General features: G+C 40.5%; 1 protein-coding gene across 6 annotated transcripts; it reads left to right on the top strand.

Annotated features, from left to right (window-relative positions):
* Positions 1-48229: 48229 nt before the first annotated feature.
* KLF12 (KLF transcription factor 12) lies at positions 48230-284259 on the top strand. Of its 6 annotated transcripts, none has more exons than XM_066176284.1 (10): positions 48250-48312; positions 73475-73578; positions 73822-73978; positions 111598-111661; positions 136754-136843; positions 193062-193608; positions 208498-208633; positions 221054-221113; positions 259533-259690; positions 275116-284259. In XM_066176284.1, exons 4-10 carry the CDS (start codon positions 111641-111643, stop codon positions 275295-275297), a joined length of 1194 nt encoding a protein of 397 aa, XP_066032381.1. In that variant the 5' UTR covers positions 48250-48312; positions 73475-73578; positions 73822-73978; positions 111598-111640; the 3' UTR covers positions 275298-284259. The 6 variants fall into 6 exon arrangements, with proteins under 6 accessions (XP_066032383.1, XP_066032381.1, XP_066032386.1 ...); XM_066176289.1 differs by lacking the exon at positions 275116-284259 and adding an exon at positions 268036-268597; XM_066176285.1 differs by lacking the exon at positions 48250-48312 and adding an exon at positions 48351-48521.
* Positions 284260-288358: the final 4099 nt, after the last annotated feature.

The following is a 288358-nucleotide window of genomic DNA, read 5'->3' as shown; positions in this document are numbered from 1 at the left end:
CGTCTCCATCGCTTTAACCTAGCAGGGGCACAGAAACAGGACTGCCATCTGGGGGCATCCCGCTGCCTCGGGGCGCCGGAGCCTCCGCGACTGCGAGCGCTCAGCGCAGCGATGCGGGGCTGCCGGTGCCGGAAGCGGCCCGGGCGGCCGGAGCTGAGCGCACGCAAACCCGGCGGGCAGGGCAGGGCCGGGCCGGGCCGGGCAGGGCAGGGCCTTCGCGGCCCGCAGCCCGCGCCGTTGCCGCGGCAACCCGGGGGCGGGGCGGTGCCGCGGCCGGCGGGCCCCGGGCGGGCCGGGGTCGTTGTTACGCGCGGCGGGTGCGGGGCGGACAAAGGCGGCTCCGTCCGGCCCCGCACGCAACTCGCGCTTGTGCCGGGAGGGGCGAGGCGAGGGTCGCGCCACCGGCCCGGAGGGAAGGGCGGGGAAGTAGCAGCCGGAGGAGGAGGGAGCCGCGGCGCCGCGTCCCGTGGAAAGCTGAAGCTTCCCGAGCCTCGCTCCGCCGAGCCCCGGGCGGCTCTGCCGCACCGCGTCCCTCTCCCGCAGGGCAAAAGGGCCGTCTCGGGGTGGCAGGACAATTTTTTAAAAAATATATCTAAAAGTATTAGCTTTACTTTATGCAGAAGCCATGTGAGGTGGTGTGGTGATTTTTTTTTTTTTTTCTTTTTCTCCTGCTGGAGTGGCTAGAAGCCAAAGCTCTCCTATTGAATGCTTCTCGCTGAATCGGAAAAATCTGCCTTGTTTAAATTAATTAATGTCAGTCCTTTTCCCCAAAAAGAAGACGAGAAATTTTACTATTATATTAGGTCTGGAGAAGCTTTAAGAGGGTCGTGGGAGACGTACTGAGCCCAACTCTCTTCCTCCCCTCCTCCCTTCATTAGCACCGCACCTAGAGGCATACGTACAGAAGGGAAAGGGAGAGTCGAAAAAACTGAGCAGCTACCTGAGAAACCAGATAGGGTGCTGGAGGGCACCATGGGTACACCTGTACCTGAGGAATTCAAATGGGAGCAGTAACCTCTGCCATGACCACCCTCTGAACCAGGCCTCTTTCAGTACACTAATCCACCCTATGCTGAAATACATGTGGCGGGGCATGCACGGAACAGTTTTGTAGCATCTGTAACATGGTGGAATCCCGCATTAAACGTTAAAACCTCACTGTAATGTGGATTATATATAATTCTCTCCAAAAGCATAAAAATAGTGATAGCTATAAACCAGATAGTAGATCAACCATTCTTTGTGATGTCTGCTTTCCTGTTCTTACACTTTGAAAAATAATAGTGTGCTTCATGGAAAATAGTCAAATCTCTGTTAAACAGATATAAATATATCAACATTCCCACCAATGTTTGGAAGCATCACAAATGTGTTTGTTTTAATTGTAATCATGAAAGCATTTTGATGTATAATATGTTCTCATTTAGATGTTTTGAGGCATTACTTTATAGTTCACTACTATGGAATGATTCTGCTTTTCCTTTAAAAATACTCAAATACTATTTTTGCTGGTAGCCTTGCTTTGTTGCAGATTTGTTGGGAGACTGAAAGCCTGTTTTTAAAAGGATTATATTTAATGTTTGGGGAAAACTCTGCTGTGAGTTTGAAAAATAAGTTACACTTCTTTTTTGACCTTCGTTCCACTTACAGCGTTCTTTGCACACAACCTGTGGTTGTAATCTATTACTCTGATCAAGTTTGTCTTTCCAAGATGAAGCTAGACATTTAGAAAATATCCTAGTAATGTATTAACATGAAAATGTGGTTCCAAGTAATAGGTACATGGTGAACACAAGCCATACTTGGTGAAGGAAATCACTATGTTTAACGGTGTGGAGATCCAGACTATGTCTTAATTTTACAGTCCCTGCTTAAGTCCTAGGAATTTTCAGACTGGATTATTTAATAGACTACCGGGTCTGAAGATGAAGTCAGATTTTGTAAGGGAGGATGCAATGTTTACAGCGCAGCACTTTTATTTAACACTTAATTATGAAGCTGTGCACAGAGAAGCTTTTGAGATTGTTGCCATTAGAAACTGAGCCCTTGTGGCTAGAGTTATGGTCAGGCTGCCGACTCCACCCCCACCCTCCTTCCCTGCCCTCCTCCTGCTCCGCTGACTGACCTTGCCACGCTTGGCTGAGCTGAACCTTGAGGTGCTGCAGTGTTTTACATCGCTGGGCTGTAAGGTTTGAGGTGCGAGCATGCAAGGGGTGGTGCCATCTGCGGGGACAAGAGTCTTTTCTTTTGCTGAAAACCTGCCAGCCGTTATTCAATATCACTGAGTATCATGTAACAAAAATAAAAGCTACATGTCAGGGAGAATGTCTCTTTCCCTACTGATCTAGGCTGGAACACAGCAAAGTTTCCATTTACTTCTAGCTATTGTGTAAAGAAAGCTCCATTGACCTATTTTGACACTCAGCCAGGGAGGTGACTCCATCAGTCAGAAGCTGACCATTTTTGTTTCCTAACGCACCCACCAGAATTTTAATACTGTGCTTTGTTTGAACTGAAAGGCTGTCATTTCAGTGCTTTTTGTCACCATTGATCTCAGACTTATGTATTTTACATGGTATTTTGAAGATACACTATTAGCTGTCATTATAGTATTCTCTGTGTAAAATTATTTTGTTTGTAAGCCTGAAGAAAATTTCTGGTGAGCTTTCACATTACACAGTGGCACTGAGTGATCTTTTGTGCAAAGATAACACAGATTTGCTCTTTTGTAACCTCTTCTTCCCAGGGAGACTCTGATCCTTCACTGGCACAAGACATTTGAAGTTCTGCAGCTGATTTTTGCAAGACCAGGAGCAGGCCTTGAGGTCTTCTAATTCTACCTGTCACTGAGCATCTCCCCAGTTGGGAGCCAAGGGCTTGCAGGACGTGGTGGGATCAAATCCTGAATTAATTCTCTTGGGAGTAATTGATCCTCAGAATGATTTCTACAGGCACAGCTTCCAAAGGTACCCAGTGCTGATACAGAGCAGCACAGTGTAGTTTTTGCAGATCAGCAAAGAAGCGGTCACTTTAAGCAACAAGGCATAGGAAAATGTTCTGTAGAGAACAATTCATTAGCAGGACATTATAGCCTTTAGTCTGGATTTTCGATGGGTCGAACTGGATCATTGCGGGCACACTGAGGGAATGAGGTGCCTATGCATCATTCCTGCCAGACAGGATTCCTTCAGGTGCACCTAGCAGCACTTTTGCTATTGTGAGAAGAGAAAATTGAGCCCAGTTGTCAAAGATACTGAAAGCTGGGGACTTTTTCCCCAAAGTTATAAGCATCAATTAGGCACTGAAGCTGCACTTGCTAACAATCATTTGAAAATCTTCCTCTGCATGATGCTGCCTGACCTCAGAGCTGGAGCAACAGCTGGGCACTGCCTTGTGCTTTGGTGGAACTGTGGTCCCTTAGCTCAGAAAACTCTGCTGAGATCTTCTTGTCAGGGAAGGAGTTCTTTAAGCTCTTCATTCATTACCCTTTTTGAGAACCATACCACATTTCGTTTGAATATGTAACCAAGTCTTGGATTAGGGTATGGGCATAAGCTTTGTGCATGGAATCACTTGAGTATAAGTGAATGTCTCAGCCTGAATGGGCAGCAGAACCTCTGGTCTCTACTTTCAATACCTAGGAAAACACTGTTTGTGGCTGATGCAAATGTATGTTAAGCAAAGTAAAAAATAGAATTTATTTTTATACAGTTACTGAGCTGTGTGAGATGACAGTAATTATTTTTACCATTGCTTAAAAGCCTGCATTTCAAAGAAAATGCAGGACTTCAAATGTGTTTGGCATTTGAGAAAGTCAGAAGAAATATTATGGATTGATTGACAAAACCAGCAGTTTTTCAAAATAATCTTCAAGCACAGTATCTAAAAAATGCTGTGATTCTCTGAAATAAATCTAAGCAGAGAGATGTAAAGTTAAAGTCTGACAGGAATTTTCATGGAGATGTGGTGAACACATCCACTGATATAATTTCTGGTGAAATAAAAGAAGCTAAAAGAAGAGAAATTCCTTACAGTTTCAGATATCCCCTTTACCGTAGCAAACTCACAAACTTTTGCCTTTTGCTTTCATAATCAGAACTGGTATTTTTTGAAAAGGACATCTTTCCACAGCAGACACTATATTTACAATAGATATCTTACACACATTAACTGTAGCTGCTTTCAGTGTGATTTTAAACAAGCCAAAGTTTTCCAGTGTTTTAATGTTTCATCAGACTGTGCAGACCCACAGTTATACCCCTCCCTTTATCTGAAGAAAGAGGTACCAGAGAAGCTAAAATGCAAGCAAAGCTAACTAAAATATACCTTTCTTCTTGACAAACATTGTCCTTGGAAATTTTACATAGAGAAACCTGTATGTTGGAGATATCTCAGATATGTTATGGCAATCAACAGTATTATCAGAGTTGTGTTTCACACCTCTAGAAATGCTTGGAACCCAGTCTGGTTGGTTTTTTTTTTTGGTTTGTCGTTTTTTGTTTTTTGGGTTTTTTTTTTTTTAATAAGATGTCAAGCACATTCTTATCACTTCAGATTACATGGCAGCTCTCTTAAGTGTAACCCAATAACATGACCAACACTTACACTTTCCAAGCTCCTAGGATACCATTGCTTGTTTAATTCATACAATAATCATTAATATACCATATTTCAAGAGCAAAAACTTTACTGGTGGGCAGAAATCCAAATATGTGTTTTCCTGTAAGTCAAACTTTTGGATTGATGGCAGTTGGACCCTTCCCTTCATCATGAAACCAGGCCTTCTCAAAATCCAACTCCCAGTTCTTCTTAACAGCTTTCCCTGGCTTTTCAGAGGCAACTGACTATTTCCCTGTCCTCAGGCTCATATTTAATCCTCATTTGAAGAACTTGAAAGGAAAAAAAAATTACCTCCTCTTTCCAAAAGAAGATACAAAATTACTTGTTCAGTGCTAGCTTGTTGAGGTACCTATTTAGATGTTCAATGCAGAATTTCTCTTCCTTAGCTTACATATTCCATAAACAAGATTTCTTGCTTAAAACCCTATTAGAAGTCTTTCTAGAGCAGTTTGCCTTCGTACAAGCGAATATGAGGAGAGATAGTGACCATACTTCTTTCTCCTTATGAGTCAACAAGCCTGGACAGCTATAGAAAGAGACCTCTGTCATTACCATTATGTAGCATATACCAGCATGTGCCCACTCAATATTCATGACAGCATTCTTTAATCACTCTGACTGGAGTGATTAAATGCCCATTGCAGTTTTGTGTCTTTCAAATATAACTAAACCTTCAGAAATCTGATTATGACACTAACCAGAAAGTTGACAAGAAAGTAATGGATCTTGCAAAGGTTAATTTGGATGAAAAAAACTTGTCATGAATCCAGGCTACAAAGCAATATTTTCTAATCTGTGAGACTTGCATATAGTGGGCATGTAGTGGGAGGAAGGAAACTAAAAAAAGGGTGTCTTTCAAGCTGACAGATCTGATCATGAGAAATCTTCAGTTCCAAGTTTGGGTTTTGTTTAAAGTAAATATCTTCCTCCTGGCAATGCAGGCTTAACAACTGAGGAAGTAATTTTCAGGCACTACACTAAAGTAATTTTCTGACACTAATGAATCTGCATTGCTAATGCATACACACTGCTCAAATTCTCCTCTACAATATTCAAGACTAAAGGAAGTCTTCTGAAATGAGTGAAATTATTAGGATTTCACTGGAATATATGCAAACATAATTTAGTCAGCTTAATCACCTGTCCCTGTATTAGCTGGGGTGTGCACTATGTATTTTCTGTCTTTGGAGTAAAGAACTACTTTAAAAGATTCATACCTTTTGTTACAGAAGTTCTGAAAGTGCTTGTGATACATGGTGAAAATTTCTCCATACATTCCTAAGTCCTAAGCTGACATTATATAAGATTGTTTCTATGAGAAGAATGTGCTGAAAAGCCTGCAATAAATTATTAACCATGTTAGTGACCCAGGTTTTGGATAGCTTAATTTATATTGAGTACATTTCTATCCAGAAGTGACATCATTGAAATAAATGGGGCTTTCTCATCTGTAAGAAGGCACAGAACTCTGAGTAAAACTATCAGAAGCGGTTTCAAGCTGTGTGATTTTTTGAAGAGAGATACTATGGAAAGTATGTGGTATATTCATAGTGGAAGATAAACCAAGCTGGGTATTTTGTTGTGTTGTGGTTTTTTCAGTATGAAGCAATATTGAATAATAGCTTACACTTTTACATAAACAGCTCCATGAGTAAAACAAACCAACACAAAACATTAAAAAAATCACAAAACTGGAATTTAGCTGAAGTGAAAGCTGAAGCTGTAGTGAAAGCTGAAGCTTCTGTAAACTATGGCAAAATATCACTTGGGGCTCTTACCTACAGCTGTGCACGTTAGCCAGGCTCTTCCTAGGTATCAGTCATATCCTCCAGACAGGAATGCAAAGCTAATATTGCTCGTCTTTGCAGCAGTCAAGATCTCAGGATGGTCTTTTCCAAGACCCTTTATTTTTGGGAGGGAGGAGGAACATTTGCCTGAATTTACATGGGCATGCCCGTCAGACACCCTTCTTGTAAAGACCATTTCTGAAACGCTAGGATGAGAAATTAAACTGGGGTTCAGCAGATTAAAGAACATAATATGATATAAATACTCATAAAACAGGCAAGGAAAAATGTGATTCAATTGATTTTGTGATTTAAGTTAGCTGGCAGATTGTACTTGAAAATCTGCATTCATTCCTAATGTCAGCCTGATCTTAATGTTGTATTTTTATTGTGAGTTCTTGTCGACAGCATAAGCCACCTGCACATTATTCACCAAAAGCCCTGCTATTATCCACCATCACAAAGGGTGATTTTACAGTACATACAGTAGACTGAGTGTCATTTGGTATTCGTATGGGCTTTTGTGAAAGAGCTTAATATTTTACAGTTGCTTGTAGTAACTGTCATTTGCTGGATCATGGCATTTTGCAAAAGTGTATTTTAGAAATAATATTAATTAACATTAATAATATTACGATGGATTCCAGTGGAAAAGGCCCCAGCTAGCTTTTGTGATAATCAAGCAGGAGAACCATTTCTGTTATTATAACAGGTATAGCAATGTACTTAAAAATGTACTTCCTTTTACATGCAAACATTTCTTTTTTTTAAAGAGCTAAATTCTGTGCACATGTATATATGACCCGAGTTTGCTGGAGAAATTATGAACTGTCAGGATCAGTATCCTGACTTCCAAAATATCTGAACAATTAGAACCTTAAACTGAAATCGTGAGCACATGTGAACAGCCAGCCAAGTCCTGGATAATGAAGGAAAAGGATGGGAAAAAGCCTGAATTCAGCCATGCTGACAGAAGGTGAGAATAAGACCAGCAGGTTTATAGCAATGTCCAGGAATAGTTGTTCTAGATGGCAATGTAGAGGCAAAGTGAGAAGCATTTATCACCTTTGATAAGATGAGTGTAGATTTCCTGGGGTTAGGAAATAATCTCAGGAGAAAGCAGCTGGCTTTCTAGTTGAAGCAAACAGCAAGCAAGAGTAAAGTTCAAGGAGCTGGGCAGGTAATTGGAGTTTGACCAGGGGCTGTAAGAGTTAAAGAGAGCCCCCATAAGCAACTACAAACAAAGAAGAAAGAGAGACTAAAACAGACGGAAAGATAACAAGAAACACCAGCTTGCCAAGTTTTTCCTGACTTGTGTAACAAGGAGGTGTCTGAAGAAAAAACAAATACACATACACATTTGGAGCAGAAAGGAAAAAAAAACCCAATATCAAGAAATTTATATCTGACCCATAAAACCTTGACAGACCTCCAAGAGACAAAACAAGTGTTGTTTTTAGGCCTATGGCACTTACCTGAAAGAAAAATATTATCTGAAATGTAATAATATTGTTTAACATTCTGGGGAATGTAAATAATTTTAAAAAGAATTTTAAAACATCGGAATTAGTTTCCTGAAATAAAAGATACTGCAACATAGCAATACATGTATTGTCTTATAATACTTGTAGGTTTAAATGCCACCAAGCTTCAGAAAAGAAACTTAGATCCATATTCATGATTGCTAGTAAAAGGTTGGGGTTTTTTTCATTAGATTTTAAGTCCCTCTGCAATGGTCTATGTATAGACTTAAATTCCTGAATCATCTTGAATGGCTCCAGTTATGTTGCTATAGCAGTGTGTGTTATACCAAACCAGCTCATCCTTGGAGGCCTTGGTTCGCCCCCAGCTCAGCACAAACTCTATGCTTTGTAGAGATACTCACCTCTCACGGGACTTCTTCCAGCAAGCCTCTCTGTAGCTGGTTCTTAGAGGTTCTCAAATGCTTACAGCTCTACAGTGAGCATTTTATTAGTTATCATCTTCCAGCTGCAGGGATCTTTCCCTTTTCTCACTGATGAAATATGGCCCATTTCTGCAGCTCTGATTTCAGCTGTCTTACCTAGAAATGAGATGCATCACATTGCAGATAAAACCAGTGCCGATACCTTGAGATCAGACCTCCTTGTAAAACCACCACTTAAATTTGGGTGTTGCAATGTGGAACTGAGTTCTGCCAGTGCTTATTTCACTTTACTCTGTAGCCTCTGCTCCCCATCTTAGCTGGTGCCTGCCAGCACCAGTCGCTGGTGAAGTGCTGATAATGCTGACAGCTTCTCAATGAAGTGCTCTGGCACATGATGCCATGCTATCGGCCTGCTATTTACCACCCAGTGCCACAAAAGCTCTGATATCTGCTCCCAGACCGGCTGAACTTTATGTCTCCACAGCAGTAAGGATCAGGGGATGGACCTGCACAGGCAGTGTTGTAAAAGATATCCCTACAGATAACTTGGTCAGGAAGAGAAGGTAGATCAATCCTTCTTTGGGCTGCTGAAGAAAGCCTCAGAATTAGAGGCACGGGTGATTACGGATGACTCTGACCACCACGGTATCTACTGGAAGGATAATATGGCACGAACAGTCCACTGGATTTGTGGACTATATTGAAAACTTTTTCTTGATATAGGTGATCAGTGAACCAATGAGGGGTTGTTGAATCTAAAGGTCAAGGGCAGTGTTGACTGCAGCAACTGTGAGACTGTGGAGTTTAGGATCCCAAGAGAAGTGATCAAAATAAATAGCTGAATTACATCTCTGGACTTCAGAAGAGCAGATTTAGGTCTGTTCAGGGAGTCTGTTCATGGAAAACTGTGCTGCAGGGCAAAAGGCCCCAGGAGAGCTGGCTGATCTTCAAAGACAGCCTCCTCAGAACACAAGAACAGCTCACAATGTTCAGAAAGTTGAGCAAGTATGGCACAAGGCCAGTGTGGATGAACATGGAGCTCCTGCCTGAGCTCAAACACAAGAAGTACACAGCAGGTGGAAGCAGGGACAGACTGCTTGGGAGGAATGAATGGACACTGTTCAAGTGTGTAGGAATACAGTCAGGAAAGCCAATGTGCAAGTCCAGTTTAAAGTAGCAAGGGAGGAAAAGGGCAATAAGGAAAGTTTCTTTAAGTGCACCAGTAGCAGAAAGACTAATGAGAATGTAGAACAATGAGAATGGGCATTGCTCAGTGGGGCAGGGAATTCCATGACAAGGGATATGGAAAAGACTCAGGTACTTTATGTGTTTTTTCCTCAATTTTCCTTGGCAAGTCTGCCCCCTGGCAGTTCCCCAAGCCTTCTAGCAATTTGCAGACATGAAGGAGAAGCAGGAGAAGATGGAATGAGAGAGTAATTAACCCACTTAGACATTCACATGGGATGCATGCAAGGGTGCTGGAGGAACTGGGTAATGTGATGCTGGTAACATTTTTGAAAGGTCATGACAGTTTCAAAGGGGGGAGATCCTCAAAAATTACAAAAAGGCTAATGTTGCACTCGTACTCAGGAAGAACATCTGTGTAACTCCAGGCTAGTTATCCTCACCTCAGTTCCTAAGACAGTTATGGAGCCAATCCTCCTGCAAGCTATGGCTAAACATTTGAAGGACAAGAAGGTGACTGTAAGCAGTCAGCATAGAATTATCAAGGGCAAACCATGCCTGACCAATCTAATTTCTTTCCTACGATAATGTTGTGCACAAGAGGAAGGCAATGTGTGTGTTGTATACTTGGACTTTAGCAAGTTTTGCCACAATCTCCTGCAGTTTTCTTATCACCAAACTGGTGAGATATGGGCTAGAAAAATGGATGATAAGGTGAGTGGAAAATTGGCTGTAATATTTGGCCCAGCAGGTTGTGATCAGTGACACAAAGTCAATTGTATGATGGCCATTAGCTACTGGTGTCCCTCAGGAAGCCCTTCTGGGATCATCAGTGTTTAATCACGTCATTGATGACCTGGCTGATGGGGCAGACTGCATTCTCCACAAGTGTGCAGATGACACCTAACTGGGGGGAGCAGCTATTCAGAGGGACTTTGACAGCCTGGAGAAATGGGCTGACAGGAATTTCACCATGTTCAGCAAAAGCAAATACAAAGCCTTGCACCTGGGATGGAATAAACTAATTGAACAATACAGACTGAGGCTGACTGGGAAGCAGCTTTTCTGAAATGGACGTGGCAATCTTGGCAGAGAAGATGTTGAGCCAGCAATGTGACATTGTGACTGGGAAAACCAACAGCATCCTGGGTATTGTATTAGCAAGATCTGCAGGCAGCAGATCCAGAGAGTTGACCTCTTCTTCTGTATTTGTCACTTGTGAGACTGCACCTGAAATAGCATGCCCAGTTTGGGGGTCTCCAATAAATAAGAAACTTGGACATACTGGATTGAGTCCTGAGGAGGCCAGCAGACTGCTCAGGAGCTGAGGCACATGACCTAGGAGGAAAGGCACTGGGTGATGGACCTGTTAAGCCTTGCAAACAGAGATCTGGGGGGAAGTCTGAAACTAAATGTTGTGTCTGCAACTACCTGACCAGAAGACATAAAGGAGACAGAGCCAGACTATTCCTGAAGATGCACAGCATCTGGATGAGAGGCAGTGGCTACTGGGGGGAACATTTGGATACAATTTGAGTTTTTTTTACTATGAGGTTGTTTCAGTACTGGAAGAGAGCCGGAGACGCTATGGGAAAAACACTCCATCCTTGGACAGGTTCAAGACTCAACTGGACACAAATCTGAGGAACCTGATCTGATTAGTCCTGCCTTGAGCAGGGTGGATGAGTGGCATGTCACCCAGATCTGGTCTACCTGACTCTGCAAATACATGATTCTGCGGCACCTGGTCTAAGACTCCTACTATAAATTCCACAGTGGGACGAAGGAGTAAGTATTGCTTGTAACTTGATTTCAAAATTCTCAAGTGGAGATGAAGATATATTTACAACAGCAAAGCCTAGAAATTAGCACAGAAGGTTGCACAGGGTCACAAACTGTAGCACTCTAGAAACAGATCCCAGATAGTGATCGAGGAAGTTCCCACCATGTCATATAAATCTAATGCTATTCTGCAATTTTTAGCCTTGTGTCCATTGCTGGAATTGCTCCAGCAAACACCTGTGACAAATTACAGTTCCTATTTTTATCTGGGTAGCTGGAGGCTCAGAATCCAGTTTCAGGCTCTGGAAATGATTGATACTCAGCCAAAGAACACAGATAGCCAACCTGTATATGGCAAATAGACGTAGTAATAATGGAACATGAAACTGAACTAAAATAATAACCATAACGATACGTCTCGTCAGTCAACAAATGCAGATTTTTTTGCACCATCAGCAATATTTAAGCCAAAGTATATAAGAGCAAAACAAAAAATAGAGGCATGTCACAGAACTGGGTCACAGAACTCTGCACATGGGTATAACCCATCTGAAAGGAAATATCAACAACAAAATTCTGGGAAAGGCACAAAACTCATAGCTGTCCACAGTGTAGATGATGCGTGCTAATTCAATCCTCTGTGAACGGGCATTTCTAGCAAGGCTGTTCCAAAATGTTACTAAGGGCACTGCAGCATATTGCAGAGCATGTTGGCAGTGCCAAAAACAGAGGGAAATCAGGAACACAGCAAAAACATAAGATAGCTGCCAAATAGTGATTTTCTTTAAAGGTGGGAAGCAAAGATACTGGGGTTTTTGAGAGTGAGGAAAAAATGTTGGCATGTTTTTTGCAGGTCTGTTTGTAAGAGCTGAGGAGGCAAAATGTAGTATTGAAATGGGTTTAACGTATTCATGCTCTGTGCATAATTACACTGGGGGGAACACATTTGACAAGAAGCCAATAGTAATATATCAGTGCCTGTCTGGGAGCATCTCAGTTGTTACCATGCAGCAATTCATGAGCCCTTGGATTTCCACAATTTCTGTTGACAGAACTTATACTTCCATCCCCCAAACCTCAAGTCCATGCCACCTGAAATTTAAAAAAGTCCCGTGTACTGCAGTATGTCAAAGGTAATTCAGAAGAGTGGTGAGGGAAATCCTAGTTTGACTTTTATTTCTGTTTCTATTTTATTTTATTTCATGATGGTTTTCAGAAGGTTTGTCAATGAATGCAAACAGTATGAAGTGAAAAATGTGGAAACTATATTTTGTAAGGTTCTTATTGAATTGGGTCACTGATTACAGAAGATCATGGCAAATGTTGAAGAGTTATATTCCAATGCTGAATGATTCAAAACTCTGTCAGAGTATCAGGTGCTGAGTAACCACTGAATCACACACAGGATCAACAATAAAATGCACTAAAAAATTCCCATAGAGGGAAATTAACCGGAGAGCAAAAACTCACATTGTAGTTAAAGCTCTGTGAATTTGTAAGATAACTTGGAAAATGTAAATTAGTGTTCTCAATTGATAAGTAGTGTCTGGAAGAAAGAGTCAAAAATTAACTTTATTTCTGAAAAGAGCTGGTTTAGAATCATTTAATGTTTTTAATTATTTTCAATTAACATCAGTAGAAGAGCCTAATGATGAGAGTACTGTAGAAATCTGATGAAAATATTACTTCATATAAAAACAAATACAATTTTTTTTTTAAACTGACAAAATCGAAAAATGAAACTATGAGCAGTTGTGACTGATTTAAGGGCTTTCATCCAGCTTTGTTTAGTGAACAGCTTAGATGCTATGTTACTTCTTCCCAGCTGTTTGCTATGGTCTTTTTGTAACAGGTCATTACCCTTCAGCAGAACTGACAAAAGGAAATGTATGCCCATGCAATATCTCCTTCAGTACAGGAGCTGTACTTTGTTCAAGCCCACCTTCACTGGTGATCTCAGACTGGCTGTCAGCCTCTATGATAGCATGGCAGAGGCACAAGCTCAAGTTTCCTCATGCCAGTCCCACACTAGTGACAGTAATGGAGGCACCAGGAGACTTTTCAACCTTGCAATCACATTTGCTCAAGTAGAACTATCAATGTCTTGAGCTCACCAAGACAGTCTTGTGCTTTTAGAGGTTTTTTTTCCTTCTTTTGCATGGGAAGAAAAGTTGAAGGCTGAGAGGTGAAGTGATAACTGTTAAATGAGCAACACAAAACTAAGATCTAGGACTTAATATTTGTGCAGAGACTACATTGGAAAGAAAGGGACAAATGCTTTGGAGCTGGTCTTCCAAGGACTCAGTGAGTTTCAGAACACAGATGAGAAAATAATAGTTTCTTCCTTTTGCCACTCTCCAATGCCCCCGTGTTCACATTTCTAGGAGGACACCCTTCATCCCAAAATAGAAACTGCTTTGGAACAGGACAGAGTTACTACTTTACAGGAGGAGAGCAAGTGAAACAGCAGGTAGCATGGGTGCAACTTCCTGGCCAGAACATGAAGCACAGTGGAAAAAAGGGTGGAACCTTTAACTTCTGTATATGTCCAAAACCTTTAAAGTGAGAATGTTTTCCATCACATTTCTGTACAGAAAAGTTGGAAACATTTTTCCGCACTTGATGGAAAAGGAAAATAAAGTAGCTTTTTGACCATTTCCCTCCCTGTTGGGAAATATTGTTTTTGAACATCACCATCTGAGTTGTTTTTAATAGCTATTTAATCTGCAAATACAACTTTCTGATAGTCTAGAGGTTGTTAAGTTACACATAGATGAAGCTTTGATGTGAGGAAAACAGTCAGTTAACAAAAGACTCCTGGCAGCTTTGAAAAGTGTTCAAGCTTCTGGAATAAAGCAAAGAGAAGCAAAAATGTAAATCTCATACATAAATTTCAGTGGAAATGGCAAATCTCATTCAGAAACTAACCCAACAATACTCACAGGGAAATGAAAGTAGAGCTGAGGCCAACACCTTCCTGCCTTTACAAGCCAGAAGGTAGTTTCTTTTTTATTTTCATGTTTCTCATAACCGTGTTGTCGAAACTAGAGGTCACTACCTCAGAGAGACTGAAAAATGCAGAATGGTGGTGAGAGCAAATGGAGAGGGACTCTTTGGAATTAGTGGTTAGGTAATTCAAGTTTTTGTCTTTACTAGTGAGAATGTAATTTATGAGGCATTAGTGGTTAGATATATTAAGTTTTTATCTTTACTAGTGAGAATGTTATTTATGAGGTATGGATGGAAGGTAATCATAAACCACTTTTGCCATTGTCAAAAGCACTTCACAAACAACCTTTCTACACTTAGGAGAACGCTTGCTTCCTTTTTTCAGATTGAATTCACATCTGTGGAAAATGCATTGGTTGTCATGTTCACAACAGCAGGGCTCTACAAATGACAACTTATTCTGCCCCCCAAAATAATTTTTTGGATTTCTAAAATGCATTTATGCATTACAAGATATACTGCTGTGAGCTGTTGCTGCATCCATAAGACACAGGAGAGTAGTGTGAGAGCACAAATTTCAGAGGTTTCCAGAACAGGTATTCAGCCCTGATTCAAAAGGTCAGACATCCCTGACATGAAGGTTTAGCAGAAGTGCAACAAATCGAAGTCCTAAGGCAGACTGTGCATCTGTAGATCTGATAAAGAAAAAATACAAAACTATCTGATCTTAGATGCAATTCAGATTACTGGTGGAGGTGAGATACTAAGGAAAGTATTACTTACACTGTTGTATTACAATATCTAAACAAAAGTATAAGATATTAAATACATCTTAATAGTGTATGGCCAGCTGTTGCTATTGATTTATGGGTGATCCTCACAATAGTAGCTGAGATTTTGTCTAAATACACCAAGATAATGTTTCCAAGATGTTGCACAAAAACTATTTCAAAAGCCACAAAAAGGGAACTTAGGTATTGGAAATATATGAGATGAAAAGAAAGTATTTCTAAGTTTGTCACATATGCCAGGAATACAAGCCAAGTCAGATGAAAGAGCTCTTATTGGCATCACAGAAATGTTTGGACCCCTGGAGCAATATAGGCATAGCTTTGTTTATGCTGGCTGAAAAAACTAATAGTTGTCTTAACTTGCTATTTTCACTTTCTTCTGATATATTTACTAGAAAGTATTGCAACTAAATAGGCAATTATTCATAACAAATTATCTTCCAGTGTAGAAAGAACCAAACACAAGCCACAAAAATTAATTAAAGAATAAAGATAACTTCAAGAATTTTGTGGGGAAAGGAGTCATGTAACTGCCAATGCTTGTTATCTCAAATCTAAACTGTTTTTAGAAAACAGTATCAAAATAATAAAGCACTGTAAAATATCTGGCAGAACCAGAGTGATCTGTATTTAGATTAAATTACAGAAGGACCATGATTAAATTTAGGTTGTCATCCACTGATATTTTACTTGACAGGATGCTGAAAACTACTAAAACCCACTGTCTGCTGTAAAAAGAAAGGAGAATGGCAGGATAAAAAGACTAATGTGATCCAAGAGCTGCCATCACTTCATAAATTGATTCTATGCATCAGGGAATCATGGTCTCAGAAGACAATGTCATGCTTGTGTGAGAACATCACTTTTCAAATGTGCTGTGAAAGGATGGGTGACCCCTTCTTGGAAATGGTAGTAAGAGATACAGATCAGCAATCCACAGAAAATGCCATCATGCTGATGACATCTCTCCTAAGAAAGTCTCTGGCATAAACCTAAACAAATGCTAATTTCTGAGCCTTATGAGGCCATCATCCATGCCCCAAAGGACCTTACTGGCCTTGGCCACCCTCGCATGGGGCCTCCCCCCACACCCTGCCCACAGCCCAGAGGCCATTTCAGCCTAGCCTCAGGCACCCAGCCCTGCCTTGAGAAATGCTGGAGGTGTCCCTCTGCCCAAATTGTTTTTTGAACTATCATTCTAGATTGACCTTGCATCTGGCTGGTGGCCATGCATGTGCCTGATGGTCACTGGACTGTCATCTCAACCCAACACTGCTGAATAACACTGAGAGACCCTTCACATGTCAGGCTTGTTTCTCCACTGGTGTACATGACAAATGTATTTGAGCATTTTCTGTTTCAAGGCCTTACTCTCTTTTTTTTTTTTTTTTTTTTTTTTGAACTGTCTGACTTCAGAAATTCCTATGAATTAACCTATTTCAGCACTCAGCTGAGATGCTCTAACTGCTTCTCTAAGAAATGTCTGGGTTCCAGTACAAAAACCTGCTGATAAGGCTTTTCCCTTTTTCAGCTGGAATAACTGTGTCCTTCTCACAGTTACCTCATGCATGAAAATCATCAGTCATAAGGGAAGATTGAAGACCCCTGAACTGATGAACTTTCAATCCTGTCACTTTTAATACTGACCACGTCTCTGTCACTTCAGTGAACAAGGAAGCCTTTCCCTTTTGAAATCACTGAAAACTGCCTTTTGAGCCTTCACAATGCCACACCTTTATTTGTGAGATCAAAGAGCCAGGTATTACTGAATTTCTGTTCTCCAGGTAGGTACTTAAGTAATTTTTCTCCTGTTTCAATGTCTTAAGTAGTTCATTCCATGAGTTCCATGAGGAAGAATTTCCATTTTTATCATTCTTGAGGACCTTGTTTGAAATTTCTTTGAATTTTCAGAATCCTTTTCAAATTGTAGACACCAGAGCTGGGCTGATTGTTCCAGCAAGATGACACACAGCACTGTGCAACTTTCCTGCACTTTTTGAGTACAAATTCCTGGATTATGTGTAAGAATTGCATTGCCATAGGAGAGTCTGTTCAACTGATTTTTTTCTCTCAGGCTTCCTCAGATTTATCTCTTCCTCCATTATTTGTTGATGAATGGGTTTTCCTGTCACCATGCCGAAAAACATGTAGCCTTATTAAACTATTTACCAAACTCTGTGATATTGTCTGGTCACTCCCCTAATATTTTAGACTTCCGCAAACTTTACAAGGGATATTTTTACCTTTTCTTTATCTGTGACAACAATTTCAACAGCACAGAGGCCAAAATCATCTAGGAATATGACTATCCAATGAAGAATTCTCTCTTACATTTGCTGTTTTGATCCCATGAAGGAGCCATGTTTCATATTGACTTTGAATTGATTTAGTTCTCAGTCTTCCAGTTAATTATGATCTTGAAATGTCTTCAACTGTATAATTATACAAATATTGTATAATTATAAAAAAATTTATGCCTCAAAATGCAATAATTAAGCCTTCAGTCAGAAAAGGTGAGTTTAAATGACTGCAGATTATACCAACTTTTCCAGGGACAAATAAGTTTAATGTCAATGTTTTGCAGAGTCATGCAAGACTCCTGGGGCTGATTTTCAGTTCTTGTCTCTTGCTCATTCAGGCAGAATAAAAAAGAAGAAAAAACGTATCATCATTTTCTCCCAAGGTAGAAATATTTCACATCATTCAAGGTATGTTTATTACAAACAGCTAAATGTAGCACTGCTGGTCATCTGCCACTGCACTGATGCAATGCAGTTCATCTCACATGGTGGGAGAAGAGGAGGGAAGGAAAGGGAAGAACTGTAAAGCACAGAAGACTGTAAAACAGTTACCAGGCCCTATCTCACTTCAGCTCCTTAAAACTTTTCCAATAAAATGCATTGTGCAGCATCAGGAAAACAAACTCAAGTTTTGGTGAAAGAAAATGAGATGGTTTTGTGCCTGTTCAGAATGGCCATGAACACTGGCTATTCCAGAAGAGCCACTGATCCAGAAGAAAGATATTTAAATAAGAGGATGGTTAATCTCACTGTGAGGCATTCCACATTGATAGTGTTTTGATTTGAGACCCTATATTGTAGGCACATCTGGTAAATATTGAGTGGCTTAACTGACCCTGAGGAAGCTGAGAAATGAGTCACTGAAGCCAGAACACCTGTTATTTATGCACTCAGTTCATAGCCCAGCTGCAGGTAGGATAAACGGGCTCAATTCCAGTTGCAAATGCAAAGTATTTAAACATATACTTACATATGCATTAAATAGATCATAAGCAGTAATCAAATCTATTTATTTCTTTTTCAAAATATTTGGATGCATTTAAAATCATAATTAATTATGCTCCTGCAGTACTGTCATAGTTTACTTACAAACAAGCCTGAACCAAAAAGTGTTGACACTATAATGCTAATATTCATAAGCAGATCCCTGGGAAAAGGCTGATGGAAAATTTAAAAGTAATTACAGTGAGACAATATATGGATTCCATTTTAAAAGCCTATAGAATCTATTTTAAACCACATGTCCACTGAGTTTGAAACAAGTTTGTGGAATATAACAGAAAATTTTCTCTTTGTCAATGCTTGCTGTTTGTAGAGACCATATACCTTTCTTTGTGTTGGCATTGCATCTATCATGATGTGGAATGTTAGAAGAAAGTAAAAAAGGTGCAATTGCAATCTAAAGCAGTCAGTGGGGCTGTTTTCACTGATTTTGAAAGGGTAAAGTTTTCTAGTCTGTTTTTTCAGAAGGCTGATTTTAATATCATAAAAGCATATCCAAAAATATACTGGCATATTTATTACAGAAATAAGTCTGAATAGGAAGCAGTTGAAAAAAAACACATGAGCCAGCTCAGAAGAGCTGAAGTCATTAAGTTCCTTTTATGGATAATCTAAGTTTCAGGTACCTTTTATTTATATACCTCTTTTTCTTTAACAAAAATTATAGATTTAAAATACAGAGCTGAGGTGTATACCTCTTTTTCTTTAACAAAAATTATAGATTTAAAATACAGAGCTGAGGTGTATTCCGTTTCCCCTCTACTGTTTTAAATAAGATATCCCCATTCTTTCCATTTGTCATGGTGCATTAAGGGCATATTTTCATCATGGATTATATAGTATCAATTGGTAATGTGCCATGTTGTGATGGACCACAAAACGTCATATAACCTGGAGCATATTTAAGATGCATGGAAGAAATTGTAGTTGAATGACAAACCATGAAAATCTAGGGGAAGCTAGGCCTCTTTGGCTACAATTAAAGCATGCAGTAAATTTGTTCCACCAACAGGTTTTCCTGTGTTCACTGATTGACAAGGCTTGTTCAACTTCTACGCCACTGCGTGTCCTAAAGTTTGTGCATGAAATTATTGCCACATATGGATTATACAGATGCTCTGCGAACAGAGGATAAAAAAGTGATCACACGAGGGAGGAAAATCCAAGGACATAGTTTACAGCCCTTTATATTTATAGTTATATTCCTCTCCTCAGCAGGAGACAGTGCTTTTTTCAACTCCCAAGTCAGTATGTGACTGAATGAGTTTAGTATTAATAGCTTTGGTAAGTCTCAGAGAGAAGCCTTCTCACACTGCCCTGCCACTAGCAGCAACATGGTGTCCCAGGCTTTTACCCAGCTTGATGCCAGTTTCTTCTGAGTATTCAGCTCCTTCACCTTTTCTGAGGATTCAGAGGAATCTTAGGGATGGCCATGGTTTTGTTAAGAAGACTTTCATCCTTATGGTTTTCATTAAAACTACTGACTTCTTTCAAATCAGCAATTAAGCGATTACATTAGAATAATTTCCTTGACTCGGGCCAGACTTTGAATCTGTAGTCTTAGCAGAAAAAGTGAAATGTTATTACCAGCTCTTTGGTAGCAAGTTTTCAAAGCACCCTACAAGTAAGTCACACACTCATGGATCTATAATGATGCAGGGGATGTGAAAAGACACCCTCTAAGTGGTTGGTTTCTGAGTTTTCTATAGCAACCATCAGTTTCTCTCTAAAGCAAGCTTTATGTTCATCTAATACCCTTACAAAGTCATGTTTGATGGCTTCTATACATCAGTGTTGTAGTAGTAAGGGGGGAAAAATAACTATAGGCCAGTTTCATGGCCAGATTAATTTTTATTGCAGCCTTGAATTTTTGCTGCACTGTTATGGAGGACCATAATAATCTGTCACAAGTATCATCAGACGTCACTGTCACTGTATGTAGAGTGCTGGATTGAATTTGGTGCAGTGGCTGTTATTTTTGCCAGGTAACATGTCAACTGCTTTGTTATTAAGACATAAGTAAAGACCAGCATGTGCCTGACCTTTGAATAGTATAGGTGCCTTCAAAATCACATGAATTTTCTTTAAACTACTCCCTTCATTCAGAGTTCCTATCGCTAGTAATGTCTTTTTTTATACACTTTTTTCCCCCAAAAAGACAAATACTGCATAGGGTACATGTGTAAATAGAAGTAAAAGAATCACTTCCATGTTTCACACTTACTATACCTTCACTGAATTTGGGCACAGAGGTGAGTGTCTACAAATACAACGATTTGAGGGCAGTCTAAGAAAAGCAAATTATAATGATAGTGCATTAAAAACAACAGGCCTCGTAGGTGTTTCTTGGCCAGAAAGACTACCATGCTAGGTGTGACTGAGCAATGAATAACAAAATTTGTGGAATAAATATTGCAAAAGAAGTGTTGTTTATGATAGGAAATGCCCTGACTTCTATTTTTGAGTCTATAAAAAATAGTCTTTTTAAATACAGTCAGAAAGTGTTATGAGCATTAGTGGAACACTAAGGTTATATCACTAATGTGAACACTGCACAGGGTAAGTAAATAAAGCCCGTATTTTTAGAGAGACGGGACTTAAAAAAAAAATAAGTTTGGGGTTGTTTTTTTTATTGTTGTTCGGTTGGGGATTTTTTGGCAGATTAACACAGTTATTCCTAAGGCATAGGACTACAGCCTCATAGGTCCCTATTACATGTACCAGGACCACTGCTAGGAAAGATTTGGTTGCTATATAAGCAAGTACAGGGTGCTTTCCTCGTGATAAAAGACAAGAAGAGCGATGGGGTGCATCACGACAAAGTTGGTTGTCTCTTAAGAAACTAATGCCTTTTTTTCCTTTTGTGTGCCAAATACAGCATAATATATGTGTGAAGCAAAGAGGGAAACCTGATTATCAAGGTAAAGAGTGAAGTTAAACACTGGATTTTGAACAACCTGTCAAGATGCTATATAGCTGAAAGCTTCTTTATGGTTTGTCACAATATAGCAGTATATTTTGTACATACTTTTCCCTCTGCTTGACTGGCATAGGGATTTAAAATCACTTCTCAAATGTATGTTCTGAATTTCGTAGGAGTTTGCTGGCTTGCTATCTGATATTTCTGATTTTTGAATATAGACACAAAAATCATTACCCTTTAAAGCTTCTTTTAAAATTTATTGGATTATAATTAACAAGGATCAATTTAATAAAATCAGTAACACTTTAAAAAAACCATTAAATCTGACCAAAGTTATTGCGACATTTAAGAGCAAAGTGCAAGGTGCTTACTGTTCCAACATTAATCATGTGACAAGACAGATGGGATTCATTTCATCTCACTATAGCTATCTAAAAATTAGTCATCACATCTCATCTACTCACCTAAATTCCATTAAATCAATGGACACAGACAGGAATCCCCAGGGGCGCACCAGCCCATTCTCAGATAGGTGAGAGAAATACATGCTTCTTACCAATAGGTACAGACAGAACTAGTTGATATGAGGCAGATGCTTCACTTATTTGTCACAGGTAGGGATCTCACACTGTTAGAGATTGCTTAAGATACTCAAAATATCCATGTGGATGTGGCAGATGTAACCCAGCGCTGACCCACAGAAGACTCTTCCACAGTGACAGCTAGGCACAGTAGACAGATAGAGAGAACAGTAGATATTTTGGGGTTCCTATAAATACACTGAATATATGACTGTTGCCTCTAAATCATGTCCAATGACTGTAAAGGGAGCTCTGGGACATACAGGTCCCAGCACAGTGAAAGCACCACTGCCACACTACCTAAATTTGGTAGGTTTACAGAAGGAGGAAAAACTCGAAACTGACTGAAACTGACTGAAATCTGAAAGTTTTGCTGTACAGATACTCAGAAAAATAAGCAGGCCTGCATCAAGAGAGGATAGTGCAGGATCTCTCTCCATCTCTCTTGCCTGTTCTGGGAGACATAAGATTGAGCTGAAAATCTTTAGTCACCAGATTAAATTACCCCTAGGAAAAACTGAAAAAATCATACTAACACTGATTATCACTCTTAGTGTAGGCTGACGAAAGCAGATTAGCAAAATTGCTTGAATGGTGGCTTGCACGATGCCAGCAATGGCATCAGAAAAGAGTACCATAAAGCAGGTTTGGAAGAACAGCATACTGGTCTTTCAGATGACTTTCATTACTAGTCCAGGAAAGGGTCAAAGGCTATCTCCTTAAAAACAGAAATGGGATTGTTAGAGGACAAAAGAACATTCATGCTTAAAGCAACAGAAAGCTTACAAGCAAAGAACTGTTGTGGCTTCCTAGCTTCCCATGCCAAAGCAAAGTGAACACTATGAACCACCCATACTGCCTTTACCATGTCCCTCTGCCTCTGTCCAAGTACCACACGAGAGGAAATTGTTCTTGACTTGAGTAATGTGGCTCAAACCCCAAACCTCTGCTTTCTACAATCTTTAATCTACATGCTTTTCTTACCAGTTTACCCTTTATGTAGGCTGACTTGGCACTGGATTGTTTGAAAAGGCAACTTTAAAAATTTTTATGTTCTTTTATATTTACTCTCATGTATTAGTTACATCAAAGGTTCTCTTTACACTTATGCCCCTTGCTGGCCCCCGTCCTCCTCCCAACGTTTTCTGTCACTGAAGAGGCATTTCAGGCAACAGATGGAAAGCAACATTTAACAAAGGGTTGACCACGTCTAAATATTGACCCATCCTGCAAGTGGACTTCCTTGTCTCTTTGAGACCCCAAAGATAACACCTCTAGCCCACCTACATGAGCAGGAAGAACAGGAAGTTCCCACAACCTCTGGATTTCTTGCCACACATCCGGAAGATTTCTTTTGAACAATTAAATTTTTTCACTGGGCATTTTGCAGAACTTCCCTGATGATTTTGCAGCCTTCCCTTTGAAGTATCCCCAAATGTTGTGTCCCAGTGCAGTGCCCACCCCAATGGGCACTGAGGGTTCTGGTTTTCACATAAGTCATGCTTCTTAATAACCAAAATATAACCTTAAAGGAATTTTTTTTCTTAAGGAAAAAATAATATTCACTTAGTTGTCCCCTCATCTTATAGCTCAAATTTCATTTTTATCCTTACTTAATATATTCTTCATATTTAAGTTCTCCACATCTGTCTTTCCTTTAGTTTCAGTATCTTGTTAGGGCTACATGCATTAAACATGCCTTTATTTTTTGCTTTATCCTGACCAAAGCTGTAGATTGGAAAAATTGCTGCTGTCCATGTTTAAGCCTCAAATACTGTTTGTTAAACACATGCTGTGTCCCAATCTGCAGACAGCTTTACTCTTCTGAGACCTCAAGTATTTTAAGTGTTCTTGGGATGAGAAGTGCTATATATATGTTCTAGTGTTATAAAAGGTTAGTTTATACTTGGCCCCCCCCTTTTTTTTATTGTAGACTCATATGTCATGACTAGAAGTTATAAAACAGTTCAGCATACAGAAGAAGAGCAATATGTTGTCAGTATTACCTCTCTCTCTGGTATTTGATTGTTGAAACAAAGAGGTCTAGTGGAATGTTTGGCTCTTAAAATTATGCAGCTATGTCCCACAGAAGCTTAGCAGTTCTGGCAGGGCAGTAATTGTATTTTTCCTGAGAGTTTTTTAAATTATCTGAGCACCAACAAAAATAATGACATTTTTAAAGTGGTGGGTTCAGTTGTGGCTACGCAGATATCAGCAGTCTGTCTTTGTTGATGTTATATTGTGGCATTGCTGAGGGACACCAGTGACAGGCAGGGACTGATTGTGCTTGGCACTGAACAAACAAGGTAGAGTTTGCCTCAAAGAGGATATAACATAAATACACAAGTTCTGGGAGCTGGGGAGAGCGATGTCACATCACTCAGGAGACTGGGAGTTGAGGCTGAAGCACCCCCTTCTCCCACAAAGCTGAACACCTCCAAAACAGATTGCTTATCTACTGGAGCTCTGGTCTTCATGGCACAGGTGCCCTTCTAGCCAGCTAGGGTGTTTTCTGCTGTGAAACCTGTGCTGTTCTGCCTGTGAAGCAGACAATATTGATTTAAAAAACAAAACCAGGAAAAAAAGAGCCAGAAGGGTTTGCTTAGAGATGACAAGGTTAAACTTTGAAATGATTAGTCACTTTCCATTGCAGTCAGTGCAAACTAGCAACATTTCTTAAACATTTCTTTTAGCAGCCACTTACATGAATAATTAACTCCCCTGACCCTGCCTTGTCACTTACTGGTTAACATGGTCAAATGCTATCATTAACTTTCAGCATTAGATGTGCTCTCTCATACTTTCCACCTGCTGATGCAAATGCTCGGGCTCGAAGCTCACATTTCTAAATGTAGAAGCACAAGCCTGTGTGGACTCTTCAGAGGCTTCCTCCCATGCAGACAACAAGCTGGTGCCACAGGATCCATGCTTTCCTTGTCTTCTCGGGTGCCTTGTTTCTGGGCAGCCGCTGGGAAAATGTGTCAGGGACAGAGCAGAGGTTTACCTCACAGTGGCCTTTCTTTATCAGCAAAGCCAGGAAGCTGCACAAATCCCTGGCACTCATCCACCTTCGGCTTTCTGAGAAGCAGATAGCGTGTCCCAGCCTGTGCTTTATTTAAAGAGGCAGACCATTTGGGGTGAATAGCTAAGCTATGGAGCACTGGGGTATCATACTTGCCCAGGTTTTTTTCTCCCATCCAGAGAAAAATGCAACCTAAGTGGTGATGGGGAATTAGCAGCTGATTGTGGCTAACAAAGTGGTAAGGCCTCCTTGGGATGTTATTGAGAATTTCTGAGTTCTTCCCTACGGGACCACATTTTGTAGGCCTTAATCTCATGGGAAATTTTGTCTTGGAGACAAACACAGGATTTGATCTGAATGTAAAGCTTTCATTTTGCACTCCTGACTAGGACGGGAAATTGCAACACAGCAAGCTCCCTCAGTCCTCTTGACACACAGGCAATGGCAAAATGCCATCAATCTCAAAGATTTATGTTCTTGTCCTTTTAAATCCCTACCTTGCATTACACCATTATCACAATACATAAGGTAATGGCAGGAGTTGAATGAGTCATGGGAGACTTTCACTAAGATTTAATCCAAAATTTAAAAGCTGCCTACTCTGCATTGCCAGGGCATGGCATGTTTTTAAGCTGCAAGAAATAGGCTGTATTCAGCAACATCACATAATGTTAATTGCTGAATAATCTACCCCGTGGTCCTTAGTATCAGTGCTGTAGGTGACAGGGTTAAAAACAAAACTCTGATTATTAATTTAGTCTGTCACTAGCAAAGATAATACTTTGGTGATAGAGGAGCCTGATTCGGGGACAAAAAAAAGCCCGGATTAAAATGCATCATAGTAGAAAATCTTTAAACTGCCCTTTGGTACATTTAAAAATTCTTCTTGTCCCTCTGGAAACAAAATCTAAACCAAAATCTAACATGAAGGAAACAGATTTGCTGTGATGCCAGAAGTGCTCTAATTAATGTATCTGTTTTTTATGGTGATAAATGGGGTCTGTCAGAGGGTAATAATTAATTCTTAATAATGTGAGCTTCTCAAGGTTATCTTACCCTCAGATTTTTGAAGACCTGTCCATAACCAAAACTGATACTGTAAATAAACAAATCTTGATTTGCTAGACACATGGTACAGGTGTGTGTGTGTGTTAGTGTGCTCGGCTTCCCTCTGAAGCAGACATTTCACTTTTGATGCTCTGATTTTGTTTGCATTCGCTTATCTGTCCACAAAGGGCCATGTTGACTCACACTGCCACTGCAAAGCTGCCCAGCCTCTTCATCACCAGGACTGACCCGTGGTCTGGGTTTGCTACTGGCAGCCACACTGTGTGCCCATTCCTCTGCTTTAATATTCTCATTTCTAAAATTATGGTCTACTTTGTTGCTGGAAGTGCCTACAAAAAGGACATGAAATGTTAGAAGGAGAGAGTGTGTGTTTTAAAAGCAATTGTAACATCAGGGAGGGGGAATTTTTTTTTTCTTTCCTAAAATACTAATCTCTATTCTGCATCTGTCTACTTATTTACCCTCTGGTAACACTGTTGGCTCCCCCTTTCCCAATAGTTCTCTCTCTCTCTCTCTCATGGAAAAACTGGGCAGGAAGAGGTCATTGAAAACATTCTTGGGGATTGAGGCTACCAGGGCTTGTTGCTGCACAATTATGCAAGCAGATCCTTTTGAAAACAACTTTTAAGAAGGAAATAGGGAGCTTATAGTGAACAAGTGAGAACAGTACTTAGTGTAATTGTGTGCCTAGAACTACTAACTTTCTAGCCTTAGAATGTAAATTGGGCTCTGCTACAGTATAGTTGAAGAACATAAAATTGAAAGGATAAAAATAATATCAGATAGCTATATTTATGTTCATAATTTTAAGCTTTATTCTGTAATTTAATTTTTAGTAGAAACAGCTTGAAATTACATAAAGTATACATTTAATAGTAAACAGTTGTGTAAGCATAGGTGGCAAACCCCAAACTTCCACTTGTCGTCACACAAGTAATTTTCAGTGAACACTGGCTTTTTTTAGCTTAGTTTTTGTTTTTAAGATGAGATTCTTTAGAAGAGTTTAGAATGGTGAACTTTAAGCTGAGCTAGGTAAACACAGTTATGGATCCTGAGTAATCCTTCATTGCCAATCAAAGTAATGACTTTCTTTTGCTTGCCATTTTTCTTTCTCTCTCTCACTTTGATTTATACCCTGGAGTTTTGCTCAGTGATTTTTCAGAATCTGCAGAGAAGTTAAAATAAACATGTTTAGTGCTGAACAGATTCATCTTCTTTTCATATTTTCCCTCCAGTTCTTTGCTACGTTCACAGAGCTGCCATGCACAATCTCTGCCTCTGGATGACAGCCCCTGCCATGGTCTGAAACCACAGCTCTCCCACACAGAGATGTCCTTTTGGGGCATGTTTCTCCTGTGGAGGGGACGCAGTAATGTGGCCTTAAAACTGTCTGCCCACTGGGTTAGGAAATGTGCCTTATGTAGGTCACTGGTCAAGTTATCGAATATGTATGCGCAACCATCCTGGCTTGGCTGCAAGTCTGCTGCGCACACTGGGAGGCTGTGCAGGGGCAGGGTCCAGCTGCAAGGCCAGGAGCTTGAATTTGGGAAATACCTCTGCTATTGACTCTGCACATCACAGATTCACTTCAGGGAAAAAGACATAAAACTGATAGCTCCTGGCTCTAGCAGTATTTGGTAAGATCTCCTCTTCTTATTTGACCGCTACTTTCTTGGTTTCACATTTTACCTGTTCGACACAGGTTCACCAAGTGGACTGAAAAAAATATTATGTGTGCTGGACCTTTCACACTGCTCAAATTTATTGTTCAGGAACACTGAATTTTTTGTTTAGACATGAACTATCTCATGTTTGCCACTGATGGCTACAATTACAGCCCACCTTACAGCAATAAACAAGTTTGAGTCAGAGGGGTTACTTAGCACAAATGAGGGCAGAACTTTGAGATAAAAGCATAGAATGATCTCATTTCATTTTAAATGCTGTAATCTTTGTTAGGTTGTATTACAAAAATTCAAGGCTAACATTTAATAGACAGAGGGTGCAAGCAGCATGAGTGGTCATTATTACACCATGCTTATTAAGCTCTCTGTAAACCAATTTTAGTTTAAGTTTCTTTTTATACCACTGCCATTATGGAAAGCGAGACTTGGTACAAAAAACCCAACCAAAACAAGCAAATACTGAAGCAAAAGCCCTTAGCTACTCACAGCTATGCAGATAATGCTGCTTTTACGCCACTGATTTTAGACATTAGTACTAGGGAAATCTCCAGTCCTTGGGTAACTGCCACACACCCACTTCTGTGGATGCCTGTCTCCTCCCTTGCTTTGTCTGGTTTATGGCTCCTTTGCAATTTTGCTCTTTATCATTAACAGACAAGTGGCATATTGCACTCCCACCTGGTACTGTGCTTTTCTGTCTATATGCCTTCAAGTAAAAAACCCACTGAATCGATGCCTTGCCAACGTGTCTAAAGGCTGAAAAAATAACTTTAAAAATGCTGACATGTATTTGTTTTCTCAAAACAAACCTTGTGCCTGTAATGTTAGAAGCTCTAATTGCCTAGGGAATTTCATCCTCTGACTGTGTTAAGGTTGGCAATAAAAAGGCATCTTCTTACAGGGAAGTCTTTTATTTTTTCACTTCACCAAAGAGTTTCACTATGAGCCAAGGTTGCAGCTAGGATTACAAAGCAGCAAAAGGAGACGGGGCTTTAATTCGGGCCTGTTTTAACCTTAGTCCTGGCTTACCACCCTGTGTCCTGGGACACTCCTGCTGCTGCAGAGGTGGTGACAGCACCTGGGAGGAATCCCCTGGGCCCAGGCACGACAAGGGGAGGGCCCTGGGACAAAAGAATAGGACCAGAGAAGCTGCTGCTTTAGGATAAGACTGCTGGGGCTAGAGATGCCCAGAAGCCTTTGGAGAACATGCCTCCTTCCTTTTCCATGGGTCCAAAATAGACCCTTGCACTTGGTAACTTGCAGATATCACTGCAAGAGAAGAGACCGGAAGAAAGGCAGTATCTGTCTAAAAAAGCCTTTACTAATCCTCCTTTATCATCTACTTCTGCACTGGACTCAAAGATTTTCAAAGAATCATTGGATCGCTTCAGTTGGAAGATACCATAAGATCACTGAATCCAACCACTGCCAAGTCCACCATGTCCAGTCCACCATGTCCCTAAGCACCGCACCTATTAATATCTTAAATGGTGCCAGGGATGGAGGTTGTCACTGCCCTGGGCAGCCTTTTGGTGAAGAAATTTTCCAGAATATCCAATCAAAACCTCTCCTTGGGCAATTGGAGGCCATTTCCTCTTGTCCCATTGCTTGCTACGTGGGAGGAGAGGCTGACCCCTTCCTGGCTACAACCTCCTTTCAGGTAGTTGTGACTGTGCAGAGGGGGCTGTGCTGCAGTTCTGGAGGCTGCTGGGAGCCAACAGGCTTGGCAGCAGTGACACTGGCAGTGTTACCGCCCCAGGATTACCTCAGCTCCTGAACCAAAGCCAGAATGGAAAATGTCCTCCACAGGCTTTGGGGAGCAGCTCCTCTGGCATGTGTGCAGCATCTCTCCCTTCCTCAGGCCACTGTGTCTGCACCAGCAGCAGCTCAGGGTGAGAGCATCTGGGTAGGACAGGGACTCAGTCTCAGCTGCTGGATGGTCACGTCTCAGGGGAAAAAGTTACTGATATTTCATGTAAAGCACTTCTTGTGAAAATATGACTTTTTGTGATTTCACCCTTGCCGTGCAGGGTTTGAGGTGGAAGATTCTCTTGTTGCTGGTCCTTTTTTAATAGGGTCTGACATAGAAAGAATTGAAAATGAGATAGGTTTCTAGCTTTTTTTGGAAAAACAGGGTGTAATGTGCTGAAGAGGGAGTGTCAGTCTTTGGTTTTCTTAAATTTCCTGGCTATTGTTGATTTATATCAGATCCTTAAAGCTATTTAAAACAGTTCTTGTTGGTATTTCCTTAGTAGAATGAGTGAAAGGGATGACATATTTCATGGAAGCTGATGTATGTATTCTTCTCAGAAAGACCCAAAGGGTTCTTTTGGCATCAGCACGTCCATTAGGCAATTGTTTTTGAGATGCATAATATGTACCAGGTAGACTTTGTGGCTCCTAGGTGTTTCTCATGCTGTCTTCCTTTAAGCAGATATCTATAGTATTTTGTGTATGGTCTATATGCAAAGTTCAGTTTACTTGTGCTATATACCAAACCACGCTCCATAAAACTCTCAGGTCCCTCTTATAAAACACTTGTCTAGGATATGTGCCATGCATGGAAAAAATTCTGCACCAAATTACATTCTACAAGTTTTCATGCATGCTCATTTAGATGATTTATCACCCTCACAAGGCAAGATCTTTCAAAGCTCCAAAAGGAAGCATATACCACATGATTACTGCCAGTGCTTAGTTCTAATTAAACCTGTCCTGAAATAAAACAACAACAAACAGTATATGAAAACAACTACCTTCAGAGTAATTGTGCTAATTCTTGTATTTCTTTGCTCTTACTAGAAACCAGTGACAATTCTAAGAGCAATTCACAAGGACATTCATTTTCAGTTCACTCTTAGTCTAAACTAATGCTTCTTCCACTTTTTTTTCAAAGTGGTGATAAAAGCACCGAGATCTGCTGGTGAGAGCTGAATTCAAAGCTCGCCTTGCTGACTGGAGACAGCGGAATCCAGTAAGCAGCCTGGGACCACGTGGAGTTTCCTTGTCATTACCAGTGACAGTGACACTTTTCATGCCACACTGATCTGGCCAGGAGTCAGTCAGGAGCTCAGTCCAGCTGCAGGGTCTTGAAAGCAGGGAGGGCAAACCAGAGCAAGGTTGGATGGACAGAAAGTAGAACACATTGAGGTTTCTTTTGACCACTGTGTTGCTCACCTGCAAAATAATCTTTTCCAGAAAAGCAGATTCTCCCTAAGAAGAGCACCAATCCTCAGCTCCTTGCACGTGTACCTTAAAAATGTCCCCTTTAAACTCCAAGTGGCATTTACAAGCATGGCAATGGTTTGATGCTGTACAGTGTCCTCCCAGGCTACCTGCATGGTTTGCAATGATTAATATCAATTATGGCAGTATTTCTGATTTGAACAGCACAGCAACCAGATTCCTAAATCCAGATTGTTCCTTTATCACTCACTGGTACCACGACTAAATCACTGAACCTGCATTGTTCTGTGTTATTTGAGTCCAAGCCATTTGCAATGGCAAGCCAAAAAAAAGTCCAAAAATATAAGACACCGAAAATGTGGGAAAAGTCTCTATATTTCAGATATCTTTTTTCATAAGCTATTTTAGATTTTCTTCTTCATAACACTAGAACTGAGATTTTTTTTTTTTTCCTCACCAATTAATTCTGTTTTGGTTCAGAATGTGCAACAAAATTACTGGAAATATTATAACAACAACTTCCCAGAGTCTAAACAAAGTAAAACCCAAGATATTACAGAATATATTCAGCAGCTTCAAAGAAGATGCTGCTTTGATTTGAAAGTCCAACAAAAATACGTTTTTCTCCCTAAAAGATAATAGCATAAGATAGTTAACATGAACTGAGAAAAAAAATCACTAGAATGACAGAGAAATACTGATCTCTTATTCTAAAACTCATGCACATACACACATACACACAGAGGAGTGGGGAGGTGGGATATACCATTTTTGTAAATGAAGAAGATCTGTCTTTTTCTAAATTGAACAGTATGAATCCCCAACCATATGTCATAGCCTAAATCTCAAATAAAAGTTGCATGGGTTAAATTGATACAGTATTACAAGTTAAATAACCAGAGGGGAGTATTAGTCAAAAGCTTGCTCCCACCAAAGATTTGATATATAGATTCTAAAAAAAAAAAAAAGAGACTGCTGGATTCTAAAACAGGCCCTGGAGACATTTGGATATTATCTAATAGGAAGAGGGTTTATCCTGGAACAGACCTCAGTGCATGAGAGTGACTGAGCAGGATGAAAAAGACTCCAAGAACAGAAGCACAAGGTAGTATCTATCATTCCACTCTTTTCATTTCCCAGCCAGACATATGGCTGAATCTTGTAATTTAAATGCAGATTATCTATCCCAGCAGGAGTGCCTGAACATCCTGGAACCAGTGTCATGTTTCAGTAGGAGTGTCAGTGACTGTTTCATGTTGCATAATTTCAAAATATTTTGTTCTCTGCCAAATTTAAGTATTTTTTATGCTTTTAAAGGATAGGTCTTCCTTCTACAGATGCTTTTTACTCTTTTAAGCTGTAAAGCATTCACTGCTGTTTTTCTGTGCTACCTGAAAGCTAGTTTGTCTCCTATTTACACAGGAGGAATGAATCTCTCCATTTACACTACCAGATGCCTGAACGTCAGATAGTTTTGCCCTTGGCCTGGGACAGAGCTGTAGTGTACAATGCACAGTGGTGAGCTGGATGCCAAGGGCCTTTTGACACATCATTTAGGTGTGTAAACATGCGCTTCATTGAAAACCAAAGTCAGCAGATATATGGCTTTAGGTATATACATGTTAGCACATGCAAATTTTTGCCAGATTTTTTTTGAGGAGCAGGCATCAACAGCAACACATACACCTTTCAAATCTATACTGGGACTTGGACAAAATCCACATGCCTAAATCCCAGGGATCCAGCCTGCCGACTCTTTAGCACTGTCTAACTTACACAATGTTCACTCTCCAGAAACATCCTGTCTGCTATCAAATCCTTCAAAGAAAAGTTTTGAACTGGCTCAGTTGCAGCCAAGTGTTAGGAAATGCCCCATGTTTTTCACCCAAGATCTATCATCCTCCAGACCGACCAGACAAGATGCCCAACCTGTTCTGAAATTCCCGGAAGGGCCTTAACCTACTGGGCTCTGAGTTCAGCTTTCAGGGTTTTCAAAGTTTGCCACCTCACCTTGGAAACGGGAAGGTTTTTGAACTATCAGGTTTTTAGGCTGCAGCTCTTAAAAATCTCAAGAATGCTTAAACCACAATGTTGAAAAAAAAATTGTAGAGGGAGTAAACTCTGCTGCTCAAGGTAAGTGGTGGTGCAGGAAAGGATGCATGGGCAAAAGGAGAACAGGGAAGAGAAAGCCTGTCTGCTTCAGCAGCTGTACACCTTAGGGGAGGTATAGATGCTGCAGGTGCTACTGAATGCTGAGAAGCTCATATACAAAGACAGGGGCATCCCCAAAGTCATGGTGATGGTACCAACAGGTAGTTTTTCTCAAGTCACATCTGTGTGGGCAACTGGGGCAGAGGTCCAAACATTAGCAGGCAATTAGGCACACAGCTAAATCATTTGTGGGATCTGGTGCTATTTTGGCACTCGTCACCAGGGGTAAGACCACATCAAGTAAGTCTAGGACTGATGAGAAGAAATCGGTTGCAGTCATGGCAAGGCCTAGGAAATCTCAACTGCTAAGATTCATCTAAAGGAGAAATGCCTTTTAAAGGCTAGTTTTAATACTGGAAGTACGTAGCAGATTACAATGTGGGACACAGGAGAATTGACTGCATAATGTAGTGGATAGGTAGAGCAGGATTCATCCTGATCACTGTAGAGGAAGCCACACTACACAGTTGAACCTAACAATCTCTGTGGCCAGAGGAGATAGATAGAAATACACTCTGAACACATCTTGATGGAATACCACTACATTGTATGTCCAAGCAATGCAACTTTAACTTAGGTGAAATGAAAAAATTGATTTTAATAGAACTGAATCAAATGGGACATATCCCAGCACAAGAAACATTTAAACTACAGTAAATTTATGTGCAGGGTGAAAGATACATCCCTCAGGTAGCAGTTCCTACATTTATTGTCTATACTAGTATGTCTGGTGCTGTGGAGAACAATGGCATATATAAAAAATTTACATCCCTAGGAACGTACAAAAGAAATGGCAAACTGAGAAGCTCATCAAAACTTATTTCAGAAAGACATTGCAGTGTCTTTGTAAAGGTTCTTTGATTCTTCTTCAATTGCATGCTAGAAGAACAAAATCCTTCCTAAAAGCTTGCACATAGGGTGATTAGTGAGCAAAACTGGAGACAAAAAAAGGACAAGGTAAGCAATTTTTTTGGCATTACTGTTCTTCCCAAAATTACTGAATTTTCAAATGCCTCTTTAGTGAAATGTGTTTGATAGATTAGGAATGAAGGATTGTTTCCACATTTTTGATGCTCATTAGGAATTGGTAGAAGACAGCAGATCAGCATTTGACAGCCTTCTTTTAAAAGCATGTTCTTAAAATATCCATGTTTTACTGAGAGATTTTGATGTCCCTCAGTCTAGAGACATCAGACTTTTAGGTTTGTCTTTGCCTGTTTCAGTTTAAATTTCCAACCAAGAAAACCATCATTTTCCATGCCTTGTAGGCTTTGATCCTTTGAAAATCTGACTTAACAAATTTTGCCTTTTGCTTCTCACCTAGACAAACAGTCTTTAAAAAAAACCAAAAAAACAACAAAACCCCAAAAACAAAACCCCCAAACAAATTAATGGCATCAACAACAGTAACAAATGTCTTGCCTGTGAGCACAATTAGTAAGAAAACAGCCTTTGTGGTGTTTAGCCTGCGGACACCAGTGGAGCTCCACAACCATAGATTCTAATTAAGGGATTGACTTTTCAAGAAAGATTAAAATAATGAAATGCATTTAGCTTTGCTAAATGATGACAGGGACGCAATAGGACTACCCTCAGCAACAATAAGGAGATTGTAAACAGCAACATTGGACAAGAGTTGTTTAAAGGAGGAGAAAGAACATTTTCCTAGGCACCAAGAATAAGGAATAATGGATGCATAGATAGAATAAATAAATTCAATGTTGATTTTTGGTATTCTTATTATATTTCATCTTTTGAATGAACACAGAGATATTTCTTGTCAAGGATGGATTTATTCATGACCAAGGAAAATGGAAGGGTGCTGACTACCCTGTTACCACTGCCAAATGTAGCATCCAGTTTTGCGTGACTTAGGAGAGGCTATACCACTATATATCCACTCATCGTGGAAAGGCTTGCATCAGGTCTGGTTTCTATGGAGCCTCTGTACAAATGTTCACCAGAAATAACATTTAAGAATTGCAAACACAGTTCATCCTTCAAAGGAGTAGTGGGGAAGCCACCACCTTGCTGCTGCAGCAAGAGGGGAGGAGTGGTCAGGAAAGGCAGTGCAGTGTGCCCATGGTTTTGGCAGTTTCTCCAGGGGCAGGAAGTGCTCTGTTTCTACCAGGAGCTTGAGTAGATCCTTGGCTCCACCACTGGAATTGTTTTGTTAGGTGTCTAACCAGCTTGGTGGGAAGACAGAAATAACACTGAAGTCTTCATAGTCTGCTGTTGCTGTTCAACCCTGCTGCAGGGATTTCTCCTACTTACTTCTGAAAAAGAAACATTTTGGGATTAGAATAGCTCCGAAGCCTCTGTGAACACAAGGATTCTAACACATACTTCAAAAGCCAAACTCAACACTGTTAACTAGTTCTAGGTTACCAAGATCCAAGCTCAAGTAGACATCTAGTTGTGATAAATGATAATGCTAATGACTCATTAAAACACTGCAGTATAACCCATTATGGTTTTGGGGTCTTGACAGTAGAAATGTATGTTATTATTCCTAAGAGTAGCTGTGTCTTCAACTTAAACTGTACTATGTCCATCAAAGCTCTTATTGAAAAACATAGCTACTTCCACTGAAGTCACAGCATCTAGGGATGGATACAGAGCAAATACACAGATCTGAGTGTTGAAATTTAGAGATGAATCCAGCAAGGCTCAGAGATTGCCTTCTTCCTTTGTTACCTGGGAGCAGTTTCTGATAGCCCCCAGAATGTTTCTTCTCAAACAGAAAAAAATCACCTTTGCCCCTCCCTACCAACATTAAATGCCCTGCTTTTCCTCCAGCATATGGGCTCACCAAGTTGACACTTTCCCTCCATTCCTTGTGGACAGAAGCGGAACATATTATTTCTAATGTGAAGTTTGTATCAAATTATGCAAGGAGAAAGACAAGAGGGAATTATTTTTGTTCCACTGCAGAGGATGCATGCAAGCATAGCATTACAGGGCTCACCATGTAATTGTGATAGCATGTGATGGCAGTATTTCCAAATAGTATATCCCACAAAAGAAGGTCAGCAAGGAACCACTCAGACAGACAGTGGCAGAGTTCCTGTCTACCTGACATGCAATCTTCCCAGAAAATGAAGACAGAAAATCCTGAGTACATTTGTAAAACATACAATGAGGTGTGAGTACAAAACCAATTAAGGAAAGAATTGCTTTTTGCTGCTTTTTTCCTACTGCATTCTTTTTGAAATTAACATTCATATACTAATTAACCTCTGTGTGACTTTATGTAAATTAGATGGCATTCTTTGCTGTATTGCTATGGTAGTGTAAGTGATATAAAAAAAATATGAAGTACTTTAAAGGTAGCCAACAAAGTTTCTTTTTAATGTATTACACTGTAAAGATGCTGGAATGATCAGGCTCTCTTGGAATGAGAAATAGGCAAGAAGGAAAGATAGATGAGGAAGAGAAAAGGTGGAAAAAAAAGTGAAAGATCCTGGGAAGTTCACACATTCATGGGCCACATCAACAGCTTGATAGACATGCTGAGGACCGCTAGCTCAACATAGATGTTCAAATTAATATAATCTCAGGACCTAGGGTTATACACTAGAAATTGATATTAAGAGTGTTAACTGGAGTTCTAGAATCTGTGGTGATTTTGGAAAAGTAATTTCAGTAGATGAGAAATACCACTTAGGAAGCCAGGTGAGTGGTTTCCTTATCATGCGCAATTAGTTTTTTTGTGTGTCTGAGGCATCAGGGAACAAAGAGTCTTGCGAAGAAATTTAACAAAGGAAACAGTGCCCAAATTTATTAAGATCTGTTGTTGTACCCGAAAGATTTCACACCAGACTTAGCCTAGGTGACTTGGTGTTATACATAACTATCCAAAGCACTTGGGATAGCAAAGACATGAGGAGCAACCAAATCAGTGTCAGAAGTGCTAGAGTCCATGTGGAAGCCAAGTGTGACTGTTGATGTCCACTGAAGTGTTTGATATGACAAAGATGTCTGCCAAACCTGTTTTTTAAAAATTGATATTATTATTATTATTATTATTATTATTATTATTATTATTATTAACACCACTATCACCACCACCACCACATGTATTAAAGCATTTGACACTAAAATGCACTTGTTACATGTTGTATTACATGTCACATATAGTCAGGGTACTGAAGTATCATTTAAATTTAAAAGAGAGCTAATTCAGCACCTTGGAAAGATGGCTGAGGTGCTCAGCTCGAAATAGAACCACACTGTGCCTCCCGACTCTCCTAAAACCTACTGCCTTGCAGCCCATCCTTACATGCTGAGATGGGAAATTTTACTATACAACTGCTTTCAGTCATTCTTCTTGATTAATTTAAGACACTCCCTGCTCAGTACTCTGGCTGTGGTGAATCCCAGGCACCTGATTCTCCCCATGACACATCCAGAATAGGTATTTCCCACTGCACAGTATGAATTCAGAGCTGGGAGCCTACAAGTGATGTGCAATGAAGCTCAGTATTGTCATGTTGTCTGTGGATGTGAAGTCAGGTGTCTGAAAGTCTAGCACAGTAGCAGCTACCCTGTAGGTGCACAAATTTTACTGGATTTACACTGTTGTCTGTGAAATGCTCAAAGACTTGGAACAATACCAAACAGTTACCTGTTTCACTGTCTATCCACTGTCTATCCAGTCTATCGCTATCCACATCAAACAGTGGATAGTCAGACGGAGAGATTTACTTCAGAGTAGTCTAGGGTATAGAAAAGAAAATTTCAGAGAAATATTAAGGGGAAATGATATAATGAATTACATTATAATGGCATCAGACCATTTTTCATGCTGCTATTACTGAGGGAGCTAGTTTTCAGTATGATGGAGAGGAAGGTGTGGTGATAGCCCTGATGATGAGGTATTTTGTCCTTGAGGCATCCTAATCATCAAAGTCTCCCCAGTATTCTACTGGGAGAATAACCTGCTTAACACCTTCCCTCCACCCACCCTTTTCCCAATACACTTGTTCCTGGGTGAGACGGGGGTATGTCAAATTCTGAGACATCGAGGAAATTTCTGAGATGCTGTTTCCCTTTGCTCTCTCCATCTTGCCAAAAAGAGGCATTCAGTGAGCAGGACTTTTGGCACAGCAGCACCAGGGCTGCCAGCAGGGCACTCTCCACAAGAACGAGTTACTCCATCGCACACATTCAAACCTCCACCCACAACAGCTAGCATATACTTGTGTCTCGGTTGAAAAGCCAGGTTTCCTTCTGGCTCCAGCATGTAAAAGAGGAGTGGAGGTTTCTGAGGCTGAGGAATGGTGATGCCTTGCAATCAGCCCCAGGTTTTCCAGATTTGGCGTAACTCTGCACTGCTACAGGAGACATAGCAAAGACATGATGGCATAGGAGAGACATTCATAATAATGCTTTAGAAATGAAAAGAAACTTGTTCAGAGCAAAAACACACAGACTAAGGAAAAGGAGAGAGATGCCTTTTCTGTCTACCCCACGGCTGGCCTCATGCTCTCGTGTATTTCCATGGAGGCTGTTGCTGTCACTACACTGCTCACGCTGGAGTGTCACATTGGATGGGGGCCAGCTCAACAAGAAAAATAAAGTGAGTTTTGAAGAGGTAGTGTGGTAAACGTTCTTCTCAGTCTGGCTACCAATATGTGCTGTCTAGCCTGAGGCATGCAGCACATATGGGTAAAGCTACTGAAGTTTGGTACTTTTAACTTCTCGTGTCGCTTTTCACAAAACCAAAGGAGATGCATTAGACTAATTGTGGAGAAAAAAAAAAAGAAAAAAAAAGGTAAGGAAAGGCAAAGCCGAGCGATCTGATCCCAATAGTCTTCCACTGCCCATTTCTCAATTCTTCTTCTGGGGTTTACAGGCTTTTCTGCATACTGGGTGATTTTCCCTGCTGCTTAGGCACCAGCAGAGCAAGCAGATGTTCACAGCAGCAGACGGCTGGGAGAGCAAAGCACCCTGGCCATGCCGATAGGGCCCAGGCAGGTGACAGTGTCCAGGGCAGCAGCAGATGCTGGCATTTGGACCACCTGCCTGGGGCGGCTGTAAGGATAGTCCTGCCCTCTCGCTATTCCAGCAGCTGCTGGAGGAGGTAGCCTGGCTCCAGCTCCTCCTTCTGTCAGACAAATTCAATTTTACCTCCACTGCTGAGGTTCAAATGAGTTCTGGTGCTAAGTGCTCTGCAGAGAATTTGGCCAGCCCATCTGGGGAGGCTGTAGACAGGGTAACTTTTGTAGCAAAGCAAAATGTAGGTGATGTCTGCCCTTCAGAAATCCGCTTCTCTCTCACTTACGGTCTGTCAAGGCACTTCAGCAGTCATTTTACAGTGCACCCCTGGGCTTCTGGGAGAGCATCACAACCTCCTCCTCTTTTTCCCATCTGTCAGCTCAGTAGTGACAATAGGGCAGACTGGAGTTTCTTTCAGCTCATTCGATTTCTAGGGTTAGCATTTGCCAAATGCTCAACCATTTGTAAAAATCATGTCACCAGTTGTCATTAGAAAGAGAATTGATAACTCGGACGTTCTGAGCTTTGCAGTCACTCAAAAAAATTCATCCTCTTTGTTGAAAAAAGAAAAATCACACAAGCCCAGACATTAAGTAAGTGATTGCTACAATATAATGCTTAGATTTTTTCAACTGTTATATTGATACCCAGTGGTACAACTATAGTTAATAATCTGTAAAATTCAGCATTTAGAAAACCCCTATAACTCATTAAAAGAATAATTTGCTCAATTTACTCATCTGTAATGTGATATGTACAACTAAGTCCAGATAAAGCCTGTTAATGCTTGTGAGTCATCAACTTTCTATATCAAGAAGGCATAGTATCCAGAAATCACCATGATCATGGATATGTCTGACGCCCAGGTGCAAACCCAGGCATTTCAAGCCAACATAATTACATAACAGAAGAGTTGAAAAGAACCATATTTAATTTTCAGTCACAGAAACATAGAATATGCTGAGTTGAAAGAGACCCATCAGAATCATCAAGTCCAACTCCTGGCCCTGCACAGGAAACCCCAAGAGTCACACCATGTGCCTGAGAGTGTTGTCCAAACACTTCTTGAACTCAGGCTTGGTGCTGTGACCACTTCCCTGAGGAGCCTGTTCCAGTGCTCAACTGCCCTCTGAGAGACAAACCTTTTTTCTGATACTCAACCTAAACCTCCCTTGACTCAGCTGATGTTATTTCCTTGAGCCCTGTAACCGGTCACAAGAGTGGTACCTGTCCCTCTGCTTCTCCTCAGGAGGAAGTTGTAGCTGCAATGAGGTCTCCCCCAGTCTCCTCTTCTCCACGCTGAACAGACCAAGTGGTCTCAGCAACTCTTCATACAGCTCTCCTGCCAGACCTATTCTTGTTTCTCCCTTTGAATGATCTCTCACAGCTTTATGTCTTACATTGTGGTGCCTGAAACTGCCCCTACTACTCAAGGTGAGGCCACCCCAGTGCAGACCAGAGAGTGACAATCCCCTCCGTTGCCCAGCTGGTGATGGTGCCTTGAGAAGGCTGACCTGGAACAGTGACTGGAAAGAGCTAAGAGAAGAAAGTAGGTGTTTATTAAAAGGCCTTAAAGGATACACCTCAGCAGTACAAGAGCCTGCCCAGGGCTACACCCAAGGGGACCCAAAATGGTCGAAAAATGGATGACTGGTCATGAGGGCTCACACTTCTATAAGTTTTGGGCCTTTTGCATATTGAGTTTAATTGTCCAATTACAGCTTCAGATTATGAAGTCCCATCCTTCTTGTTTTCTCTCTTCAGTCCACCCATGCTTTTGGGCCTGAAAACTTGTAACAGTTGTCCTTGGTCTCCATCTGGAAAAGGATTTGTTTTGTCTACCTACTCTGTGAAGAGAGCTTACTAGCACTTAAAATGAGGCTCAGAACTACACTCCTAGGCAGGTAAGAATCTGAAAAACATGAAAGCTAAAATTTAAGGCATCATCAATGCTGTACCTGAGGCCCCCCCAGACAGGGTTGACCCTCATGACTGCTAGGGCACTGCTGACTCACATTCAGCTTGCCATTGACCGGGACCTGCAGGTCCCTTTCCCCAGAGCTCTGTCCCATTTCTAATCTGATTCTTAATCTCTTCTATTCTTGATGCTGGGTAAATGCTTCCTGAATCCAAGAGTTTCTGGTACTGGAAAAGCAAAGTTGCATGGCCTCGAAATCAAAAGTTATCAACATGAATGCTTTAATAACACCGGGAAGCATCTGTAAGATGGGGAGGAGGAATGCTGCATGAGTAGAGAAAAACCATCTAAGTGTTTATGTATTGGGAGATTTATTCTGTTGCAATTTATTTAATACCTCCATGGAGAACAAAGAACTTCACTAAATTAAAAACAACTGGGAAAAACCCCATAAGTTCTTGAAAATATTTGCTATACCTAAAATTTGTCAGGAAAAGCCTGAAGAATTGTTAGGATAATACCTGCAAAGAAGATATCCCAGATGTTTTTGGCTTCCTACTAGATGCAAAGTCCATGCTCAGATGAACATGTTCCTTTGATAACTTGACTGCAGAACGCTCTTTATTCCTGTGCACTACCCCCAGCTATTTCTGAATCATTTCTTCTGGCTTTGAATCTTCTCCTCCAGGGCTTCAACATGCAGAACTTATTTTGGAGTCTATGGAACTCATGCACAGGGAACAAATTACACATCATCAGTTTTACAAAGACAAATGCAAAATTACCAGGAGCCACAGAGAACACAAAACAGTGGGAGTTACAGGGAAAATTGGGACAGATTGTCCTAAACTATGATTCTATCTTACCATAAGAAATATAGTAGCTCTAATGTTCATGTGAGACTACTGTGTGCCTCCTTTTATAAAGCAGTTTAAGGGATTACCCCCATTTTTTGTGTGTCTCCAAAACAACCAAACAACACAGTGTTTAATGCAAGGAGCTGAGATCATGGAATTGAACACAGACCTTAAAATTACATAAGAAATTTTATTAGGGTGATATTTAGGTTCATAAAATCAGCTAAAAACTACAGAGTTTTGAAGCAAAAATCCAGAGCAATCCATTCCATTCATGGGCATTGCATTGACATGGTGTTCAGAGTCAGGAAGTGCTCATCTCCATGTTTTTTGTTTGTTTGGGTTTTTTTTGTTTTGTTGGGGTTTTTTTGTTGTTGTTTTTTTGTTTTGCAAAAATGTTAACAAAACATTTGTTGGGGGTTAGGTTTGTTCCTTCTTTTCTCTAAAGAATTTTTTCCCCACAAGTTACCAAGGAGACCAAGTGTTGGATACTTGAGAGTACTTAACCAAAACAAAGAGGTGGACAAAGGTGGAAGGGGGAGATAACACAGGTAAAAGACAAAGCTTGAGGCAGCTGCGGGCTTTTCTTTTTCCGGCGTTCGGGGAGAAAGAGAACGGCTGTTGCTGGCTGGAGGAGTTTCACTGTGGCCAAAGGGATCCAGTCCTGGGAAATCTACTATCACCGGTTCGGCCTGAATCCGGAGTTTTCCCTGCCACCTGCGGGAGCTGGTCCAGGCCCTGCCTCTCTTTCGGCTTCTTTGGCGCCACTCCTCTTGCTACAGCGTGACCCTGCACCCCCTGCGCTGCCGGGACATCCTGCCCCTGCCTGCCGGGACACCCTGCCATCCCAGCTACCAGCCCGGGACTTTTCCACTGTTTCAGCTTGGTGCTCTGAGGATCCTGCAGGGACACCAAAACCAAACTGCCCTGGATTTTGTGAAACAAAGCCCTCAAGGTTCTTGGTACTGTTGTCGTTTGTCATTAATGCTGTAGTTGTTGTTGGGGGGGGGGGGGGAGTTTTTTGTGTTTGTTTGCTTTGTATTACATACTAGTAAAGAACTGCTATTCCTATTTCCCAAATCTTTGCCAAAGAGCCTCTGATTGTAATTTTACCTGGCAGATACCTGTCTTCCCAAACCAAGACACATTAAAGACATGCACATATCAAACCTTCCCCAGAACACATCCTTCGATGATTTCCTACTCCCTATTAATTTTTGCCATTCTCAGATTATACTAAATAAAGAACTCTTTCTCCTGTTTTACTGGATCTTGAATAAGATTACAAGCCTTTAAGGGCTCTTTCTAAAAGAAGGCAAGTTTAAAATTTTTAAAAAAAGTGCATGATCTCAGTCTAAGGTTATAAAAAGGGCACAGAGCTTTTGGATCAAGGGGGTGAAGCATTACTACTTTGTGGCCCCACTTTCCTAGAATATGAGTCTTGGCAACATTGCTAGTCTAAATCTTGCAAAATGAATATTTTGATCTCTGTCCCTGGATAAAACCGCACACCTATTAATTATATCAGATTATAATTTTCCTCTCTTGTGTAGTGTAACTAAACTACTCTCCGTTACATAATTTATTGTATCATAGAGGCTGCATTGTGTACACTAACACTGCCATTTATGCAATGAGCTAGGTTGTGTATTTTTAGGGGAGGTTTAATGACAGTGGGCTGTAGGAAAGATTTCCTGATAGCCTGTTTAAGAACAAACAATTCGTTTACAGGAAATACAGAAAAAAAATACAGATACAGTCTCCAAAAGCTCCAATGTTCATACCCAAGGAATAGTATTACTGATGTTTGAGTGAGGCCCATAAAATACAACCCTGATACTTGATAGCTGTACTTCCACATTTTAGACTGACTCTTTTGGTTAATGGCCACCTAGAAGTTGACTACAAAGCTTAGCATTTGATGGCAAAATGCCATGCGTGTTGAAACATTTTGTAAATAGTTTCAAAGAAACAGAAGTTGATGTCCTGGCCCAAAAGAGTCTGTACTCTCATGCTTGATGGCAGCTGTCAGATAAAAGGGCAAGGTACACAGATTCATGTTGAGCTTAACACCAGTTTGAATGGAGAAAGACTGAAGGAAGCACTTGGCAGATGTTCACAGGCTGGATTGCAAGAGAGCAACCATACCTGTATCTGCTGGTGTGGTCAATTCCTTGGCAATGAAAACACGTTTATTTGCCTGTATCCAAAAGGGAAAGCTTGTGAAAGGAATTAGTAATACAATCCCTCAACTGTAGGTATTTGAATTGATTATCTGTCAACCCAAAGGTTTCTCTAAGTTCAGCAAATGAACACAATCTGTCTTCTAAAATGTATCATGTAATTTGTTAAAGCTTTTGTCTAACCATGCATCCCAAATAAAAATGCATTTAGGTTTTGGTTTGAGTAGTAAGGTTGATTTTTTTTTTTGTGCTGTTTATTTGAATTAGAAAATTGAATACAATCTGAAATGGAATGAACAATAGGCAACTTAAGTGATTTTTTAATAACTGGTGTTAAATTACAAAATCTCTCAATATTCAGCACATTACTGATATATTTCAGAAGTATTTCTATGTGTTTCAGGCAGACATTGTAAAAATATGTTATTGATTTTCTGTTTTCTTTTATTCTGAGGTTCCAGTGTGCTCTCTGCTGGTGGTGCCGTTCTCCATTTTGAAAAATGATTGGTTATTAATCAAAACATTACCTTAATACATGCCTAAAGGTAGAAGTTGCTAAATTGCATTGAAGAGTATTATTTATTTGCACATGGATTAGGATCTAAGACAAAATTATAAAACGAAGAAGGCAACAAAGAAAATTTTGTATCAGTGGAGGACAAAAACAGGAGGGATGAGAGGCTGAGGAACATTAAGGGGAGATTTTGAAGTACCTTGGTTTTGGAAACTCCATTAGAGGAAGAAGAGCTACAGGAAGACTGGAAAGAGCCATCTGATTTTGTAAGCCGTGGGACTCAATAAAAGTGATTCAGTAGTACTGCTCTGTAGGTAATAGGGCAGAACTGGAGAAGAACTACAGAAAAGGTCTAAACACACAAAAACACACTTGTCGAGCTTTAGAAAAAACAAGCAACTAAAAAGGGTCAGTGAGCTGATTTGTTCTCCTGGCTTCAAAAGTACAATTTTCTAATTTTAGAATAATATATGGCAGTACACTGTTAAGGTTCCTGTTTCAAAATTTAGGACTGTGTTTCTGAAAAAATGCTGAAAAGTCCTGTTGATTCAGAGGAAATATAATTAAAGTTTCTTCTTTCAAGGGAAAAAAAAAGAAGAAAAAAGAACTTTCTACATCTTGAGAAACACTAAATGTTTTCAAAGTATTTCTGTGTTAAAATGTAAGCCAGAACATTTTCAAACAGACAATGTATGCTCAGCTTTGTTCAGCTGGATGAGACTGGAAACAGAGGGGTCAGGTATATGGAGTGAGCCATGATGGTGATTTAGTAGGACAGGTTTTCCAAAAAGGCATGTGATTGAGAACTACATTTCTCTATAAATCTGTGTTATATATCAAATACTAATGTGTAATATCCCTACTTCTGTATCAATCTATTGATATATAATCATGTAATACATTCCTCTTGCAAATGTAGCCACATATTTTTTTGCTATAGATACTGCCCTGAAAATTCATGTATATGGGTAATAGTTTTATGTAGCAGGCAATAGACCATGTAAACAGCCAACATAGCACATAATGAAACTCAAGAACAAATTTTATCACCCAATGTCACTCAGCCAACACCTCTTCTAGATGATTTCTTTAGACATTTTAAATAAGTGAGTAAAATATTTCTAAGTATGCAAAAAATAAATATCGATGTTTTAAAATATTTTATTTGAGATTCAATGGAAATGAGCTTTTTCTCTGGGCACAGCAATGTGTGTAATGTGCTGCTTCTCTGTTACACACCTTATCACACTGTCTACATGCAATCTTCTTCTGGCTATCACTATTCATTTTTCATGTGCCAAGTATTCATTAATCCTTTAACCTCAGTAGGTAGAAACCAGGTTTTTTTCTGCAGAACACTCAGCGCTCCCTGTTCCAAGTGGTTAAGAAGGATGAATGTTGTTAATACACACTTTTTTTATTGATAAATCTGAATATAAGCTATGCATCTGTCCAAGGAATGTTTCCAGCTGTCTTCTGTAGTAGCCTGCTTCCTATGGGATTGCATATTTTATCTTTTAAAACAAGTGTTACAACGTTAACTTTTGACTTGGGTGAAATCTAATGAATCACATATGTAACTTATAGGGAGTAGCTGGAGCTGATTCTGATCTAAACTACTAGCATAAGGAAATATGTTGCTTGGGTCATTAGATTGCCTTTTAACTCTATGCTCACTTTTCTCCAAAGGAAATGATTAGACCAGAGGCAACATTACAATAGCAAATCATGCCTAATCCCCTTTATGGCTTGTGGAGACAGATATTTCTGTTTATAGCCATTTAAACATTTCTTTTTTATTATTCTGCCTTTTTTTTTTCTCCTTGTGGAAACAGAGGTAAGATGCAGAGGCAAATAGGAAAGACACAATGTGAAGGGTTTTATTATCCAAACCATTTATGCCAAGAGAAGGCAGAGGACCATTACAAGGAAAGAGATGAGTAGATGTATTTCTGACAGCTGGCATGAAATCCTCTCCGGGAACAAACATTGGTTCTGGTTCTTCTGGCTTCCTCAGTAAATACTGTGATGAGCAGCAAATATTAGTTTGTATTTACTGAAAGTAATAGCATTTTAGCAGTAATTATTTACCTGCGCTCCGCCTGGCTTTCTGTGTAAATACACAAGCTGTATGGGCATTTACAAACACTCTCACGTGACAGGTCAGCCTCCTAGACACGGGATTCATCCCTCTTTTCACTTTTTATTTACCCAGTAATTGTTATGACTGGGACTTTCAGGAACTGCTGAGCTGATTGTGAATTTGAGAGAATAAGGGGTGGGACTCATAGAGAACTTGCCTTTTTCTAACTGCTCTGACCATTGCTTCTGCCAGAAGCCAGCACAGCACCCTGATTATTCAAAAGGCTATTAAGCTTCCTTAAATTGAATGGCCCGAGACCATTGTCCAGAAACCATCTGAGCAGGCAGCACTGGTCAAAGCTCACCTGCGCTCTGGCCACACCGTGTTTACTTCATGCAGCACGAACCACAGGGGAGGAGGCAGAAAACATCCACATCAGCCTTACATTAACAAAAGGCTCTCCAAGGCAAGAGAATCCCTAGGTAACCTGTCGGGCCAGCTTAATAGCTTCAATACTGCCCAGGCATGGACCAGGAACTTTCCATCAAAATATTTCACTGTGTAAACACGTGTAAGAATGCTTTTGAAAAGAAATAGAGATTTGCTTCTTAAGGTTTAACTGATTCTTAGGGTTTATATTTTTGTTTCCTAAGGTTCTGAAAGTTTTTCTTCTAAAACACTAATGTAACAAAGACTTTATGTTTTAAACAAACTTTAAGATTATGGAATCTGTTCCTCTGTGTGCTGTTATTAAAACCTTTACAAACCAGGATCTGCTGCCTTTACGTGAGAAAAATCTTCCCCATAAAGGAAGTTCTCAGTTTGCAGGGGCGCGACTCGGGCTTGCAAGCGCTGACCAAACAAAAAAAAACCCACAACCCCACGCCTCGCATACTTCTCACGAGCTGCAGTCTGGCTGTGCAAAGAAAACAAAATAAAAGAGAAGGGAAAGGCTCGTAGTGCTCAGCTTCAGGTAACAGCGGGGGCCGGGCCCGGCCAGACCCTCCGGCGGCGCGGCCCTGGGGCGGACACATCGCCCAGTGTGTCCTTCTCTCTCCGGACGCCCCTCAGTGTCGCGAATGCCTGTCCCCCCGGGGCCCCTTCAGCGCTGCTACGGCCCCGTGCCGACCCCTCGGGACACCCCTCCGTCCCCCACCGCCCCGTACCCTCGGGGATCCTCCAGTCGTCCCCAACGCCTCGCCCCCATCAGTATCCCCTCGGCGCCCCCATAGCCGCACGCTTCCCCATGGCCCCGCACCCCGCTGAGCCTCGCCCGGCCCCTCCTTACCCCGGCCCGCCCTCAGCACCCCCCGCCCCGGGCCTCCCCTCGGCGCCCCCGCTGCCGGCCCCGCCCGGCCCCTCCCCGCGGCGCCCCGCTGCCCTGCCCCTCCCCGCGGCCGGGCCGGGGCCGGGGCCGGGGCCGGGGCCGGGAGGCGCGACCGGGCGTTCCCGTCCCCACCCCCCGGGGCGGGGCGGGCGGCGCACCGGGGCGGCCGCGGGGCGGGGGCGCGGCCCCTCCCTCCCTCCCCTCCCTCCGCCCGGCTGCCGGTGGGGGCGGGGACGCGCCGCATGCCAGCGACGCCACCGGCGCCCGCCGTGGCCGGAGCAGGGGCCGGGAGCTGGGGAGGGGGACACCGGCCCGGACCCTTTGTCTGAGCGGCCGGCGGGGTGTCGCGGCGGCCCCACGCGAGGCGCGGCCAGGCGGTGCCGGGAGCCTCCACCCCCGGCCCACCCTGCCTGGGCTCATCATGTGACGCGGGTAAGTCGGCGGCGAGCGAGCGCCGCGGTTCCCCGGGCTGCCCCCATTCATTTCCCGGGGATAGCCGCCGGCTGCTCCGCCGGTGCGGGGTGCGAGTGCGCGGGGTACTGCCCGGGGAGCGCGGGGCGGGTGGACAGACAGACACAGAGCGGGGACCCTGTGTCAGGGAAGGAAACAGTTTCTTCTCCTGCTCTGCCGCTTCTGCTCAGGTCTGTGCCGATTCCCTTTCTTACCAAGATAAACGGCTAACGTGTGTGGGTTTTGCTGCTGCTGTCCCAGTCAGCCCTCTCTTTAAAAAAACAAACAAACAAAAAATCGCTCCTATACTGAAGTTAAATAATTTTAAAGAACAGGAGGGGGGGGCAGGGCGCCCCCGCCGCTTCCCCCGGCGCCGCCGGGGCGAGCCGGGGGTTAACGGCGGTGCCCTCCCTCCCCCGCTCCCTCCCCCGCTCCATCCATCCCCTCCTCCCTCCTGCCTCCATCCCTGCCGGTGCCCCGGCGGCAGCGATACCGGGGTAGGGTGCTAGGGGCCGGCCCGAACTTTTCCCTCAACTTTCCCGCTGAGGCTTTAAGAGGGGGAAAAAAAGGGGTGGGGGTGGCGGTGAAAAAAGCGGGGGAAGAATAAAAAAGCGATAAAAAGCGATGAGCAGCGAGCTGGGAGCGCCCAGCCCTTTGTGCTGCCGTCCCCGGGGGGGGGGGGCGGGGGGGTGTGTGGGTGGGGGCGGGCGGGCGGCCCCCGTGCGCATTCGGGGCTGGGCAATTAATATATAAAAACAAATATCGAAAAAGTATAGAGTGTAGCGCTCTGTGGAGGGGAAAATCGGAGTGTAACGCTGTATGGGAGGAAAAATCGGACTATAACACCCTATGGGGGGAAAAAATAAAAATGCAGGAGTGTCGTGCCGTATTACCTTCTACAGAAATAATTACCTTCTGTGGAAGAAATGCTCGCTGTTGCAGAAGTCGGGAGCTTGGGGAGCAAACCGCTGGTATTTACATTTAACGCGTGAGCCCAGAGCCGCTGCGGGAGATGGGTTACCCCATGGCATCAGCGTCACCCTGTGAAGCTCTCCGAAAGCTTTCCGCTGCTGGGATGAAATTTCCTCTGGGATGAGATGTGGGCTCCTCTCCGCCTCCCCCAAAATCCTGCACCACCGCTGGTGCTTGGATGTTGGGGGTGGCGGATAGGAGCTACCAGACGGGTTATTTTATATTCCCCTCCCCGTGGTTTGCAGGGATGCGATGCTCCGGTCCAGACAGCGGTTTTTTGGGCTTTTTTTTTTTTTTCGGATCTTGGCGTGGCATTCAGTCCTGCAAACGGGCTTGCGTAGGAAATAAGATATTTTATGCGCTTAGGGAGGAGGTACGAGCCCTTTCGGTAGGAAACACTGAAGAGAAGTTCACTTGATCGGGGTCTGTATAGAGCTTGTAAAATCCTGCTAGCTCTTGGCAGCCCCCCTTCCTCTGAGTAAGACAGTAAACTAGTTTATTTTTTAAATTATCCATCGTGAAGTAAATGGTCCTCTTCTCCCTCCCTCCACCACCCCTTTTTTGGTTTTTTTTTTTTTTTGCTTTTCACTTTCCGTCTCGCCGCGGCAGGTAGATTATGCGCGGCAACTTTGCGAGGCTGCTTTATATAGCGCTGGCATATGGGCTCCATTTTCTGCTCTCTGGTTGGTCTACAACTCTGAAATGCACAGGAACAGCAAAGTGGTCGCAGCGTGGGATTAGTAACTGTGCTGAATAGGTCACAGATGGGGCGATAGGAGCATTTTATTAGTGACGTAAGGCTGCCTAAACCGAGTCTGCTCTCTCTTTCTTTTTTTTTTTTTAAATATTATTCGTGCTGGGAGAGAGGGAGTGTCTTGAATATCTTTCTAATGGGACGTAATCAAGTTGAAACCGCTCTCTGCAAGCTGGCATGTCACCTGTCGTCACAAACCAACCGCGCATAGCGAAGGGAAACATTGCGGATTTTTTTTTTCCTAATGTCTTATTATTTTTTTCCCCTCCCCGTGCTGCCGGAGGCTTTGGCAGCCGCTCTACGCTGCTGCTGGCAGGTGCCCGGGCTGGAGGCTGGTGGATGACATCACCCCCTCGGTGACACCCATACGCGCCCCTCCCCGGGCCGGCACCCCCGCCCGCTCCCCCCCAGTGCCTCCAGAGCAACAGTGGTGGCATTTTCCTCTTCGTATTTCTTTTTCTTTCCCCTTTTTAGTATTTTTTCCACTGGCTTTTTTTTCTTTTTTCATTTTTTTTTTTTTAACGCTGTGCATTGTACCTGGAACTGGGAGGAGGGGAACAGTCTGAGGAGCACCTTTTTCTGAGGGAAAAAAGCTTTTTGACAAAGACGTATTCATAGGCCATTTGATGAGTGAGTGCACCTATGCTGGATGGCTGGGAAGGAGTTTAGGATATGGGAGATACTGTTTGTTTTCTGCTTCTGATAGTGAGGCAATGTTGGACGTGTAAATAGGGGGGATGGGAAATGATGTATTTTAAATTCTGTCTTTTCCCCCTGGCAATAGTTCATGATATTTCCAGGCCTTTCTTTGCTTTCTTGTAGAAAAACCTTTTCTGGAAAGGCCCTTTACAGCCCAAGAAGACTCTGTAGAACAACTTTTAAAAATAAACTTTAAGATTCCAGGACAGGCTAATCATGGAGTCCTCTGCCAGTTGTTTCTGTCAGGATCAGCCAGACCTGGACATGCACGAGCAGAGTTTCACTCCAGATGTGAGGGGGAAAAAAATGTGGGGCTGAAAGAGCTCTTCCCCTGGAAGGTGTTAGAATGGGGTCAGCGGAGGGCTTGGGCTACAGAACCCTGTGGTAGTGACTGTTTTCCTCTTTGCCTAGACCAAGGTCGTGTGTGATGGTAACTACCACATTTAAATAGAAATACAGATCATGGTATTTGAGGAAAGAGGGCAATGCCTTTCCTGGGTGCTTGGGGAGCTTCTCTGCTGCACAGGGGAGTTGCAGAACGTCTGTGTAATTTGCTGGAGTTTTCAGGGCTGCTAGAGTATCCCATTGTTCAGATTTTGGATGCTCTGTAAAATAATGGGAAGTTGTGTGCCTTTTCTCATGGCTGGATGCATGATGTCCACTTATGCAAGCATTCCCAGAGAGAGTGCTGTAGCCTCCTTGCTTCAGGCTGCTGGATGACGTATGTGAGCCTTGCAGAGCTGCTGGCACCACTTCTCTGTGTGGCCAGCCTCCTTGCTCTTTCCTTCAGTAAGTCTTACTTGCTTTGTGGAACAGGTCTCATCAGTACAAAGTTGGTTTTGACCAAGTCTTAGTTTGAACGTAGGAGAGTGTGAATTATGTGTTTGTTCATTTATAAAGATGGAGATATGAAAACACTTATTTTTACTGGAGTATCTTGCTTGTGGCTTTTGAAATACTGTGTCTTGATTTCTTTTGTTGGAGAATGATTGTGGTTTGCCATTCCTTGACATAGCTACAAAATGAGTCAAAAATTAATTTCCTGAAATAATTTTTTTTTTTTTTTAGAAAAGCTGAAATGGATGCAGCACCCAGACTTTGACCTTCTCAGTTCCTGACTAGTGGTTGTTTACTACAGCTGCAGCTGTGCATTTTGAAAGAGGAGGAGCTGCAAACACAAGCATGCTCACTTTTCCTGCTAAGAGGAAAACATGTAATAAACATGCTGTTTGAAAGTGAGATATTAAGTAAAGTGTTGAGCAGCCAGGTTGGGGCTTTTCCTTTCCTTTGTGCAAATTACGCTGCACTGTATCTGTAAGACAAGTTTTGAGTCTTTCAAGTGCAAAATGCAAAAGCATGAAATGACTATGTTTCCTACGCAGTAAAAAATAATTTAGGGTTTTTTTTTAAATTAAATTCATGCTTACACTAGAAAGGAGAAATGCTTTTGCACTGTAGTACTGAGAACACTGTCAACATTGTTTGTCATTGGAAAAAATTCTGTGTAACCTTACCCCGCGTTCAACAACTGAACTTTAGACAGTCCTCTTGCTTCAACTGAATGGTTTTTTTTGAAGTTGTTATTAAATGCAAACCCCCCCAAAACAACTGCAAAAATTTTATTTGATGATTCAGTGTCAAAATTATTTCTTTAGTTTATAGCTAGACAGGTGTATATTGTCAAACTTGATTGAAGTGTTGCTCAGACCTTGTGGCACAGTTGCAAAAGTGGGTAAAATTGGACCAATCTAAGGAAAGTTGTGGAGTCAGTTTTGGTTTTTATATATATGTGTGTGTATGTGCGTGTATATATATATATATATATATACCCCAGCCTTAATCATGCTCTGTTTACATTTTGAATCTCTTGTCTGTGCAGAAATTTGCCTACATTTTGTGCCCTGAAATATTTGAACTTTTTTGTACTTCTACAGAGTTTGGTGTGACTGATAGGTTTGAAGTTTACATGAAGTCTGTGCTTGTTTGCTCCCAAGTGATGACTATAAGAGATTAGCTTAGTTGGTCAGAGCGTGGTACTAATAATGCCAAAGTTATGGGTTCTGTCCCTGTATGGGTCATTCATTTAGGAGGTGGACTTAATGATCTTGCAGATCCCTTCCAAGTTAGAATATTCTGTAATTCTACAATATGAAAAACATAGACTGTTCTTTAATTACTTCTGTTTACCTTTTGACTGCAGAGAACTCTAAAAATAATACTGAGAGATAGAAAGAAGAAGGTAAATGAATGTGGCTTTTCCAGAAAGTGTATCGATACTGTATGTAACACTGAGCTTGTGTGGACTTTCTTGAGTTGTGTAGTGGCGCTTCATATTAATTAGAAAGCCTTGTCTAAACTTGGGACTGAACCAAAATTGAATTATTATATACAGGGGTTTTTTTTTGCATCTATGTCTGCTGCAGAATGATTTGTTTTGATCTGGAGAAGACAAATCTAAATTATGGGGTGCCTCGGTTCTGTAGCTATTTCTGTAATTTCCTGGATTTTTGGATGGCATGGTGGCATCAACCACCATCAATGTTTCTCAAATACATGGCAAAACTTGGGAGTGAGTATGTAAAGTCATGTGATACATATTCAGGGATTGTATGCTTTATACTGTCTGTTTCTTCATGCACTCAGCATCTGTTCACATCAACTTCTGTGCTAGAAGAGTCCCTTCAGTCACAGCTACAAGGGTAGGACTTACTTTGGTGTTGGCTTGCTGATTTTTTTTTCTTTTCTTTTCTTTTTTTTTTTAGCTCAGTAAAATCACAAGCTAGGGTTTGTTGGAACTAAAAGACTGTGTATCAGGATCAAGGATGATGCTGTGATTAAAAACTATTAAAAGTATATATTCAGTGATACTAAATAAAGTTGGCCGTGACTGTCACACACTGACATTTCTGACCCTCTGAATGCGATCCTGGTAATGTCTGTGGGTTTTTTTAAAATCTGGTTTATTTATTTGTACATAGATTTGTTTTAAAAATTTTTTGTTTGTTTCTTGTAACAAACGCCCTCATGTGCAGTGGTGTTTATGCTTTTGTGGGTGGCTGGCAGCGCTGGCATTGACAGCCTTTGGAATTGCAGTGCAGACCAGCACCACTTGAGTTAAGGAATGTCTGGTTAGCAGTAGCAAGCTTTTGTCCTCTCTGTGAACCAGCCTTCAGGACGGGAATGAGGCGTGCTCTTTGCTAATGGCTGGCACAGTATTTGCTACATAGCAGAGTAATGATGGGACTCAAAATCCCGAGCTTTGTTCCTGGCCTGGCTGTGGGGCGAGTGTGTTCTCGTTGTTTAAACATAGAACAATCAAATGCATGACCTTGGCCATCAGCGCTGCTAAGGGGATAATTAATCAGATGATGTATCATGTCAGGAGACCCGAGTTCTAGTCTCGTTTTTGTCATGTGTCACCTGGGACAGGCACTTTGTTACCCTCTCTGTAAGGTGGTAAGCAGTGACCCTAATTCCCTATTAATGCGGAGTGTTGTCCAGTGGTCAGAGCAGCAAAGAGCACAAGGTTTTGCGTGCTAATGCTGATCCTCCTGATGACTGTCGAAATAGTTTCTTTTTCTTTGCCTTGTCCAAGAAGAGCTTTTCTAGTGGTGGTGTTGCATCTCTGCTCTGGAGCCTTACAGGTCCCTGACAGCAGCATGGGCAGCACAGTGATGCTGGCAGGCTGCGTGGGTGCAGAGGGTGTGTGCACAGAGCTCAGGCCAGCTGGAAATAAGGTCACGTCCATTCCCAGAGTTGGAGATGCTATCAGTGAGCTCTGGAAGCCTTCCTGAGCATGAGTGAGCTGTAATTCTCATATACTTTGTTCAGGTCTTGACAGGCTGCCATTGATGGGGTAAAGGCAACTATCTGTCACCCAGCACTTTCTCTGTGTGGATACCTGAGGGGAAATCATTCAAAAAAAGTACTCTTTATGGAAAAAGTACTATTTTTTTTTTCATTACCAAAATTGTCAGAAGTGGGTGGTGTGTTCTCAGATACTTTCAAATCAGACTTTGAAGAACCAGCCACTGAGCATTTCTGTTGAAACGATTCAAGTTTGTTAACTGGAATATGCAGTATTAGAAATTTGTTACATCAGTTTCAAAGAATACCTGTGGCTTGTTATTTACCATGGATATTATTCCTTTGTTTTTTCCCCCCATAGTACCAGCATTTTCAGATGGTCTGCAAAAATTGAGGGGACCTTTTATAGCAGACATAATAATATGTTGTCATCTGAGGTAGCCACTGAGCTATTTAGGATTAATGATATCAATTGCCAATTCCTCCTTGAAAAGAAAGGAAGATAATGACTGATTATTATGTAGTAACATTTGACAGGAATCTGAACAGGACTTAACTTAAAATCAGAATAATATAGAATTTTTTTTTAATCTGTCTTTATTTCATATGTTTAATGCTGGCATGAAACAGTTTTGAGTTAGACTTCAAGTATCGGTTGGCAGTGCTCTAGAAGAGCATGTAAAGAGCTGTGATTGATGACACTTTAAAATCTTTTAAAGTGTTGGACAGTAGTTGGAGCTCTTCCAGTTCCTTTTTCAGAGAATCTTTCAGTTGCAAGAAAATTGCAAGCGGGAAATGAAAAGATTGTTCTTAAGAAAAAAAAAGTAGAGAAAAACATTCCTTTCCACTTTCTATAAATTGGTAACAGTTACACGGCAACTTAATTTTACTTGTTCCATCTAGCCAAAGAAATCTTTTCTGTAGACAGTGCCCTACACAGTTTTGAAAGGAAAAAATGAGCTTTTGAAAGTGAGAGCATGCAGAGTTGGTCTAGTTAGGAGGCAGATTTGGAGGCTGCTATTTCTGATAGCATTGCCATTTTCACTTTTTCTTTTGAGATCCATATTCAGCTAAATCAAAATTTAGTTAAAATGTCTTTGTTGAAAGAGTCTTATATCTTAATACTTGGAGACTTCCTATTTTGAGAAGGTGGTAGATTTGTAATTTTTGATTGTGACTTTAGTGGGATAAAGCTTACAATAGTCACATCAAACAATTAAGCAGAGTAAACTGAAAAAAATAATGGGATTTAGTCCACTTTCTCTGCTTTGCATCCCAGCCAGTATCTGAGATAGGTTTATTTTGTGCTTGCTGGAGATGTGCTGTCCTTTGGGTTTCATGTGTTGCTGGATTTAGGATCACAGCATTTCCTTTGCATTGCGATGCTCAAGGAGTATGTGGGATAGGCTGGGATGGAAGGCTGAACTCTGCCACCTTAGACACCTGCCTAAGTCACTTCTGGGGGACAGTTTGAATAAAATACTTTCCTTTTCCAAAAAAGAGGCGCTAAGTTCATCCTCACTTCAGAAGTGTGTACTAAAATCACTACACCAGAATAATTCTTACAGTCAAAAGACCTTCAGAAAGCTTCTTTCTGTTGGCTGACAGTACCGGAAGTCTCAGATGTTTAATTCATACATAAATGGGTACATTGTGCTTGTTAAAAAATAAGTGAGGGCACTTGCATTGCTCAAATCCTGGGAGAAATGCTGGAGGCCCTGAAGGGTTTGGTGGTGGTGAGTAAGGAATATCAGTTTCTGTGGGCTCTTCTTGTGGCTTTAGTTATTTGGTGTTTAACTTAATCCATAGTGTGAGCAGGTAGACCCAGCCAGGCTGCGATTTTCTATAGTAGGGACAGCATCAGGAGCTTGGTGGTTTGGTACCCAAGTCTTCTTGAGGGCACAGCCTGAAGTCCATCCACAGAAATGAGAGATATTTTTACCTTCAGATCCCATTCCCACCCCCTGCCCCTCAAATGTTACTGAAGTTCCACTTGTGTGGCTTTCGTGGGCGCATCTTTTTTTTTTGTGCTGTAAACAAAAAGGAAATAAAAAAGAGGAATTAAAGTAAAAGAGGGAAGTTTCTTCTTGTGATGGATGCTGAGTGGAGTTGATGCTGCATGTTCCCATCCATCAGTTCTCATCCCTGTGTGTTTAGTTATTGCGCTGCTTTTTGCCTGTTGCCAGCAGTGCTGCATGGCCTCTCTTTGGGAAAAGAATGCTGCACTCTTCCTCTTGCTGTAACCCTTTGTTGATAACTTTGTCATTAAAAAGCTTCTGAATTCTTACAAGCAGCCACATTTTCTGGATCCTGGATTATTTGAAAGTTTTCTTTTGACAAAAACTGTAGCCACTGTAACTATTCCCCACCCCTGTTTTTGCTTAACATTTCTACTTGTGCAGTTGTATTTTCGAGACATCTGACCAAAGAAGCCTTTATAGAAGGCTTTTATATATAAAGAAGCATTTCTGTATATATGTGTGTGCGTGTGTATTTGTTAAAATTGCTACTTGCTTTGCATAAGGGTTGTTTTCTCAGTAGTTCAGTGCCTAACTGGCAAATCCTTGGAGCAGGCCTGCCCTCCCAAAAGCACAGCTTTCTGTGGCAGAGAGAGGGAAAGGTGGGGTGAGGGTGTTCCCCGACATTTGGTTGTGGGTTCCATAGTATCTTTCAGACCAGAGCAGGCCAGGGCTACTCCCATACCCTAGGTGACTCCTTGCATATTACTGTGATATCAAAAATAGAAACATGGGGTTAGTGTGAAAAGCCTTTTCATATTGCTAATGTATTAGAAATACAAAAATAATCAGTGGAAATATTCTCCTTGTGTTAGATGATGTTAGAACTAGTTTAGAAAACCCAAAAATTCTAATCTCTCAAAGAATCTATAACAGTAATTTTTAAAGGAGAGAACAGCAATGAGACACATGCTGTGGCAGTCATTTGGTATGATCTAAAACAGTAATTCCAGTCAGCATTTGACAGACATTATAGAGTTTTCAGTTTAAAAGCTGAATGACTAGACTGCAGCTCATTTGAACTTGAGGTTTGGCAGCTTTGTCAAGTACAGAAATTGTGTCCTAAAAGCATCTTGACAGTGCTGAAATGCCGTAGAAGCAAAGCCACATTTAACCAGCATATAAGTTGCTAAGACTTTTAAGGATTTCTGCCTGGATGAAGAAGTTTGAATTAAGCCACAGATTGTCAGAGTCTTAGCTGGTGGTGGACAGTTTGGCATTTAAGCAAATAGCGCAGGAAGTGTACAAGTTGAATACGGTATACTCACTGGAGGCAGGACTTAGTGAAGTGAGAAGAAATATATATTACAGTGTGGGATCAAATTGTAGTTTCACTGATTTCTATATCAGAGGAGACCATTGTGATCATCTAATTCAATTTAAGTAATGCCATCAGTAGAGTATCACCTTGTCTTGCACAAACCGTGCATAGTGTCTTGGAGCTGGAACATTCTCTGAGTAGATGTTTGTAATGTAAAAAATTTTATGCAGTGGGCAATCAACTGTCGTCCTTGGTGAGCTGTTCCAGTGGTTATAATTACTCTAATCTCTATGCATTATTTCTTCCCTGAGTTTATCCATTTATTTGGCTTCCAGCCACTTAACCTTGTTATACTTCTGTCTCTTAAATGAGTGGTCAACCAGTCTCCTGTCAATTCCTTCTCTGTGTTCATTTTCAGAATATGCATAATTGAACAGTGTTTTACTTTGTGGCTGTTAAAGACGGTGAATTGATTTAAATCATTTTGACTTCAAAGTAGTGGGCAGGAAAACTCGATTTAAACAATCAGTTTGTCTTGTTTGGTTTCTGTAGTTCTTACTCATTTTCCATTCCCAGTGCTGTCTTTTGGGTAAAGGATGCTTAGTGTGGTGATATACAGCAGACAAAATAGTCTTTATGCAGAGTACACTCAAATTTTTATTTGAGAGAACGCATTGTATAGATACCTGTGTATTTTAAAAGTTTGTGGAGTTAATGTTCATTTGCTGTGTTTGTATTTTCAGATGTTTAATATTACAGTGTGGCTGATGTGTTTCTGATTTACTGGGTAGTTCAGTTTTACAACTGACTTTGTCTACTATACTTAGAAATTGGAGTTTGTACACCATGCAAAACATCATTAAAATATTTTTTTTAAATTATATCTTGGTTTCTTCTTGATATGTCAGGTTACTTTAAGTATCTTAATAAATTGTATTAGTGTTGCAATTAAGTTTTATAATGCATAAAGGAAAAATAGTACTTAGTTATTAAGAGAAACTCTCTATCTCTGTTAAAAATACCCTGGGGAATTTTAGAACTAGTAACTATCACCCATCAGCATATTGTTTATATTAAAATACTGTAAGAGAAACATATTTACCTAGTTTATTTTGCTCATTAGGTTAAACTCAGTAGGTTTTTCAACTTCTGAATAATCTTTGTGGTGGTTGAATTAGCTGTGAGAAATAAGATATTCTTTCTGCACCTGCTTATTGATTAGTTTGTGTTTCAGTTTTGTTTAGTCTGTGTTTTTTATAGGGTAAGTAGTTTCTTTGAAACATGAACGGCAAATGGGTACGGCTTGGGCATTGATGAAAGAAGGAATGTAAACTGGTTTCATAAATTCACATGTAATTTTTTGTGAAAAATTTAAATAAGAGTCAGAATTTTTCAATGGAACATATATTAATGTTTCAGGAAAAAAGCCATTTCTTTACCTGACAGGTTTTGGAGCAGCCTTTTCTAGCCTGCTCCTTCTAAACATTTTCAAAATGTAGGATCAGCCTGCCACTCTTTATTTTGTGAAGCTGCATATGGAAATAATTTTTTCAAATACTTATTTTTTTCTCAGCTGATGACACTGACACCCCAGTTCTCAGATGTCTTTTTGGGTATGTCTATTCCGTGTATTATCTAAAGTATGAGATAGGATGCTCATTACCAAAGATACCAGCTGAGCAGGAGCACCCAGGCTCCAGTGTTTGATACATTCACTGTGTGCTGCACTTCTCAGATCATCAAGTCTCTTACTCTGTTTTTGTTTTGTTTTGTTTTGTTTTTCTTCCTATGCTTTTTCAAGATCATTTCAAATTTAATAGTACTGTTATTGGGATAGTCCACTCCCTCTCCCCTGCAACTGCTTTTCATTAATCATCCCGGTTTTAAAAGAGTTACCTGTAGGAATACCTGGTGATTTTGCTGAGCTCTGCTCAACCTGGGGAAGTTTTGCTCTTTAACAGTAGTCTTATCTTAGAAGTCCTGCTGGTACTCAAACAAACTGGACCTTTTCATTTTAATTACTTCATTTTTTTGGAGACATTTTTCAGTGTTTAGATATACACTGCTCAATTTCCTCAGTCTTTTCCAAGAGATTACCTAATGAAACTCAATTTTTGCATATTCTGACTTTAAAACTGTGATTATGAGTAACCTTATTGTACAGGGAAACTAAAGATGGGACTTGATTTTTTTTTTCTGCCTTCTCCCTAACTTCTTGAAGACCAAAGCAAGATTTTTTTGCTTGCCAGTTTTGTCCTTTTGTAGTTTCATTCAGTATGTTAACTTCCTTTCTACTTGTATTTGTCATGGAGCCAGCCAAAATGATGTAGGACACAGAGCTATCAAAAAATAGTATAGTTGGAAAGGTAATTTCTCCCTCAACGAGGGAGAAGGAAGCTTGTTGGCTGTTTTGCTTTTTTTTTTTTGCAAATTGACGTAACTAGTTCAGATCCTGTGAGACGGATCAGGGCTGGAAACAAGGACCATTGTGCAGTCTAGCCTTGTGCAGCAAGTTAGAAAACTGGAAACTGGTGGACCAAAGAAGGGTTTTATTAATGCTTCAAGATGTGTGAGAGCAAAAAACCAGGTAAAGAGCACTAGAAATACATCTCAGCACGATGGAGACTCTCTGATGAAAGAATCTTTATGCTCTTGAGAGAAGTTCAAATGGGTGTTTACTTACCTGTGTTTTAAAAAAGGAAAACTAAATACGTTACAAAGCTAATTTTAGAATCACCTCATGCACTGGTACTGCAAAACACATTGGCCTGTGAGGAAAGATACCACTTTCATAAGATCCAGATTAAGATCAGATTGAGTTTTGGTGGTTTGTTAGTCCCAGCATTTGCTCCAGTCCCTCCCCCTTGACAGACTGTTCTTCAGTGCAGTGTCTGTTGAGGCTTCCAGTCAGATTCTTTCACTTTCCTCTGTTGAGCTTGCTGCTGTTTATGATCTTCATGTTCTTTAGGAACCACCAGTTTATTAAAAAGTAGCCCTGTACTATCTGGCAGTGATGTGCAAGGCTCCTGAATAAAGCTCATGAATGTCTTGACACAGAACTTTTGAACTTCGTCATCTGAGTACAGTGCTTTGCATGGCAGAGAAAAAACGTGAGCCTAAAGCATTTGTGGTCATTAGCTTAAAATCTTTTCCCTCCAAAGACTAATACGGATCTCATTTTTTAATTCAAGTGGAATGTTTAGGTTTTGTTTCTTGTTCTTCACCAATAATGTTGCTCTTGCTTTCTCCATGTGATGACTGTTAGCCCTTTTATTTGTTTTTACCTTTGAGTTTTTAGGATTTTTTAAATGCAAAATTAGTTTCTATTGCACAGTTCTAAATGTAAAAACCAATCGTGCCTTAATTTACATTTTCATGTTATAGATGACATGGCATGTTATAGGTCGCTGAAGCCCTGAATTTCTGCTGAGGGTTTATTGCAGCAGTTCCTGAAAACAGTGTGGTGAAGTAGTAACCCCTTGGTTTCTGGGTCGGTGCCATAGGCAACTGGAGCTGCATGTGGTGGCTCAGTGCTGGTGTCTTGTATTACCTTTGGAAAAGCTTGTAGTACCTCACAAGTTGCTACATGGAAAGCTACTCCATTTCTTTCATTTAGATCAGAGTGTCAGATGCTTTTTGTGTCCTGCTCTTCTGTAAGTGGGACAGCTGCGGTTTGAGGTGACCGTGACTTCACTTGCAGTCTAGCAGGAGGGTCCCAGGGGTCCTTTCTTCTCCTTGCAGTCTGGATGTGGTCTGCCTTTTCCATGTGTCCTCACGTTTGTTCTGCTTCCCGAATCTTGAGAAAGTATTTCTTTTTTTTTTTTTTTTTTTCCCATCTGTTTCCCAGTTGTGCTCTTGGATTCTGTGTATATTGCCCTTCTCTGGGATAAAGGTAGGATGCAGGGGAAAGATGCTACTAAATTAAGGGGTATGGGATTAAATGGTCCAAGAAATGTGAAGGTGTGTGTTTCATGAGTAAATGGTGGCAAAAGAAAGCCCTTTGTTGCTCAGTGTTGACTGAGCAAAAAAAAAGTTTGAAAACTACTTGCTGCTGAATATCTATACCATGCAACATGGATTTCTCTTATTGCAGCACTGGTTATTATCCCCTGAACATCTTGTCCATTACTATCATCTCAGTCATGAGCTGTGAAATGACATTTTGTATTCTGCCGACAACTTTGAGACTTGCTGCAAGACAGAAAGTGGTTTTCACTTCTTGCCGAAGAAGTTTGTGTACCTAGCGTGATGCTTGGTATATTGCGTTGATTCTATTGCAATGGGTTCATTTTTGTTGTTAGAACAATCCTGTGTTGCAATGTCAGAAGTCTTCTGGCTGCTCCTTTGAGGTTTTGGGTTTTATTTTGTGTGCTGTTCTTGAATACGTGTCTTTGTAAGTTGCAGATTCGTGCTGGATGCAGTGAATTGCTACAGCCCAATTCCATGAGTTTGTCTCTATGTGTGTTACATCCGGAGGAGGTTCTCAAAGGGCTCGTGTTTCTTTGGTTACCCTGAGCCACCAAAAAGCATCCATGTCTTAGCCAGTGCTGAGTTTCTCTGAGTAAGCAAAATGCAGCATCTTGAGCTCTGGGGATGTTTTGTGCATTAAAACAGTCACTGAAGGTGTCTCGTAGGTAGATGTGAGCAGTTGAGAGAGTGTGATACGTATTTTTCCAGTCTGTATTCTTTTGGTGAGGCTTCAAAATCTCTGTTTTTCAGCAAGAATGTTTGGACACAAAATGCTTTCTAAATATATAATTTAAAAACGCATTACCAGGCTATTTGGAAACAGAAGTCTTACAGAACTTCTAACAGACAGGAAAATGGATTTCTGTGTTGCTTTGATCTGCCTTCAGTGTGCAAGAGCACAAAAATACTGTTGTAGGTATCTTGTTTTAAAGTTTGAAGTCTTCACATTTATCAAAGTGGAATTCATAAATTTGGGTTTTTTTTGTTTAAGACCTTACTTTTTCCTTACTTTCTTCTTCAGATAGAGATATTACGGTATTGCTACTTAGCTTATAATCTTGCTTCTTCCAAAAATCCCATCAACAAAATTACTTTGAGTATATTTTGTGCACCTCACCATTTGTTTTATATCTGCAGGATGCAGTGAGCAGTCATGCCTTAAATTGTTGTAAATATCTGTCAAATAAGAAAAATAGTAGAAAAAAAGATAAGTAAAGCAGCATTATGTTACAACATGCTACTCTGTTCCTCAATTTTATTTCTATCTTCATTAACTTTTGAACTTTACTATGAGATGCATAGTAATGTTTTTAGAGAGGATGGTGAGATACACACTGTAAGTGATGTACTGACTGATAATTTGGAAGTCATTTAATAAGTGCCTCATTTTTTACACATGCAAAAGAAATGTGTTGCTATTTACTCAGGACTACTATTTTAGGTCTACCATTGGGAAAAATACATGCAAAAGCTGAGTAATACAATGGTTATAAGATGTGTGCTTCAGATGGCAGGCTCCACAGAGATTTCTGTAGATGCTTGCTGTGTACATTACTTCAGCTGCCTCTGCATGCTGATATTTTTTTGGAAGATGTAAGGAAAAGCGTAACTTCTTTGTCAGACTGAGAATAACTTCTGTGAGCCTTGTAGCCATGAAAAATATATTGAAGGAGGCTGTTTGCAAGAGGTATTACCCACTTGGTTTCCTTGGAAACATGAAACATGATTTACAAATATTGACTTCAGAAAGCTGCAGCTTAGAGGTAATCCTAAACTGTTGGTTCAGGCTTTAAAATTAATATCTCTAAAGAGTTCTGGCCGTGTTGAAAGTCACTACATGTCCACAAAATGACATTTATAATAATTCTGTGTTTCTTGGTGTAATAGCCAATTCTGAATGCTGGAGGACTGGAAAGAATCTGAGTTTTACTGGAAAAGGGAAACTGAACTGGGAGCCCTGGCTCCAGTTTCACCAATGTTAAACAGTCAACTTGAAGGTCAAATAGTTAGTGTCTTGCCACTGATGGAGTGCAACCTGGAATACTTCTTTCATGGTGAAGTTTAGACACTGTAAATTATCATTCATGTCTTGTAAAACTCAGTGGAGGCTAGTTTGAGTGCTTCTTTTTATGTTCATGGAAGAGATCGTGTTATAAACTTAAGTAAATTCCATTTACTGGATAAGTTAGTTTTATTGTATAGGAATTTTCATATACACTTACTTTTAAAGACTGCTGGTCGTAATTTGGCCTCATTAAATTTTTTGAAATGAAAGCTGCTTTATCCCTGGAGCACAGTGTTAGGTTATCTTGAAATTGGTGTTTGATTCGTGCTGGGGGGTGGATAGGGGCACCAGTATGAGAGAAGAAGCGTATAGCAGAGTATTGCGTACATGTTGTGAGTGCTGACTGCTAGGTAAAGACTGCATCTGTGCACTCGTTAGCGAGGAGCAGGTCTTGGTTCAGTCAATCTAACTGAGGTGGTGCTGGCTGTGGTTTAATTTGTGCTTCTGTCGTCAGTAGTGGCTTATGTGGTTACGGTTACCACCATGATGCATGTTCCTCTGTCACTCAGCTTCTGCTGTCAGCAAACTGGATTGAATCAAGAAATTGCCCAAACTTCTTCAGTTTCACTCAGTTTCACGGAGTTATTCTTAACTTGCGTTACTTTCTCAGTTCATTTCCCAAAACAGCTAAGGTGTACAGGAGCAACCAGGTGGTTGGAGGCATGAAAGCACCACTATAGCCATTCTCAAAGTTAAGAGTGGAAAAGCCGTGTATTCCCTGTGTTCTTAATCTAGAGGAGAACACCTCCAGAGCAGAGATGAGGTGAGATCTTGGATTTTCCTGGAGAAAAGCCATGTGTTTGTCTGCTGGTTGTAGTGCTAGTAGTTTCATGGCCATGAGGAGGTGGCAAGGCACAGTTTTTAAGAAGGTATGAAGTATTAGGATGAAAAGGTAATGTACTTTGAAAGAATATGTACATGCAAGTCTGTGCTTCTGTTTTAGACCAGGGTAAGACTTTGTGTCTCAAGCCCTTGGATTCTTTTACCTCAAGATGTCTTTCACATTTTATACAAAATGTCATTACTCCTTATGAACTGTGCTTTGCTTGGAGATTATAAAGGTGTTTATGGTGGGTGGCCTTATGTAGCTATGTTAATTAAGGCAGGATGACCCTAGATCTACCTTCATCTGGGGTTGTAGGAGGATTTTACTGTAGAAGTAGGAGGTGGGATGCAGGTAGGTGGCTGCACAGGTGCTTGTAAGGATCAGGTCCTTAGTATGAAGAGGTATTGGTGGTGTAGGCAAGCAAGGATTGCTGAAACCTGTAGGTCAATGTGTCAGATAAGATGACTGTGTCTGTGAGCTGTGTATCTTGTGAGACAAAGGACTGAGAGCAAATAGAACGCTGCAGAAACCTTCCTGCAAAGGCCAAACGGTGCTACTTTTCTCACCAAGCCAGTTGAACTAAGCATAAATGCTTTGCCCAATGGTTCTGTAAATATTGTCTAACATCCTGAAGGCTACAAAGCTGTCTCCCTGGATGCTAAGGAAGGATTCATCTGTATTGTTTTTCCGTTCTAGCTGGTGATGGCAGCTTGCTCTTGACTTATCCCATGCAATGGCTATGGATTACGGAGGAAGAGGCTGTGAGGAGGCAGGAAGATTAATGACCAGGACAAGGGAATTAGGGACCTGTGAAAAGAAAGTTCATATGCAGAAAAGTGGAAAATGGCAATGTTGCAAAATCCCAGAAAACAATGGAGATTCTTGTTGTTGATAACTTGTATGGTGAAGCTTTAAGCTGAAGGGGAGGTCAGTAAACTGCAAAAAAGTCTACTTCTTGTTTGCAGAAGGAAGACTGAGAAAGGGCAGCACTTGAGTCTCAAGGTGGGGTGGTTTTTTGCTTGGTTATTTTTGAAGTCCACAGATAATCAAAGCAGAAGGTAGGGTTGTGTAAGCCTGAAGTCAGAACAGGTATACAGAATTTTTCACTGAGGATTGTAACCACACCTCAGAAATTGAGTATGAAGGCAAACATGGGAAGATAATGATGTCAAATTAACTCTAGTTCTTTGTGTAACCAGATAAACTACATGGGTTACTGCAAAGTTAGTCAAGATGGGAACAAGGGTTTGCAGCATAAGAGTTCTGCTAAAATTAGGATTGTTTTCATGTGAAACCATTGTGCCAATACAAACTGAATTTCATATTGCAGGATTGATTGTAAGATAAATGCCTCCAGAGGAATCTGTAGAGAAGACACAGAAGGACGAAGGAGTAACTGCAGTGAAGATATACAAAGAATTCTTAGAATACAAAAGTAGAAGATAAAAATGTATGAGATGGCAGTGTGATTTTTTTTATTATTATTGTTTTTTTCATTTCATAATATGATGAGTGTCTTCTGAGTATCACTCACTTTAAGTGATTAGAATAGTAACCATGTAAGGTATGTAGCTTCTAAGGGAGGAGCTGGGGGAAAACACCCTTAGACCTATTGCTTTTTACTGATTTTCTAGGACATAACCACTGAATTGGTAGTTGCAAAAACTCACTCCTGTAGAGACATCAAGAGAGCTTCATATATTTACTGTTTTTCTGGCAGAATATTGATGCTATTTTTAGTTTTAGAATCCTTGCTGGTTTTAGCTTGTATAGGTAGATTTAGAAACAGTTATGTGATATTTATTTAGCTGCTGCTGGTATGATACTGGGGGCTCAGAGCACCTCTCATCTTTGTGGTGGCTCTAAAACAGCTCCAACCCAGCATCAGTGTCAGTCCTCAGATACATCGGGTCTTACTCTAGGTTGTACTGACTTGTGTGAATAAAGCGATGAAAGAAGTGAGAGGTGACATAAAGCACAGATAAAGAGAAAATTCAAGTAGAAAGTAAGTGTCTCTTTCTTGTTTACCTTCAGCCTGTAATGTGTGTGAATCTCTGACTATCAGCCAGTTGTCTTACCAGGCATGAGAGCTACAAGATGTTAGAGCTTTCTGGACAGAGCACTTGTGTTATCTGTAACCTGATTATGAAAGAAAGAAAGAGAGCTGTTTCTGCTAGAGGAAGATGGAGACTTCTGTCTTCAACTCCATGATATTTCTAATGTTTAAGCTGAAATTGCCATTTGAAGTGTTCAGGACTGGGTTGGATGGGGCTTTGAGCAACCTGGTTTAGTGAAAAGTGTCTCTGCCCATGGCAGGGAGGTTTGGAATTAGCTGATCTTCAAAGACCCTTCCAATCCGAGCCATTCTGTGATTCTACATGAGAGGAGCTAGTGTGGAGGTATGTTGGTGATGCTAAGTCCTTCGAATCAGAAAGGGCTGTTTCATGTCTTCAGTTCTGTGTCTGTCACTAAGCTGTCACTGCTGCATGTGAGGTTTGAGCCAGATGGCTCCCTCTGAGAAGAGGAAAGGACAAGGAAGAGAAGTTATGGTAGAATTGGCAAAGCCCAGGGAGTCATTCTCACTGACTGGAAGGAACTAATTATTCTGGACTTGTGTTTCAGATTTACTTGATCTGGGTTCAGATCTGTATGACTTGAAAATACATTCCCCAAACAGCAATATACTGGACTGGGCATAGGTAAATTGTAAAGTTACTGAGAGAATAAGAATTTGTAGGTTTAAGAGAGAATGATTCAATTGTCAAATGGCAAGGTGAAGCAGCCCAGTTTTAATGTGCTCTTAAAAAAAACCGTCATCATATCTGAGATACTGCCAGACACCCTCTTTAGTTAGCAAATTGCAGAAGCATGTCTCTGCAAAATGGGAAATGTGTTTACTTGGCTAGGTTTTTTGAATTGAAACATTACAGGTGTTGTGAAATACTGTAGAATGTACAAATGAGCATGTTGTCCAGAAAATAACATTGCAAGACATGGGGCAGTTCATATACTGTGGTGTACCTCAGTCATGGTGGTGGTCCCACACTAATGAGTGTTGAGATTTTGTGGACAGGACTTAAAAACCTACTCTTAATTGGACCATTATGAATATTTTTCTCATAATGTGGTGGGGTGAGATAGAGGTGGGAGTGGAGAGGAGGGAGCGGCAGCATCTGCTTCTTACTGAGTTTTGTAAACTAAACAAAAGATATTTTGTTTTTCTGAAATTAATCAGTAACTGAATTAAAGCAGGGCAGAGTTGGGGATCAAGGTGAGCAATTGAGAGGGGAGCTGCTGGAGGACCAAGGTGGCTTTTGGTAAGGTGGCAGTGGGAAGTAGAGTGGACCATGACATCTCATATCTTCGTAGTCAGGCTGAGGACTGGTTGGGTTGCCACTTGACGATAGGCTGTTTGGGAGAAAATCAGTTGATAACAGAGCGAGGGCAGCAACACCCAGATTCACTCACCAAATAGCACAGAATGAGGGAGTAAGGTTGGTCTGCTCAGAAGTGTTAAACTGCTGGAAGTGCTGTGCTGAAAGTGCTAGGTGCCACCTGCATTGGTGAACAGGGAATATTGAAAATATGCATTGGTAGGCTTTGTAATTCCCGGCTGAAGAGCCTGTGCCTCTGCAGGGGTACATCCAGGTTGTAAGAGCAGCTCTTTGCCCAGAGTTGTGCACACTTGCACAGCATCTGGCTCTTTTCTGACTCTATCTTACTTTCCCCTCATTAGCAGAAGCTTCATCCTTGCAGGGGGCTGGAGAGCACACCTCTCTGAACCAGAGGTTCATCTCAGCTGGAGCTGAGACACTCTACAAATATACAAAGACTGTGGCATAGGGGAAAAAAAAGTGTGTTAACTTTGGATTTACTGAAAGTTTAAAGAGTGAAGTTTTCACTGTTTGCACAGTAGATAGAAGAGTATCTATTAAGGGAAATAAACCACTTCATGTCAAAATCTAAAATGGCCACTGAGGGATTTATTTTGAAACAACTGTGCTTTTGAAAAGTCAAGGTTTTTTAGTTTGCAAGCAGCAGGCACATTGCACAGTGGAGTTTCACATTCAGTTCTGTCACTAGTGCCTTTTTACTTGGGGTGTTACTTTGGTGTGTCCTGATTGTCACTATGGCTAAACTGAAGTATTCCTTCATAGTTTCGTTATATTTAGCGTTTGGATTTCCAGTAGTGAAAAATCCTGTAGTTTGTAGATACTCTGGTGCTTTCTTTGCTAACTTTTCAACTTTCCTTCTTGCAGATTTTGTTTTGTTTTGTTTTGTTGGGACTTCAAGTTAAAAAAAAACTTACCTTTTTTTCTTTTTAATACTTGACGATTTGAGTTGCTGTTTGCTTCTTTTTCGTAATAAAAGCCCAGCAGATAAATAGAGGCCTCCGTTCACATGCAGGTGATACCAAAAGAATTAAATACATACTGCTGCTGCATTGTCTACTTTCATTTCCCTGTCTAAGAAAATAGCTAACTTCATTGTGAAAATACAGGAACTCAGCATTGTTCGTCTTGTCCAAGCATAATACATAGAAGAAACTATTAACTCAAGCTTGCACATACATTCTTCATAGCACTTAAAAGTTCCTCCAGTCTTGTTGCCAGCTGTTCGCTCTTAATTAATCTCTGTGTGTATAATTTCCCCCTTTATGTGGCGTTGTTACCCTGTCCTTTGTTGTTTGGGCTTTGAAATCTAGCCAGGTAATCGGGCAACAGCCTTCTCTTCCCAGTGCCTAACTTCTCTAGCTGATACAGTAGTGTGCAGAGGAAGATAAAGACTGGGGAACGTGGGAGTGTAGGCAAGGGCTTTCCCTTTCAATCCCTGGTATAGGTTGTTTGTGTGAAATGTTGTCAGTGCTCAGTTTTCTCTTATTTAAGTACTGATGCTACGTGAGGGGGGTGAGTGTTGTTGTAAAGCTACTAAAACTGAGGATTGTGTTAGACTGGATTGAGACAGTCTGGATGTGAACTAGAGATGCAGTTTCAGTGCATTTACTGAAGCAGTAAAATTAGCCTGAAAATTTACCCATAGGGTGTCTGTAGTTGGGTACTGCAAAAGTGCATCTGCTTTTGAAACAGAACAGATTCTGGTCTTCATATTGAGACTTTGAAAAATGGGGGCTTTGTATTTATTTATAAATAAGCATAGGATGTTAATGACAAGCATTCTTTAAAGATGGCTCTCCTTTAAAGTTCTTGTATGAGTAAGTAACTGGAGACAGTTATTACCCTTCCACATTTGGGAGGTACTGAGGGGCAGCTATAGCAATTATTACCTTTGCATCATTTGCCTTTGTGTTCACAGGCATAAAACCATTAAACTTGGTTTAATATCAACACAAAGAAGATAGTAACTCCTCTTTTCTCAAGAAGTGTTGTCATTTTCATCAGTACAGATTGTGAATGGTGTGAGTTGTTCTTCACATTGTGTCACTTTAAAGGTTTACAAATTTTACCAGGATAATGGTTTCAGACAGATGAAAATACAATTCAGGTTTTAGCACTTGAGAATTGTAGCGTAACAGTGAAAAGGAGCTGAAATCTTGGAGAGGCTGGCTTTGGATAGTATGGGATTTCTGTCAGTGTTTCTACTAGAATGAAGGGCAGAAGAACAATTTTGATCTTTCTCTTCAAATACCAACTATAGGAACACATAACGCTATTTGTGTTTAGTGCATCAGAACTCTGTTAAACTGAAATTAGAAAAGTAGTTTTGAAACTATTTTTTCTGTCTTCATATGAATTATATCAGAATTAAAGTGCTTCCAAATGGATTATTCCTCTTCAGTAAGTCTTTCAGAAAGTGTATGAATACTGTAATCAACCTATTTGCCAAGATCTCTTATATGGGATTTTTTGTATTTAGACCAGTACTCAAAGCACACTTCAGTTTTGTTAACAGTAGTGCCTGATCAGAAGGCCATGAAGAATAACAGAGTACATGGGGGGGTCCCTTCAAAGAGAAGCTGATCTCCTCATTTGGGTCCATCCAAAGACTCAGTGACTGTAAATTGTGTGATTTGCTTTGAGAGCAGAAAAGCTAGTCAGTTATATTAATCAGCTGTTCTGCATTATCACAGAGTTGAGCTGTGCTTTTCTTGTTCTGTCAGAGAATTTTATCTGTAAATGTGTTGTAAATGTTCCATTTTCAAATAATTTATTTGTTTTATTTATACAGGACAGGTCATAGATCAGGATCCTCTTATGATAAGCATTCCACAAAGGAATTTTTAAGAGTCTTTAGAGTAAGACACCAGGGAACAGATGGACACAAACAGACACACAGGAGAGCAGTGAGGTGATACTTACCACAAAAAAAAAAGCCACAAACAAGTCAAAACAAGTGGAAAAACAACTCAGGTCTTAGCACATCAGCATCACGCTGAAAGTTTGAATGTGGACAAGTCCTTCTTGTGACTGCAAAATGCGCTACATAGTGTTTGTATATATATTAAAATGTGTTCTATAGATATTGCACTTATATGTGTAGATAAAGATGGTCATTTTTGTGTGTTTCAACCATTCATCATTTGATTGTTGCTGTGTTGTACATGAACTGTCTTATTCTTTTCTGAGCATTTGTCATTTCAGTACAACTGGTGCTTGTGCAGCAAGGGAGCTCACTTGTAGCAGTGATGGTTCACTGCTCTCACTGGCTCTTTGCTCTTCTTGACCTCCTCTTGTTTTTCCTCTCTACTTAGAAAGCAGCTTCTTGCATCAAATCTACCCAAGATGCATCAATATTACTTTTCCCTTAGCTTTTAAAACCATTTGCAACTCTTTATGGTTGGGCTTGGTTGGTTGGTTTGGTTACCCCCTCCCCCACGCCCCCACCCCCCAGTCCCACCATGTCTTGTCCTTGTTGTTGCCATTCATTTTCCTCTTATTTTTTATTGACATTCAGGCCAATTCTGACCAAAGGATACGTGCATTCTCATCTAGTGTATTTGCTCAAAATTTTTATTTGTCAAGGAGACAACTTTGTTCCTTACTGTGTGTTGAATGTCTTCTGGTCTATGTCTTTACTTTGCCTTCTTTTGGAGACTTCTGAGTCCGGCATACAGACTTCATCTGAAGTGCGGGTTTATGATGGGTGCTCAAAGCCACTCCCCCACTCCAGCAACCTGTTAGTCCCCACCCATCAGTCAAAGTTGAAAGAAAAACTTAAGACTACCAGAGTCTGTTGAGGGGAGACAGGAGGCACAGAGTTAAGGGCTTTGCTGCCGCTGAAAGTGGAGTGCATCTCTGCCTGTGGCAGCTGCTATGCTCTTGGCACGCGTTTCATTTTGGTACTCAGGCCTGCTCTGTGCATGGGGAGGGTGCTTGCAGGCAGGAGTGGTCCTGCTGGGTTTGCAACCCAGTGCAAAGGGAAGGGGTTTTGGGTGGAAAAGAGGGTTGTTTACCAGCGCAGCACTGCTGTGTGAGCTGTGAGAATAAGGTGAAATTTGCTGCTGTGAGGTCAGCAACTTCCAGGAAAAAAAGAAGGGGGGGGGGGTGCAAAAGACAGTGCTAACAGTTTAATGGCAGCTGGGAGGTTTTTGCTGAAGTCTGGGAAGTTTATGACAGTTGTTGATAATAGCATGCAAATCCTTATGTTTAACAAAGCTTTAGTAAGCTATCAAGTGACACTAGCTACTGACATGGTGCTTAATTCTTATGCCATAACATGTATAGCTGAACAAGAAATGCAAAAACGAGGTTACTTCATGTCATTTCTGGCTGAAAATGCCGTAAGAGGTTGAGTGCTTGTCTTTTTTTTTTTTTTTTTTTTGTGCATTACTGCATGTATAGAGAGATCTTCAGGCAAGACTGGCTTGCCCAGGACTGGTTCCTCAGCTGAGGCATTTTCTGTGATGTGCTGTAATGGTTTGGTCCCTGTGGTTCTGTGGTGTCAGTGCTTTGTGTGCTGGAGCTTCCGGCATCCGTGGGACGGCCTCTGCATGGCCAGGCTTCAAAGCTCACTCCTTCACCTCTGATTCATGCAGCCGCTGGGGCACTGACATTGAATCCTGCTATGTTGGAAGTGAAAAAGTCGGTTGTGGACTGTTCTTAGAGAAAACTTTCAGACAAAGAATTTCCTCAAGGAGTCCGGAACAGGATTTGATACTTTGATGCATCTTTGTGGGAGGGAGTGGTCAGAGAGAGGAGGAAGCATTGGACATACTGGGGCCAGCTTGTATTTCAGGAATCACTTAACATTTTTATTGATGGTAACTTTGTTTTTCAAATACATGACATAAAAATAAGGCAAATAAATTCCTAATATTTCTTGTATAGTTTCAGAAGTAAAAAAGATTCTGGAGTAGGTGGGGCTCTGCTGCATCAGAGAGGCACTACACCTCTACCTTTCTTTGCCATTCAGTTGTCTTACACGTGTGTAACTTCAGCTGAAGTTAGAAACTCAGGTAAGTTCAAGGTCAAACTTTTCCAGATCGTGACCTCCACTGTCTGGGGCATGAGTAGACTGTGCCAGATGGATTCTTACTTGGCAATTGTCTGCTCAGCAGTAACAAATGTAGCAAGGTACTAAAGAGTTCTTAATGCTCACTTTGAACAAGTTGATAAAACATGATGGAAATGAGCCAGAGATGAATTGAGTGCAGTTTGTTAACAGTACTGCAGCAATTCGTGGTAGTTTGAGTGTTGCCCATCAGCCTAGTTCCACCCTCTTCTACTCAAAAGTACCTCTGCCTGCTGTAGAGAAGTGGAAATACTTAAGTCCAGTGGTACATATTTTACTTTTACCTTTACCTTCCTCTTTATAGCTTCCACCATCATCAGCCTTCATCATCCTTGAGTTTTTGGCAGCATTCTGCTTTGATGAGTCGGAGCCGAATCCCCCAGTTACTCCTCTGCAGGCTGCAGGAAGGTGAGCTGGTGGTGGCAGGTGTCCCTCACCCTGCTCTGTGCTAGTAAACATTGGAAGAGATGTTAAGTGGCATGCCAGGAAAGTATCTAACCTCTTAGATGTTTACTTAATTTTGACTTGAAGAATGAGCCTTAGATGTAAGTACTAAAGATCTTTCCCCTAGTGGTTCTTGGCACGTGTCTTCATCCCTGTCTTTGTCCCCCAAGAAATTGAAATTCTGTATATTTTGTATGTTTTCTATAGGTAATTTTCTTCCAAGTGCCCGGTAGTTCTGTCACCTTGCAGACTGAGAGGGTGTAAGTTGAGGAGGCTGGTACAGAAAATACTGAGTAACAAAACCTGAAGAGAGTGCAATAGTTTTGGTGTTTGATGTATCCCCACAACAAGGCCCGAGTAAAAGGTAAAGTTTCTTGAAAACTTGATTTACATAACATACAAGGGGCGATTATCAGATCGGTCAGGCACTGAGGTGAACATGCATGTGTGAATTTTCTCATTAGTCACTCCTTCCTTTCACTCTGAATTCCTGTCATTTTGTTCCATGATTTAGTGGAGCTATTTAAAAAATCCAAACAAATTACGTGCTTTTTTCTTCTTTTCTCCTCCTAATTTCTTCTCCACTTCTGATCTACCTCTTTGCAAATGAGGTTTATTCCTTCACTCACCGGTAAGTATATTCAGTCTTGGCTAGGGAAGAGGCATGAAATTGTTGTCTTCCTCTCTTCCCTCCTGAAAGTTTATTTGGCAAGTTAATGAATTTCCTTTATTCCCAAGAGCAAGCTTATAAAGGGGAGATTTCTTCTCCCAAGGGTAGTGAATGTGAGGTGATTGCCAGAGCATTGTTCTTCTAAATTACTTATTTTTCTCTGTGTCTGGACCCTCCCCCCCAACTATTTTTAGAGTACTGATTAAGGGATAATTTGTGTTTAGGCTTCCTTGAAGTACCCAGTAAGTTAATGCCGATTCACCTGTGGGTTTGTTATTCTGGATGGAGCATCAGCAAACTCGTTCACTGAAGCTCAGATGAAAAAAGGAACCCAAGTTTTCCCTTAGCCCATCCATTTCACTGTGCATTGTCGCCAGTATTCCGCTGGGCTATTTGAGGTGTCAAGGACAAGATAGATCACCATGGTGAAGTGGCTGGATCAGTACTCACAATTCATATGTAAGCAGGGGTGTCCAGCAGCAGGGCTGCTCTGGCACAGAGCTTTTGGATGACTGGAATGCACAGCTGTAGGAGGAGGTGAGCCAACAGCCTCTCCTGAGACTGATGTTTCTGGACTTCATCACACAGAGCACTGTGTCCTGTGCTTGAGAATGAGACCCCGTGAGATCCAGTGTTGCCTCCCCCAGCTCCTTCAAGGCTGATGTACATGTTTCGTGTTCCTCAGAGCACAGGACGAGTTTGGTGTGGAGGCTTGACCATTCTAGCCTGCCTGCCTTGTTGCCTCTGAGAAACTTCCTCCCCTCTCCTGTGCTCTCATTCAGTGCAGCTGGGTTGCGTCCTGGCTGCTGCTTCTGCCTCTCTTCCTTGCTGTGAAAGGTTCATGAACCTTGCTGTTGGCCTCTCTCCTTTGCTAGAAGGTTGATGCATCTCCAGCACAGTCTCTGTGTCCTGGGGAGAAGTGTTGTTTGCTTTTCTTGGGCAGTAGCTCAAGTAGTCACTGGCCCAGTTGCCTTGTAGTGCTGGGATTGAGTAGTTTGTGCCAGTGAGCCCTTTCAGAGGCCTGTGAGCCTGACAGGGTGAAATGACTCCTTAGTGGACAGTTCCCAGCAATTTTCTAGGGTTCTTTCAGTAATGTTTTCTAGGTGTTGTAAAGAGTTTGCTTCACCTTGGGCATGCAGTGGTCCTGTGCTGTGTGGCTGGAGACAACTGAGCAGTTCTTTTGTGCTCTGGGCTCTGGTCATCCTGACTCTGAGGAGCTCTCACCTGCAATAACCTGTTAAGTGATTGCTGTTGAAAATTCTACCAATGCTCTTGTGCTGTCAGTTGAGATGAGTTTTTTCGAAGTACAAAACTCTCAGAAGTATTTACAGCAAAGGTACAATCTGTGAGAGTGTTCACAGAAGTCAGCTAGCAGTTGTGCAGAAGACTGCTCTCACAAGCTAGCCCTAAAGCAGTAGGGTAAAAAATGTTTTTTTTGTTAAAAGCAGGAATGTTTCCTTAAAAGCACCTTACAAAGAAGGTGCACTTTTTAGTAGAGAGGAAGTGAAGGCCTATGCAGCCATGACATAGGTGACCAGGACACCCTGCCTTGCTGCTGTCATGATGACTTTCTGGCATGACTATCACAGCTGCTCTTAAAGCCCGTTCCTTGTCCAGTTCCTTCCTATTTTGTGGTTTCTCATGGCCAATTTTTCTACTCAAACCACTCGTATTTATTTCTGGAAATAAATCATGAGTTAAAATTTCAAAAAGCTTCTTGGTAATTTTGACTTTGAATGAGAATAGGCTCCAGGATGTAGCAGCTTTAGCAATGTTTCTGAAGCTTCTGAAGTGGAGAGATGATTGGGAAAATGACCTGGGTGGTGGTGAAATAGTTAGCATAGATTTCTCACATCTGCTCAGTTCAAACGTTTTTGCCTTACAAAACCTCCTGTAGTATTGAAACCTGTGACCGCTGCCAGAGCATCGTGACCACACCTGGGCTTGGGTTAATATCTTACGTGGGCAACTCACATCTTTGGTAATCTGATCCTGAAACGATGTGGAGTGGTCACGGGCCAGAAAAAAGCGTGCTGACCATGCCATCTCACCTGTAAACACAATTCAGGTTTGCTCCTCTGCATCTTGAGGTGCTCAAGGGAGAAGCTGAAGTCTCCCAAAACACAGCTCTGCAAGCTTGGGTGGTTGGGGTAGATCCAGCTGTGGCAGCATTGCTCTTCAGGCTCTGTCTGGAGGCAGGGCTGTGAGGTTGTGATGCATCACAGGCACTTGCACTCTGCATGAATTTGTGTATTGAAATGTAAAATGCTGATGGTAAAATACTGCCCGCTCATTTACGATCTTGTTGGAACAAAGCTTACCACAAATGTCCTTATGGTGAGCTTGCTGATATGCATTTAAGAAAGCGTACAGAGCTTAGATCAGCTTCTGAATTATCTTGTACTGTTTAGCAGGCTGAACATCCATTATCCTCCTGGTTGCATCAGAGGTGTGTTGCAGAGGTGTTTTGAGTGCTTTCACTCTTGCACGCTTTTCTTAACTGTCATATTTTGGTGTGCCCCTGTAGCTCTTTACATCTCTTTCTAGTCAACTTCTCCAGAGTACCCAAAAGTTGTGGCAGAATAGCCAAGTGTGAAATTTGGGCTTGCTTGTCAGTTTTGGGGTTGTCCTCAGGTTTTCTGGACAGGAATGCTTTTGCTCTGAAGTGGTGCAAAGAATTAGATCGGCAACACGGGGAGCATTTCATTGCTATAAACTTGCTTGTGTTTGAGAGATTATCTCTTCAGTCATAACTTTCAGGTTGTCTTAGTTTTTGAACAGAAGATTAATTTTTGCAGAACCAGATTAAACTGGTGAAGTTTTCTTACTCGCCAGAAGTAGGTAAATGTGTGAATTTTTCAGATTACGTGTTCAAAAGAGAAACCTTTTCTTTTTTTTCCCATGTAGTCAAAATGAAAATGAACATTTAGACTTGGGGAACAGGAAATAATAAGCTGTCCTTTTCTACCTGGAACAGAACTGCTGCTTCTGCCGACTGGCCCCTCTGAGAGATCCAGTGAAGTTGTCAAGCCCATCTGTTTTTACCCACTGGCACAGTGCAGCAAGGCAGCTGGAGGTGCAGACACACAACAAGCTAGGGAGGGAGGGTGGGGTTTATTTTTCCTCCTTTTGCTCCCTGAGCAGCACATATTTTTTTCTTGCTCACTGACAGCATCACCATTTCAAGCCTGTCAAGATTTTGGTAGATGGAGTGATCTGAAGGGGATGGAAACTTCTCAGCCAGCCGCATTGAAGGGGCACCTCAACATTTGTCATCTGAAGAAGCTGGTCTCAGCCTCACATGCATTTGTTTCAGTGTCAAGCTGCTGTTACTGACGGGGTTGCTGGGGAGTGGGTGAAACAGTGACCATTAGGGGCTGCAGACAGAATCCTTAATTTAAACAGCAGAATGGTAATTTTTTTTTTGATGAAGTAAAGGTCAGAAATGGTAAGGCTGCTATTAGCTGACTCAGTCCTGGAAGAGATGATAAGAAAAGTGGTACTACCAGAAGTAGGACACACATAATTTATAATTTATCAGTGTATGGGAAAACACATTTAATGTCCTGCTGTGCAATAAATGTATCCGCTACAGGATCACCAAAGAGCAATAAGATGCTCCTGCTTGTTCTTTTAATTCACCTTTTTTTCACCTAGTTAAAAAGAAGTTGCTTTTATTCTTTATTGTCCACTTAATCTAAGAGCATTATTTCCTGTGCTTGTATCTGTGGGCTTAGAAGAGTGAATGACGAATAGGAGCCTACCTTGAGGATTACATATTTGCCACCACGGCATATTTAAAGGTATACCATGAAGTTCGGATTGCAGGCAATTAGTGAAAATTGTTATTTCTGAAACATGAAAATGTGATAAACTGAAGGCAGCCTGAAGGAGTGTGCTGGCAGCCCCTCGGCTGGCTTAGGGAAGAGGCAGGCTGTTTTGGAGGTAGGCAAAGAAGTGCTATCGCACTGCAGTGTAGTTAATGGAACTAGACAGAGTTGTGGCATGACTGCATTTGGGGGTCACGGCGGTGAGGGATGCCATGATTCAACCTGATGTAGCAAGGGAGCCTTGGCAGGAAGCCGCTGTGTTTATAAGAAGCCGAGTAACCACAACTGCCAGCGGCCTTGAAAGATTCCGCTGTGGCTTTTGCTATGAATAGCAGGCACGGCTGCTGAAAGCGTGGGTTAAAAAAAAAAAAGTAGATACCAGCAGGAGACACCATGTGAAGGAGGCATGAGTTCTGTCTCCTAATAACAATAAAAATTTGTGGTACTGCACCTGTCCTGGTTGTTGTAAGACGTAAAAGGATTCAAGATCAGATAATTCCGAAACACCAATTATGTTGATGTGTGGGAGGAGTGGGGAAAGAGGACAGCCACCATAGTTCTGGTTTGTTTCAGTAGATGTGAAAAAGACTGACTCCTTACAATCTGCTGCTCACTTTATTGGATTAAAAGACCTCTCCTATCAGTGGTTTTGTTCTGTTGCTGAAATCAGATGGGTTTGTTTTAATTTTAAAACGTTTTCTGAAAATGGTAGGCTGCCTTTGCCCAACAGAAATGATACCTTAATCATTTGACTGCCACACAAATACATCTCACTTGCAGCCTGACTTGGAATTTAGATCAAAACTGTTAAATTCCAAGTTCTGCAGTAGTTTTGATTTTGTACAAATGATGTGCTTTTCTGTCTTAAGGGAAGGGAAATCCCTGGAAGTTACACACCTCAGGCCTTGACTCTATTCCAGTGTGTTTTTCAGTGTAGGTAGATTATATTTATGCATAAAGTATCAGATGTGAACTCCCTAGTCTGTGGCTGTGATAACAAATGAAGCATAAGAGCCAGGATTTTTGGCTGATGTGTTGTGAAACAAAGTGTCAGTCAGTTTTGCCTTCTCAGCGTCATTTATGTGAAAATGGTTTAAATTGCCAAAGATAAATTGAGAATTTTTGGCCAAGATTTTCCACTGCAAATCTGTTGTTCTACCATGAAGGAGGCATGGATTTTGCTTTTAACCTGCTCTATTACTCCACAAAAGAGGTGGTATAAATCAACTTTGAAAAGAAGTTTTGTTTTCTTTGTTGGCTTTTCATTCTGCAGCGTGGTAATCTCTCTACTCTTTCAAGTCTTGGGTATCTTTCTCTGGTGTGTTACTGTGAGTGCTTAAAAGGATGCTGAGCCTTTGTGGTCCCAGGTTCAGTCCTGACTTTTGTTTCTTCCATGTAGGTATTTCCTTCTATGAGATTCCTCCTAATTTGTAGCTCTGAGCTGGGCTTGCCTTGATCCTTGTAGGACTGGGTACCACCTGGTTGCCAAAACTCAGTGTCTTGTGCTGCTTCTGCTGTGCCTGGGGCATCTCTCCCGGCTTTGCTTGCTCCTCCCAGGGAGTCAGGACAAGGGCAGCCTGCCCCGCCACCCTTTGCTAACCTGCCACAAGGTTCCTTGTGATGAATTGCATAAGCACAGTGCATGAAATCAGTGCAAAAGGGAAGGGGTGGGGGTGGGGGGAGTGCAGGGAAAGTTGCTGCGCATTTATAGTTTTGTTCTTAATTGATGCTTCTTGGCATTCTGCATCAGAGGGAAATTTGACAAAACGTAGTTCGTTTTGAACTTTACTGGTGTTACCTGCTTCTTCAGAAGTCAGGAAAAGTAAAACTTGAGCTTTGGTTTGGTCATTTCTGGGTTTGAATTACTAGTGTGGCATGTGGGTTGGGCATATGAGGAGCCCTCCAGCTGGGAAGGGAGGAACAAAGAGATGGAATCTGGCTAGTCTACACCTCATTTTGTAACTGAGTAACTAGATTAGAGTCTTTTTACCTGGTACCTTTCTCTTGCCCAGCATTAACAAATAACATGCAGTTATGGGTGGTCTAGATTCCTGGTAACTTGGTTAAACTTAGTGGTATTGTAAATAAAATGTCTTGATGTGTTGCAGAGGTGATGATGCCAAGGTCCCCTGTCTTGTGATGTCTGTGTAGAGAATGTGAAATTTCCTTACAGAGCTTGTTTATGTGGCTTTTTGTTTGTCTTACCATGTAGTAAATATCTGGGGAGCAGCATGTGTAAGAATCCCTTTCTCTTCCTCTCTGATACCTCTGCTCTTGTGATGAGAGGAATTACTCGAACCACAGTCCTTGCCACATTGAGACTGTTATTAACAAGACATTTTCCGTGGGAGCTTTGGACTTTGAACTTGATGAATTTGCCCAGATTGCTGTTTACTGTAGAGCACAGTGCAAACCACTCATGCCTGGATGTCTTCTGAAGAGCAGGGATTATTGTAATTTGTGTGCTAAGAAATGAATTTTTCAGCTGGCTTGGGTTTTGCCTTTGGATTTCAGTTAACAGTTCCTGGCTGCTTTCTTGTGTTTGTAAATTTACAGACTCGGGAAGTGCCTACAACTTTGTAGAGCGTTTTTTTGTGTTTTTTTTTTTTTTTTTTTTTTTTTTTTTTTTTTTTGGTGTATTTTTTTCCCTTTTGCCCCACTGTGATACAGATCTAAAGCTGCTGGGTTGGAAAACTTCAGTATTGCAGAGCAATGTAAATACATAGGGGCCTGTGATACCATTAAATATGTTATAACAAATTGGTCTTGTAATGCCTGCATGAAAGAACCAAAGTTCAGAGTGCTGTTTTGCATTGATTCCCAAACTTTCTGAAAGCCACAAGAGTCTTAGATTTTTTGATGATTTACTTCCAGCCTTAGAGACTAGCTTTGAAAGGAATAGCAAGCATAAAATCTAACCACTTTAGGACCTCTCCAGCTGGATACATAAGCTCTGAGAAGACCAGCCTCCTGTGAAAATCCTGGCTGACAGTGCTGGTTTTGTTTCATTTTTTTAATGTTCTTGGGGTTTGGATTTTTGTCTGTAGACTCCAGAGTTAGCAAAGTTGAGACCATAAGGTTTGCAGCAGCCTGAAAGAGCCCTGTGAAGGAGTTAGGGATGCATTGGAGGGAGATTGGACACGCTTTCTCATCCATGCCTGTCTTTCCTCAGCACCAGGGTTTTGGTGGAGCATGTCATCTGGTGAAAGAAGCCTGGTTTTACTTTCTTGTTGCTGTGGTGCAAGTCAAGGAATGTGTAACTGAATGCAAGGACCTGATGGTGTTTGGATCAGGGAAGATAAGAAACCAGCAGTCCCAGAGGACTGATCTGTCTGAGAGATGGGGAAGTGCAAGTGGGTGTGGGAAATGGTGGTGGGGAGGGACAGGCACGACACATGGTGTGGGGGTCTCGCATGCTGTCACATCTCTAGACATTGTCCTCCAGTGGGAAGGAAGGGGTTTACAGACCCTGTGTGCTGCAGGCCTGACTGGAGCAGGTGATAGCTGCCTGTGAGAGCATGCGTCAGTGGTCTTTAGTAGCAGACACCCACAAGAGGGTTTTTTCCCCTCCTAAGTGAAATTTGTCAGGTTCTATGATAAACTTCTGGTTTTGGCTGCTCCCACCTACCTGTGCAGAGCTTTTCCATTTAGGTATTTAGCTTCAAAAGACATTGAAGAACTATTTGAGTTGGGTCTCAGAGATCTAGAACTTAAAAATGGGCTGGTAGACCAAGATTTGATTTTTGGAAGTTCGAAGTGACTTCTTTTACTTTCTCTGAAGTCTAAGGGCAGAAATGCACAATATCTTAAGAGTCTGTACATGGATGAGAAAGGTACAGTCCAAATCAAAGAGCAGGTGGTCTGATGACTGAAATACCAGTAAGGGAAGCCCTGGCAAGTAAGATTGGTGATTAAAGAGTTTCCCAGCACAGATATTCAAGTGAAATGTGAGTTTCTTTTTTAGGGGAGAGGAGAGGAAGAAAGGAAGATCTTTGAAGATGTTTTGGTGGTGATGGTGCAAATCATGATTGAGAACAATTAATTCAGTTGTGTACATGGCTGCATTTTTGCCTCTTCTGTGCTTCAAAATTGGGCAGAAAGCTGTAATACTTGTCTTTTCCAAACCAAATTCTGCCTCCAGGCACAGTGTAAGTGTGGGAACTCCAGTGCTGAATGGTAGGAGCTTCCTGCTGAAGTGGCTGCGAGAGAGTTAGAGTGGCAATGCCTATGTGACTCCAGGGTTAGAATGTACAATTTAACACCCTGTAATTAATCATATTACCCACTTTCTTTTTTGAGTATCTCCTGTTCTGAAGAGAGGGACATTAAACTTCATATTGTTCGGTGACTGTAAATATCTCATGTTTGGGTGTGTGATGCAGTAACCAGTTAACAGTTGTGTTACTTTAAAATTACCTACAGTGCCTGAAAGATGAAGTAAAGCCTAAATGACCTTCTCAGGTGTTGCCTGTTGGTTGTTATCAAATACATTGCAGTTTCGTTTTCCTCTTTGGGGCTGTTTGGTGTTTGAATGTGGTGGGGTTACAGCAAGAGACTTAGGTACTTTCTTTGTCCGTTTATAGATCTCAAAGAGTGGGAACTTCGGGTTCTGTTGGGAATGGAAAGAGCACAGGGAGGAGGCAGAGCATTCCTTGTGCAACATGTGGAAAGCAGTTTTGAAGCTTGGAGCTACATTTCCAGATACTCAAGTTGTAATTTCCTTAAAATATTAAGGAAAAAAAAAAAGGGAAACTGCTTTTGTCGTGAGAGGTGATTGAAATGAAAGGAGCATGTTTGGGGCATATACCTTTACGACAGTTAGAAAACCCTGAAAAACTTTATCTTCTACAATATAATCCTTTTTTCTAGTAATTTAGAAAATTGAAGATGCACATAGTGGATGTTAATTTTTATACAGCAAGACATCTTGGATAAAGTGAGTTGTAGCTTACCTTTTCTCCTTTTTGACTTTTCTCAGTTTCTTGCTACAGACCATCTATTTCCTTAATGATGCTTAGACTCATCTAAGTCTTGCTGCTCTGTCTTTCCCTGGGGCCATTATCAAATCATCCATGTTCTCATGACTAAGGATAAACAAATGTGCAGATGCATGTGAGGGACAAAAAGAAGAATGAAAAATCTCCAAATCCCCCAAACACTGCAGTGCATGTGTGATTTTTTCCCAGGAGAGATTTGATAGGCTGAGCCTAAGATGACACGTATTAATTATGTTTCTTTGCATCCTTTTTAGAAGATGTTCAGACACTGTAGAGCAAAGGACCGGAATTCACTCTATCTGTTTAAATATAAGATAATTTAAATATAATTTAATATACTCATGCCTTTTACATTTTGCTTTCTTTATGGTCAGTGGATTTGAGATTGTTCTCTAACTGCATGATCTTTTTTCCTGCCTGAGGCAAACATTTTAAATGTACTAACAATGCATGAAACTCTTTTTGAAACTCACATTTTTTTCTCATTTAGAACTACTCATACACCAAAAAAACCATACCAGTATGTTGTAGGAGAGGATTTTCTCTTAGTACACTGATCTCTACAGTTGTGAAACCCCTTACAGGATAATCATCTAAAATTTCTGTGAGAAAGATTTGGCTTCTTAATGCCAAAGCATTTCCTGGATTAGGTTTTTACCTAGTATTTGTCAAGACAGTGGCATTTGTTTTGATTTCAAAACAGCTCAATTTTCAGCTGAAAGAAGTCTGAAGCTGTATTTTTGATTCCAGACAAGAAGCTGGAAGGCTGGAAATGCATTCTTCCTTCTGTGGCAGGCTTCCTATAGAAAGCTGCTGAACTGTTCAACTCTTCTGCACCTCACTGTGTGCTTTAGTAATTTGAAATGTTAATCATTACTTTGGTAATTTAACTGAATTTAGAGATCATTGCATGAAGGTGATCTCATGCAGAGTTGATATCTTTGTTATATAAATATATAATTTATATAAAGTATATATATTTATTGCCTTATATTTAAAGGTAAATATCTTTGCAATAAATGGAGTGATGTAGAAGAGAAGGGGTTTTAATCTTTAAAATTCAAAATTATTCTTTTGAGAGCAGCTTGCCATTTGCTTTTGATATATTTTATGTTTTGGCTTTCAGAATTCAACATAAGTTCGTTGTGTTTCTTTTTCTCAGCCATTGGGGGATGTGATAAATACTTTAGAGCTGGGAGGTGATGAGTAAGAACAGGAAAATAAGGGAGGGTAGTTCAAAGAAGCAGTGGGAGCCAAGCAGAATAAAGGGAAGCATAAAATATCCAACAAATACTGATCTAGTAGTATTAAAGAATCATATGTCTTATGTCATGCAGCATGACCTCTTTTTAAAAGGGATTTGGAGTGGTTGAAGGACCTTGAAATTATCAGATATAGTCTTCTTTTTCCTAACTATGTGCGGGAGGCCATGTCTGCGTGAGCAGGTGATGTGCAGCAGCAGATGGAAAAGAGGGGAGCAGTTGTTATTGCAGGCCCTTAGTACCTTGTTGGGGTTTGGGGTACATTTTTGTGCCACTGGAGAGGAGCTTCTGATTTAACTTCCTCCAGAAGCAACTCGGTTTTTGTGCATTGTGGTTCTTCTGGGAGCCAGGGTGAGTCCAGGCCAACGTGCTGGTATAGGGGTGGTCTCTGTTGGAAGGTATCTCCTGAGACAGACATGTCTGCAGGGGAAGTTCAACTCTTCTGTCTCTCTTGAGTGTATTTGAAATGTAGGCTCACTGAACTAATTAGGATGGTTTGGCATTTAGAGCTTACAAGTAGTGAAGCTCAACTGCTTTAAGATGGTAAAAAATTGCTCCTTCTGCTGCTGAGTTTGTCATCCTGTGATGTAACTCTAGTTCTCACTTACTTGTTTTGATGAAAGATTTCTTGCACTTTAAATTTTCTGAAGTTTGGAGCAGACCCAAATTTACTTGTAAATGCTTCTTCCCCTTCTCAGAAAGGTAAGAGGTCTCACTTCATTTATTTACTCTGAATTGGTTTGTGAAGGGATTGTCTCCTTATCTGGCATTCTTATTTGGCCTGGATATTTCTCAAGGCATACGGATGAATCATTTTTCTCTGCACAGGGTGAGACACTTCAGTTTTTTAATGAACAATATTGTGGCAGGACTTGTGCTTTGTTTTTTTTCCTTGGGAATTGCTGCTGCATGGAAGATGAACCAAATAGGATGTAGCTAAGCAAAAACAATTCACCCCTTGCCTTTCCGTGTACTGGAGGGTGTCTCTGGAGGTCCCAGTGCAACGTGCCATGTCCATGCTGTCCACCTTACAGAGGACCATCTCCCCATGTCCCCTCACTTGGGGTCTCTGTCCCTTTTGGCACCTGGAGAGTCAGTTAATTTCATTCTTTAGTATTCCCGTATCTCCTACAAGCAGGATGTGTTGCCGTATAGTAAATAGATAATCAGAGCTTTAAATGTGTTTTATAATTTGTGTGTCTTGCTTAATGTGTCATAATCATTTGGACTTTCTTGCTCATCTGATAAATGAGCTGTAGAATTGTATAATTGTCGGCTTACACCATAATTCATGTTTTATTTGTGTCTTGGACCAAAGAGCAAGGAAAGGCAGGAACAGTCATGAAGGGTTTAAAATAATCAGACTTAAGTCAAACCCCCAAAAAGTTAATTCACAGGGGATATTGGAATAAGAATGTGTTTGAGGATTTCAAATTCATAGACTTGTAGTATGGCTAATTACCTTAAATTTCCTTAAAAATACCTTAAAACTCAGTTACCTATTACATGCAAATTACTGGGGTTTTTTGTGCTATGTGCAGGTTTTTGTAGCATGAAAGAGATTGATTTTCCAAGTGGATTAATGCTTCTCACATCTGCAAGTCTTAGTTCAGGTCAAAAGTGAAATAAGCCCTACGTATTCAGAGCAGACATGTGCATACATCACAAATGCTGTGTAGACTGGCCTGGGTTGAGAGTTAAGAGCTCCTTTTTTTCTGTAGGAAGGATTCATGCTAAAATCCAAGTGTTTCATAAGCAGTATAGATTTAGCCTCAATTGTTACTGTTTTTTAATTATTATTTAGGTTAATCCCCAAATCATTCTTACTGGAAAATTTCAGTCAAACTTTTTTCCTTTTTTAAAAAAATTAAATGTATGCTACAATTGTGAAGTCGTATAGCCACAGGATTTGAAGCATTTTTCCAGCTAGTCCAGCTGTCTTCAGAGGAACTGAGTAGGTTGGCAAAGTGTGGTGTGAGCTCCTTTGTTAAATGCATCAGAGAGTGAAAGAAACAGGCGGTAGCTGTGGTGAGGGCTTTATCGTATGAGTACTTTCTGTCTTTTCATCTTGATCTCCTAGAATTCACTCTTCTTCCAAGGCTTCCTTTTTTTTATGCCAGGTTTCCTGAGGATGTTCAGACATGACAAGCCTGGAGTTACTACTCTGATGTCTTCTCAGGAGCTGCTGGGGGAACAGCATAAGGTTCTGTTGCATTTTTCTCTGGTGTCTGTACTGCCCTGAGATGTCCGCAAAAATACATGACAAAGGCTTTGTCTTGAGGGTCTCCAGCTACAGGAATGGCCTCTGAGCATCCTCCTGGAAGGCAGGAGCAACTTTCTCATCTTTCGGTCATAATACGTGAGAGATAGGATTTCTGAGACTTGTTAAGACCGCTGGTGAGTGTGGGACTGGGGCTCTCAGGTGCTTATTTGACATGGCTTACTTGGAAGTATGGATGAACAAATACATAGATTAAAGCAACCAGTGAGCTGCAGGTATGGACACTTCAGCAAACACAGCCGAGAAAAATCAATTTTTCACAAATGAAAGAGGAGGGAAAAAATCAATAGGGAAAGGGCTGTTATTTTCAATTTAAAGCCAGAGGAGTTAGGGTTTGATCTTGGAGTTTATGCGTTCCTGTTCTCATTCACATGTTGCATGGCTCTTTTATTGGGAGAACTGTAGACTGTGTTGTATAGAGATCATTAAATATAAATGGTTGAAAGAATGTGAAATGCTCCCTGTCTTATTTATTTATTTACTCATCTGCCTGCAGACACTTCTCCCACTGTAGTTAACTCTTGTGGATGCTGCCTCCCTGTAAAGGAGTATTGGAGTCCATTGAGATTTCTGTGCTGTGAAGTCCACCAGCCTTTTCCTCTTGCATGTTTTGACAATATTTAAAGCACACAAATCAGACTGTAGTTATTGATCTGTGTTTGTTTCTTTTCAACAGACTGTGATTCCATCTGTCTACCTGATGGCGTGTGAGTGCCCCACAAAAACATGACCAATATTTTAAGTAGAAATACAGAGCTCGACTTCGCAGTACAGTCTACATGAGGTCTGGTAAATACAGTGTCAGTGGACAGAACCAGGTGGAATGCAGAAGACCCTCTTGTCTCATCTTGGTGCATCCTGCTGTAATGGCAGGGCAGAGTGCCAGTTTTGATGTTAAAAACAAGCAAACCAGTATTTTTGGCTTATTCCTGATTGCTAGATTCCACGTTGCCAGACGTGTGTCTATGATCAGTAACTGTGTGAGAGCCAGGCTACCTTGTAAATCCTCTTGTCTGGGAGGTAGTAGGCAAAAGCATGTACTGATTCCTCTGACTCTTTCTTTACTAAAGCTCTGCCTGCTGGTTAGCAGGTGCTTTCTAGGTCTTGGCTCCACTGGAAACTCAGGAAAGCAAGCACAAGTGATCATTAGGAAGGTACTGCCAAATTCATGAGTGATCTGCAAAACTACATGTCTGTCACTCTCTTTAAACTATGGCAACTAGTTTTTCTAGGATATATTTTTTAACTTAATTGGGATTGTTTCTCTGCTGTGTATGACTCCAGCTATGCCAGTGCAAAAGTCTTTTGGGAGAAGCATCCTCACCCACTAAAGGCTTAGAGATTCTGTAAAGGTGGGTGGAAGAAATAAGTCTGTCCTGGCTTGTATCAGTTAATTTCTTTGCTAAAGCAGTTTGTTGCTTTAGTGCAAGAATATCAAGAACAGCTTTGCTGAGGAATGTGCAAGTGCATGTATATGTTTGTATTTGTTCATGAAGATGTATAGTGTGTGTAGATGGATATGAAATACATCAATAAGGGAAGGTGACGTAGGCTTATTTCACTTAACACCTGGTGGAGGTACTGTGCTCAGGTAAATGTGTAACCAGTGCAATGCAGTGGTCAAGGGAGAGCTAAAAAGCCCTTCTAGATCTTGTGTGGTCTGTGACAACCTCCAGAGATACCTGTTCCAGTGGAAGTTGTCTGTAGTGAGAGTCTAGGACACCTTGGGTCCCCATCTGATTACTTTGATCAGATGCCTGGCCTTAGGGGGAAACAGACGTAGACTATTATGGCAAATAATAATGCTAAGAATTTTCAAATTGTATGAGGCTGCTAAATGTGACTCTGGCTTGCAGTGGGGTGTGTCTGAATGGCTGAGATGCTCTTAAAAATCCTTCTTAAGCTAATACGTAAAGACTTTCAAACTAAACCACAAGAAGCATAGAAATGACAAACTAATTACCATGTGAGACCACATTCCCCTATTCTAGGAGCTCCACTGAAAACCTGATAACCCAACCTCACCCCATCATAAGTTGCTACATATGCAAGTGTTAAAGGTTATATGACTGTGTTATTGTGCCCTAACAGGAAGTACTGGATCTGAAGAGAGGGTACCCACTGGCTGGGACAGATGTGCCTGAACCCTCTGGCACATTGTGTCACTGTGTTGAGAGTGGTGGGAAATCACAGCTCAGTCCTGTGTTACTCTCCCTTCCTTGGCAGTTTCTTGAGCCTGTGCAGCTTTTTGTCCCTGCAACTTCTCATGTGAAGTGAAGCTGGTGCATCTAATGAGAGATAGTTGTTGCAGGAAGAATCCTTGCCAAGTGTTTTGAGAAAGGGTGGTTGTTACTGTTCTGAATCTTTTTTTGGCTGGAACTGAATGAAGATATGAGAGACAAATGGGGGGGAAAAGGATAATTTATGTTGGAAAAGATCTTTAAGATCATTGAGTCCAACTGTTACTCTTCATGAATACTTAGACTTAGGGAATTCTTATAATTACTCTCTGTGTATGCACCTGGTGGGAAAACAGCCAAAGAAGCTGGAAGAAAACAAGATGTTTACTAACCACAGAGCGGAAAATAGGGAAGTGTGCTGGACCCAGAGTGCTGCTCCACTTCTAGATGAGGTTAATGGTGGAGGGAGTAAGACTAGCTCAAGGCTTTAAAAACAATCCTTAGGTTTAATTGACTACTGTCAGGTAGGGGTTGGAAAAAGCAGGAACTTCTCTAGGATAGTACAGATCTCCCTTGTTGTGGGGTTTTATCTCTTCCACTGAGGTTGCTGTAGTAGTCAGCAACTGAAAGTACTTTCAGGAAATTGTTCTTCATGTAAAGCAGCAACCTGTGTGAAGGGAGGGCTCCCATGCTCCTGCAGAGCTGGAGCATGAGTAGAGTAGATGTTATTTCCTCTTTCTGTCTTGCTACTGGTTTGCTAAAACACAGAATAGCCAGAAATACTGGTGTAATGAAGGTATTCCTGTCATTCCTATCACCATTTTATTATGATTGCAAATATAGGACATTGCCAGATGTGCGTAATGTAGGAGCACAAACATAACAGCTGTGTAACTTGATATCCTGAATTTTTCTGAATTTTTTTGTCTTTTTGTTTCTTTGAACACATTTTTTATCTTTTTCTGTATCGGACTCTTCTTCATACTAGGGTTTTGTATTTGTCTGACAGTTCCTTTTTATGGTTCGCTCACTCACCTTTTTGTCTCTTTTAATTCTAGTCTCTTGTTCATGAGTATGCATATGCAAGATGCCCCTGCAGTTTCAAAACTTACAAAATCAGTAGGTACAGCTTGTCTCAATGACTTCATTTTACTCCATGATAGTGGTTAACTCACTCAATTTTCTGATCCAACAATTTCTGTATAAGCAGAAGCAGGAAGAAAAACCCCACTTCGCTTAATAAAACAACAGCAACTGAAAGGACTTCTTTTCATCAGAGGAATATTCTGAAACTTCTCAATCTACTTTAAAATTTTCCATACTGAAAGAGCAATTAAAGTGTACACCATTTCTTTTGTAATTTGTCTATCTCTTACCCTGTTCTTCTTTCTTTTGCCCATCTTTTTTTACTTTGTATATTCTGTTCTTGTCCTCATGTTTATCCATTGAGTCCTCTTTTCCCTTCCTTTGTCTGTCATTTTTCTTTTTAGAGAGGAGGTTATACTGCTGCTGTTCTTCCTGTACCTGAAGGTAACTGTTCCTGCTTGCCATCCCCCTCTCTTTGTTTTCTTCTGTTAGTGAAAGACTTGGAGGACACTCCTCTGCTCTTGTGCAGCTGCGTTCTTTGTTGCATGGCTGATGTGCTTTGTCTGTTCATCTTCCTTCAGGGTAAAAGTTTGTTAGTGCCTAAATCCTACTGAAAAATCAGCGTATCCTTATGTACTGATGAAATTACTGCCCCAGTGGCTGTTCTAGGTGCTTCAGAGAAGAATCTGGTCTAATTACAGAGCAAGGCAAGGCAACTTGGTCATCCAGGGTATGCTTGAGGCTGGACCTCAGTGAGGGATTTTGCAGCTTTCTCCAGTGCGTGTCCAAGTGCATGAAACAGCACTGGGAAGGTGAGTCCACCTTTGCTGTATGACTGGTTGTGCTGTCGTGTGCTTCTTGGTGCCTTTTGGAAGAGTTAATCTCTTGTTACTGGCTGGGAGAAGGTGAGTGTGGGTTTTGACCCTCCTGACGCAAGAGGAGTAGCTTAGTCCTCTCTGCAGCTTCTGATGGCTGTGCAGAGTGGTGCCGACCCCCTGCTGCTGCTGCTCTCTTTTAGCCTAGAAGAATGGAACATTGTCAGCTCTTCTCAAGTGAATAGTATTTGTTCTTTGCGTGTGGGAACCACGGAACTGGTACCTTCTGCTGAGGATTTGGGTTTAAGGTCAGCCTCTTCTTGGTGCATGAGCAGTTTGCTAATTCTGGTCAGCTCTTAAAAGTGTGTGTGAAGGCTTTGATCCTGCTCTGAAGTACCTCTCTTCCCATGCACAAAATCCCCATCATGGGCTTTGGGTGCCAGAGCCTGAGGACTGGGTGCGTGTGAGCTTGGAGCTGCGGTGGGGGATGTGTGAACACTGCTATGTACCGGATCTGATCTTCAGGTCTGTTTGTAGGTACTAAAAAATTCCACAAAATGAGGAAGTTCCTTTCGCCTTGCCTTCTGAACATCACAGTTTATGGGATCTTTTTGTTTGTGGTTCTGATACTAGAACATGGTTGGGATTATGAATAGCTAGCTGGTGGTGAAAAATCATTGGGACAAAGTCAAAATGAAGCAGTTTGATGTGTAGTTTGAAGGATACTTCATTGCAAGAAGTCATAAAAAAGAAAGAAAAAAGCCTTTGAAATGAAGGCTGAGATAAGCACTATCAGTGAAAGGACTTTAAAAATGTTGCAGCTTGCAGTCATAAAGATAGGACATGTATGGAAGCAATTGTAGATAATGGTTTACCTTGAACTGTCCATTTCTTTTTAAATTGTTACCATAAAAGATTTCGATAATTTTAAGTAGCTGAAACCTGTATTTCTTCTCCCATCTCAAATTAAATATGTCCACTGGAGATCCCTGTCTTTAGGGACTGACAAGTCTCAGCTGTAAAAACATGTTCTGAGCAGGAAGTTAGTATGGGATAACTCAACAGAAATAGTCACTTTAGGTATAAATTACTGGCTGTCTGTAGAAAACAAATGAACAGAATTGGAGAAGATCCAGAAGATCAAGTACTGCAGGGAAGTCCTCTATATAACAGAAATGATGTATTGTCCAGAAAAGGAAGCTAATGGTCTGGATGTGAGTGGAGTTAAGGTGTTGCTCAGTAATACTGGTAGTTTTGAATTACCTTGGAGGGATCAGCTTTCTTAGAGAAAAAAAAAAAAATTATGTCTGTAGAGACTATGCTGAGCTATTCCTAGATGTATGTGGAAGTGTGTGCTCTCCATTGGCTTAGCAATTGGGTCCAGAATACCACTTCTCTTTTGCTGGACCTACAAGAAAATCTTGGAGGTTTCGTTGTAATTTTATTTTCTTTTCCTCAATAAATAAATGTGATTTAAATACAACTTTTGTGCTGCCTGCTGTCAGAGGCCATGCATGTATATAGATTTGAACACTTTCACTTGTATGGAAGCCAGGTCCTGAAAGTCATCACAGCATATTCTATCTGGTCTCTGATTGTCTGGTCTTTGTTTAAAGTGCCTGTTGGCATTGTGTCTGACAGATAAATAGCACTCGTGGGTTAATTCAATATGCTTCTGAAGTATCTCTGTAAAGTAAAGAGAGAATGTTAAGAAACAAAAATACTGTGGTGGATCCTTCATATCCTTTTTTTTTTTTTTTTTTGCAGAGTTCTTTTTATGTTTCACTCACTGTTTTGGGAGTACAGTTACATTAAGGATTGATCCCAGTGAAGTTTAATGAGAAAGTGTATAGATATCTCTTTCAGCAGTAGAGGAGTCCTGAGACAGTTTCAGAATTACAGGAAAAATGAAGTGATTACAGAGCTAGAGAACATCATTCTGCCAGCTCTTGCTGATGAATTCTTGACATCTCTGTCTTGATACAACAATCTAAAATGCTGTCTTACATGATTTTAAAAATTCATGCCACTAATGAAGAATGTAACAAGTTCTGGGAAGTTTTTCAGTTCTGTAGGAGCAGTAGTTTCCATGTGTTACGATTTGTCCACCAGTTATGGTTTTGATGAGACTCTTAGCAAACTGCACCTTGCTGTACTGGAAGCAGCGGTCTCCATCTGCCCTTGTCCTGCCATTCATACTCCCTTCTGTGTGTTGGTTCCAGCAGTGATTTGGCCTCTGGGCAAGCAGAGTTCACTAATCTGGCTGAAAACTAACTATTTTTAAAAGTCAAACATAGATTTGCCCTGTTTGCTGGTCTGAGTTCTCCAGAGCATTTCAGTTCAGCATCAGAGGTGGGGAACCTCTTGTGAACCAAGAGTCAGTGGTGTCAGCTGAGAGGGGGGGCCGGGGGGAAAGAAGGACCTGGTGGCAGCACTGCTTGTCAATGTGTCCCTCTGTTTTGATGAATTGTGCCCTCCACCAAGAACATGACTGTCTTGTGGTAGAGTTGCTGCTCTCTTTCACAACTGGGGAAGATGTACGTAGTACAGCATAAAAAACATTGCTGGAGTTGGGGACTACCTTGTGCTTGGTCTGGCACACCTCATACAATTGAGGCAGTGTTTTTATGTGTGGATAAAAGAAACACTAGGCCTGTAGCATTACCGATACATTATCTTGAAGGATTAGTTACGAATTTCTGATATGAAAAATTTGAATTAGACCAATGCAGGGTTTTTTCCCCTGCCTTGGTTTATATTTATGTAGTTGCAATAATTGTCATAAAAGCTTTCTTTTCTTTGATTTTTAGTGAGAGCTAATATGTAAAACTGTGTTTGCCATACTTCTCTTAATACTTTTATTACTCATCAGTATAATAATTAACTTAAATCAGCTGTGTTTTCCATCTCAAAATCCATGAGGGTGAAACTGGCTTTGTATTTCATGAATGCAAAGTCGTATATAAAGTAGTATGTCATACAGTAAGTAGTATGACAGTGAATGTGTCAATTAACAGATTGTTAAAATGTCTTAGGCAACATGTATTTATCCTCCCACCTTCCCGTCTGGAGAATATGGGTTAAAAGTTAAAACAACTAAATCTTGTGACTGTATTTTGAGAAAGAGGATTCTTTGCTTTTGTAGTTGGGTTGTGTTTTTATTCTTTCTTGGTGGTAGAGGGTTGATTTTTCTTCCCTCTTTAGTGTCCAGAGCTGTATATTTTTGTTAGCATATGATTTGTTCATTTAAAAGATGTAGTGTTTCTCTTTGAAATTACAGTTGCTATGCTCAGATGGTTATGGGATGAAGAGCTGGGTATTTGGGGTCAGCTCTGGGGTTTGTTGTGGGGATTTTTTTTGTTTGTTTGTTTTTTATTATTATTATTCTGCACTAAATACTGCTGCCAGTTTCTCAGTTGCTGCTTGCTTATACAGAAATGTTGAATGCTGATTACCCCTGGTGTGATGCTGCACAGGGAGGAATGTATGGTTGCTTGCCCTTGGGCACCTGATGGTGTAGTCCGAGGAGAGCTGTGCTGGGGAGCACGGTTATTCATTGCTGAGGGTGGTGGCTATTCTGGAGAGATGCCCAAAGGTGTTGTGCATGTAGGGAGCTGGATGAAGGCAGAGCTGCTTTGCTCTCTGAGATATTTCCCAAGGATAGGTCTGTCCCACGACCCGAAACCAAGACTGACCTTTGTGATTTACGGCTGAAACACAGGCAGAATATTCCACAGTCTGCTTTGTGTTCATTCTAGCTGTTTCTATATGGAATCAGTTATATCACTGAAAAAACCCAAAATTGCTGATGTTGCTGAAAACCACATTTTTAATGTGGAGTTATTAGGTATTTTGGAACTGACATATAGTCTGGACACTGTTATCTTTCTCGAAGGGAGAAAGAATACCATCTGAGGCTGTACCACTTTTGAAGTGAAAGTGGAACTGAACGTGTCCTCTCAGTGCTGTGTGGAGTCTAACTTTAGCATCAAAGTATAATAATAGTTGTGGATTCCATATGTAATTCTGCTGATGCAGTCTGTGGAGTCCTGGCTGATTAATATCATGGATCTGTCCTGGTGCTCTGTTCACAGATGATGGGAAGCTCCAGAAATCTGTTTCTCCTTCTGTTTTGTCCTGTGATCTGTATTCTTTGTTTGTACATAAACATCAGAAGCTTTAAATTTTCTTTTGGCATATATTTTATATCTCAGATGGATTATACATGCTTTACATAACATATCATGTGTGCATAGAAGAAAACAATCCAAATTGGTGGAATTATTATTACTTTGCCTTTCACATTTTGAAGGTTTACAGAGTCTTTGACAGAGCAGTTGATTTGAACTACTGAAGTCCCCTAGATGTAGTCTAATAGTATGTACTAGTGGTGGAATGTGATTTAGCACTGAAGTAGTACAGGTCTTTATTTTCAGTTGAAAACATTTTGTCACTTTTCTGGTGTCTGTAGGAGCTGTGGCTATAGCTTTTATTACACTAGTTGGCATCATGACTACAGGAGACCCATGACACAGAAACTGATTTAAAATACAGTTTGTAATATGGGAAAGCTGAAATGTCAGTGAGATAAACAATAAACAGTGAGAATTAACTATATGATTTGTATTTCTGTTGTGTAGTACTTAAATATGATGCTGCTGCATTATTTTACCTCTTCAGAACCATGAGTATTTGGGGGCTGTAAGATATATTAGCAAATACATATAAATAGATGATATATATTTTTACATACACACTTATTTGCATATTTATGATTAAGTGTTCTGAAGAAAAATGGCATTTCTTTTTTAGCAGCTTAGAAGTAAAACAGAATTTGTAGGGGGTTTTTTCATTCCAATTGTAAGAATACTAAAACTTACGTGAAGCTCCTCTGAACTTCGGGTCTTAAAAGTTTGTGTCAAATTCCATTCCAAATGGAATGGGATATTTTTATACTCTCAAGAACTGTATTGTCAAAGTCTTAATGTTTGGAGAAACCTAATATACCAAGGGAAAAACCCTCTGAATGGCCGACTGACACATGTTGCAGGGTGTGTCTGTAGACCATTCATTTGACCCAGTCCCTGCTCAAAGCAGGGCCTAGTTTGTTGAAGTTGCTCCAACCCCCTTGGGTAGTCAAGTGTTGAGTATCTCCAAAGATTGAGATTCAGTGCCCTTTTAGTCAATCTGTTGCAGTTTTTGGTAACTTTTATAATAAAAACTTAATTTTCTAATTTCCTTAATCGAAATTCCACGTGCTGCAATTGTGGCCTTTACCTTGGGTTGTGTTCCTGGCCGCTTCAGAGAGGAGTTGGGCTCTGTTGTCCTTGCACTGTATTAAGTAGTTACAGAGGCCACTGAGTTCCCCACCAATTCTTCTCCTTCCTGAGGCTCAACAGCTCCAGCTCTTCCTGCCAGGCCTCAAGTACCACCGTGTGTTTCAGCTTGGTGACCTGTCCTGAACACTGCTGTGTTCATGTCTGTCTCATACTGCGAAGTTCAACACTGGACTCAGTACTCCAGATGTCTCACCAGAGCAGAGGGGAAGGATCATCTCCCTGAAGTTGCTGATGATGCCCTTCCTAATGTATTCCATAGGGCTGTTTGCCTTCTTTGCCAAGAAGGCCCATTTCTGGCACATGGTCAACTGGGACTCCAGATCTTTTTCTGCCAAGTTACTTGTCAGGCCCCAGCATGTGCTGGTGTTTGGAGTTATTCTTCCCTAGGTGCAGGACCTGCCATTTGCTTTTACTAAATTTCACAATATTCCTGACAGAACATTTCTCTAACTTGCTGAGATCACTTTGAATGACAGTGCTGCCTTTGAGTGTACTCTGCCTCCCCAAATTTTGTCACCCGTAAGCCTGCTGAAACTTTGTCCTGTCATACCAGTTTTAATGAAGCTGTTGTACAGTGTTGGCACCTAGAAATTGGCTGCTAGTGGAACTTTGAGTAGCTGGTGAATATATTATGAGGCCAAGTGATCTAGCTGTGCTGTGTAGTGCAGTAATTGGAGGTGAAAGATAATTTATCTGGTGTATGTGATAAATCATAGTGAGTTTTTTTTGCTTTGCTCTAGGTAGCAATTTTAACCCTTCCTCTTCTAGACTGCTTACCTATTATCTCATTTTTCTGATTTTTACATGAAAATTTCTGTTTTGGCCATGCTTCTTCCTTGCACTTCTCCCTACACCCTGTTTTCAGCTTTGGAGGCAGGGTTTCCTGTCGGCGTGTGAAAGAAAACACTTAAGCTCAGGCTTGTTCACACAGGAAGGAATCGCTAAAAATGACAAAACTGGGGCACTGGAGTGTGAGCAAGAAAGCAGAAATTTTCAGATACACCTGCTCTAAAGGCAGTAGGAGGGCACAGTCACAAAAGAGCAGTCAGTTGCTGGACTCATCTGCTGAAAAAAACTCACTAAAATATTAAGACTTACACAGAGAAATTAACAAAGCAAAATAAATGTAGATTTTATTTTTCTCTTAGCTGTATTTTACAGATCTGTTTAATCTTTTAAAAGAAATTTTGTGTAGAACCCCAGTTTTACACTCCAGAGTTTGAAGGTTTCTTCCATGGTGGCAGTAAGCTTGTTGGTCTTCCCCATGATTAATACATCTATGTTTCCATTTCTGAGGAGTGGAGAAACTGCAAATGCAGTAGAGGGAGTTGCAGCAAACATTTGTTTTCGTTCTCTACTTCTCAGCTGCATTTGAATTTTTTTTCCCCTTCTTGCTATTTCCTTTCCATTCCTGTTAGTCTGGCCTTGTCTTTCACAAGTGTGTATTGATGCTTGTTACTGCTTTTAACAGCTTTGTTGTCTCATATGACTGTAACATATAAGAGAAGATAATTAGAAGTTAGATAATTGCTCCATACCAGTGAAAGCTTATGATAATCGATTTATTAATACCCTTTTCAGACAGTGCCTCCCTATGCCACAGTACAGTAGTGAAGCGTTTTGTCTGACCATTACCCATCTAAGTATTCTTGTTGCCAAAACTATATTAACATTGTATGATCAAATTATATAGTAATATTAAATAAGCTATCTTGTAAGGTCTTGTTAGGCAATAGAAAAAAAATCCTGGTATTATTTGTGGTGACTCTGTGGATGTGACTAATCAGATGTAACTGGATCCCAAGAGATCAGAGGTATTTACAAGTATCTTTAGATATAACTTCTGCATGTGTTTAGCTTAAAAATGTGTACATTTTCTTGTGTCTTTTTACTGTACTAAAAAGATTTTCATTGTTGTGAAAATAGCGTTGAGTGCATTCATGTTACGAATGCAATGAACAGTAGTTCATTGCTAACCTACAGACTTGGGTGTAGATTTACACTCACAGATTTACATTTGTCTTTTTGTACCTTGAGTTGAGATGCATTGAAATTAAAAAAAAAATCAAAACAAAACATGGACCAAGTAGAGACTCGTATTTCAGTAGGTATCACAACCAATTAGATCATCAGCTCCACAGACTTTGTAATGACCTAGATGTGCCAGTATTAGAGTTCAGTGGTATCTCGAGACTTCATCTGACTAGGGTTAGCAATAGCCTTGCCTCTCTGGGAAAATAAATTTAGCCAGCGGAACATGAGCTTCTGCATAAAGGAGCTGCCTTTTGTTACTCCTGTTGTTTTTGAGGGCATGGATCACAAAGCTTGTGTATGAAGTCAGATTTAAAGGCACTGAAGGAATGATTGCTGTTGTGTATGGATTTTTTTTTTCAAAGACTAGCTATTATCTCATTCTGAGGCATGAAAACTCTTGTATTCACTCTTGTTCTTGTCAGCTAAAACTGTATTATAGAAGTTCATTTTGCTTTACATCTTCATAAAATTTTTCAGACATCATCTGTGATAGTTGATCTAGGAATCATCCTTAAAAGACATATAATTAGTCATATTTTGTGGGAGGGTTCATCCTAATTTTGTGTTGAAAAATGTTTACTTCATAGGGGTCTTCAGGGGCAATTGAAGTAAATATCAGAGCTCTGGCAAGCTCTCAGCTCCCTACCCTGAATATTGTTCTATTGCTACATTGTTCTATTTATGGTCCTAGGGTGTGCTAAGCAGATGTTCTGTCTTTAGAGTGAATCTGGATGAAATCTTGGTACTACAGGCAGTTTTTCTTTGCAGGTCTGGTGATTCTTTTCTTGAAGCTTGTCTGTAATTGATATAATAAAGATGGAATGATTTTTTGAGGTCATCAGAGTGGTGCAAATTGCTAGGGAGAGACTAGATGTTCTTCTGAGGTTTCCTCTATCCCTAGTCTTTACAATTTGTGTGAATTTTCCATTGATGGGTCTTTAGGTGACAACAGGTAAAATGAAATTGTGAAAACAAGAGAGGGTCAGGTGATGAGGATCCTGATCTGGTATACTGCTGTCAGGAGTGGAGGAAAAAGTCAGATACTGTTCTAGCTACACAGCCCCTTCCTGCTCAATTCTTTCAGTTTGGGAACAGCTTGGAATACACCATGATCTTGTGGGGTCATGCCTTCAGAGTGGTCGCAGCTTCAGCTCAGGCTAATGTAGACCAGCTGCTTGAAGCTTAAGGTTCACTAAATATAGTATAAATGCCCCTCACTACTGTGGAGGGGGGGTTTTGTCTTGGTCTAGCTTGAGAGATGGAAGGGGAGAATATGACTTGGGCGGGAAGCTGAGTTCTGAGGTGGCAGAACTCGACATAGTTATGTCTTGCCCTTGTTGCCATCCTCAAGAGGTGGCATGTTACTACTATCTACTAATCTTTTGAGAATTTATTCTTCTTCTCTTTCTTGAGTCCAGAAACAGTGATATTCTGAGCACACCGGGTGCAGGGTATGAAAAAGCTCATAAGAGAGAGCAGATACTGCTGTTGCCCTTTCTGGCATGCTGGTCCTCAGGAAGCTTCTCAAGAGCAGCTTCTGTGAAACTTCTGCATCCCTGATACAGTGTAGAGATGTTTGTTTTGAGGGAGTTTACAGGACAGTAGGATGTTTGTGAATGTCATCCCTGGGTATTAATGCAAATGTGCCTCTCTATTTAGATAATGTGCTCCTTCTGAACTCATTCAATAGAGTGTTTCCTTGTGGGCTCTTTTCAAATGCAGATAAGAAAAACAACAATAAAGAAAACATGGCATTATTTCTTTCAGTACACGTTTGAAATAGCTTACTTGTATTTGCTGACATACTCAGGTTAAGATGTTTCCAGTTAAGCTTGTGGCTTTTTGGTGAATTTGCTTATTAGGAAGCCAGACCTCTCTGCTTTTCATTTTGAAATGGTGCTGGTTTGTTCTAATCCTTCTCCGCTTGTCAAAACTCTTTAAACTGCTGGCCCCAGTCCATGAGATTTTTTTCCATAAAAGAGGATGACTTAACCATATTTGATGCCCTTAAGATTAGGGGCTTGTCGGGGTTTGTTGACTGCTTGACACTTGCATTTAGCATGCCTGCTGTGCGCAGCAGGACGCGGAAGCTGACGGGAGGATGGATCACTGGGCTGATCTCACATTTTTGTCACTTGGTCAGCTGATAAAGGAAAGAGGTGAGAAAAGTGGGCTTTCTCTGTGTATCAGGTTGGAAAAGCAAAATTAATCTGAGTAATGCATGAATGGGATTAAGAATAAGGGTGATGGAGCTGGTGAAAATGGCCCTTAAATGTAAGAAGTCTTCCCTTGTTAGCCCTCTCCAGCTGTAAGCCTTTGGTTTGGTACCAGGGCCTGGTGGGCCAGGGAGGGATAGTAACTTTGCCTATGCTGAATATGGCTCTGTTGGGTGTTAACCCTTTATGGGCATTCCCTGTGCGGGTTTGTAGAAATATCTGCATGCATTTTCTAATTTACTTTTTTTTTTTTTTTTTGTAAACTAAGATGTGAAGGACCTAGTAGAGCAGACAGTGTTTTCATCTCCATATTTTCTCCCATATCAATTTCAGGCCTATAACACTGATTTTTGTTCTGTTCTTTTTAAACTATAAATGCAAAAGTCTCTTAGGGGACTCTTATTTTCAGTGGTTTACTTTTTTATTATCTATAAAACTTGGTCTCTGTAACGAAAATTTGGTATTTTTATTTTTATTGACCTATATTACTTTTTCCCATAAATATTGAAATTGGTTTGATTTCCCTTCCCGCCCCCAAGAGGCTAACCTTTGTTTTTTTAATCTTTAATTCATTGTCTTATGAAAATCATCAAGTTACAGCCTGCTTCATATTATAAGTCTGAATTACAGTTAATTAAAAATAGATATTTGTAATGAGTATTTTAACAGAATCTTAATTGTGATAACTCTACAGGATGCATCTCAGTAGGGGTTATCTTTAAGATGATGACGTTTGCCACTTGTGGGAGTGTAAGTTGTTTGCAGTATTCCTTATGTTTATTACAAAGACTATGGCAGCTACCTCTGCTTTTAGTAAAACTGTTCTCAGAATGTCTTAGTATTCCAACATGTGGCAAAATTTGCAGTTTGCTTCTGGACCATAGTCCATACTTGGTGTGTGGTGATTTTATTAACTGAAGTTGCTCCCATGGTGATGCTCTCATAATTACTTCATCTTTGGTAACTAAACCTTTCGAGTAGGAGTGCATTGTGCAAGACAGGTTCTGTTTCATGGTGTCTTGGAGTAGGTAGCACCAGCCACCTCTACTGCTAGCAGTGAATTCAGGATATTGAAAACTCAGAATGTAGAGGACAGGAAGTATTTTACCTAATGAATAATCAGGAGCACAACTTAGGATATAGACGAAATAATTAGCTTTTCTATTAAAAAAGAAACCCAACCTTGAAATCTTTCATAGTAGTGGATTAAACAGCAGGATGGAGTTGGGATTTGGCTTTCTAGTGGGAATAAAGCCACTTCCAGTGAAACGGAGAGAATTGTTGGATTAGTGCCACTGGATGGGTGGTCTGTCCAAGAAGGAAGCTCAGGGAAGAGGATGAAGGGAGAGCTATGGTAAGAGTAGTGATGAGGGTAGGTGAGACAAGTCACAGAGGAGTGTTGGGCTCGCAAATTCTACATAACCTTGTTTCAGAATATAATTTTAAACTCTTTTGAAGCCACTGAATGTCAGGCAGTGGAACGTGAGACTGCTCACTCCATGAGGTGAGTACAGGGTGGTCTTGTTAACAGGCTCACACCCCTGAGTGTGCGTCTGCGAAGGGCCAGTTGTGGCACTGATGCCAGGGTGTTCATGGAGATAACTGCATTTGAGCTGCAGAAGCTGCCAACTCATCTACCAGAAGCCTGTCCTGGGAGCAAGGGAGGTGGAAAGGGATGTCCAGTGGTTGAGAGGGGAGCATTTTGCTCCTGGGCCAGGGCTCTGTGTCCCAAAGTATGGTGGAAGGGTTCATGAACCTGAAGGAAATAGGAGGAACCTTAAGGCTTGAAGTGAACAACTGCAATGTCTCTGTGTTAGAGTAGCATGGAAAGAAGAAACTGTGTCACTGGACAGGGTAGTTGGTAGAAAAGGCAGGGTGAACTCCAAGACACTGACAGTAGATGATAGGCAACTGTTCGAAATTGGTCAAATAGCAGAAGCTGTGTTGGCTATCTCTTATATAATCAAATTACAGAAATACTTTTCAATTGCTAATCTAATTTAGGAGCTTCCTCATAATTGCAAAATACCAGATAGGTGTATTCCTGGCAATAAGCTGAGGATGGGTATAGCACCAGTGAATCTTTAGCTAACGTGTCTCCTATTGCCAGTTGAACTGCTTTAAACATCTGAAGTCGTGCATCATGTCTGGTGTTACCTGCAAGTGAAAAAAGTAATCAAAGGAAACTGATAGAAAAACAAAAGCTTAGATTGTCAAGGAGTTGTTGAATTAAACCTCGGGGAAGTGCTGAGTCTAGTTGTTCATGTAATTCATGGTGTTCTGAGTTGGGATAGTTTGTGGGGGTTGTGGATCATGGTGGTTAGAAAAGGATAGTTTTTTGGGTGTCTTGGGTAGAAGGCATGCTAAATTCAAAATAGCATCCATATTGTCTAATTGTTTTTGTTACACCTGGAGTATTAAGAGGGAAGAAAAAAGCAAATGTTTCTCCTCAGTGGTATTGCGTCTGGTTTTCATGTCTCTTGTGATTAATTTTGTTTATTAATTTATTTGTTGCATTCTCTTCCCTGAAAGATAATTAAGTACAATGAATCTGCTTTCTACTGTGGTAGTGGGAATATTGGGAGCATAAACTTGGTGTTGATTTGTTTCACTGGAGTGATAACAGGGTATGGGATCAGCCACCTGGCCAAGTCTGTGAAAAATCTTGGTCTTTATAATTGTGTGTTTCCTTATGAAATACAAGATTTCTTCATTGCAGTGTTTTTGTCATTTTTTATTTAGTAAATCAGGCAATGTGGCTTTCTTACCATTCTCAGTTTCTGATTTTTGTAACAATTTTTTATGGTGATGTCTATACAACTGATGAGCTTTGGTGTACAGGAAACTTAGCATGGCTGGTGTCACCAGTTACTGCTTGACAGTGGTATTTACAACCAGCTCAAGTTACTTTTCAGTTTTTCCTTTTTTCCCTCTAAGCTCTTGTAAAAATGGGATGCTTTTCTAAGTCCGTTGAAATGGTGTCTTCTTAAGTCTTAAAATTTAGTGTTTGATCAGGAAAACAACTCAAGACTGGTTTAAAAAAACAAAGCTCTTAAAATTTACAGTACCCTTCACAGACAACTAAGTACTGTTTTATTTAAAATGCTTTTGGTCAAAAGCAGTTGCTGGACTGGCTGCAGAGACAGTGACTCAGGCCTTTACACTGCTTCTTTCTGTCCTTTAGCTGCAGAGCCATGAAGGGCAGCTAACACAGGTGTAGGCATCCGTCAGTAGGTGAGATGAACCTGCCAATTGGCAAGAACTTTATTTGCTAAAGTTGCTCTTCAGGTTATGGTTTCTGGGCTATGAGTGAACAATTGCCAAGCCACAATTAAGGAGGTTGTTTGCCTGTTGGTCTGGAGAAAGAAATGTCACTGGCCTGCTGCATGCAGATGGCAAGTCCTGCAGGCTGCTGCAGTCATCTCAGTAGGAGACTGGAAAGTACAAATTACCTTTGGAAATCAGGCTACTTCTGGATTTTGAACTTAAGTAAGTAGTCAGATTTTCAGTCCCCCTGGAAAACTGCATGAAATTATTTTCCAACCATCTCCTTTTCCAAAGGGGAGAAGCAAATACATTTCTTTCTGAGCAAGGACAGGAAAATAATCAGAGCCATCTGCATGGGCTGTCAAAAATGTGGGGGCTTTTGGAACAAAGAGAAAAATGATGATGCCTGGGGAGGCTGATGGAATATGACCACCATGTACTGGGTGGATCTCCAGACACATGTACTATTTCCTAAGGTTAATGATGGCTTTTGCTGAGCTTTACCATGTATTGGGAAGCCTGAAAAGCTGATATGGAGAGTCTTCAGTGGAAATTCTCTAGGAACAGTACAGAGATAAATTTTATTCTCCTCATTCCTTCCAAAGGCATCAAGAGCATGAGTATGCTTCTGTGATTTTCTCTGGATTTCAAATTGCTGCTAAAAGATTTGTAGCTGCTGAATCTGGTAGTGAAGCTGTTTCAAGCTGGTCAGTGCCTGATGGGAATGTTGTATTGGCGGATTTGGGGATTTCTCTCTTTTCTGAACCTTTGACCTCCAATATGCTGAGAGATGATTATTAGTAATAATGCCAGTCTGCACTTTTAAGGAAGGGCAGGCCAGGAGAAAAGGCATTAAAAATTATTAATTGAAACACTTGTGGTCAATTGATCAATTTTAGAGAGTGTACTTTCCTATTAAAATAGACACTCATCACCCACATTTGTAGGATGCCAGCCAAATAGGTTCCTTAAATTGATGAATAGCATCATTGATGTCATGTAGTGCCCCCTTGTTTAGAGCCTGATTTTGTAGCTGCACAGTCACATAGATAGATACCATGCTGTTTTCTTGTAAAAGCATTCCATTGATACATTTCTAATGAAAAGAAAAAGAAGGGGGTCCAAGTTGTCAAAAATGCAGTGTTGGAATTTATTCTGGGTTGTGCAAAGGCGGGAATAGGACCTGGACATTATTATCTGCTACGTAGATCAGGATGCTTATGACTTTATTTCTTGGAAGCATAACTCTGAGCCTGGAAGCTGGGTTTTTTCAGTATGTATCACAACTTGGAATAGCATTTGTTTGGTTTTCTTTGCTCTTTTTTCCCAGCTTTCGGGTAGATTGTGGAAGCCTGTCCTCTCTTAGATGCTGTGGCTGTAGCTAGGGAGGTCAAGGCCACCTCATAATTATTGCCACCTCTGCCTTGGAGGATCAAAATAGATTTGTTTAAGCAGTTTGGGTTTTTGCTAACTTATCTTGCATTTATTCATGCAGTGAGGTAGAAGTTGCATATGTTGGCACATCTGAAGTGGTGACCATCTCCAGGCTGGGGCTTGATGGGACAAGGTTTTGGCTCTTGCTGCCTATGCAGGCCTCAACAACCTCAACACTGATTTTACAACCACCTTCTGGTGGTGTATAAGCTTGAAGCTTGTTTAGTTTTTTTCCGGCTGCTTGTGGGAACAATTTTGTTCCCTCTTTTAAAGGAATTTTAATAGGTGCAACTTCTCTCTTTTTGGCCGTTCTTGAAGTGGCTTTGCTGTGAAAGTTGTATCAGAGTGCTTGACACTGTGGTGGAGGGCTGCACAGTACTTTGTCCCTGGTGGGATGGTGGTTACTGCCGTTTTCCAACTTCTTTTACAACGTCTTGCACAAGATGTAAAATGGGAAGAAGTTCCAGGAATGTAACTACCCTGCTACATAGTGTTACATTTTTACTCAGAAATGGAGTTAGGCTTTTCATCCAAGCTTTAAAATGTGTGTTGTTTTGAATGATATGTTAGAAATCATACTTTCTGCACATTCTTTCAGAAAATTATTTACCAAAAAAAACCCTAATTCACTAAAAATTTGTGACTGGACATGTGCATATTTTTTTATTAATATATACACACACAAGTGTATGTTTATGTGTGTATATATGTATATATAAAAGACCCCTTATAATTTTGTAACAAGAAAAGGCTCATCAAGTTCTTTGACACTGTGCGTAGGCTCTTAAATAAAATTTTACCTCCAACGGAATTTGAACTGTGTGTGAGGATAAGGTGGTGAACTGACTGACCTTTTCCTGCACTGTAACAGGAGCATTTCCATATGTCAGAGAAGCTGCCCAAAGTGATGGGTGTTTGTGTTCATCACTTTTTGTTTTATTTTAATCTAATGAAGAACAATGTCATTCTGTTTAAGCTAGAATTGTGAAGGAAGAATCAAGGTTTCAGAGCCATCCAAACAACTGAGTGTTGAAGTTTAATACTTTCAGAATAAGAAGTCAAGGAGTAGTATTTGGCTGTGTTTTTCTCTGCTCCCTGCAATTTATCGCACGCTTCTAGATTGACCACTGATTATTAACTAAATCATTTGAGGACTAAGTCATTTGAGGACTCCACTACTTCTCCAGAGTTTAAGTAAGTGCTGTTCTACATTTACAATATTATCAGTGTGCATATATACATTTTCTAATTTCATTTGTGTACATTGATTAAGTAGCAAGGCTTTTTAAGTATTACTGAAAAACATTGTCTTTTTCTGAAACTTTATCAAATAGTTGTCAGACCAGACACTTAAGTTCTAGGGAAAGCAAATTATTCTTGGAATCCATCTTGAAGACTCAGAAAGTCTGGGATTTACCCTTGAAGCTGTTCAGTTCAGAATAATTCATTAATGTCAGATAAAAGACCCTGTAAAGAATAATGTTTATTCCTCTAAGCCTCTACTGAAGGACTGTGTAAGCACTTCTTGAACGTTTAGTATAAACCTTTTAAAGTGAAGAGCGGGAGGAACGTGACGTGAAGGTTGTGGGTTTGGTTGATTCATTGTTCATCCACATTTGGCCAACTGCATGCCTTTTTCTATGGAAACATGTTGTCACAGTATAGTAGTTTGGGGAAAAGTACCCCAAGCATCAGGAAAACAGCACTGCTATATGGTCAGGTAGCCAAGGATGTATTTACTTGCGCTGTCATGATTGCAATGGCAGTGAGATTGTTCTGGTTTGGCATGAGTGTTTTGGAGGCATTGGTCCATAAAGGCTCAGTGAAAATTGGGGAAGAAGTTTAGGAGGAGCTGCATCACTGCCATCCCAGACTGCAGTCAACTCATCTTAGTTGCCCTAGAGACCAAGCAGGTGGTGGAGCTGCTGCTTCTTACTTTGAATCCTAATGAACTTTAGTACATGTGTGTGTCTCTTCTGTGCTAGATGTCACTCTTCGTGGGAGTCTGGATAAATATTTCAGTCTGTAGGAGTTCAAGAGAGCTAGGTATCACCTAGCAACAAGCATCCCACTCTCTACCTCCTGCTTCTCTTTACTTTTATTAAAGTATCCAAAAACCAGAAGTTGAAGCATTAAGGTAATTTTCAGAAATATTTTGAGCAACTTTAGATATTTTTGTTGTGACGTTGCAGGAGAGCAACAAAGATGTTGACGTGGGGGCTGACATCTTGAAGTAAGTAACTGTGCCTTGTTTGAACAGCAGTCACAATCACAAATAAGCAAAAACTTCAGCTGGAGACAGAATAACCCGTATGATTGCAGTTTTTAGAATGCATAGCGAGTGATCCTTTGGTCTGCAGTTGCACTTAACCTAAACTGAATGAGTTTTAGGCTGTACTGCTTGATTCACCTTGCAGCTGATAGTGACTGCTGGTGGGATGGTGCCTTGTGTTGGAATTTAAAGTAAAATTCTTTTGCAGACAGTGTTGCGACAAAATATGTTGGTTAGTTTCAGTTATAGTGGTACAGTACTCTGTTTACAAAGATCCTGGGGACCAGACCCAAGTCAAGAAAGGAAAATTCTTGAAGTGCAGTTAAGGAAGACTTTGGGGTTATGCCCAGTACAGTGCTGGACGGTACACCAGCATCTCCTATCCCTTATCAGTTTTAAATGTCAAGGACTGTTGTGGATCTGTAGCTTGTGGTTAATGTATATTTTATCTGTATCTTCTCCAAAATGTCACAGAGTTTATGAATGTCCCTGCAAGAGTCATAAACTTAGGGAAAAAGGACAAGTATGTGGCTACTGTTATTACTAGGGTAGCTATCCTTAACACTGGGTTGAGGATAACCTGTGTTCTTTCATCTCTGAATAGTGCTGACACTGAGCTTTCAGTGATCCCACCTTACCTGATGGCCAGGGTGCTCTTGATGAGTTTGGGAGAAGTTACGTGGTTTTGGGGGAAGTTTGGTGTGACTTAGGGCATTTGAAAGGGGTTACAGAAGTCAAAATACAGATCTAAGGACTTTCAAGAGGAAAAGTGCATACTTTAAAAATAAAATCAATGATGATAGAAGGTGACTAGCCCCCTTATGCCCAAATAAGGAGTTCGTCTTGTAGAGGGAAAAGTTAAGAAATCCTGATTCAGCAAATGACTTAACTTCGCCAATGACTTGGTCCTTTCCAAATGTATGTTCTCATACCCATCTGAATTAGAAGAGTAAAAACAGCACAAGAAATAATTTGTTACTGTATTAATGTGAGTTTCCTTTCAAGTTACCAGTATGTAAAAGATAAGTAAAAGTGATAGCAGTGAGGACTTGTTTTTTAAAAGAACTAATGTGGGTTTATATGTTCAAAAGTGTTCTATTTGTAGAGGTACGGCTACTTCTGCACCGGTAGGGACTTCCATTGTTCCTGAAATATGCTCAACATGGTTGTCCTGGAACTCTTCTCATGCTCCTTGATGTGGTCCAGGGGTCTTGCTCAGCTCCACCAGGGGGTGGCCATGCTGGTCAGTGTGGGACTACCGGGACATTTAATCTGATCAAGACAGGTTTTCAAAACGAACTCGGTGCAACCAAATTTATTTGGTTTTTTTTCTTGCTGTAGAAAAAGAAATCAAATGTTTGGTGGCATTCATAAGCTTCGTAAACTCCTGGCGTCTGAAAACCCTCTTTTAAGGTGATAGTTAGGCTTTGGTAGAAGAGGACATAAATCTGTGTGCTACTTAAATTTCATTCTTTCGTTTGAAAATGACGGTTTGTGCTTTGCTCTGTGATTACTTAAAGTGCCTTTAAAGATTACTTGCTTAAAGATTACTTAAAGAGCCTTTTTGACTTAAAGATTTCAAGTGGGAAATATTAGGCAGTTTTCCTGTTGGGTAGATTTTCTTCTGCTATAAGACCTGCTTGATGCAAATGAAAGATGTTTTTACTTGGACTTCAATGTCTGTTTTCATATTCCTGATAGTAAAAGTAGCATTTCACTGTAAAGGACTGAAAATCAAAGTCTGAAGTGGGTTTCATGGCAGTGACACATGTGGCAGAATGGATGGCCCTTTTTTTCTTATGAATTTCAAACTCCTTTCATATGAAGTCAAAGCGTTTCAGCACTTTGGAAAATCAGGCCAAAGATTTGCAAAGTTACTAGTTAAATGTCATTTTTAGAGGAATGGTTTGCTCTTAATCTCCTCAAAAGCAGCCTGAAATAGAAGCCCTTCCACAGAGAACACCCCAGTGGAGCGAGGATGAGGACAGTTTGGTGCTTGTTAATTGTGCAGACCTGAAGAGAATGAATAAGCAAACCCAGTTACTTGTCATTGCTAAAGAAGTAGCTTTTCCATGAGGAGGACCATTGGACATGACTTAATAACAGAAAACTAGCTGCAGTTGTGGCTGGTTGGATAGTGGTTTGTTAGTTCTGAAACACAGACCCGTGTTTGCTGTGTCACCATAGCCACTGTAATATAACAGGACTCCAGCGTTGGTGTGTAACTTGAAGCAAAGTTGTGCTGTAGGAACGTGTGTCTGTGTGCATGTAGAGAGGAGTAATGATGAGAAAACCTGGAGAACTGGAAACAGTTACAGGTCAAACTCTGTCTTCCTCTCATGGAGAGACTTTTGGATACATTAAATTTAATTTAAAAAAAGGAAATTACTAAGTTGTTTCCTGTTCAGATTGGATGATCATATCATGTGAGTCCAGGATATGGAAAATGTGGTCCAGTTGTCCCATTTTTGGACAAGTGCACAGGGGAAAGAGCAGCTAGAAACTCAAAGGTGGTTCTTCAAGTGTGCAATTTTAAAAGCAAAAAAAAAAAAAGGAATCTGCTACATGAAATTTTGAAGTAATCCAAATAATGCCAAGGGGGATTAAGTAACAAAAGAGAAAGAGAGTCTACAAGATGCAAGGGAGAAGACAAATAGTCTGAAACAGTTAGCCTGCTTAGAGGCTGTGGTATTTAGTTACATTTAGTTAGGTCAGTGTTTGTGGTGACTTTGTAGCTTTTTATAATTCACACAAATATTTGAAACTTCTATTAAACTTAATATTTTCTTAGAAATAAAATCTAAGTGCATGATATTTAGTCAGTATGATAGAAGCACACTATTATGAATGGCAAATTTTTATTTTCTTGAGGGAGCTTCTTGTCTTTTCACTGTAAAAGTTTATGTAGTATTTGGAAACCTGTCATGTTGTCATATATACAGCAGTAATGAAGTAGTGGATTGTGGTTTAAAATCCGGCAGGTGATGCTCTCCTGTTATTTAAAGGAGGACCTTATTTTGGATGATAGAAAAATAACAGCAGATTGTTTATAATAACTCTGACAGCAGATTTAGATTCTTGTCTTCACACCATTTCCATTAATAAGAGAGACATATGTAGGTAGTTTTTGTTCCCAGATACATGCACATATTCTGGCATGGGGTTTAAGACATCCTGTCTATTATTTAAATGTTGGACATCTGAAGATTCTTTTCTTCCCCGAGGCTTTTTTAAAAGTTGGACTACTGGGTTTGTTTATTTTCTTAAATCTGAAGGAGCTTCACAAAACATAATATTATATTTGAATTTCCAAATGCTTTTTTCTTTTATAGATTAACATAGAATCATAGGATGTTTTGTGTTGGAAGGGACTTAATGTTCATCTAGTTCCAACTTCCCTGTCATGGACAGGGATGCCACCCCCTAGGTCAGGTTGCTCAAAACCTCATCCAACCTGGCTTTGAACACTTTTAGGGATGGAGCATCCGCAACTTCTCTGGGCTGCCTTTGCCAATGCCTCTCCACCCTCAAAACAAAGCATTTATTTCTAACATCTAATCTACATCTCTTCTCATTTAGTTTGAAACCTTGTCTTATGGTACGTGCGCATGTAAAAAGTTCTTCTCCAGCTCTCTTGTAGTCCTTAAGGTACTGGAAGGTTCTGTAAGGTCTCCCCAGAACCTTGTCTTCTCCTGGCTGAGCAACCCCAACTGCTTCAGCCCCTCTTCACAGGAGGGATGCCCCCAGACCTCTGTTCTTCTTTGTGGCCCTCATGACTAAACTAATCAGGTATCTATAGAAAACCCTGAAAGAAGTACATACTCAGATTTTGTAGTGATCTTGGACAGTTTTTTAATGTGTTACTGTTGGGATAGTGCATAGTATTTCTGGGAAATACAGTTTGTAATACTGGCAAAGAATGTTTGCCCTCTGTAGCTACTGGAAAGTTTACCTGTACAAATGCAGGGTACTGGTACATAATGGGCTCAGAAGACCAACTAAAGCAGTTAGGATTTAGTGAGCTGAAATAGCAGCTCAGAAGTTAAAAACACAGAGCTTTGACTAAAATAATCAGTTAAGAGGAAACACAAGGTTTTATCCAATATACCTTTTCTGCTGTATTTATCCATTTTTGTTTTAAGTGCTTATAAACTTACTGTTCTTCTGACCTCTGTTGTACTGTGGAATAGATGTCTGTGGTTAGATTTTTTTTTTGTCTTTACATACACAACATACTTGAGAAATTATTGAACTGCTCAGAAAATACATAAATTAAATTATTTAATATTTTCTTTTTCAGGATTGAAGTGGATCTAGGGACAAATGGATGACTGAATATTCATATGAAGAGGAAAGCCATAAAAGTTGGTTGACATTTTACAGCCATATACATTGTGTATTAATGCTGTTATCAAAAGTTTATATTGTGTTATAAAGACAAAATAGCTTAAATAACTGGCCTGAGCTTTGTATGCTGTATTGTCGTTGAGGCAGGGGAATACTGTAGCTTAACAGCTCTGGCTTAATGCAGTGTTTGCTGACAACACCTTAATGTTCAGCAGAAAACCCAGTAGTATGTTAAGGAAATGGACAATTCCTTTGAAGCCAGGTGTTTGAATGGGCGCACACATAGTGGTGTTCATCATTCTTCCATGCAAGCATGCAAGAATGAAGGGAGAATTAGAGGGGTGTTGTCTTCCATTAGAGCTGCTGACTATGTTGCTTAATATGTTGTGGAGTGGCACTCAAGATGCCACATTGACAGGTGCCATTTAAGAAGTCAAACAGGAGATGATCTCTTTGAAAGTTATCTTGTTGCTTTGTTTTCTTGTGATAGAAGGTTGTTTTACACTGTGCGTTTTCTGTGATGGTTAAAAAGGAAGAAACTATCACTGGACCTCTGTGACTGGCTACTGTTTTAATGCACCAAGCCTTGACCTCTGCCAATCTGAGTTATTGGTGACTATGAAGGATAATCTTTTCTGGAATGCTACGATAGCCAATTCCCACCAAGGCTGTTTAAACACAGCTGATGTTGCCTGTGAATTTACACCAGAGCAAATGAATTGTATTTACAAATGCAGGGTGTGGTACAGTGGGATACAGGGCACGGTCCAGGGGGATGCTGCACGGCAGCTTGGCTAAATAAAACATTCTGAAAACTCAGATAGTCAAGGAAGGATGTTTTTGTGGGAACCCTGTTTCCTTGAGAGCTTCTGTCAACCCCTGAATCCCTCTCAGGTGGAAAGAATCAAAAAATCAGAAAAAAAACGCTGTTTTTTTTTTTTTTTTTTCCTTTTTTCCCAAAAGCACAGTATAAGTTCAATATAAGAAATGCAAGTCTGCAGTTCTGTTAACTTCGCAAAGTAGTTCAAGAGGACAGAGTCTTATTTTTCCTAGTGATAATTTGGTTTTATCAAGCTTTTGGTGGTTCAGAAGTTTTACAGTTTATGTACTACTGACCTGGATACAGAAAAGTGTAATTCCTTCTTGGGTAAACTTCTTGACTGTTCACAACAGGTAGTGGGCACGCTGATTCCAGCTACCTCCAAATTCACAAGCAGCATGAGATAGATGAAATCATCTGTGTCTTTGAATTTTGCCTCCTGAAATAACAGCCAGAAAAACAATCTTCAGAAGCATCCATAGAACATCTGCTTTGTATGCTGCAGGTCCCAGAAAACATCTCCAGCCTCTCAGAACCAAATTTAAACCCTGATAGAGACAAAGTGGTATTAGTAGCTGTGCAGTAATGTACACAATTTTTTCCATGGGGTCAGGGGCTCCATATGCCCACATGAGGCAGCAGTTGTTGCCTGCTAAAACCAGAGCACAAAATCTTGAGGAATTTCCCTTTGGTTTGTTTGCTGACAAGTGAGCGGCTGCTGCCCATACCAATGTCTAATAGCTTGGGATGGGCCAGCCTTGTGGCAGAGCAAACGCTTTCCTGCTCAGATCTCTTGGCTATGAATAGCAGAGTGAAAAACTGATACTGTCCAAACTGTACTTGCATCTTTCAGAACTGTGGTGATAAAATCCTGTATGTACAAACTCGGGGAGGTACTTCACTGACAGAAGGTGTGAAAGGGTAAAAATACCAAACTAATTATCTGTAAGCTATCTCTCGATATCATTATGTTACAGTGGACTGCTCTTGCTGTCCAGGGGACAACACAGAGCAGTACTACCATAGCGTGGTAATGTTCTGTGTTGGATTGAGAAGTAACTGGGACAGGCTATATCTTGGGTATTTGGTTTGGGAAGTGACACCAGGGCAGAAAAAGTTAAGGATTGATTTCTTGAGAGGGGCTGTCGTGCCCAGAGTCTGTGCAGAGGAGGGATGGCTTCCAGATCAAGCAAAAGCAAATGTCTCTAGAAAGAATTTGACCTTTTTGCAGGTTTCTGTATTTGCATGAGAGCTGTATCTCTGTTAGCTCTGTATTGCTGTTCCTCTCCCTGCTTTCACTTTTCTAGTTTAACACAGGGTGGTGGAATGAGGAAGGAAGAACTGGAGAACAGGGCAACCTCTTTCTTGTCAGGCCATAGTTCCACTCTCTCATGCCCTTCTGATGACATCCTACAGTAATTGTGGGGAAGCTGCCCAAAATATGTGCAGATAAGGAAGGGGGTACTGAGTTGTTTCTTTACATGCTTTCTGTTTGGCAGCCTTTGCAAATGTAGAACTCTGAATCCTGCTGGTAGTCTTTTATGTTAGCAAAGTACCGTGGTTAAATTGTATTGCTGAAAAAGAAAAAAAAATGTGGTTACATGGAGGAATTCAAAGTTTGAGGGTAAAAATTCCTTTTCTGGGAAGAAATGATTCCAGAAAGATTATGCAATAGAGGTGGAGAAGGCTTCTCTGTGGTCACTGTTAAGATGAGTTGATAAAGTTACAACTGCAATACAGAAGAGACTGGATTTCAGCCAGCACCCTGCCTTAGCTTTTTATTTTATTGCTCCTCTACTAATCTAGTTTTGAAAGATTTTTACTGCTAACATGAAGATGTTGGTGTATTGTTGGGAGTGTAGACAACTTCTGTTGCATTGTCAATATGTTATATTGGTATATTTAAGGTCTTCCTTGGTCTGCCTCAAAATATGTGTAAACATGGTGTTGTGACATAAATAAATGACATCTAAGCATATATGCAACTGATGAAGGAAAAATGAACATTATTCTTTCGGTCTCATAAAATGAGATTAGATGAATATCTAGTAGAAAAAAGAAATATGCAAAAGTAAACCTGGCAGCAAATATGTATATCGAATGCATGCAGCTTGTGATGTTTCTGCATTTTCATAATATTGACAGCTGCATCCAGAGGTTCATTCATCTGTTGAATCAGATATTTAAAGTTTATGTTTTTCAGTGTACAGTTGTTGAATGGGGGTGAAGGGGGTGAGACTTTGGTAGGACCTGGCAAGGAAATTGGGTAACTGACAGAAAAAATATAGCTCAGAGGTTCTGGGCAAAATAAAGATCAAGACTTCAAAACCAAGTAAACAGGACTGAAAGAAGGTCAGAGCAAAACTAAAGGGGGCAAGTGGTTGTTCAGATTGGAAAAGCACAGATCTGGGTTGTACTTAACGAATAGCCATGGGTGCAGTCACAGTGTGAGTGGTCACACTGTGGTATAATGAACAGCTTCCAGAAATAACTCTGGGTAGTTTGGTTGATCAGGTTTAATGATGTTCTAAGTTACTTAATGCTGGAAAAGTGATGAAAAACACTGAGTTTATTGGTGTAAGGGTCACTCCTAATTTTCTGTGTGTCGTGTCTTTAAAAAAACCGAAACCAAACCAAGAGCCAACTTTACCTCAACTGTTTAAAGGAAGGGACTCGAGGTATTTCTTGAACTGTTGAAAGCCATTTCAGAAGTCTCCCAACCTCTTATGTGCCTTTGCCTCACCTCCTCTGACTTCTCTGCAGAGCAGGGCTTGGGAGGGTGCAGAACCTGCTAGCTGCTAGTTGCATATGTGGGGCTCTACCCCACGCTCCACTACAGGCTGGGCAAGCCCCTGGGTCATCTCATCTGACTCAGAATCTACCCTGGTTTTGTATGGAGTTTGGATTCATTGGACTTCATCTTTTTGCCTTTTCATGCTTTTTAAAGTTTGGTCATGATAAAAAATGCTATTTTTAATGTATTTGAGAATGTTTCAAGAAAGTTTTGTGGTTTTATTTGAATGGTCAGGGTAGTGGTAACAGTGTGTTGATATGTTTGGTTTTTCTTGTCAGCTGTCACCTCTGTATTGCAAACAAATGCAGTTTCTCTAGAAAGAAAGCGGCTGCTCTTAAGGGGTCTTTCTCATCTAGTGTCATTCAGTGGATTCTTGGAATATAATTATAACTAGAAACATCATTTTCGTAAAATATATTAATCTCAAGAGAATTACTTTGCACTGACCATCAATCTGTCTTTCTGTCATGTGCGTTTCAGTTTAGATTACTCTCAGGCAAAGAGGCTGTAGTTTGATGTTTCGTCTTAATTCATTATGATTATAAATTAGTTGGATAAAACAATGTAACAAATGACTACTTAAAAATGACTGATGGCCCCATTCAGCAAGGCAGGGGGACTTTGAAGTTCTTTTGATTTCATCTGTTGTGTAGCATTTATCAAGATGGGTCCCTTAACAGTTGATTGGTGGTTGATTTTAATGAATATTTCACAATGTAAATAGATATCAGGCAGTTGTCTGGAGCTCAGTCATATTCACAGGACAGATCTGCTTTTACTTGCTGTCATTGAAAAATGTAAAAATTATGCTGAAACTGTAGAGTGGGAGGAAAGCTTTTCCCCAAATCATATATTGCGGAAAGGGACGAGCAGCAGTGATTTTCTTTCTTTTTCCATTCCTTACATCAGTAGCTGCATACTGTGCTGTCTCTTGCTCCTGTCTTTTCCCACTCAGTGCCGGAGGGCTGTGCATGGTGAGCGCTGTGACCCCAGGACTGCTCATTGTAGGTTCAGCCCTGCTACAGGTGGCTTGAGGTGAATTTCAAGGTGATGCCCATGGCTGAAAAATTGCTGGGGTCATTTCCAACACTGATATTTTCCAAGGAGAATAAGGCATTGAAGATTGCTTGCAACAAACCACTTCAGCTTTGTGAATTTGCATATGAGCTCTTTCCTGTTCCCCTTGCATTTGCAAAATTATGAAATGATTTCTGGAAAGACCCTGGTGTTCTTATTAGGCTTTCCTTCTGAACAGCAGTACAAAATTTGTTCTACAAAGCTAATTTCTTGAATTCTGCCAGACAGATGCTTTCATAATCTAAATGGTTTCTTGTTTATGGGTCCTGGATCTTGGCAATGTTCCATTCATTTCCTAACTCTTTTGGTGATACACATACATGTAGATGATGAACTAATCATATTTAGCAGTTGGCTTATGATCTGACTGTGTTTAAATAAAATTGGGTTATGATTTTGAGGGTTTTGTTTTTGTATTTCGTTTCTACCAATGTGGATCGGGGGTAAAACATCCATGAGGTGTCCTAAGCATTGCTTTTAAGTTTTATGTGAAAAAAAGGAAGTGTTATTTTACTAGTTGATGATAGCTGTGGTCTTTTTGCTCTCTCACTCTTCAGAAAAGCATAGAAAGTAGGCACGGGGTCAGTTAGACTTGCCCTGTCAAAGCTTGGTCTTCTGCAAAATCTCAAGCTTTGCTCTAAAATCAATACAGAGATCTTCATATGTTACAAATAAGGTTGTATTCTGAAATAGTCAGAGCAAAGTTGCCCAAAAAGCTTTGTTCGTAATTGGGAGAGAAAGGTCTTTGGCTCAGCAATGGTGCGCAAGGTTTGCATCCAGTGTCTGCACAGACTTCTGCTCTGTTTGGAGCTGCTGTGGAATATTTCAGGTGCATTGGTTTTTGAATTAAAATCCTTTTTATTAAACAGTTTTTTGAAATAGTAAGAATGGAGAATTGCATAAAAGAGGATGGCAGAAATTTTCATGTGAGGTGATGTGTGGGGGAGTAAGGCAGCCCACGTTGTAGTGCAGTTCACAGGAGAGTAGTTTGTCTAGAATTGACAAAATGTGATAAAAATGTGGAATATGTAAAATGTTCTTTTCACAGTTCAAGCCATTAAAATTACTAAATGTCATTGTAGAGCAAAAGTAGATCTTGCTGGTGTTGCCTGGATCACTTCTCCTTAAAGAGATAGGTGGTGAGGATGGTCTGTGGGTAGTAAATCGTGGATGTAGGTGAAAGCTGTTTCAGAGCTTGCTTCAGCACCTACTGATATAACTCACTTCTATACAGAGTACCTTTTAAACTGCTTCTGGAAGTTAATAGATAACCCTTTATGATCTTACTTAGTAAATGCGTTAGCATCTATAATTTGTATTACTTACTGCTGTTGATTTTAAGGCTTGGGGTGTGGTAATGTCATCTGATTATTTAAGGTCATAGGGAGCTTTTAAATATATCCTGTGATCACAATCCTTCTGTAAATGTTGCTTTGTTTTTTTAAACTTTGAGGATTTTCTTTGTTGAGGGTTTTCTTTGTTTGGTTTTTAATTCATATTGGGAGTGAAAAAAATGAAAAAAATCTTCATCTTGAAAAGATCAGCAAGAGCTAAAGGCAGAATTAGCAAAAATTAGCCTGTGAGGATAAAATAGCAAATAGTTTTATAATGTGGGCAAAGACACCCTTGGTTCCCATTTCTGGTGTTGCAAATTTGTGGCATGTATTGGTGTTCCCCGACTGGGAGGGAGAGATGTGTTAAAAACAGAGTTTCTGCATCTCAAAGGAAGCAGAAACTGATAGTGAGGCTCTTGTCTACAAAATTTGTCTTGTAGGCTATATACGAAGTAAAATGATGGAAGGAGCCTAAAAGATCTTGGGGAGAAATTTTCAGGTGAGCATTTTGTCAGTTCTGGCTATACTGGGAAGTGAGCCAGGAGTGTTACTGATTTAGCTTAGACCAGGAAATGCTTCCATGTCCTGGCCCAGCAGGCTCTGTTTCACCTCTTGGCATGGCCCAGGGCTGCAGAAGCTAGGTGACTTGCAAGAAAGCTGGTTTGGTGTTTCCAAACCACTGTCTGTTTCAAACCACTTTCTTCAGTTCCTTTTTCAGACTTGAAATCTCTTCTGGGTCTTGTTCTAACTGATGGGACATAATCCACAGAGAGCTAGATAAGGCATGCCTGGATTCATTCTTTCAATTTCAGTCATTTTCCTGAAGGCTCCTGTCTTCCACTAGCAGCAGAGAGCAGTAAGCATCTCTAGAGGGCAGTTCTTCCCAGGGGATTTCTCTGTCCTCCCTGGAATCACATCTCTTCTGCCTGTAAGATACGGCATAGACACTATGAGTGCACAAGGCTCCACTCTGCTGGACTCATTCTCCAGCCCTGGGGTTTCCAAAACACCCCTGAGTATCCCTGCTCTTGCCGCCTCTCTTGTGTGCTGCCACGCATTCTCTTGGGAATGAAAGAGCAGTCACCACGCTCACTTCACCTTTTAATCCTAGTGCACTTAGTGAACAATTATTCTAATTCTAGTAATGACTAAATTTATACTACTCCAGAGAGGGAAGCACAAGGCATTTAATTTCAGAGCTGTTTGACAAGACCATTTTGATGTGTGTATTTTCAGAAGTATGACACAAATTTCCGAAGTGCCTAATGGGGAGAAAAATGTTTAAATTCATACTCTCAGGTTTTCAGTTTCCAGGAAACAGAATAATCTTAATTTCTGTTGAGCATGACCCATCAAATAAAGTAATTTTAAAACAGATATACAGGACTTGCCACTTCAGCTTATTTCATAATGACCTCTTTCTGGTCGTTAGTTATAAGCATTTAAGTTTGCATGGAAAAAAAGACACTTCTCTTGTATGGAGGTATTAATTCTCAATATCATGAAGCATCACAACTAATTACATTTCAGAGTTAATCTTTTCTTTGTGATGAGGAGGGGAACAATCTTCTCCATCTGAACAGTGGCGCTGATTAAGATACATCAAACCAGATACTGAAATACTACATGTTCTTGTTTTCCTTTTCCTATGTATCTGACAATAAGAATTTAGTGGTAGAAATAAATGCGTTTTGATTTCAGTATTTTCAACCTCCTGTGGAGAGCATGATGTCAAACAATGGCAATTTGTCACTTCTCATATGATGGTGTAGAAGAATGTGTTAGAATTCAGTAGCTAGCACCTAAGGAGAAGAAGACAGTTAGTTTAATTCTGATATCCTCTGCTAACAGACCCAGACCTGAATAATCATTCCACTGGATGTGGAATTTCCTATACCCAAGGACACGTCTAAAAGAGAAAACAAGCTCCCAATGTAAATCTAAATCTGGACTCACTCTTATTCTTCCCATGTGGTGATTCATTAAGTTATTCTTGTGCAGAGGTGTGGGGATGAATCAGGAAAGGACAAGTTCTTTGTTTTGAGGCTGTCACCTTCTTTTGAACTTCGCTATTTACTGAAGTTTTTTGGTGTTTAGTTTGATAGCAGTCAGCTGCAGCTGTGATTGCAGTCAGCTGTGATGGACATGTGGTCATCGCTCAAGTGAAAACAAAAGCCTAGGTTTTCAAACATTATAGGTAAACATGCTGAGTTTCCACCTTAACTTTTAAGTAGTATAGACATATTTCAGTATTTGTATTAGGGAAAAAAAACAAACAACCCCAACCACTAAAGCCTAAACATATGATAAAAAGTGTCTTAGAAATAGGGAGATACAAAACATTATTTTTTTCCTTGGCTTTATTTTTCCTTTTTTTTTAAGAGGATGATACAATCCTCAAAACCCAAACATTTGGAGTTCAGTCCGAGTTTCATTTAAATCATACAAGCTTGAGCTTAGGTGTTTTTGAAGTGAGATGACAGTGAGAATCTCTCTTGCAAATTAAGAAGTAAGGAGTGTCTGTTGGTCTTAGGAAGATAAAAATTAACTTAGCTGTGTAGGTTGTCTTAAGTGCAGTGGAACTGAGATGATGTTTGCTGAACTACTCTTTGGAGATTTACATAATGGATGAGATACAGGAGCTCCAGGCAGCATGACAGTGGAGTTTATTTTATCACAGGATGTAAAACAAGTGAATTGCCTTAATAATCTCTGCAGAAAGCAAGGGTAATCTTTTCCCTTTTATTTATATGGAGATAGGGAGCCAGAGAGTTCATAATATCCTGGCTGTTCATGTACAAGGGACCAAACCTTTCTTTAGAATGACCTGAATCCATTTAGCCATCATGCTTTCTTATTGAGGACTTTGAAAGCTCTTCAGGGAGGACAAGCAATATACATTTCTGAAAATATGTATTTTATGTAGTAAAATGAGATGATAATTCATGGCTTGATACAAGATGCTCCTAACAGGCTGGGTAATTATTCTAATTGCTATGTATTTAAATATATGGAAAGCATTTATAAACCAAATCTACCTGCTGTTTAGTTCTATACCAGTAGCGATCATTTCAAACGTTTCAAAGGCTTTGTCATTTCAAAGTGGGTGCATTTTGGAAAGAAGCTCTAATATTAAAAGGTTGCAAGATCTAATTTTTATCAGACCTATTAACCCACTGATTGGTGAGGAAGTTTGGTTTTTTTTGCTTCAGCTGATAATATCTTTTCAGTATGGAAAATGGACAAAGAAACACTTGAAAAGGAAAATCATTAAGTGTAGGTGGTAATAACACCCAACTTGTATGCTTTTCAGCTGTGTATTTGGCTTCAAGCAAGAGTCAGACTCCTGTGTTATTCTGAATATAAATATGCCAATGCTCTTTGATCTGTAGCAAAACTTCTTAACAATCAGGGCTACTTAGCACTTTTGCTTGAAGGAAAAGGTTTACTTTTGGGCATAGCAAGTTTCCAGAAGAGTTAATGATGTCCTTAGGTTCTGGTTTTTGTGAGCTGTATGAAGCTCAAGAATTCTTTTGTATTAATCTTATGTCTATTGCTAGCTCTTCTAGAAGAGCCTGGGCAAGTAACTCATTCTAAAGTGTTGCACGGAAAAAAGGCATTTATTTGCTGAATGTGAAACCAGGTTATCAGAAAAAAGTCATAATTTATTGAATGTAGTATTATGTGAGATACTGCTTTTGTTAATGAAAAAAGATATTTCCAATGATTTCAGCAGTGATGGACAATACCTAGCCAGTCTACTTGGTATGCTGTGCTCCACTCCTAATTTCCAGATGCAGGCTGGGATTGCTTCTGCCAGATTTCCTCTGGATACTGGATTGGATAGCATTTATTGTTTATCACCAGATGTACAAAGTTAGATTTTTCTTTTTGCCAGTCAAGTTTTTCTTTCCCTGTGTTTCTAGTAGATGTGTTGTATCTGTCAAGTCACAAGTCTATATCAGTAACAGTTACTGCAGTGTGCTAGGGAGGGCACCAAAGTGATAACCCGTCTGCTTATATTTGCTGGTGTCTCTCCACGGTGCCAGCCTGTTGGGATCAGAGACCAAGGAATCTTTTATAAGAACAGAGTTGTTTTCAATAGAAAGTGTTTTAAAACACTGAAATTCTTCCACCCCGATGGCTCTGAAATCTCCCACGTGGGGATCTTTAGAGTAAATAAATAAAAGATCACACCAGGCAAATGTGATTTAAAGTGTTTGTAACTGTTCCCCAAACAGCAGTAAAATCCTAAATATGATATGAGCAAGGCAAACAAGGGGGAAAAAGTTCACTTCAACCTCCTGACTTTCTACTTGCACTACGTAGCTATGCAGCACCAGACCCTGTGGACACAGGGGAGGATTCTGAAGAGTCCTGGTGTCCGAAGGACACCCCCCCGGATTAAGACAACTTCCTCATGCCCTACTCCTCCACAACTTGCCCTTCTTTGGGACTTGTGTACATTTGTATCAGAGAAGTCTCTTATTTCTAATCCAAACATCAGTGACTTACCAGTATTTGCATGCACAGAGCCAGAAATATTAAATGGTTTGAGCTGGACGGGACCTTAAAGATGGAACCTCCCTGCTGTGGGCATGGACACCTTTCATTTAGATCAGGTTGCTCAGAGCACCATTCAAAGGAGCCTTGAACACTTCAGGGATGGGTCATCCACAGCTTCTCTGGGAAATCTTTTCCATTGCTTCATCACCCTCACAGTAAAGATTTCTTTCCTAGTATCTAATCTGACCCTACTCTCTTCCAGTTTGAAACCATTTCCCCTTTGTCCTATAGCTACATGCACTTGTAAAAAGTCTTTTCTCCATCTTTCTTATAGGCCCATTTTAGAGACTGGAAGGCTGCTGTAAGTTCTCCTGAAACCTTCTCTTGACTGGGCTGAACAATCCCAATTCTTCCAGCCTTTCTTCATATGGGAGCTGTTCCATCCCTCTAAACATCTTGGTGGCCCTCCTGTGGACTTGCTCCAACAGTTCCATGTCCTTCCTGTGCAGGGACCCCAGGGCTGGATGCAGCCCTGCAGGTGGGGTCGCGCCAGGGCAGAGCAGAGGGGCAGAATCCCCTCCCTGGCCCTGCTGCCCACGCTGCTTTGGATGCAGCCCAGGATACGTTTGGCTCTCTGGACTGGGAATGCCCATGGCTGGGTCATGTCCATCCTCTCACCCACCAGCACCACCAAGTCCTTCTGGGCAGGTCTGATCTTGATCTGCTTGTGGGGGGTTAGGTTTGTTCCTTCTTTTCTCTAAAGAATTTTTTCCCCACAAGTTACCAAGGAGACCAAGTGTTGGATACTTGAGAGTACTTAACCGAAACAAAGAGGTGGACAAAGGTGGAAGTGGGAGAAAACACAGGTAAAAGACAAAGCTTGAGGCAGCTGCGGGCTTTTCTTTTTCCGGCGTTCAGGGAGAAATAGAACGGCTGTTGCTGGCTGGAGGAGTTTCACTGTGGCCAAAGGGATATCCAGTCCTGGGAAATCTACTATCACCGGTTCGGCCTGAATCCTGAGTTTTCCCTGCCACCTGCGGGAGCTGGTCCAGGCTCTGCCTCTCCTTCGGCTTCTTCGGCGCCGCTCCTCTTGCTGCAGCGTGACCCTGCACCCCCTGCACTGCCGGGACATCCTGCCCCTGCCTGCCGGGACATCCTGCCCCTGCCTGCCGGGACACCCTGCCATCCCAGCTACCAGCCCGGGACTTTTCCACTGTTTCAGCTTGGTGCTCTGAGGATCCTGCAGGGACACCAAAACCAAACTGCCCTGGGTTTTGTGAAACAAAGCCCTCAAGGTTCTTGGTACTGTTGTCGTTTGTCATTAATGCTGTAGTTGTTGGGGGGGGGGGGGGGGGGGGGGGGGAGTTTTTTGTGTTTGTTTGCTTTGTATTACATACTAGTAAAGAACTGCTATTCCTATTTCCCAAATCTTTGCCAAAGAGCCTCTGATTGTAATTTTACCTGGCAGATACCTGTCTTCCCAAACCAAGACATTGCTCCAACATGACTCTGGTGGTTTCGTTAAACTGTTGTTCATTTAGTTAAATATCCTAGAGGTTTCAGTTGCAAAAGTTCACAAGTTGTACAAATCTTAAAGAGTAAGCATTTACTGCTTGTTGTGTTCGTTGTACCATGAAGTGCCTGCTGCCTTCAGCTTTTTCTGAGATAGCAACTCAGAAATGTTATCACACTTTGATGAACCAGTATTCTTTGGTAGTGATGAGTGAAGCCGGGTGTTTCCATCCTCCGTTGGCTTGGACTGCTTCGAACCCTGGGGAACATTCCATGTAGTCACCCATGATTCTGCCCTGGTGGACGTGGGTCCCTGTTACTACTAACCCCTTCATAGGCATTTCAGGGTGATGAGCATGTGAAGTACTTACTGGTATCCACCTGCAAAATTTCAACACAAATTATTCAATCCAAGTATAAACCTTTACATCTGACCCTAAAGCAGTTGTATGAAAGAATGGGAAGGATTTTTTGGGAATCTGTTTTAAAAGGCTTGCTTTGCCTGTGTAGGGTTCTACAGGACTTGGTAATTAGATATAATCATAACAATATTAACAGTGATGCCTTGAATTAATCTAGTAGTTCCTCACAGTTGAATGTGATATGACTTCTTTTTTTTTTCTTCACAGTTGTGGTATATTCTGGTTAATGCTTAATTTTGTATTTCAGAGTAATAGATTAATCCATTGATTTTGCAAGTATTCTTTTATGTTGCAAATAAATTTAGAGTTCTGTTGTTTTTCAGGCATGTGACCAACTGAGAGTTGTCATTACTTAAAAAAACCCAACCAAAACCAAACCATACTCCAAAACGATAACAAGAACAAAACCACCATAAACTTCCAAACAGGTGACAAAATACAAACAGGAACCACCACTGCTGAATGTTTTGGAGACCATTTTAAACTGAAAAATAAATGATGGTAGAATTTCACATTTTTCACCTGAGAGTGGATAATTTATTCTCCTTGGCACCAAACAGGTGATTAAATTACCAAGCTTTTTTCTGAAATTCTTCAGAATATCAGAATATCTGATATTTTCTGAAATTCTTCAGAATATCTTCAGGCAGTATGGAGTATACCTCCACATACTAAAGGCATGCACATGCTCACAGATTGGATGGAAGCTCTGTCTTGATGGTACTGAGCCAGGGGATGAACATTTTAGGAAAGGGTACTAACAGTGATGTAACTTTGGTGCTTTTCATCATGAAACCCCGATTCTTTTAGCTGAAGTCCCATGAGGAGTGATTTTTAAGAAAATATATGTTTTCAAGAAAAAATCCTTAATTTTTTTTTTTTACTTTACGTGTGAAGTGGTGACTTGGCATGAGCTTTCAGCATAGAAAGCATTTTCACGAATCAGCTACATTGATTGAGGGATTCACTCACCAGATATGTGTCCAGCATCATTCAGTGTCTGATAAACACTGCTCTTGAGACGACTGTGGCTGTGATTTTAGTGGTGAGAATATTTTAGTAATGTTTATTGCATTTCAGCATCCAGAGTAATGATGGAGGTAGTTTGTCATGTTATTAATGTTAGAGGTCTGGGTATCTTCAGAAAGATGCAGTACACATAACACTCTGTCTGTACAGAGATCGTTGTTTAAAAATATGAGCAGCTTAACCCATCCAGTTCTAATGGTGCAAAGTAAATCTAATAAAAGCATTTTAGTCTATGTGAGACATAGCTAATGTGGACAGGAAATCGTTTTCATCATTTTACACAGTGTAACTAAGCCACATGTTGGGAATAGATATGTGATTTATGCAGGCACAATTTCTTTTTATGACCTAATGAGAAATGTTAGATATGTTAGGATGACTTGGGGCTTGACACATGCTCTAAAGGCTGTGTATGATGCCAAGCAACCAATTATCTCAGTGCATTATTTCTTGAAAGCCTTGACATGGGTTAGGTGACTATACATTTTTAAAGGGAGCTGATGCTAGGTTGATACAGGATGAAAGGATGATACAAGTAACAATACTGTGATAGATCTTCCTGCTGGGCAATGTATAATCAGGTGCTCTCATTTCAAGAACACTAATGAGGATTTAAAGACCTAGTGGTGCACGTTTAGCAGTCACACATGATTCTGTCAACTGCTTTTGCAAAGGGCACCTCTGATGCAAAATACAGTTCAAAAGCAGATAGGAATGAATAGTTTCATTGTATGGCTTGGTGCAATACTTCTCAATGTTTCAGTGAGCGTAGCAATAGGTTGCAGTGTTCTGGTGGTTTTGCCAGGTTTGTCTGTGATTTTTACCAGCCATGAAACCAGCCAGGAGCAGTAGTACCCATGAGCAGGCTGTGTCACTGCGTTTCCAGTGATCAAATAGTCACTGAGAGGAACAAAGGGGGAGGGCTCTGAAGTTATTATTTGAAGTCCATACTAAGATGTATATGCCACTTGCTGACCATCTCATTTATCTCTACAGTAAATGTCAGGTAGTGAAATCCTGCAGAAGAACAGACAGTGGCCTACCTAGCTTAAGATACCTTTTGGCAGTGATCCGTACCAGGTGCTTGGCAGAAGAATGTCAGTTCATTCTGGAATGCAGCTCTTGAGACTGGAATGCCATGGTTTAGAGCTGATTTAACTTTGATGTTTTGACATGTATTTTACATAAAGAAAAGACATAAGAATAGAAATGTGTTTTCTGTTAGAACAAATCACCATCTACCTTACCTGCTTCTGCTTTCAACAGTCAATAGTGGATGCTTAGGGAAAGGATGTAGCAAGGCTATTGTGTGAGTGATGGTATTGCGTCGGTACCTCTTCCAAGTTTGCAAAAAATCTAGGACACATATACTTGCATTGCCAGAGGTTGTGTCTATATTTTTGTGCTTGACGATAGCTCTTGGTAAGCAAATCTGTAGAACGGTCCAGTTGTTTTTCAACCAGTATCCAGCTCATCAGACAAGCAGACTTGTTACAAGATCAGCTTCTCTCTGTGTAAGTTACGGCTTCTAGTGCAGATCCCATGGTTTCCAGTTAGCGCCTGCTTTGGGTAGAAGGTATGACTGGAGACCTTCTAAGATGCTTTCCCACTAAATTACCCTGTGATCCTAAGGGAAAAACAGCTTGGCTATAGCATTCATTTTCCCCCCAGTTTTTCCATGATATTTCATGCTGTAAAATGATGTGGTATAAATGAATTAGGCATTAGCTTGTCTTTTGCCTAGACACAAACTCATATATTTTGTTTATAACCTTTAATTTAATATAACTGCTGAGTTTGATTTGCTTTATATAGCAAATTTGATATCTCTGCCTTTTAAAGAAGTTTTAATGAAAGTTCAGAGTGTTTGTTAATGTGCTACTTGTGTATCTCTTTCTGATGTTTTCCTGTGATTTTTGTGGTTCTGTCTACAGTTACTTAAACTATTCTTTTATCTTGAAGTTTTCCATTATTTTAGTAATTGGCAGTAATTTTGTGCAGAGCACTTGTTTTTAAACATGTTTGAGGAATCACAATTTCTTTGAGAATCTGTGGGAAATGCATGTTGGTGACATTTAAAACTTGTTAATTAGAAATTCTTAACACTCAATTAGAATTGCCTTTAAAATGGGCCCTAATTCTACTGTAATTTATTGCTTGTGGAATCTAATTTGACAGTTTTGTACATAAGCATTTTGATCATTCTGTCTGGAGGAAGAAAGTACCTTGTGAGTAGTTAGGTATTGGCTTGATCTACCAGTTGATGGAACCAGTCTGAAAGCAAAATGATGTTTTATACAATTTTTAAAAATATTTGGTGGATACTTACAAATTCTTATTCATGAATTGAGGGGCTTTGTATTTCATTCACGAAGTGAACAGAAGTCAAGAGTTTTCCCTTTCTTTGGACTGTGTTTTCCCTTTTTTGAGCTTTATACTACTCACCAGCTTTAGTATTAATATTTTCTCATGAGTTTCCACTGAAGCCTGTGGGGACCAGGAAACCTCAAACTGTTGTTAAATAAAACAGAGATTGGGTTGGGACAGGGTGTTAAACATTTGCAGTTTGGAAGTTTCATCGCAGCACACACCCTTTCTTTAAACATGTCAGAATAAGCAGTGAGTTTGCTCTCTGATGAGAAGCATGTACAACAATTGCTTTTCCTCCATATGCATGTATGGTGTGGGTAAAGGTCACGGAGTAACACTTAGTTTCTGGCATGAAGTCCGACTTTCTCATCTGAGTGTGCAATCATTCAGTTTTATTTAATTATTCCTGTGTTATTTTGGCCTGTCCGTGAATTAAATGAGCTTTATGCTTTTGCTAACTGATTGTGCTTCTGAGGCTGAGACTGTGGTCACAGCTCTTAACTGGCAGCTGGAACAGGGCCATTGAAAGAACACTTGGTTTCACCACTTACTGCCTGTGGAATCTGTGACTTTGTATGTGAGCTGTGACAGATGGTTTCTGAGGTTCTGTGTGAACCGTCTGTGCGCCTCCTGGGTATGTCCTACGATACCTGGTGTTGGAAGGTGCAACTGCACACAAGGTGTCCTCCTCCTCCTCCACCTCAAGGCTGTTGTTCCTGTCATGGGCAGCATGACAGGCTGAGCTGGAAATGAGCCACTGCCTTCTGGGAACAAGTTGTTCTCTTATGGGTGTGATACACTGCTGTGTCTTTAACAGTAGAAAACCCCAAAAGTTTTTAAAAACTGCATGTAAACAAAGTAAATTTGAAATAAAATAAAAGTCTTAGCTGAAATTACTAAATTGTAGTTGTTACAAAAGCTGGCTTTTCCTTGTTTCCCTTTTAGTTCTCCCTCTATGTTGGAGCTCCCAGATCAGTGAGAAACAAGGAATTACTCTTACTTACCTGCTGTATAGAAGCAGTGTCAGTTGCCTAACATTTCTGTGGCTCAGCTCCTAGAAGGCACTAGGCATATTTAATGTTAGCATAACCTTATATTGTTCTCATTCTGAGGGTACAATTTGTGATGTCTGTGGGACATAAGAAGATCGTCAATTGGTTACTGTTTTATTCTAGGGGAGTACCTGGGGGAGCAGCAGTTCTGTTGCTAAACTGAAGGTTTGGGTATGATCCCATGCAGCAGTGGAACAGACAGTATTGGTAGTGTGTTTGTTTTCTTTGAAACATAAATGGCAAGGGCCAGTGTAATTTCTGGAGCAAGTGATGATGCCCAGGCCTATGAAAGTGCTTACACGGTTGTTTCACTGCTCCCTCTGGCCCTTTTCAGTCATAGAGCTGAAGGTGCTGTTACTTTGAGGTGATGGTCCCTTTGGACTGCACAGAATGATGGTGCCAACAGATCCTGGAGACAGCATCTTCTCTTCTTGGCAAAGAGCAATGATGGCATAACATCTTGTGCGCAAATTTTGGACTAAACTGTGGCTACCACTACATGATAAGCATTCCTTTTATTCTCCGGCACACAGAGTCCATGTTTTATCTGTCTTTATGGAGGCAGACTTTGCACAGTGGCAGGTGGGGGAACTGTTCCAGCCAGCTCCCTGTGCTTTCAGCAGCTAATTTTCTGACCAGAGCAGGTAGAGTCAGAATTCGGAGTAAAATTGTATCTGCTGGCAAGCCCCTGGGCAATGCCATTTAATACTCATTTGCTCAGCAAATACAAAATAGTCATGATTTGGACAACAGTGAAGGTAACCTTTAAGTAATACGTGCAAATTTGGTCAATACTAGAAAAATTCTTCTGTGTTTCCTCTTACAATTTTTTTTTTTTTTTTTTTTTGCTAGGTGGTGAGGTTTGTTTTTAATTTTAAGACTTACTCATCTTCAAACTCTTTGTTAAGTTCTTCTCCAGTGTCAAGGGCAGTTGACATAAGATATTAGAACACTGCTTTGGAAATTGAGCAAGAGTTTTTTAAAATCTTACAATAGTGGTCTTATAATAGTGGTCAAGGAGAAGCAGCAATCTAAATCAGTTACTAGGGTTGGGGTTTTTGGGGGAAAAAGTAATGAGTTTTGGCTTGATAGTAGACTTTACTACTTGTCTGTACTTCAAAAACGCAAAGGAGAAGCTATCAAGGATTTATTTTGCTATTACTTATCAAGAGTTCTGAAAAGATGTCTTTTACAATAATTCTAGTGTAATGATAAATGTAGTACATGCTTTTTGCCCATGTATCCTTTCTTAAATATGTGTCACTCCTAAATGATGGCTCTTCTGCAGCACTATTTTTGGTGGAGAGGTTGGGCTTTTTTCATTACACAGGACTTCTAAGTGTAAGGTTAAGAAAATCCACACGTACATAATTAATCCACTGACATCCACAAAAATCAAATATTCTGTGAATGTTGTATTAGAAGGAAAACAATAAAGCCATTAATGTTGATAAAAGTTAAGTGTGAGGCTTTGGTGTAAGTACAGTTGGTTGTAACCTATTGTGTCTGAATTCCATACCATAGGAGGGATCCATAATTCTTTGTAAAAGCACTAAAACTGGCAGGACAGCAGAGCTGATGTGAAGGGATTTTTAAGCCATCAAAGCTGGCAGGGTTGCCTGCTGAGTTTGAGAAATAGCAGATTGGCCTCTACTTGCCAATGCACTTGATGATCCTCTGTCACCTGGAAGCTGACCACGTCTCTTCAGTTCTATTTATGTTCGCTAAAACTAACTTGAAGCCAAGCTAATCAAAAAGATTTTAGCAGCAAAATTTGAGATCTTTGTTATCTTCACTGAATATTGTCTCGACTTGAAGTCTTTTCCTGGAGACAGATCTGTTAAAACAGGTTGCAGATTACAACACAGCTCTATCCTTAGGGATTTGAATACTTCTAACTTTGGAAGTCTGATGTTTTCAAAATGAGTATTATTTTCTTCAAGAGATCTAGGCAATGGACTAGGAATTTGAGAAGCTTGTGTTGCATGTGCACATCTTTGTACTGGTAGCAGTAGAATACAACTGGACATGGTCTGGTACTTCTAGTGAGCATCTGAGCTGGGGAGCATGGGCTGAAGGCCATCCCTTGCATATGCCTCCAGCACTGACAGCATCAAGTCACAGCTGCTGTTGAGGTCTGGACTCTGCCTGGCAGGCACTACTGTAATAAGGAGAACACACTCAGAAGCCTTCCTAGAAAGCTTAGAGCTGTGATGCCTCCCCATTCGCTGGATGCCATGCAGTTCAATATCTGTGTCCCTTGTCACCAAAGAAATTTAATTCTGAATTGAAATGAACTTGAATCAACGCCACCCAGTTTCATATGAAAACAGTAAGAAGTCTGAGGCTTTACTTCACTTTTTTTTTCTCACAAATTGTTTTGTCTTTCTTTGAAGCATCAGTAAAGGCAAACTGTAGTTTTCTGGTGAATTTGACTGAAAATTCAAATTCAGAGTAAAATACAGAACTACCAGAATGTCTGCTTTCATTATGAACATTTCACACGTCTATAGATATAATTACATATTATGAAGATCTTATGGCAAGACATGGGCTGTTACCCCCAGTTCCCTGGCAGAACTCCCAGTTAAGTGATTCTCTTCTAGTCACATGAATGTACTTTCTTTAACTGGTATGTTTCATCCTAGAGAGAACTGCATCTAAGTGAATAACAAATCTCATTGTATGGTGTATAAAGGTCTTCAGAAAAGTGAGGTAGTTGACATTCTCCTTGGCTTCCTCTCCCTATGAAGATTATTATATTTGATAAGGGATGGTAGTCATTCATTTCTCTATTATCCCTTGAAACTAAGAGGAAAAAAAGAATTTGAAAAACTTACCTAGTCTTACCATTAAAAGGTTCTACTTTACCTTGAGTGGTCACTTCACATTTTTTGTCTTGATGTGTTATGCTGACTCTTGCTTTGACTGATGAATAACTTCAATGGGTTAAGCAAAGAGAATAATATGAATTTGAGTATACATGTTTGCAAAAATCCCCAAGGTAATCTTATTTATAGGGCATATAACTAACATAGGTTACTTCATGGTTAGTTCAGTGATGTTTCTAAGGTGTCTGTTTAAAAAAAGACTTAAAAGTTAAAGACTCAAAACTTGGTGTTTATCAACTATCAATAACATTGTTATAACAAAAATTACCCCAAGACTATAATGATGAATTAAGAAATTATTACAGGTACAGAAAACTTGTGTAAAAAGAACTAGAAGATGAAGCAGGGGAAGTTGTGTCATAGCTTTGGGACAAAAGGACTACCTGAAGGTTGTTCACGGCTCTTAGCTGTTCAAATGTACTCCCCTTAAACTTGAGGCTTTCTACTGTAGCTTGAATGCTGAATTTGAGACTGCTCTTCCTGCAACTGATACTTCATTTCTCAAAATCAGTGTCTCATGTTAGAAGTTAAGCTTATACAGAAAAGTAAAGAAGGATTTGGAATGAAGCTGGGCCTGGGAAGAAGGAAGCTGGGGATGGAGGTTGCTTAGTTTTAGTCTTTGTTTCTCACCATCCAACTCCATTGGCAATAAAATAATTTTCCCCAAATCAAGTCCATTTTGCCAGTACCCCATAAGTGATTTTCTTGTCTTTATCTCGTCTCCTAAGCTTTTTTATATTCTGTTCTTCCCCTGTGCTGTTGAGGGAGAGGAGGAAAGCAGCAGTGGCTTGGGTGGGGCATATGTTAGATGGCTAAGGTCAAGCCCACCAGAGTTTTGAAGACTGAATTGTCAGCTGAACCTTTTAGGTCACCATGAAAAAAAGCAGAACCATCAGTATCTCTGTCTTACCAGTGTGTAGCTCTTCAGTGAGGCTTTCATTAGTGGCAGCAGTAAGGAACATCATCTGCCTTGCCCCTCTGTATTGCTTGTGTGTTCATGAGTGAAACAAGAGGAGGAGACTTTCTTTCACAGGAATGTAAATGTTTGTCAATCCATGCAGGAAATGTGAGATCTGAGTTCTGGGTGCTCTGGAGCCTGAGCTCACTGCTTGCTTTCTGGGATTGCCTGGGGTAGGGCCTATCTGAGGGATAGGGCTTTAGTACTGAGCAGCTAGATGTGAAAATCTTGGAGAATGGGAGAGACAACTATGATGCGGGGTGGGAATATCTGGTTTCTGTCATCTTATGCTTGGAAGAAATGATAAAAGGGGTTTAGGGGTGTCTTTGGTAGTGTCTCAGAACAGGTGAACAGTTGTGGCATCAGATCCTCTCTGACTGTGAAGTTTGTAGTGTGATTCTCAAAATGTATGACTCGGCCAAATGAAAAACTTGGCTACAAAACCTTAGCACTTCTTGTGGATGGCAAATGCCATAATAGTGTAATTCATAATTAAATAAACACTGCAGGGTGCTGAGGGGGTTTGTATCAGGATGAGAGAATGAGATTTGGGGATATTTTTCTTCCTCTAAAGTAGCAAAAGGTAATTTGATTAAAAATTGCAACGGAAAGCCATCCTCATGAAGAAAATGCCAGTGATGGTTGTAGAGGTGCTGTGCTAAAAATATAGGCCTTTTAGGAGTGGGGAGAGTCTGGTTAGTAACTGACTGCCACAGCTTCTCAGAAGAGCTTGTAAGCCTAGAAGCTTATCTGTCTTGTGTAACAACTGGTCTAATAGCAGTTGCCCATACGGACCTGGATATGATTTGTGTTTTTAATTAATATTTCAGGGAAATAAATGTCCAAAAGTGATTAGTGGCAGGTTCCAGCGGATGGCACTGAGAAAGAGAGCATTGCCTCTTTTAGGATGAGTTACTCATCCAAGAGAACAGATGTTGTGGTAAGGTCATGCAGTGTTTGGCTTGATTTTATGCCCAGTTCAGGACCTACATCTGCTGTGCGTTTTACCAAGATGGGAAAGGAGTCCACCCAGGAGGGTTGAGGTGGGAGACTAGGAAAGGAAGGACTGTCACATGGATTAAGGTACCCTTCACCTGAGCAATTTTGGAGACTGGAAGTTAGCTACCACAGATAATGAAGAAAATTGAGTGGTCTGAATAATGCATTGGCTCAATACATCACATCACCTATCTCTGCTGGTGGGTCTCATGAGTGTCATCAGTTATTGTGGGCACTGAAGCAGCCTGGCCTCACTCTAGTGTGGATGCTCCATCTGCTTGTCTGATCTTGGAAGCTCCTGGAAGAAATCAATTCATATCTCCAGCCCCAGTGGGAGTAACTCAAGCCCCTTTGCCTTAGGTGACAGCCCACTGTATGCAAACCTCAGCAATTATACCTGGTTTGCTGAGTGGTTTTGAACATATTGTAGTGCAAGCACTGGTTATGGCAGGAGATCACCATTTGGAAGGATCAGCTCTCTGGGTGACTTTGGGCTGAATGTGTCATCCCTGTGATCATACACAGACTGGATCCACTCAGCAGTGGCCCCTCAGGACGTGTCACACAACATACTTCAAGTTATAAATGTAGAAGAGATCAAATAGTTTGGAAATAATTTACTCCTATGATTATTGCTCCTGTGAATTATAAATTACCCAAAAGCCAGAGCAATTCACAGCTGGAGTATTTGCTCTTCAGACCAGCACTCAAAAGGCTGCTTTTAAGAAATAAGATTTTTGGAGAACAAAAAGGGAAGTGAACACTATGAAAATTTAGTTAAATGTAAATGTGTTAAATGGTACATGAACTAGTCAGGTTTTCATGATTTATCAGTTTTAAACTTCAAAGGCTCTGTTTAGCTTGCATTTTTAAAACTAATGAGTTTATCACAGCCAGTGGGGAAAAATGGTTCAAGTATATCAGCTGTAAATTGGTACAAAGCACTAAAAGGGACATTAGCCTCTAATCAGATTCTAACAGTTCATTAAACCTGCCTTTCCTCTGTGGCGCTTTGTCTTCCCCCCTCCTTCTGCCTGTGCCTCCTGTGTAAGGCAGCCTCGTCCCTTTGCTCAGGCGGGTGAAACTTCCTCAGGGACACGATGCAGCATCAGCTCATCCTTCTTTGTCTATGAGCTAAACAGCCTAAGGGATGTTTGATGATGGTGTGTTCCTGATCTTGCTGTAAAATTCAACTGTGCTGCTTATAAATCAAGAAAGCAGAGGAACCTCTCAGCTTGCAAAATAGGCTCTGGGGGGGCCACGAATGCCACGCTGGCTCCTGCTCTTTCTTCCCCTCAAACCACATCCAAACTGATGGCACTCAGTGACACCTGAGATCTGCTGCTAATAAGTAAACAGTGCACCACCCTTGCTGGGGAGAAAGATGTAAAGCCGGGCATAATTTCATCCAGCTTCTTTGTGGCATCAGAGAACCCTTCCTGCGTTTTTTTCCACCTCATGCCTCGAACCCTGAATAAAGATCAAGGTGCAGAAAATAATTTGCTCAGCAAACATAGGAAGAACTTGGATTTCTTCCTCTTCCTTTTGTGTCAAGATTTTAAAGTACAGTAAATACACAGCAGTTGGATAGCATGGACTGAGATCATCTCAATAGCTTGACTGGTTTTCATTCTCACATGTTTGAATGCAGAGGTGTCCTGTTGAAAATTACTTGTTCAATCTGGAATTTTATAACTCTAAACATTTAGAGCTTTTTGTGAATGATCCAGAACTACTTTTAAAGGAAAGAAATAGAGATTGCACTTGCTTATCTGCTTCACCATCAAGTTTCTTCCTGTCCCATAGTAAGTAATCACAGCTCTGAGTGCTAAAATATACAGGGCTCAAAGTGAGGGTGGCAGGGATTTTTAGCACGTAATTTGCTCTGCTTTTGGTACCATGTTGGAGCATGGGCATATCAGTTTTCCTGCGTTTCAGCATGTTCTTTAAATTACAATAAAGGAACATACAAAAATAACCAGTTTCTGCAGTATTTATATCATGGAAAGTGGAGGTCCTGGGATGAGGTGTATCGATTAGAAAAAGGAAAATGTTTAAAGTAGTTTTAAGTTTTTAAAATGTATTTTGGAAGCTCCATTCGGATGGGCCATTTTCCTTAAAATTCCACTAAAGCAACCATGATAAGTAACAGGGCAGTGAATGCATTCCTTATGAATAATGGCACCAGGCAGTGCTGAATGGATCTGCTGCCTGTGAAACACAGGGAAAATGTTTTTTTCCATTCTCATGCAGTTACTGAGGACTACGAGGTACCAGAGCAGAGGTGAGTTTCCAGTCTAGAGTGTTCCAGAAAGGGCTGCAGATTGAGAACTGATTGTGAATGAGTCACTTGTAAGTGATGTGTGCTCCAGTTATGTTATTTGAAAAATGGGTGTGATGTCTCTGCATTTCTGTAGCACTGACCAAGTGCTGGATTTGTAAGGTCACATTCTAGCTTGAAGGATAAAATGGTTTTTATTATCTCCATGTTGTCCAAACTAAATGGCAGCTGAAGATACTTGCTTTCAAACACCAACCTTGAACCTTGGCTGGAGTAGAAAATTGATTGAGATTGAGGTACTGTTTAAATTGAAGGCACAAGAGGTTGTTTTGTATGTCCTCATAGACTACTCCAGTAACAGCAGGAATATTTATTCAGGGAAGCACAGTTCCAGAAATCCTTCTTCAGCTTGAAGCCCTCAGCATATATTGCCCATAACTACATAGGCAGTGCAAGTTTTTAGCTTGCTTTTTTTTTCTCATCTCAGAGGTGTGTGGAGATTTTAATCGATAAATTCTGATAACTTAAGACAATGATAAGAAATTTGAGCAATTGTGTGTGAATTTAAAATGTGTATGGGGACAGGCCTTTACTGTAACTTCGCTCCGTATAAGCCTACGCTTTCTCTACCAGAAGCACAAAGGTTTTGATTGAAATCAAAAGCTTGTACCTCAGCATGCTGCCAAAACCTTCAAACTGTTTGACACTACTGCTTTCCTTTTCAGTTCTAAAGCAAGGAATTCATATATGTATACCTGTGTCATTAATTTCAAATTACAAAACAGTAATTTGAGATGATTTTCCCTTGTTGCTTACGAAGACTTAGTTCTCTTTTAAGGATAACTGAAAGTATGGTTTACTGTTTTAGCAGAAGTAGTAACTTGGCAGCTACTCCTTGAAATTACTATTACATCCTCCTCGTTAACTTCATTTCTGCTGAAAGAAACATACTTCTACAGTATCACAGTACTAATACACAGTTTACAGTATCACAGTAAACTGTGAATTGAAACAAGTGGTTTTTTTCATAATTTTTTGATTAACCTTGTCCTTTTTTGCCGTAGGACATCAGCGCCTTTGAGAACAGTATGTTAATGCTTGATGGGATGCCGGCAGTCAGAGTCAAAACAGAGCTGCTGGAATCCGAGCAAGGGGTAAGCAGAGGTTTGTGTGACCTCACTCTGGTAACCCTTCCCCAGCTTCTCTGTGGTCAGCTGTCCCTCCCATTTTTCTTTCTATATTTTTCTTTATTTCTGCTGTTCTGGAAAAAATTTTGTTGGGACTTGTACTGGTGACCGTCTAGTCTGAGCTGCTGGGAGCACGGAACAAAACTCTGCAGAAGACTTTGTTAAATCATCTGGGATAGCTGAGATGCTGTTGGTGTAATTTTACACCTATTAAAAAAAAGTATGCAGTAAAAAAAAAAGGGAAAAAGGAATAGATTTCAGTAAAGGAAGCTGAATCCATATGTCTGGGAAGTCCATATATGTATGTATGTATGTATGTTTGCTATTCTGCCTTCTGGGGATATTTGCATTACTACGATTGTTACATCCTTTATATGCTCGTCCTACTCCTTTTTCTGTTAGTGGAAACCTGCTCTCTCTCAGTGAAATGCACTTGGTTATTGTTAAGAGGACTAAAGCTGGTATCACGTCAACTGCTGAATAGAGGACAGATCATGAATTGGATTTTGAATTTTTTTGCAGAACTTAGTGTTGAAGTGATAGTTTCTAGGAAGATTGGAGGGTATTTTCTTGCATATGTGATAACAATGATTGTAGATTACAGCAAGGGTATCTGTATTTAATGGATTTTTTTGTTATCATCAAGCTTTGTTTCCTTGTGTACATCATTTGTTATTCCAAGGAATCCAAACCACCTTACTTATCTGAAGACAGATGCTTTCAACAAGCAGCCTAATAGAAGCAACAATGCTATTGCCTTGTAGAGATGGGCTTTTGCCTAATTCTGTTACTTGGCTTTTTCTCTTTCTGCCATTTTCTCAGTTATTTAATTGAGAAATTATATGGAAGTGAGGGAATTAACTTTCAGGATGACTTAATTTGAAATACTTGCAAGGAAATACCAGTTATTCAGTAATTTTTGAGACTTTAAGAGGAAGAAAAAGGTTGGCATTTAATCGAGTTCTTGCTCACCTCTGCCTTCTTGAGAGTGAGTACCCTCAGAAATTACTCCAAATACAATGTAGTTTGTGGGAATGTAAAAACTGAACTATTGTATGAGCCATGATGATGAAAATACAGATCATTCATTTTTAATACCTTCTGGGTGCTTTGCATTATGTCTTTTTATGTAACAGAAATGTTTCTCTGTAGTGTTCAGAAGACAAAGGTTCCATTGGCATTTGCCTTTGTTCAGTTTAAAATATATTCTGTGCATGATACATATTGCTGGGTCCTTTATGAAGGGTACTTCTTTTAGCAAAGCGTGAGTTGATTCTGGAAGGCCTACTTGGTGTCTTAGTAACTGGAAGGAAATGAATGATCTATATAATTTTTTAATTTCCTTAGAGTTTTTAAATAAAATTTTATGGACTTCTGTATAAGCAGAAAACGATGTCATTTTTTCCCCAGTGACTGAGCCATTGGACAAAGAGCTCGTTTGATTTGGAATTTTATGCACTTTGGTACTAATTAAGTAGTGTCTGGTCAAGAGTCTCTGGCACCTTTATGATGCTTCATTAGGGAACAATCAATAAATACAGCATGAATTCTCCAGTTCACTAACAGAGGAGCTGGTCATTAGGATGGCAGTTTTCCAGCAAACAGCTTAAACTCTAAAGAGAGATGGTTGAAACAGATGTTTGGCATGTACTTCGGAGACTGTTTTGAATATGCAGATGTTGGTATACGTAACAGGGACAAGTGTTTGAAGTATGTTGTCTTGGTTTAGATAGACAGGTATTTGCCAGGGAAGGTTGGAGTTGGAGCCTCCCTTGGAATGTAAGCTCCTCCCCTCCTTTTCCAAATTATTATAAATTTACAATTAAAAGGTTGTCAGGCAAAGATTTTGGGAATAGGTATAGCAATTCTTTACTAGGGATATAAAAAAAAATACAAAAGCTGCAGTACACAAGAATAAGCAAGCAAACAAACAAGAAATCCTAGAAAACCCTGACAGAGTCAGAAATACAACCTGACGCCCTGTTGGTCAGGATGTTGGAAGCAGTCCAAAGTAAGCCCTCCTGGAGTGGCAGATGTGGCTTTGTTGGAGTAGAGATGGTTCCGTCGAAGAAAGGGTCCGGTAGTGGTGAGATGGGTCCAGTCTTCCTCCAGGGATCCAGTGGAAAACTGAATACCTGGTGGCGCTTGTGGCTCCTCTTTATCTAGCTTAAGATGGTTTGGCTCCTCCTCCCTGTGTGGAGCATCTTACAATAGTATGATGTAATGTGTCATGTCATTGGTGAGCTTTAATGGTCCATTAGCAGAAGCTATTCCCATGGGGGTAGTGGAACAATGAAGAGAGATAAGCAACACTCCACCATCTGATAAGTAACACTGACCCATTTGGGCAAAGATAAGCAACACTGCTCCACCCAGTTTCAACAGATGGAATAGAATAACATGTTTTTCTCAGTTACAAAACCCAAGATATATGTGATTACCAAAATCAGCACGTGGAGCTATTTGTGGAGATGAATATCATAACTAGGAAGCATGGAGTGGGATCTGAAGTGTGATCCAAGTAGTAGGAGTTTGAAATTGTGGTGTCTGTCTGTGTTACAGCACCCAAAGTCCCTAGAGGTGCACCTCCAGCACAGAATATGTGTGTACAGGGAGATGTGACTTCTACTGGAAACTTTGGGAACTAAGATGGCATTTTGAGTCTTCTGATCATAATGGCTAAAGCTTCATCACTTAGGACCTGAACTTCAGACAAACTCTTCCAAAACCCAGAGGAAGACATTTGGGTTTTTTGCTGTTCTGGCTGGGTATCAGCTGTTGGCTCTAGGTTTGCTCTAGGTTTGCCAAGGGCAAAAGTGAGACACGGGTTAAGGGTTATGAAAAAAGGGTTTCATGTGTGATTGGAGAATAATGAAGGCAGTATCAGTTGTGGGGGAGTGATACCAGCAGGATCTAGAGCACCAGTGGCCCTTGACCAGGATGGTGAGCACTGGTCTGTCAGAGCAGAGAACGCTGAGTTGTCATGCTTTGCCTGTGAGACTTTAGGGTGCTATTGTCTTAGAAGGGCTACAGGACTGCTTTGGGTTGTCTCCTGTTTAAGTCTGAGCCCGTATTTCAAATAAACATCATCTTGATTTTAAAGAATTTTTTTGAGGAAATGTGTCTGTTTCTTGTAGGAATATTGAATGCTTTTCTGCAGGACACATGACTATGTCATCCGGAAAAAGACGTTTTCTCTGTAGTTGTGCCTTGGTTAACTCTTCCTTGTGATTCATGGCCCCCAAGGTGGGCTTCCCAGACAGGACCTTGCTGGGGGAGCTTGGGTATTGTCACTGGGTATTTATGAATGCTGGACTGTGTTGCACACCCAGCTGGTCCTCCCCTTCACCTATTGACCAAAGAAGTAGAAAATACCCAGCTTAGCATTTTTGGTAAAGTGAACAATGGTCATTCCAGTAACTTGAGAACATGGAAGTAACAAAATTCAGAAGGAACATTCCCACCTACAGCACCAAAATGAAAGTACAGTAGGAGGAAAAAAGTTTTTATACAAACACCAGCTTTTAACCTTGAGTTACTTTTCAACTTAGTTCTTGTGACATACAGTTGTGGTGAAAAATATGCCATGTGACCATACGCATTTCATTCGTTAGAAATTCATCTTCCCTGTACTGCTCTGGGCAACTTGGTCTTCATCAGGTTGTCTCTTGACTCTGCATGGTTGTAGTAGAAATCATGCATGGCGTAGATGAGAACCAGGATAGAGCAGATACTAGCATTTCCTGCTGTATTTGCATACCAAACTAGACAATCAATCCGTTATATTCCCTTGTTTCTTGTTTTAATTTGGAGACTACTGTCTTTTTGCAAAAAGGTTCTTTTCTACCATTTGTGCATTGACTCCAAGATTTTTTAAATTTTGTGTTGCATGTTTTGTTTAGTTTCATGATTCCTCTGTGTCTTTTGCTGTATTTGAGTGCTCCATCCAAACCTGGTCTGGTACCGCTGAAAAGTTATTAAGTTTTCTTAAATAGTAGTGTCTCAGCCTTTACACTTCATGAGTATTACTTATCTAGAGCAAGTGAAGGTGAATTTAAAATACAATACTGCAGAAGCAGTAAGCAAAGAAAGTATAATGCAGCTGAGATTCTAGGGTAGCCCTGGGAGAATGAAACTGTGAGGTACTCTTAGCTGCAAAGCTACCCAGTCTCTAGCTGAGCCTGAAAGGAAATTGGAGCTGACATTTCAGCTATCCCCCATGCACTAGATTTTTGAAGCCTGTGACTGGAGAAGAGGTGAGCAGGACTCTGCAATGGCAGCCTGTGTTGGTGCAGTGAAGACAAACCTTTACCAACCCAGATTTAAGACACTGAGTTCAAGTTAGATGATTTTTGTGGGACAGGTGGATTTAGGTAGTCCATAAGGAAGACATGCCTTATGAGATACAGGTTACTAGTCAGATTTGGAACAAAGAGGGATTTACAAGGGAAATGGATTTTCTCTTTGCTTTGGAAAAAGTTAAAACAGTTCTGCATTGTTTTATTGTCACCAGTTTAGAGTAGTTTAATGATTTTTAGAAGGCCATCAGCATTAGCAGGAACACATGCTTGTTTTTCCAGTGAGCTGCTGTCCTTAATTTTGCACAGGAGATTTAATGCAGTCTATTGTTTGAGGTTTCAGGAAGACACAGTGCTGCTTTAATGACTTTATCACAAACAAAAAAAAGACATTACATAAAAGATATCGCATTGCCCTTTAACAAGGCTTCATTATTATCTCCCCCACTGTGGAACAGGAGCTAGCATTGCTAATAAATTGGGAGAATTACTTTAGAAATATGAATTTGCTTATCATTTAATATCCTCCAGTGACCTACAACTTTAGATCTTTTGGGCTGTAGTAAAATATTTCTCAGTTACCAGCTTAAAAAAGGACATGAAGAAAGTGGTCCCTCCCTATGAGGCTGAAGGTGGGGTACTTCAGCAGGAAAAAAAAGCCAACAAAAAACTTCATTCTTTGTCTGTGCCAAAAACTATTCTGGAAGTAATACTTCTTATTGTAAAAATGCATGGAAGCTGGATTAATGCATTGGCAATAGAGACTGGGCCAAGAATTAATTAGCTGGTAGCTACTGTTAAGAAGTTAGGATGAATAGTGTCGACTGGCTTCGGTGTGGAGGTTGAAAGTCCTTCTAGTCGTTGCAGAATGTGGCCCAGTTTCTAAAAATTGGTAAATGAGTGCAACTTAGTGTTCAGATGCTCTTTTTCAAGTATTTGCTAGTTGGGCCATAAGCTGGTTTTAAAAGGAGATATAAATGTGAGATTTATGTCCCACAATCAATCTTCAAATACAGAGAATGATGAACTGCTAATTTTCATCAGTCTTTTTGTTTCCAGATCTGCAATCTCATCTGTTCCTTTGCCTGCATTTTGTCCCCTCAAATCATCACTGGAGGATTATATATCTTACTCTGAATTTGCCTCTTAATTCTTCTTGATCTGTCTCCATTCAAATCATTTATCTTGACTGAATTATGAAAAAAAAGTATTAAAATGACAAAACCTTTTAACAAGCCTATATTGTTCTGTGTCTTTCATAGCCAGCCAGATTATATTTTTGTCTCATATCTGAAGAATGCATCCATCCTTGTGTTGTTATATACATAAACATGTTTTACCTCAGCCTGGGTAATACTGACATAAATCTTTTATTTTTAAAGATTTCCAAAAATACCTATTCACATTCAGTTGAGAATAGTCTCAGTAACAAAGCTTGTTCCATGACTATATGGGGAACTGTTTTGCAGTGATTCATTCAGCTTGGGTACATCCTTTGTATTAGTAGAGAAAAGAGCACTTCTGATATTTGCTATTGTCATTTGTGAATTTCTGCTTTATTAGGTTACATATTAGTTTAATGAATTACTTAATGCTTAGCATGACTGATTTGGGGAAGCAAGTTGCTTATGGACAGTGCACGTGTATCAATCTCTTCTGCAAAGAAAGCTCTTCTTACTTTCTGTTGGTTTTCTTCATCTTGCAGTTGACATCACTCAAGGAGTCATAACTCCGTGAGGTTAGTCATAACTTAACATTCTAACTAGGTGTTAGAATCACAACTGGTGCAATTCACTGATTGCTTTACAGTGCCAAAAAATGTAGAATAGTCTTCAGAAAGAGGTCAAGATTCTGACTCTAGATCCAGTAAGGACCTAACCTACAGGGCATGATGCAAAGCACTGTGAGATGTACCTAAGGAGATAACACTGTATTTCCTGAGCACTGCTGAAGGTTGTGCTTGCAGCTCAGAAGGGTGCAAGACACATCCCAGAAGGGTTATGTCAGTTGGATTAATTAAGTCAAATCAAGCATCACAAGCTGATGAGTACTGTGGGTGCTGTTTCATGTTGAGTGGGAGCTTACATGAAGAAAAAAGGTAACCAACTCCTGCGTCTTTGCTGTCATCCTGGGATTCTTGCTCAATCCATTGCCAGTGACTCAATGGCACTGGGGAGTGTAGGGTCAACTGATCCAAGAAAAACCTACCTAAAGGGAGAAAGGGAATGGTTGTACATGTCCTGCAAATCGTACTTGCATGTGAAGTCATTGATGTCCTCTATTATGTGGAGATGGGGGGAGTGGGAAAAAGATTGTGGGTGCTGCTTTTGATTAGAGCTGGTGACCTGTATCTGGAACTACATCCTGAGACTTTTTACTACTTCTGGGACCCCAACTGCCCAATTCTGGCATGTCTCTGTACTGCTGCATTATCAAATACTGAGTGTTTTCAGTGTTTCATGTTCCTTATTTCTTTTGAAGTCAGCTTATGTGTAGAGAACCAAGGGGTTTTATCATGGATGTAGGTGTGGTTTCCTTATTTATTTTTTTATGGTTTTTTTCCTCTTCAGGGATCAGACCCAAAAATGCAATAGAAAGGTAATAGATTTAAGACTAACAAGAAATGATAGTTTAACCAGCTCAGCACGCTTACCAGGCAGTCTTTTGCCAAGTTAACCAAGATTGCAGACTAAAAATGCAGGTGGGGCTGTGAGATGTGTGTTGTTGTCTGAAACTCACCCTAAGTGAAGTATCCCAGATCCTGTGATACATAATTTACTGGCCACTGCCTGCCATTGCTTTCCTTTCCTAAGCAGCTAAGTTGGCTGTTACAGAGCAGAGCAGGGAATGTGCTTCTTATTCTGTCTGGTATTGTTTGTTGTGCGTATGGTAGGAACAGGAGGATTTCCACTTGTGGGTGTAAACTTAATTGTGTGAGGTATTGTACCGATAAAGGGTGATCCCAGCGTATCTAGGTTTAGTTAATCAGAAGTTTAGAAAGTCTTTTAATGGTGTTCTTCAGGTATTAGTGACTGTGCTTATTAGGAATTCAGTAGCAAGTGTAAAGGAGTGAAGCAGAGGAAGATCTCTGCTCCAAACAGTGTGTGTTTAGCCAACAGTGCCATGCCCAAAAGGGATTTCCTATGTCTATAGTAATAGAAGGGCAGCAATAAGATGGTTTCAATTACAAGAAATTTAAATTTTTATGAGGAACTGTTTGGTAGAGGAGAAGGATAATACTTTATCTGCCAAGATGGGAGAAAGTTTCATAGACAATGTGAGATTCTACCCAGAAACTAATGTAGTTTAATATTGTTACAGTTCCATAGCAAAAAAAACAGTTACAGAATGTATCATATGTTAGATACATGAATCAATAAGTTTTATGTGCTTATATGGATTAGAAAAATAATGTCGCCTTAGGGAGAAGAAAAGTTGACCCTTTGATTGGAACGTAGTGCTGAAGTTCATTGCAAGATTATAATTAGGTTGCCTTCTTTCCCCAGTAAACTATTTTTGAGCTCACGTTCAAGCTAATTTGCTTTTTTGATGATGTATGACCTCTCAGCCTGCTCTGCTACCAGAGCTTACAATGGGGAATCTCCTGGAAGATTTATCCAGCTGAGAAACTGAGCATAAAGAAAAACAAGCATGATATATACAAGCTTCATATCTGTCAGTTACTGTGAATTCCTCAATCTACATTTTGGGTTGAAAATAGATTCTTCTTCCATCCAAATACCTACAATTAATGTAACTCCCCCTGATTACCCAAGTTCCTGTGACACTCGTGTTGCTCCATTTCCTTCTTTTTGGGGAATCCAATATTGACAGATTGGCTGTAATTTTGATTGAGTTTGCAGTCCTCATTGAGGAACCAGTGAGGTACAGATTTTTGCTTTTTATGCATTGTGCTAGAATGGTATTAACGCTGTAGTCATGGGAGCTCAGAGCATGCCATGTATCAGCTGGTATACAGCACTGTATTCTAAAATCCTGTTGCATCTCTGCCTCGAAACTCATCACAGGTCTGTGTTGTTTCATGTCACAGCGCAGTGGAATTCTAAGATACAGCAATGAGAATTTTAGACTTTTGTGTGAAACTATTATTGGGCATATGAAAAGCAATTATACTTCTCGTCTGACAACTCACCTGATTGGGCATCTGAAGCTTAATTCAGGTTGCAGTGGCAGTGAAATTCAGTAGGTTACAAGTGTAACCTATCTGTTCCTATTAAGCAACTGAAGAAGGTGAGTTAGGTAATCCTGCTTTTCTTAAAAGAAAGCTACCTTGAATTGCCTCTCATTTACCTCTGTTTATGATTATATATGTGAATGGGTTGTGCAGGCCTGCTGATACATGGTAACTTTTGTGGTCCAGAGCTCTTGATTAAAAATGCTTTCCACTGAAACATCTCTGTGAAATAATTGTTAATCACAAAATCTTTAAGTTATTTAGCTAGGAGAAAAGTTAGTCATTAGATTTCATTTTATTCTGTTCACAGGTGAGTTTAATGGAATTTTTTGGGTTGTTTTAATGCTCATTAAAGTAGCCAGTTCATCATGACAGTCTATATTTTGCTCACCAGGGCATGTTGGCATGTTCAAAGTATGAATGAGACAGAAGTGACTGGGCTCTTATCTTTTCCCTTGTTTTGACCTGGGTTAAGTGAAACCTTCTCTCTTCCTGGGTCTCAGTTTAGTAATTGCTATACTTTTTTTCTTCAAGGATTCTTAAAGTGAGAAGTATTGTGTAAGTGTGCCTTGTTACTATATTTTTATTATATGGTGTCTAGCCTAAGAAAAATAAACATAAGCCAATACAACTTAATAATTTACAGTATCACAAACACTTCAGCAGCATGAGACAAATGCCATTATGTTATGAGAGTACCAAAATTATTTTGATCCTTGATGTTTGTTACAAGAAAGGATTACTTCTACTTTTCTCTTGTTCATTGATGTTCTGTTAGCTTTTCTTTTCTGTTGGAGGTTGTCTTTTTAGTGTATATTTTTCTCTTGTTCTGTAACCTGCTGGGGAAGTACTGAAAGAGCTGTATATATTTTTTAGCATCATTGGCTTTTTTCCTTATTTCTCCCTGTGGAGATGAGCCCTTACATAAATTATTTTAAGGTTTGTGTTTTCTTGATTCTTTTTTCTGGTTTGTTTGTTTTGTTTTGGGTTTTTTGTTGTTGTTTTTAAATTCCCTTCACAGTCTCCTCACTCTCCTCTCCCCACCCCTATCCTGTTTCACATTGTGAGAATGAGTATTTAATAAACTGTTACTTAGGGGGGCATCTGCTTTCAGACATCCTTTTACAGATGTTGTTACTGCTTTCTTGCATCACTTAAACATACCAGAAAACCATAGGAATTGCAGAAAAAGGCAGAAAAAGCCATCAGCAACCAAAGGTGGTGTTTGTCCTCCCCTGCCAGCACAGTTCGGTGGTCATGCTTCCCAGTGCCCAAGGATGGAGTCCAAGCAGATAGGTCGGTAAGACCCAGCTCATCGGGGTTGGCAGGGAACAAGGAAGAAAAGGAGAGGTGCTGAGCATGCAGTGGAGGGAGGACAGGTGATCTTCTGAAGCAAGGCTTGTTCGTGTCAGATTAGCCCCCTCAGCCATGTCTCCTCCAAATTGCCTCCATTTCCCTGGTTCCTGGAGGGAGCGCCAACCACACAGATGTCACATGCATCCTGCCTCCTTTGGCTCTGTTGATATCTGTAGCTTGTTTCCTACTTTCATAATATACACTAGAGATTGATCCTGATGATGAGACACTGATTTAGATATTTCTCTGTGATTCTGTGTGTGCAGCTTACGTCATGGCAGCGAGGGAGTTACTGGAAATTCTGTAGCAGTCATATCAGTTTGTCCTTGGAAGACAGCAGCATCACTCTCTCCTGTCTCGGTTACAGATATGCTTATGTTTTTAATATTGTAGGTGCTCTTCCTTGGCATTTTCTGCTTTCTTTGATAGCTTTTTGCCAGTGTCTAGCACCCTTCACACATGGTAGAGGAAGGTGCTGCAATGATATCAGCGAGCTGTCCCCCTGTTTTAGCCGCGAACCCACATTTTCCTTGTTCATCCTTGTATTGCTGTTGTAGTGGTAGAGGTTCTTGTTGCCTTTAATATTCCCTGCAAGTCTGAGCTCCAGCTGGGCTTTGGCTTTCCCAACACCACTCTTGTGTTCCTGTGTGATATTTGTGTGTTCATCCTTTTCTTGTTCCTCCTGCTATACTGCCTTTCTGTACTGGAGCTCCTTCATGTATTTCATGTTTCCCAAACTGGGCTCCTTGATGGCTTAGCAAAAATGCTTTTTGCTTTTCTGAGTGGTTACATATCTCCTTAAAGACCTTACAGTACTCCTGTGCTGTTTGGCCATTTTAGAGGTATCTCCCATGAGATCCCACTTAGTTCCCTGACAACTTCTACTCTCCTCTAGTTGAGAGTCTAGATTGACCTGGACTGGATGTTTGTTAGTATCATTCTTTCTTCACTCTCCTCTAAAACTCCCTTGCTTAGAGGTCGTCACACCCACTGATTACCACAGCTCCACCTGTTCTTTTGTTCTTTTTTCCACACAAACAGTGGTCTTTTTTTTTTTTTTTTTTTGTTGACATGGGATGTTATGAGAATGCAGGAGTGATCATAATGTACCTGATGAGAGATTCTTTTTATGCATACAATGGCAGCTGTTACCACATACCTCCAGAAAGCACAGGGGAAAAAACAAGCATACAGCAAGTACCCTGCTACACCCGCCTGTACCTGTGGATGTGCAGCTGGGGACCACGTGGACAGAAGGTGATGTTTAGTATTGCAACTTTTCACCGCTCTTTGAGCTCCATGGAGATTCTCCTGATACCCGGAGGCTGTGGTGTAGGTTTTGACCTGTAAAACCCTGTCTTGCAATGCCTGCTGCCACCCTGAGACTGCAGTAGGAGCTTAAGATGTAGTGGTATAAACGGTGGTGGCAATGAGAGCACTTCCTGTGACAGACCCTTGATTTATTTTCCCATTACTTATAGTAGAAGAGAGTTGTGGATTTCTGGGGAGTCCATATGATGAGATGTCTGGAGAGGGCAGAAGCTGTGGTGTTGAGAACAAAAGACTTTAGTTTTCTTTCCATCAGCTACTGACTACTGTGGTACAATGCTGTGTGATAACTTCACAGTGCTATAAACGTTATGTTTAAGAGAGTAGTTAGGGCTTTTATACTAATATGTATTTCTATTGTTGAGTAAAAAGCAGTAAAAAGTAATATTATTGACAGCTGTCAACAAAAAAAAGTCCCCTGTGGAAGTAGTAGTGGTCTGGGCCATGATTTATATGGCAGAACAGCAGTTTGGAACTCCTGTCCACTGTTAACTCCTCTGACGCTGTGCCAGTGCAGGGATGTGCTCTAAGCTAGGGGGGAAGAAAAAAAAAAAAAAAAAAAAGAAGAAGGAAAAAACTGAAACACCGTTAAGAGTTTTCCCTCTCAAAATCCAGGTTATTTACAGATCCAAGTTAAGGTGTAGGTATAAACTGATTAAAGTGTTAGATCTGCAACATCTGCAGTTCTGTGTGATCTACAAGTTGAAACATGCTGTGCAAACATGGCACAGAAAACATTATTGATTTTCGTGATCGCAAACTTTTGAAATAGAATAGAGAAATAGAAGCCAAAACAGTCTTGTTGACTTCTGAATAGTATTCATTTTACAGAATAAGCTAAAAAAATCTAGAGTGAAAAGGTAAGTATTACTTATGTCTGGTTTTGGAACACAGTTTATACTTTGGTTTATTGAAGCTAGTGTTTCTTCCCTTTGTTGCTGTACATGATAGTTTTCATGAATGGATTTAGATGGAATGACTTGAAATACATTTATTTTTTTTCACTGAATGACCATTCATAGTATCGATGGGATAAAGAGTCAGTTTAAGACAACTGTTAACAAAAAATAGGTGTGTTAGTTGTTAGTATTGAATATTCAAATACTAATTTATTCTTATGTTAAAATTCCATAAATACTTCTAGTCTAAAAAGAGGTCGCCTTCAGTTTCATAACAATTTTACTGTGTAGATTGTGACCTTACTGTTGTCAGAAAGAAGAATAAGTATTTCTTGAAGGCTAAACAATAAAATAGCTGCCTGCTTTAGAAATTTGGCAGCTTTAAATGGATTATAGAGAGACACTTGCAGTTTCTGTTAAATTGGTAATTGCTAGTTTGTCTGCAAACTCCAAGCTGAAAAGTATTCAAGGTATCGTAGAACCATTAAGATTTGAAAAGACCTCCATGATCAAGTCCAGTCTTTGACCTGATGCTACTAAGTCCACTAAACTGTTTCTCAGGGTGCCATGGTTACTTTGGTTTTTGAGCAGTTCCAGGGATGGTGACTCCACCACTTCCCTGGGGATCCTGCCCCAATGCTTAAACAGTTTCAGTGAACAATTTTCTCCTAATATATAACCTGATAAAGTAAATCCAAATCACATATGCAGAGTATGAAATACCTAATTCATGGTGGAAAGCATGCTGTGGGCTTGTTTTCGAAAGGTACTGAATGTTAAGCATTCAGCAGAGAATGTAAGTGTCTGCTTGGCTTTTAGGAACTGAGAGTTCTGGTACTCATGGCACTGACTCGGGGCCAGGGTATGCTATGCAGGAACCTTATATCTATAAAAATTGCCGCCATAATCTCTAGAAGTCTTTAACAGTCTTTAATTGGAAGAAATTGATTGGATTATATGTCCTTGCATTTTAAGGCAGAGTAATGTATTACATGTTAGGTAATACATTACTAACATGATCCTTGTTCTTAGTTTTGTTTAAACCCTGCTGTTAAGCTAGTATGCAGTACAACTATAACAAAGTTTTTGTGAAGTAGTGAACTTTAAATATTATTTATGGACTAATTTTATTCATATCAAATGCTGGGATGAAGTATGTATGAGATGGTTTATTGTTGTTTAAGTACCCTGGTTTTTTTTATATGTTCCTTGCTTTCACTCAAATGATTTCTAAAAGCATATAATCTCTAAAAAGATAAGTGTTTTTGTTGTTATCCATCAGTTAGTGGTGAGTACAAATTATACCAGCAAATGTAGTTGGAGTGCATCCTCTGTTAAGCTAACTTTCTGTTTAAAAATCCCTAATAACATTAGATGAATGTGCCTTACTCATTTTAAAATGAGGGAAAATATCTTTTACCATCTAAAAGATGGGTGGTGTAGGTCAGTAACTGAGCCCTGACCATTTCTCTGGTGTGTTTAGGAGCTGCTGTTAACATTGAGTGTGTTCCTGAACTGCAGCTCCTCTTCATAATGTCACTGTCCGAGAACACAATGACTGTGCACACCCATGGGTGCCAGGTGCAATTTAAATAAAACTCCTCCATGTGAAGGAGTATGGTATAGGCAGTAGTGGCATGAAAGGGTGGAGAGGGATCAGTGAAGCTCCTCAGGAGCTGAAAGTAAGCAGAGGGATAGAAATTCATGGTGGGAATATGTTGCCATGCCAACCAAGTAATTTCTCTAACAGGAGGAAACTGGTAATGAATAACTGCTGAGTGGGAACTTTAAGAGAAAAACATGCTCTGTGCAAAACCAAAAGGTTACATTTTTGATAATCGACCTTCACTGTTCCCCCTATGAAATTCTGCACTGGCAATCTGTCTGTCAGAGCTTCCTGCTGTCCTGTACCAGACCCTGCTGTGCCCATCTGCTAATCTGGGAAGTGTCTGCCTGCAGTGTGGTGATGGGTACCAGTCCTGAGCCCATGCTGCAGGCTGACCCGAGCCCTTTGTGAATCATTTCTCAAGCAGCTGTGAAAGCCAGATGTGGGTTTCACCAGTCTGCCTCCCTTAGTAGCTGTTTTGGGTGTTCCCTTAAATCATTGACTAGCACATTTACTTTTGTCTTCCCTATTTTTTCTAACACAGTGTGAAAACTCTGCAGAGAACTAGCTTCTTTAAAAAATACTTCTTTCTAAACTCTGATAAGCCATGTGTTCTGGAACTTGGTCTTGTATTGTTCATGTTTTGTCTGTAGCTCTTTATAGCCTTCTGATTTTTTAGAAGAAGGAACAAAAAAAGACGTTGAAACTTTATCTAAAATGTTGATTTTTCTTTTTGTTTGTCTTGAGTTACTGCAGGAGGATTCAGTAGTGCAGGGCACTTGGCATTGCTTTACTTCCAGTGCCCTTAAAGCAGTGTTCAGCTTGCGCTGTAATCAGTGTTTAGATGAGGACTCCCACTGTGAGGGTTTGTGCACTTAGGGTGGTATGAGCCACCTCTGGGATCGAACAAGCCAAACATGTTACTAGGTAGTATCTCTGGATGAATTTGCCCTGCTCACTTCAGAGCTGCTGCAGCTAGGCTGTTGCTAGTCCCTGGCATGGCCAGGTATCATAGGCTCTTAGGATGGTTTGGGTTGGAAGAGACCTGAATGAACATTTAGTTCCAGCCCTGTGGAACTAGATCAGGTTCCACTAGATCAGGTTCCTCAAAGCCCTGTGCAACTTGGCCTGGAACAAATGGCTCTGCTGTCCACCTTGTGTGGATGGGTTGTGCTCCTCTGCTGCCTCCTCTCAATTCCCTTCGCCTTCTATTGCATACATGCAAATCCCTGCTTTCTGTGCTTTTGTTTTAAATGATGACCTCTGCCTTTTTGGACAGGGTGCAAGGAGTGCTTACCAACCTTAACGAGTTTTAATACTCCCTGTAGTAGTAGCCTTACTAGTATTTGTACTGAAGGCTAGGTCAGAAATTTGAAGAGGTTGTCCCTTTCCTTTGTTCTTCCCCAACCTCTTTCCTTCCCCAACTCCTCAACTGCCATCCCTGAACTGATGCTGGTAACTGTAGGATTGCTTAATGAGCCGGCTCAACCTGACAATCTGACATAAAAGTAGCTTGGAGTGAGCTGGTGAAAAGCCCAACAAAATTTTGCCTTTCTTAGGAGTCAGGCAAATGCTGAAGTAGTCTCAAAGCAAAAAGAGTGTGCAGGAAAGGGGAAGAGTGACAACACGTGCTTGGATATGTGCTACCCTAATCATGGCTCGTGCTCTTAGTCATGCCACATGGATGAAATGCTGTTCGGGCTTTGCTTTTGCAGTTTGCAGGTGCTAAGTGACTGAACAAGGAAGGCATTTTGACTGCAGGAAAAGACAGCTAAGTGACATGGCATGAAAGAATGGAGCTGCCTGACAGCACAGCCTGTACTTATTAGGGTGATATGGAGATTTCCCTACAACTCTGTTTTTTCTAATGGAATCTTCTGCTGGTTTTTTGGTTTTGTTTTGTTTGGGGTTTTGTTTGTTTGTTTGTTTTTGTTTGTTTTTTTTTTTTGTTTGAATCTGTTTTTCTGAGCATGAGAGTTTGCATGTGTAAAAGAACAGCAGTTTTCAGACACCATGGAGAATTGTCTGAGGCTCATCCTTTATAGCACCTCTCTGTAACCTGTGCTGATGTTGGTAATGGAGTATATCAACATTTGCAGCCACACAAGGATCGGGGCCTTGCTGAGGGTGATGTATCTGTATGCCAGAAGTCTTGGGAACATGTCTTTAAAAACAACAACAACAACAACAACAACAACAACAACAACAACAAAAAACAAACAAAAAAACCCACCAAAAACAAACAAAAAAAAACCAAACCAAAAAGAAACCCCCCCAAAAAAGCGGTGGCAGAGATCTCCTAAGATTTATTGCATCATTATCTCACATGAAACATTAGGACTGTCCTGGCATGACTGAACAAAAACAATAATGTGAGAGTATCATTATTTATTTTCTTGACCTGCTGATTATCCCTAGACATTTTCAGAAGCAAAGGCATCCTCAGCAGTGAGGTCTTTTGTTTCACATAGTTTCAAATACAGTAATTTCAAGGAGGGAAGCTGGATCTACATCATGTTTTCTTCTTCAGCATGTTCCATAGATGGAATGTGTTCATGTCTGAGTTAGTGAGACTCCGTAAGTGGGTATGGTTTCTCCTCCTGGCTTCTGTTTGCTGCTATAAAACCTGACAGATAAGCCCCTGAGCAGCTGACTTGGAAGTTTACACTGAAGAAACATAAAGACTGATCTCTTTCCTGATTGACCTGGAGGAAGAACGAGCTCCGTACAATATATACCCTCTCTTCTCAGTGTAATGAGTCAGCAATTACAGCTGTCCATAGAACCTGGAGACTGCACAGCTCAAGATACAGCCCATGACGTAATGCTGTTCCATCTACAGTCATAGGTTTATTTTTGGGAGATCATTATTAAGGAGTAATGGTAAAGTGCTAGTTTAATTTAAGAACCATCTGGACACGGCTTGAGCAGGGAGGTTGGACCAGATGACCCACTGGTCCATCCAACCTGACCCGTTATGTGATTCTGTAATCTTAATATGTATCTCAAGAAAGGAACTTGAAATTAATAAACTCCCCATTTTTGTAAGAAGAGCTTTGTAACCTGAAAGAGATGCACCGAACATGAAATTTCAATATTTTAACATGGATAGAGCCTATTGCTAGTGGAATGTCTTAAAAATGAAGGTCACTGGCAGACAGCAGAAGGCGGTTGTTCAGAACTGCATTTAAGATTCAGTGTTGAGTATGGATGATACTGTTATTGGTTGGACATTGTTGCTGTTACATGAAGCATAAAGGTTTTGAAGCAGTTACAACAGCAGAGTTTTCAGTATGTGCCTAAGACTGTTTGCATTATGCATGTTCTCAGTATTTTATCTATAGCACTTTATGTATTTCTAGAGATTTTTTTAAAATTCACTTAGCAGTTTGCTCTAAGCAAAAAGTGGCTTAATTGAAGCTTTCAAAATAGCCCTCTTCATATGAGATACAGATAAATGTATTTATTTTGGTCGAGCTTCAGTTAAAGGCTTAGTCTAATTTTGAATTCAGAGTATCTCCTCCCAAGTAAATAATCTACTTTACACCTACCCACCACTTCATGTCTGACCTTGAGGAAGTCAAAGAACTTCTCATCATTCTCATAAACCTTGGGGAGGGGAAGAAAAAAGGAGGTTGGACTCTGCTGGGCCAAGGGAAGCATTCTTGTCATGAATGCCCAGAACATCTTAATCTGGTCAGATGTTAGGTGGAGAACCTTATCTGAGTTTAGTTGTCAAGGAAGAATGTATGGAGGAGAGTTTATCTGGGCTAACCAGCCTCTAAGTCAGAAAGGAATTAATAGATGAAAAACAACTGCTTCCATTGTGCCCTGATAAGAACAGGAAGTGTGGCTTTTGCAAAACCCAGGTATTTGTTGTGTTGTTCTGTGTGGAGAGTGAGGTGAAAGCTGCTCTAGATGATGTCAAAATGGACTTTGTGTCCCTAATAGGAAAAAACCGCTTTTCATCCAAATTTCTAGTTTTATCTTTACTATATTACACTAACCCCTGTGTCATGGTTCCTCAGTCTAAAAGTCATGGTTAAAATCTGGTCATCAACAGGTATGTTTCAGTATTCTTCTTAAATCTAAGTGCAGCTCTTTTTTAAAGTGCTTGACAACCTGTTCATTAGATTGGTATCCAAATGGCATCTGACTGAGTATGCGGCATGACTCTGAGTGATAATATCCACAAAGGGGCTTAACTGACACTTAACCTTTGTTACGTGGGCATGTGGTGAAACATACTGTGCATTAAAGCAGTTTATGGTTCCAGTCTGATTGTGTGAAGTGGTAGCAGTAGCAGGCTGATTTATTCAGATTCCTCATAACCACCATGCTGAGTCAAGCCAAAACCATTTGGCCACACACTACGGCAGAATCCCCAAGAGGTGAGGAAAACCCAGAAGATGGAAAAGGTCCGTGTTGTGTGATCCTTCCCTGGACATAGCTTTGATCAGTCAGCATTTTTTAGGTGATTTTAAGCCCATTTCTATATTTGAGCCATTGTGTTTAATAGCCACTAATGAACTCTTCCCAGTAAAACCATTGAGTCCATCTTTTAACTTGTTTATCCCTCTGATTTCTGGGACATCTGTGGCAATGTGACGGCAAATGTAGGGTACTTCTTTTCAGTTCTTTTTTGCAGCTGTTGTCCATTAATTGCATTAGGTTTTATGCTGTGAAGAACAGTTTCCATGTCAATGTGGTTATTTATCATAGGACTTCAGTCACCATTTTCCAAAATGTAAGCATATTATCTGCTTTATATACCTTGAACGTTCATGTCTCTCAGCAACCTTGCAAATGTATGCTAACATACATTTTTAAATACCAGGTTCAGGGTTTTCTTCAGTAAGGTAAGTATTTAAATGTTAAATAGCAGTGTCTGAGCTAATCATCCTTAATCTCTAGGACTGGCAAGACAAAAATCCTCTAACCCCTTGATTTTTTACCACTAGGTAGGATGGGTATCATAACCAGTGCAGGTTAAGGTGTTAAGCCCATCAATAGCTCCAAGATGGATGTGCCACTGGCCCAAGCTGGGGCCAATTAGAAATGGTGGTAAGGCCTCTGTTAAGATTTAAGAAGTTAAAAAAAAAAAAAAAATACTGCACAGATTTATTTGTAGCCAAAGAGTAGGGTTAGAATATGTGAGAGGAACAGCCCTGCAGACACCAAGGTCAGTGAAGGAGAGGGGAGGAGGTGCTCCAGGTGCTGGAGCTGAGATTTCCATCCAGACCATGGTGCAGACCATGGTGAAAGCAGCTGCCCTCCTGCAGCCTATGGAGGTCCATGGGGATATAGAGATCCATCTGCAGCCCTTGGAGGAGACCAACGCCAGAGCAGGTGGATGCCTAGAAGGCTGCTGTGACTGCATGGGAGGCTCATGCTGGAGCAGGATCCCAGCAGGGACCTGTGGACTCATGGAGAGATGAGCCCATGCTGGAGCAAGTTTCCTGGTAGGACTTGTGACGCTCTGGGGGACCCATGTTGGAGCAGACTGTGCCTGAAAGACTGCAGCTTGTGGAAGAGTGACCCACATTGGAACAGTTTGTGGAGAACTGTTGCCTTTGGAATGGACTCATGTAGTGGTTTGAATGCAAAACAAATGAGAGGCTCCAAGTCAGAGATACAATTTAATAGGAAGAAAGGAAAGAAAGTAAAATAAAATAGATGCAATGATACAAAAGACCACTGACAGAGTCAGAATACTACCTGAGCAGAGTGATGGAAGCAGTCCAGATGAGGTGGTCTTCCTGAAGCAGTGATCCTATAGAAACGTCTGGTAGCTCTGTTCCTCTGGGAATCCAGTGGGTAAGGGTTCCCTGTACTGTCCCAAACCCCAGATTATATCCAGGTGGGAATGCTTGGTTCCTCCCCCTGGGCGGAGCATCTCACAGTGGGATGATGAGTCATGCAGAGGATCCTTGATGGCCCATTAAACAGAGATAACTCCTGAAGGGAGTTATCTATGAGTCATGGGCAAGGCATCTGATGGGCCATTAACAGAAGATAATGGCCCAGAGGGAGGGGGTCTGGGACAACACTGCCCCGCCTGGATTCAACAGTCCATGAAGATGGTGATAGAATACTTTGTGCACATCCTATACTACAACCCAGGACAACTCAGTGGAGAAGTTTGTGGAGGATTGTGTCCTTTGGAAGGGACTCCACACTAGAGCAGGGCAAGGACTCTTCTCCCTGAGCAGCAGGAGGAAAAATGTGTGATGAACTGATCGTAACCCACATTCTCAGTCTCCCTGTGCCACTGCAGGGAAGGAAGTAGAGCTGAGGAAGCGGTGGGGCAAAGGTGTTCTTAAGATTTATTTTACATCTCTTTATCCTGCTCAGAATTTTTTAGTAATAAATTAAGTTAATACCCACAGTTTGCGTCTGTTTTTCCCATGATGGTATTTGGTGAGTGATCTCTCCCTGTCCTTATCTCAATCCATGAACCCCTTCTTGTATTTTCTCTGCCCTGTCCAGTTGTAGAGGGAAGTGATAGAGTGACTTTGGTGGGTGCCTGGCATCAAGCCAGGCTCAACCCACTACAGATTTCCAGTGAGTTTTCATGCTTTAGGTTTTGTTCGGCTAAAAACAAAAATCTTACTGAAAATGTCCCAACACTTGCCAAATCCGGAAAAGTCCTAAATGGAGTTTATTCTGAAAGATAGGAGGTTATTACCATTTTGCCCATGTCTGTTTTCCATGCATCATTTAAAAGAATGGGTTACACTTTGTATACCATAACCTGGCATCATCTTGAAGGAAATGTTTTGTTTCCCAAGAGAGCTCTGTAATATAACCCATTGACACCAGGACAGCTACATTTACATGTCCAGTTTACAGGTCATCCTTGTATATGCGCAGTAAGGGTTAGTTCTCCCACATGCATTTTGTGTCATTACCTTGTTACTCAGTTTTGCGAGTTTATTCTGCAAGTCTTTGTAGATGGATATCGGAGATAATGAATATAAGGAAGGTCTCTGAAATGTGACCTAAAACCCAGAAATGCCGTATGTTGAGTGTTCTTTAAAGGGCCAAGAAAACTGCATATTAAGTAACATGACCTTTAGTGCCAATCTCTTGATGTAATTAGCGTCAGTCTTCTCACATAAGTAACTTCTGTATGTCAAGTGGCAAGTTCTTTCTTGGCACGGTGCTCCTGAGCGTGAAGCCCTCTTGCCCAGGCAGTGTAACTGTGCACGTTGTGCTTTGGCTTTTACTCACTTCACTTTTTCATTGATTCTGGACTTGATTGGATGGAAAGTATATTTTTTAAAAAATCCTTTCTGTATTCACTTTGAAGTATAAAAGTGCTGATGGGTTTATTGGTTATGGATGCACTGTTCTTGTTATTTGCAAATATATTGTTTGCCAAGTCAGGGACATGACCAGAGACCATTTGCTGTACAGCTAAATGCTGCTTGATTGTTTGTTGCTATCTCATTGTTCTTAATTGGAACTATATTGAACTTAGGATCTGCAGAGATTCTAGTTTGTCTTTTAACTAAAAATTTATGCTACTTTTTTTTGCCTGCTTACCTGTGCTGTTCATAAGGGATCATTTGGATGTAATACAGCTTAAATTAAACCTTGTGAGTTTCCACTCTCCTTCAGTTGTTTGTCTTGGACTTCTTCAGCTTCTGAAGTGTAATCCTCCTTTTATTCCACATGAAGTTTCTCCTTGATTTTACTGCCCCATCTTTGGGTCCATTTAGTTTGGTTGGGTGTGTTTTTCACATCCATGGAGCCTCATCCCTGAGACACTTCCACGTGAAGGAGGATTTTTAGAGAGTTAGGCTGGCAGGACAAACAACATGTTTCCTGTACCCTGCTGGGAACAGAAGTGAAGCTTCTGGAGGTATAGATTCCTCTGCACTCCAGGGTCTTGGCTTCCCATGGTGCTGAGGCCCAACTGATAGGTGTGTAGGAGAATTCAGTAGGCCTTGACCTTGGATTGATTATTTCCTCTATGACATGAATAAGAAAGCTTTAGTATTACTTGAAGTGTCTGAGTGTATCTTCCAGAGGAAATGGAGCATTGAGCAGTCAGCAGTGATAGTGGAATAGCAAGTACAATCTTGTCTTGTTCATTGATGGTTGGTTGTCACGAGCACTGAATGAATGGAGAGCTTTGCACAAGCGATAGTGTGCAATCATGTAAACGAAACATGGGGAAAACATTTTACGAACAGTGGTACAATGAAGTTGTCTGTGCGTGGTCCCACTGATCCCAGAGGGATTACTGACAGAAGGCACTACTGAATGTGAGTTGATGATACAGGAATCTGACTGCTCAAGCAGATGTCAGTGCCTCTTGTGTTGCCCTCAGACCCCCCACTTCATTTCATTGTCACCATCCCATGGTATATGCCAGTACTGCTGCCAGCACACAGTATCCTCCTACCTTGTCATCTTGGCTGCACATGGTTGACCTCAAGCTCTTTCCTTATCAACAACAGTAGTATTCCTAGTTCATCAGATTGAGGAATGCATATAAAATAAAAATGATTAGTTTTTGGGGAGAAAGAAGTGATTTTCAATCTACCCATTCCCTAGTGCTAGTGTGCAAGTCCCTCTGGCAGCATGAGGGAAGAGACAAGATTGGGGACAGGAGGGCAGCGGGGTTACTGCCTCTTGTAATATTAGGTTTTAGTGTTATTTTGTACTGATGTGGAGCAAATGCTACTCTTGGTTAAAAAGACCAAGGTGATGAGTTAAGTCTTTACCTGGTGGTAGTTAGGCCACTTGTTATTATACAAACATTTTCAGCCTGAAGACCTGTTCTCCAGTATTTGTAATTAAAAGTTTACATAAAAAGCATATCCCCTTGCTTACTAGGAGTGGTTTTTTCCCAGTGGAGGGAATAAGATCAAAAAACAAATATGTAAAAAAGAAGAGAAAAGGTTGCCTTTTCTTCTGAAAATCGATGGTTTTAATTGTTGACTGAACTCAGTGTTACTTCTGGGCAACAATCAGAATTTTTAGGGTCTGTGGAGAGATTTCCACAGATTTTTTGGAGTCAGCAGTTCAGAAATAGAACCTAAGTTGCTGTTCACACTCTGGACAGCATGATAAAATTACTTTGTTTTCTAATTTGAGGTTACAAGGTATTAGAAAAATACAGAAAAACTGTAGAAAATACTTTTCTTATGATTTTCTTTATCTGAGAAACTCTACTTAAAACCTTTTCATTAACAGAACAGATAGTTCATATTAGTCAAACACCAGCAGCAATAGCTTTGTATTTCCTGGAATTCTTTTTAAGTCTGTTTTTCTGTGAGTTTCAGGTTTAGTTCATGCTAAAGAGGTTGCGTGCGCTTCTTTGGGCAGCAGTCTTAATGATTCTCTTCAAAAGTCTATCATCAGATACTTGGTGACATAAATTAATGTCACAATGGAAGCCGGTAGGGAGAACTTCTGATTGATCTTCTGTTCAAAAGTTATTGGCAGTATGAGATTGTCAGAGTAAGGAACATTTTCAGCTATGTAATTTTGGAGAAGCAGCCAAAATACTATGGTTAATTGTGAACAATATGGCTTTCAAGCTTCTATCCCTCCCTCTTCTGGAGTCCAGTGGTTCATACCTTAACTGAGGTTAATTTCTTTCTTCATTTATATGAAATAAAGAAATTGAATACTGTGCACTTGACTGTGTGGGTGTGTTTTGGATGAGATCATAGAAACTGACATCCTGTTTATTCTGTGTGGCTGTTAAAGATGCCCCTGTTATGCTATATGCTGTTTGCAAGTTACCATCTACCCTTTGAGATGACTTCATTTCAGCAGTGTTAAATGTACATAGTTGCAAAATGTTTTGAGATCCTTCAGTGCAGTCTTCCACGTGAGACTGTCTGTTGCACACATTTATTGTGCCTGTTGCTGTAGTGTTCCACACCATTTGTTATCATTGTTTATGGCTTTCGTGATGGTTACTGCGTTAATCACATAGTTTCAGCAGATAATCATCTGTTTAATATTTTGAGCTGGCATGGTTTAAGTTTCATCCAGACTTTTATAATGATGTGAAAAAATTTAGCTGTGGATTGCTCCCTGGCCTTCAGAAAGTGCATTAGTGATTGTTGGGAGCCTTGTCTTATCCCTGTTACTGAAACAAGCTGTAGATAGGCATGACGCCGTGGAATAAAAACCATGCAACATCAAGCAGGTATTCAGTTTTCTGGAAGTCTAGGATTTTACCCTTTTATGTAGCATTTGTGATTCCTTCTTTGGAATCCCTCAAAGTCAGACAAAATTGTCATTTATAATAATCCTATTGGGGTGAGTTAGTCCATAATTTGTACTAATAGTCAAAGAAAAGCATAATAATAGGTTAATACAGAGGTAATGTGTGGAGCTAAAGACAGCTTGGCCTGCAGATATTTCCATGGCAACAGAAAGGTCCCTACAGATGTCTTCCTTCTAAACCTGATGCTGTTTATTAAAGGCTGTCTGTAGTACAATCTGTAATTATCATTAGCTAAAGAAAGGTTGTGAACGTGGGTGTACTGCTTGGCTGATGCTCTCTGACTGATTTGTTTAGCACAGCTTTGAAATACAGTTACAAAAGAATACTAAAAACCTGAGATCATTTAGCAGTTTCTCTCTGCAGGTAAGCTGAGACTTCATTTGAGACTGTTGGCTAATCCGAGTGGAGTATCTTACCAGCAGTAGAAGAACGATAGTTTGAAATGCTGACAAACTCTTTTGGCACTATGATTATTAAAGATAAAAGAACATGAGAAGCATGCTGGACAAATTAAAAAATGCAGAGCTGCAGATAGTAAGGGATGTAGTACACAGCAAAATACTGTTTTGTAAATAGCAAAAAGCTTCTCTAAGTAAAGGGAGACAAAGGATACTATAAGACTCTTACCTGGAGGAGAAATTGAGAAAATAATTGCAGACAAAAGAAGCTGGAATAATAATCTACCTGTCTTCTGTCTTTACAAAGAAGGTTGATTGGGACCAGCTACTTAGCATGGTTGAAGCTAACAGCAAGGTGAAAAGACAACAGGGCAGAAAAAGGAAAGAACAGGTTAAAGAACACTTTGGAGTTATGAGCATTCAGGTTTGTAAGCTTAAGGCAGGGTTTATTCTTTTCTACCCAAACAACTAGTTGAAGCTGTTTTGAGTCCAGAAACAGTTACTTTGTAAAAACCATAAAGGACGGGTGATATCCCAAAAGTCGACACATAGAGAGGATGTTCTTCAAAGAGAGAAAAAAGGAAGATCTTATGATTGCAGACCATTCAAACAAATTTGGCACCATGAAAGATGCTCAGACATGTAAATCCTCAAAATCATGTACTCATGAGTAAGTGTAAGCTGATGTTTTATGACAGTTTTGTAATAAAGCACATAGACTTCAAATCTTCTAGTTGGTTAAAGTACTGAGGACAAAAATGTAGTGATGGAATGTAGTGAGCTTGTGAAATGGGCTTTATGAAATTTCTGCTTGAGATGGAATGACTCAGTGACACTGTAGCTCAGCTGGGGTGAGCATTCCAAGTGTTTCTTTTTGACTTCAATAAGGCTCTGATTGGAGTCATATGTGACATCTTAGAAAAAATCTGGAAGATTTACAGTGTGTATGAAATTATTACTATGTGGATGACTGCAAACATACACAATCATGTGATGTGGATGACTGCAAACAGATTAATAGTGGTGGTAGTCTGTCTAGCAGAGGGATATGTATCTGGTGGGGTTATCAAATTATGGATAGTAGGATGCAGTTGAACATAACCACAGGATCACAGGATGCTTGGGACAAGAAGGCACTTCAGGAGCAGGACCACCCAGAACAGGTTGCTCAAGGCTGTATCCAGTCCATGTGTGCATATCTCCAAGGATGGAGGCTCCACAACCTTTCCTGGCAACTTGTTCCGGTGTTTGATCTTCCTGTTAGTACGGAAGGTTTTTTTGTTATCTTTAAATTGAATTTTCTGTGCTTCAGTTTATGTTGTTGCCTCTTGTCCTGCTGGACACCACTGGGAAAGGTCTGGCTCCATCTTCTCTACTCCCTCTCATAGGTGTTTGTTAAAAACATTAAGATCCTTCTGAATGTTCTCTCCTTTTGGATATACAAGTTGTGGTTTAGGAATGGTATTCTCCACTTTAGTGCCCTCAGTAAAACTAAGTGCTGCTTGCTCCCCCCTCCTCTCCCTCCCTAAGGTGTGCTGGAGAGAAGAATTGGAGGCACAAAAGCCAAAGATCGTGGTTTGGGGTAAGAGCAGTTGTCAGGAAACAGCCATGAGATAAGGAAACAAACAGTAATAGCTAGAATATTAATAACAAAAGTGTGCAAAAGAGAGAGTGATTCACATGCTAAAAACGCTCACTGCGAAGCTCAACCTGACCCCAGCCATGACACCACAACCACTCCCTCCAGCTTGGAAGTGGCATTACCCAGCCACTCTTTCCAGCTCAGAACCAGCATTATCCAACCCCTCTCCAGCTTGGAATCAGCGTTGTCCAGCTGCTCTCTCCAGCCCAGAATCAGTGTGATCCAGCCAGTCCCTCCAGCCCAGAACTGGTGTTACCCAACCTCTCTCTCCAGTAGGGAACTGACAATACCCAGCCGCTCTCTCCAGTACGGAACCAGCGTTACCCAGTCGCTCCTCTGTCCAGCTCAGAACCACTTACCCAGCTGCTCCCTCTGGCTTGGAACTGATGTTATCCAACCATTCCGTCTAGCTGAGAACCGCCGCCACGCTGACTTGACTGGAAGGAACCCCTTCTCCCTGTAAGAGACTCCGTTCTCCCCTTTCCCCTGGCAATGAGGTGAGGTGGTATAGGATAAACTTTCATGTCCTGGCCATGCCCCTTCCCCGCTACTGCAGAAATTAATCCTGTCTTGGCCAGAACCAAGACAACAAAACTTGTGAATGTCAAGCTGGACTGCAAGTATTATAGAAGACCAGATTAAAATTGGTAAGCTGGAGGTGAGATCCAGAATCATTTAAGAGGAAGAAAAGTACAGAAAAATAACAAATAATTGTAGACTGGGAAATCAAGTCAGTGAACGCATAACATAAACTAACTGGATAGAAGAAGTTTGATGGATAAACGTTAATTTAGTCTAGAAAGGATTAGAAAAAAGGGCAGCATCCAAATTCTTTAAAAGGCTGTTGTATAGGCAGCAAAATAAATATTTCATATTCTCTGAGGGTATGATTAAAAAGTTTAGTTTTCCCAGGAAAAAACATACAACTTTGATGATAGCTAAGTGCTCTTAACAGGTCATCTTCTCAGGTTGTAAAACTTTAGTTTTCAAAGTTTTAACATTAAGTTAAACAAACCTTTCTAAAACAATCTGATTCAACTTCTAGGACAACAGAAGTCATTAGTTTCTACCTTAATATCCTGCACAATCTTACATTTCTCTTCTGCTGTGATCTTCAGAGGAATTTTTCGTTCTTGTGAGGATGGGGTGTCCTTTGAATGTGCTTTAGGGTGTGGTCTGTCACTGTTAGAATTTGTTTTTTCACACGTTTTGCCTGGTTTTCAGTTAGGAACTGAAGCAAATGTGAAAACCTGAGCCAGCCGTCAAAATTAGGGTGATCCTGTAACTCCTGGTAGTGTGCGCATGTCTGATTAGGGGCCAACTCTGTCATTACTAGAGGAAAACGTTTAGTAGCAGTCCATTTTATAGTGTTAATAAATTATGCCCTCGTGAGTTTTGCTCACTTGTTTGCCTAGAACTGACATTTAAAATTGTAGCTCAGTCAGAAGATGTTAGTTGATATTCATGGTAAGGTTCACATCTGCATTTGAAATGTAGCAATTTTGGCAGCTACGTAAACAGCAAGTAAGAGGGGTGGAGAAATGTGGCAAATAGATTTGTGAAATTATTTTTTTTATAATAATATCTTGCATGAATAATATGATACAGTGCTCTTCTGTTCATAATGATAGGGAGGCATTTTGCATATTACTGTGTGGTACATGATCTCAGCTGAGATGGGACCGAGAATACACCACCCCAATAACAGAAAATCTGCTAAAAACAGAGAGACATCTCTGTGTACCTTAAGACGACCATATCAACCTTTGATTTATTGCTAGCCTGTCTCAGCAGAGCTTTGCCACTGCCTAATCAATGTCTGAAACTTTCCGAAAATTGAAGAGAAATTCTCACTGCTTCTACAGCATTTAAAATAAAAAAAATAGCTCAGACATAGAGGACAAGCTACATACAGTTGAGCAAGTACTTTCGCCTTCCTCTTCTTTTTCTTTTTGATCATCATTTTAGCATTTCCTGAAGATGATTTTATTTTATTGATTATTAAGTTAATTGCAAATTATATCTGGGTTAGTGTCTGTGGGGAGAAGAGAAAAGCAGTGGTCTTGCAAACACAGGGCTGTTCCTTGAGCCTTGTGGACCAGAGCATTTTGTTTCACTTATTTTCTCAGAGCCTTTCAACTATTTTGTGCTTAATTGCTACTTGCCTTTATTGCAGGAAGATTCCTGGGGGGTTATCTATTTTATTTGAATTAGACAGTGATGGTTGCACAGTTCTAGAAGTGTGAAAGCAGAGATCCTCATGTACTTGCTTGAGGCTAGTCAGTCTCTGAGTTGAATGATAAGCTGATGTATTTACTTTTTAACCATGTCTCATGCTGAATACACTCTGTTAATGTTGTAAGGGCTTAATCATCTACTAGTTTTTAATAAAAATGAAGGCAAGACCCCCAAGACTTTATTTGTAAAACTTTTCTTCGTAAATTAAATGGAGAATGAAGGAGGCACTATGCTTTATGCCTGTATGCTCTATGCCAGTGTAGATAAAGTGACTGGTGCAGCTATAATCCCTGGCATCTGTAGATGAGGTGAGTAACATAATGCAGTCAGTACAGTCCTTCCTTCCCTAGTGGTGTTTGCAGTGAGAGTTTGGATTTTGTATCGCCTTGGGATGTAGAAAATCCTGTTACAGGACAGGAGTCCACTCTTGTAGGAGTTTGTACTGTTTCATCCTTCCTAAGCCTTTAGGAAAACCTGTCCTTTATTCTGTATTAGAACACATAGCTATTTCCAGGCATTCTTAAGCAGAAGAGTGGCTAAATCCCTATTGATTTAAGCTCCCCATAGCTTCCCTCAGGTACAGAAGAGTACAGGAGGGCTTTTCTGAAGGATTTTTATGTCTAAAAGTTGTACCTTACCAAAGCCAAGGCATTTGAATGTGACACTATGTGTTACATTGCTTGCATGCTTGTACATCACAGGTATCAGAGAAATACATGTATTTTATACCCTGTTTGTATGTCCCAGTCATAGTTATGATCAAAAAAAGGGCAGTGGTATATTTGGTGTGCCTGTTAACGTCAGTGTGAAGTTTGCATTTTCAGCTCTGTAGGAATTACGAACATCTAGAAGTGCTACAGTCAGAGCAGTACTGGAGTGAACTGGGGATCTGGGACAGTGTGGGTTTGTGGATGCTTTCAAGTCTTTTCTTAAATAGTCTTTGAAAACAAAAACACCATGGCAGGCATCATGTTTCACCCAATTCTGATCTGCTGTTGTATTTTAGATACTTGAAGCAATGTGGTCACTGCTTGCAATTCAAAACACAAACAAAAGAAATCCCAACATTTTTCTTTCAAGTGCTGCATGCTGCTGTTTTGCACAGTCTGTCCATGTCCAAATCAGAGAGCTACTGCTTGGCATTTCACTCTTCCCTGGGTCAGTTAAGGTAACTGCTTAGCTTCAAGTGTTGTAAAGAAAATGATCTTCATACACTTGCATTTAAAAACTTAGATAATTTCAGTCAGTTGGAGACAAGCTTGATTTTAAGATATCTTCCTGTAGCAGTCATTGTAATAGGTTTCTGAATGGTGTCAAACTGCAAGGCTGCTGTTACCTGAAAGAACTGTGTTTCTTACTGTTGGAAAGTAATAGTGAAAAGGACTTTGAAAGGAAATTGATAGTTAGCCAGCAAGGGATCAGAGTTGAAAGTGCCTGAACAATGAGGGTGCTCTGGAAAATACACAAGTTTTAGAAGTGCAGGGAGATAACATGTCAGTGGGCTTTGCTGTACTCTCTGAGTCTGAGTTCACAATCTAGTTTTTGCAGGCATGTCAACTTTACAGAGTGGGGTTCAAATGTCAAAACTGAAGATACATCTGTCTACAGGATTCTAGCTATACTACAATGAAAATTTAGCTTAACAGTAGTTAAAATAACCCTAAATGTTGCCTAATGAAAGGTATTGGAAAAATACTGAACCAGTGTATTTCACTTACAAAGACTTATAAGCTTGTTATGCTGTGGCAGAGGGTCAGGGAGGGGAAGAAGGAGGAAAGCTGTAAAGAAGTGGTCTGAGTCCGAGTATCTGTCAGGTCACTGTTTTCTTTTTAAAAGAAACTCTACTTGCTACTGAATAGAAAAAAGATGTCTGTGGGTTTGGTGTCTTTCTTTGCTTGCTTACTTGTATTTTTTTTCAAACTTTCTAGATTGAATGAAGTGTTGGAGGAGCACTTCCTCCTCATTTTATAACATGGCTGTTGACATAGAAAACTTGAGAGACACTAAACAAGCATAGTCTATCGAAGTGTTTTGGGTTTAGATTGCCTTTACAGACAGGTTCCTGGATTCTTGGGCTTCTGGATTTTTGATGCATGTATTTGGCTGAATCCACTCACCAGGGCACGTGGAATATCTGAAGGTGTCTGCTGTTGAATTTTCAGAAATTTCATCAAGAGTGTCATCTAATTTTTGTGAAATTTTCAGTTTCAGACTCTTTTTTTGAGATCAGAATAAAACCCTGTTGCCCACTGAGTGTTGGTAGTGATTGAAAACAGCTCCTAATTTAAAAATTGGCTTCTCTTTGATGAACTTCTGGTATCAAATTTAATTTCTCTCCTGCTATTCCAGTGGTTGTACTAGCATTTCTGGGAAGAAAGTCCAAGTAAATTTTGGAAGATGTTTCACAACAGCATGAGTCAGTAATTCTGGACAAGAAGGTAGTTTCAGGGGCAGTGGTGGGGAGCTAGTGAGAAGACTATGGTTTTATTATGGTTTAAGTATGGAGTGCAGGGTAGAGCAAGGAGAGGCTGTACTGTGTGATCTCTGTGGGTGGCAAGAGATAATGTTTAATGTGTGGGAATGGCCTTCAGGGACATGGTCTTTATAATGGTATCTGATTCAAAACTAAAAATAAGGCTTGCTGCAGCCCTCTAAGATACCTTGTAATTCCGTGCCCTCACTTCTGCTCCAGCAGCCACATGATGATGTTTGATAGAAATGATTGTTGTAAGAGCTACTGTTGTAACTGGCAATGCCACATCTGTTACTTCCCTCGGGGTTTCTTTCTTCTTTGGCCTTTGGCCCCAGATGTCTTTGTGTGGCATCTCCTGTAAATGCAATTCTTGTCCTTCTGTAACTGCAAACCAAAAGGAGTTGGCTGTAGTTACCACTACTTCTGTCCAGTTCTGGCGAGAAGATAGGAGTAATGTTCTTTCCAGAAACTTTGTTCCTTTCCTCAAAACACATTAAATATTTCAGTTACTTCAGAAATTTCTTCACTTGGCTTTTAATACCGAGTTGGGTAGTGTGGAAGAAATATAAAGCCAGTAAAATTAGAGTCTGTTAGGAAAGGAGATATTTAGATCACATCAAGATGATCAGGAATGTGTGAAGAAATATATGAAGAAAGAAAAATGTAGACCATGCTTCCCTCAGAAGGACTTGTAGATGACTACATTAAAGTGGCTGATAGTTCACTAGGGAGCTGACGATGCTCCCAGTGCAACTCAGGCCTTTGCTGAGGGATGTATCCTGTTGGACAAAACCACATATGTGGGCCGACTCCTAGGAAATAAACTTATGAACTTGCATTAATTACTGACACATTCTCTTTGAAGACTACTGGAATACCCAAAGGAACAAACTGATGTAAAATTCATGTCAGAGTTTTCTTTAAATGGATCCTTTCCTAATAACAGTGTAAATTCAGTGAATTACAAATGCTGTGTATGGGGGAGGTGCCTGGTTGTAGCACAGAGGGAATAGAGCTGAGGTGAGGGGATGTCCACACTTCTTTCAAGGCTCTTTGGCCAGTAACATTAAGGAAGCAGGACAGGAGTATTTAACTCACGTTTGAGATTGCTCTACAACGTCTATCTTTGCAAGTTTGGTAGTTTTTAGATATTTAGATTGGTTGTTTTAAACTTGCATCTTGTAAAAAGAATGATTAATGCAATTTGCAAGTATAAAAAGCTTTTGGAATTTAGGATGGTTTATTTCTGAGTGCTTTTTACCTCTTTAGTTGTGATGATTTCGGTAACTGTCTGAAGATCAAACTTCTTTACTTTCTCTGGTGGATAAATCAATGACAGGATCAAAACACTGAAATGGGGGATCAGGAACTGTTTGACCTGTCTTGAAGATTGAGACAGAACAAAGCTTCTTAGATTTCTTCTTTGCATACATTTTGGCTGATACTTTTTGTGTGTCTTTTAATTGATTTATTTCTCTGTTAGCAGGAATTCTTCCGTCTTGAGTACCGATTAGCTTTACAAGTTGGAAACTCAGATGTGTGCTACAAAACTAAGAATTTTCCTTGGAAATGCAGTCATCTGGTAGCCTTGAGAAGATTTTTCAAAGGTGGAACGCATTTCAATACAGAAGCTTTGCAAAACTATGTTGTGTTTTGTTTCTAGGTCTTCTAAGTGTTTGAAGAGTTTTGACAGTTCTGTACTTCTGAGTCTCAGCTGTGCCTGAGCTGAGATCATATTTGGGGATATCTGAAGATATCAGAAACAGGGTTGGTTTGAAGGACAGACTGTTTCAATTGACTGCAATTTTCCTGAATTTTAAATGAGCACTGAATTTGCCCTTGGACACACCCATAGGTTCTGGTGAAGGCCATTTTATCCAAATCAGTTCATTCATTCCCAGTGCAAAAGTTTTGCAGAGGATTTCTTGCGAGGTATGTGCCTCTGACTCTTTCCCCTTTCAGTAATCTGTGCTGCAGCAGTTGGGAGGCTGGAGCAGAATAACCTTCCACAGTTAACTGACAGAGAAGAAAGAAATGGAAGGAACCATTATTTTCCTGTCAAGATTTCCTTGAAACAAAGAGGTGTGGAATTATGCATGCTGAGGGGGTGTCTTTGGTCCTTTGATTAACAGCAGAGGCCAAATTTCGCCATCAAAAGCATTCTTAATTATAAGCCCTGTTGAAAAGGCTGCCTTGAACATTGAAGAAATGATATTACATAGCACGTCTGTCTCTGCTTAGGTGATCTGCAGGCATTTTGTGGGAGTGTTTTATTAAGAACGTTGGAAGTACACTGAAAGTAAAAGAGGAAACTAGAAATATGTTATTTGTTTCACTTTAATCACAGCAGAAGGCATTGCATCACTGAGGAACTCGAATAGCTGTTCCCGGCTTGAGTGTGAGAAAGCTTCCTGCTTTGCTGCTGTAGCAAAGCCTGATATTCTCCCCCTGCAGCTGGTGACATAATGTGTATCACAAGGTCTTCCTCAAATAAAAGACATCCATCTTGGTTATTTTATGAGTCTGCTGATTAAAGAGATTTTTTTTTGTAATTACTATGACTAAAAGGCTACACCAGAAGATGGAAATGTTAATTTACAATCTGCTTGCTGACCAAGTGTCATGTGATAATGGATTGGGGCAGACTGTGGTTTGCAAATGGACCTGAATATTTGGAGCCACTAATTTGAAGTGGCAGATCTGGTGCCATCATGCAGGTTTCAAAAGGGACACGTTTGATTAACTGGCTGCGGCGCAGCAGTGGTTGTGTGACAGGTTGGTTGAGAAATGATCACCTTTGGTTTTACACTGGTGGCAGCCATGTGTGTGGTAGAGGAGGAGAGGGAAGAAGCAGAAAGACAGATGAACAGGGCTTGAAGGTAAATCTCTGCCCTATAGTAATCAGACTGTGTTCCAGACCTGCCACAGTACTTACTTTTCCAATTTCCATTAAACAATGGGGATTTACATACCTGTCTAGATATGTATATCTGCTCTTTAATTCTGTCTCTTAAATATGTGTATATAGTCACAGGTGTTGTATTTTTCCAGCTGTAACATTGGTCCTGCTCTTTTTTCAGAGGCCTTATAACTCAGGTTGCAAGATGTCAGGCACCCACACTCTGATACTGTGCTAAAAAACTTGAATGTTTTATAGATGTGGGCTCAGGTGTTTCAGACAGTAATAGTGGTGGTAGCCTTACAGCAGTTTGAATGGGTTTTACTGTTTCTGTGGAAATTTTGAAATAGAGTATTCCATAGCAGTGGGATAATCCTTCCTGAAATCACCCATCTTGGTCTACATGTCTTGTTGAAAAGATTATCCTAATGTGTGACGTTACAAAACAATTTCTACATGTTTTAGTTCTTTATGTATGTTACTGAAACCTCATGTGTAGGTTACTTTATTTGCACTACTGTTGAGTCTTGTTACAGGCTCTGAGTACATGACTGAATAAAACCTGACTGTAACTGCCTTGACCTAACAATAAACTAAAATAATATCAATTGCTTAAGTTCTTATTTTGGAAAGTGATACTATATTATGGAAAGAATAGTTTGCAGTGCAGAGCACCTCACTGTGTTTGTATGGCAGTTTTGAACTATAATTTTTCCATTGGTCACTGTAAAAGTAGTGATGTATCCAATAGCATCATGCAGAATTTTGTGGATTTTTTAAAAACAGTTTACCACTGTTGTGTATGGTAATTTAAGGACAGAACTTAAATGCAGATTCAGGGTAACTGATAAAGGGGTGTTTAGGTAGACATCGTTGCTTTACAGAGCAATATATGGCATGTTTCTGTGTTATTCTTTTAATTATGTATGATTTGTAAACGATCAATTACAATTGTGCTCCAGTGGTGACAGTGGAAAAGAGGAGTAGCAGTAGCCATGTGGTATTAGGTCTGTTCTACACACTGAACAATTGCGGGCTGGAAGCAACGAGTGTGTATTGTATGTTAGGGGTTAGTTTCTGGGAAATAGTCACCACAAGATATTGTATATTCAGTATAAAAATATTTCTTGCTGAATGTCATGAGCAGCTACTGAATATCTGAAGAAGTAAAAAAAAAAAGAAGCCGGAGCAGAAAAAGGCATCTTAGTGATTGGCCCCTAAGGAGCAGATTCATGAGCACAGCTTGAAATCTAATGGGATTAGAGCTGATGTTATTAGAATTCACTCTTTTCTCTTTTGATCTTTGACAATGTTAGGACAATATTAGGCTTTTGGTGGTGTCTTAAGCAGAAATGAGTTGGAAGTTCTCAAACTAAAATATTTATTGGAACATTGAGGGGAATAGTAATAAAGAACTTAACAGGGTAAAAAAGGAAGAAGTGATGCTCATTAGTGTTTGTTTGGTTGCTCTTTTCTAAAGGGTTTGCAAAGGTGAAAAAAAAAAGAGAAAAAATAGGTACTCAAGTGAAGTCTATGTTTTGTAAAGATTTTTCAGTTGTTCTGCAGATCACTGAGTAGAAACTCTGAGTCAAAGAATAGACCTGCCCTCAAAAAATTAGTCTTTATAATACTTGTCTTTATACTTACAGCTTTATATTTATAGATAAATAAATTATATAGTATGGATATAAACACACATATCTATCTGTATACAATTATATTTAAATATTTTAATTTATATTTTATACTTTTTGTATGTGTATCTCTACGTAAGTAATAATTGTTGTTCCACTCTCCTTGGTGGATCCCAAAACAAATGGATTTGTGTTGGATAATAATGTAAACAGATCCATTCTCACGCTTGAGCTTATATAAAAGTGTTGTCACTTGTTGATGTCAGTTTAACGTCAGAATGAAAAAGATAGACTCATTTGGTAGGTGATGCCAAGGCAGGCATTTAAATTATGAGGTGCCTATTTTGGCGTGACAAAAGGAAATCTGCTGAGTTTGTTAGGGATTCTAGATTCCACCATAGTAAACACTAAAGCAAAGGCACTGATCTCACCCATTCACTACCCTGAAGCGCATATGATGTGTTTATTGACTTTCTCACATCTCTTAACACTAAGGCAAAATGTCAGTGGATTTGTTATAATTTTATTAGGATGTCATTTGTGATACAGCTGATATGCCACAGAAAATAGTTACTGACCTATGCGTAATTATCCTATGACTGAGAGTGCTGCTGTGGTGGAGATTTTTCTTCAAGAGACCATGGAGGATGTACCAAAAGCCTGGGTCAGTCCTTGAACTAATGCCAGATTCCGAGTTGAGAGGCAAGGGGGGAGGAGGGCAATAAATCTTGACAACGCACAACACTGCTGAAGAGCACGTGCACTGTAGTGCCAAATAAAGATGCCGCACCTCACTGCCATCAGTGTGGGTTTGGAAGGTAGCTGCAGTGCCATTTCTGGCCCATGATGACATTGGGTAGGTCTCCTGGCCCTGGTCCCAGGCAGCCTGTGGTGAGGCTGCCAAGGGCTTTGTGGGAGGCGTGATTTCGGAGACATGCTTCAGCTGAGTGTATGAAAATATTGTTCAGTCTTTTTTTTTTCCTGTTTTTTTTTGTGTGTTTATTCCGGGTTTTGACAGAACTTTGAAGTATTATTTTGTGATGTGACTTGACTTCAATTTCAAGTGGCTCACAAGAGAGGGGACCTATCTTTCTCCCTTGATGCCATTGTTGACATCTTGCATGCCTTCATTGCATCCTCAGTCTTGTTTTCCCTAGAAGGAAAAGGTGATTCCTATTGACTATAAACAGACTTTTGGGGATCTTCTGGCAAGTAGTCCCATATTCCCGGAGCTTGATGTGTGGCTGGCAAAGGATAGTGAGCACTACTGCACACAGCAGCCTTTGGCCTTAAGATCTTCTCATCTATCCAAAGCAGTCTCTTTGGAGACAGGAGAGGTGTTCATTGTCCTGCTATCAGCCCCTTGCATAAAAGAGGTTTTCTGTGCAGTGAATGTACCAGCACTATGTGGCTGGGATAAAAGTGGTGATTCATCACCCAAAAATAAGTGCTGTGCTGATTATAGCTGCCAAATAAATACTCAGTCATCAGTTTCCTCCCCGTTAAGCATTTGCCACCTCTCTGAATGTGGTGTAAGCAGATGGAGGGCGGTGAGAGTTAACCATTGATGTAGTCAGTCATTGCTGGAGCGAGTGGTGGTCTCGTAGCTGCCCCAGTGCTTTTGGGACATGTGAGGCCAGGTCTGCAGTCATCCCCTTTTTTTGGTAGTAACCTTGGTAGTTTAAGCAAGCAAAAAGCTACAGCTTATTGTTCTTGGAGAAGAGTTAAATTTAGTTGCTATTAATGGAAATTAAGTTTGGTTTTCATGTTTGTGGTCTTCATCAAAAATTGTTAGTCTGTAAGGTGGACCAATTCAATACATCAAATTCAGCACCAAACTGAACTTGGTCTCAGGTACCTGAGCTATTTAGTAACCACTCAAGTGTTGTATTATCTTTTCATTTGTTTTATGTCTATAGTAATAGTACGTAAATCCCATATTGCATCAGGTTACGTTGTGGCTTCAGTAATATAAACTCAGACAATATTTTAATTTTCAGTAGTTTTATGATACACTGTAAAACAGAAAAGACAGCAGTTCACATGTGCCCTGCTCAGTCTTTCTAATCACCCATGTATTTTTGATTTTCCTTTTCAAAGATGTCTCAGACATGAACACAAATAATGAACCTTACTCCATTTTATCAAAGTAATTCCTTACTATAGAGATATTTTTATTGCGCTGGTCACTTCAGAGTTTTCTGTTGAGAATAAATTGAAACACTTCACTGGTTTCTGGTATTAAATACGCTTAATAACTGTAGTTCACTTGATGGCCCTAAAGGTGTTAATACCCTTCCTGGGAAAGCCAAGCTGAAGTTAAAATTCAGGATTCTGAACATCCTTGAAGTCTAATGCCTTCTAAAAGCCTATAAATGGTGCCTCATTTAAAGAAGAAGAAAATAAGTCTTTCTAAAGCATCCTATTGTCAGCTGTGTTTTAGTTTGGATGAGTAACATTGAGCTATTTGTGCTCCCTGCTGTGCCTTTAATATTTTTACTGCAGCTTCATTCTGACCCATGTGTACCTTTGGCCAAAAGTTAATCTGGACAAAATGAAAGAGATATTGGCAGATGGAGGAAAACAGGTTTTCTCAATGAGATTGTCTTTTTATAGAGATACTTTGCTTCCCTTCTTCATTACCTACCCACCCTGCAGCTTGAGGTCTACAGTTAAGAGTTAGAAAGGGGCTGATGATGCAGCTCTCAACATGAATCTTGCTTATCCTTTAGAATATTCTAATTAGGGTGAGAGATCTCTTTTTTCTCCATACAGGTGGAATATTAGAAAAATGACCAAGGGCTGTGTTTTCTTACCTTAATTTTAGCCCATTTCAATGGGTGTATGTAAGCTGGTAGCTGGACCTGGTTAATAAGGGGAAGCTTGTTTAGGTGGAAGCCCAGATCTCATGCTTTGGGGACACAGCAGCCCTGCTCAGCCCAGGAGCTCTCTGGCCTCTCCTGGTTCTGCTGATCAAAGGCAAAGATTAATTTCCCATAGCTCACCTGTGAACAGTTACATTGTAGACATTGAAATGCAGGATCTGGGAATATTAGCCTGCCTGAGGCCTGTTTGTGATACACCATTATGATGGCAGGTCCTAGTGGATTTTTTAAAATATTCAAAGTACACTCTTTCCAGATATTCATACTCAAGTCTGACACACGTTATTGTAATAATAAAATCAATTTGATACACTCCTTTCCCCATTAGTAAATTTTCTGGATTTTAACTTTTGTAATGTAGATTATTGGTTTATTGACTTAAGCTGTAGTGTTTTACTGAGTTTATTTGGTTAAGTTAACTTAAAGGGAACTAAAACCCGGCTCTTAAAACTCACAGCAAGATTCCAAGAGCATGTTGACCCATGAATACCATAAGTAGAGTAATATTTGATAACTAAGTGCCTCTCAAATCTTCATAAGCTACTTACCTGTTAAGGAAGGAGGTTTGTCTGAATTAATTTGATAGCAGTAACAAACCAGAAATACCATGTTATGGTAACTTAAACAGATAATATATTCTGGGTTTTAAGCCATTTTATTCTAGAGGTTTTAAAATTGTATTTGCATGTATCCTGTTGCTAGAGGAATGGAATTCAGTGCTAGTTGTGGTTTTGAGATCACCTTGCCCAGAGATCTCTTTCCCTGTTTGTGTGTTGAAGACCCCTCTATACGGCAAATGCAAGACCAGGAATTTTAAAAGGAGGGCTTGCTTTTCCTAATTTTCTTTCTTAGATCCTCCAGTTATGAGCTAGATGAACTAAATGAGTTAGTCTATTCAAATTTCTCTCTGTTTCATCTAATTTTAAATTTTTTTTATTCTCCCTTAGTTTTTACAGTGTTCTGTGTCATTACCAAAAATGTATATGGAAGGGAAAGGTGTGGCATCCTTCTTACTATTTATATACCATGGATTTGACCTTTCTGATAGATCTGAAATATTGAAGGCAAGACCCAGAAACATCTGTTCCCCAGGAGGATTTGACTGCTTGAGTATAGCCTGACTAGTTCTTTTCCTGGACAGAGCTGATTTTGTAAGGGAAGTACTGGAAAAAATGCCTCACATCATTCACAACCTTTCATGCAGGAGAGGCCTATTGAGCTCAACATGAACTTAGAAGATACTTTTCCAAGCACCACCAGTTCATGTATTTGTTGTCTTTGTTGTATGCAATTGCTACTGCAAGTGCTGCATTATCATCCTGAGATTTATTTTGGTATCTTGAAATTCGAGTTACAAAGTAAACTAATTTTCATTGGTAACTGGCTTAGCCTCACAGTGATAAACATATCCCTGCATGGTGGTGTCTGTTACTGTAGGATGTAAGGAAGATGTGATTTGAAATGCCGTAATTGTGGTGTATAATCAATATTTCTAAGATCAGATGTGTTAATATGGTTCTGTATATGGAAATCTTTGGAGACAGGTAGGATGAAGGCCTAGCATGAATTAAGTTTTACTTGCCCAATTTCTTCTTTTCTTAGGTTTATATCTTACATAATACTATAAAAAGATTGGTTGTTTTGTCTTACTGCCGTTCCTAAATCTTTCACATTTAAGCACATCATGACCAGCATTTTGAAAGAGCATTGATGCCTGAAGCAGGTTACAGTCTGCAAACTCTGGCCTAAACAAGTGTTCTTTCTCTTTTGGGATCCTCAGTATGAATAAATAACCTGAGATTTCCCTCAATAGATTCACACATTAGGTTTTTTGAGGGTTTTTTTTTTTTTTTTTTGGCAGGCCGCCAGCTCTACTATTTTAAGTGTCATCCCTGTTGGGATGTATTTTTAATAGAGTGGATCGGTTGGTAAGCTGGCTGTTGTGGGCATTTGGAAAGTGCTTCCCTCAGAACAGGAGTCATTAGTTGGTGCAACAGCAGCCCTGGTCACTCTAAGCCATGCCTGTGTCCCACAGGGTTGGTAACTGAGCTGATTCACCATCTAATGTTATGCTGAGCACATTATACATAATAAAATGAAATTAGCTTCCTTTAATCTACAAGTATCAGCTTTCTTGTATTTCTTCATGGAGCATAGTCGCTGTAGTAAAGTCGTTGGGCTCGTGCAGCTGGCTTTGTAAAGACCAAATGAAGACCTTTCAGTATAACTTCCTTTGAATTTAATAAAATTCAGTATCTATGACAGATAGTAAAATAAAACAGCTATTTTCATTCCTTATGAGAATGCTCACATTTTAAAAGGGGGAGAAGGGGCAAAAAATGGTGATCAATCTTGTAATTAGGTGCCAGGATAAAAAGCCTATTGATTATGTCCTATGCAGGCACTGGATTAGTTAGTGGTTAAGTATAAAGGGCTGTCTAAGCTGTAAATTCACTGTGCTTGAAGTTGAACATTGTTCAGAAAAGCTTAGTGCACTTGAGGAGTAGTCCCTTGTCTATAAAAAGTTCTTGTTACCATGAAATGTGATAAAGTACCTCATCTGTGAAGACCGCCTCAGTTTATATGGACTGTGAGCCCTTCTATTAAAGTCTTGTAATGGGACTGTAAAACTTCTTCACAACACTATTGTTGTGTTAAATGATGCCCATGTCAGCTATCCACTTGGATACCTAGTCATAGGCAAGTGTTAATTTTTTCTCCTAATTCCCTAACAAAATAAATGGGCGTTTAGCCTGATCAGTTTCTGAAGTGGACCATCAACAGGAGTTTCAGTGATAGAATTCAGAAGTGAAATCCTTAAATCTTCTGTTTGACTACAAAAATTTGGAGGAATGTCATTGCTTGTAGTAATAATATATTATATTTCTTAAGGCCTAAAATTGTGCTTATGTGTTTGTGGACCCCTTAAAGGTAGAGCAGCTCAGTGCTGCATGCCTCTCATCAGGGCTAGGAAGAGAGGTAATGTGTATCTCTCCCATTGAGAGTATCTGACCTGGTGGTTGAAATGTTAAAACATCCACTGCTGTGACTCATACTCTGCTTTAGATGCCCTGAAACTCCATATATTAAAGTACAGAAATAGCAGGTAATGTACGTGCTCTCTTTTTCACTTAGAAGCATGGGTCACTTAACCACTAATGATGTGGAAGACCTAGGTTCAGTTTGCACCGGTGCCTGAAGGGATTCAAGTCTGTCTCCCACACATGCAGGGAGAGCTCTCTTTATGAGGCTTTTTGTGGTTTATGAGGTGCAGTTATGAGACTGTTGTTCTGAGATGGCCTCTTCTGATGCATCCTCTTCAAACTGGTGTGCTTTACAGGTTCTGAGATTTACAGGAAAGCAGCGAGAGAGAGAATATTTTGATCAAAGTTTACTTAATTTTCGTAATTTCCAAGAATTGTTCTCAGCAGGATTTTTCTCCTAACTGGCTGCTTATTACCAGACAGGTAATTCATGATACCTTGACTCTGTGAAAGACCGATGATTCTAGCATCTCCAATTCCTGCTGTGTGCTGCTCACAGTCTACCCACATGCCACAATTTAGCACGTAAGCCAGAGGCTGCTGACAGCTGTGGTGGAGGAAGACAGGCTTACACCACCTCACTCATTGCTTACAAAATGCACTTTACTGATTTCATCCAGTGATTGTCTAAATAATGTAGGAGCAGTACTCAGACTGCCTCCTCAGTGTCATTATTTTCCTGTTAAATGCAAAGTGAAGGTTGGTGTGAGACTTGGTTTTCCCAACTGAACCTTCCTTTTTCCAGAAGAACTTCACTGCTGAATTCTAGTGGCAGGTGGTGAGGGTGCTGGGTGGATTAGCCCAGCACCAGCTTGACGGCAGTGTGATATTCTGCTGCCCTGAGAAACCACTTTTCTGCTAGCTATGTTAGGGTTTTTATGCAGTGTGGTGGGGTTTTTTTTGGTTGGGGATTTTTTTTCCTTCTTACAAAGTTAATCTGAAGCATGTAACTCTCTGTAGCATGTAATTACTGAGGGTGCAGGAAACCTTCCTTGCCATCAGAATTTTCCATACCTGCTTCAGTCTTTCTTGAGAAAATTGGCCTGTTCACAGTTGGTAGACATGCTGTTCTAAGCTGGTGCAGCAGTTACTGTGAAGTTTGCTGCTTGGGAAGTACACACAAGATGAGCTTTTTGCCATGGTCAAAATAACTGTAAAGATGGACAGTACCTGCCAACCTTACTCCTGTGTAGCGGATTGCAAGTCATGGAGTAGACAAGCTGTTGAAACAGCAAGGAGAGTACTGCAAAAGGTATATTAGGTAAAAAACGATAAAGGTAAAAAGTATATTACATACACTATCAGAGCATGATTTTAATTTATTTATATCACTGTGCCTCTAGAAAACTGATTTGGTGGGTGGGGGAGTGGTTGGCTCTGTATCAACTATTTCTGTGTTGTGAAATAACATTTAGACCTAGTCCAGACGAGGGCTACAACACTGAGCGGTAGACTGGAACAACTCTCATATGAAGAAAGGCTGAGAGAGGAGTTGCTCCCTCTGGAGAAGAAAAGTACAGGAGAAGCTCCAGGGAGACCATATTGGAGCCTTTCAGTATTTAAACAGGGCTTATAAGAAAGATGAATAAAGGCCTGTGGCAACAGCACAAGGGACAATAATTTTAAACTGAAAGTGCATAGATTTAGACTGGACATAAGGAAGAGACATAAGTTTTATGATGAGGTTAGTGAGACTTAAATCAGTTGCTCAGAAAAGTTGTGTATTCCCTATCCTTAGAAATGTTTAAGGCTAGGTTGGATGGAGCTTTGAACCTGGTGTAGTGAAAGGTGTCCTTGCCCACAGCAGGTGGGTTGACTGGATGGTCTTTCAAGGTCCATTTTCCAACCCAAGCTTTCCCACAATTCCCTACATTTGTGTTGTGAGTGTGCGTGGTAGCAGAGGCAAAATAGAGCAAAGTGATGAGTGTACAGGCATTCTGAAGGAGATACCTGAGCTAATCAGCACAACAAGCAGTCCCACAGAGGAACCCTTGCCCTGTCTATGCAGGTATTGTTCTGTGTCAGAATCTGTCTTCTGTGTTGCTTGAAAGCAAAAAACTTGAATTTCTGAAGCAAAGCTGTGAGATGCCAAGCCATTTATGAAACAGTTGCACTTCACAGCTTTTAGTTTTCTCCTGTTAGATTTCCCTGCCTGTAACATGCAATTACATATATATTGAAGCTACAAATACTCTTTTAAATTCAATGGTAAAAGAGCCCCTAAACCAAAGTATGAATTCCCCTATTTAATTTGTAATATATTAGGAACTGTCAGTCCTAATTAGTGCTGTAAAATAGCTTAAGCATAAGACCCATGTGTCAACAAGAGTAATAGTGACTGTGTCTCAGAAGCAGCAGAATTTTGAGTATGCCTATTCAGAGATGTATTTGGTGTGCTCATCTCCATTTGGTTGGGCATTGTAATTATGGTTAGTGGAAAAAGAGTATGACTGAATTTATGATTTTTTTAGGTTACCTGATGCACCTTTCCCAAAGTAAATAAGCCCACTGTGTTTGCAAATCTTCCTTGTGAATTGGAGCAGCAAGGCAGCACACATGTAGGGATCAACTCTTGCACTTTAATCAATTGTGCTTCTCAGTCGGGAGCAGTATTTGGAAATGCTCGGTACCTTTGGATCCTTCCCATAAGCCTTGAGTGTTGATAAGGGAGAATCTGTGTGTGTGTGAATGCATCTGAAAATGTAGCAGTAAGTTCTTGGAGCCGATGGACACACGCAGTTAAGCACCTTCCTTCTTTGACCGTAACAATCATTTCTACTCAAATATGGTTTGTGATATCAATGATGTGGCAAAACATCAGCTCCATAACAAGTACCAGGTGTCGTGTCCTGTTCAGTCTAACATGAGGAAGTGTGACCGTGCTCACCCTGATGTCACCGTTGTGAGGTTACACGTCATCATCTTGCAGGCAGTCCATTTATGTCTGTATTTAAAATGAAATTGAGAATTACAGAACCTCTTTTTTTACCAGCACAAAGCAAAAAAATACGATTTTTTTTTCTTCTGTCTCTCTGTGTGCTTGCAAGATGTGCTTGTGTGCATCTTTTGCTGGGTTTGAATAGGTAGGTAATTGCACAACTTGCCAGCATTGTCAACTTGTTCCCTCAGGGGTACTCTGGTCTACCCCAGCCACCAGCAGTTCCTCCCCATGAGAGTGCCAGGGCCTGTCCCTGAGCTCAGTGCCATCCTCCACACTCCAGGAAGTCTCAGGTGGCACCATGTGCCTATGCCTGGACTTCTGAGTTCAGCACAAATCACTTTGCTTAGCAAAAGACCCAAGAGTAAACTTTGTTGAGAATATTGTTTTGTTACCAAAGGAGTGAGGAAGAGACAAGGAAAGAGGATTTAGGTCAACTGAAAACTATTGGGAATTGATTTCAAATGCACTAGCTTGTTATAATCAGTAAAGAAATAAGAAAAAGATCAGAAGAGACCTCATGTGTTCTTTGCCTAAAGTTTAAATGGGTCAGTATGTATCACTAACAGTGGTTCATTCTAATATTTGCTTCTCCCTCGCTTCCTTTTTTTTTTAATAGAAACTTCTCCTTGGGAGTAAAACTACTTATTCTGTTGAAAAATAATTCATGCACCAAAATAAAAACTTCTTTTTCCTTCTACGCTTCTTCCATGTTTTCTTTACACAAGCAAGAGAAATAGCTTGTGTCTGGTTGCCCCTGTCAATATGGGTAGCATATAAGATGTTTTCTTTAAGTTAAAATGTGTATCTCTGAGGGGGGCTCAAGAGCATTGTTTTGCCTACAGTCTAGTTTTAAGTGTCTAATATGGCATTTTTTATGTATTACTTGTTGTCAAAACCCAACAGTTTTGTCTCTAACAAAACTTAATTTTAGGTATAGTTATATATTCTGAAGTTGATCTAAGCTTAGGAAATGAAAAATTATTAAGCAGCTCTTACAAACACCTTCTTTGAAAGTTGATGTTTCAACTTCTGTTTAAAAGCAATTAGTTCTTCAGAAGAAACTTGGAGTAAGGTCATCCATAACTAATAACATGGTGATCATAGTTTTGTATTAACTCTGTTCTGAGAAAAACAAGTAAGCACCCAGTTTCTTCTGATGTGTAATAATATCACTGTAATGTTGGCAATTAAAAATTAATCAGTTTGAGTTCATTTTAGTTCAATTGCTGAGATGTTTATTGTTTTAAGATTAAAAGTATAATGAAATATTGAGTGTGTACAGTTGTCTCAGATTTCAGATGTGAGCCTTTCAAATAATGGAAGTTGTTACAGATACACATTGCAGGCTTTAATTTAGAGCAGGAGCATAATGGTACTTTTTAATGCTATTTTTATTCAGCCATTAAAAGTCAGAAAGAATACAATAATATAAATAGTGTTTCATAGTTAGAATGCATTTAATTTTTATATTGAGTATGACAATGTTTTTGCTCTACTCTTAGAACTCTAAATTTGATATTGTAGTGTGGGAAAAACTCTTGAGATTCTTCCCTACATTTCCCCTTCTGTAAAGTGGAAGTGTAGTCTACATTATCCACATCTAAAGGAGATTTCTGAAGACTAATAATTTTCCAGTAATCAAAAAGTGATTGTTGGTGTCATAGGTTAAGAACTGAAACAAGGAAGTCTTCATGTATTGAAGAAGCTCCAGAGTATTGCATTAAATGGTCCGAACTGGAGTGTGTGTCTGCTGGTCCATACGTGGTCTCAGTGGGTTGTCCATCTCATAATTCATATGCTGTTCTACTTAGTCTTTAACTGTAAAGTTTATATAAAGACTCAAATTAGGTACACAGAGTGGGCTTGGTTTTTATTCTTTGTCTTCTGTAACAATATGTACTATGGTGTACCAGGACAGTGAATTGAGTCAAAATCCATTCCAGAGGCATTAGGAATTAATTTTCCAAATCTACGTGTTCATAGTTTATATCGCTGTTGGCTTTAAGGGTAAAAAGTCAGAAACAGCCATCCCAATTCTACCTTCCCAGAAGCCATGCTGTAAGAGCATTAGTGAGCCTCAGCGACGAAGCAGTCTGCCTTTGGGCAGCGCTGGGAGGAGGGCTGTCTGTGCTAGTTTTGCCCAGACCCTTAGTGGGTTGTTACTGCAATATGTGTTTCTTGTCTTCATTTTTTGTGGATGAGTGTCCCAGAGGGACAGGATGTTTCACCAGCGGGTTTCTGGGATGTCTGCTGACAGCAGAGGAATGGTGAACCTCAGCAGCTTCAGGTCCCAGGCACTGGTAGGGCATTTTGCTTTACTGGGCACAAGCCTTTATGTCTGGTCACTCTAAGCTTGACCCACCTCCTCTTCTCCAGGCTGGGACACTGTCCCTAACATCTAGCCAACCCATGCAGCCTTTCCAGCCAACCCCACACCCAGAGGGATGAGCACCACCTCCTTCCCACAGTCATCTTCGTCTTGTAGGCCTCCCTGTTGTATCTGAGGTGACATCAGGTGACTTAATGCTTTGTTTAGAATTTAAAGTGCCTGATTTCTTCAATTTGGACACTAACTTGACATGATCCCTTGGAGCCTGGTAGTATTCCAGCCTTCCCAGCCAAGACTTTCTATGTAAGTTTCCCGTTTCAGACAGTGCCAGACCCAGTCTCTGCATTTTGTTTGCCTCTGTAGGCCTATTTTTCTAGCCAGTGTTACACTTTTCGTAAACTTGGCTCTTCTTCCTTCCTTGAGGTCAGCTCATGTCCTCCTCACAGTGCTCCCAGAGGAAGTGCAGCAGTGGGAAGCAGGTAAGAATTTCAAGGGGGTCAGTGAGGCAGGCTGCTTTCACCCAGGTTAATGAGCTTGGAGTAGAGCTACCCGCACTTGGAGGTTGAGAGGTTTTGGATATACGAACTCAGGCCATGCTCACTCAGTACCAGTGAACAGTACCAGCCATGTTTGTTTTACTAGGATCAGCAATAAGTTTGAGGAGCAAACCGCAGAAAGTGCTAGTTTTAGTAAAACTTGATTTAAATGTTTTCTCTCTGGAGTGAACACTTTTTTTTTTAAGCCACTGAAAGGATTAATTTCAGTCAGACCTAACTGTACCTATCTCTGTGCCTATAAATAGATAAAAATCTATTTATTTTACTGAAGAATTGTCAACATTGAGTGCAGCCTCATCTGGGAGGTCAGAAGAACAAAATGAATTTAGACTTCAGCTCGAAGGATAGTAAACAGAAGGAGGTTCATTTGAGAAAACGAATTCTTCTGGTGGACATTAAGATGAACAAAGACAAGCGAGAAAAGACCTGGAGAAGCTCAGTTGCAGAGTATGGCTAACACACTAGATGTGAGTTTCTGGCATGGCCACCTGCACCACCACCACGTATGTGTCCAGTAGGTGTACAGGTGCTGAAGCAATCAATGGAGACCTTCATACCTCAAAGCAAGACTGAGGAAAGAGGAATGACTGAAAAGAAGTACTGCCCAGTCTTTTGTGCCTTTTCCACATCAGCTCCATTTACCAGGTGCACAGATTCCTCTTGCGGTATCTGGCATTGCTTGTCCAAGGAGGAATTACTTGGAAGTGTAAGACCAGTTTTTGAGTGCTGAGCTCAAAGGCAGGTTTGGTCATGGCTGAGTTTTGCGTGGAACTCGGTGACAACCTGGAGGTGGTTAAAGGGTATAAATAATAGTTTCATGCATTATTTGTCATAGTCCTTTTTGCTAACATATTTATGAATATTTCAGAGTAATGTGCTGGGTTAAGAAAATGTATATCAAAACTTAGCATCAAAATTTTAGCTTAAAAATTTGTTGGCTGCAAATTTTTCTTCAGGCTTTCATTGTTTTTCAGTGTAACTTGGATTATGTGGACACATTGAGTGCTTCTTTGTTAGTTTGAAAAAACCCACAATATAATTTGAATATTTTCACCTACAAACGTAAATGCTGCTAGGTACTTTTAATAAAAATTACTTTCATTAAGCCTGATAATTTGATGGACCTCTCTGTCAACAATCCTGCTTGGTAAGTACTTGTGGAAAGTTCCTGACATGTGTTCCATGTCAGAAAAAGTAACTAGTCTAGCTTGACAAAAGAAAATCCACTTTAAAATCCCAATGTATGTCAAGTAGAAGGAGCTGCTAGGTGATTGTATGTATTCTTGTTGTCTAGAATGTATAAACTAACTTTTTTTTAAATCCCCAAAATTGAACTGGGGTAATATATTATTTTTCCCAGTATCTTACCTTCCCTTTAACAATTATTTATGGATCTACAATTTATTCAGAAATTATTTTGCCATCTAAAATGGATAAGTATAAGAATACAAATGTATTACCAATATTCTTTTTATGCTTAAGCAAGTAATAATCCAAGCACTGCACCTTTGTTAGACTTGTTTCTCTTCAAGAGTTGTGTTGTAGCAATGAGCACAAATTTGTTTCTTTCAACTGGTTCTTCCTTTGACAGCATTCTAGTAACACTGCTCAAATATAAATAAAACATCTAAGCTGAATATCTAGTGTTCTGAATGTGTTGATGATTAAGGGAACAAGGGGGTAGGTTTTGCTGCTTATCAAAAATATCACAGCAGGCCCATGTAGAATCTGTGGTACTGAGAATTTGTCCTCATTTTCAAGATATGTACCTTTTTTACGTTTAACCTACTAGATAGTACAGGGGCTGATTAATTTGTCTGGTGAAGAAATCTGTAATCACTGTTTTTTTCTTCTGTGCTGTTATAGAAATCCTTTGGTAAACCTGTCAGTTTCAGGACAGGAGAGTTGAATGCAAAGTAATGTTAATGCTTCCTCTGTTTTGCAAATGTATTATTTAAAAATAAGTCAATTCATATTAGATGTATTTGCGCTTATTGTTAAACATGTTTAAAAATTAATTCTGTTTGCATAGGAATCTCCTTTCATTTTGAAGCATGTTTCCCCAGTCCTAATTTGAACTCTTACTGGAGGTTATAGCACATGGTACTTTTTTAGTATTGAAGTAGTTGTGGAATAACATCGTGGTGTGTCTGATGAGAAGAAGTTAGAAGATAGTGTTGACAGTCCTGGAGCTTGAATTCTGCTTGTGTATTTATGAATGGTTGATTTGCATTTGGTCTCCCCATTTCTTAGTTAATTCTCTTTTTATTTTGGGACATCTTCTGTAGCTTTTGCACATTTAGCTACACTGCTAACAAGGCCACCTGTGCCTCATAGGATGTGCTAGAGGAGTTTCTTTTGCCTCTTCAGGCTCACAAAGAGAATAGAAATACTATTTTTAGGCCTTGAGGGTTGGAAACGTCCACTTTAAAATCAAACTTCCAAGTGTTATGCAGAGGTAATGATACATTAAGTGAATCATATTTAATCAAATTTAAAGTGGGTATCTCTCAGTCTCTCCTGTTGAATCGATTCCAGTTTGGTTAAATGCATTTTCATTGAGCCTTTTTTTTTAATTTTAATAATTCCTGGACTCTGCCTTCTGTCTTTCTCTGCACAAGTTGCTGCTTTTTATAAAAGCTTCAATGGGAGTCGTTGTGACAGTCTGACTCAGCCTGACTTGGGAGTGCCATCTCTTGGGGATCTCTCTTCTTCCCTGGAAAACAAATGTAACCTTGACCCTGAGCAACTGTTTGTTGAAAACTGACAGTAAGACATGTTTTAATTTGTGCTTCAGAAAGGAAGTAGAAGAATCCAGTTGTCTTGCATTTTGCCCTCTTCTTCAGCGTGACCTCCTATGTTTCTGTAATTCATCCAAGCTGAGCAGTTCTGTGAGCCTGGGACAGCCTACCGCAGCAACCTTGAGCAAAAAGGCAGAAATGCCTGTTCACTTGGTGCCTTAGCATGTGGAAACAAAATTCTAAGTATTTTTATCAGTTTTAATTTTCAGCTGTGTATGTGTTTGTCCTTCTGCTTTTATACAGCTGTCTGTCGCCACTGTACTGGTGCACCCTTCATGCATAGGTTAATAATAATAGCCTAATCTCAAATTGAGCATAGTTGAGTCCCAGATGTGTCATCTTTTCAGAGGGATGGCAGAGTGATTCAAGTAGACGTTGTTTAGTTCATTTTTTTGCAGGTTGTATTGCTTCTTTTTCTGAGAGTACTTTGTTGCTTTGGTTAATGTGGGGATTTTCAGGCAGAAGTGAATATTGTGAAGATAATTTCTCATGCTGGAAAGGGGTTTTGAAAAACATCTCTTCCTGTAACTTCAAAGAGCATTCACTCCCAGATTAGCAAAATAAGCCCTAAAAAGACTATAAGTAAAGTGCTGGGTAGTTCAGCCATAATCTACGGGCTTTTTGAAGTGCACAGGCTGCTACTTACGCAAGCTAGCCGCAGCCTTTTGTGCTTGGCAAGTGCCCACTTGGGGTCGGGCAGGGCAAAACCTGACATAGCAGATATGTTTCAGGGCCAGCACCTACAGAACTGCAGTTTCAGGGGCATGAACTTTCTACCCTATCACTAGAAGGATAAGGAAAATATTCCATCTTGATTTTAAAAGCAAACTGTGTGCAAACAATGAGCACACCATGTTCTAAACCAAATCCACCTGCTCATTTCGTGGTATTAGAGTTGTAAGCACATCTGTGTGCTATGCAAAATCAAAAGGAGTTCCAGAGCAAGTGGGTTTTGTCGTTTAGAATGTACTGGTTTTCATTTACTGTGAAGTGTTAGAAAATATGTGACCTGCGCAATATTTCGGGTTATCAGGATTTCAGCTTGCAGTCATGATGACCAGAGCTTAAAGCTGCTCTAGCTGTGCCCAAGTTCTGCACTGCCTGCCCAGGAGAGGCTGCATGCCTGCCCTGCTGAGCCTTGGCGTTTTGGTACTGCAGTGGCAATGATGTGGTTAAAATTGTGGGTAGTTTTTCAGATAGAGTATGATTTTTCTTATCTCAGCCTTCTTTAACACTGACAAAACAAAATCATCTTGTCTAAAATTGCTCCTGCCAGAGCAGAACGAGGTGGGACAGCATGATGAAAACCAAGAAGGGGTTTTGTGTGATTTGCCTGAAGAGTTAAACGTTTAGCAATTTATTTTTTAACTTCCTGTCCTCAAAGCTAGCTTATTTTATAAACGCTAAATTTAGTCTGTTCTGTTTCCGTCATCAAGGACAGCTTTTTTGGTATGCTTTCTTCCAAAATGTTTGACCTTGGGAGATTGCTGCCAGAAAGGAAGACACTTCAAAAGCTGACAGCTGATTGTTGGAGGTTCGTAAACTCTGTTGTGTGGGCTCAGTAGAAGTCCACAAAGGCACAAAGGCTCACTGTGGCTTAGTACCCTGTGAAGCTGGTGAACTGCAAGATGTCAGGATGAGTTGCTGACAACAAAATGAGCTTTGCTTTTTCTCTGGTTTTAACCTCAGCCCTGTGCAAACAGAGCTCTTCGTGGCTTCTTTAGGACGGGAGACAATGTTGAAACACAGAGGAGTTGCCATGAGTAGAGTAAGAGTAGGGTCAAAATGGGCTGTTGCAAAATTTCCTCACAAGTAAGTTAGGAGGAGGTGGGATTCAGGGGGCTGGAAAGAAGATGAGGAACTGTGCAGGAAAGGATGGCTGCCCAGCAGATAGGCTGTTTTCAGTCACAGTGTCACCATGTTTCACTCTGGGTATTGGGAGTAGTTGCAAGGTAGACAGGTTGTTTTTCCCTAATGGTCTGGGAATAAGGAGTGCTTACAAAATGCTTTTTTGTTCAGCCAAAAAAAGGCTTGGTGAATAGGGAAATCACATGTTACGTTCCTGGCGGTATTTATTAATGACAAGCTAATGAAACAGAGCACTGCAGAGAGTACTGGTGTACAGCTTTAAAAGGGCAGGCACAAAAAGCATGATCCAAGAGCACTGATTAATAGAGGCTGCAGCTTTATTAAAAAGCATTTTCTAGCAGGGAGCCATCCATACCTGCCTTTCAGTTCTGGCTCAGCCTGGATTTGTGCGTATGGTGAACAACATAAGGATGCAACAGCAATATTGTTGAGGTTTGCTTCTGTCCCAGCTGGTGGCAGGGCTGAAGCTGTCCTCTGTGCTGTACCAATGGGCTGAGCAGTGAGATGAGGGAAGCCACGTCGAGATGTACCCCTTCATGTTGTGTTTCCGTGGTCTGGGCTGGCGTCCAGGGCAGCCCACTGAATTACAGGGATCTTAAGATGAATCCTTTCTAAGCCACCATGTGTTCTGAAGGCTGCCAAACTCTTAGCAACAGAGTTTAGACTCCTAAAACCAAAATGAAATTTGCAAAACCACCACAGATGCTTTTGGGAGCCAGACAGGAAAAGCTTGCTTCAGATGCCCAAACTAGCAATCCTCTTAAGTCCACACCATCACAAGAAGCCCAGTTCACTAGATGAGAATGGAAAGGTGGAAGTAGAGAGACAGAAGAAATGAATACACAACTATTTGTTTCTCTTCCAGTTGAGCTGACAGAATGGCTGAAGGTACACTGAATATCGCAGCCACAGCTTTCATCTCTTCTCAGTTAGAAAAGGTGTAGTTCCTTTAAATAAAACTAGCAACAGCACTCATTGTCTAGGGAAATGACAGTTATTTCTCTGTTAATAACATTAGTTGGAGATGCTAAGAAATAGTGTTCTGAGAATTCAGCCATTCCCTCTGGCTTCCTTGCTGCTCTTCTTCCCTTAGTTCCTCATTCTGGAATAGCTGTCATCATTGGGAAAAGTTTACTTATACCATCCATTTTCAGAAAATAATGATAAATTTAATGTTCAAAGTTTGATTCACATACTGATTAAATAGAGTTTTGGCAGCTTAGATAAAATCTGAGGTCATGGAGAGACTTTTATATACCACTTGTAGCTCGCTGTAAGGGAGCGTGAATTTTGTTTACCACCAGCAGAAGAAAATATAGCACTTGCTTGCAATTTTTATCTTAAATATGAGACATACAAACCTGTTTTGATAAGGATCTTGCTGTATTTTGTAATGTCAGCTGACATCAGTCACATCCTGCATTTACCAAAGAAAGGGCGTCCTTAGTCTTAGAGTTTTGTCAAAGACAACTATGGGAGGGTATACCGGTTGTCATCCTATCCTGTTTGGAGAAATTAATTAAGGGATTGAAAAGTTTCACTTCACTTCAGTGAAACTAGTTTCACTGCTGAAGATTGAAATAATGATATCAGCTGTGTTATCATAGTGCACAGAGACTGTGTGGCCGGTCCAGCAGTTCTGGACAAGAGTACCTAGGGAAGGATATATGGAATATGAGGAATGTACAAACAAAAGTAAATGTAGAAGAGCTTTTAAAAGAGGCAGGGATTTATATGAGAGTCTAAAGTTACATATTACTTTTTTTCTGAATTCCCAGAGGAGTAGATGTAATTACTATACTGAAACAAAGGCCTGTTCTTAGCACAACCTAGAAAAATCTGTAAGTCAGGACCTGTTCTTTGTCTCAAAGACCATTAACTTTTGTCCATGGAACAAATACTTTGTGTGGTATCAGCTACAGGAGGGTTTGGGGTTCTTTACTCTTCTCGTGAAGAACCTAGTGCTACTTGCTGAAATAGCAGGTGGGACTTCGAGGCAGATGCACTCAGTTTGGCAATAGACTGCTTTTGAGGTCTGTGTGGATCCCTTGTGTCCAGTCCCTTGTGGCAGTGGATCAACATGATATCCGCCTCTGGCACCCAGGGAAAACCTGGACGTAAGGCAACATAGGGTTTCTTGCATGGTGGATTTGTCTACACTGTGGATAGAGCTGGCCATTCATGCTGCTTCTAGATGACACTTGTGTGGCCACATGCATGAGGGGATCCCTCATCTCTCTTGCACGAGGTGATGCCATTTATCCCTATTCTCTCAACCATTTAAGATAGGAGGTGCTGCCGTTGGCCTTATGAGGGTTCAGGTGTAGCCTCTGCAGGGTGTCTCTCTCCACATAGCCTTCGCTCTCCTACCTGTCTATTCAGTTCAGCAGAACCAGTCTGTCTGCCCAAGTGCATATAGATGAGACTTGTCAAGATTTGATAAATTAACTTTTTGTGCCATATATGTTTATGATTTTGTCTTTATGATGGCGTGGTGGGGGATCTCACTATGGACAATAGCCAGGATAAGGTGTTTCAGAGGAGGTTACCAGGAATCATCACCTGGTAATGATGGGCAGGTTTGCCTTCTTGAGGAAGAGCTTTACATAGCCTTGTCACTCATGGCTGGTTATGTGCTTGGAAAAGTAACCTGTTCTTCAGTTCGTGTTCTTTTTAGAAGAATTTCCCATTGTCTTTATAAAAAGGGATATTTTGCTTTTGTTACTTGTATTACAACAGATTAGCAGGATCCAGGGTCCAGGTGAATCGATTATTTAGATGGTGGTCCCTTTTTTTTTCCAATTGATTTGTGTCTGAATAAGGGAAGAGGACATTCCAGAGATATTCTTGCTTTCGCATGGGGGGAAATGTCAGATCCAAGAACCAATCTAAATCAGCTCAATAGATGGGATCTACTAGAACGTCTTATCTTTCAACATGCCAGGAATAATATCCAGTTAGGCCCTTATTACTGCAGTTTTCAACAGAAGTGTTTGTATTTTTCTTTTTCAATAGAATTTCATTCTGTGTTGAAGCTTGAGTCTGACTCAAAACCAGGAGGGCTTTCCTTGGAATTATTTAATGTAGTTGATTATAAAAACCCCAAAGGGAATTCATAGCTTGATTGATTGTTAGTTTATTGACAGTAGATGCATTAAAATATTTCTAGCTTAAGTATTTCTGACTTAATATTTTTAGATGCTTGGTAAATACTATAATCTAGAGATCAAGTTAATGCATTTAGAGCTGCTTAAGTCTGTATAGGGAGTAATTGTCTTGGGTCAAGTGAGGTTTGAAGGAGCAATGTTTTATGTTGAGGTTGGGGTTTGGTCCTACACTGTGTGAATGCCTGTCTGTAGAGAAGCTCTGCTGCAGTGCAATGCCATGGAGTTCCATAGCTAAGATGCTGAGAGCTGTGCTTTGTCTTATGACATTATCGATGGACATTTCCATCCTTGCTCTGCCTGGTGAAAATTACTTGAAAAAACATTGTTAAAGACTGGTTATTAATGATGTACTGTCAGAATGGAAAGATATATCAAATAAACTTCTCTAGGGATTTGTCTTTAGTCTAGCATTATTCAAAAATTCTATTAACCTCTTTGATGACAGAAATCAGCAGAAACTACAAAAATAGCAGGTAGCACCAACTCTACAATAAATTTAGTCCAACCAGCTTTGAAAGAATTAATCTAAAGCATAAAATTACTTCATGAAGTAAGGAAAATTGTTCTCAATTAGTAAGAAAAAAATAGTAACAATGGGGAAGGCTATTTAATGGGCTAGTTCAGAATAATGAATTGCTATGGCCATTGTTTGTTCTGACAGGGCAGTCATACAAATCTGTGGCTTTGTACTGACATGTAAGTTGATTATCAATGAGCATTCAGAGTGCAGAAGTCAAACGCAGAACGGAAGGACTGAGGGACCACCTTCTGAAAAGTGTTGTGGACAAAACTTCAAAGATCACTCTAAAGAGCAAGCAAGTACTAAGGCTTGTCCTTTTAAAGCAGACATGTGACAGAAAGAAATAGCCAGCTCTGCCTAGTCTAGAAGAAGGTAGACTTGTGGGGGGAAATTACTGTCTTTGAGTATGCAGAAAATTGTTTGAGGAATGGTGGTAACCATTTTTTCTTCATGTATGAGTGATGATGACACAAGAGAGTAATGCTGTGGTTTAAAATTAGATGTTGGAAAAATATGTTCTGTCAATATAAATAGTTGTTACTACTGAAGACACTAAAGTTTTTGTCATTGGTGATTTTCTATAGTGCGAAAAACCAGGATGATTTTGTACTGTTAATCCTGACACTTTCTAAGAAATGGGAGTAGAATTTTTCTTTTTAATACTCTGTTCAGACAGAACATGTCTGTACTTTCTAACACAATTTGCACTTTAAAATTATGAGCTGACCCAGGAAAAGGAAACAAGTCCTGTGGCTTTCACTATCAAGTTGTGTGGTGTGCATTAGCAATTGGATGTGCAAGTCATCTTTAGCCACGCGTGTAACTATGTCCCTTTGTTCTTCCTCAACAGTCTCCAAACGTCCACAACTACCCAGATATGGATGCTGTACCCTTGTTACTAAACAACATGAAGGCTGACCCCACGGAGGATTCATTGTCTGCAGACCATTTCCAAACACAGACTGAACCAGTGGACTTGTCAATAAACAAAGCCAGGTCGTCCCCTACAGCAGCCTCATCCTCACCGGTTTCCATGACTGCATCAGCCTCCTCCCCTTCTTCTACTTCTACTTCTTCTTCTTCTTCTAGTCGGCCAGCTTCATCCCCCACAGTAATAACATCAGTCTCCTCAGCAGCATCTGTACCGTCAGTATTAACTCCAGGTCCTCTTGTGGCCTCTGCATCTGGTGTTGGAGGCCAGCAGTTTTTGCACATCATCCATCCAGTACCACCTTCAAGTCCCATGAACTTGCAGTCCAACAAAATGAGTCATGTGCACCGGATCCCGGTGGTGGTACAGTCGGTACCTGTTGTCTATACAGCTGTGAGATCACCTGGGAATATGAACAACACTATAGTAGTACCACTGTTGGAGGATGGGAGAAGCCATGTCAAAGGTAAGGTGGAGCCAGTTTTGTGCATCTGTGGCATCTCTGAAACTGGTCTTGTATGAGAAAAGCATAAAAATGATTATTAAGTTAGGTTTCCATACTTACTGTGTTATTGCTGAAAAGACATACAATTTACACAATTGGGAGGAAACTTTAAAGTCTTATCCCAGATGATCTTTAAAGTAAATAAGTTTTTAAATGAAGAATGAGTTCAGCAGTGGCGTTAGATGCTTGGACAACTTGGCAGGTTTTGTCCGGAGAGAAATAAATCCTTCCCAAAAGCTAAAGAAAAGTAGGAGAACGGAAAAAAAGTCAGTATATGACATTTACGGCAATATATAAAACATCATAGATGAACATGGAAAACTCACCAGGTGTTTCAGATTTAGCAAGAGGAGGAATGTCAGAGGGGATTGTTTCCCAGCAAGGAGAAGGCAATCATTGGGCTCTAGGAATGTGGGAAGGAAAGGCTTGTGGACTAAAGAGCATTAGCAGATGCAGAGAAGTAGGTTTTATTAAGCTTAAGGAGTGGCAGTGCAGTACTTTGAATTAGGTTTCTTCTTCCAGATTAAACAGAAGAAGGGAAGGAAGCCACCCCGAGTGTTTATGTTGGGAATGAGATTTGCAGACACAGGACCTGAGAGGCACATGGAGGTGTGAAGGAAGGAAGAGGCACATGTCAGAAGGATGGATACACTCTTGAGGTGTCCAAAGAACACAGAAAGGGGAGCTGGAAAGCAAGAAAGAATGAGAACCTAACAGTTACTGAGGGAGCAAAAACTTGTTAGAGATGATGGCTGGAGGAAGGAAAGAAAAAATCAGATGTGCCTAGAAACTTTGAAAGCACAGCTTTATAAGGGGGGCATTAGTGACAGAGATGGGAATATGAGGAAAAGAATGAGATACTCATTTCAAGGCTTGTTGCATGTGAGTGAATAAAATACGGTAATTTTCCCCTGAAATGAGGTATTGCTTGAGGCAGAAAGGGAGGGTATTGACAGATAACCTTACTTTGGGACTTACAAGACTGCAGGACATTTAGTCTTATAACATCTCTTGTGTTCTTGATTGCATAGTGAACAGGTCTCAACAACTTGTTTCTCACCTCTCATGCCTTGTGCACTCCTGTTTTTGAAGAACTGGCAATTCTGTGTTACTGTTCAGGACTACAGTGATGGGTCGTTCAGATGTTCGGGGGCATCCTGTTGTCTGTTAGTCTGTGATTCTCCAACTATTCCCTCACTACCCAAGTGGGGACTGTTCCCTTTTAATAGGCTTGGACATAGGAAATGTTGATCTGAGTCTTGTTTTAAGCCTCAGAATGATGGTTTAAGTTTTATTAGTTTCATACAGTGATGTAATTTTGGCCTTGTGTGCCTTTAGGTCAAGAAATTGTGAATAAAACCAGAACTTTGTACTATGTAGTCTAGGGAAAAAAACCGCAAACAAGCAGAAAAAGGAAGGTTTTAGTCTGTATTTTGATTTTGGAGTTTCAAGGTGCAGCTAACTGAGCTCATCAAGAAATTTTCCTGCTTGTTTTCTTTGCAAAAATGCTAATGGGCTGTGGTAGTAGTCTCCTCTATAGGAAGCACCTCCTGAGCTTATAAAACTGGAACTTTGCTACTCCGGTTTCATCAACAAAATTCCAGAATTTAATGTGCTGTAGGGATTTCAGCCCATGAACTCCATGCCTTCTGACCTGCCCTGACAATATGGCCTTTGTGCTCTAATTGGCAGAGGTCATTAGCCATTAGCCCCTGCATCATGTATTAATAAACAGTTAAAAATAAGGGATTAACAGTTCTTCAATTTCTGGTTTTTTTTTTTTTTTTCTCATGCGTTGTACTCATTTTGTTGTTCTTAATTATTTTGATTAAAATGTTCAGGTTAATTTAAATAAATACAATAGAAGTAAATTGGGCAGCAATCCACTCTAGGTAGTAATCGTTTATCAGCATTTGCTGGAGTGTTTTTCATTCTTTAATACAAAACAATATAAATAATTAAATGCAGTGATATTGCACAAATTAACCAATTAAATGATTTTCATATGTATGCAGACTAAATTCCTTTCAATGATCAGCTCTTGTGCTGATAACAAAAAATAAATGTACACAGATCTTAACAGGACATTGTTGTGAAATTTAATTAGTTTCTAATCCTCTACCAGCTGATGGACAAATGCAGGTTTGGAGTCATCTAGAGTCACAGCTTTTAACTTCTGCGTGAATGCTGGTAATTTTCAGAAACAGAAAGATATGCATACTGAAACAGTTGATCCACAGAAAGCATCAGCAGTATAATCCCTGTGTTATTCCTGCACTGGTGCTAATTCAGAGACTGTGTTGATGATCCAGGAGTGCCAGTTGGGAAGCACTTAAAGTTATGTTTTACATTAACCTTTATCTAAGCCCTTTTCACACAATTGAGACAAAAGCACTTTCCTGAAAAGAGATATTTTTAAGCGAAAATTAATGAAAATTACATCAGACCTGACTTCAGACCTCTCCTGTTTTCCTAGGTTTATGGTGATGAGGGGAACAAATACAAGAAACAGGGCATAGAGAAAAGCTTTTTCCTTGTTATTCCAAATTTTATTTTTCTCATGATGAATTTTTCTCTTCCTTCCAGGTTTGATTAGAACCATTTAATTTTTAGTTTTTTTGCAAAACCTTCTCAGGCTGTCACCATCCCTCTTAATACTGTCTCCAGGTGTTTGCTCAGGTGGCTTTCTGCTTCCCCTGATGCTCTCCAGTCTTCCTTACTCTCTCTCTCTCAGACAAAGCTCTCCTGGTGGCTGCTTCTTTAGGCAGTTCAAGCAAATAGTTCTTTCTTCATGTTCTGTTTGAATTCTCTTTTCCCTCTGGCGCAAGAAATGGCTACCTTGTCTTCTGCTTCCCCTTCCTTTTCTATTTTTCTATTTTTTTTAGTCTTTCCCAGCTTGCTGACTGCTCTTTGAGTGCCACTTTCAGCAGCTCTGCTTCCTCTTCCCGTCCTTTTCTCTTAATGTTTCTAAGCTATTCTGTCATCTTCTCCTCCGCCTCTGTGCCTCCTTCTCCATGGTGTCATTCATTGTGGCATTCTTTGTCTCACCATCCTTCAGAAGAGTCTCAGATCTCCTTTTCAGCCTCCCAGTTTGCTGTCTATTTCTGCTGTCTATCCTGCCTCCTCTCCCCCTTTCTTTTTTTTTTTTTTTTTATTTTGCTTGCAAGGTTTCCTTTTGTTTTGAAGACACATAGCCCTTTTATATACAAGGTGCCAACAGCATCCCGTCAGGTCCTGTGCCACGTGCTACACCCTAAGGCAGGCAGTGGGAGACGGGGCTGTCATGCTGCAAAAACACCCATATGTCAGAGTGATGTGCTTTTGCAGGATAAAAACCTAGTCTAAATCAAAACCAGCATTGGTGCATTTTTAGGAAGTTACTAATGATGCTTAATTAGAAGGTAATTAGCGAATGCTATTTTCAGTGTTGGTAATACAACACTTATCATGTACAAATCTTAGTAAATTCCTACAAGTTGCTGACACCCCAGCAGTCAGCTATGAACACACACCCAGTTATGTGCAGACTCCCCTGTGACCATGCACCTTGCTCCCCTGAGGTACCCATTGGGGAGGACACACTCAAGGGAGATACCCAGAGCAGTGGGGTCTCTGTGCAGCCCCTGCAGCACCAGCCCGGCTGTGCAAGTTTCCCCCTACAACCTTCTCTTCTTATTATTTCATACACACAAAGCAGAGTAACGCATTAGGGTTGTCGGGCACAGAGGGGAAGAGGGAGCAAGGCACAAGTCGTCATGGACACCACGGGGCCAGGCTGTGCCCTCTGCCACCCCTACAACATAGCAGAGTCAAAGTTCGCTTCCCTCAGTGGTCCCTGCTCTTGTCACAGCCTTAAAAAGTGCTTTTGGAGGTTTTCTCCTGGGAGGATTAGGTGGTAGTGACTAGACATTATTGTACATTAAAATTTTCAATGAAACAGCATTATAGTCCCATGCAAAACTCTTCCCTTGCTTTTTCCCTCCCTGTTTAGCAATGGTGAGCATTGGTAAAAGTTTAATTACAGGCCCAGGTACCCAGGAAGCAGCACCTACAGATAAGACTGCCTGATGGTTTCCCTTAAACCCCAACCCCTATCTTCAGTTGCCCCAAGTCAGTCTGTATGTTAACAATTTAGACTTAACATTTTCAATAATGCATGTCTGCCTCAAGCTATTTGTTTTTTTTCTCTTTTTTTTCCTTCCCTTAAGAGGAAACTTTCAAGGAAAAAACTTATTCCACTCTTCCTGTGACTAAGCATAGAGGAAAATAATGTAGAAAAATTTTCTATGTTGGAAGATTTCAGCTGCTCTTTTTTTTTTGGTGAAAAACTGTAGAATCCCAGTGTTTTATGACGTGAATGTCATGCTTGGTTTGGAGCATTGTTCTTTGCTTTCAGCAGATATCCATGAATACTACTGGCAAATCATGTCCCTCTAGAAGCAGGTTTTGCCAAATACAATATCCTTAAAAATTGTTTTCCGTAGTTCAGAGGAGTTACTGCATTAATTGAAGAGCATTTTAGAAGCTCCTTCCTGATAATGGTGCATGAAGGGCTGGTGCAGCTTTGATATTTCTGGGGTTTTAGAGTCAGATTTATGGATTCTCATTCTTATGGTTTTTACGTTTTCAGAAGACACAATCAGTTGCAAAATTCAGCAGTTAGAACATTATAAATTAAAATTTGTCAGCTGAACTTTGTCTGCTTCCCTGCACATAAGAGCTGTAATGATGTGGACTAATAGACTATTTTTATGCCATATCTGTATATAGACGTGGCAAAAATATACAGGTTTTGTCTTTCCACAGTTTACACATGCCATATTCCTCATTGTGGATATATTAATAAGTAGTAAATGCAGTATCTTTTGCTGCAGATTTTTTGTGACTTAAAAATAGATAGTACCATTAGATTACATTATCCACTGCTCTTGTTGTTTTTTTGAAGTACAGCCTGTTATTTCTGCCTACTGTAAAGTTTACTCCGCAAAAGTAAAGGCAATTTGTAGTACAAAGATAGAAATTAGGAGAACTGTTATATATGTTCTAAGGTCAGATTATACAGTCTGTTTGTATAAATTATGCTATGGAAGAGACTTTTAATTAAAACGAGTAGCGTTGTCTTTTTTGTTTCATGTGGAGTGATTATCCTTTCTGCATTTTAGTAGACTGTTATTTTGGATTTGAGTTGCGTTGAGGCTGAGAGTTTCTACTTTAGCTACTGTTGTTCTGTTATTATGCACAAAAATCTTTCGTGGCTGTATGTATTCCAGCCTGTCCACCTCCTCCCCCCTGCTGCCCCCCAGAATGTTGAATCTCTCTCCCCCTGTTTGATTGGTTCAGCTGGAAGAAACAGTAGTGGTTCTGGGAAAGCAGGAACAGGTTGGCAATGGCTGGCCAGGAAGAGAAGCAGGCAGAGGAGAGGCTTGTGTTCAGGGTGGGACCTGTGTTCCTGAAGATGGTGCCCATTATTTAAGAGCTAGAGTAAACAGTAGTTTTTGCCAGAATGGAGAGTTAAAACACAGGCTATAAGTTACGCTGCGGTATTTGAAACCAAGGAAGTTTATTTAAGACAAAATGGATTAGGTTAACTATAGGGACTTCCCTAAACAGTTTTCTACTTAAATTTCCCTTAAAGTAGAACTTCTAGTGATTTACTAGAGACATACTTAGGTTTTTTCACTGTAGAAGAAAAAGCTCTTTTAAGATTCATCATTATGATTTGTTCATATTGATGTTTATTATTCATTTTCAACTAGGAGGGATTTGAGGAAGTTAATGAGGAAGAGGCATATTCCAACTTGATTTGCAAAGCCACGCATAAGCGGGATGAATAAATCTCTTTTGACATACCCTGAGTCCCTGCACCTTTTGGAAGCTGTTAGTTTCTTGTCTTCCACACCAAGAATGCCTCTGGCCCTTCAGTTCTCTATTCTCACCAGGGCTGAGCTTTGATCCGCTTGCTTTTATCCCATGAATTTGGATCCAACAGAAACACACGCCTAAAACTTCTCATTTATTTCATATCTGCCTTGGGTTTTATTGTGCCTTGGACCAGCCTGCTGGAAGCTTCCTGATGTCTAAAATATCTCTGGTCGGTTGCAGTGTGTAACTTGTAGTCTGCTACCGTTATGTAGTAGTTTCGCATATTTTATTTAATATTAAATATATTCTGTCCTTATTATTTTCCCTGTTTACTTTTGATGATAGAGTATTTGTATACTGGATGTTCAGCAAGTTATAAATCTCAGTAGTCTTAGTAGTTTCTTTTTTGTGTGTAGATGAGGTCTCCTGGCATTGAAATAGCTTAGAAAGAGAAAAATCCTTTGTTTAAAAAATGGGCTTGTATGTTTATGTATACAACCCAATGACAGAGATGCTTAAGTATGTGCATGTATTACATCCATGCAATCCCTCTTACCTCTGTATTTCTCCATTTAGCTATTCTTTTACAGGTTTATGGGAAATTATTTGACTGTTGAAATGATTTCAGATATTGCCTTTGATTGGATCATAGCAATTAATATTTTCTGCTAGATTAGTTACACTGTGCATTCAGTGCCAGTTCCCGTTCTCTCTGAACCATAACCATGCTAGGTGCAATTAACTGCTCAAGCCATATAGTCCCATAAAATCTTAATAAAACCTGAAAACTGTGGAGTATGGGCAATCTTGCTATAAATTGTAAAATTATCCCTGTAGACTCTATATTCTGACCATTACATTCATGGATACTGCTGCTTTGTACATAAAGTTTTATGAAATAAATTGACCAATTCTGCTGCCCCTACTGGGCACCAAGCTATTTTGATCAAAAATCTGATAGGTGCACTCAGAGAATTTTTCTGATGCATAAAGCATTTATAATGAACTTTAAATAGGAAGAAAAATGCCATATATGTGCTTTATATAGTATGAACCAGCTTAGGAGAAGGAAATAGTGAATAGCATCATTCACATGCATTTGCTAGGTCTGTAAAGACACAATCTTGTTTCCTAGAATGCATTAAATCAACCCAAGTACAACACAGGCTCTGAGGTCATAATTTTAAGTAGTTCCTGTACATCTGCATCTGGAGGTGTTGTTTCCACCGTTAAAAATGCATACTGTTGTCTGTTGCAATTTCTTTTATGCTCTCCTGCTGAGCAAGTCATGCTGGTGTCCTGTTCTTTAAAAAAATTCCAAGAAGGAGGATGCTCATTTGTTTCAGACATCAAACTGTGGTGTGAGGCTGCAGTTCCACAGTTGTAAAACCTGTTTTCCAAGAGTAACCAAGAAGGATGGAGATTAGTTTTTCCCTCTGCTTGGGATTTGATCTGCCCAGATGCATTTATTATCAGATACATTGGAGACAGTTTCAGTTTAAGAAAGAGCAGAGGACTTGCTCTTGGCCAGCAGCTTTCTTGCAATATTTCAGAAACTGAACTATGCCAAAATTAAGAGCCCAGAGTTATGGTTTAGATACTGCGGTATTCATAACTGCAGTGTTCCTGATGCTGGCAGATTAATTGTGCATTGTGCTAAAATGTGAGTGCCATACAGTTTTCTTAGCTATATTTTCCATTTCCATCCTTCTAGGAGTTTGGCAGTAAATGTGTGTTACTCCAGTCCTTTGTGCACTGCAGACACAGGGACACATGTGTAACAGCAGTACTCATGAAATTCTTGTAAATGTTAATTTTGACATGTGCAATAGTATTTGGTTTTCCATTCCTAATGGAAGTAACTGCCAAGCAGCATTGCTTGCAGCTGGAGACAATCTTTCACCTGTTAGATGCCGACATGGACTGAAATCAGCTGGAGAGGAGTTTGGTGGAAACATCAGTGGTGACCCTTTCTGGCTTATCTGAGGCACCTCATGTTTCTACATCATTTAAACTTCCATCACAATAAAAATCTGTGGCTGTGTTTCTGAGACCAAACCCATCACCCAGGCATGGATCAGAACTGGCAGGGCTGGAGGGGCCTCCCCACCGTCAAGGCTGGTGTCTCAGCTAGTTTAGGTCTTGGTGTCTCTGCTCACTGCAGAGCTGTGTAACCCTGCTTCTGACAGGCCAAGTCCTAGTGAGTGAAGGGCAGGACCGGTCGGAAATCTCATCATGAACAATAATTTTGATTAGCAGGTTGATAAGGCATCCTTCAGAGAAAGCAGGGTGGGGAGTTTAAAATGTGTAACAAAAGCAAACAAACTCTGAATTTAGAAATTCTTTCAAAGATCAGGAACATATTTTTAATTCTTTTAAGAGAGTAATGGTGATCTAGTTCTTAACTGTGGTATGGTGTGTTGGCAGACCTACATGTGGGTAAGTTTACAAAATTATTAGCTGAGAAGTTAAGTAAATGCAGAAAACTGATTTTTTTTAAGCTGAAGTGAGACAGAGGTGTTTCAGAATGCTGAAATTTTCCCTCTGCTTTCACACCAGCAAGCATCATGACTCACAAAGAGTCATTTAGGCATCAGTTAATTACTATGTGGCTTAGCTATAAATTGAGGCAAAACTCCTAATGGTTACTTAGTTTTCTCCTGCTCTTAAATATTTCATTCATCTTTAGCCCAAGGGGCCTATATTTGCCTTTAAATCAAAGATAGGATGTAGACATAAAATTATTTCTAGTGGGTGTTCATGAGCCTAATGATGGGATGAGTTTTCATCCCTTTCACTCACAGGAAATTAGACTAGGGAAAGTAAATCAGGTTGCCAGTGGTGATGGCGTGTTGTGGTGTATGGCCCTTTTCATGCCACCTGCAGGCAGCCAGATGCAGGACTTCTGTCAGTGCTTGGCTTTGTCTGACCAGGTCAGAGCACCTGAGGTGTGTGTCCCTGATTAATCACTGAAAAGAAGCAAAGATGTTAGGACATCTCGGGTTGAAACCCAAATATGACAGACAGGGGAGAAAATTTACCTACCATCAGCAGCACGTGTGGGAAGTGGTATAGGAGGGGTGCTGGGCTCTTGTCAGCCTGGAGCAATTTAAGTCCACAATCCTTTCCTTCCCAAGGGTTTCCAGAATGTGAGCAGGAGCACCAGCTTAGAGAATGAAGAAGGAAAAAGTCCCCTGATGGTGTGGCTGTGTCCTCAGGTTATTCCCCTGGGGAGATGGAGGCTTGATTCTGTTCCAAGGGGTTCAATCTGCCCTTAGCAACCGACAAGCTGGATCCTTCCCAGAGACTGTGCTTCCATGACATGGCTAATCCTGTACCATGTCAAAACCAATGCAGCTGTGTGCCAGAAAGCACAAATTCATGCAGTGCTCATTAAAAAGCTCCTATGCAAGTTTAAATCTCTTCCAGCATTGTAGAATAGGCAGTTTTGTCCTCAGAAGCAGGATCGGGTATTGTCTGACCCCCCCAGCCAGAATAAATTTTAAAGCCCCAAACTGTTCTGTTTGACAGAAATAGAAGCAAGCTTATATCTGATCCAGATCAGGCTTTTTCCTACTGGCAACTGGCAGCTGGCAGATACAATATTAATGATGATAGATTTAAGTTGTGTAGTATTTACTGGCTGGTATGTGCCTTACGTGAGATCCATTTGCACATCTTCCCTTAAAACAAGTGCAGGAAGTGAATTTGCTCGTAGTGCCCAGAGGGAAACTCCTTTTTTGTACAGTTGGCAGAGGGGCATTGAGAAGTGATTGCATGTATTTGTGTGCATCGTGGGCAATTCTCTCTCCTTTCTGTAGCAAAAAAAGGATCATTGTTTCTTGAGGCTAACAAGGATGTGAGGCAACGTGGCTGCTTGCAGCCTTCAGCACTCGCAGACATTCTTAACTCACCAGTCTGGCTCACCAGTCTATTCAGCATGGAGAGCTAACAGCTTGCTTCTCTAGCTCCTGTACACTCATTCAATGGCACCTTTGTCCCATGAAAGCAGCAGTCTCTGACTGGTTTCTTTTTGCTTGCCTTGCCTTAACCTCATTCACACTTTCACAAAACCACCAGATAGTTGGACAAATCTTGCCTTTCAAGAGGTGTAGCAAAGGCAAGAAAACCGGTTAAGGTTTAGGGCTGGAGCTTAATTAATGTGTCTGCCTGTGTTTGGGAGGACTCGATTCAGTGATCCAGATAAGTCCCTTCAAGACCCATGGTCCTGAGTTCAAGCAAGAGTTTGGTTGTACAGCTTGAAGGGAGGTTAAAATGCATTGGCATGTTTCATGGGCTTTCCTCTACCTTGCTTGCCAGTTGCATTCCGTTACTCACTTGTCCTCTACCTTTTTATCTCATTTGCTAAACCATCTCTTGCCTGCATCTCTTCATCCTCTCCCGTTTGATGTTCATTAGGCCATCTTCTTCAATTACTTTTAATTCAGTGCTTATGAACTGAGGCTGGTATTTATAAACCTTAGTGCCAGGAGTTCCACAGTTGTTCTTAAATGTCCGAGAGAAAGTCAAAGCTGTTGACATAAGTAGGAGTCATGAACTCTTAATGTATAACAGTCCTGTGCTGCAGTTTGCACACTGCAGAGTGGTGAGGAGGGGATATCTGTTAGACTTTCGGCCAGTTGGTCATTCACATGCCTCATTTCAGGGAGGAGAGTAGCTTTAAATGCTGTTTTCCCCTAGCAGCTGCAGCCATGCTGATGAGAAAACAGGACGGTTTACATCAGCTGGCAGCAGCAAAGCTCAGCCTCCCAGTCAGTCACCTCAGCTCCCGAGTGCCTCGGCCACCCAAGTCTGCAAGCTGGATGGAAGTGACAAACAAAGAGAGACACAAAAAAGGATGTATATGTGGGCTGACCTAAAAAGTTTATTTACTTATAATCTTTAGTTAGGTTTTCTGCAAATATATAACAGTGCTTGAACTACCTGCCTTTAAATTTACTCAACTCATTTCCGTTTCTCACCTTTTATCCTCTCCATACTTATATGTGGCAGCACCTTATGATGTGCTCCAACATTGGTTTCGCATGGGGCAAACTGTACCCAGGGGGTGCAGTAAATAGTCCCTGGGTGAAAAAGTGCAACCCTATTAGCATCTTCGTGTCTGTGCTAGAAGTGTACTTCTAGCAAAGTAGGACTTACTGAGCAGGAACAACGAGAAGGTAATTGAGAGCTTTCATCCTGGCACATTCCTGTAGTAATCTAAAATCGATACTAAGTGTCACAAAGTTTCAATAATATCTTAAGGGCCAGCAATCTGCAGTAAAAATGAAACAGCATGTCTTACAAAGAACAAAAGTAGGTAAGATTGCTCATACACTTTTATGCCGTCTCTTTTTATGTAGGTGTATTCACGCTTAAGTGATCAGAATTCCCGTATAAGAACTGTATTACAGACTAAGTTATGTAACAACTTTCGTCATTTCAAGTTAGCTTTAGCTTCTGAGCTAGCTACTTAAAACCTCTGCTGTAGTGCAAGTCAGATTAAACCTCAGTCAACATGCATAGTTTTTTGTTACGATTTTTAATTCTGTGGGTAAATAACTAGCTTTCACTGATGCATCACCTGTAGCACATTTAAATATTGGGCAGATACAAGCCTAACTTTTTGTAATGAGGTTCACTTTAGGGGGAGAAAAAAGGGTTTTTCTCAGACGGTAGTAAGGCACTGGGACAGGTTGCCCAGAGAAACTGTGGATACCCCATCCCTGGAAGTGTTCAAGATCAGGTTGGGTGGGGCTCGGAGCAACTGGGTCTAGTGAAGAGATACAGGCAAGAGATAGTTTAGCAAATGAGATAAAAAAGGTAGAGGACAAATGAGCCCCCCCATGACAGAGGGGCTGGAACTAAGTAATCTGTGAAGTCGCTACAAACCTAAGCCTCTCTATGATTCTGTGAAAAAAAAGAAGAATTAATGAAATACGTAGTAATAACCTCATTCTTTTAAGAAGGAGCATTAGGGAGCAAGGCTGAAGTAGCTCTTCTTTCCAAATAGTTTTCTGAGGCTGAATCATCTGACTAGATGGTTCAGTTGCTTTTAAATAAAATACTAGATTATCCCCAGTGCTCAGGTCAAGGTTACGCACTGGACATCATAACGTGCAAGTTGTGATTTTAAGCAGTACTATCAGAATGGTGTTCTTTCTGCCTAAACCAATTAAATGTTTCAAACAATTTCTTAAGTTGTTGTGTTTGCCTCGTGTAGGTCATGGTTCACTGTCAACAGCCTTTGCTTTGATAAGCAAGAGGTGTTCACCATACATGAAGAGTATGAAGCAGTCCAAACTTAGCCGGCATTACTTAGGCACCTAACCTGTGCCTGTAGAAAGGTCATAGAAATAGTACTGTGCAACTGTAAATGCACTGTTGTTCCAAAAGGGGTTGTTCCATCAGCTTACTGAACATGTTTAACAGTATTTTCCTCATGAAATTCTGTAACATAAAATCCACAGCTGAAGGTTAGCTTATAATCAATATTCTTTTACTCACAGGTGGTTTGCAGCTAAGACATAAATTAAAATTTAGGACCAACTTTCCCTGGATTCATCACTCATTTGTGGAGTGCTTTCTTTTCAAGAGCCCAGCTATTCATCAGTCCTACTGTTATGGCTGCGCAGCTCCTGAAGTATCTGCAGCTCTCCCATTTTTTGTTGGGACTCAGTCCCTTTTGTGGAGTCCATAAACACTGTAACATAAGAAAGATGGCTTAATGACAGATTTAACTATGACTTTGGAGCTGCTTCCTAGCTGTGGGCACATTGAACTGCTTGTTCATGATCTCTAAAGGGAGCCTGTGATACCTATTTTCCAGGTCTGTGGTTAGCCAGAGTTGAGTAAGAATTTCTCAAAAATCAAGTTGCAAGACCTAGAAGAAAGTGTCCTGTCTCTGACACTGTAATGCAGGAGAGCACAACCTAACAAACTGCAGCAGTTAGCTCTTTAAATAAATAACCATGAATTCCCCTGTTTCACCAGAGCAGACAAAATAAACACATTTTTGCACAAATCTCTGCATGTCTTTCCCCTTCCTATGCCTCCCTTGCGGGGTGAAACATCTCTCCAGTTTTGCTCTCTTCTGCAGCTGCTTTCGGTGTCTCTCAGCACTTAGTAATCCTATGTGGTATTTCATGAGTAAGGAGAAATCTCTCTTTCTCCACATCACCTCTGAAGTTTGTCTGTGGCACAAGCCATAGTTCCTCTCAACATTATCCCAAGTCACAGTTGTGCCCCATATTTCCCCTCTATGCCTATCTCTTGGTTCCCTCCCGCTATCCTGCCAAGTTTTGCTTTCTCTTCCTTTGGAGAGCAGCAACCAGAATAAGAGGGAAGGCAGGTCATCTGCCTTTCTGTTCTCCTCTCCTTTCCTGTTTCTTTTTGGCAGAAAAGCTAACTCTGGTGGCCATCTGCCAGGCGCACACCCAGCTGCTCTCACTCCTCCTCCTCCTCCACAGAACGGGGAGAAGATAAGATGCAAGAGCTCAAGGGTCAAGATAAAGGCAGGGAGATCACTTACCAATTACCTTTACAGGCAAATAGGACTCAGCGAGGGGGAAAAGTAATCTTTTGCTAATTAAAAGTAGGTTAGGATCTTGAGAACCACCATCCCCAATCCCCTTTTCCAGGACTCTATATCTTGATTCCCATCCCTGTCCCAGGGTGATGCGATATGGGGGCTGTGGTTCGTCCATACTTGTTCTTCTCTGCTACTCTTTCTCCTCACGCTGTTTCCTTGCTCCATTGTGGGTTCCCTGTAGATAGTAGTTCCCATCAGGACAGTATCCTCCAGACTGCCCCATTATGAAGAACCTTCTCCTCTCCATTTCCTTGCACATTGGTATCTGCAGAGCTGTTTCACATGATCCCAGAACTGTTAGTATTGGAAAGGACGTCTGGAGATCAACCAGTCCAACACCCCTGACAAGCCAGTGTCACCTAGAGCAGGTTACACAGGAACACATCCATGTGCGTTTTGAATGTCTCCAGTGAGGGAGGCTCCACAATCTCCCTGTGCAGCCTGTTCCCGTGCTCGGCCACCCTCAATGTAAAGTGTTTCTCACACTCTTCTCTCTCACTCCTCTCTTGGCCAGTTGTTTTGCCTTTTATTAAACATGTTTTCTCAAGACACCCCCACTGTGCAGAGCTCAGCTGTGCCCAGCAGTGGGTCAGCTGGAGCGAATGGAGCCGTCTGTGTCCAGCACGGGGCAGCCCTGGCTGCTCCTCATACAAGTCCCTGCAGTGTCACTGCCAGCACCTGAGCACTTACTCCATTGCCATACAGTATGGGTACTGTATGCTGTGGACAGGTAAAACAATCCTGCAATTCTTGATCTTCAGATATTTGTAAGACCTGAAACTGGGTGACTTCAAAAAATTCATTAGCCCTGCTGACGCTGGTCACCTGAACGTTGCTTGCCTCTGTGAGGTTACATGTAGTGTGGAGTGAAGGATCCTTCAGAGGCTGCCAGTGTTGTTGAATTTTGTCAGAAATCAGGACACTGGGGTTTTAGATGCCTAAATTTTAGTTGAGTGAAGTGACATGGGTTCCATCCTGATACCTCACAATGAACACTCAGAGATTGCACCTGAAATTTTGCTGTCAAATGTACTCTTGAGTGTTCTGTGTTGTACAAAGTAGATGTAATTCTTTCCCTTCGCTTTCTGAAGTCAGACAGCGTAAGTTACTTAAGAGTAAACTGGGTTTTTGTTGAATATGGTATGTGCAGTCATATTTTGGTACTGCTGCATTGGTGTCGCCTCTCTGAATTCACTGACCTGCATGCCCCTGGAAGTGCTCACATCCGGCTGTGGTACCACTGGGTGGCTTCTCCCACCAATCAGCTGATTTGGGGAGCTCAGCACAAGCGGTGCTCTCCAGCAAGAGCAGGCAGATGTGTTGTGTGCCCTGGTGTTGTTCTGGGACAAGATTAATTTCAGCACACTCATATTAATCCATTATATGTCTCTTTCCAGCACAAATGGACCCCCGAGGCCTATCTCCCAGACAAATTAAAAGTGACAGTGATGATGACGACCTGCCAAATGTGACCTTAGATAGCGTTAATGAAACTGGATCTACAGCGCTCTCCATAGCCAGAGCAGTACAAGAGTAAGTATCACATTCCCAGACAAGATGAGTGTTGCTGAGATGTTCCCAGGCTGACAGAGGCACCAGTGCTGCAGGGGTGTCCTCCTGCCTTCGGGCAGCATACCTGCCAGCACCTTTTCTGTGTAGTTCTTCCCTTTTGGAAGAGATGACTGTATCTCTTGTCTCTCTCATGCACTTTCCCTTCCCTTCTCTCTGCCCTCATTATTAGATTGAGTTTGAAATTGAAATTGTTTCTTCCCATTTATGTACTTGGAAAGCTTGCAGTGTTTTTATATCCTCTCCAAAGAGAGACCAGGTTAGATTACCACTCAAAAAACACGGTATTTTTTCCTTGACTGAAAGCAGCATCAGGAAGTTGAGTCTAGTTGCTGTCAGATAGGAACTAGCAACATTTCTCCTGAAGGACAGTGTCATTGGAAGGAGATTACTGAGGGGCTTTGAACAATTTTTCCGTTGCTGTTATTTTTCTGTGTGCTTTTGCTAACTGGGTGAACAAATAATTTCTTAATTTAGTGCCTGCACTGCTTGTTTGAAAAGAAGAAACTGTTCATCATGAACATTAGCAATTCTGTAGATGCATGAGGTTGTTCAGTCACCGTAGCAGCTGGAAGGGAACCAACTGTGAGGTAAATAAGTATTAATATCCCCATTTTATAGGTGAGGAAAATGAGGTTATGCGTAAAGGTCACCCTGTAGGTCTGAAGCAGAGCTGGAAATAGAACTAGAGCCTCCAGGCACTGAAGCCTGTGCTAGACCCACAAAACATGTTACTTTATTTGAGAGGTTCAAAATATGGGCATTCTGGACATTATTAAATAAAAATAGGTATATTAAAGGCTATTAGACATTCCCAGTGTATAAATTATTATACATGCATTTTAGATGTCTTCATATGGTATCTAAAACTGTTTTGCTTTGTTTTCCTGGACATCAACAGCTAGAAGAACTGACATTTTGCCACGTTTGGGGAGGGACTGCCTATGGGTTTTTTGGTTTGTTTTTTTTTTTTTTTTTTTTTTCATTTTCACCAGATATGTACTACCTCATCTTCCAGCCAAGCATCGTAACTGTGACCATCAAACCAATATTCTCCTTAAGCAGAGAGAGAGGTTATTGTGGGCAAGACAAGACAAGGTGGTGGTTCTGTGATCAGCAGCCTCCCTTTCTAACAGTGATAAAGGGGGGACAAGTTTCTTCACCAGTGAGGCTATTGCTTGATAGACAGGTTCCATATGTATTTTCAATTTTCTAGTCACAGCACCAGGCCCTGAAGTGCTAAGTATTTTTTCTCAATTTATAGCACACATGCTAAGTCAGAAAAATAAAACAGCACATCATGATTTTGCACTAAATGATTTTGCACTGTCTAATTACTGAAAAAGGAAGTATGGAGCACTAGCAAATAATTTTGATATATGACTGGCAGGCAGATACTATTCTCTGTGATGGATATTGCTTGAACACTTAGAGAATTGGTCAAACCATGGGAAGTTTTTTTAGTTTTTGTATGATGCATTCCACAGTTTGTGAAGGTAAATTTGTTGAGTATTACTTGACTGGCTCTGGAGCTTAAGAATTAAATTAAGAAATTTAATAATATAATATCAACTCATTCTTGTTACAGGTTTTATTTAAACAGTAATCTGTTAGTTTATTTCAAAAGCCCCATTAGGAAAATCTAATTTGACTGTGATCTGCAATTTGTCATCTTTACTTCATTCTCAGTCTCAGACACCACACATACAGCTGCTGAGTTGAAAAGGAATGTTGGCACTTCATGCCGACTGCGCTCAATCTATTTCTTACTTGGTCTGTAATACTGTGCCCTACAGGCAGGCTCTATTTTGATTTTAGGGATCTGATATGTACCTTAATAGTAGATGTTTAGGAAAGGAGTCCACTGAAAAAGAAGCTCTCATTCGACATAGCCTTGTTGCAAAGAGGAAACTGTCTCTGCAGCCTTCCAAAGGGAGATCCTATGTGCTCAATTTCAGTATCTAAACTTAGCAGACAGGAATTTCCTCTGAGGACTTGGAAAGGCACCTACTGTTCTGCTGAATAACTGGGCAGCATAGGGACATGCATAGAAAGACTTCTTCAGCAGTCAGTAAAGCACAGGTCAAAGCTTAGTGCCTGAGGGAGGCAGGCTGGCCCTCGAGTCTGGACAACTGTCCCTCAGAGTGTATTTTTTTCTAACTGAGCTTGTAAGCTCTTTCTGGTGAATAGTTGCCCAAAAAATAACTTCTTGCAAAGAGTAGCTGGAAAGTACACCACAGTACTTCCAAAGTGATAGCAGCATCCTTTTCTTCAGTAGCAATTGGTGTTGTAGAGTTTTATCTTTGTTAAATACAATACTAGTTTGTAGGTGCTTGGTAGCAGGTGCAAGACAACAGCTGACCTTTTCCTGCTTGTTTTTCAAACATGTTTTAAATTATTCTGCAAAAAGATTATGAACACACACACACACACACACACATATATATATATATATATATATATATATATATATATATATGTATGTATGTATATATATTTGCCTACTGCCACCTATTCTCTAAGAGCAGTAAGGGGGTTCGGACTCTGGGGATTTCAGTATCTGGTGGTGGGCATTTGCTTTGGGTTGATCCTGTACAGCCCCTCACACAGTACGTGGGGCTGTGAGGGATTGCCTCAGTGCCTTGCCTCCTGCCTCCTGCCTTTCCCTGTGTGCTATCTGTGATGCTCAGGGTTCATCTTGCCTGCGTGGGTATCTGCATCCAAGGCAGTTACCTCACTCCCTGCATATGGGCTGGGTAGCGCTTGGCACGTTCAGGCAGCAATCCCTCTGACCTATTGGAGCTGTCTGATTTGGGGACAGGGAGAGAATCCAGCCTGTGAGCTCCCGTTCCTCTTCGTGCCCCTGGGCAGTGCAGACAGCTGCCTGGGACACACATCGGTGCTGCAGTTCCCTAGTGTGAGGTGAGGCCACGGCAATCCACAGCACCTGACTGGGGAGCCACTGTGCCAGAGGCAGGGATCATGCTGAATGCTCCTGCATCTTCCCTTGCATCTCAGTCTGCCAGGTTTTAACCACAGGGAAGTCAGCTCGTCAGCTTTTGGAGAAACTGTTGTTTTAATACAGCCATTTTTAAGGTTGTTGTTCTGGAAAGGACGCTTACCTAGCTGGGTCACAGGACAGTTTTGAATGCCTATTTGAAAGCTTTGCTTTTCATGTTCTCTTAAACTGGATGGCATCCACAATGTTGCTGCTTTGTTTCAGGTCCACTGTAGTCTTACAGGAACAAATTCTTAGGAATAAAAATTGTGACAATGAAACACTAAGAGACACGTGTTTGGCATTTGTTCTTATTTACACAAACAGAATGTAATTTGCTTGCATATTTGTAAAGTGACCAAGCATGACTATTTTTTCTCAGGGAAATTGCCTTCTTGCTGCAAGCTTCATGTTGGCTGAGCTTCCAGACTTCTTTCTCAGTAGTTCTTTTGGAATGACTTAAGAGTTCTCCTTCAGTTCAACAAACCAAATCAATAATGTAAAGTTATAGATAAATAAAGTCATTATTTCAAGCAGGGTACTTTGGTGAAATTTCTTCTTCTGACAGAACTGCTTTATGGAAGTTGCTATGCCTTACAAAATACAGACTAAGAATAATTTATTATTCTCAGATAATATGCTCTGGCTGATTATGAATATTGCAGCATTATGTAGGTTTCAGTGGGCTTTGCATTGTAAGCAGCATTTCATCCTTTTTGTGGCGTGTTTTACGAACTCATTTTGACATGTAACATCTAACAAAGAGCAGATTTGCCTCTATGTGCCTGACACCACTGATGCTTATTACACAGCAAGAATAGCATCGTGTATTCAGAGCCAAATCTCAGATGTACTCCAGAAATCTTTAAAGCCAAGGGAGGAGAAGGCATTAGTCAACCCCTGGACGACCAGTAAAACTTTTTTAGGGTCCCTCACAGAGGCAATGTGCTGTTCCCTCAGCCTGGCAGCCTTTCCATCCCTAGGCAGAACAGATGCAGGATAGCCTCAGGAGCCATCTCCATGGTACATACTAGTGCAAACCCTGAACAGCGCATTTATCTCCTTATTTCCTGCATTACAAAAAATACATTTCATCCTGCAAAATACATTATTTTACACCATGTAGCTCTCCCTCCCTGCATATGCATAACTTAAGATCTACATGCAGAAGCTGAGGGCAGAAGGAGGAGATGCAGAGGGTGATTTTTAGCATGAACTTTTGACCAGTATTTTGGTAAAAATCCAAATATGCAGAAATTCCTCTTTCTCTCTAGATTTTTTTTCTCCTTAGGTGTTGTAAGTGGAGGAAACTCCTTTGATGGAGCCATTTTTTCTTTCAAATGTCAAGGAAAAGAGGAACTGTGCATATAAACTGATGATGCTTTAGACAGTGTATTGTTTTTCTGGAGTAAGGAGAGACAGAAATTTTAGAAAGGAAATCCTGTCTACTTGTAGTTATAGCTGCAGTTAATTCACAGAGATGCGATTTGTCATTTGTATGTGACTGTTCTGACCTTTAACATGAACTCCTCTTTGCGCTGAGCTGGGTGCCTTGGAGTACTTGTATGAAAATGAGATTAGGGACCCTACCTCTGTTCTCTTTGGCTGCTTTATGTGATTGATACATTGATCTAATGTGATCATCCTACTTTATTTGTAAATTCTCTGACATCTATTACTGCAGTACAGTAGGAGTTAGTTTTGGATACTGCACTAGCAAAAAAGAAGTTGCGCAACATACGACCTAGCCAGCATACCAAATGTACTCTCCTAAATTAGTACATGCTTTTCAAATCTGATTTTTTTCCTGTTTCTTTTTTTCCTCCCTTCTCTTCTTCAGTGTAAAACAATTTCTGTGGTCTATTTTTATTTCTTTTGAAGTTTTTTTCTTTGTTTCTATCAGCCATTCATTTTCTACACTGGTATAGTTTGTTTTCCTGCTTCAGTTGCAATCATTACTACTGTTGTGCAATTCATTATAAGGAACTTTCACCTCATTTTTTTCTTCCACTTGCAGACAAAATACTTTGTCCTGAGTCTCCAAGAAACATAAGCGAGGGTGTCAGCAGTGCTTCTGTGAACTTTGCTTCCCTCTTCTCTGGTATATCTGCCTGCCGTGAACAAATGCTCACTTTAAAACTGGCACACAATTGAATGGTGATTTTACAGATGGAGAGTTGGCTAGTGCTCATCCTGAATTCCTCAATAAAGGATTTTTTTTTCACTGGAGAACACTAATTGGTTGGAAGTGAAATTGTGGGAATATATCAGTTTCAATTTTACTTGTCTCATGAAGAATACCCAAGTCTGAGATGCATTTTTCCATTGCAGCAAGACTTTAGAGCAGAAGGTTGCATATTTGCTGCAATTGGAGGGAAATTGGACCACACACTAAGAAAGAACTGACTATGGGCCTCTGACCTCCCCACGGGCTGTAACATAGCGAGCCTTCTCCTTGGCCTCCTCCAGAGTTGTTCTACAAACTGAACTGACTTGCTAAAAGCATTGAGAGGCATTTGTGCAGATACATAAGCGAAAGACAGTGGTGGCATAGAGCCCTGCAAGGCATCTGTGTTATGGTTGGTGCCCCTCCTGTGTCATTATTTCAGGGATGTTTCTGTTCTAGTTTTGTTTTGTTTTTAGGAAGCGGTCTCAAGTAAGTATCCTGTGGCAGAAAAGAAGAGGCTTCTGCAGTGAAAAGTGTTGCTGGATTGGATGCTGGCTACTGACCCAAGGGCACCCCTGAGCTGCCAGAGTGTGCTTTGTCTCAGCCACCTTAGGCAACCTCTAGGCAGTGCTGGACTGTCTGATTTGGACATAACCTTGCACCAAAGTTCGTCTCTCACAATGCAAGCTATCTAAAAGTTAGGCTCAAGTATTTCGGATTTCTTTAGTGGAGCAGTATTTCTAGGTAAAATCATCTTAACAGTTATGATCGTCTCCCTTTCAAAAGGTATCTGTCTTCCCCAGCAGCTGTAAAGGAACCTGGAGAAGTGGTTTAGGGATAGTGATAAAACTTTATATTGCTGAAGTTATATATGAGGAAACTCCCTCGATGTTATTTTCTAAGGCCATGCTGGAAGTCTGTGACTTGAGAAGAAGCTGAACTCTAGTATATCTAAATTTGACCTGCGGCAACTACTAGAGGTGTGATTTCTCCTACCTATGTGCACTCTCTATATGCAGTTCAGACAGCTTGTTGAAGAAGGACTGACTTCTTCTATGGTGTGTTTATATGGCATTTTATAAAGTTATTTTTCTAGCAAAATCTGAATTCTCAGATCTGTTTGCATATAAAAATGAATTGGCCTAAAGCCCTTATTAAGCACTTCAAGAGCTTGAAAGACATATATGCCTTTAGGAATTGCTCTTTACCACTCAGTATGAACCTGAGGTTTCAATAATCCAATAAACCCGTATTATTCTAAAAAGGTTCTTTTTTTTTTTTTTTTAATGTGTGATGTTTGACAAGAGAGAAGTTCAATAGCTTGACAATTGCTGGGCAGTAAAATCAAAGGATGCCATCCTATGCATGCACTAGGACCTTCTGTTGTGAAAATTTTCTTCTATATGTCCTAAGGCCTTTTGCCAGGATAACAAGATTCCCCGTCAGCCAATGATCTTTAGAAACAGGGGCTAGGTGAATGGCAACTGAAATCAAATCCAGCTTCTACAGAGGAATTAACATCACTTCCTGCTTTGGAAAGGCTGTATTGCTTTAATGGAAGTGTGTCGGGAGATAGGGGTATTGTCACATTGTTCCCTGAAGAAAGCTAATTTGAAAATAAGAGTGCTTTTACATTGGTCTACACAAAATCATATCTTCCTGTCTCCTCTGTAAGAGTAATTTCCATGACTGTTGATAAGGTCATTCTAGAGCTTTTGCCACACAATTGCTAGGAGTAATATTTTCCTTTTGAGAGAAATATTTAAATTAATTGCCTAATAAGCTTGAAGAACTAAGGAATCCTGGTTCTGTTGAAGTCCAAAATCCTGCTTCTGTTTGCCGTTAGCTTTAGTCTAATGATTAGTCCTGAAACTAAGAGAAGTCTGGGTGCTAAAAAAAAAGGAAAGTAACTCAACACTTAGGCTGTTTGGGAGACCATTATCTTGTGAGAGTTACTTGTGACATGTATTGGTTCATTGATACCTTCTGTATGTCTCTTTCACTTCCTTTATCTATCACACAGAAACTTTCAAAGATCTTGTTTCCCAGCTTCAGTTTAGCGTCTGTATTGAAGTCACATATAAAGGTCTTCTTAAACCTAAGTTAATTTGTTAATTAATGTAAATTTTAGTCTAAGAAGTGCCAATCATTTCAAGGTAGCTGTGAAGCTTTGCCATTACTGGAATTTTACATTTCTAAACATGTTTACACAAACATGCTTTGGAAAAAAATGCCATGGAACAATAGCATGTGATTATCATTCATATAGCATTTTTTATCTTTGGAGTGCTTTGCAAACATTAACTAATTAAATTGTGCAGGTCCCCTGTGTGTTCAAATATTATAATTGTCCACAGGTTAGTGACTTGCTCAAGGCCGTGCAGCAAAGTAGAGAAAGAGTAGGGATCAGGTACATCTGCCTCTTACTCCTGTGCTTAATCCACTGTAATGTGTTGCTCCAGAGTGAAGCTCGAGTCATTAGTTGTTAGATATGTGAAATGCGTTTTATGGATGGTGAGGTAGGCATTCTGTAATTGCTTGAAGAGCATGACACTGAAGAATGAATTATAAATAACATTATGAATTACTGCTACCCAGTTAGCAGTTTGTACACCTGTTTGGCATCTCTTTCCCCAGTGATTCGTTACTCAGCTTTTTATGTTTTTTTTTCCTTTCTAAATCAGCACAGAAAGCAGGGGCAGAGCCATGTGCCTTAAGAAATTTAGAGCTATAACAAATACTCATAGGAGTGCATTGGATAGCAGAACACTGCGGGAAAATCCACAATAAAACTACCTAGGTGAACTGCTACTTTGACATACTGATAAGAAAAAGAAAGAGCATTGTCCTCTGCTGTCACTTGAGCCAAAATTACTTCTTTTTTCATTATCTAGATTAGATAAGTTTTTATCTTTTCCATAAGGCATTTCCTGTGATTTTGTGACAGACATATGTGTGGCACAATTAAATCTTAATAGCAGTGCTTACACTGTTTTATGGGAATATTGTCCTGAGTGTTTAGGTCAATGCATGCAAAAAACACAAAAGTTGTGTAGGTCACAGGTATGTAAACTGCATGTAAGGGAGGGAACTGTTAAGAGGGGAGCTCTGTTTAGCAAGGCATAATTGACTAAGCATGTAAATACAGTGATAAAAAAATTAACCTACTTTTTTATCCTGCCATTTTCCTTTCTCATGCATAATGGGAAAAGATTTTTCCCATCTATTAGTTCAATCTTCTTTGACTAGTAGTGATTTCACCACAGTCTCATTTCTCACAGCAGTTCTTTTTAGGCTGGAGATAAAAGAGGAGTGAATGGAAGTTTTGGATGAGGGATATGAAGAGAGGGGTTTTTTTGTGTTGAGCCTGTGTGCCAAGGAGGTGTCACTGTCCATGTGTATGTGACATAGAACATGAGAGTTACTATTTTTAATACATCTCAGAAAAGATACTTGGACCTTACAGCTACCACACATATGAAATTAGTCAAAATAAAGGAATTGTAGGCTAAAACAAGGAGTAAAGGAGCACAATGGCTGATATTATAGCATCTGATCCTGAAGTAGTGACAGTCACAGGTTTCAGAGTCAAACTCTGCACTTCCATCATAAGAGAAGTGACAAAAGAACAAAAGATGTGTGAAGCATGAGGTTCTGGGTCATATTTCTCTTTATTTATTCTTGTGTGATATACTGAGTTGCCACAGGATAAAGCAGTGCAAGGCAATATGAAAGCTGAGGCAAGCAGAAAAGAAGGAAGGGACCAGGGTGGATCAGAGGAGGCAGCAACAGCCAGAGCTCTCTTGTCTAGCCTGTGTTGCTAGCTCAAGGGGGCATGGAGCAGGCTGGCAGGCACTGAGGCCAGAGGCTGCCCTAGAAAGTACTCACCCTATGGCCTGTTTACAGGATCTGCTGCTGGCTGAAAAGCTCAGCATTGCAAACAGAGCCTGAAAAATAAATTAACCTGGGAATCGCCAGCGGCTGACATCAGGCGGTAAAAGAAATACTTGGTTTATGCACTCATTAAAAGTCAGCAGTCCCAGTCCTGTCAAAATATGTCCCTCAATTATTTGCATGAAAAGTAAAATATTTAGCATAGTGCTGGGGTAATGCATGATAAATCAGGGACACACAATGCTGACAAATAGATATATAAGTCACCATGGTATTTCTCTTAAGAACTGATGAGCACTGCTGTTTCTGTAATCAGTTGCTTGTCAGGGCCAAAGAGTCAAACCATTGATAAAGAAATTCACCGGAGGAACTGCAATAATGACCAAAAACTCAGTCATAAAGGTTTCAAAAGCACAATAATAGAGTCATGCTGTATAATAAATTGTTGAAAATCATTTACCAAGTGGAACAGGTTGATTGCTTTTGCACTCAGTTTTTCCACTTCAGGACTGCCTGCTGTTTGTATCACCACATAATTTCTGAGATCCTTTGCCATTCCTATAGCATAGTCAGAGTAGTAGAATGTGGTTTTGCTTTTGCTTGAGAGGAACTACAAGTACGTGCAATCCTGTAACAGGTAAATCCTTGTCAATATTCTGCACGACACAGAGGTTCCCTATCCCCAAATGCTTGCAACACACATGAAGTACTGCAGGTACCCAGGACGAAGATGAGCCATGAGAGCACAGGCACTTGAGACAAGATGCAGATTTTTTGGTTTGGGGAAGGTCTGGTGGGGGTGTTGCGGGGTTCTGAAGTAGGTGATTGGATCCAGCAGTGTGGCAGAGCGCCTTCACAAGGCATTAACACTCCCACAGTGTAGTAAACAAAGAGTTAAAGGCTTTGAAGTTCACCGGGCAGAGCAGTCAGCTTCCTAGAGCTGTCTCCACTTACATCCTGGCTGGGTACTTGGCTGTGAGTTGTCTCTGCTCTCTTTGAAGCTCCAGCTTCTGAACTGTAGTGGTTCATTAAAGTAGTTTGGAAAAAAAAAAAAGAGCAGCTCAGGTTCCCAACTTTCCGTTGTGGAAATGAAGAGGTCAAGTTCTGAGCTTACCTATTTCTGCCTGTTGTAACACCCAGACCATGCTGTCCTCTCCCCATTGGCCATGTCTCTGTGTAAAAATGTGACAGCCAGCAGTGGTGCAGCCACCCACCTATGGCATAAAAGACTGGTGGTTAGAGCACTAACTCAGGAAGCCGTATATCTGCATTTGTATGCAAAAGATACCCAGGAGTGATCCTTTCCCTCTTTTTCATTCTACCCTTGCATTTTGGGTTGGGAAGTGACTGTTACAGATCCTTTTTATGCTGATTTATCTGAGATGTGTTTTAGCCATTTTCGTAGCTCTGATAAACTTCCAGTTCCAGAGGCAAGTGTTAGAGTATTTCTCTCCGTAGTTTCTGGGTTGTAGAAGAGGCTGGGTGTGAGGCCACAACCCTTTGGCTTTCATGCCAAACAGAGAGGAGCATAATAAGTTTGAGGTGTCAGTGAGGTTGGTTGGATGATGCCAGAGTGTCTTTTGTTTCAGTGCCTGGATACTGTAGGTTCTATACAGAGTTTTCATTGTCCGCTAAATTTCTCACTGTCAAAAATTCAGCGTGCAAATACTTAACCTCAGCAACTATATTTTGGTCTGCCCTGTTGCTTAGTTGTTAGAAAGGGAACCTTATGAAAAGGAGGGTCCAAAATTCCGAGTTACAATTTCTATGTAATGTGTTGTTGTTTATATCACCTGTGTGAATAAATGATTTCCCAGTAAGACACAGAGAGGATTGCAAACTAAACTGAGACAATGGAGAACCATTGGTGTTAACCGTTTTTCCAGTGCACATTGCTTTCAGTTGAGGGCTGATGGGGCAGAGGCAATTTTGTTGCAGTGCTCTTGAATTAGGTACTGACACAGCTGTAAAATCAAATCTGAACCTGTTTGATACTGTGGGACGAGTACTTTATATATTTCTGAGAAGGAAAAGACTCTACATGGAGAGTGGAAAAGAGTGTGGAAAAAATCAGAACAGTATGAGGCTGTGATAGAACTAATAACTTCGACTACAAAAATTCTTTATATCATTTTGTCATCTGCATAGCATATTTTTGTCGTTGTCAGAAATTTAGCATCTAACAAATGGCAAGAACAGTAAAGAAAGACAATATTTACTGTACACTTGAAGCAGGAAAGTGTGGCAGGTTCAAAGCACGCAGTGCAAAATTTTGAGACCAAATAGATTATTTGTAGGTTTCCAAGAGCCAGTAGAAAATGCAATTATATAAATCAAGCAAAGTTGTTCTGAAAATTTCGTTTTCACTTTCAACAATTCCAATGCCAACCTGGACATTTTAATTGAGCATTATAAAAGATCCAAAACATTTTCAGTGCAAATGCATTCAACTGCTAGTGTGCTAGAGCTTTTTTATGATTCATACTGTTACTCTCGTATTTTTTGCTAGTTTCTTGGGCATTGGCCTCCGTCTACTTCCACAGTACATTTGAGGTCTGAATCACAGAGAGGACTAAAGAGGCTTATTCAAGTTCTTGGCTTTCTACAGGTTTTTCTTTTTTTTCCCCCTAACTTTGTGGAACTTTTCCCAAAAAACATCTGTATGATGCTTCTTGTTTAAGCACATGCAGTAGATCTGAATTTGTCAGTGAAAAGGAACATTTCATGTAGTCCAAATCTCAGCCAGCATAGGAGTTTGTACAGCTATGGCACTGTGTATTTGTGTGGTTCATTTTTCAAAATAGTATTTTAGAAGATCGATTATTTTACCTGGAGTCCCAGTTCTAAGTCAAAATTTTAAAGCCTAAGTTTTTCAGTGTAATGTTAGGAATGATATTACAGATGCAGCAGGATTCTGGGAGCAGACATTCACTGCAGCCACTGTTTCCTCTTCATGCAATGTTTGCCTGCTGTAGATTCTCATTAGAGTTTACCTCTTTGTCACTGATTATTTTTTAATAAGAAAATATGATCCATCATGATCCAGAATTACGACGAGTGACATGTGGGTGCTTAAGCTTTTACTTTGCTGCCATGAAAATTAATCACAGAGCTCCTAATGACTTACTTATCGTTAGCTGGGACATCTTCAGAGCAAATTAAGTTTGAGAAAAGTTTTGAGTGAATGGGAAAATCCTAAAGTGCCTTCCACATTGAGGCTATGTGCCTTACTTACTTTGCAGTAAGTGTTCCTCAAGCTTGACTAAGTCCCCTTCGATTATTTGGGGTAACTTAAAATTCCTAATTGTCTGTGTTCAATTTCCAGAGAGAGCATGTGGGGCTGTGCCAGGTCAGCTGTTAACCCTTTTCGTTTTTTCAACTCCAGGTATGAAGCATTTTATTGTGTATTACATAATATTGTTTTATTGATAAAGTCTAGTAGCAGTGCTTTTCAGGTTTCTTTCCCTCTTTATGTCATGACTGGGGGATGTGTGGGGTTAGGCAAGATCTGAAGTCGAGTTTTGCAATTGCGTTTTTTTATCTTGGGGCTCAGAGGGTGGTGGGAAAGCCACAAACTATTTTTCTTTTCTTTTACAAATTCCAGTGTTTAAAATACGAGCATAGAAAATACCTTGTCTGATGTTAAATAATATAAAGTATTCAAAGTAGTCTACTGAAATTGAGTAAGTTAATGTGCATCAATGTAGCTCATGTTATAATGAGTCATTGCCAGTGACCATGAAGCAAAGCTGCAAAATGTACGAAGAGCTCTTTGCAAACATCTCCTTTCTTTTATTTTAAGGAGGGCAAAATTTTAATGCACATTACTGCGTAATGTGCCTAGTAGATGACCTGCCTTTGGGTGCAGGGTTTACATGCCAGTCCAGCTGGGGGAGGGGGACTGGAAAGCTTCGGCATATGTGGTGCCATAACGGCCCTTGGGTTCACTCCACTTGCCCAGATAGAAATTATGTTAAATGGCAGAAGGGTGTACCAAACCTGGTAGGGTTCCTGTTTCTGTGGGAGTCATGGCTGTTGCTTTTGTGGGTTTTAAAACACTATGCAATGAAACGTCAACTCTCAGTGTGCTTGCTTGCTTGCCTGTCCTTCTTCCTTTTTTTGTTTTGTGGCTCCCTCAGAAGATTCCTTTGGAGTCCTGTTTATTGTGGGACAAGTGTAAACCCATCAGCTCACTGCTTTATCTGCTCTTATTGGTCTGTGTGTCATCTGTCTATGGAGTACAGAAGAAAAAACTTAACATATTCAGTATAAGCAAATACTGTGCAGAATAAATCAAATTCTTCACATTTGTAAGCTTCGTAATAAGATTAGGAATAAGACATGTTTAAGAGCAATTGCACTTGCAGATTGCTAATGAGTAGTCAAATACAGAAGTCATTCCTCAAGACTACTCCTATCTGCAATTTGCAGTTAATTACACTGCGACTGGCATATTTATATTAAAAATTTGCAGGATCTTATTACTCAAATATTTTCAAAGTAGCAGCAGGAGCAATTTCTCTGTTAAAGCTAATACAAATCTTCTAAGGTTTCATTGGCTATGAAATTAAAGCAATACATTTATTTTTAAAAATCCTTAGAATTTGCTTAAATCTGATTGTGTTATCAGTGCAACCTCAGAAATTATTCTGAAGAGCCTACTAGTCTTTCAGAATGTTGTGTTTCTAAAATATATGCATATTTCAGATAAAATTTTTGATGCAGGCTTCTTTAGCTTGCATTACATTTACTTTTGTATTTTGCCTATTGGCTTCTATTCTGCAGGAAGCATTTTCAAGAAGGAAACTTACGTTGTTAATTTTTTGCTCCTTGTTAATGTTGTCAGTATTAAAAAATCACTCATGAATTTACATGGTATTTACATACCATAGTAATGAATATTAGATACTACTAATGAGGCCCCCTGAAAAACATGCATGGTTCGATGTAGATGACATAAGTCATCTCATGCAGCATTTCTAAATTGCTGTTAGTATGCTTAGACTGGAGTGAGATGAGACTGAAAGGTAATATTTGGCAAGACAAATAGGTTCTGATAAAAACCAATATTTGGAAAAGAGCTCTAGGATTTTTTTATGGCTTTTTAAAAGAAAGAACCAAATTGATCAAGAAGTCACATCTGTCAATCCTCATTTGGGCCATGTGGACCTGCCTGTAAATTGAAGGGTGGAAATGAGGTCAGTGAGATTAACATTAAAGTCAGTGCATTATTTGAAAGTATGAATTGTTACGGTGCACTTAAAACTGCTGACAGTGCTAGGAGTCTTCCTCACAGCTGGTTCTGCTTCTTGGGGTATGGCACTGTTGGAGTTTGGGAACAGTAACTGCTTGTCAGAAGTGAATTCTGCTGCAATTAAATGCACCTATATGAGTGGATATATTTCATTTGAATTAAATTTCATGCCTACCAAGGTCTGGGTATTTTTCAACTTTGTATTACTAAATGTATCTTTTTCCGCTGAATTGCAAGAAAGTTATTCTTCCATAAAATTACACTCAAAATTACGGTATTCCAGTTAGGAATATACAGAAACATTCTTTGATATTTCAGTTTCTTTGTGATGACAGAAGAACAGATGGATCACAAAGTCTTAAAGAAACATTTTTTGTAGGTTTTTTCCCTATTTCTTCTTATGGGGTTCATCAAATCTACTAAAAGTTGTAAGTTTTACTCAAAACAAATTCCACACAAACCTGCATCTGCTGACCTCTGTGAATGGCCAGAGGCTGGTATGGTTGCCTCAGTTCATGCACATCTAACTGTTGATTTCCTCTAAAATGTGGAGCATTTTGTCCAGACTGCTGCCTCTGATCCTCTGGGAACAAAGTGATAATGTGTGTGAGTTTCACGTGTTGGGGGCACAATGTGCCTCTTCATCTTCGCTGTCTTGCGAAGGGTACTTCCTTTGCTCTTGTATACTCTCCCCAGATCTTCTTTTTAACCCCTCATCCACAGGCTCAGCCAGATGGGAGGTGTTTTCCAGCTGGAGGATCCAGATGCCAAATACTGGAATACAGCTTTACTGCATTGGCAAGTGGGTTCATGGCGGGCTTCTTGGCTTACACCTCTGCAAACTTCTTGGCTACTGTCTAGCTGGCAGCTGTGGCAATGCCTCTGGGGCTGTGTTCAGGTCAAGCTGCTTTGGAGTTGGATGGCTTTCCTCATCTGAATTACTTTGCTGGACACCATTTTCACCTTAATTTGCTTTGACTCTCCACTGTTTGAAGATGAAAGTTTGCAGTGCTCTGTTGTATTCCTGACATTTGTAAGACTAATTCGAAGCAGTCATTCTCATTTGTCACAAGTTTAAAAAGAAAATAAGCATTGCAGTGCAGAGTACACTGCTTTACTTGTTAGCATTCCCATTAGTTAGTAATATTAAGGCCCAAGTCTGTACTTGCAATTCATCTCCAGGACCAAATTGTTAACTGAAGAGCACAGGCTTTAAAGGATATATTTCTTATGTCTAAACTTTGATTGCTTTCAGCCCAAAGTGAATCTAGCATCTGTCAAACAGAAAAACACCCCACATATTTGCAGAGGTAATCTGGGTCATTTTTAAAGAACAGGATAAAGAATAATGATGATGGCAATAAATAGGAAGTTGCTGGTAATAATTAAGAGCAATGCCAGCAGAAAATGCTTGATCTTCTCTTTGCTGGATTTGGAATGTCCTCATTTCACATTTTAGCTTTACCTCTGTTTTTTTATTGAGCTTTTTTTTGTTAATTTGTTGTGGTTTGTTTTTTGGTTGTATTTTTTTTCATAAATGAGGTAGTGAAAAATTAATGCATCTAGGATAGCCAAAGCATTTGAAGCAATTCCCTAATCTACGTATTTTCCTTCATGCAGCTCAGTGCATAAACATTACTTTCAGTGGGAAAAACAGCAAAATCTGGAGGTCAGTTACACTCTGCCTACTTACAGTAAAGTTTAGATTAGTCATACCTACTATGAAATTTTCATTCCCTCTCTCAGATAGTGTGGGACTGTGTTGCTACGCTAGAGGCACTGGTATCTCTGTTACACTCTCAGAAAACTTCTTTAATGCTTGAGTGAGTAGCACTTATGCTTCACTGTGAAATGAAACTTCTACCTGTATACTAAGGTTAAGCTTTGCAGGTTGATCTGACCTCTGAGGAAAAGCACTTGAATTCCTCATTATAGTCACTAGAGGGAATTGCATGTCCTGAGAAGAATCAGAAAGGAGCCCTTACCCGTCTAGTTTAGGTGTAAACTTTGCTGATGGCCTAGGGAATGTAAGTGCATCTCTGGGAATGCAAGCCATTTACATCAGGTCAATCATTGTGGATGTGTAGGGAGCCAGTAGAAAGTAAGAGCATCGTTTTCCCTCAGAGGTAGTCTCTGTAGTCCTTTCAGGATTATAATGGAGCAGAGGTAAGTCTTTTGTCAAACAATCGGGCAGCAGCAACAGAAGTTTTGCCACTTTTGCAGATGAGTTTCATTAACTAGCTCGTCAACAGAGTGGGTGACCTGAGACCTGAGCACAAGCTGATCTCATTGGGATCCTTTCTGCAGGCCTAATCAGATTAGGTATGAGGGGAGCAGTGGAGTGTCATCTCCCTTCTTGCTAAATATGGGCAGTTGTATGGACAGGAACATGGAAGTCACGGGATGGGAAAGGAGAGTGGGTAAAAAGAACCTGTATCCTTGCCTGAGCATGAACAGGACTGGAACTGTACGCTCCATTACCTTGAGCAGCATCAGACCAGAAACAGCTGTGGATACTGAAATAAACCTTCCACAGTTCCCCTCTGAATACTTAGTGTCCAGATTTCTCGTGTGGAGCCAGGATCCCCCTTTTCTGCCCAATCTTTTTGCCTTGTGGTTCTTGCATTCCTGATTACAGAGTAGTAACTACATTACTAACTTCCATGGACACTTATGCAGAAGATCCTGCATCCTTATAGCCTGATTATTCCTGGGGTGATGCTCCTTCTCTGGGTCAATTACCTGACTGCAGGGCTACAGTACAGCACCTTGCCAGTGCCACCACCATCAGAAGTCTGCCTGCCTTTTGGGGCTTCTTCAAAGGGCGTGGGCAAAGTTCAGGACAGGGCCCTGCCTCTAGGTGGAAAATGGGTAGCTGCCAGAATGAGTATGTGCAGACATGTGCCTAGTGGTTGGTACCTAAAGAAGCTCCATCTTAACATTGAAGGACACCATGGGTTTGGGGGGAGGCTGTGTAGGACACTTCATGGGACAGTGGTTGGGGATGGGGTCATGGACCTAGGCTGGCTTTTGGGTTCTGCCTCCCAAATCAGGGTTTCAGCATGCCCATTTTCGAACTTCACCACTTTGCAAACTGCATTTTCTATTTTCAAATTAACAAGCTTTCAGTGCTTTTTAATGTATTAGAATTAAGGATGTTATTCCATTACCTAGACTATTCCTTTTCCCTGTTTACCCGTTTCTGCCTTTTTGCAAATCAAATTGTTCTTAATTTTTCATCTCAGCCACAGCTTTTGCCCTATCAAAGAGATTCACTTTCTGTGTCCTACAGGCTTTGGAAATCATATTCATATAAAAGGTTAATTCTCTTTTCTCTTTTTTTACTTTTTAAAGCACCAATGATTGTTGTCCCTTACGCATTCTGTTCAAGGAGAGAAACAATGTGTGCTGTTAAAAAGGGAAAATAAGCAACCACAAAGATGTTTTTCCCTTCTCTTGCACCTCCAGTACATTCTGTAACCCAGTTACTGTAATTGTTTTCAGACTTTTTTTAAATATGCACACTGTCAAGAGATTGTGGTAAAATCAGTGTTTCTCATAAGGCCAATGAGACTGCAAGGGATAAAAAAAAAGATGACAGAGCAAACAGAAAATCCCATGTTTTGTTTATCAACTTTTTTTTTTTTTTTTTTTTTTTTTTTTTTTTTTTTTTTTTTGTCTAATGGCAGATCCTTGGAGAAAGGATCTGTTTACTTCAATGGAAAACTAACTTAGGGTTTACTGATTCCCAAGGCAAAAAGAAGGCATAGTTTCCAATTTGCAAGCTATTCAATGTGTGTGATGAACTGAAGTCATTTGTGGATTTGTATGTTGCGTTTTGACGTGATTAAATGTTTTAAGTCTATTGATTTCATGCTGGGGATTAATGATGCTGAATGAAAGAGCATCAAAGAATAAAATGTGTTTACATGCTCAATTAAAATACCTTAAAAAAAAAGTGCCAGAGTACCTATTGTTGAATAGGAATGCGATAAGAGTAGCACAGGAACAATCACACATCCTGCATCGATAGGAAAATGCATTAACTTCTTTAGGCATAGAAAGAAGAAAAGCAAAGATTTGATAAGGATTGACTGTACCTTTCTGAATGCTTAACACTCATGTTTGACTAGGTTTTTTTTGGAAGAGGGGATTAGAGAGGTTTCATTATCCATCACCACAGATCTCTTTTACTGAATCAATCAAAGCATGATGCTTAGCTGCTTGGGATTAATGAGACGATCTTTTAACTGGAGAACTTGTTGGTAACAGCAATGTTAATAAAGGACAAGACCTAATGATACTCAGTGCAGCTGCGGACATGAGATACAGTAAAAATGGTGTTTGCTGCTTTGAATTTGCATAATACTTTTAGATCTGTTTGCCTTAGCATATTAGTTCAAAAACATATCATTATCTTAAAATGTTCATAGTGCTAATTGGTTTGTATCTGCTCACTGCAAGTGTTCCTAATGGCTGTCTAGATTCATGGGTTGTATCTGGAATTGCAGTTAGGTGTCACATTCTGTTTACCAAGATAATATTAGATAGAGGTGAAAAAGACCTATTTGCTTGTTAAATCCACCCCGTTGCAAGCACAATATAGGCTTTTCCAATAGTATTAAACTGTTAGAACCCTTTATGTCAGCCAGAATGCCAGGGAGAGAATTTATTTGTGGTGTATCTGGGGAGAAGGACGCCTTAATGATCAGGTTAGCATGTGAAATACTTGATGCACATGAAATACTCCCTACTGAGCTAGGGAGAAGTTTTAAGTGTGCAATTTAATGCAGCTGAGTAAATGTCTGACAAGACCAACTCAAGCACCCATTCGCTCTTTCTTTCCCGATGCTCTGATCTGGATTAGCATGTGTAAGATAAACTCAGCGTCAGTCCGATACACCCTACAATTCATTTGTCTCAGAACAGGGTTGAGTGATTATCCTGGGTTTGAGGCAGGAAAGGGGGGGTTGACAACGTGCAGTTATTTTTTTTTCTCTCCCATTTCTATTGCTTAATACAAGACCTGAAGCCCTTGGTTACAGAACAAAGTGTCTGAGCAGTAACGAAGCTTGTGCAAACCCAAGAGAAGAGTAATGACTGTTCCTCGCAAGCTTCCTGCCTCAGTGCAGGTGCAGGAATCAGGAGGGCCTGAATAATTCATAAGGTGCAAATTAGCCCCAGCTTGCTCCCACTGCTCGAATTTTGCTTCTGCTTACCTACCTAGTTGCTGGAAAGAACAGAATAAAGAACGCTTGGGAAACCAGGGAGAGAAAAGCAAAGAGTGTTACAGTTTAAAGGCCAGAGTCACAGAGGCTGCTGAATGCTGGGTGTGTTTGAAGGCTTGGTGCTTGTTGAGGAATTGGACTCTACACTGATTATTCATGGAGTGTTTTCTCAGGAAGAAGGAAGCTCTGGGGACCCATTCCATTGCTCTTGGAGAGGAAAAAAACTTCCTTTTAAGAATTAGGTTTTTCCTGCTTTTACTGTTACAGTTTCTAAAAGTTATTGAGTAAAAAAAAATGTTAAAAGCTCATTTAAAGCCTGTTAAGGTATTGGAGAGAGTAAATATTTATGGTGACACTCTACTCAAGGGTTCAGAGAAATTTAATGAGAGATCTTGGATGTTAGGATGGTTACTGCTTTGCGTAAATACGGATTTCAAGGGCTTCTGTGAAGCTAGTTAGTCATGGAAATGCAGTGTGCAATTAGCTTGTATTTTTATCATTTAAAAGGCAGCATTCCTCTCTTTTAAATAGTTACTGATGGTTACCTCTTGTGTTGGATTAGTTATCTGCTTTTTCTGCCCAGACCACCAAAATGAGAGGCGAGTAGTGTTCAGTCTTTCTGTTACACAACATTGCATCTCACCCAAACATCAAGTGAAAGGTTTTGCTGAGCACTGTTGTGGAAGAAGGGAATTCCTTACACAGCTCTTGAAACAGCTTGTGGGTCGCCGTGCATTACAGAGAGAACCTGGCCTGAAAAAGGCAGATTGTTTCTGCTGTGTACCTGAATATCTCTTTGACATCTTACATATGGGAAATGGAAACATCTGACAACTCCAGCAGGAGCAGGAACAAGGTAGCTAGTTTTTCTCTATTGGCAGGTGTTCAGATGGAGAAAAACTCTCCTGATGTTTTTGCTGTGCTGAATATGAAGAGAGACCAACAGCAAGAAAAAAGCTTCCTTTTTAGTGGATTTGGAGGTTTTTGGGTTTTTTCATTTGTTTTGGTTTTCTTTCCCAACATTCACCCCTTTTTTATGTATCCCCTCTACCCCACCCCCTCTTGGCTCTCGCGTGCGGCAGATAGATCACGTTGCCATCATCTGTTTTTGTATTTCCCTCATTTGGGTTGCTGGAATAGAAGCTGGCTCTCATTTCTAGCTGATTCTGTCATTTCCGCTAGGCCCCAGCCTGGGGAAGTGCCAAGACCAACAGGTGATCCTTGTAGTTGCAAAGCAGCAGGAAGAAGGCTGTGCGTGGAGGAGACGGTGCACCAGAGGGGCTGCCTGGCCCTGCTCCATCTTGCTGTATAATTAATGCCCCCTCCCCAACCCCTCATACTGAGCAGAAAATCTGTGCAGAACAGCTCAGCTGTAGGGAAAATGGTAATAAAGAGTCCTGGAAGAATATGGGTTGTGTAAGTGCAGAGATGTGCTCCCTCTTGGGGAGAAACTGTGGCTGGTCCTTGATTAGGAACAGGGGCAAAATTGTATTGGCTTCTGTAAAGTAATATGCACTCCATCAACCGGTGCAAGAAACTAAACATTTCAATAAATTTCAGTGTAATGCTCACGGGACTTCTTATTTGTATAGGAACTAGTTTGGAATGAGGTGATAATTTAGTTAAGCTTTTCTCTACAAGGAGTAGCTTGCAAAGTCACATGGAAATTATTTGGGCAGAGAGTTAACTCTGGTTGGGAAGGACCACCTCAAGCTGTAGGACTGGGGCTACCTGGAGCAGGAGCCACACAAGCTCTGCATTTTCTGGACAGTGCTGATGGGGAAGGATGGCTGTGCAGGGCTTGTCAAGGATGATTTTTAGAACATGTGAAAAAATTCCAGGAACCCTCAGGTTGGCCTCAAAGAGCTATTTTTTTCAGCGGAAACTCTTAAAGGGCTTTTTTTTTTTAATTATGAAAACAAAGTTATATTTAGTAGATGACAGTGGCATAGCAAAAGCAGTTTTAAAACGTGTTTTAAAACATAGGTCCAAGGCTTAGGTAAACCCCTTGGCATGTGCAACAATGTGTCTCTGAAAACTGTAACTGCATGTTTGTATTTGTGAGGCAGGCTGGTGTTTTGAGATAGATACATGTTAGCTTTAATCCTTTGAAATATAGATGGTATCTCAAATTCTTTCTGCTCAGTATACATAGAAGCCAAATTGCTTCTTCCACCGTGGACTAATTGTTTGAAAACTGAAGGTTTCATGTGGACAAGGTGTAAGTTTTCTGTGTGCACTTCCATAGGGAGCTGGGCTCTCCCAGTGCACCACAGCACATTCCCACAGCATGGAGAAGCTGTGGGGAGCAGGGAACTGGGAAGCCTGGATCAGTTCCACTGGTGAAACTGAAGTGCTGCAGCAGATCCACACAGCAAAAGCATCACCTTGACTGACTGTTCCTGCTGTACACAAACCAGAAACACAAACAGCAGTGAGATCAAACTGTTATGAAACATCAACATATTTAGTAATGCTCCTAGCAGCTATCTGTCTGCAATCCTTTTGACTAAGCCAGCAGTTATTTTTCTTTGTGTTGTTCTGCAGTTTGTCAGCCATCTGAAGGGGAGGAGGTGGGGAATACATTGCATTTCAGGGATATGTTGCGTGTGTGAAAATCTAAGGGTGCTGCAACACCTGAACTGGTAGCAGATTGTTCATGAATACACACTTCTCTTGGACATGTCTCCCCATGCAATGGTGCGGTGGACACTGGCATCTCAGTATTTTTTCCCCCTTGTGTCCCTTCGTTTTTCCATGCTGGTTTGCTGCTTTTGCCCCCTACCAAAGAGGCTGTTAGCAGGGAGTGAGGTCAGCATTTTGTGAATTTTCTTTTCTGTCATCTGTGTCTTTGGAGACTCTCGTAATCTCTGCATTTGCAGTGGGTCCTGGGCAAACCTGAATAGTCCCTCCGGCAGCCTCCATTGTTACTCTTGCTTACCCTTGGGTTACAGGACTAGGGGGAATGGCTTCTGTCTAAGATGCACACACCTGTGACTCTAGTGACCTCTAAAAAGCCCCATGGGCATGGCAGGATGTCATGGAACCAGAAGCTTTTATCTGTAAGGTGGTGAGGCATCCCAGTGACTGTTCATCAGGAAGCAGCAGTACCAGCTGGAGAGGCTGGAGAGTGAGCAGGGATACTTCCCACCTGCATTTGGCTACAGTACAGCCTGGTCTAGGCAAAAGCCCTCCAAAGAGTACTGCAGGCAGGAGAAAAGCATCCTTGGGCAGCCTCTGTAAAGCCAAGTTTTCCAGTGCCTTTGGCAGGCAGCCTGAAGCAGATCCATTCCTTATGCCAGCCCTCTGGAGCGCTACCCATTGTGGTTCTCCCTCCTGCTGCAGCACATACCTTACTATTATTAATATTCTGGAGGCACCAGCAGCATGGTTTGTTCTGGATGGAATGTGGTTGCCCAGAGTGCAGGGAACTGTGTGGCCATTGTTTTAGTATTGGTAGATGGATTTGGTAACGTATGCTGTAGTTTTTCCTGGTCATTTTTTAAAATCCACCTTTCTCTATTCTGCCTCTTCCCTGGGCTGTCCCCAGTGCTCTCAGCACGTGAAGGATGCTGTAATTGCTCTGGCAGAAAAAAGGGAAGAGCTCTTGGGACACCAAGGTGCATAGTAGGGGCAGGCTCACACAGCATCAGTGGGAATAGACTGCACATTCGGTTGCACTTAGTGGTCTGCGTGGTTCCCAAGTGTGCAGAGCCCCTCAGCGTGGGTTGTTGGTGCACTGTGCAGTGTGTAGGGAAAGGAGCTGCTACTGTGTGTTTGGCCGACTGCGTCTTGGCCCGAAGTCATGGACTCTATTGTGCCACCACTGTAAAATCAGTGGAGTTTTCAAAACCTGTGGCTCCTGCTGCTGAATCCTTATTAGGCATATTTACTGCAAAACTTTAAAATATATCTGCTTTCAGACTGCAACACCTTCACACAAAAAGATAAAGATTAGCATGCAAGCAAGCAGCACATCTGGAAAAAATCAGTGGATTTGGAAAGCACACTAACAAAATGTCCTGTCACAGGGATGCCTGTGAACTCAGTATGGAAGAAGAGGCAGCGTGCACTGAACCTCATGTCCCCCAGATTAGTAACTGTTTAATGTTATTCCTGTAACCTGTACACTTCCTCCTGTTACACCACCTCCTCCTGGTTTTCCACCCTGTGTAGTTCTACTGTTTCACCGAGTATTAGCCCTTTGTAGCGCACACTTTGTCTTTTTTAACTACTTGGTGAAGTACCTAATGCTCTTTTGGGTGCCGCATAAGTGATAATGATAATAATAATAATAATAGTAATAATAATAATTTTCCAGGTGTACTGTATCAAGTTGTGATGTTTATTGCACAGACACAAAGTAGCGGGGGACTGTTGAATGCTGATAACTCAGCTGTAAGGTAAGCCTCTAACACAGGAAGGGAAATGCTCTGGGTTATTTATGAGTGTGCTCAGAAGCAATGTCTGCCTTCCAGTATACCCATGCTTTTTGGGATAGCACATTTAACTTGGATGCAGTATTGCCAGAGGTCAATAATAATCAGGGCTAAATTGCTTACAACGCAAAGGTAATGAAACATTCTCATTACACTCCAGTCCTCATTTTCATTGTTAATTCAATGTTGTTCAACTTTTCACTGGTTTCTCCCTTACCAGTGTGGCAGTGAGACAGCCAGGCTGAGCCATCTGCTGCTGGTGCTTGAGAGGTGCAAAGAGACACCACAAAGAAAATTGATTGACTGCAGTAGACTGTATTAGGCAGAGACCTTATTTGAACCGGCAGTAACTGGAGGGAAGTGTGAACTGGCTTTAATTCTCGAGCAGACCTCTGAATATTAAGGATGTACACAGCAGTTGGAAGAATACATTCAGAGTCCAGTCATGTTCGAGATCACATCCCCTTGGCTTTCTCATTGTCGCTGTGGTTGTTCACAGCTGAGGGGAATTCTCTAGCTTTTGGATTTAATGTTAGATATGTAATTGGGTGGAAAATTAATGTAAACTTAAAATAATTCGGTTTTGCAGTCATTATACTCCTTAGTGTTAAATTATTAAGCTTTGTGTCTCTGGTATCTCCCAAAAGCCCTGCCATTACCAGTTGTCTGACTGTCTTTATTAGCTTATATTTTTTCCCTAAAAGCAAGGCCTCATGTACAGTGTAATTATCCAGCAGTGCTGATTAATGGCATAATTCCCTTTTTCTGTAAAACTGCTGTGTAAATTATTTTCATTTCATAAAAATTACTTGTCAGGCAATTTTCTGGAGGGTTTTTTGATTTTTATTTTTTTTAAGGTTTTTATCCACTCTCTCTATCACTATGTCATGGTAATATTATTGAACACTGTTGTGTCTGAGCTTGTACGAGCACTAAATGCTACAATGATTTCAGTGGAGAAAGTGAAAGTAGTTTCCATGCTATTGTTACTTCTTCCACCAGACCTGATGAACTGAAGTAGTTAAGATACCCTGTTCTGAGAACAGCAGTGTTTTTGGAGATACCTGTCTTAACGGCCATATCAAAGAGACTTCATGTGTTGAGCCAGCTGTTGAAATCTCTGCCACTTCTCAACCTTTCAGATTTCCTGTTGCCACTTACAGTATGGTTTCCAGAACCTCATCAGCCTACATGTCCTTTTTTTCTTTTTTTGCTCCTGTCCTATCCCTTTTTGCCTTGGCAGTGGTTCCTCTAGTCTCTCTCATTGAGAGTTAAAAGCCCACTCACCACTTTCCCATTCCCTTAGATATTTCTTCGAGATCCCTACACCTGTTTCCTGGGCTAGATGATACTGAGAAGATTCCTAGCATTTCCTTCTTGGACTGTGAAATGTGCTTGAATAGGAAGTGGTACAGTGCTCATCAGCTTGTCATCTGTGTTTGATGTTAACAAAACAATGGACAGTGCACAGTGCAGAGCCCTGCTTTGCTGCACTGCAAGACACCCTGGTATTGAAAATGGAACTTTCTCCTTTCTGATGGGCATGTTTCCTTTGGTCTGCTGTTTTTAAAGCTGTTTTTTTAAAGCTGCCATGTATTTGTAGGCACTCCAAGTAATGCTAAAGTCCTCCTAAGTCCTGTTAGCATTTGAACTAGCAGACCTACTCCTCTGTTATGGGTGTCCTTCACTAAAGCTGGCATGCAAAAGCTGGTTTCAAAAGGGCAAGTTTCACTAGTGTGTGTGTGTGTGTAGAAACAACTGACCAAAGTCTAAAATCCTTCCCACTGAGGTCCAAGTGAACCCAGTAGCCTGGCTAGTGTTTACCAAAAGAGCAGAGAAACAAGCTTGTGATAGAGCAGTTCTTACTCTGGAATACCTGCGTCCCCTCTATCCATCCTTTACCTTGCAGCATAAAAAAAAATATCAGTAGTTTCTGCCCCTCAGCTTCTGAGGCTATTACTTGACCTTAATGTTTAATATCCATATATGGCCCTGCCCTTTGTGAACTTGCCTAATCCTCATTTGAGCTCATCTATATCCTTGGCCCCTGCAGTATGCAGTGACTGTGAGCTCTATGTATGCAATATGTGAAAAATTTTTTTTTACAAATTCTTCCCTGTGTTCAGTTTAAACTCCCCAGTTCTCAGAAAAAAAATAGTAATAATCACTTCCTATCATTACATTCTTGGTTGTGCACAGCTCTACTATCTCCCCTCAGTTATCTGACAAATTTAGCATTCACAAGGTAACATGGTTGTGGGCCAGCTGTCAAAGAGGTGACTGAAATCATTTTCCTGGGGAGCCTTTTCCATTCTGCACTCTCTTCTTGAGACCAAATTAATCCCAGATCTGCCATCGTTTGAATCTATTACTAAGAATAGGATAAATTAAAGAAATGTGCTTACTGTGGACTGCTCTGTCACTTATTACATTCAGAACATCACTTCTTCTGGCACAAATAGTTACAAAGCATAAAACTGCTGAAATACCAGTCATTTAACTGCTCTCACCATTTGCCTCTAAAGAGATGGTAGCTTGTTCAGCTCTCATTTTTAGGTACAGCAAAATTATGCTTGTTGCTTGTTCAGTTTGCTTGACCTGTCGGCATATCTCTATAAAGCTTCTCATTTCTGCAGTGCCAGGAAGAACTGGGATTACTGTGCCTATTGGTATAATTATTTCCAAATATCTCTTTAGCTTGTATTTCTGGAACTAATTTGTTGTCTTTTTACATTATTTTGTGTCTTTTTTTGTTGTTGTTTAAACTTGTGCACCTGTGCTTTTATACATCCTTTCGCTGATTCTGTTTGCTGCTGTGAGCTACAGCAGTGAGCAGATGGAGTCAGATGAATCTTTTACAATTTTAAAAAAGTTTATTTAATGTGTTTAAAAATGAAAATGTGGATTTTGCATTACATATTTCTCTGAGTTATAGACTTCAACCAATTGTGTTAAAAATGGTCCTGATATATCTTTTCCCTGGTTCTCATAGTCTCAGTGACCTTAACAACCAGTATTTTTATTGACACATGGCTTGCCAAATAAAGGCTGAAATTGTAAATGGACTGTCCTCTCTGATGTGTTTCATAATTCCATCAGGCATTTGCAGTACTGATTTTAAATGTTTAATTATACTCAAAGTCATTAGAAACCTATTACATATGTCTGACTTGAAAGTGAGAGAAGTAACGCCTTCAATAAACTTCTCTCGCTTCCTCCAGTTCCACTATAACATTCTGACTGATATTTTCTCATTATTAATTAGTTTTTCAGAGATCATTGTCTTCAAATCTCCCTAAGCCCCCAGCTAAGGGTGGCTGTTGAGGGTAGATGTTTGCTGGACATTAGGGAACATTGTTCAGAGCAGTGTAAACCTGCTGTGTTTCAGTATGTCTCCATACTGCAGAAGGATGTTGCATCAGGATGTGTACTAAACAGTAGCTCTACTTTAGCAGTCCTTTCCTTATAATTGTGGAAGGAAAAATTAAAAAAAAAAGGCAGAAATCTGTTGCTTTGCAGTAAGGCTCTGCTTAATTGTAAGGGGTAGGGCTGTAAACCATGCTAAGTCATAAAGGTCACAGCTTCTGTGAGAAGTTTCTCTATTAATAGTCTAAAAGTATTTTGTTTCTGCCAAGCCAGTGCTTAGAACTAAATTAGTCCCTCATTACAAGTCTGATACATTAAAGTCAAGGGTGTATCAGCATGCCTGTGTTGCCTCCAGACACCTTCCACTGTGTCTCGCTCAGACTGGATTTTCATAAATGCGCACATATGTAAATATAAGTAGACAAATTTGTTGAGCAGTCAAACAACTTCTAAACCAAATAAGGCTCCCTTTTTTTTTTTTTTTTCATTCTGTTTTCTCTGTTCTTAGCAATATTTTGCAAATCACCACTGTTTTTTATCAGCTGTGTGAAAATAGTCGCCATGATTTCCCAGTGTCACTTGTTGCCTTCAGTGTAGCAGCTAAAGATACTGCCATGGATAAGTAAATACTAGGTGCTTCTCTTGGTATGACTCCTTTCATCAGTACAGTTCATTCTGCATTTACTGGAGAGAGATGCGTTTCTCCATCCCATTTGAAAACATTTATGTCTAAGATAAATGAGGCAAATTATCCCAAGAATTGTCAGTTTCTCCCTGGTTCTGTTTTTCCTTTGGCCATCAAAGGAGTCTAAGCAAACCACTTAACGAAGTTAGAATAGAAAAAAAGAATGAGTTTTAAAGAGAATGTAACAAACGGAGGGGTTATCTCCAGGATAAAGATATTATCCTGGAAGAAAAAAAAATCCCTCTTTGAAAATGTGAGTTCTAATCCCAAACGGTATTATGTGAGTTTTAATCCTAAACTGCGCACCCAGTCAGGGCCATGAAAATGGAGTTGGAAGGATAAGTTAGCTTGAATCACACACCCCTTGACATTCAGTAGATACATAGGAGTGTAAATAAGTATTTCTTATCTGCCAAATGCCACCCTGGGTATCAAAGATTTCTGATTTTTAAGGATGCCCCAATCGCCCATATTTTTCATTCTATTCTATATTTCTATTCCATTTCTATTGTAAAAAAGAATACAAAAAAAAAAAAAAAAGAAAGAAGATAGGAGAAAAAAAATTGGGCAGTTAATTATTCTGTGTGTCATTCCTTCCTCTGAAAAATGGTAGTAACATTGTCCATCAGCCTCACTTGGGTATTGAGAAAGTAAATTCATAAATCTGAACTCTGTTCAAATTTTATGTTGATTCTCATAGTAAAGCCAATGAATTATAGATAAACCTGATAATAATTGAGAGTAAAGGGAATGGAAGTTTACTGCTGTTTGCTCTCTTTTTGCTCTCTCTGGTAGCACAAAAATGAATTGTTTATTACTGTAGTCCTAAGGGTGAGACCACTGGCAATTTCTGCTGCTCTCATAAATTGTCTTGGGCCCTTGAGATGCAGTTTTTAAAGTGGCCATGGTTCATTGTCTGGTTCTGAATTGTTATTGTGTTAGACCCAAAAGCAAAGATTTTGATCCCAGTGGTGCACGAATACTCATGCAAGGTAGCCTTCCACCTTCAGAGAATGCCTTTCATTTTTGTGGGGTCCCACATTGTCACAAGTTTGACCATTTGGGTCCAAATGCAGGATTTAATGTTTAGATCCACCAGTTTCAGGGCTTTTTCACCCACATGCAACACAGAACTATTTCTGTCAGTGTTGGGTAATTGGGACTTGCCCTTTAAAAAGCACTGGGGTAGGGTGAGCGTGGTCTTCTAGAAGACACTTTGTGTCTGGACTGCTTCAGTTGTGATGTGACAAGGAAGGCAAGGTTTGGAATGTATGTGAGTGGAAGTCTTCATTTGTTGATTTAACATTTGAGCCCTTTAGCAGTGATACAACTTGGTGATGTCAGTTTCTTTCCCTAAAGTAGCAGGGATAACTTGGTTGTACAGATGAATGGACAAATCTAACGGGCAGAGTCCAGTCCCTGTCCTTAGTCATGGGAATTCACCACTTGTCTTGTGTGGGTACCCAGGTTCAGCTGAGTTCTGGTGAATCATGCTGGGGGGGCACTGGAACATATTAGCTCCCTAACCTGCTTCTCCATAGGGTTAGAGGTGTATTTGGCTTCAGGTGGAGAGGGTTAGGGTTAGACTTTTGAAAATAGCCCAAACATTACATCTTGATGCTCTAGAGCACCCCAGTAAGTGCTTTCCATCTGTAACTATTCCAGAAGGGTGTTCCCTGCGTGCTTTCTGATGTCCCTGTGTGTCCCAACCATGGCCACACGTGTATGTGGGTTTCCTCAAAATTCCGATAGTGTCTGTGAACTTAAAGTCTAGTAGCTTGGTTTTTAAAACACATTTATGGGAAACTGCACTGAGGGGACTGACCCAGCTGAACTGGGATTATTTGCCCAAATAATGTGTCTTGTGTGCTCAAGGGCTCACAGAATCAGCTTTGATTGGAGCAGTTTACAGATGTTAAGGAATTATGCGTGCATGGACCTCTGAAAATCTCTGTTTTAGGCAGTTCTGTGTTTCAGTTTTATTCATGTGAATGCTGGAGTTTTGATCGTGTCAAAGGGCATGTGAGAAATACTAATGAGCTGGAGGAGGTACAGTATCCAACCTAAACCCACCGGAGGGGGGGAGATGCTAGCAACAGGATGGGGCAAGGACATACTGGCCAATACTAGTGGCTGAGTGCCAAAGCTGTAGGTAAATATTAGGAGGACAGGCGTTGAGACACGGTGTTTCTCCTTGAGCAGTATCTTTCTTAATGGGTTGGGTTTTATGATACATAAAGTAGCCTCAGCTCATCTAATAGACTCCACTGACACAGTGTCAGTATACCATGTCCAAAGAGAGAGGTTTTTAAAATTGTTCAGCGCTTTAAAGCCATATTGTTTAGGTAGACTTTTTTCCCAGTTCAGATTCTTTATGAAATGGCACCTTTTTGTTCCATTTCTTCAGTGTCTCTTTTCTTTTTTCTTTGTCCTTTGCCCCTTCCTTTCCTAGGAGCTGTTGTTAGCTGAAAAAAAGCACTATTTTCCAATATTTCTCCAGGTGACTGATAGGGAAAGGGGGAGGGGGAAAAAAAATCTTCCTTTCTTTCTTCCCATTTCAGGCCTCAATTATTCTGTATGCTTTGAAGAACCTTGTAGATTAACTGCAGGAATGACCTGATTTCTTTTACTGAAAATGCCTTCCAGTCACCTTCCCCAAACTGTGCAGATTGGAGCACTGAGGTCTTTATTTTGGGGGAAGAGAAGGAAGTATAGGATTGTTTGGAGGGTTAAGGAACAAAGACCAGGACACTAGGGAAGGAGAAAACGAAAACCTAAAGGAGGCTGCTGCCATCTAGAGTTGAGATCTGATGTTTGCCTCTTCAGAAGTGGCATTCAAGTAATGTGTACGTGAAAACAATAGTAGAGGAAAACCCCTCACAGCAATGGAACTGCTTTCTTTGCTTTTCATTTCAGTAGTAATAATAGGAACTTCTATAAGTATTTTTTTATTTTTAGTAAGTGCTTTTTTGTTTACATGTAATCTAATATATTAATTTCAATTTAAATGTTCTCATTGTGGGAAAATTGAGACTTAGCATAGTGCTAAAAGGAGGACAATACTCCTACAATGCAAATACATTATTACACGATTAGAGGAGTCAACAAAAAATCTTGGCTAAGCTGGGTACAGATCACTAGGACTGAAAACATTCCCTTCAGTGTTGTATTCAGTATGATGTAGTTTTCATTCCTATATATGCTATCGCTAGGATATGCAGAAATACCTACATTTTACTTTTTTCGTTTTTAAAAATGTTTAAATTTATAATACAGTGTTGAATTCCGAACTTCACCTAATGGCCGAGTTGAGTTGTAATGGTGTTTTGAGTTTTCTTTAAATTTTAATTTGAAGCACAAACTGTGTAACATGACAATAGACTTGAAAAAGTATGTGTGTAGCAGGTAACCAAGGTGGTTAGAAGATAACCTTCTAAGGTGCCATGGTCCATTTCTGGCTAACTTAACATTTGTCCTGAATTGTAAACCTTTCTGTGGCTGTATTCCTGTAAGTAATACACTTACACTGCAAGCAAATTAGATTTAGAAGAGTACACGTAAAGATGCTGTGAGAATTGTGGTCTGTATTAGGACTTGTTAACACAAGAGGTGTCTTTTTACTTGTTCTTGCTTGATTTAAAAAGTCTGCTCAGTACTTTCCAAGCTGATGGCATTCTTTGCAAGGGCTTGCAGAGTATCCTGGGACTATGGGTGGAAAGGCAACCTGTGTGTAAAAGGGTGTATGCGGAGGGGCTGTTCCCATTGAGGTGTTGCAGGGCTTTTCTCATCTCCTTTGTGCCCTCCCCCTCAGATTTTTCTCCAGCTCCAGCCTCTCAGTCCTTTGTGTAACACAATATTGAAAACTTGGCACGCACAACAGGAGGCAGTTTAATGGGGGAGGTGGAACAGTGCAGGTGCACATAAAAGATCCAGGGTGGAGCTGATTGGAGTAGGGCTGTGACTTTTGACTCAAAAATCAAAAAGAAAAACTGCTTATTTAGTTATCTTACACTTTTCCCCCCTCATAGTTGTGCTTAGAATCAATGACCGGAGTCTGCCCAGCTTGAAGGCGTGAACCTCAAACTGGGACAACAGCAGACACATTTTCTCCTTTGTCACATTTGATGCTTTCACTTGTCTTTGTCTCCTTTGCTGGTCCCTCTGCTCCTCTTTGTCCAGACTCACAACCCCAAGGGAAGATCCAGGGATGGGTCCTTTTGGGGAGAGAACCTCTCTTGCACAAGGCCAGTCTATCCCGTCAAGGCAGCATCATACTGAAGTCTGAGCTTGCAGGGACAAGCAAACACTGTTGATGAAACCAGGTGCCTGTGTTCTCCAGGTACCTGCAGAAGCTCATGTTTTCATGAGGACTGGGGAGCAAGCTGGCTCATAGCACAGCCATTGCATAAAGCAACACATCCCACCCAGTTCCTGAAGTGATGGATCCCTTTCCATGCATTCAGGAGTAGAAGTATGGCATTTCAAGCAGACTGTCTGGTCTTGAATGTATGAGAATGGCCCATCCCTAATGTATGGCTTGCAGGGTGGTGGAACAACCTCATTCTCCTTGGTGGGTTGTAGATGGGGAGCAGGGTAAGGAGGGTAAACATCAGGTAGAGCAGATCAGGGCTGGGCTCAGCATGGTATGTACAGTCTTGAAATACTGTGCCCTAACATTTGATACTGTGTGTGCTTTCAGAAAAAATACCCATTGTCATTACAGGATCATTATGTCTTTTCATCTCTGGTGCACCCTACTTCCAGAACCTTGATATAACTGTTAATTAGAAAAAGCATTTTGAGTAATTTTGCATATTTCCATTCTCTATATATTTCAATTAGCCTCCTTTTCACTTGTATCATTGAATACTCTTAATTTTCAGCTATTTAGACTTTGACCTCTCAGTTTTAGTCAATTAAATGTGTAAACACACTCGGTGCTCAGGGACCACATTTTAGCTAGATTTATCGAGGCACTTGTGTCTATACATGCAGCACTCCCTAATTTAAAATCAGAAAGTGCTCTTCGTCCTTTCCTTTGGCACTGGCAGTGTTTCTTTGACCTACGAACAGAAAGGAATATGATTCGGTTTTCATGGAATTTCAGCTTAGGATCAAGCATTTCAAATACTTTGATAAATCTGCTCAGCCTCTTCTTAAAAAGAGGGCTGTCAAAAATTGCTTTATAGTTTTGCTCTTCCTTTTTGTTCTCAGTTCTTTGAATTATCCTATTCTGAGTCTTGGAAATGACTTCAAATTCGTTAGCAGTTTTGTCTTTTTCCATTTTCCCCCAGTATGCTCTTGTCTTGTTATGGCAGTGTAGACACAGCTATTAAGAAGTTAAATTCACAAAGTGCATGAAGTCTTTTTTCTTTCATGTCCTTTGAACTACTTGATCTCTGTATATAGTTCTGAAGTATAAAATGAAACTCTGGCACTGTATCTTTCTCTACCTTGCTCAATTCTCCACAGCTCTGAAAGGAGAATTACACATATGACACATTACTCATACTATTTTTTTCTTTGTAGTTGCTGCAATTAAAAAGATTCACCAAAAACTTTCTGAGGGTTTTGGGGGGATTTAAATTCTCTGCTTGCTGGCCTAACATGATTACCACCTTCTCAATCTCCTTTTCCTGCTTCTGGTATAATAAGCTTCTACACTTACACAGGATTTCTGTTTACTTTCTTATTTGGGCATAGACATCTCAGAATTTATGAGCAGGACCTTGGTTTAAAAAAATAGGTAAATTAGTTTGTTTGTATTCTCTGATAGATTGAACATTTATTCATTAATAAATTTATTGCATTCTTTGAAGTGAGAGCTTACAAGGGAAAAATATGGAGGGGAAGAGTACTTCACAGCAGGTATTTACCCGGATTTTAGGGTTTTGCTTGCATGCTTCATTCTTCATGCTGGCCACCCATCCTCATTTACAATGGCTTTTCCTACATGGCATCCACACAATGTAATATCATTAGATTACACATGCAGCACGTGGGTCTCATCCTACAAATGCTCCTGTCCTGCATTCGCTGAGAACGTGGCATCATTTCAGGGAAGGGTGCTGCATTCAGTACACATACAAATCTGAATAAAACCTAAGAGGAGCAGCAAACCACCTAGATTGCTGGAGGGTATAGCTGAGAGGGCAGAGTGAAAGAGTTAAATACATCTGGCTTGACTAAACAGCAGTTCAGGGCAGTGCAGCCTCATGTCTTGGAAATGGAGAGAAGATGGAACAAGAAAGAATCAATTAAGACTGTACAGCAAAGTATTAGGTGAAAGCAGTGACAGCAGATTAGCTTAGTCAATTTAGCCCTCAATTTAAAAACTGTCAGCACCTTACTTTTGCACCACAGCATATGGTAGAAAAAAACCCCTTAAGATCATTTATGAGAAGCAAAAGAATGTAAGGATCTTTTGTGAATGATACTTATAAGTGGGAAAGAAGAAAGTATGACAGTGAGCTCTCAATTTGTTGGGTGTTAAATTTGAGGAAATCTCCCAGTCTTATTGTAAAGAGTAGCAAGTGTGGCTGCTGCTTCTTGAATGGTTTGTATTACGTCCCCCTTTCTTCTGTCAGAATGTCCTGCAGGACCTTTGTTATTACAGGTGATGTCCCTATGCAGCTACCTTCAGGAGAGAGGATGAGGTGTCAGATGAATCATATGTGATTCAAAATCCTGCTGCCTTGCAATGTCTTGTCTGTGCTGGGAAAAAGAGCATGACCCATGCTGTGTGCATGGCTCCCTGTACTCCCATCATGTTAATCCATGTTTCTGTACCAGTTGTCATGCTGATAGTACTGGCAGTTTTAGTTGTAGACCTAAACCCAGCCAGAGCTGCAAAGGGAGTGGAGAGGGATGGCTGGAACGATGGCTCCATGGCAATCAGTAGGAGGCTGTTAGTCAATGTGACCAGAATTTTCCCCTGAGATAATGATGTGTTAGTAGAGTTATCTTTGTGTAAGTTTACTGTTCCATGTTTCATAATTTGAGTCATTAGAGATTTTGCTATTTTAATTCTTCTTTTTTCTTCTGATAGTTAATTAACAGCTCTTCATCAAGATGCCCTGTTGGATTTTGATTACCTCAAGTAAAAAAATGTTTATATTACTGTGTTTCCTTTTAAATAGGCACTGCTGTCCTTGAAATGTCAAATAAAATATGACGTGTCAATTACTGTATGCCAAGCACATGATGTATTTTCAGCCACTGTTGATTTAGATGGGTTTTGATCTGTGCTTGATGTATTCTAATGGTGCTTCTTCAGTTCAGTGATTGTCTTGAAAACAACATTGAATGGCACATAAATCACAGCACCACCTTTTTCAGGGACTTCTGCCAGAACATGAAATAACAACTTTGAGTTCCTGTGAATATTTGGTTTATAATGGCTCTTTTACCCCAGAGTTGGGAGCCTGTAGTTTCTGGCAGGTTTGCCAGTGGAGCAGAAACAGTCTGGTGACACAACTGTTTTATTCAATTTTTATTTTTTTTTAATCATTACTTTAGAAAAAGAAAACCTAACATTTTCCTAAGAGATCATTTAGAAATCGCGTGCCAGAATTTGGCTTGCATTTTGTCTGGTGATGTGTAATGGTAGAAAAGCACGGAGTAGCACTACAAGCATCATCACCATATTAGTGTCAATAAGGATTTCTCCTAACCACATTCACCTAAAATGTGCACTTACTTGAAGGATGAAACACTCCTATCATTGCAAACCTTAAGTAGCGTTTCTGACTTACTGCCCAGCCAGAAATGAGGACAGGTTACTTTCTGATCTTTTCTACTACATACTTGCAGCATTTGCTGGTTGTGTTTAGTGCTAACATTTGCTCTTCTGCCTGGAAAACATGTGCATTCATACAGCCTTATGATTCAGTTAGGTCCCAAAAAGATGATACAACTTTGATACAACTATAGGGGCAGGAGGAAGGGGCAGTATGCCCACAATTGCCCCCACAAAGATGATGCAGAGCAGGACTAAGAATATCCCGGAAAAATCATTTGCAGTGCTCTGAGGCTCCAAGCCATGTTTTCCTCCTTTCCCCGTCTTCGCTCTATTAAAATGTAACACATTGCTGTAATGAGAAGCTGTGCATTTAATTTGTCTATACTTTCAAAGGGTATTGTTGAGTAAAATGGGCTTTGAAATAATGTGCGACTTCATAACAGAGTTGTCTTTCAAAATGGCTTTTAAATGCAATGCTTTCAGATGGGTAGGGTTAGGCTTCAGCCCTTCAGAAATACAAGCTCACCCATGGGACATCTGTGTAAACCACATCTCTGCTCTTTGAACTTGAGAGGCTGAAATAAAAGCAGCCCATCACAAAACCAGATGAGCACTGGACAATTTTTTTTTTTTATTGCTCAATTTTTTGTCATAGAAATGAGACAGTAGGATTTACCATCCTGGTGTGAAACAGAGGAGCGCACCATGCACCACTCATATGACATACCCTCTCCCTGCCTGCTTTTTCCAGAAGATGTTTGTCAGACTTCTAGTATGAAAAGATGCAAGAGGTCCACGTGCCAGGCCATCAGCCAGTGAAAAGGTTAAAGATATTTTGAAAATTGCTCTAATTTGCTGAACATAAAACATGTTGAAATTCAGACATCTGGCTTTTGTAGGAAAGACCCTAACAAGAGCAAGAAATAACTGGCCAGGGAACACAGCTGTTTAATACTACCTGGAGCAAATACATTGGCAGAAGTGCTACAGCTTCGTTCTGTGCCTGGTGTGGGGCGAGTGCATGGCAGGAGAGGGACTTTATCGTGCTACAAATTGCATCTGGGTCACACTTTTTAAACATTATTTCTATTAAAAAATCAATACTATCCATATTAAAGTATGTGTAACTCATATGGTTGCATTTGAGTGGCCTAGTGCAAGATGTAAATGAGAAACGGATTTTGTGGTTGCTGTTACAGCTAGTATGAAACTCATTACAGACTTCCACTTTCCTGCCCAGGCAAAGGGGGGGGAGAAGGTGGCCTAGGAAATGGGGGCTTCCCAAAAACAATATTCCTGAAAAAAATGCTTAGCACATCAAGTTGTGTGTCCACATTGTGGTCTTGTGTCAAACTCTACTTCAGTCTGCAGCAATAGTCCTCCTCACTCTGTCCCTTCTGTATAGGATAAAAGTATGTAATGGGGCAAAGAAATGGGAAGTGGGGAATGGGGAAAGGAAGAGCCTTGCTCTTTCTGCCCCTTGAAACGTGTTTCTTCACCTCTGACTGGGTGTCACAAACTGCCTTGAGTAGGCACCCTCACATCCGAGGCAGTGTCAGCAGCACACCTACCCAGAGTGGAGGTGGCTCCATGGGACCCCACTGCCAGGGTGAGATGTCTGGCTTGTCTTATTGAGGCAGTTGCTTGCAGTGGCCATTGTTGTCTCATCTGATCCTGTGCTGAATGCCACTCTGATGCCTCCCTCCATCTGTCTAACACTTTCTCTTATTTACCGCAGTTGCAGCGATGCCATTCTGTTATGCTGGGAGTTTTGGATTTGGTTGTTTTTTTCCTGTGCCTCTTCCAAATGAACAATTGTGACAGCAAAATGCTTTGATAATTATCCCTTTTTACTGCTTGCAAAGGCTCCAAATGTTTTAGGAAATTATGGGTGTTTTTTGATCTTTAAAGTTCTGGTATGTTCCATCCCATTTAACAAAACAAAGCAAAACAACATATGTGCAGAGTTGAGTTTTGCTAGATTTTAACAGACTCCGATTTCTCCCCTAAAAGCTTGAGTGTAAGCACACTGGTTGTTCTTAATTACTATATTGGCAGCACTAGCTGATGCTTTATTTGGTGGGTGATAGTGTTTGTAAAATCTCGTCTAGTAAACAGGCAGAGATTTTAACAGATTAGGAAGGGAAAAATACCTAGAAGTGGGTGTGGGGATTTCCTAGGTTTTTTTTCTCCAAAATGGAAATTTAAAAAGTAGAACTAAATGAGTCCTGATGATTTAAGTTATTAGGCCAAACGTCCCGTTGGTGAAGATCTGGGAGAATAAATGTTTTCAGGGAAGTAATAGGAATTCCAGAGATGAATGAATTGGATCCTGGGTCAGCCCAACTGGCTTTGGGCTAATATATGCAGGAAAACTGTGACAAACAGGAGATCACTGAGTCCTAGACCAGTGCTGCTGACTGCACAGTTAGATACTTGAAATTCAGAGCACTGTCTTCCAGCCACTCAGATCTGTTGACCTGCGCTAATGAGCCACATGCATAAATTAGTGGGGTGAGTGGAGTGTCCCATTGTTACCATCCCTTGATTCTCAGCGTTGTAGGAGATGCAGTTGGGAGGGATATCACAGCTTCCAAGAGAGCAGATTCCCTTTGCTTCTCTGCAGGATTTCCTTTGTAATGTGAGTGTGCTTCCAAGTGTGAAAATAAATTATAATGATGGTAGTGTAAATTATAAATATATTAAGTATTGATAACAAAGCCATGGAAATACTATGTAACACCAAATAGGACAAGGAGCATCATGTGGATGAGGGACATCTGATCTTCTTTACAAAGGTGTCTGCAAGAAATTCTGCTGGTGACAGGATGATTTTTCTGCATAGATGGAAACCTTGTTCCTTCCCTTGTCCCTGAGACAATTTCAAATCAAAGGAAAAATTTTGCCAACCTGAAAAAGGGTGGCCATTTAAAAAATGGCCTGTTAAAAAAAGTTTGTTTAACTACTGTACCATTTGACTGTGAATTCTTTCTTTTATTGGGCAACATTGTTTCCAAATGATTAACCTAACTAATTCTTGTGAGATGAGGTGAAATAAAATTGATTTCATAGAGCCTGCAAGCATGGAATTTTTTCCCTGTTGTTAGTGTATAGGGAAGGGCCAGATTAAAAATCGGATGGTTGCAAAGCTCGTTCAACTTCGTATGTTTTTATCCTTTCCTCAACCGAAATGCCTGTTGAAAATAGCAGAATAATTTCTATCAAATTATTGAATACTTGGCATCCCAAGGGGAGACGTAGGCCCTTTTACCAGTGGGAAAACATTCCTTGCCAGCAGAATGCATTATGTTGCATTTCAAAAAACCTGAAGAGGCAACTTAATTTGAATCTTATGCAGTTTAAATCCCTGCATAAAGTCACATACAAAGTAGTAGTGAATATAAACACCCAAGTCCTCAGTTCAGTTTTTGCTTTAGCAGAGGTGGAGCATGCTTAGAGTGAAATCTTGACCTTTACTTGGATGGCAAAAAGCCATCAGGATTTTCTTCTTGCCTTTCTACAGAAGATTATTGTCCTCCTAAAGATGTTTGTAGTTTTCTTTGACCAGGGAATAGCCACAGTGAGGACCACCTAACTATTCAAGTGAATGACCATGAGAGGAAGCCTATCCTATGAAGCCACCATGACCCACTGAAGCTCGCAGGAGTGGAGTTGCATGGCTATCAACCTAATCAAGGCTCTTGGAAAATTGTTACGGTGTATTTATCAGGAAAAAATAGACTTTGAGTGCAACTGGAACAATTTCTGTGACAAGTAGATGTGTTAAAGATGTATTTCCTAGTACAAAACGTACCCTATGGCCATATGCCTGCTTACAGAAGAAATTTTGATCTTAACTAAACCTTGCCTTGCTTGTGAGACTCAAGAGCCTAAATGCAATCCTGCCTTGGTGAGAAAGTGTTAAGAGTATTGTCCATGAAAACAATACTTTGGTTTCCTCCTTCTGTTGGGAAATCTTACATTTGACTCCACTGAAGAGAATGGGAGCTTCCCAGACTTAATGAGGTCCGTGTCCAAGATGGATATCTGTGTAGCTGCTGAGCTGTTATAATGATAAACACGAAATAGTTGAAATCTGGCTTTTTGGTATGTGTGAAAAACACATTAGTGCTCTGCTACATAATTAATTACAATCAGAAAAACTCTACTTACCACAGACTGACTATTTGCTGTGTGGAAATCAGGTTGATTTTAATAGTAGAGAGAAGAAAAGGAATATTGCCCACATGATGCAGCAGATCTATGCAAGGCCAGTAAAAAGATGCAGTAACTCTTCCAGCTCATAGACGGCAGTCATGAGTTCCCCTCTCTTGGCAGTTGTGTGTCTGAGTAATTTCTGTAGCTTTCAGGGACACTTTCCATCCCAGGGTGCAGATGAAGCCACCAGGAATCTTTCAAATACTAGCAAATACAGAAACTACAACTGAGTAAATTTGTACCTCTGTAACCTGTGACACTCAATGACAAAACCTAGCCCTGTGATTCTCTAGAGAGACAGTCCTCAGCTGGGGAATTGACAGCAAGTCTGGGGGAAGAGGGGAGAAATTAAGGAAGAGAAACAAGTGGCAGTCCTTGAGAAAGGACTATGAGAAGCTGGGCCTGGTAAGGCCCAGAACATTGCTTCAGGTGAGACTTTTGCTATAAATAGGTGTGGAAAACCACAGATGCAGGGAGAGGTGGTGGGTTTTCTTCATGTTGCAGTAGTGTATTAGTACTCTGTTCGTGTACTGGGACCTCACTGTACTTCGTTTTGCAAACACAAAACAGCCATAAAGATGTGCAAGGATCTTGTAATCCAAATGAAAGAATACATCATTGATATGCATGGCTGTAAATGCAGGTACAAGGCAGCATATTGAACAGAAAAGCTGGCTTCTTGTATAAAATAAATACATCAGGATTCCTTGTTAACGAAAATGCTTAGTAACACAATCTATATGGCTCCTGAGGGATACAGTTTAGATTTATAGGATGTTTTTCTCTTGTTCTTCTATAAAAAATTCCTTTCAATAGGAGAGGGTGTTCCAGAAGAACAAAACAAGCACAACTATAAATCTCAGAATTTATTGATTAGAAAGTATGTTAGGAAAAGAAACTCACATACCTGAAGTATTATCTTCTGCTCAGAAACTTTTTTGTCTCCCAAATGAATTAAATTATTTCGTCCCTTTTTTTCCTAGACAGATCAAATAGGTATGATAGTTGTATTATCTCAGTTATAGATGAATACTTGGCAATATATACTCTCCCACAGGAGCTTGTAAAGGGCTGTGGGGCATAAAAAACCGGTCTTCTGAGATGGCTTTCTGCTGGGAGTGGCAGGCTGTCTTTGCATTCATGTATATATAAACAGCAAAATGTACACTTCAGTGTGGTAAACCACTTAGTCGTTAACAAAATCTGCTTGATGACACAGAGTATGACAGATGACCACCCATAATTGCATTACACATAGGTATCTAGGGTAATCAAATATTTAACTTATCAATAATAACCCTTCTGAACAGGAAGAAAGTAAAGGTCATTCACATGAGCTTCAGTCCCAGTGGAAACAATGTCCTTGTTTAATATCACTGACTTGGCAAGATGTTAGAGGCAATTTTGTCAGCTAAGGATACAGAACAGAAAATTTTTAATCACCACTGCGGTGATCAGTTCCACATTTGTTACTCTGACCAAGAGAAGGTGAATGCACAGGCAAGAGTCATCATTGTACAGTCACTGGGACTGACTACTGTGTTGTACAGTGTGAAGAATCAGAATTAGAGATAAGCGAAGAAAGTGAAATCTGGAGAGCAAGGCAGGACATTCAGGGAGTCCTGCACTAGAAAGTGGTGGGTCTGTGCTCCTGGAACAAAGGTGAAAGACATAAAAGATATGTACATACTCATTTCCATGATGAAAATTTCAGCTCATCCTATGTCTGCAGCAGACTTGTTTTTATTTCCCTTTTTAAATATTTTTTCTGCTGAGATTACCAGTGTTGACAAGACTTGTTTGCAGTATGTGTTGCCAGAAAAGTGTCAAGAAAAAGTATGAATCAGAAACAGGAGAGGTAAAAAGCAGGGCCCTGTGATCTCAGAGCTGAGTTGTAGGTGCTCAGTTACCCAATTTTCTGCTCTGTATAGAAGGAAACAAAAAAGAAAGAACAGACTCAGCATTGATGCAGCCTCCATCTGGAGGGAGAGTTAGTGCGGCTGGTGCAGGAGATCCTGTGAATGATCACTGCTGTTCTGCCAGCTCTGAAAGGAGGGGACAAAATAAGATGCTTTTTCTCTGCTGGACCAGGTTCGGCTCCCAGGCCTGAACTAGCATGCATTAAACATATGTGGCATACGGGATTTCAGGAATTATTCCTGCTTTCAGGAAGATATACAATGCTTCGTCTTCAGATTTGAAGGACAGACTCTTGCCCATGCACTTTAGTTCACTTGCAAGTTCATTGTGAAGGTGTTTCCCCACTGCTTGAGGTTTCCTTTTTTTCATGAATTTTCACTCCAGTTCAAAAAAACATCAGGCTAAAGCAAAGTAAGCTAATTTTGGAGGCTTTTTTAAGACAAGTGAAGGTTTATGTTAGCTCATGGTCAGTTAAAAGCCTTTCATTATAATGTGTAGATACATGTATTTATGAATATAAACACTTTGTCGTAACTATTCAGAAAAAACAAGGATTTATTAGAAACCCTCTTTAGAATATGATTATGGTGAGCACTGGAACTCATTGCCCAGATAAATGGGCTTTTTTTTTTTCTTCTTCCATCTTTGAACATTTTCAGCCTTAAACAGGACAAGACTATGAACAACTTGGTCTACCTCAGAAGAACCTTGCTGAGCAGAAAATTTATAGTTCTCTTCACAAATGAGGTTTTTTTTCTGTTAGTCTTTATTCCATGATAATACACTGCGTTACAAAAAGAGGTATTAACATGGGCTTCAACATCCAGAGTAGTCTTCAAACTGTGTTCAGCCATCCTGATGAGCTGGAAGGCTCAATACTGAAGCTGTGCATCTTCTGTAACATGCACATGTTAGAAAAAATACTTCTAAAAATGCGTAAACTGCTGTCATGTGTCACCTCAGAATCTCTGACAAAATCTAAAGACAAGCATCTCACTTACTATGAGTCCATGTGTCCAAACCAAGGGAAAGGCAGAGCAGTGAAACAGAATTATGTTTATTATTACTGAAAATACTAAGTCTGTGTGTAAAACATGATAACCTTCCTGTCAAATATTTCTAAAACCTTTACAGGTAGAAACAAACTCCGTATGCCCTGGCATGTTAGGAGAAACATGAAATTCATCCTTGTTAAGGATCATCTCAGTAATTTAGTAGAGCTGGTCTGGGGGTTGCTATTGCCCAGGTTTGGCTACTGCTGGATGTAGCAGTACAAGCTGTCATATAGCCATGAGCTTTCTCAAAACCAGGACGAAACTTTTTAATGATGTAGACAATGTCTAGGTGCAAGGTAGTTAGCATGTAACGCCTTTGCTGTTTTACACAAAACTCTCTAAGGTAAAACTTTGTCGGTTAGTATGGGTAAAATAGATGGTAAGGTTTTGGGGGTTTTTTTTTCTGTGACATTTCAGAGTTCATCATAGATTTGATTCATGGGTTTTTTTCTGTCAGAAGTGCTTTACAGTCTTCCAATCACCAGATTTGGGGGTTGTGCTGGAGCATGTCATAGATGCTTACTGGCCCAGTTTCCTTTCCTTAGAAACCCAGAAGAGAAGAGCAGCATGAAAGAGGAGAATAGGGTGTGTATTTGGGTGTCAGCCCACTGTGGAGCTGGGATGCATCTCTGAACATCAAATTCCAAGAGCGGGGAAGTGCTTCTGGATCCCACAGGACAAATATAGATCAGGAGGATCAAACAAATGTCTCATGTCTCAGCTTAACGCAGCTGATAACAAAAGTGATGAATAGTTTTGGTAAGGTGTGCTGTGGTGTACATCAGTGCTTTTCTTAGTAGGCCCCAAAGTTCTTCGCTTTTGCCAGAAGTTTGTTCCGTGTAGTTGTGCCTCCACTTTCACCCCAGCCAGAGCAATGTTGTGACACACTCAGATTTTGCAAGGCAGCTCAACAGTTCAAGTTCCTTTATCTGTTCTCAGCAGTAAATGCTTCAGAGAAAGTCAAGGTCAAAGATGTGCAGGGTGTTTTTTTGCTGACTGCCCAGGTTGGGGATGGCATGGGAATGGCCATATGGAGCTGGAGCAGAGGATCCTCTTTACTGGGGCACTGCCACTGGCAGCAGCCAGCAGTGGATACCTAGGACAGAGTGTAACAGGAGAAACTTCTGGTGCTCCTACTCCCATCTGCCCCTAGTGCAATTTTGCTCCAGCTCAAGCACTTTCTGAACCAAGTGTATTCGAATCATCTTTTATCTCTGTCTTGCTAATCCATGTAATTTTCGCATTTAGTATGTGTACTGCTTGTGTATGCTGCCAAATTCCTCCATTCTTTCTTGACAAGAAGTTTATTTTCCAGTATAACATCACCTTAAAGTACAGTGATTGAAGTAACTACTGCTAATAAAAAAGTAGCACATATTTTCCTTTTATGATCGCCTTAAATACTACTGCTTGATCTGTTTAAAGTCTAACATTCATAAGGCAGCTGTTTGCCTTTCATGAAGCATTAATTAGAATCTAAGAATCAAAGAGGAGAAAAAATACTTGTGTATATATGCATGCACACCTGTTTATAACCAGGAGACAGTAGCAACTTCGTATTTTTTCGTAATAAAAGTAAATATTTGAGTGAAGATTTTTATCAGGAGATGACACTGATATTTAAGCATTTTATAGCAAAAAACCTACTGTGATTTTATATAGTAGGATTTTGGCATCTGACTACTAGGAGGAGTTTTATAAACTGTAATGAGAAATAATCCACGTCATATTTCTTCATGGTGTAGTGTTATCACTATCCTGAGTGGGATGGTGACATTACATGACCTACCAGAAAATGAAGTTACATTATGTGAAAAGCTGCTACAAAATAAAGTAATTGAGACCTGGAATCTGGCAAATGTGATTCAAAGCCCGTTTTCGAAAAGGCACACAGTACCCACATGCCTGTTAGGGTGTGAAACTTAAGGTCTCAACTAATAGAAGGTACTTTGTCTTAAGTGACATCGGCTCCATGAATGAGTGGTGTGCTGCTGTGGGTTTGTTCATTCAGAGAAGTGCCAGAGGAGCCAAGCAAAGGTGTTTGGCCTGTAATGATCCATACTTCTCAGGGTCCTTGGTGGGGAGCTGCTCTGAGAACCAGGGGAGGAGTGACAGCAGCTGTATGTGGGGGTATGTGGGCTTGCTACTCAGTGTACTCAGGGGGTGCCATCCCACACTGAATCCAAAGGCTAGGATTTAAAACATTATGTCTATAGTTGGTGACTTAACAGCTCTAGTTTCTATAAATGTTAAGCAGCCAAAACCCATAATGCTTCCTTCTGCAGCCCTGATTCCCTTTGAACACTGAGCAAATGCTAGAGATACAGGGATTTCATTCAGCTGCTCATTATATCTGAATGCAGGCGTGTTTTACTCTAGTTTTCTGCTTTTATTTAATTTGTCTGCACTTTTAATTACTACAACTTACAGGTTGACCCAGCAGCTTTGCATGTCTCATAAAGTAAAGACTCACATTGCTAAATTTTTACACTATTTGAATATTTGCATCTTGTATAGTGACATATTTTTCCCTTTAAAAACATAAAATCTGTAAATATCTGAATGTCCAAAATTGAAATGAGGGTGGGATATGAATGGTTCTATCATGTATTGCCAAAACACATTGTCAGCTCATAGTTATTTGACATGGTCATATCTCCCAATTTTTGTTTTCAGCCTGTCTGTTTGGTTGTTTTATTGTGTGCTTTATACTCAAATATCACAAGAAGTAACTTTGCTGTGGAGCAAAAGCTGGATTTTCCAGTTGTTCCTGGTGATGATTGCTTATGTCCATGTTCTCGGTTTCTTCACACATACTCCAAATTTACATGGAAGCTGTGGTAATCACAGCTGGTTGCCACTAAAAGGGGTGATGACACTCCCTTAACCCATGGCCACAGGTTCCCATCCTCTGCCATATGTCAGTGCAGGTACTTGGCAGACTCTCCAATTTACAGAGTCAAGCTACCAAAAGCCTCTCAGATTTTTTTGGCAGAATTTTCTTTTTGTCATTGTGGGTCCTGTACTGGCTTGCTGCAGAATCAGGCAGGTGCCCATGCCAACACAACAGAAAGCAGCCAGATTGGGACTGTCCTGATGTGCCATCTCAGGCAAATCCTGTACCCCAGTGCCCGGAGGCTGAGAAGCACAAGAGGACCACAACTCATGTTACACAGTCTGGCCTGCTGAGCCCCTCATCCAGATGCTGCAGGGGCCTGAGCCCCATCTATTTTTTCTTCTTGTAGTAGCCAGAGCAGAGGGGCCATGGCTGATACGTCCTGGATCTCACCCCAAAGGGAAGAGAGCATCTGCTTTTTGCAGCCATGGACTGTTATTAGGGCACAGTCATGAATCTCTCAATTAACTACAGGGCCGGCCAGGGAGGAAGGTAATGAAGCCTGGTTGCTGTAGAGGAGAGGCTTAGGTAAAGTGACAGGGATATTAGGCACAAACTGGTGTGACCTGTTACCCCTGGATCGGTGTGTTTTCCATGAAGTCTTTGGAGGCAGGCAGGATGTGGAGCCAAAGAGTCTGAGATCATAGTGGAGGGCACAAAGAAGAGCAGAAATGGTAATCACAAGGATGAAGATACGACACTGGGACACTGCCTGGGTCTGTAGAGCAAAGAGCAAAGTGTGTCCCGCTGCACGTCCCTGGCTCCTTGCTGGCCGTGTCAGCCAGCCCTTGGCCGGCTCACTGTGATACCAGCAGCACCCAGGAGCTCGTGCTTGGGTGGCCGAAGGTAACCCTGTGTGTTTGCCACGGGGTGAGCGCACTTGAGCGCACTGTGAGCGAGGAGCAGCCAGCGTGCAGGAACTTGTGCGGTGTCACGGGACTGAACACAGTTCAAGGCTTCAATAAACAAACTGTATTCCCCGGGCAGGTCTACCCTGCATATTGCTTGGAAAACACAGGATCAGTATAAAGACACCCATTACATGTGATTTTTAACACATGTTAAAAATTTACTGCCTGTGCCAAGGGCTATTCACAGTCTGCACAGAACAGAGGCAAAACACCTGGGAGGTCATGGGCAGCATTTGTAGAAAGGAAAAATAATCCTGCAACCAGGGTTGTTGCAATCCACATCTCATGCAGTGCGGATGACGTTCAGCAGAACTTGGTGGCCATCTAGTGGTGAAGCCCCAGTCGGTGTTAGGTTTTGCAGACTTCTTGTGTCAGAGACAAGCACTTGGCTGTGTGTGAGTTGCAAAGATGCACGTTTTCATTTCTAACTGGAAGTAACACGGCTGAATTTTTATATATCACCCTAAATGCTTGCATTGGTTTTATTCATTTCACGCTACCAACCGTACTGACTACAGGTGTTGAGCTGCTTATGGAGGCAGCCAGCAGTCTTCCAGGATTCCCATTAGATGTAACAATTTCTACACTAACATAGAAATTACACTGGTTCTAGAAATAACGAGCTGCAAACAAGCAAACATCAAGCTGACAGGTCAGAACCCAGTTTTCTTCTTTGTTAATTTATCTTTCAAACTTCATGTTTCAGCAGTAATTTAATACGTCCTGCTGAGCTGTTATGTGTGGCATCAGTCCTACTGCAAAAGACCACCTTGAGCCTTAAAGGCTGCCTGAGATCATGGCCGTTAACAGAAGAATTTGCTGCTCCTCCTCAGGGTACCCTGGTAGCTCTTGGCTGATGACAGGTTTCCAAGTCTTCCCTCTGTGCAGTTACTGGGGGGACACTTAAATTTGAAAAAAGCCACTACAGTATGGTTTGTTTAGGCTTTGGTTGGGGGAGGAGGGGCATTGTGGTCTGTTATGTGGTGTTTTTTCTTTTTTTATTTCATAGAATTTTAAAACTCATTTTAAACAAAAAGGAAAAGTAAGTTAGTTGAAAAAATAAATGCCTGTGAATTCCAACACGTCCATTTCCAAGTCTGTCTCCCATGGTGCCATCAAACAGAAGTTTCAGAAGCCTTGTGCTGACGAGAGACACCTGGCACAGCCCCTGTTGCCTTCAAAAGGCACAAAATGTGTTTTTGAGGACTTCCCTTCTGTCTGTCTGGTCAGTGAGAGAATTTCCTAGAAACTGCTTGAGAAAGAAGAAGATGTCCCTTTACTGTGTGCATGGCAAAGGGAAAGAACATCAGCAAATCATCTGGAAGTTACTGTGAGAGGGACTAACCAGAGGAAGCTCAAAAAAGAGCTTTGTGCTTTTTTAGGGTCTTTGGTGATATCCCCACTTAAAATCACACAACTTTGGCAAGGCTTAAACAAAGTTGATGGTATCAGGTTGATTTTGGCTCCTTTTCCATCAGTGAACATGTCTGCACTGGGGATCCCCCTGTGCCACAGGAGTTGAAGTGGCAGATATGGACATATGCTCTCACTTGCCATTTGGGTTTCCTCTGCTGTTTAGTTTGCCATTTATGCTGCATGGCTGTGAAGGGAAGGCGTGAGGTGACATTTGCTGGTTCTAGCTGACTGTAGCTTTTCTCCTTGCTGTGCTGAGCAAGTGATGACTGTGAAGCTCTCAGGGGATGGTGACAATATTCGTCACCTTCTGTGGCTTATTCAGTTATTTTCCTTCCTGTGGGATAAGTAGGGTCTTACACTTTTTAGAAAGAGGGAGCAATCCAGTTAAAAAGGAGCAGCATTGATCATGTGCCACCTTCATGACACTGCTCTGTGCCATCCTCTTCTGTATAAATATCCGGGAAAGCACAGAACAGTTCCCAGCAGTGAGATCAGTTTCTCCTATGTGACAAATAGCTTTTTATGAGGTGCTGACTCTTCTCAAGGTTCATTTTGTCTCGGGGCTGGAAATTGCAGCAGTATTTTAAGCTTGATCCTCCTCCTATTTATATGAGCTGGACTATCCAGGATCTGAACGCTCTGTTACAAAATAGGGTTTTAAGACAGCTTACAAGTTACTTGCAGCAAAAAGGATGCACAAATACTTACTTTTAAAGATCAGGATTTCCTGGGTTTGAGCACTGGATTTTGTTGGACTGGATTTTTTTGATTTTGTATGTTCCGTATTGGGCTTTAACATTTGATTTACACATTTGCTTTTATTTCAGCTGGTGGGATGTTTAAAAAAACAACCCAACTGGAGTAGTGAAACCTTTCTCAGTGAATCATATAACCCAAGACTTTGATTTGTTCTGAGATTCAGATGCAATTCCTAAGCCATTTCTGTGAGAGCTAGACATATCTGTATTCCAGTCATATAGTTAAAGTGCTAATGTTTCTTACTCTCTTGGGGACAACTTTTTGCCAGCTAATGTTGTTACTATGGCTCTCCATCCACTTCTTTCTCCATTTCAGGAATTCTCTGCACATCTGTTTATGTGCATCATATTATAGGCAAAAATAATTAATCTGGAGAATCTTTTGCCTGCAGGTGAAATATGAATATGTGTTAAAAGAGTACTGTTGAGAAAGAAGGTACTTTTTTTTTCTCATTCATGCTTCAGATTAGGATTCTACTATGAAAATATTTAAACAAAAGTAAAAATGCGTAATTTGGACTACCACTAAATCAAGGCTTAGAGATTTCTATGCAGATAATTAGAACACTAGTGAAATCATGTGCTAATGGTGTGAGATGGTTTATGCAAACTTTTAACCCCGTATAAATAGTCGTCAGCAAGTTCTGGAAGGCTCTAGGAGTTCAGTGTATGCTCTAACAGCTGTAGCTGTACAGGAGCTCCTCTAACAGGAGCTTGCCGTGTTAACAGAGCTGCTTCCCAGCAGATGCATCTGCATCAGTGCTCCTTTCAAATGCCTGCTTTAGTACCATAGCTTCCCCAAAGGTTCATGCTCTTTGTTCAGATTGATCTTGAGAGTCTCAAAGAGCAGGCTGATGAATCTCTAGCCCATTTACCTTGAATGTCAATAAACCTGGGAAGCCCCAGAAACCTGATGAAGGGCAGAGTTGTTCCAGTGTTTAACTAAACAGGCTGATGTAGCTGTGGGTGACGGGGATTGCTGTAGTAGTGAGGTTGATGGGATGATCAGTTGATAATTATTTGTGGCTGGGTAGTATAATTACTGGCAGTCAATGAGGGTTTGAATCTTGGCCTTGCAACTTGATAATAATTTTTCAGCCAAGCCAAATTCATTGCTGTAGCAAGGCTTTCTTCAAGTATTAGGTCCAGCACAAACTGTACTTAGAAATTCATGCAACATTACTTCAATGCTGTATTTTCATTGCTTGAAATTTGGGTAACTGACAGGCTGTAGGACATTGCTGTAAATGGAGTATCGTTGATAAGCATTTATGTGTTTCTGTGGGGATTGTTCTCTGGCCTTGTTCCAATAAACTTCATTTATCAGTGGTCTGAAAGAAAATAAATTTCATTGGCTTGCACATGATAGATTGAGAATTGTTAAATGAGAAAATGGAAGAATTGCTGCTGCAGGGTGATCTGGATCCGTTAGCAGTCTGTATTCAAGCAAACAACAGGTGTTTGGCCTATTGCGAGGATCCATATTTCAGATCTGGGTACTGGAAGCAATTTTTCATAAAAGGTTTCAGGCTTTTTATCTATTTAAACTTGTCACAGAGAAGTTATGGAGGCTGTATATAAACTTGTTTAGAAAACAGTTCAGTGAGCTTGTACCTGGACACATGTCAGAAACAGAGCTCAGATAAAGTCAAGCTGCTTCATTATTGGAGCAGTATTTCGAGGGCCAGGGTGGGTCTTTTGGACAATAACCACTTCTAAATCGAAACTTCACTTATTTCATACTGCAAAATATGCTCTAGTTCAAGCACTAATTGTGTCAAAATGTAGAAATGGAAATAATTAATTCCTTGTTTATGTCACTTCTAGCACAGTCACTTCTGTTGCAGCTGATTTTTTGGGGCCTGGGATATACACCACACTCTTGCTTCATTTTTTTGCTTCTGTTCTGTTTTTCAGTTCAATTTCACCGTTCAGTATTGAGAGCACAAGGCGTCAGAGGAGGTCTGAGTCTCCAGACTCCAGGAAGCGGCGCATCCATAGGTGTGACTTTGAGGGATGCAACAAAGTATACACAAAAAGCTCCCACCTGAAGGCTCACCGGAGAACGCACACAGGTAAGATTTGCTGGCACTGTGCACTGTGGTTAATACAAGCAGGTGCCTTGCTGTCCAGGGCGTAATGAGCTTGTCATCCTACAGTAAGAGCCAAAGGCCTGTACCTGAATAACAGAGATGTCTGTGAGTGCACTGGCATTCTCGTGCAGATCGGGAGTGTGCTTTTGAACAGAGCTTCGCTGTCATCTCATCTTGGCAGCACAAGACTGACGTCAGCACCAGCCAGACTCTTCTCAGATGAAACTCAAGAGAAAAGTGGCCTCTGGGGACATACTTGCTGTCCTTCAACAAACATAGGGTTGTCATTGCTTGGGACCAACCAGAGTTAGTCCAGAGAAAACCCTCAAGAAAATACAGTGTGGTCATGAATCTTCAGCTGCATTTTTTTTCTCTCTTCAGACCTGTTTCTTTTGAAACTACTTGCTTTTCCAGATGTAACTTTTGGATCCCAGGAGCTCCTGAAATCCTTCAGTTCAATTCAAGGGTAGACTCAAGTCCTCAGTATGTCTTTCTGGAGGCTTTTAGAGGCACCTGCCCCATACTGGAGAGGAAAGTCATCACTGTATGAGAATCAGTCGCGCTATATTCCTACAGCAGAGATGCAAGAGAGGTGCCTAGAGGAGCTGGGTCCCATTCAGGGGTGACCATACTTAACACTCAATCAATACCTGGTGTCCTTATTAACTTTATGGCCTGTTACTAGTCTGTATGACAAGCATTTAAGGGTAGCTGAAGCAGTAATGTGTAATAGCTGTGATTTTATTGTGGATAAACTCAGGAGCAGCAATTTGAAGTTATCAAGAACAAGGCTAAAAGGGGATTGATTGGATGGCTAGAAAGGCAGTGGACAGAACACTCTGAGTCTCAGTGCTGTGCCTTACTCTGATGCTGATTTGCTTAAATTAAATTTATTGATCTCTCTGCTCTTAATGGACTTCAGCAGTCCTGTAACTCCTTGGAGGAAAGATGGTGTTTATCCAGAATGTAGGACAGTGCTGTTCTTCGCTGAGAATCTGCTGGCACTTTCTGTGGTCTGGTGTACTCTAAAGAGTATGAGATATTATTTTAGAAAATTAAGTGAACACTTCTCTATTTCAGTTGAGGCCGCATTTCCATCACTCTTTCCAATATGTCTTTCAGCTGGTAGGACTTTTGTTGAGAGGAGTTCTGAACAAGGTTCCATCCTAATATCCTCTACTAAAACAATTTCTATAAGGTGTTCGAGTCCCTTCCTTAAACAACAGAAATATTCTGGTGATCTGGTAATTTCATTACGTTTCCTTCCAGGCTAATTTTCCTGGTTTCTTCTTCCCTCTTCTTTCCCATCTTAAATGTGGTCTTTCATCCCTACTCTTCTAATACCTTTTAGATACCCTTACCATGTCACCTTTTTCTGTCATTCTTGTTTTACCTCTTTTATCCCAGTCTAACCCTACTCTGTCCCTTTCCTTCTCCCTGACTGGATTTCTGTGTTGTTGCTTTTCTTGCCTGTACTGCCCTTTGAGCTTTACGTGGCTGTAACAGATTCAAAGACAGAGAGCCCAGCAGAGAAGAACCATAGAGTGTTTGGTTTGAAACAAAAATAGCTTTTATCTGCTTACACCACAGGGAAGTCACTCTTCTCTATCCTGCCAGACTGGCGACCAGCCCAGGAGTATAAGCAATCATTGTATGAGTTACCAAACTAGATGTGGACAACCTCAGAAACGTCACACCCAAGTCAGCCCAGAAACAGTAGAAGCTCTTCTCTGCTGTGACATTTTAAAACACTGAGAATTATATTTGTTGGACATCTGCAATTCATTGATCTCATGGGGCAGACCGGAGCCTGCAGGTAATGCACCCAAATCAGTGTTAGATAGTCAACACCGCTGAATCTCAGGTCTGTGCACTTAGGGTGCTCAGAAGTGGGCACTGAAGGCTTGAGAGGATGTAGGTGAGTCCCAGTTTAAGCATATGCAGCTCTCCATCAGCACAAAAGGAGTTTGTCTACCTGCTGTAATTGTAGGATCCGTATCTCCAGCTGTGGTTCCCTGGCAGCTGGGTGTTAAGGCTATGCTATCTGTCTGGCATCTCTGGGTAGTCAGAGAAGAGGGATTGGCACCTCTGGGGCATGTTATTCCCTCTTCGGATATACCCAGGGATTGGCTTGCATAGGTGCTTCTCTTTCACTGCTGAGTACAGAGGAAGCCCAGATACCTGACAGGCTGTGAGCTGGCTGAAATGAATTCCCATGCCAAAATAAAACTGCCTGAACAGTTTTGTAGTCATGCTGGAAGTTGGTTTATTACTTCAGGGGAAAAGAAAAATAACATAGAATCAAAAGTCTTCATTAATAGTCAGCTGATAACTGCCTTATATTGACATTGCAGTAGGCATGAAAGAAATGTAGTCTAGAAAAATGGTCAGTGCTGAATTCAGCCAGGGGCTCCAGTGAAAAAACCTGTGTCGAGCTGTTAAAATTAAATGTGTTTTATGGGACACTTCAGAGGTCTTGATAAGAAGTCGGTGTATTCAGACTTACGTGTAGCATTGGCCATGAGCATACTCCATGTACTAATCTCATCTTGCAGTTTTTATCTTGGCCTTTACTTTTGCTTTAGGCAAAAGAAGTTAATTATTCACATATGACCCACAGTAATTAGTGCAGTTCTGGATAAGTATAAATGAAGTGTGACAGCTATGCATGCAAGAGTGAGCAAGTTTCAGTAGGAAACTCTCTGAGAAAAGATCACAGAAACTCAGCATTGCATAATCTGTACCTTAATTTTTTTAAGGCAAGCTGATCTTGCTGACAATTGTTTACCTAGGCAGTATATGTTTGAGAACTTTTTTTTTTTCATTTACTCAGTCATCTTAAAGGTCTTTTCCAACCTACATGATTTTCTGTGCATAGCCATTGGAACATTCACAGTGGTTTAGACACAGGAGGAAAAACAATGTGGTATTATGACAGGATGGACGTTTTGTTAGTTGGGAGGTATACTTCTTTTCATCCTAGTGAAGAACGGAAACTGAATATTATAGATGGTAACAGTTGAATTTAATTTTCTTTGAGTAACTCCTAGGTTTTTTAAGTATGCTGTCATCTACCTCCTCAGTATTTGCCACCAATGTCCTCAAAACTTAGTGTGCTGGTGTGGGCATAGAGACCACTGGGGGGCGGACTTGAATTACGAATTGTCTCTCTGACTGGGAAAACTGCAGGTGAAACCTTTGATAGATAGAGCATTGCATAAATCACATGCACTGGTATTAAATTTCTCTTTCTAGTATCAGCTTCTTGTTGTTGTTTTGCCAGATCATCAAATAAAGCTATCAGGAGGTATCAGGTGTGATGGAGAGCCTTCAGGGCTCACAGGCAATCTCACAGCTCAGGTTTATCAACTCTGCAAAGAGAAACTGTGAGAAATTGGCTCACTGGACTTGCATTAGTTAGTTTCTGCTTCAGTGAACTTAAAGAAAATTACTAATGTGTGACTCCACAAAGGAATAATCTTTAAAAGTGGGAAAATCAGCAGCCATGGGTTGCATTCCCAGTTTGTGTTCATCTGTGTTACACTTGGCACAGGTGCTGGCCCCAGGAATGGGGAGAGAGTTACTGCTGTTTCCAAGGGGTCTGCGCCTGTGCCGCCCTGGTGAGACTCACTTTCTTCACTTTGCTGCTTTTACTTTGAAGATGGAGAGGGAAACAAGTCAGAATGCTATTTTTTGATCTGTAGTGGCTATTTCGGTCCTTTTAGGCAGTACTAAAGTTGCTATTGACACTTCCTATAGGACAGCTGAGTCCTACATACTGAGTAATACTGGTTCTTTCCACTGTATGAACATCTAAACATCTGAAGTTGCTCATGGTTAAATCCAGTTCTAGTTCATCATGGCTACCCCTGTACCAAATGGAGAAGCCTGAGGAGTTTAAAACATTGTGTGAATAACAAAGAAAGAAGATGCCTGCTTTGAGGTTATGTGTGACATAATTTTACGGTTTCTGAAACAAAAGAGATCTGTTCCCTGTATCTCACCTCCACAGGATTTTCATTTCTTGTGGTAGTAATCAGCATTCTGTATTTCCATGCAATCTAATTTCAGTTGTTAGTTTAAAATTTCTGGAAGAACGTGACTGTGCAGCTTTCTGGGCTCAACAGCTACAAAAGTCTGGGACTTTCCAGGTGGCGTGTAGTGGGAATAGATTTAATCTATGGTTGTAGGCACCATATATCCACAGGCATGGCTTTGGTCCTGCCTCGTAGGAGTGGAGGAGGCCAAGGTCTGTGACCAGAGGACTTTTGTGGGACTCGGATACCGGGCTACAACTGATGCTCTTCATCCATGAGCCCCAGTTGGCACTGGGTCTGAATCACCCTTCTCAGTGCTGCTGCTGCAGTAGGGGGGCTGCTCTGTCAGGCTCTTACAGAGCCAGGCTGCATATAGCCCCCAGGCCAAGTGAATTTTTTAGTGTTTGGTGCTTTGTCCTTGATCAACGCCTATATCATTCCTGTGAGATGAGAGCAAATACCTTTGCCACAGACGTAATTAAGCCTATTTGTCAGTGTCAAGGGGTCTTCAGCAGTTCTACGTGGAGACAGTAAACATCTCAGAAGTACAGATTTGTACCTGAGAAAATGACAGCATTCCCTCCCCAGGATGTTCCTTTGTAGCTGGGTTGAGACACCACCCTAGAAGAGAGAGAACTAGTGAGTACATGGGTGTTTTATTTAGTCTGTGCTTTTTCAAACATTGCATTCCTCTCACTCACTGTTGCTCCATATATTATTTTAATATGAAAGGGCCCCTGTCATTAGTCTTTGTTCACATTTTCCTTTGAGCGCTTTCTGAGTGGACTTAAAAAGTCAGAGGCACCAAAAAAGCTATTTTTGTTCTGAAGGTTTTAAAACTTCATTCATTCCCTGTTGTTTTCTTTAAGGTCTGTTTAATGCCTTTTGCTAACCATAAGTTCCAGAGAGATATTTACAGATGTGTAATCCCTTCTTTAGACAAATAGTGGGAAGAAGAAACATTTTTTAAATAATCTGTCTGGATTTTACTTGAACTGTGTAGATTTTTGGTCTCTAACACCTCCTTTTCACCTACCTGCCAGACTCACTCTTCAAAACCCCAGCTCTTCTTTTTTATGTCCTATGTTCTCTTTGTCCCTGAGCTCTTCCTGCAATTTGAAAATCTGTCAGGGGAAAAAACCTCCAACAGCAAGTTCATATGCTGTTTCAGAAACTGGGAATTTAAATAAACAAAGCAAATTTAAAAATTAATTTGCTTTAAGTAAAATAGGAGGTTCTGTTTGTATTGGGTGATGCTTTTATTTTTTAAGAAATACTTTCTTTTAGTGTTTAAAATTATTGCCAGTTTCAATAAACAGTGGAGCTTTCCAGTGTGAAAACGAGTATATTTCACAGAAGTTTTCCTTTCTAGCCTTTCTGCTCTTTTTTCATGCAGTGTCTCATTAGAAGATAAACAGATTATTTAATAAATGAAACCTCAGCCTACTCCCATTGATGTGGCAGGGTTCACATTTCAGGACAGAAATATATTTAAAAGCAGATGTCTGCTGGTACAGTATGTACCAGAGGTGTAAGGGCAGGCCCACCAAAGCCACCACAGCCTAGAAAGATAATGTAGAAGTGGGAACCTCTGGATGTAGTGAGATAGTTGTCTTGAGTGCAGCTAGTTACAGGCAGGTGTCCATACCAGAAGGAGCTTGTACATCCAGTACTCTTCCAATAGCCGCTCTGTGGAAAGTTAAATTATTTCATTTCTGGCGCATTTTGGAAGCTCTGAATTCAACTTACACACAGGGAGTCATTCCTCTGCATTGTAGGTCTGATGCTGTGCCGATATGGAAGAGTGCCCATGTGGTTACTCCAAGGCACTTTGATGGGAAAGCAAGTCTAATTGCATCTGTGATTACTTTCAGTCTCAAGGTTATGAAAAATATTTTCAGCAGTGCCCCTTGACTTTGTAAATATGGGGTGCATATGTGTTTTGTCTGTGTGTGGCACAAGGGAATAATGATAATTTCATTATGCAGAGTAAGGTTTTCTCTAAGCCAACCGTTTAGTACTTAATTGTCTACCTCCAAAGAACTGCAGTTCATCTAAGGTCTCTGGCATGATTGTGGTCTACCATGTGTAGCCCTGTGAAGTGCCATGAAGGCAAGAAAGATGTCTTTACTCCCACTGCTTCCAAAACACTTTCCCAGATGTTGCGCCCAGACCTAGAGGAATAAATACACAGTACAGGGTTTCCAACTCTTGCAGCCAACTCAGTCCCCAGCAGAGGGAACAATTTTTTGCTGGTGATACCCCATGTCTTTTGGGAAGTGTGTCTGAAGCTGGTTGTGCCCATCCTGTCCTTATCAGGGCAACCTTCGATTGGAAACAGTCTTTGAGAGTGCAGCATGCTCAAAACTGCATGTAAGCATCATAAAAGCCTTTTAAAAATGTTTTATTCAGGTTTTCTTCTTTCCTGCCTTCTTTATTTTCATGCACAAAAGCAGACAAGCTAGATCCTGAAAACAAGTGTTTTCACTCTTCACTTTTTTGCAAATAAGCAGTTATAAATGTGAGTAAATTGGACAAAAACTGTTTTCATGGGGAAGTAAAAAGATCTGATGAAACCTGTGTAGGACGAAGAGTTATTTTCTGCACTTCAGAGTTTTCTCCACGGAAGATATGAAATAGTGGCATTTTGGTCACACTAATAAGCTTTCCCCTTGTCCCTTGTCATACATATTTTTGTCGCTTAATATTTTTCTTTAGTATTATATATATTTAATCTACTTTTTATTGTGATAAAAATTGGTATGTCTTCTTTTGGAAGGGTTAATTCCCTTTCCAACTCACTTAAATGGGAGGTGGGTTTTTTAATGCTCTGTTTCTATACACAGCTCAGCACACCAGTGCCCATCCTCTGCTTGCTTGAGCCTGACTTCTAACACAGTGCAAACATCAAATAATCAGTTGTGCAAAACTGTGTGAGACAAAGGTCATCCCTTGGAGCCTTTTACTTGTTTTTTTGTTTGGTTTTTTTTAAATATATTATTTCTTTGGCAGGTTTTTTTTGTTGGTTTGGGGTTCTTTTTTAAAAAACAAAAGGAAGGCCTAAGTTTCACACTGAGAAACATGAGTATTTCTCTTGATGGTGGAGCAATGCCAGGAGGAGTGACAGTACCAGAATTGAAGGTAGATGGGTAGGGAGATGGGACTTGTTTGGTGTCTCCCTTGCAGTTGTAGACCACACTGAAGAAAAGCTGCTTTATTTGGGGAAGGCCAGACTAAAGCCCAAGCCTACAGCACCCCAATTAAGGAGAGTAAATGTGCAGGTCTGCTGGCACCCTCCATACACTTGGCTGCTGATGGAAGTATGGATCTTTTGCGTCACCTTCCCCAAATACTTTAGTGAGTGAAGGCTGCTGTAAGAAGCAAAAACTCAGTCTTTTCCCACTGCACTGGAAATTCAGTAGTCCCATATATTTGCTATGGCTGTTGTGAAGAGGTAAAACTGCCATGTCATCTTCCACTGCAGATATATTTATTATATATATATGTATATGCACTTAAAATATACTTAAAAACTTGCATATACACACATGTCATACAGGAAACAAATTTCAGGAAGGTTAATAAAATTATATTTTTCATAAACTGTTGGGATTTCGTCCGGCTTCTGGATTCAGGTGTACAGGAAGAGGCCTTTTACATTTCCAAATGTTTTACTTTTTCTATTTTTACAGGACTTAAAATTTATCATACTGCATCAGCAGCACCCTTGGCAATGTATGTAACTAATCCTTGTCCCCAAGCATTAATTCATTCATATGTCACATAGTACTTGGTAGGGCCCATTCTTGGGCAAAGTCTCTGCAAAAGCCCCAAAAAGAGAAAATGTGGATTGCTGTGGATTGTTTGGATTCCCCCTCTTTCTTTCTTTTCTGCACATGTGGTTACAAAGCAGACCAGAGACTGATATAATGGGTTTGCCTTCATAAATTACAGCAGATTGAATTTTGTGATTTTAGTCCCAAAGGCTTTTTTGCTGGGATTTGTATTTAAATAGTGTCAGCCTGAGGCAGCTGAATACCTAGAGTGGCATGTGAGACAATAGTAGTAGAAGAAAAGAAGTCAGGTTGCCAGCCTAATACTGGTCTTGCAGAGGGAGTGAGAAGAAGGGCCAGGATGGCAAGCAGGACCAAAGCTCATCAGTGCAGTGAAATGAAAACATGTTTGTGTGTTTTGATGTGAGGACTCCCACCTGAATTATCACAAGTGGGGTTTGTAAATAATGTGTTCAAGGGCTGCCAAAGTGAAATGAAGTTCTCTCTCTTCTTCTAGAGTGGAGGTTGTCACTGTATATTTGAACTGAAGAAATTGTTTTGTTCCCGGTTTCCACATGAAGAAACCATGTCCCTGTGCTTTGCCTAAGTCAGACCGAGAACAAGAAATAAAAACCTGAACTTCAAGACGTGTCCCAGGCAGCACAGTATGTTCCTGTTCTGCTCGTAGAAATTGTTTTGCCAGACTTGCTCAACTTATACAAAACTAATCTCTTCCCGGAAAGATATTTTATTTGCATATTTTGACAATACTGAAATATAAAAGTCAAATTGCCTATGTTCACCAAAAGAGAGAGAGAGTGAATTAGTAGCTGCATTAAATAATTAAATTAGATTTTTGCATCAAAATGATTGAAAATATTTCAAAGTTTTAAAGGGTTTAAGCTAAGATCTAGAACTTTTATTACAGAAAGTAAGGTGTTGTTCCTGGTATGTAAGTCATAGCCTTGCTGTTCACTCTCAGCAGTTTTGGGAAGGCTGATGCTCTCTGGTTTGATTTTCCTACCTGCAGAATGGACTTGTTATTTGTTACACAGTACTACTGTGAAGAGAGACTTTTATGAGGGATTACATTTTCAAAAAAGCCTTATAAGGCACTTAAAAATTGTAAAGTGCTTTATAAGTGCTCTATTTTTTCATTAAAAAATTATACTAATAAAAATATCACATAAAATGTAAGAATTGTCATTTTTCCCTTTCGCCCATGTCTGAAAGCTAAGCTCCCCTCTTCCTCTGGGAGTGCCTGAGGATGTTCATTATCAGATAGTGTTTTTGCTGTTAAAAGATTCTTTTCTGCCTGAAATGTCTTATTTTTAGTAGAAATACAAAATCTAATTAGCCATCATTTGTGGTTTTCAATGTATGATTTCTTCTCCTAGAGTCCTGTCAGTATGGGTGCAGTAGGACTGTCCCATATGCTTCAGAACAATTCTGGTGTTCTCATGGGAGCTGAAAACAGCTGACATGAATACTACACATTACATATATTGTGTAACGTCCTGTAGCTGAAACCAAACCAGGAATAACCAGGAGATGTCCTCAGCCCTGCAAAACTGCAGACCTGTTCACTTTGACTGGAAAACACAGCATATCAGACATAGGCAGAGGCATGGTTGCTGTCTTATTTATTTTCTTCCAATTAGTTTCAGGCTAAATCCTTATGACGTCACTCTGTTTTTATGTGAGGAATACTTGTCCAAAATAATGACAGTAGAAACTTGGGTCATAAACATGTGTATATCAGAACTGGGCATGTTCCACCTATTAAACTGTGGAGATTTCACTAAAACCCATTGTGTTTTGTGAATGGTGTAAGCAGTGTCATCTGCTCCATGCCCCCATCCTCCCTTGACAGGAATTACTACACAAATCTATACATCAGGTTTTGTTTCCGTGTCCTTTCTAACTTTGTCTTTCACAGGGTGATGAAAGCTTAAACACAGAAAAAAACCTGACTAGATTGCTAAACCTTTACCCCTGAACAGTCCTTTGTGTTTATTTCCTCATTGCCTCTTATTTGGAATAAACGTGTTAGCAACATTTCAGAATGCTGCAGGCCACTTCAGGAAGGAGCTGCAGAGAAGTGACATAATAACTCAAGAATTATGGTGACAATTCCATGTGCAGAAAAAAATTGTAGATAGGGATGTCTGAAGAGGACATAAATAAGAGGGGACATGGCACTTATCTGTAATACCAGAAAGAGAGAAGAGTTGATGCCAGAGGAAGAGAACTGTTTACAGCTTGAGCACTGGGATATTTTCTGTCCTGGAAGTAGACAGTGTTACCTCATGGTTGCCAAGAGCCTGCTAAGCTGCTGGATAAATGAAACTTAAATAATGCACATATGAAAGGAACTGGAAGTGTTCAGGGCGTACGTGGGGCATCTGCAGTTGCAGTAAATAAGGATCTTTGCCTAAGGAATGAATATAAGCCCAGCTCTGTTTCCTGGAGTTCCAGAACAGTTTCCTTGCTGGCACAATAACCCATAACTATTTACGTGGTGGTTTTGTGGTGTCTGTCTTTGAAACATCTGGTCTGGCATCAAATATGGATACCAGCTAGTTCATAGGCAGAGGATAACTGCTGAGAAACATCCCACATGGGAAATTCTTCACAGAGCAGACCCTGGTCCCTTTGTCTCTTACATGGCATGTCTTGGGCTGGTACCTACACAGAGTTTTTTTTAATAAGGAATACATAAATGTCATTGGGTTATAAAGTAAAAGTTTGAGAGATTTATTTCCCTGGGTGAATGGTCTTCCAGATGTCAGGGTACATGAATAAAGATATAGAAAGACAGATGCTGGGCTATGTGAAGGGTGGAAAATTTGGAAATGGCTGAACAGTGGTCATTATTCAGCATTATTAATTCAATATTTGAGGAATTTTGGAGGATTTAATGAGCAGCAGTTGTAACCATGTTCTTTAGTGCCTAAGTGAGAGGAGTCATGGTAAGTTAGGAAAATTAATACGGTAAAAGTAATTAAACTAATTTGGTTTCTTGCATCTGGACTACAAAAGGCATGGTTTTGGAGGGCTCTTAGAAATAGATGTTGTGTTAATAGAAGATTGAAAAATGACTATTCCCATTTGGAGCATTGACTCATCCCTTCAGAACTTCGTAATTAACTCCCTCAAATAATAGAAAATAGTCATTTTCTAGAGAGAACTGCCTAGAAATACTGTTTCATGCTCCAGGGTCCTGCTAGATCTATGTAAATAGCTGTTGTGGTGTACTGTTCAATGTTCGTGTATTGAAGGACAAAGCTGCAGAATAGTATTGGAATTTCTCTGTGTTTTGGGATATTTTTGTCCAGTTTCAGGAAAAAAACAATAGAGCTCTCAAAGGCACGTGCAAAAGTAGAGAGCCAGCAAACATTCACAGCTTCAGGCATCTATTTTTAAATTGATAGGTTCTTTAAATCTTCACAGATTCAGTATATTGAATTCACAGGATTTTACCTTCTTCCTGTTTGCCTTTTCTCCTCCTCCTAATTGCCACATGTTTTTAGTCTCTTTCTGCAGCTCCTCTTGCTTCCAATTTCCCAGAACTGTCCACCGTTTTGACTTCTTCATTCCTGTGTTTCCACCACCCCAGGCAAAACTCACACAGCCTTCATTTGCTCCTTAAAGCTGAATGAGAATCTGAGTGTCTGGGTGCATGAGGAGTCAAAATGTGCCCATATTTTAAGCCCAAGAGTTTCTTAAACACTTAAACTCAAGTGCTCTCACAGAGACAGAAGTGTCTGAGTCAGAATGGTTAAGTGTTTGACTTCAACTCTACTGCAATCCAGTCTTGAAATATAGATAGATAGATAGATAGATAGATAGATAGATAGATAGATAGATAGAGATATATATGCACTGCAGTTAAGTGCTTCCAGTTTTGTCCACCTCCTTATGCACTGCTCTCTGGGTGCCCTGCTGAGGCCCAGCTCCTCTCTGTTGGTTGCACTGAGGATTTCAGACTTGAGTGCTCAAGCTGTCATCCGGCAAAGCTGGTGTGGGGTAGCTGACACCAGCTTCTCAGCGTGTAGCAATTCTGCTCCTGCTGGTCCTTTCTCTATCATTTGAACTCCTGGGTCTTCTGGTTTTGACAAACTCAGTCTTAATGTCTGAGATGACACCAAACAAAAGGTTAAGAGTTAGTATATGAAGGATTTTTTTTCCTAGCACTCGAGCATGCACAGAGAGTGTAGTTGTTTAAGAGAAAAATAGAAGTACTATTCTTTCCCTAAAAATAAGACTTGTGTAAAATGTTAACCATAATGAACAATCGTATCTTTCACAGTTGTCTTTACAGTGGCCTTTTTAAGGTGCATATGAGGGAATGTCTTCACATTAAGGCTACTTTGGCTGGTTTTTCTCTTCTTTACACAAAATGTATCAATTTAATTGAAAACAAAGGTCCTCTTACCTTGAGCTTGAAAGAGTGATTCTCCTTCAGTGGAGTAAATACCTTGCAAGGAATGTTGTCAGTCCTGTCTCTTTCACATAGCTCTGTGAGGGCTGGGTAAGCAGGACTCACTGAGGAGGGACACTGGAAGCAACACATGGGAACTCCAGCTCAGTGATCTGCACTCACATCCTTCCATCAGCTGACTTTCATTTCTTACCGGAAATGATACTGTTTTAATGGATGTACTAAAAAAAAATGTTTCTGTTATTTCTCATGCAAACCATCCCTTTCTGTATTGGGATCTGTTTTCTGCTGAGGGAAGGAAGGTCTAGAATTCTGTGTACCAAGGGGAAGGATTTAATGGATGTCTTTAATATCATTATTAGTGATCTAGACAAGGGGATTGAGTGCACCCTTAGTAAGTCTGCAGATGACACCAAGTTGAGGAGTATTGATCTGCTGGAGGGTAGGAAAGTTCTGCAGAGGGATCTGGACAGGCTGGATTCATGGGCCAGGGCTAGTTGTATGAGAGTCAACAAGACAGAGTGCTGGATCCTGCACGTGGGTCACAACAACCCCATGCAGTGCTACAGGGTGGGGGAAGAGAGTCCAGAAAGCTGCCCAGCAGAAAAGAATCTAGGGATGCTGATTAACAGCTGCTGAACATAAGCCAGCTGTGCCCAGGTGCCCTAGAAGGCCAATAGCCTCTGGCCTGTATCAGCAATAGTGTGGCCAGCAGGACCAGGGCAGTGATTGTGCCCCTGCACTTGGCACTGGTGAGGCCACACCTTGAATCCTGTCTTGAATTTTGTCCTTCTCACTGAAAGGACACTGGGCTTCTGGAGTGTGTCCAGAGAAGGGTAGTGGAGCTGGTAAAGGGTGTGGGCACAGGTCTTATAAGGAATGGCTGAGAGAAGTGGAGTTCCTCAGCCTGGAGAAAGAGAGGGTCAGGTGGAACCTTTTTGCTTTCTACAGATACCTGAAAAGAAGTTGTTGCAAGGGGAGGGTCGGTCTCTTCTCCTAGATAATAAGTGATTAGACAAAAGAAAATGGCCTCCAGTTACACCAAGATAGGTTTAAATTGGATGTTAAGAAAAAAATCCTCACCCTGGTTGTCCAGTGAAGTAGCTGAGTGTCTGTCCCTGAAGGTGTTTAAAATTTCAGATGCTTTTAAGTAAGAATGCAGAGCCTAAGAAGCATCTAAGAAGCATAAGTTTGAAAGTGTCTGTGGTCAAAGAAGCCAACTGAGGTAGTATCTGGAGAACCAGAGTTTAGAAGTGTGTTGAGGGATGGCCAGGACAAGCGCTGCACTTGCAAAACATTGATGTGGTGTGACAAGAGCGTTGGAATCAACCTGCCAAGTTGGATGGGGGTACTGCTATAATTGTACAGTGCTCTGCACCAACTGTTTGTGGCAAGAATATCTATGTAAGACAGTTTGGTGACGAATCTGAGCACATTTTGTAGCACTGTGTCATTGGCAAGAGTGTGCATCCCACCATCTGCCGTGTAGCTTGTGCCTGCTTGTCCAGCTCACAGCAGCTGCTGGATTTGAGATGCCCAACACTGTAGCCACCCACTGGCAATGAGCACTATTTGGTGCTCTGTGTTTGTCTGGGCAGTACAAAATTATCTAGGCTTAGTTGCTGCTGGTGCACCTACAGGTTGTGGTCAGAGCCCTGATCACTGGGTTCTCCTCGCAGCAACTGTTTCCCACCCCCATCTGACATCAAAAGTGCAGCACAGCCCAGATGGTGCACAGAAGGTACCAACCCAAGGAGCTCAAATGTTGCTGACAACCTCGCTGACATGTCATGCTGATGTCTGTACAGCACTCAGTTTCCTTACAGAGGCCATTTCAGCTGGATTTTTAGGGGCTGTTTGAACTCTGTGATGATACTCTTACTTGGGAATTTTCTTTTGAAACCAAGGGCTCTCTGCAAAGCATTTATTGGCTTTTGAAGAGATGCAAGGAGGGAGGTTCTGCCTACAAAAAAGCAAGTGTTGCATCACTGGTTCATGTAATTCAAATAGTTTCTTGCAAGCTGCTCATGATTCATATGAGATAATGAATAACTGAAGAATGATTGTGCCTAGTGAAGGAAACAGTTGTTGCAGAGATGCTCTTTTGTTATCCAGGTTGTGATTAGCTGGTTTCAGAAGGGGAAGTAAAATTTTAGATATACAGAAGGAAGATAAATATGGACCTCACACAGTTTCCTTTCCTCAGTTTTGCTTTATGCTGAACTGTGGGATCAAGGTAACTGCCAAGGGCATTTCTATAGATGCTGAAGGTGAGTGATAGAAGTCACAAAGAAGTATAGCCTAAAAACAAGCAACAATGGGATTTAAAATGGTTTGCTTTATGCAAGTACAAAATCCAGTTTGGCCATATTAATCTTCTCCTCTGACATGATACAACATCATGCTTACCCTTAAATATAAAGCAAGATGGTGGGATTTTCTAAAAATCTACATCATCCCAAGTCTGAGCTCAATAAAGTAATGGGTATTTATGAACAGTGTTGTGCAAGTCCCATGGCTAAGTACATTTAAAAATTGCACACTATTCCAGCAACATCTTCTGCAAAATTAATTTTACTGAAGGTAAGTGCAGTAAATAAAGAGGAGGCTTTGCAGATTGAATTTTTAAGTTTCATTGGAAATTTGTAGTTGATTTTTACTAGCTTACTAAGAAATGTCTCGGAGTGCTGTTTACACAAATAATCAGAAACCTTCATGAACATCGTAGAATAATGGGAAGTCTGTGTCAGCCCGTGGTAAATTGCAGAAATGTCAGGTAATCTGGTCATTTGGGGTGAAAGTGTAGCCTGACAAGGTGAGGGTTGCAAACTTGTATGGTAATCATGAGAGTACGCAGCCCTCTGTCCTGATGTTAATCCTCACATCAACCCTGCAAGGTAGGATCTATATTATTGCCTTAATCCTGTTGATTTTCTTAGTCATGTGAATGCCACAGGAATGATAAATCTCAAGGCTCTTTTCCTTATATTCAGCAGATCCAGTACCTCATAATTGTGCAATTTGGCCTAAAGCAACCTCTAGGCAGTGCATGTTCATGGGAGGCGTGCAGAGGGGTTTGTGGGGATTAATAGCAACAAGGGGAAAGTCACAACCTGTTTTTACCCCTTCCCCTCTTTCTTTTGTTTCTCCCAGGAGAAAAACCCTACAAATGTACCTGGGAAGGCTGCACCTGGAAGTTTGCTCGATCCGATGAACTGACGAGGCATTACCGCAAGCACACGGGAGTGAAGCCATTCAAGTGTGCAGACTGTGACCGCAGCTTCTCCCGCTCGGATCACTTGGCGCTCCACCGCCGCAGGCACATGCTGGTTTGAGAAACGCTACCTGTTCCTGCCGAGTTTAAGAGCTGGGTCTCTTAACTACCCACAGTGAATTCAGCAGGGCTGAATCCCCCTCTACAGTGTTAACAGGCAGGGCTTTCCCTGATGTCTGTAACAAAAAGTAATAACAGAAATTTTAAAAAAGCAGGAAAAGAAGTGCCACTCTTCTCCTCGCCATCTGAAGTTAACCCTGTGTGCCCCTCAGCATGGCTACCCCTGAAAGTGTCATCACAATCACCTGGGAAATAGCAGCCGAGATGCTACAGGAATGGGCATTATTCTACATGCTGCATCCTTTGACAAAAAATGTTTATAGCTTGTATGTTTTCTCAGCTGCCAGACATTTTGTTCCTGAAAAATCACTGCTGACTGGAGGATAAATACCACGAACTGATGATGATGATGACGATGATGATGATGATGAGACCAAGACCACTAGATCTGTATTATGCCGTCTTTTCCCCTTGTTTTCAATACCATCTGGCCGGTGTCAGCACTGCACTGGAGCTGTGCTACAGACAAGCTGCGTGTGAGTAGGCAAGAAGATTCTGCTGGAGAGGTCCTGCTGCTGGAGCTGGAGGGTTGCTTGATCAGACTTCTGCAATAATGATGGTGGCATTTTAGCATCGTACCACAATTTGTCATTGTGCCCTAGAGGGCACCATCCATTTAACCTTTTCCTTTTACTTTTTTTTTCCTTCTTTTCTTTCGTTGTTGTTGTTGTTGAAGTCTGTAAAATAAGCAAAGGGCAGCAGCATCTCTGCTGAAATACCATATTAAGTATCTGTGTCTTACCATGGACTTGTTTAGGTTCATTTTCTGATTTGTATAGGAAGACCCCACCTAAAAACTACCCTATTCTCAATGTGCTGTTTTTTTTCATGCAGGTAATCCTCTTCCCCACAACCATTATTTCAACGCAAGGAAATAGTCAGATCTTGTACTTGCTGGTACCAAGGTTAGTGGTATAGCCATTCATGAAATGGAATTGAATGTATCATCAAAACAAAACAGAGAAGAAATGGCTGTGTCTCTTGCAGAGAAAAAGCAATAATGAATAAAATGGCTCTTGAGACAATAATATACTCCACACCAGCAGAAGTGGGGGGTATGCGGAAACAGCATGTAGGATTTAAGCATTTAAGTTTATAATTTTACTGGTTTCACTGACCTGCTGGTGCCACAATTAAGTACTTTTATTTCCTTTAACGTAATGCTTGTGTCTGGAAAGCAGGAAAGATAAAGGAAGGAGTTGGTTGTTGAGGAGGTAGTGGGTGAACTGTGAGTAGGAGAGAGAAATATTTCTGCAGTGGTGCTCTGCAAGACATTAGATTTCTCCCTGGGAGTTAGGGAATAACAAGTTTTTTCCAGCTGTCTAGTATGATATAAATGGCCCTCTATATGGGTACCAGTGGCTGCCTCTGCTGGGATTTTCAATCCAAGCCTTTTCAGATTAAATAAAAGGAAATTCTTGATCATTCCCATGCAGCCCTATAATTGCAAACCAATTTGTATTAATTGAATTATGTAGGAAAGAGAGAAACTCCTAGTCATCAGTTATTCATGCAAACAGAACAGTGTTTTTTCTGTTTTCTTTCCTCGCAGGGATCTGCCTATTCAGCTAAATTTGACAAAGGGGAGGCTTGGCAGTATTTTCTAAGTGTTGAGATTTTCACAGCTTAGAGATGAAAGATGTAAACATAAAGGTCTTTTGCAATGCATTTTATTATGAATATTTTGTTAAAGAATTGCACAGATTAAATTAGTGATGCCGTTCGTTAGTTTTTAAATGTTTGACCATCTCAGTTAATACCAGATTCCTGAAATAAATGTAGTAATGTTGGAGGGATTCTGAAATCAAGGTAATCTTTAAGAAAAAACAACACAGAGTACCCATACAGATACAAAACCAATTACAGTTAATTGAGGATTAATATGACTGGGATAACACTTTATAATAGGATTCACAAGACTCCAGAGTTTGACTGTCTTCAAATCTCCTTAGTATTCCCCAAATGGATGGTTTATTAGCTCTCTGACAGAACTTACTTCTGTTAAAGCTCAGGCTTCCCACTGCCGAGTGGTCAGCAGAGAAACTAAACACAAATTATTCACAGCTGTTGAGGAAAAAAATGCCTCTATCAATTCCCATTGACCATGTCGATGATCTACTTCACCAAATTTGACGACGTTCTAGAATCCATCTCCAAATCAGGGACAGAGCAGGGCTTCTGGATAGGCCGTGAGGCATTGAAGGACAGCAGAACTGTGTCATTGCCAGCAGCATTACTACTGTTGATCTTGAAAACTGGTTTTCAAAGTATCGTGTGTGAGGTGCTTCATGGTTTATGTCTGAGGTCTGGTTTTTGTGTACTTCAGTATCATCCCCTTCATTGTTGGCGTTTAGGGGAAGAAATCAGGTCAGGTAGAACTCCACTGATAATTTTTTTTTCCTGCCCAAGAATATTTTACCAACTAACTATTTGAATAGCAGTAATTCAGTTGAAGAACCAATGGCATACAGAATTCCTTTTGGGATCTGTGATTTTTTTTTTTTTCTCTCATAGAAAATTAGGTTTGCTTGAGTAGAAACTTACTGGGCATTCTGTTACCATGCAGGAGGATGTGATGTTACTCTCAAAGGCAGGGTGCAACTGAGAGAGATCAGTGTTCCTCTTTAGGCTTCCCCTGTAGTCAGTGAAGACAGAGAAACTACTAGCGAAATGGTGAGGCCCTAAATTTTAGCATTCAGCTTAGAAATGCCCTGTGGAGGAGGATAGGTATGACAGACCCTGGAGAGGCTCATCTCCCAAGGCCAAGGTTGCTTTGTGTGAATCCCTGGTTTTTCAGCTGGTTGCCTGTTACTGTATGCATTGGAAATACTGCAGCAGAAAGAGGGTCTGGTTTTATTCAGAGAACCCCAAAGTGGTAGAGGGTTAAAGCAGCACTGATGCCAAGGGACACAGGCACAGTGTGGCAATGGTAGGAGAATAAAGCCAAAAGGTAAAGGAGTGTGTGCTACAGTTTGTTATTTCACGGGCAGGAAGTACATCCTCAACCTTTCCAGCACATGTGCAAGGGCTTCTCATGCAGCTGTTACTGCAGACGACTTCCACAACCAGCAGTAGTCCACCACTGGCGTTCAACTACACAGTATGGTTCATTCATACCAGCACCTGCTGGCTTTGATCCCAGTTACTCCATGGGGTTGTTCTCTGGTTTTTGTCCCCTTCAGAAGTATTTTAAGAAAAGTTAAGTGATGGGATGGGGGTGTTTGAATGTGGAGCTGATACCCCCCAGATCCTCGGTGTGTCTTTGCGCTTATTGGCTGTGGTTCAGACCTGCCAAATTTCTGGGCTCATGCAACGACCATGGGCAATTGCTCCGGGGTAGTTTCCTCAAAAATCCTGGTACCCCACCACAGGTCTGTGACGTTTCATGGCTGTGGCGAAGGCTTACGTGATATGTAGCCTGCAGAAATACCAGATCTCATCCTGACACAATCCAGTAGGTCCATCTTAATTGAGCAGTTGGGATACACAAATATACAGTGTCCCATTCCTTCAGAAAGACAGAGATTTCAGTCCACCGTGCCGTGACATTGCATGTTGCAGCTTGCAAGGGAAATTATGCCATGAAGTGTTAGATTTCATATATTTTTCAAAAGTTCTAAATGGATTTGTCAGGAAACCTCAGGAGCCAGCATTTTAGGTAAATGTAATGAGCAAACAGCTTTGATACAGAACTTCTAAAATTTTTAATTGTGTCATTATTTTTTGACCACCCCTTATATTCAGCACTGTAAAATTGGCTCATTGCAACAGCAGTTTTTACTTGGGGATGAAGATGCAGTATTCCTGATTCTCTGTCATGCTTACATAATTAATTAAATAGACTTAGACTGACTTGTATATATGATTATTTGCTGGAGTAATGTATAACAAAATTAACAGTGTTGAAACTTACATCAGTGATGTTGATGTTTGGGTAAACTTGCAGTGCAGAGCATGGATAAATAGCTGGACAGCTTTTCTCCCCTTTAATAATGAGAATAACAGTGATCATAAGTCTCGTTTTCCATTAGCCACATTGAAAATGTATTCTAGTTGCCATTTATAAATTTATCTTCTGATAATAAATGCTGTTTAATGTAAAATAAAAAATCTCTTTCTCTTTTATTGAGGGTGGGTGCCTCAAAATCAGAGTAAGTGTGACTAATAATATCCCACTTACTTTTTAGTTTGAATTTGGGTTTGGAGAGGTCATTGCATGAAACTGCATCTTCCACAGCAGCCAAGTCTTAAGATCGTTCAGTAAATCTATGCTACTCCCACATGCTCATCCTTACACTCATGCATATAAACGCCAGCACTTCCAAGTGTCTCTACCCATGTGGAGGTAATAAACAAGTTTATTTAAAATTTAAATTTAGGGGAAAAAAAAAAAAAAAACAGAAAAGGAAAATTTTAAGTAAACACTGTTATAGAAAATACTACCTTAAGAAACCAGCTCGGATTGTTGTGTTTTGCCTGTGATATGTGGTTGGAGAATCGCACAAAGAAATTGTTGCGTTTTCATTTTGCTATAGCATAGCAGTTGCTGTGTAATGTATGCTTATGAAGTCATGATTGAAAAGGCTTAAATTCTCCACAATAAATCAGGTTTTGGCATAAAAATGTAACTGTAAGGATACTGCATCTTTAGAAATCAAAGTAGCTTGAAAGTATTTTACTATACTTGTAACAGTTAAAATATTCTGTAATATATGTGACAATGGAAAAGTATTTTTAAACTCACAGTTTTACAAGGGGTGTTAAATAGAGTAAATGAAATACATTTTTAAACAATCCCTACCTTCAGTTTTCATTGAGAGGACTGTTGGGATAATGCTTTGCAAAGCTTAAACACAAAACACAAGAAGTAAAATGTTCTGTTTTATCAGAGCGTGTTTTCTCTGCAAAATGGAGTGGCCACTTCTTTGCTGTTTTGCAGATGTTGTGTGATATAGCAAAGTTATACTGAGTCCTGTGTCAAATAAGTCAGCGCTCAATGTCTTTGACTGAATAAAGGAAAAAAACACTTAAACAAAATGAAAACCATATGAAAGGTTTGGCATATTGTGATTTCTTTTTTTCCTTCTGGCATTTTACAATGAACTGCAGGTACAGGACTGGCAAACACTCATACGATTTTATTTCTCCCTGTATTTCCCCAACCACAGTGGATCCTGATTAAAGGTTGCAGAGCTGAAATAGGCAGCTGCTTTTTGCTTATTCCAGGGGAGTTTAGTCTTCTAGGTGCAGTAACATGTTAAGAATATTCATTGTAGCAGAACAGTTCTGACATTTAAAATACACATACACTTCAGTGAGATAGCCTGAAATTTGTTTTAAAGGTGAAACAGAAACTGAAAGTGCCTGTAATTAGAACTGATGGGATGTTCCTATACTTTTACACAGCAATAACTTAATGGGATTCTGTTAACAATAAGGTGAAAATGAAATTTTACTTGGAGAACAATAATGCAGCACAGAAACAAACACAAAGTGCCATTTGTATGATCACATGTTGAGATACTGTGTTAGAGTTTTTAGTTATTTTCTCAGATAACATCTGTCATATATTTGTAAGAAGAAAATAAATCTTAGTTTACAAATGACTCGTAGCTGTACCGATTCTCAGTAGGTGTGATTGGAGGTCGTTGTCAAAGCAGTGTTTTAGGGGGTTTCTTCCCAATTTATGTTGGCTATGCCCATGTGTCCAGGATATTCTCTAGTGAAGTAATCCAAAACCAGCAATAAGCCCAATGGAGCTTTCTTTAGGGAATATGATAGAACAGGGATTCTCTTGAAAATCATCATTTAACTCTGGAAACACAAGAGTTCACCTTATGTCTCCTTTTTCTTCATCACGTAAAGCTCGTAGTATTTAATATCATCTTGGTTGATTTCATGAGTGGATGAAATATATCACTTCTCTTTCTTTTGGGGACAAATGAGTGAAAAACTGGGAACTGTCAGTCTAGACACTATTTGAATCGCAAACAAGAAGTTGATATTCCTAAAATGAAGTATCAAGATTTTTATATTGAGTGGCCTAAACATTTGCATCAGTAGACTAATTGATCTTACCAGAAAATGGCCAGCTGTGACTCTTGCACTCTTGCTTTTTCTCAGTTTTTTTTTGTAAATATTAACTACTGCTAATGGATTCTTAAAATAGCAGTGTAATGCCAGCCCTCATGCTTCTTCTATGTTGAAAAATTAATTTATTGGAAATCAAAATGTAACTGGTTGTCCTGGTGCCTTTGCCAAGGAAGATTGCTTTCCATTCTCTGAATTTGTACCTGTCATTTATCCAGGCAAAATTTTGTATTTGAAAAATCCTGCATTTTGTGTAGACTTCTGCTGCCATCAGTGGTTTGCTGCTGGAGTCTCACTGAGGCTCACACAGATGAAAGTGCAGATGCAAAAACATCCCCCCGCATCTTCCCCCCCCCCCCCCCAAAAAAAAAACCAGTGCACATGGACACACACATGTAATAATTAGATATTCATCCACAAGTTAACTACGTGGCAAGGTTGCTCGTTCAGTAACAAATTTGTTACCCACTGGTAGAAATAATCCCATCAGAACATGCATATACTTATTCTGTTGTCCAGAGCTTATCTCCAGATATTAAGCACATAAAAGAATAGAACTCATGCTGGGGACTTCAAGAGAGCACCAGGGAATGTGTTATCAGAAGGACAAAGGAATCTAGCTTCTCACCCTGTACCTGAGCCCTTCTTGGAGAGGGGTGTTCAGTTCTTTGTTCTAGAGCAACAACACTACAAGGGGCACCCTTAGAAAGCTGCCGGGTTGGAAGGTTTGGTTTGTTAGTTCTTTGACAGGAAAGGGCACCTTGTCTTCACTGTCTCAAAATGAGACAGGTTTTTTCCCTTCATTCTGTAAAGCAAACTCTGAGTAAGGTTCTTTGTTTTGTTGGGTTTTTTAGTCTGTTTTGTTTCGGTTTTACTCTTTGGATTTTTTTGTTTGTTTGTTTGTTTTTGTTTTTTGTTTTATTTGGGTTTGGTTTGTTGGGGTTTTTTTTTTGTTTTGTTTTTTGGGTTGTTTTTTTTTTTTGCTTTGCCAGCATTATTATATAGCAGCTCATGCTCACTGACTTTAAATTAGGAAATAATTACCCTTGTGGTAACTTTTACATTATTCAATACAGAGTTTTTCAGTCCTCCAGAGAAGCAAAACTAGGCATGTGAGCTTTAGCTATCACAAAAATAAGAACAAAAAAAAACTACTTGAGATCCTATTGTCAATATGAATGAACTGCAGCATCTTTCCCGATTCAGAGTCAGAAGTTTCAGTTAGCCAAGGTGCTGTCAGTTATATAAAAAGAGGTGGTTCACACATTGACTTGCTAAACCTTGCTCTGTGCTGTGACCTCAGCATTTAAAAAACAGTAATTCAGTGTCTGATATGGGACCACAGGCGATGGTTTTGATAGTCATAAGCATGAACCATGAAATACACAAATAGGTTCAGATACCACTTTTCTCCCTCTCCCTTGCCTTTCTAGGTATAAAAGAGCTTTGGAAAGACAAGTTGAGCCTAATCTTCATGGCTGAACTTATACTTTCCACTATTCGGAGTTGTTGTCATTTCTGATTTCAGACATTTTCCCTGCTACATTTCCATCTTAAAAAACCCCGCATGTTTTATTTCTTCCCCGATTGTCCTATACATGGCTTCCTTGGTAATGTAATTTTTTCACTGAACACCTACACAGTATGCTCTGTTGACCTTCTGTCTGTCCTTACAAAGTTGTATTTCCCATTTGCACATTTGTAGAATATACACAGAGATAGTAATGAATTACTTAAGTTTCATGCACCATCAGCCTTAAGACCTTCAACCCACACACAGGCATATGCATTCATACACATCATGGGAAAGAGATTTGGACACTGCTATCAACATGTGGGGTCAAAATTACCATTAAATCAGAAAGTTCTTTCAGCTGTGTTCAGGAAGAAAAAAAACAATATTGAAAAATATAATTCTTGGCCAGGTTACTTAGGGATGAAGGGAATTCCCCCATGGCGTTACTTGAATGAAAACCCAAGGATGGGATTGTATTTGGCCCCAAATGGTTCCTTCTAATCGGATCATTACTGTTGTATGTACCAATGAGTATACCATTTGATCCTCCTGTGTAAAAATACAAAAACATCCCGTAGTTTAACAAATTATTAATTTGAGACTGAAGCTTCACAGCAGTGGAATTAGTATGTACAGCACCTCAATTTTTTTCCTAGATAAGATGCAAAAGGGAGGGCCATATACAGTAACCCCATAGAGACAGTAGTGTCAATAGAGCTCCTGCATTTAAAAGGAATAAAAATACCAGTGCTAGCAGGCAAACGTACTAGTTTTTTAGAATTTCTTTTGCCTTCTTTTCAAAAGCTATTAAATACAAAAATTACTTTTCTTCAAAACTTAAAGTAAACTTCTGAAGGTCTAATTTCCCAATAGTTTCCTCTGCATTTATATACTATGTAGTGTTTTGGCAATGCCTATGTTATAAGTTTATTAATATTATGTAAGTGTTGTTCTTGTATTTATGTATAGTGTATGTATTGTAAATATACTCAGAGCTTTTTTTCCTCTTACTGTAAAAAGGTGATTTTTGCCCTATGATAATGTAAAGGGAGGCCCCTAATGAAATTCTGTCAGAGGATGATAATTCCACTCTATTCTCAAAGATTTAAATGAACAAGTGTTATCGTTTTAAATGGTGTCTCAGACATATTTTGTTGGTGCATTGCTTTTCTGTATTCAACTTTCCTATGAATTGAGCTGTGAATTGAAATAGAGTTTAAACCTTTAAATGTATGCATTTGTACAATTATCTGAATGGAGGCATGAAGGTTAAATAAAGCATTTTGTATGGAACAAACCCCCTAATTATTATTGTGGATGACTCAAACCTTCAGGAATACCTAGTTATTAACTTTTTAAAATTAAATCCTCATTTTCTATAAACATATAGTGATTTTTTAAATGGAATGTTTGCTTAAGAAATGGATTTTACTTTTCTGAAGCCACTCTAGAGAGTAGAAGTTCTTTCTCCTTGCACAGAATTTGTGCATCTGTGGCAAAGCTGGAACAAATAAAATAGCACTCAGCAGTATAAGCAAAAAATGTCGTGGGATGATACAAAAAAATTTTGCATTACTATATAATTTGAGTTCCCCAAGTACTTTAAAAGGGAACTCTTTGCTTCTGCCCCTCTCCTTTCCCTGCGTGTGGGGAGGCTGGTGCAGTTGATGTACAGCATCTGTAAGGTACCAGTGCAGCCAGGAGAGGATTTGTTCACTCTGTGCCCCTGACATGAAGGAATAGCTGCTGGAGGAGGGCAGTGGCACACTGGAAGTTTCAAGTTCATACCTGGTTGAAGGGAGTTGGCATTTGCAATTGCTCATAGGGACACTCTGAGGCCTGTGGGCTTCTCCCTTGTGTCTGACCATTCCATAAAAAAGCTTCCTTTATGTTTGAGGCGGTCTCGGACAGGTGGATGTAAAGTCAGAGGCTTGGAGCTGCACATCACACTTACTGGTGAAATTTCTCCTTGTAGTAATTTTCCCCTTCCCCTGAATTCCCATCAGTTTACTTGTAACCATTGTGATCATTTATCTAGTTATAGCCATAGTGTTACATGGTTACAGGCAGAGAAACGGGTAAACAAAGTGATTTGGGGACCTTTGAGCCTTATGAAGAGATGTTTCTCAACCAAATCTGTGCTATAACAGATCTTCCATCTCTCAAACTAATGATGACTTTAAAAATCAGATAGTCTCATTGGCCCTTCCAAAGCACTTCTGCTTTCCACACAATAGGTTGTTTGTTCTTCCTCAGTGTCCTGTGTGTAATTTTATTTTTTCTCCCAAGAGTGACATAACGATAAAATGCATCACTGCCTGTTTAGTCTGACCTCCTCAGTGAACGCCCACACCGTCCTCTGCCCTGACCCATGCTCTGTTCCTGAAAAGTTATTTCTTCCACTTGCACAAACAACTGCTCAGTTGTCATCTAATCCCTCCCCCCTTTTTCCCCTTTGTTATTGAGCAGTCCACTTGGAATGAAAAGTTGGCACGTTATGTTAAGTACATCTTACAGGGCACGTCTGGCTCTCCGTGAGCATGACAAGGAGTGGCCTTTGGTAACTACCTTTAACTTTGCACATTGAGTTACTAGATCAGATAAGCCCAGTTCCCTCTACGTGCAGAAAAAAATCACATAGACATCATCCTTGAACCCAGGGAGATTGCCTGCCTCCCAGATGGAGTTCTGGCAGTGCAGACTTTTCACCCATGGATTTAGAGTGCAAGTCCTCGTGTCCAGCCTCTAACAGGAAAGCTCATCCATATGAGGGGTCTGTCTGAAAGATCTTCTCCCTGCACTGTGACCCAGTGGCATGAGATTTTGGCTGGGAATTGGAAGGGCAATGCTAGGGGAAAAATATGCCAGTGATCACCAAGTATTTGTCCTTTCCAAAGTGGAAGCACTGTGGTCCAGGCTGCCACAGATGTAATTGGTCTCTTCAGCAGTGCCTGCAGCACACACTGTGGGAACCTGTCCCCAAACAACCCTCCCATCCTAGCAAACCAGGCAAAGTTAAATCCTTTAAATAGACAAAGAGCCAAAGACAAAAAATGCCAGAATTGCAGAATGTTTGGGGTTGGCAGTGACCTCAGGAGGTCATGTGGTCCAGCCCCTGTGCTCAAACAGGTACACCTAGGGCCAGTTGCCAGGATGGTGTCCAGAGGGCGTTTGAGAATCTGCAAGGTTGAGGACTCCACAGCCTTGCTAGGCAACCTGTGCCAGGGGTCAGCCACCCTTACAGTGAGGAAATGTTTCCTGATATTCATAATAGCACCTGACCATTTGGAGTCCCTCCCTCTCTGGCCATTAGGCAGAACAGGCTCTCTGGTTAAGGTTTTCACCCAGTAAGTAACTGGCTACAGTTTTTATATCCATGGGTATTTTCTGTGAGAGGCTTCAAAGAGCAGCAGTAGCTGTATCCTTCCTGTTGAAGCATACTCACAGAGGCATTTACTGCCTTACTTGTCTTACCAAAAATATATAGCCCATAATAACTAGACCTGCCCCTTACAAAGGAATGAATAACCAGATCTAGCCAGTAAGCTGAAACATGTCAATATATTTTATCCTTTATGTTTTCATTTGTATCTTTGCACAACCTTGCTCACAGGTGCACTGTGCCCTTTCCTGGTTATCTTTCTCATTTGCTGGGGATATTGATCTTTAAAACCTCCTTGTAAAATATTTCAAATAAATTCTTTGTTTTTTCTGGGGTGACTTCTCTACACCTGTATTTTTTGGGCCCATGCAGAATATTAACAGACAGAAACTAACAATAAAGTCCAGAAACTACTGCAAAAGCAAACAGTGAAACCAAGATGCTTGCAAAGCGCTATAAATCTCTGCTGAGCTCAGGTTGCTGTTTAATCTTTATATACAGGTACGTCTCAAGGTTATCTGCTCCTGAGGGGTTCTCTGGAGGCTTTTGTGATTTGTCATCCGCTCAGCTTTTATCAGACACAGGTATTTCCCCTTGTAACATTTATTATGGGCTCCCCTCTGTGTTACTTTAAAATGCAGTGTCCTGAAGAGGCTCTGGTATGCAGTTTTTAAGGAGTTATTAAATCTCTCTCTCCCATGCTCAACTGGATTGTAAATGTGGCGCACGCGGCACAGTAGGTGCCGCAGCACTGGTGGCTGAACACCCTCACTGGGACTGGATGGAAACACGAAGCCTGCAGCTCTGGAAAGCAGTTTTCTGTCTCTATCTAGCAGTCTCTGGCTGGAGAAGTACAGCTAAATACATTCATTGAGTATGTTATGTATGTAGAAGAGAACCTGCTGCAAAGAGCATAAATAAAATAACTGTGTGGCAGCTTAGCTGAGACACTGTGTCTGATTTTGAGATGGAAAAAAATCTCAATTCTTTTCCACCAGGATGATCGTGGCCATCCTGCTGTGCCATTCTGTTTCAGCAGAGGCAAGTCCAGCCCTGCCTGCTGCAACAACATGTCACCATTTCTGAGGAGCTGGCAGACTTGGGAGACAGACAGTGAAATTCCTTCATCAACAAGATGACGAGGAGCCTCTCTGCTTGTGGCCAAGGCTGGGACAGCAGAGGATTTGCTGGGAAATGGCTTCCTCTCCTGTGTCCATACCTCATGGCAATGTGCTGCTGAAAGAGAGGGCTGGCTGATGTGGGAAGCAGGATGCAACTGTTCCCCAGCTATCGCTTTATCCAGCAGATAAAGCTGCTTTAATTCCTTGTTTATCCTTAAATACCTGCTTTGTCTACACTGACGTCTGAGTTCTGACTGCTAGCGCGTATAGGCATGCAAGTACATGCATGTATCTGCTTAGTACATATATATGTGTATTTGTACACGCACACATGCATGCACTGTATGCTTTATGTAGGTATAGCTACAGGACTAGCTCTTTCTAAAGGTAGTTGGGGCACCAGGAGCACTACTGGGAATTTATTTAGAGGCCAAGTGTTCATGTAGGTATGCAACAGCTGAGTAGCAGTTTTAAAGCCCTTTGAGACGTTAGAGCCAAAGTGGGTGCCACATCCCCGGAAGTGTTGGAGGCCAAGTTGGATGGGGCTTTGGCCTAGTGGAAGGTGACCCTGCCCTTGGCAGGGCAATTGGAGCAAGGTGATCTTTAAGTGATGCTTTCCAACCCAAACCATTTTATGATTCTATAAACGGTCAAAGGAGGAGATGAATGCTCAGACTCCTCTCTGCCTGTCCTCCTCACCTGAGCTGGTGCTTTAAGTGGTGCTTCAAAGCCCCACACGCCCCCAGACCTGGGCTGTTCTCATCTCGCCCACTGGCACCCCAAGCCTGGACTGCAAAGAGCATCTCATAGGAGACAGTTGGCCTCCCCCATGATAGAGGGGTCCAAGGTCACCTGGACAGTCTGAGGTCCTGCCCACACACAGTACCATCACC

The sequence above is a fragment of the Chamaea fasciata genome, unplaced genomic scaffold (genome assembly GCF_029207755.1).
Source record: "Chamaea fasciata isolate MVZ Bird 193981 ecotype frontalis unplaced genomic scaffold, bChaFas1.0.hap1 SCAF_2, whole genome shotgun sequence".
Taxonomy (NCBI): Eukaryota; Metazoa; Chordata; class Aves; order Passeriformes; family Sylviidae; genus Chamaea; species Chamaea fasciata.
The sequence above is the reverse complement of the archived record's forward strand: the minus strand, read 5'-3'. Positions and strand labels throughout refer to the sequence as shown.

Coding starts and splice junctions, on each gene's coding strand:
- KLF12 (XM_066176286.1), top strand. CDS start 111,641: ATGAAGAGGAAAGCCATAAAA. Junction 136,844..193,061: donor TGCTGGAATCCGAGCAAGGG/GTAAGCAGAGGT, acceptor CTTCCTCAACAG/TCTCCAAACGTCCACAACTA. Junction 208,634..221,053: donor ATAGCCAGAGCAGTACAAGA/GTAAGTATCACA, acceptor TTCAATTTCCAG/AGAGAGCATGTGGGGCTGTG.